General features: G+C 48.4%; 1 protein-coding gene and 1 long non-coding RNA gene across 2 annotated transcripts; both read left to right on the top strand.

Moving 5' to 3' along the window:
• Nucleotides 1–52,418: 52,418 nt before the first annotated feature.
• On the top strand, nt 52,419–200,908 carry LOC311525769 (IgGFc-binding protein-like; the record flags this gene model as incomplete). The annotated part of the gene is made up of 71 exons (XM_084638109.1): nt 52,419–52,509; nt 55,662–55,739; nt 101,970–102,158; nt 110,062–110,330; nt 115,435–115,718; nt 118,707–119,058; nt 120,087–120,651; nt 120,820–121,022; nt 121,130–121,540; nt 122,748–123,034; nt 124,698–124,969; nt 125,463–125,603; nt 126,163–126,419; nt 126,521–126,605; nt 126,736–126,825; nt 127,430–127,671; nt 127,763–128,049; nt 128,148–128,425; nt 128,790–129,388; nt 130,417–130,981; nt 131,150–131,352; nt 131,460–131,870; nt 133,078–133,364; nt 135,028–135,299; nt 135,793–135,933; nt 136,493–136,676; nt 137,066–137,155; nt 139,397–139,447; nt 140,702–140,933; nt 141,276–141,453; nt 145,680–145,788; nt 146,327–146,418; nt 147,102–147,278; nt 148,935–149,137; nt 150,483–150,627; nt 151,333–151,383; nt 151,964–152,014; nt 153,253–153,500; nt 153,843–154,020; nt 158,231–158,339; nt 158,878–158,969; nt 159,653–159,829; nt 161,486–161,688; nt 163,034–163,178; nt 163,884–163,934; nt 164,515–164,565; nt 165,804–166,051; nt 166,394–166,571; nt 170,796–170,904; nt 171,443–171,534; nt 172,218–172,394; nt 174,051–174,253; nt 175,599–175,743; nt 176,449–176,499; nt 177,080–177,130; nt 178,369–178,616; nt 178,959–179,136; nt 183,359–183,467; nt 184,006–184,097; nt 184,781–184,957; nt 186,614–186,816; nt 188,162–188,306; nt 189,012–189,062; nt 189,643–189,693; nt 190,932–191,179; nt 191,522–191,699; nt 195,923–196,031; nt 196,570–196,661; nt 197,345–197,521; nt 199,178–199,380; nt 200,726–200,908. 71 exons carry the CDS (start codon nt 52,419–52,421, stop codon nt 200,906–200,908), a joined length of 13,374 nt encoding a protein of 4,457 aa, XP_084494235.1.
• An 8,286-nt stretch (nt 200,909–209,194) lies between these two features.
• LOC311526704 lies at nt 209,195–211,916 on the top strand. Its single transcript, XR_014713102.1, has 3 exons — nt 209,195–209,226; nt 209,910–210,086; nt 211,743–211,916. It is a non-coding gene; the product is annotated as an uncharacterized lncRNA (long non-coding RNA).
• The last annotated feature ends 2,361 nt before the right edge of the window (nt 211,917–214,277 follow it).

The following is a 214,277-nucleotide window of genomic DNA, read 5'->3' as shown; positions in this document are numbered from 1 at the left end:
TGTAAAAGAGCTGCACGTGGCTCACGAGCCAGTTTGGCCACCCCGGTATATAGAGAGAGACTGAAAAGAATTAATATTTTTTGCGGACCCCTTAGACCAGTGGTCCCCAAACTGTGGAGCATGCCTCCCTATGGAGGAATGTTTTGGGGGTGTGGTGGGTCCTGGGCGAGCCCCCGCAGAGAAGGAGCACCACCCAGTCCCACTCTGCCCCCAACTCTGCTCCAGCCCCAGCCCCTGGCTGTGGCTCCGCTCCTGGCCCAGGCCCAGCCACGACTCCACTCCCAGCTGGGGAGGGGCGGGGACACAGACACATTCCATTACAGGTAAGGGGGGGCGGGAGAGGAAAAGTGTGGGCACCGCTGCCTTAGACATAGTCCGCAGACTCCGACCACTGGGTGAGAACTGCTGTTCTATAGGACATTAGTGATTATTTGTATTGCGATAGTGCCTAGAGGGACAACTGAGCTCACGGCCCCATTGTGCCATGCTTACAATCTAAACAGACACGGTGAAAGGTGGGAGACACAGGTGAAAGGACAAGACGAAAGGAGAGAGACACAGAAAGGGGAAGTGACTGATCCTAAGTCACATAGCAGGTCTGTGGCCAAACTGAGAATAAAATCCCAGCCTCCTGGCTCCCTGTCCAGTGCTCTGTCCACTAGACCCAACTGCTTCTCTTCTCAATATATATTTTTAATGCCTAATTTTTCAGCCTGAGGATGTATTGCTCAGTCTGCTGTCCTGGGGGTTGTATGATCATCTGCCACGTACTGTGCTGTTTACCTTGGTCCACCCATTGGGAGGATTGTGCTTCCTGTCTGGGAAATTCACAAATATATGACATTGTATTCAGTTAAACTGCACCTTTATTCTTACAGCCCTGACATGAAACACTTAATAAATTATATCACCAAGGATACTGACTGAAAGCAAAGGGCCAAATTCAGTCCCTGGCTGAGCAGATGCATCTCCATTGAAAAAAGAAAAGGAGGACTTGTGGCACCTTAGAGACTAACCAATTTATTTGAGCATAAGCTTTCGTGAGCTACAGCTCACTTCATCGGATGCATACCGTGGAAACTGCAGAAGACATTATATACACACAGAGACCATGAAACAATACCTCCTCCCACCCCACTCTCCTGCTGGTAATAGCTTATCTAAAGTGATCATCAAGTTGGGCCATTTCCAGCACAAATCCAGGTTTTCTCACCCTTCGCCCCCCGCCCCCCACAAACTCACTCTCCTGCTGGTAATAGCCCATCCAAAGTGACCACTCTCTTCACAATGTGTATGATAATCAAGGTGGGCCATTTCCTGCACAAATCCAGGTTCTCTCACTCCCTCACCCCCCTCCAAAAGCCTGGATTTGTGCTGGAAATGGCCCACCTTGATTACCATGCACATTGTAGAGAGAGTGGTCACTTTGGATGAGCTATTACCAGCAGGAGAGTGAGTTTGTGTGTGTATGGGGGTGGGGGGGTGAGAAAACCTGGATTTGTGCTGGAAATGGCCCAACTTGATCACTTTAGATAAGCTATTACCAGCAGGAGAGTGAATTTGTGTGTGTATGGGGGTGGGGGGGGGGGTGAGAAAACCTGGATTTGTGCTGGAAATGGCCCACCTTGATTATCATGCACATTGTAGGGAGAGTGGTCACTTTGGATAAGCTATTACCAGCAGGAGAGTGAGTTTGTGTGTGTGTGTGGGGGGGGGGGGGGGCTAAGGGTGAGAAAACCTGGATTTGTGCTGGAAATGGCCCAACTTGATGATCACTTTAGATAAGCTATTACCAGCAGGACAGTGGGGTGGGAGGGGGTATTGTTTTATGGTCTCTGTGTGTATAGAATGTCTGCTGCAGTTTCCACGGTATGCATCCAATGAAGTGAGCTGTAGCTCACAAAAGCTCATGCTCAAATAAATTGGTTAGTCTCTAAGGTGCCACAAGTCCTCCTTTTCTTTTTGCGAATACAGACTAACAGGGCTGTTACTCTGAAATCTCCATTGAAGTCAATGATTGAGGGAGTCAGTGAAAAGCAGGAAAGTGGAACTAAGCTAAACCTAGAAAGGTAGTCAAGGTGATTTTCCCAATATATACCAGCGATGGGTGGAGGAGTAGGAGATGGCATTTAGATCTGGATTATGTTTAGGTTAGGGGTCAAAGCAGAACTAGGACTCAAGTTTGGGTTCAGTGGCACTGAAATCCCATATGCCATTCTTGCAAGATTTCTGCCTAAATTGGGGAGCATTTCTCAAGTACAGCTGATCTTGTAACAATGCTGGCCTTTCAGGTCTCAGCCTAATTAGAACTGAGAAACAGGTCCTATTTCCTTTGGGATTTGATCTGGAACCAGAATTAAAGTCAGAGGTGGGTTTGGATCCAGGAATTGGAAACTCAAAATATTCAAACGGGTTTGATTTGCAGTTTTGGCTTTGGCCCATCTCTAGTTTCATAGACTCATAGAATCATAGAATATCAGGGTTAGAAGGGACCTCAGGAGGTCATCTAGTCCCACCCCCTGCTCATACATTTTACACATTTACAATTTCTCAATCAGAAATGCCCATCCTGCACTACTAACACAGATTTTCCTTCAGCTCAAGGAGTAGCAGACTGGGCTTTTGCAAGAGAACCGCATCCTGTTTCCACTTGCACTTCAAAGTTCCGAGCGGCCATGGGGTGTACCATACTGTCAGGCATGGAGTAGTTACACCACCACGTTGTATATGTTAATCCCCTCTGCAATTCTTATCTCATCACATCAGCGCAATTTTAGATCTCTAAATAAATACGCTGTTAATTCAACCCTTACATAAACCCAAGCAGTGGGGATTATCTGAGCAAATAAACAAAAATGAGACTGGAGCAGTTAGCAATATAATGAACCACAGAATACTGATGCTAAAGAAAATAGCTCTTTGTATTTACATCGCATTACCTGATCTCAAAGTGCTTTTCTTACTTGGATCGGCTAAACCTTGGAACCTCCCGTGTGGCAGGGGAGTATTAATTCCCCGTCCCCATTTTGCAGATGGGGAAACTGAGGATGACAGCTACAAACAATAAATAATTCCAGCATACTGGAGTCAGACTGGATGATCCAGGAGCCTAAGTGTCCTCTTGTTCTAGTGTTCTACCACTGACACTCCGCTAACTTAAATGGAGTTACTCCTGCATTACACTAGTGGCAGCGAGAGGTGCTTCTGGCCTAAGGGATTCTGGCTTCCTGCCTACTCCCTTCACAGTCTAATGCCCTGTTTGATTGCAGCGAATGGAGCACAATGAGGAAGTATTGCTGGGCCTCTGAGGTGAACTGGCTCAGCACACCTTGATGTGCCAGGAAAGTGCTGCACAGCCCTTGAGATCATTATCAGAGACACAGGCTGAGTCACATTCATCCCTGGCGCAATGCACTGGTACCAGCTGAAGTAACTGGAGTCCCTCCAAGGATGCATTTGGCCCAGTGCCCTGCCTGGGTACAGCAGCCAGAGGGCTAGGTTAACTCCAGGATCTGCGCTCTTGCTCCCTGCTTGCCCGCAGGTGAATCCCACTCCCTGTGGCACAGCTGGCCAAACTCAAGGAGGAAGCTGCAACCTGAATCTCCTGGCACCAACATGAGTGAATCTGGCCTGAAGGCCATCCAGCCCCATGCCAGGCTGCTGGGCTGTTCAGGTGAGGTTGGTGCTCGAAACATTTGTCGGAACCGGCCCTTTCCCGTGTACGGTTCGGGTTTGGAGCCTGCCCGGCCCTTTCCCGTAAACAGTTTGGGTTTGGGACTGGTCCTTGCCTGTGAACGGTTCAGGTTTGGAGCCGGTCCTTTCCTGTGAATGGTTCAGGTTTGGAGCCGGTCCTTTCCTGTGAATGGTTCAGTTTTGGAGAAATCAGCATTTAATTCCTGGCCAGCTCTAATCTTCACAACAGACACAAGCAGCAGCATCCCCAGCTATCCCAGGGCCTGGTTGAAGCTGAATCTAGGAACCATTGTGATACCGGTGGGAAGAGGAGCATGCTTCGGAGAACCTGTTTACCACCACCCTGACATGGAGGGCCTGTGCCCTTCGCCACCAACGCAGCCCACAGCCCAAATGGAGCAGGCTAGCAGACTGCACCCCCTCCTGTCGGACTCACACTGAGCTCCTCTTGTTAATGCATTTGTGATACTGCAATGCTCTGTTCCTAGGAATTAAACTACTGACCACAAATGCTGCCGTTGGTTCCAAACACAGTGCCTGCGAATTATTATTTATATTATAATAGCGCCTAGCAACCGAAATCAGGGTCCATTGTGTCAGGCACTGTGCAAACATGTAAGTGAGGGACCGGCCCTGCCACAGAGAACTTGTTGTCTAAACAGACAATAGGTGGGAGATGAAACAGACTCAGAGAATTGAATTGACTGGCCCAAGGTCATACAGGAGAACTAGGAATAGAAGCCAGTTCTCTGACTCCCATTGGCCCACATTGCCTCTCCCCCCATAAAGCAGCCTATCACCCCAAAACTCTGCTGTCTCGAGCTGCTGAATACCAAGTCCAGGTATTCCCTTTCCTGGCACTGGCCCATTCTGCATAATTCTGACCTCTTGCACCACTGTGTTCCCCTGGAACCATGAGGATGTCAGCTTCAGGAATGAGAGTTGTATGCATAGGACACAGCAACTGTCCCATCACTGGAACCCTTACCTGGAGGAGAAGAAAGGAGAGTGCCTGCAAACCTCAGTGCCTTTGGCAAAATCCCCTGCTTTTACCAACCTTCCCCGAAGTCCCTACATCACATACTGAAGAGACACCACAACGCTCCCTAGAGAGCAGAGAGACACACATATTGACTCATGTTCCTTTGATATATGTTAAGCTGACACCCCTGGGAAGGCTGTCGGCAGTGGGGCTTGACCATAGGATCTCCGGATCTTAATCTGCTGTCCGAGCTAGAAGACCTGTCTCACTTAGCCAAGGCTGTAGCAAGCTCATTGTGCTTGCGTTGGCCTAGCCACCACCCAAGTCGAGGGGGACAGAGTAGCACACTCAGTAGCATAGCTTGCCTATGTCTGTAAGGGGTCAGACATCCCAGTGCTGGGGGTGCTAGAAGATGTAGGAGCTGGCAAGCAAGGACAGCATCAGTTTGCATCTTCTCTGAGCACTCCTCAGCCAGCAGCTAGCTTATTCTCACAGCACGTGTGTGAGGCAGGGACATACCATCATCCTCATTTTACACCTGGGAAACTGAGGCCCAGATCCTCAAAGGCCTTTAGGCACCTAACTCTCATTGGTTTCCATGGGAGTTAGACTCCTAAAGACCTTGGAGAATCAGGGCCAGAGAGACTAAGGCCTGATCCAAGGGGAAACGCAGGGAAAGAGCCGAAGAGATTTGCCCAAGTCCATGGCAGAGTCAGGAGTAGACTTCCCCACAGCCTACTCCCCACTCTAGTGCCTTAGCCACCAGAACATTCTTCTTCTCCATTAGCCTGCGCACATGCACCTATAGACCATTGTTACCCATTCCTTTGGTGCACACAAAGGCTCGAGCTGGAGCCATTCACCTCCGGCTCACACCTCGGTATTCAGACACATTTAAAAATGTGCTTGGTGTCTTCCCAATAGACCAGTTCTGACCATGACTCACTACATGACCCCAGACAAGGCACTTAATCTCTCTGCCTCAGTTTCCGTATCTGGGAAGTGCAAACTATACTACTCCCTTGCCTACCTCTTTGGGGTGTTGCAAGGAGTAGTTAGGGCCTGATCCAACTCTTATTGCGGTCAGCGTGAGCTGGAATCTTGTGCACTTCAACGGGAGCTGGGGCAGGGCCTCAGTGAATGATGTCAGGAAGTATTTCTGCTGCTCAGTTTCTTTTCTGTGACTTGAGTACCTTTTTATGTTTATTTGACTGTTGTGATGACTCAAGCTGCAAAGTCTGAATCCAGACCTGAACTCTGCCAGGGTTTGAAGGCACTTTGGAGCTGATCTTCTGGTTCAGAGCTGGGTCTGCGTGAAATTCAAATCCTGACCTAGATCCATCTCCTAACTTCCCACAGATCAGAAGAGCTTTGGACCCAGTGTTTAGGTATGCACCCTGTTACGGAATAATAAAACAACTCTAGTAGCATACGGGAGGGTCTACAATCAGCAATATGAGCTCTCTTACAGCAGTACATGTTATGCATAGCTGGAGAGTTGTATTAATATTATTATTCATTGGTATAGTGGTAACACAGAGGACTCAGTCCAGGACTGGGACCCTGCTGTGCTAGGTGTTGTACAGACACATAATGAAAACCTGTCATTAGCACTTCTAATTTATATTAGCAAATCTAGGAACAAAGGCCAAATGCCACCAAGATCCTCTCTCAAGTCCCAGGCTATAATCAATGTCTGTCCAAGAGCCAGAGCCTACAAATGGGCGCTCATGGACTCTGTATGGAATCAGGGAGACATCCATATGGCAGGCTCTGTCCCAGGCTTGTTAATGGCCCCTAGTCTCCAGGTATCATTCTGCAGTGCTTGGCCCTGGCACAGATTTTTAAACGATACACATCACTCTCTTGGCAGCTGGTAACATTTCCTGTGATTTAGCCATATCTGTTATTTCTTCAGTGCCTTGTAAAATAATAATCCCTGCATCATTAGTAACATAAAATCCAGCATCAGGTTAATAGGGGACCCGGCTTCTTCTTCTAATTGTTGTGTAATGGGGTGTAACCACAGGAGATGCATGGATATACAAAGTTTTAAAAAAATATTCCAGTCTCCTGAAATCCTGAATGTGTTCCTTGCAAAACACAGTGCTCTAAAGGTGTGGAAAGGGGGGAGGGTGGTTAGGGAAGCGCTGACATTCCAGGAATTCTAACAGCATCCATGGGCACTGCAATAAAACATTGTTCCTCCATTGTGCTTTCAATGCTAAAAGGCTGTAAGCTCTACCTTCTCCGCAGTATGTGTCTAGCAAAACCCTCCCCAATGTGTCTTCTGTTCAAAATTGTCTAGCCTGTGACAGATTGCTTGTAAAGCCATTGACTTTTGTATCTGTTTTCCCTTTAATAGCATGAAAATCTAAGAGCTCTCTGGGTATCTTTGCTTTCAGACACAAAAAGAAAAGCAATCCACTGGGCAAGAGTGCTCTAGTGCATTTAAATGCCCTGTTTCTCCAAGAACCTGTCAGTCTCTGATGGCACAAGATGGATACTTGGACCACTCCAGCATGTCTCTAGGCAGACATCTGCTCAGAGCCTGTGGCTTTGGGTAAATGAGAGACTGCATTCAGTATGGCATTGCCCAGCAGAGGGGTTCAGACTCCAGGAAGGTGGGCTCAGAGATGAATAAAAACAAAAAGCACCTTAGAGTGCTCCTGAGTATGTCATGTGGGACTATGTCAGAAGCCCTACTAAAATCAAGATATATCACATGTACTGCTTCCCCCAGGTACTAGGCCAGTAATCCTGTCAGAGAAGGAAATTGGGTTGGGTCAGCAGGATTTGTTCTTGACAAATCCATGCTGGCTGCTCCTTATAACCCTATTATCCTCTAGGTGCTTACAAACTGATTGTTTAATAATTTGTTCCACTATCTTTTCAGGCATAGGAGTTAGGCTGACTGGTCTATAATTCCATGGGTTCTCTTTGTTTCCCTTTGTAAAGATAGTACTATGTTTGCCCTTCTCCAGTCCTCCTTTAGTTCTTGAAGATAATTGCTAACAGTTCCAAGATTGTTTCAGCTAGTTCCTCTGGTACCCGCCGATGAATTTCATCAGACCCTCCTGACTCCATACATCTAACTTATTTCACTATTCTTTAACCCATTCTGTCCCTATTTTGGCTTGCAGTTTCTTCCTCCTTGTTAATATTAATCATGTGGCATATCTGCTAACCATTAACCAATGAAGATTAAAACAAAATGGGCAATAAACATCTCAGTCTTCTTCGATGTCATCCATTATTAGCTCTCTTTCCCCACTAAGTAAATGACCTACACCTACACTTTCCTTTGTCTTTCTCTTCCTCCTAAAGCATTTAAGGAACCTCTCCTTATTGGCATTTATGTCCCTTGCCAGGTGTAACTCATTTTGTGCCTTAGCCTTTCTGATTTTGTCCCTACACATTTGGGCTATTGTTCTGTACTCCTTGGTAGCACTTTGTCCATGCTTCCACTTTTTGGGGGTTAGAACGGGTTCCATATGAGGAGAGATTAAAGAGGCTAGGACTTTTCAGCTTGGAAAAGAGAAGACTAAGGGGGGATGTGATAGAGGTCTATAAAATCATGAGTGGAGTGGAGAAAGCTAATAAGGAAAAGTTATTTACTTGTTCCCGTAATATAAGAACTAGGGGCCACCAAATGAAATTAATGGGTAGCAGGTTTAAAACAAATAAAAGGAAGTTCTTCTTCACTCAGCGCACAGTCAACCTGTGGAACTCCTTGCCTGAGGAGGTTGTGAAGGCTAGGACTATAACAGGGTTTAAAAGAGAACTGGATAAATTCATGGAGGTTAAGTCCATTAATGGCTATTAGCCAGGATGGGTAAGGAATGGTGTCTCTAGCCTCTGTTTGTCAGAGGGTGGAGACGGATGGCAGGAGAGAGATCACTTGATCATTACCTGTTAGGTTCACTCCCTCTGGGGCACCTGGCATTGGACACTGTTGGTAGACAGGATACTGGGCTGGATGGACCTTTGGTCTGACCCAGTCTGGCCGTTCTTATGTAGGATTCCTTTTTGATTTTGAAGTCGTTAAAGAGCTTCTCAGAGAGCCATATTGGCCTCTTACTGTTCTTCTTATCAGTCCTTCACATCAGGATAGTTTGCAGTTGTGCCTTTAATATTTTCTACTTGAGAAACTGCCAGCTCTCCTGAACTTGTTTTTCCCTTACATTTTCTTCTCATGGGACCTACTTATCAGTTCTCTGAGTTCGTCAGTGCTCACTTTTTTGAAGTCCATTGTCCTTATTCTGCAGTTCTCACTCCTTCCTTTCCTTAGAATCATGAAATCTATCGTTTCATGCTGACAGTCATCCAAATTCCATTCCCACCTTCAGATTTGCAGCCAATTCTTCCATGATGGTCACAATCAAGTCTCCCCGAGGGCCACAGGGACATGCCGGCTGAGTGGCGCGGAGCAAGGGTGGGCAGGAAGCCTGCCTTAGCCCCTCTGTGCTGGCGGCAGCTGGGGACCCCCAGGCCCTTTTAAATTGCTTGGGCCCAAGGGCAATTGTCCCCTTTGCCCCCTCCTGTCGGTGGGCCTGGGGATCTGTACTGGGACCAGTGCTGTTCAACATATTGATTAATGGTCTGGAAAAAGGGGTAAACAGTGAGGTGGCAAAGTTTGCAGACAATGCAACATTACACAAGACAGTTAAGTCCAAAGCTGACTGCAAATAGTTACCAAGGGATCTCACAAAACTGGGTGACTTGGCAACAAAATGGCAGATGAAATTCATTGTTGATAAATGCAAAGTAATGGACACTGGAAAACATAATCCCAACCATATATACACAATGATGGATTCTAAATTAGTTGTTACCACTCAAGAAAGAGATCTTGCAGTCATTGTGGATAGTTTTCCAAAACGATCTTCTCAGTGTGCAGTGGCAGTCAAAAAAGCTACCAGAACATTAGGAACCATTTGGAAAGGGACAGATAACAAGACAGAAAATTCCATAATGCCAGTAAATAAATCCATGGTACACCTGCACCTTGAATACTGCGTGCAGTTGTGGTCACCCCATCTCAGAAAAGATAGATTAGAATTGGAAAAGATACAGAGAAGAGCAACAAAAATCATTAGGGGTATGGACAGCTTCCATATGAGGAGAGATTAAAAAGACCAGGACTGTTCATCTTTAAAAAGAGACAACTAAAGGGAGAGATGATTGAGGTCTCTAAAATCATGACTTGTGAGGAGAAAGTAAGTAAGGAAGTGTTATTTACTCCTTCTCATAACACAAGAACTAGGGGTCAGCCAATGAAATTAATAGGCAGCAGGTTTAAAACAAACATAAGGAAGTACTTCTTCACACTGTGCACAGCCACCTTGTGAAACTTGTTGCCAGGGGATGTTGTGAAGGCAAAAACTATAACTGGGTTAAACTAAGAATTAGGTAAGTCCTGGAGGATAGCTCTGTCCATGTTTACTAGCCAATATGGTCAGGGTTGCAATGCCATGCTCTAGGTGTCCCTAAGCATCTGACTGCTCAAACCTGGGAGTGAGCAATAGGGGATGGATCACTTGATAATTGTCCTGTTCTGTTCATTCCCTCAGAAGAACCTGGCATTGGAAGACAGGGTACTAGCTAGATGGACCATTGGTCTGACCCAGTATGGCCGTTCTTGTGTTCTTATGAGGTATATTATAACATCTCCTCCCTTTTTTCCCTTCCAGCTCTTCCTGAACAAGCTGAACTCCCCTACTCTGAGATTCCAGTCATGCGCTTTATCCCACCATCAGTGATGCCAGTTAAGTAATAATTTAGCTTGTGTATCAAGACTTCCAGTTCTTCCTGTTATTACCCCTATTCATGCCTGTGCAAAGCACGTGCCAAGCATGACCTCTGTGTGGGTGACAAATTCTGGTTTGGGAGCAGTTCACACTCACTTTGCACTGGGGTGAATGAAGACATGAGGTGCGAAGCAGGGGAATACCCAGCCCATAATGCTTTCATAACAGTAGGCCTATAGAGCCCAGATCCTGGCCAAAATTCTAATTTGTATGGTTACATTCTGTGTTCTTCAATTCAGTTTATACTATAACTCCAATGATGTAAGGGAATCTTTTCCACTTCCTTTACTAAAGTATTGTATATTGTTATGGGGTGGACCAGGCCCAGAGAGCCTCTGCTGGAGGCCTCAGGGTTCTGTCACACCCATCCCAGGAAAGGAGCACTGGAACTAAGTCCTCCAAGCAGCCTAGAGAGACTGCGCAGGAAGCAGCCAATCGGGAGGGGAGACTGCAAGGGGCTAGCCAATCAGAGGGTTGCAGGCTAGTATAAAATGAGCTGCAGTGCAGCCCCAGAGTAATTTCCTTGCTGGAGCCAGAGGGGTGTAGAGAGTGCTCCTGGCTGGCCAAAAGGAACTGCAGCACTATGGACAGCTAAGTGCTGGCAGGGACTGGGGGAGTGAAAAGGAGCTCCTGGCTGGCTGCTGGGCCTGAACATAAGAGAGCCCTGAGGAAAGGGTGAAGGCTGGGGCTCTGGGGAAGCGGCCCAGGGAATTGAAAGCAATTTTGTTACAGGGACATGGTGGTGTGTGGCTGCTATTCCTGTTTTCCCTGGGCAGTGACCCAGAATAGTGGTTGGGAACTAGGTTTCTCCCCTACTGTGCTGGATCTGAACTGTTAAGAGGCCCAGCTGAAGAGCGGGGCCAGAACAGACCAGAGTGGGTGAAGAGCCTCCGAGAAGGAAGCACTGGGGGCATAGCCCCCTACCAGGGCCAGGAGTGCTTAAAACTTTGGTAGACTAATCCCCCTGAAGGGGTCTGTTTGAGTTCTGCTTTGCACAAACTGTGTGCGACTTGGCCAGAGGGCTGAGTCACTAGAAACTGCCAGAAGGGGTCACCGTAAATGGAGAGAAGTGCAGACACACCTGGCCAGAAGGTGGGTGCCATGCCATTACACGTACGTTGCTGTGTTGCCCTGTAGAAGGGGCTGTGGAATGTGCTGGGTCTCTGGAAGCAGTTGCGTAGGTGAGCTCCCTACGTCTGGAAGAGTCCCTCTGGGAACAAGAGGTGTTCCAAGCTATTGTAATCCAAGGCCAGGTGTTTGTGACACACTGGTTTTCAGTGTACAGGAACAGAATGTCAGGAGAAGTTCAACATGAACTTTGTAGCATTTTCCCTGGTTTAATTATCTTTAATAAAACAGACTGTCCCATGATAAAAAAAACCCACCCAGAAAAACCTGAGTGTCTCTGGATTAAGTTTAGAAGTGTGTGCAACAAGAGTGATGTAGTGGTGGGAGTCTGCTATAGACCACCGGACCAGGGGGATGAGGTGGATGAGGCTTTCTTCCGGCAGCTCACGGAAGCTACTAGATCGCATGCCCTGATTCTCATGGGTGACTTTAATTTTCCTGATATCTGCTGGGAGAGCAATACAGCGGTGCATAGACAATCCAGGAAGTTTTTGGAAAGCGTAGGGGACAATTTCCTGGTGCAAGTGCTAGAGGAGCCAACTAGGGGGGGTGCTTTTCTTGACCTGCTGCTCACAAACCGGGTAGAATTAGTGGGGGAAGCAAAAGTGGATGGGAATCTGGGAGGCAGTGACCATGAGTTGGTTGAGTTCAGGATCCTGACGCAGGGAACAAAGGTAAGCAGCAGGATACGGACCCTGGACTTCAGGAAAGCAGACTTCGACTCCCTCAGGGAACGGATGGCCAGGATCCCCTGGGGGACTAACTTGAAGGGGAAAGGAGTCCAGGAGAGCTGGCTGTATTTCAAGGAATCCCTGTTGAGGTTACAGGGACAAACCATCCCGATGAGTCGAAAAAATAGTAAATATGGCAGGCGACCAGCTTGGCTTAATGGTGAAATCCTAGCGGATCTTAAACATAAAAAAGAAGCTTACAAGAAGTGGAAGGTTGGACATATGACCAGGGAAGAGTATAAACATATTGCTCGGGCATGTAGGAATGTTATCAGGAGGGCCAAATCGCACCTGGAGCTGCAGCTAGCCAGAGATGTCAAGAGTAACAAGAAGGGTTTCTTCAGGTATGTTGGCAACAAGAAGAAAGCCAAGGAATGTGTGGGCCCCTTACTGAATGAGGGAGGCAACCTAGTGACAGAGGATGTGGAAAAAGCTAATGTACTCAATGCTTTTTTTGCCTCTGTTTTCACTAACAAGGTCAGCTCCCAGACTGCTGCGCTGGGCATCACAAAATGCGGAAGAGATGGCCAGCCCTCTGTGGAGATAGAGGCGGTTAGGGACTATTTAGAAAAGCTGGACGTGCACAAGTCCATGGGGCCGGACGAGTTGCATCCGAGAGTGCTGAAGGAATTGGCGGCTGTGATTGCAGAGCCACTGGCCATTATCTTTGAAAACTCGTGGCGAACCGGGGAAGTCCCGGATGACTGGAAAAAGGCTAATGTAGTGCCAATCTTTAAAAAAGGGAAGAAGGAAGATCCTGGGAACTACAGGCCAGTCAGCCTCACCTCAGTCCCTGGAAAAATCATGGAGCAGGTCCTCAAAGAATCAATCCTGAAGCACTTGCATGAGAGGAAAGTGATCAGGAACAGCCAGCATGGATTCACCAAGGGAAGGTCATGCCTGACTAATCTAATCGCCTTTTATGATGAGATTACTGGTTCTGTGGATGAAGGGAAAGCAGTGGATGTATTGTTTCTTGACTTTAGGAAAGCTTTTGACACGGTCTCCCATAGTATTCTTGTCAGCAAGTTAAGGAAGTATGGGCTGGATGAATGCACTATAAGGTGGGTAGAAAGCTGGCTAAATTGTCGGGCTCAACGGGTAGTGATCAATGGCTCCATGTCTAGTTGGCAGCCGGTGTCAAGTGCAGTGCCCCAAGGGTCGGTCCTGGGGCCGGTTTTATTCAATATCTTCATAAATGATCTGGAGGATGGTGTGGATTGCACTCTCAGCAAATTTGCGGATGATACTAAACTGGGAGGAGTGGTAGATACGCTGGAGGGGAGGGATAGGATACAGAAGGACCTAGACCAATTGGAAGATTGGGCCAAAAGGAATCTGATGAGGTTCAATAAGGATAAGTGCAGGGTCCTGCACTTAGGACGGAAGAACCCAATGCACAGCTACAGACTAGGGACCGAATGGCTAGGCAGCAGTTCTGCAGAAAAGGACCTAGGGGTGACAGTGGACGAGAAGCTGGATATGAGTCATCAGTGTGCCCTTGTTGCCAAGAAGGCCAATGGCATTTTGGGATGTATAAGTAGGGGCATAGCGAGCAGATCGAGGGACGTGATCGTTCCCCTCTATTCGACATTGGTGAGGCCTCATCTGGAGTACTGTGTCCAGTTTTGGGCCCCACACTTCAAGAAGGATGTGGATAAATTGGAGAGAGTCCAGCGAAGGGCAACAAAAATGATTAGGGGACTGGAACACATGAGTTATGAGGAGAGGCTGAGGGAGCTGGGATTGTTTAGCCTGCAGAAGAGAAGAATGAGGGGGGATTTGATAGCTGCTTTCAACTACCTGAAAGGGGGTTCCAAAGAGGATGGCTCTAGACTGTTCTCAATGGTAGCAGATGACAGAACGAGGAGTAATGGTCTCAAGTTGCAGTGGGGGAGGTTTAGATTGGATATTAGGAAAAACTTTTTCACTAAGAGGGTGGTGAAACACTGGAATGCGTTACCTAGGGAGGTGGTAGAATCTCCTTCCTTAGAGGTTTTTAAGGTCAGGCTTGACAAAGCCCTGGCTGGGATGATTTAACTGGGAATTGGTCCTGCTTTGAGCAGGGGGTTGGACTAGATGACCTTCTGGGGTCCCTTCCAACCCTGATATTCTATGATTCTATGATGTTAGAAGTGAGCTGACAGGCCAGGTGCATCCAGCTGTTGCTGTTCTCCCACCATGGCATGTGGACTTTACCTGGCTGGAAGAGCCCAAACCTCAGCCTCCGACACACAAATTCAGCTTTCCCCCTTCCTCTTCAGCCCCTCCTGTAGCCGCAGGGAAGAGGGCTGGAAATTTACCGGCAGCTGCATTGTTCTGAATGTTTCCAGCACGTCCAGGTTCTGTTGCTAGCATTAGCTGCCATTTCTAAACAACATAGAAGCTCTGGCAGACCACAGGAGTGTGGAGACTTGTTTCAGTGTGGCCCCAGCAGCTGGTGGAATGATGAGCCAGCTGAAAAGAAAACAGCTGCAGTCAGCAAGGTGTTTTCCTCAAGGGATAATATTTGTAACAAGCAAGCAAAATAAATGAACATACGCAGAAAAGGGAACAGAAATACCACCTGACCCAGGGCATGTGAGCCTAGCTGTCAAGCCTGACCCTCCCCTAGGTCATCAGGCAGACACTTTATAGCCCTTGCTCTGAGCATTCTTGCGAGGGGAGCAGGAAGAGGTGCTGAACTTAACGCCTTATGGCACTGGGACCTGGCTGTGCTCTTGCACCCCTCTGACACTACTGAATGCAAGAAACCCCTAGAAAAGCCCAGGAAGCTAAAACAGCAGAAAGCCCTGGAGATACGATGTTGCTGTCACTCATTTAGCTGAAGAAGTGACATTTCAAAGTATCTCACCATCAGAAGTGCCATGCCCTGAAGCACTAAGGTCATTAAGGCACCAGGAACTCATAATGGTGGGATCTGATCTGGAGGGCTGAGTACTGCATATTTAGTTGGGGATTGGTCCTGCTTTGAGCAGGGGGTTGGACTAGATGACCTCCTGAGGTCCCTTCCAACCCTGATATTCTATGATATGCTCCATGCTGGTAGGAAAAGTGTTCGCTACAGAAGAAATTCCCCAGAAAGGGAGGGGAAGATGCAGGGGGTTCAGTCAGGAATTGGATAGTGCTAAACAGTTTCCAAATGCCTCACTTGGAGAGAACCTTGCTCTTAATATTGAATAGATAGCAAATCATTGCACAAATAAGGGCCAAATTCTGCTCCCAGAAAAGGGATGGATAATAAGATAGAAAATACATAATGCCACTAAATAAATCCACAGTATACCCACACCTTGAATATTGTGTGCAGTCCTGGTTGCCCCATCCCAGAAAAGATCCACTGGAAAAGGTAGGGGTATGGAACAGCTTCCACAGGAGGCTCAGCTTAGAAGAGAGACCGTTAAGGGGGGATATGTTAGTTACACGGCAACATTGCTTTCCTTTTTATGGGGTCTCCAATTCAATGAGATGTTATTAGCATGACTAAAGTGTAAAATAGAAACAGACCTTGCAGTTATCTGCCAGAGGCAGATACAACCTGCCCCAGTTGGGGGTTTTATTGTTTATAGCACCTAGAGACCAAAGCCCCATTGTTTTAGGAGCTTTATAAGGAGATGGTCCATGTCCCTGAGGGTTTATGGTTTGAGCCAGACTCTGCCCTGTATTTGGAGTCTGGTCCCCTGCATCCATGTGTTGTTGTCCATTCTTGACTGGGTGGCAGATTGCTACTTGATTACACCCATGTACCTGAGGGAAGAATTTGGCTCTAAACATTTAAGATTACCAGAAGGAAAGGAAGGGCTGCAGGTTCTGATGCCATGGCCTGGGCCCAGGCACTGCTGGAGACTGTGTGATTCTAAGGATAGTACTTGACAGTGGTTTTGCAGAGAACCAGGTAATATTCCCAGTCCTGCCACTGAAACACAGCCTGTGCTTGGGATAGTCACTTAGTCATCTCCGAGCTGTGGATACTCTTCCCTTCCTTTGTAAAAAGCTTTGAGATCCATAGATAAAAAGTGCCATGGGAATGCAGAGTTTTAATTGCTGCGATTAATAATGCTTGGTACTAATAATAGCAATGTCAAGAACAATGGGGCTCACACGGAACCGCCTCAGAGCGTGAGTCTGAGCCCTCTCCCTCACAGGTGTGGAGGAAAGCCGGCAAGGAGGGCTCCTCCACACACACATGCACAGGAGCAATGTGGCTCAATATTATCCATTGGCATCCCAATCGGGCAAGGTGTGATGCCAAGGAGGTCCCCTACGCCTGCTCAGAGCTGTGGGGCTTGGGTGGGCACAGGGGTCTGCCTGCACAGAGCCCCCCCGAGCCACTGGAGACTTAGTTTATTTCTGTTTAGCCTGGCCATAGGATGGGATTATGTACAGGGATATGGACATGGCCTCTCATGGTTTCCATGCTGGTTCTGACTAAGTGGGGACTTGCTCACATAGCACTGAAACCTGACCATTGTTCTTCCCTTTCTAGTTTTGCTTTACTTACCCTAGTTAACACCCATTATCAATAGAGTTTTGGATTAATTACAAGAGAGAATCCTGCAAGTATTTGTAAGTAAATAGCTTTTAAAATACCTTTTATGGACAAGCCCTCTAGACTTTAGTAGAAAGTGACCACTGTCTATTGGCTCCCCCCATGCCCATTCTACAGAATTCAATAGAGGATTCGCTCCCTGCTGTTCCAAAAATCTCATTCTCTATTACGCACTGTGTAATTGCTCTAGAACCCAGTCAGTGTCTCCTTTCTTACATTCCACAGGACTTTTTCAAACGGGAAAAACCAAGCCATTTAAATTCATCTTTGTTACTTTCAAACCGAAAAGCTGACTGCAGGAGTCTTTCCTTTAGCAAAGCTTCCCTGGATTCTAGCCAGACTCTAGCTTGACTCAGAGTGTGGGCCCCAGGATTAGGTCCAGCGTTTGTGATTTTTAGAGCAAAATCCCAAACTCTGCCCTCCGGTAGAGCCGTGTGCAACCTCAGTGACTCCACTGACTGAGCATTGTGGAGGCCCTGTTTGTTAATACATGGGACTGCTCAGAATTAAAGGGAACTTCGTTTGGCTTGCCTCCAGAATACTAATCGAAACACCTGAGGCGTCCTGTCCCAGCATGCACTGGGAGGACCCTTCCGAGAGCCATCCCGGCTCCAGGTGTTCTGAACACCTCACCCCCAATGCAGAGCGGCTATTTTCAGTCCATTGCACTCAGCCCCTGCAGGGAGCAAATGCTGCTGTATCCTTGAGCTCCACATGTGCTGACCCAGGAGTGGCCCTGATAGACGCTGAAGGGAACCTGATGTCTAGCCTTAGGGAGAGGACAAATGAGGGATGAAAAATAAACAGAGCCTCATAAAAACATCGACATAACATCTATAACGTTCTTAGCAACACAGGGCAAAGTTCATCCCTGGAGTTACAGCCCCAAGGATGGTCCAGTGATTCCACGGCTTACACCTGGGAGGAATGGGACCTAAACACTTGGCTAGCAAGTTGAGATTAGACCTGGGAGTCGGGACTCTTGGGGTGAAATCCTGACCCCATTAAAGTCAATGGGAGTTCTGTCCCTGACGTCATGGAGGCCAGAATTTCACCCTTGGATTCTGTTCCTGGCTCTACTGCCAACCTGTTGTGTGAAATGGGGCAGGTCACTCAGCCTCTCGGTGCTTACACTGCAGAGTAGACAAACCCTCTGGGTTTACACTTCCCAGCTAGAAAACTGGAGTTGTGACTTCTATCTCCCTGGGGAAGTAAAGAGGTTGTGATCTAAAAGCACAAAGCATTACTACTGACTATGGATGGCACCTCCATAGGTTACTGAGTTCTGTTCTAAATCTGATTACTCACTAGAACTGCCAAATGCAGGTGTCCTAGTTCTGTTACTAGAAACATTTGCCTTGTGTGCTTTGTCATGCCTGCCCCTTCAGCCTCGTCCTATGCTAGAGCCTGGACTGAGCATTATCCATAGTATATTAACAACAGTTTACATCGTGTAGCACTTTCCATCTGCAGACCCGTAAGCCTGTGACTAAACATTCTCGCCCCAGTTTCACAGAGACCCAGAAAAGCTAAGGTCCAGGTACTCAAAGGGATTTAGGGCCTAGCTCCCATTTATTTCAATGGCAGTTCAGTGCCTAAGGCCTCGTGAGGTGCTGGACCTAAGTAACTAGCTTGAGAAAGCCAGTGGCAGAGTTGGGAAGAGTCCTGACTCCATAACTCTCTGTGCTGTTTTGTGTACATATTTTTGCCCAGTTCATTTACCTCCTGCTAGGACACCTCTCCCACTGGAAGCTTCCTGGCTCTACCAGTCATGTGGAAGTAAAATCAACCTGATGCTATGTGAAGCTAATTAGTAACTGGACTATCTTCAAGAAGCACTTTCTTGCATTACTGAAGAAATGAAGGCTGCAGATAATGTGCTATCATAGATGCTTGTTACTGCTGTGTCTCCAGTTGTTATGGAGAGGTGTAGCTTATGCTCATCAACGGCAAGGCTTCCTGCTAGAATTGCTGCATCAATTAGCCATGTGAAAAATACTTGCCTGCTGGCTCCTCGTCATCTTTATTGCAAAGTGATTGATTTAACCTGGCGGTGCATTGCAAAATGCCCTGACCTACAGCTGATATTGGTGTCCCATTTTGCCACAAAGCCTCAAAATCTGACATTGGTTACATCATTGCTCCAGCCATCTTTAATCCCAGCCACTTAGCAACAGAAATTTAAAGTAAGTAGGTCACAAGGAGTTCAGAAACAAATGGCTTACAAAGCTAAATCTTTGCTGCAAAGCATCAATGATAGCTCTGTATAAGGGAGTAAGGCCATAAATCCAGGCCCAGCATAATGCTCCAAAATCCTAGGAAGACTGGAGCTCATTTGGAGTATTGCAATTCTGCTTCTGTTCATTTAAAGACTTTTGTGAATGCATTATGAAATTAGCAGAACTCTTTTCATAGACCAAAAAGGTCTATGACAATGCTGCCTGTTTGGCTAGAGCAGGGGGCTAGGAGTCAGGAGATCTTTGTTCTAGTCTGTGTTCCACCCTCACTTGCTGTGTGCCCCTGGGCAAGTCACTGTACTGCTCTGTGCCTCAGTTTCCCCACCTACAAAACAAGATTTTATGGGCTTGAGGAGGCGGTGAGAGGCATTGGCCCTGATTCAGAAAAATACTTAAGCCTATGCCTAACTTTAAACTCATGCGTAAAGCCTGCGGAGGACATAAGAACTTACTTAAGCGCTTGGCCAAACAGGAGCCTTAGTAACCTAAGGATGAAGTTTCCCACCAGCACAGAACGCCAGATCAAAGGCGAGGCTCCAGAAGAGTCAGACTTAAGCCTTGGTTTGAAGACTTAAGTTCCATCTTTGTGGCACGCAAGTCTTGCGTCGGCCCAGGAACGAACTTCACCCATAAGGCACTTGGGGATCTCCAGATGAAAGGTGCTGAGGAGGCAAGTAGTATTATCACAATCATCTAATATTTCATTGTCAGAAGATGAGGACTCACATCTCTCCCCTTTCTCCATAGTCAACCATTAATTCTGGCTGCATTTTAATGAGCGTTAAAGGGTGGAAGTTTTGCTCTAGTACACTCAGTACAATAGATTTTTTTTAATACTTGTCTTCCATTCAGTTATTTTAATTTACAAAATACTATCTGGAAAGCAGGCTGTTTTACATCCCAGCGCGCCCCCCCCGTCCCCCTCGCCCACTCCACCTCAGTGCCTGCATCACAATTCATTCCAAGATGATGCATGCTGTTCCTTAAATGATTGTGGGCTGCCCTGTAACAATAGAACAGAAGAGATGACACGATTGTTCTCGCAGGGACTGTTTGCACGCCACATCTAAGGGAAACACTTTTATTTGTGTGCTTCCCCCCCTATTTCATCACATCAGCACCAGAGAGCAGTCCCTTGTTAGAGTGAAATCCTTCTCAGAAGAATGCTCTGATCCCTCAGGCTACTGCACGACACTGCAAGCTCTTTAAGGGTGCCCATTTAAAGGGTCCCCTTGACTTCAGTGGGCTTTGGCTGAGACCCCAAAGACGTGAATATTTTCCTTTCCTGGTGTTAATTTAGGAATCATTGTCGTTTGAGAAGGGGCAGGTTTTGGGGTGAGGAGGGGACTGCCATTGTCCCGGGCAGGGCTGTGGCAGTTCTTTCTTGCTTTTGGACCCATTCTTGCACTGGAAGGATGAGCTCTTTTTTGCAGTGAGATGTCAATGTTGCACACAAGGTTGTGAGATTCACCCCATGCAGTGAGTTAGTGGAGGGACAGGGCAGGTGGGAAAGGGTGGCAGGACATGGGCTGGCCCTCTATGCTGGGGTGAATTTCACCCCCGTCTTTGGAAATACGTGGCCTTTTCGTTTATTAGTATTCACAGAAAGCTAGGACACAGAGCGGGGTGAGCACTCGCCCATCCTCTTACCCCTCCACAGCTTCTTTCCTGCAACATGCTTTCCAGTGCTTTGAACAGGCTAGATATAAATGTCTGGTGTGCCTGGACTTCTGCTGTCTCTCTAGTGAGACTCATCAACAGCCGAAGGAACCTCTCCTCACGCTACACACTATTGTGGGTTGGGCTAAACCTCCTTGTTATGGGCTGGGTGTAACCTCTCATTCAGTGTAAATGTACAGAAGTGGCAGAAACAACAGCAGTAGCATCCAAAACACAGGCACGAGGGGAAGCTGAACACTGCGGTCCAAGGGGTTTCAAACGCAGGGACTGGGGCTTGGAATGGTGGAACTGTTTTGTGTCTGAGACAGAAGTGTCCAGAAAGGCCAGTGAACAGAAAAAAGAGAGCCAAGCTGTCTCGCACCACTCCCGCCTGTTCTCTGGAGAGGGGGTTCATTCTCCAAGGCTGTCCGTCTGTGCATTCAGATTATGTTTGCTGGACCACACTGGAGAAAATCATAAAATCATGCTGGTTGTAAAGGGGTAGGAAGGCAAGAGGCCGGCACGTGGGTTTGAACAAATCTAACTGCTAGCTAGACCTTCCCCCTTCCTCATCTGAGAAGCACCATGGCATCCACAAGCTGCATTAAATCCTTAGCTATATCTTTAGCAAACAGGCTTCCATTGTACTGCTGCTAAACGTCACTGTTTCTGCAAGTGCATTCCCTGTGCTGACCCCTCGCCCTGCGCAGAGGGAAGCCCTTCTGCTCCACAGCATGCAAGCGCTCTCCTCGAATGAGTGCTCTGTGCCCCTTGCGGGCACTGGCAGGGAAATAGCACGTCAGCCACCAGGGAAGGGATGGGGGGGCGGGTGTTGGTAACTGGCAGAGGAATCTTTCACCTCTAGATTGTCAGTTTGAACCTAGCCCAGTGATCCCCCATGGCCGCTTGGTGGCCTCTCTGGGTCTCGGTCGGCCAATCGTGAAGAAGCCAGAGGGGAGTTTCGTTGAAATCAAGGCCAAGTTTTCAATCCATCACTCAGAATGGCTGAACGCTCTCAGGCACGGTCCAGCGACCGGAGGGCAGGCCAAGACTGCTGAATTCTAGCCCCAGCTCCGACACTCATCCCCTCTGAAGCTTGAGACGTGTCTTTTACCCCCAAATCCCACTGGTTTGGGGTGTTCCTCGGAGGGGGGGGTGCCCAACTGCAGATATTTAAGGCCGATTTTCAGGTGTGCGTCCAGCCTGCTGGGTTGCTAGTGGAGCTGTGGGTGCTCAGCACCCCTGAAAATCAGACCCCAGGGGCCTGAGTCTCCCTGTACTTGGGGCAGGGATGCAGCGGAGGGGCGTTAAAGCAATTTTTGAGCCACCGTTGTGATTCCCATACCCTGGGGCCATCCAGAGGCCTGCTGTGGCCCCCCACAGGAAAGCAGAGTCTAGCCATCCACTCTGTGCTCCTCAGGTGGAAGCAGGGCCAGTGCAGAGCACTGATACCTGCTGGGGAGACCCCTGTGCCGGGGGAGCTCTCGCGGAGGCGCCTGGGGAGACCCCTGTGCCGGGGGAGCTCTCGCGGGGGCGGCTGGGGAGACCCCTGTGCCGGGGGAGCTCTCGCGGGGGCGCCTGGGGAGACCCCTGTGCCGGGGGAGCTCTCGCGGGGGCGGCTGGGGAGACCCCTGTGCCGGGGGAGCTCTCGCGGGGGCGGCTGGGGAGACCCCTGTGCCGGGGGAGCTCTCGCGGGGGCGGCTGGGGAGACCCCTGTGCCGGGGGAGCTCTCGCGGGGGCGGCTGGGGAGACCCCTGTGCCGGGGGAGCTCTCGCGGGGGCGGCTGGGGAGACCCCTGTGCCGGGGGAGCTCTCGCGGGGGCGCCTGGGGAGACCCCTGTGCCGGGGGAGCTCTCGCGGGGGCGGCTGGGGAGACCCCTGTGCCGGGGGAGCTCTCGCGGGGGCGGAGGGTGTCTCTATGTACATTGCCAGAGCAGGGTAAAGGGGAGGGAAACAGGTCAGGGGCTGACACTATCCGTTGGGGCTCTGTCTGTCTGTCTGTCTGTGAGCCTGCTGCCCCCTGCTGGAGGGGATGGGCCTGGCTCTTTGTCTGTCTGTCTATGGGCCTATAGGGACTATAGGCTACATTGTCAGCTGGTATAAATCAGCTACATTGACTTCAGTGGGGTGATGCTAATTTTCACTAGCAGAGGCTCTGGCCCTAGAGGTCCCAGGTTGCATCCTGATCTGATCCTGCCAAGTGGCAGAGCACTACCAGGGGTGGATTTTAAAAGGCCTGGGCAAATTTCTGGCCAGATTTAAAGAGAGAGCCTGGCAGGTGCCAAGAGCAGAAGTCAAACTCAGCCTGAATCAGCCAGCTCTCAAATTCTTCTATCTGGATCTTGTGAACAAGGTGCTTGCTGCCAGTGCATAAGAACAGAACCACTACATGAAGAAAGACACTCTATCATCCATGGGCAGAAGAATAAATCAAGGAAACCAGGAATCCACTGTAAAATGTTACTGACAATGTTATAATAAATCAGGCTTTCAGCAAGGCCAACCCGACTGTATCCCAAGCAAAAACCACTGGGGATTTCAGGCCGAATATCAATCTTAGAGACTTCACCCTCCTTGGGTCTTATCATCATCAGACAGTAGATACATATGATCAGGCTCCGGGACGGGGGTGGCATGTCGCACAAACATAGGATGTAGGTTAGTTGTGAAAGGTTGGAAACTGCTAGAGACAGGATCCTGAGACAAGACTCTCAAGTAAAGAAATAGCAGATGCATCATTCTTCAGTCCTGAAGTGTTGTCCAGGCCCATCATGAGATGTGTGCTTCCAGACTTCAGTGGTAACAGAAAACTGCCCACTCCGTGGGGCTTGCATTGGTATTTATTAGCCTTCTATTGACTCAAAAATGAAACAAACCTCATTGGCAAGAGGGCTGTAGGGCAATGGTCTTCCTTTTGCCTCTTTGGCCAGAGGACCGCATCACAGTTTGGGCCATTAAGACTGATCTCTGGCTCCCCAGAAGTGCAAAGCAGGTTTTAAGGTGGTTTTTCTGGCTACCTGGGGATTCTCTCAGCTCAGTGGGGAGCACAATTAGCAACCTTCTTGGCAGTCTCAGGAAGATTTTTCAAGGGCAACCTTTTGTGGGTTCAAATTCTTGCAGGAGAATTTTAGAGCACTTGGAAGGTGCTCAGGTACCACAGTGATGAGCATAGCAGGCAAGCTGAGCTAGATAGCTCTGGCAGACAACTACCTACCTGACTGTACCAGCAAATCACTTGTTTAAACCCATAAGTCCAATAAGATGCACCTGCAATTATTTCAGCCTGAAAACCTGTGTGGTGTAAAAGTGGCAGCTAGGCTGAGGTATGCCTAAAATTGGAGGCCTTGGAGTCTCGAGATGCTTCCCTACCGGACTGTTAGAGTGTTAAGATCAATCCAACTGGGGCCTAAATGATTGCAATGTCTCTTTAATTGCAAAAGCAGCAACACCTCCGTCTCCTTTTGTTTCCCTGGATTTGAGGATGTGCATGTTCTCTCCTGGGCCAGATACTGGCAGCGCTCTGCCCCCTCTTCCATGGCAGCTTCGCCAGGGACTCCTGCAATTTCCTCTTTCTGTCACAAGCACTTAAACTTGCTGAAATCTCTCCAGGACTGATGTCAGCTATGCCCAGATCAAGGCAGGGCAGCAGCGGAAGAGGAAGGCAGGGGAGGATGCGGCTATCAGACCTGGTATCAACACTTTGGTGATGCTGGTTGAATGCTAATGTGGCTCATTTCAATAATGCCAGTGTTAAAAGAAATTAATTTTGCTGCCGTGACATACAGATCGTAAGGCCTGATTCTGCGCTCACTCACGCTGGTGCAAATTCCATTTGCTTCAACAGAGTTGCTTTGGATTTAGCCTGGTGTAAATGAGAGCAGGATTCGACCCTTAGGCTTTTAGGTAGGCCTCTTAATGATACGTGAGAATTCTCCTCTCAAGGGTGGCAGAATAAAAGCTACTCAGCCTCTCCCGCGGATCTGACTGAGATGCTGTGGGGCAAAGTACACGTCAGAGTGTTACCTCAAGTGACTGATTCTTTGGCCACAGATACGAGCAGAACAGGAGCCATCATCCTTAGCAGGGTTAAAGTGGGACCCCCCCAGACTCTGGATTCTCACTGAGGTGGCTTGGGGGTGGGGAAGTGAGGGAATTTAGCACCCCTGAAAGAGAGAGGCTAACTGCGGGGACTGGAACTAGGAGTTCTGCAGCATGATTTAACTGGGAATTGGGATGATTTAACTGGGAATTGGTCCTGCTTCGAGCAGGGGGTTGGACTAGATGACCTTCAGGGGTCCCTTCCAACCCTGATATTCTATGATTCTATGATTCTATGATCACTCCAGCCTGTGCTCTGTTAATACACCTCACTCCTCAACTCCAGCGCTCCCTGCTCTTCCAGCTCGGATCCCCACACTGCTCTGGCAGGGCAGCCCACCGCTCACCTGTGGCATCGGGGGCTAAGGGGGGAAAGGAGTCCAGGAGAGCTGGCTTTATTTTAAAGACGCCTCATTGAGCGTGCACAAACAAACCATCCCAATGTGCAGAAAGAATAGCAAATATGGCAGGCGACCAGCTTGGCTTATCAGAGAAATCTTCAGTGAGCTTAAACACATAAAGGAAGCTTACAAGAAGTGGAAACTTGGACAAGTTGCAGTGTGGGAGGTCTGGGTTGGACATTAGGAAAAACTATTTCACTAGGAGGGTGGTGAAGCACTGGAATGGGTTACCTAGGGAGGTGGTGGAATCTCCTTCCTTTGAGGTTTTTAAGGCCTGGCTTGACAAAGGCCTGGCTGGGATGATTTAGTTGGGGATTGGTCCTGCTTTGAGCAGGGGGTTGGACTAGATGACCTCCTAAGGTCCCTTCCAACCCTGATAGTCTATGATTCTGTGATGATTCTATGATCTCCTGCTATTCCTCCTGAGAGACAAGGGTGCTGCTCAACGATTGCTTAAATTGGGTGGTAGGAGTGGGTTGGGGGAGACTATGTGAACAAAGATCAAATCAATCCAAGGGTGAAATCACTCCTATGCAGAGGTCTAGCACAATACCCAGGCACCACTTGAGTTCCACTTAAGCTGTATTTTGAGATCTAAGTGGGAGATTAATTATTTGTGTAACTGTAGTGCCTAAGAGTCCCAAGATCTACGTGCTGAACAAAAGAACAAAAGATGGTCCCTGTTTCAAGGAGCTTACACTGCAAACTAAGTGTAAACCATGCAGCAGACTATCAAGGGCCATGCAGATGCGGAGAGGTGCCTGTCCCGCATCCCAGCCTCAGAGCTGCCGGGGAGAGGCACCCTGGCCCCAGCCCCGGAGCTGCCGCAGACGGGGAGAGGCACCTCTCCACCTGCCCCGGGATGCTGCAGTGAGAGAAGGCTGGGGAGAGTCCTCTCTCCCCACTGCAGACCGCACAGCCTGCATTCCAAACCCCACATCCCCAGCGCCACCCCACAGCCCCGCATCCCCAGCCCCGAGGCCCCTCCCACACCCCAAACCCCTCTGCCCCAGGCCCATCCCAGAGCCAGCCAGAGCCCTCACCCCCCCCACACCCTAACCCTCTGGCTCTGGCTCTGAGCCCCCTCGCATACCCCAAACCCCTCGGCCCCACCCCTGCCACACATCACCGCCATATTGGTGCACATAACAAAATTCATTCCGCACACGGATGTAAAAAATTAGAGGGAACATTGACTGCAAGCATAAGACAAGAGACACCAGATGGAGACAGACAGACAGGGGAACACAAGGAAACCCTGAAACAGCATTGGTCAGAATGACAGGCTGTGTTCGCGGGATACCAGCAGCCTAGCTGTTACGTTTTTGGCATCACGGAAAAGGAGTGTTTTCAGGAGGTGAAACTCAGCCAAACCCACCAGGATTATCTTGGTCTCTTGAGTTTCACATAATGTGGACGTGAGACCATACGTTGTCCCCAGGCTTAGTGGAAAGGTTTGCAATCCTCAGTGAAGCCTTAAACAAATCTCTCTCACCCCCGCCCCACAGTATCTGAGCTCCTTCCATGGCACGCCACAATTCAACTTCCCAGCTTCTCTGTGGGGTAGTAATATCAGCCCCATTTGACAGACTGGGCATCACTGCAAACATTTGTCTAATGTAAACTTACAGTCACCATGCAGATGTCTGGCCTTCGACAATGAAAATACTCTCACACTGGAAAACCACTGGAAGCCTTCCAGGGTCTCGTAAGGCCGATATATCCCTGGCCATATTTCAGATGGACACAAAAGGTTTTGTTGTTATTGCAGAGCAGAAAAAAGTGACAGCGTTATGAAAGCTACTGACCATATTTACAGGTTTCAGAGGAGCAGCCGTGTTAGTCTGTATCCCCAAAAAGAAAAGAAGTACTTGTGGCACCTTAGAGACTAACAAATTTATTTGAGCATAAGCTCTAAGGTGCCACGAGTACTCCTGTTCTTTTTGCGGATACAGACTAACACGGCTGCTACTCTGAAAGCTATTCAGGAACAGTCTCTAGCATATTTAGGGCCTGATCCAAAACCCACTGACTTCAGTTTGCTTTGGATGAGGTGCCATGACGCAGGACCAGAAATCAGCAGTGCTACATCAAAGAAACCAAATAAAAAGGCCCAGCAGAATGGTCTTGTGGACAAAACACAGGGCCGAGGGGCGGGATGTCTGCATTCTCTTCTGCTGTGGATTTAACAGGTGTTACTTTGAGCTCAGTCCTGCGACTAACTGACCCCCCTGGGCTCTCATTGAAGTCAGCGGGAATTGAGGGCATTCTGCACCGAGTCTGATCAAGCCTTAACCTCTCAGACTCCCCAGCTGTAAAATGTAAGATTTGCCTCCTTCCCAGGGGGCTCGGACACTGAAGTAATTTATAGATGGCTTTATACAGTGTCACATTCAATGGTTTATCTGAGGTGTTGTGCAGTGCTGTAATAAAACAGGATAGTCGGGGGAGTCGTAAAATCTCTCTCAGTATCTAAGAGAAAAATACTTTGCTCTGGATAAGTTCCCCTCTCAACACCCTGCCCAGGGAGGGAGGTAATAACATCCCCACTGTCAACACGATCAGATGGAAGCTTCTGTGGTGAGACCACGCTTTCCAGAAATTAGGCCCTGTGCTCCGAAATAGCCTGAACATGGTGATCTTCCAGGAGTGCTGCAAGAGACGTGTGTTTGAGCAGGGATTTTGGAGTGGGTTGCTGGCCTATTCCCGGAACGGTGCAGGTTGGAAAGGAGCTTTCCTGTAAGTCACTGGATGAGTTCCTGCTGCTGGGGTTTGTTGTTATGTTAAGGACACACCAAGAGCCTTGGATAGGTCTCTTTTTTATTGACTCTGAATAAATAAAAATAAAATAAAATTAGGCTCTTAAATCCGTGTTTGGGTACCTCAATAAATGGTCTGAATTTCAAAAGGGCTGAGCACTTGCAGAGGGAGCCAGTGGTAAAGTGTGGATTGGACTAGAAAGGCCTGTATTTCAATCCCATGATCAAAGCTCAGGATTCACTTCTCTCTCTCAAGCAGATTAGATACTGAGGTGAAGTACGAACAGCACAGTTCTCGGGGATGCTTTGTATGTGTGTATTCTACTAGATGGGTTACAGCTCCGTCACATGGCTGTGTGGGTCAGTTTTTGTTTTGCTACAAATTATGCACATTGATATAAAATTAGGTGTGGCTTTTGAGCTCCTGCAAAGTGCTGACAGGGCACATCTTCTTGCAAAATTTGGGCACTCCTAAGAATTTGCGAGGTTCTCCTTGACATCTCTCAAGGGGTAGCCATGTCTGCCTGCTCTCTCTTATGTGACCTGCAGCTTCCTCATCATTAGTTATGCTCTGGCATTAGCTGTGTGATCATGTGACTTTGTCTCCCTGAGACAGGAAATCAATTGGATTATACAGTGAACTTGAGCCTGCCCTGCTGTAAAAACGGGGAGCAATTTATGGGTGCGTGATACCTATAATTAATAAACAGCTGTCAGAGGACAGTGGCTTAAGCAATGCTATCGATTTCCCCTCTCCACAAATTTTTCTTCAGTGTTTCAGTAGTTCTTCTCTCACGCCCTTCACTGATTTTATGTCCCCTTAATAACCAGACCAAAGCAGCACTCAAGTAAGACTTGTCTGCAAAGAAAATGCCAGTAACTGAAATGGAAAGTGAAGGTCAGTTGGCTCCCTAACAGCATTATACCCCAGGGACAATACCATTCATACAGGTGATGGGGTGGGGTGGGGAGCTGCAGCACTGACCAAACTCAGGGTTTTCATTTCTCACCCAACCCTTTTTCCAGGCCCAGTTCATGTGGGTTCACTCTTCTCCCCCCACCCCCGACCCACAGTGCTTGATTCTGAGTGTAGGGTTTGCATGATCCCTAGAATTCAAAGGAAACTCAGCCAAAAACTAGGGGGTGCTTGAGTTCAAGATAAAATCATGCAGCACCATTGAGGTTGCCTATCAAAAATGCATAAACTGGCCTGGAAACAGCTTGAGGCTCACTCCAGCCTTGGCACAAGCTAGCTCTCTGAATCGGAAAAGCCCTGACTTTCATGGATGCTTTGTTCTGGAATGCCGGAAAGGACTAATTTTTGCTTGAAATGGCCAGGGTTTTGAAGTGGCAACTGGCTGGGGGACGAGGAGGACTGTCCTAGAGCCAGCTGTGCCCTAGTTTGCCAAAGGCATCCTTTGATTTCCCTGAGCTGGGTTGGGTTGGAGTCTGTGTTGAGATACGTCACCAAGATGTAAAAGCCCTGCGCTCTGGGGACCCTGGCCAGAGTGCATGTAGGGGTCTGGAGTTGGGGTGTGTGACATTCTGTACCTTGGGGAAGCACCATGCAACCCCCCCATTCCTCATCTGTATATAATTGTGATATTACATATAAAGCATGCCTTGTAAGGTGTCAGGGGAAAGGTTAAGATCTGCTGAAGGTCATTTCTCTATCCATAGATGTATATAATTAATGTATATGAAGTTATGATAATTGTGTTGTGTGGTTGTCACTAAAACATGCTGTGAGTTGGGGAATCAGACAGATATTAGCTCCCCGGAGGCAGCAGCAAGGAAAGTCACCAACTCTCAGGGTCGTGTGAAACAACCCATCAATAGCCATTGTCTGGCAAGGGAGTTACAATTCAATGACTCACCTGCATGAGGCCCCACCAGGGGAATTGCTTAACCTTGCCTGGAGACTGAGCAATGCCCACCCAGACAGGCCTGGACTTGTGTTTTCCAAGCACATGGACTGAGGGTATAAAACAGACACAGTGGCCACATGCGGGGCCTTTCTCCTTCACCCACCTATGCTGCAAGCGACAAAGGGGGGAGGATAGCTCAGTGGTTTGAGAATTGGCCTGCTAAACCCAGGGTTCAATCCTTGAGGGGGCCATTTAGGGATCTGGGGCAAAAACTGGGGATTGGTCCTGCTTTGAGCAGGGGTTGCACTAGATGACTTCCTGAGGTCCCTTCCAACCCTGATATTCTATGACACTCTGAAGACTCCAACTGAAGGGACTGGCCCAGATTTCAAGGGTGAAATCTGCATATTAAGAACTGCAATATCCAGTGGGGTAAGAAACACTGCTTAGTCTAGTTGTTGCCCAGTCTAATAGGGTTGAGACTTTAGACTATGTGCTTATATTTTATTTCTTTTGGTAACTAACTCTGATTTTTTGCCTCTCACTTGCTATCACTTAAAATCTATCTTTTGTAGCCAATAAACTTGTTTTACTGGTTATCTTTACCAGTGAGTTTGTATGAAGTGTGTGGCAAATCTACTCCGGTTTTGCAAAGGCTAGTGTATATCCACTTTCCACTGATGAAGTGGGGAACCAATTAATAAATTTGCCCCGCTCATCTTGAGCAGTGCAAGACGGTATGTTCCTGGGGTACAGAGCTGGGATCTGGGGGGATTTGGCTCTGGTGCCTTTCTCTGTGTAATTCACGAGTGGCTCTGGGAGCATTCATGTAAACGAGCTGGGTGTGGGGCTCCACATGCGGTTGTGCTGAGTGGAGGAGTTTGCTGCTGGTCACTAGCAAGGCGCGGAGAGAGACAGCCCAGGATGGAGAGAGTGAGGGGGCACAGCGGTCCCACAGTCCCAGGCTGCACCCCCAGGATCCCGTCACAGGGGCTGCCTGTTTTCAGTTAGAACTCAGCACACCGCTCCTGCAGGTTCCCCACGGGATGGCAGGGCTGTAGGGGGGGCCCTAATGCCCCTTAGAAGCTATTCCAGGTCTTGTGTCATTCCCCTTGAATTCTACCCCCACCTTGACCAAGCTCCCTTGCCCGCCCATATCCCTCACTGCTGGACAGCTGCAGGCCCCACTGCTCTCATTGGGTATGTCTATACTGCAACGAGAGACCTAGGGCTGGCCTCGCTCCACTGCCTCGGGCTGCGATACAGCCCTGCGAGGGGCAAAGGTCCCAGAGCTCCGGCTCCAGCCCGAGCTCAAACATCTGCACTGCAATTGTCTAGCCCCGCAGCCTGAGCAGTGGGTCTTTTATTGCAGTGGCGATGCACCCACTGATTCAGCGTGAGCTGCAGGTGTCTCTTCCCAACAACAAAGTGCACACCTGCCAGGAGCTGCCTACACAGGTTTTCATCTGCAAATGTCAATCTGTCACAACCGAAACATTTTTCAAGACCCTAACCTGTTTCCCCTAAGCACCACCACCATCACGGCCTCCTCCTTCTCAGCCCTCTCGTGACTCTCATCCTCCTTCGCTTTTGTTAAAATGCCCATCATTGAAAGGACATTTCTGAGACAGGTCGAATGAAGCGTTTTGTTCCCTGACTCTAAATGTTCTCTGGCGTTGGGGTTCACTGAACATTTCAAGAAGTTTTGGTTTCAGTTCGACCCAAAGTGAAACTCTTTTGGATTGTCTGGAATTGCCAGAGCACCAAAAACACTGTTATTCCCTCCACTGCAGTCACCATGCAAGAGCACCATAGATTCTGCTCACCCAGCGGGTGAATGTTCCCCAGATGCTTTGAGAACTTTCCCTGGAGGGACAGCCATGCCCTCCGCTGAGCTAAGCTGTACTCCTCCAGCCGGTGTAGATCATTTCCCCACCATCGGCAGACCCCTGGAGCTCTGTTCTCTTTTATTTTGGGCACCGGGTGGAGCTGCGTTTCCTTGGGCATTGTTTTGTTGTGTTTTCTCTCTTGGGGGATTTAACGCTACCCATTTAGCTCTGGCCTTTTCTCCTTTTCTATGGAAGGTTGTTCCTCTTTGTTTATTTGTCACTGAGCCAGGCATTGCTGGTTTCCACTGTTGGGAACCCACCCAGAGCAGAGCCCTAGCAGCCAGTGGAGAATCTGCCAGAGCAGAGGATTTGGCATTGAAAAGCAGCTTTGACTAGCCTGAAGGAGGACCAGCACTGGCTCAGAAGAGGCCAGGAAATGTTCCCTCCCCTCAGCAGGGATTCTCTGGGAAGCTGTGCTCCTGCCTTCCCTGGAGGTGGATGCCCCTGGTGTGCAGGGGGAAGAGTCAGCGTGGGAAGGTTGTAATGACATCCTCCTGCACCAGCTTGGGTGAAAGGTGCTGACTGTGTTAGACAACTGATGTTGCTGCGCTCACCCACCCTCTGTCAAGGGGGAGATGTTATTTTCCCGTGGTCTGGGGATTTTCACTGGTGCTGGCTTAGCATATGAACCAAGCCAAATGTGGGGCCTGTGCTGTGTAACCCTCTGGTAAACTGCCAAGTGCTCTCAGCATCTCTGCAACTGCAGCACCTCCGGAAATGGAGTCCTCCCAGCGAGCGCGCGCCGTGCTGACCCCCAGGAGCGGCACTGGATGCTGGGGAGTTTCCAGGTGGGGCTTCAGGTGCGGGCTCTAACTTGTAAAAACCCAGCGTGGGTTGGGAGCTGGGTGCCTGAGAGACCCTTTCCACTAGCCTTCAACCAGGAGACCACTCCAGCCCCCGCAAAGCTGGGGGCAAGCTGGATACAGCGGGGAGGCCAGGAGAGGGGAATCTCCTGCTGAGGGGTGTACCCTAACAAACTGGTCTCCTCCTGGGTTTGAATCATCCCCTCCGGTTATTGGAGCTTTGTTTTTGCACCTTCCCTCTCCAGTCTAATACAATAACTCCTTACAAGCAATCAAAGGGGTTGCTGCGTCTCTGGCTCTCTGCCCTTTCAGCTCTCTCTGCTCACCGACCTCTGCCCCCCCCAGACCCTTCACACACTCCCCCGCCCTTGGTATAGGAGCCTTCTCCTCTGCACTGCCTATCACATGGAGCAGCTTCCCCAGAGCCCCTCACTGCCTCCACTCTCACGCTGTTTTGAAATCACATATCAGAAGAAACCTGTTCTCCACCGCCTACGCCTGCTCTGTCACCCAGCGCTGCTATTTAGTTAGGTATTAACCCCACAGCTATATTAGTTACCTCGGTACAGGGCTTGGGGCTCTGACTAGCAGAGAGACAAAGTACTAAGCAGAGTTGTTATTGTGCCAGGAAAATGCCAGCCCAGGTACAACTCATTGCTTTGGTGCCTGTTTCCTCACTAGCACCTGGAAGTTATTTTAGCTCACAGGGCACCGGTGTCTCTGCCAGCACTTTGGCTAATCTGTTAGCCCGTTCGGCTCCCTGTGCGCCGCAGCATGAAGAAAGCAGAAAGCCACGCTGTGCCCTTTTCAGCCGGCATACCCCGCTCCTCCACCACACTCCCAGAAGCCTCTGGCAGAGGGGATATGTTGGAGCCTGGGGAAGGCAGAACGGACAGCCATCAGCAAAGATCAGAGCAGCCCCTCATCCTGCATTTTTGCACACCCCAAGTCCCCGAGGGGCAGGGCTGAAGCCAATTTTTGGACTGAAATTCCTGGGTGTGCAGGGAATGCAGTATTGGACTGTAGGAGCCAATACCTCCTGGGAATGGATTTCTCCCAGCATAGCTGGAGCTGACTGCTGAGACTGTGTTCATGAGGTTATCAGTCCTTTCCCAGTTGGCAGTGAAATAAACATGTCTCAGAGACCCCAGGCTTCAGCCTGGTGGCCACTCACACACTCCCCAAAGCCACAGACCTGGCTCACAAGTATTTTGCAAGGCTCACTCAATGAATGTTGGTAACATTCTTTTCATTTCCTGGCTGGAAGACAAAGCTGAGAGCTCACCAAAGATGAAATACAAAGGGCAATCATTATTCCACAGATTCTGCTGTGTCAGAATAACAGCAGAGAACAGTTTCCACCCCTGCTTCAGAACAGAGATTATTGTGCCTAAGAGACCATGAAGGAGAAACTCTCTCAACAGTATTTCTCATGTTCTCTGCAGTCTGTTCTTGCCACTGTCCTGACAAGTGTAAATCATGTTTCACTATAAATCCAGACCCTGTACATCTATCATATGCGAGTGGCCATGTGGGCTGTGCTCTTTGGAAATTCACCAGGAACAATGTATTTGCACTGTTGGATGACATCCCATAGTGAGATTGTGATATTCCATAACCTGTTATTTTCTATTTGTGACTATGATGGATTTCATGGCTAGGGAGGCTGCCAAGAGAACTGCTGGGCTTACAGGACATTCAGCCTGGGAAACTTCTTAACCTATTGAGTGATCATTCAGATAGAGTGGAAATGACTGCTCAGACCTGCTTACAGCCAGTTGCCAAATGTCATTAAGTCCAAACCTGGCTATGTATTATGCTTTAAAATACTACATGCAGTGCAAATAGCTAATGAAGAAGAATACAGGCAAGAAACACAAGCAGTGTTTACAGCCAAACTTATTGTATATAATTATATTGACCCAGAATGTGTTTATTATACCAGATACAGTAGCAGAAGTTTAATTCCAACTGCCTTTATTCTTCTGTTCATAGTTATGGCAAATTAATTTCTTTTGGGCTGAAATCTTGCCTGTCTGCTTTTTTCCCCATGCCAGCTGTGATGTATTTATGTGATGTATTTTTCTCAAGCTTTAAAAGCTTGAGAAAAATTGCTTCATACGTTTCTGAGTTCTACTTTTGTAGCTACATTTGATCTAGTTGACGTGCATCCGACGAAGTGGGTATTCACCCACGAAAGCTTGTGCTCCAATACATCTGTTCGTCTATAAGGTGCCACAGGACTCTTTGCTGCAAAACACAAGATGTGGTTTTAGTGTGTGGCTGCTACAAACCACCAAATCACACAAAGGAACAGGAGGATTGGTTCCTTTTGCATCTATCTATGATGTGTAGGAAGAAAAACTGTGATTGTGGGGGACTTCAATCTGAGACATATGCAGGAGGTCTCACACTGCCAGTACTAAAACATCTTTGGAATTTCTCAATATTATAGATGAGAATTTCCTAACTCAAAAAGTGTTGCATCCAACGCAGGAGAATTCTATATTGGACCCTGTCTTGACAAATGAAGAGGAACTGGTCACCAAATTAAAAATGAATGGTACCTTAGGTACAAATGATCATGACTTGATCACATTTATAATATGCAAACAGAATAACGCCCAGACCAGTGATACATATACTTGGTACTTTAAAAAGGCCAGTTTCATACAGCTGAAAACAATGAGCCAAATCAGCTGGGAGAAAGAATTTAATCAGAAAAATGTGAAAGGTAATTGGGAATTGATTAAGACCACTTTGTGAGAAGCCCCCAAAGCCACAATCTTGCAGTCAAGGAAGGTCACATGGGTTGTGATGGAGTGTACCTGGCCCATCGTGGCCCCTTGCTGGAGGGCCTCTGGTCCTACTACTCCCTGCCCCAGAAAAGGAGTCCAGAAGGTGGCTTCTCCAGGTCTTGCCTAGAAAGGCCGCATGGAAGCAGCCAATCAGAGCCCAGCTGGCTCAAATAAAAGCAGCAGCAGGGGCTGAGCACGTCAATGCCCAGCTGGGACTAGGGTGGCTGCTAGACAAATTCAGACTGGACATTTTTAACAGGGACAGTCACCACTGGCGCTTCCTCGAGGTCGAGGATCATCTTTCACAGGTTTTATTGTTCATAGGTTCTTTGATGACTGAGGAGTCCAATCCTTGAGCCACAGGCTCATTGGCAGACATTGCAGGTGGTGTTGGAAGACAGGGCTGGGCCACGATTGCTGCCTGATTGTCTTTTCTTTCTTTTCTGATGTTTTTCCTCAACCAGGGCAAGGCGATTTTCTGCAAAAGTGGACGTTCCCTCTCTGACAAGTCTTCACCAGTTACCCCTGTCCTGGGCTGCTGTTTTCCAGTGTGTGATGTAAATGCCACAGTGACAGTTATTTACCATTGACATGACTTGCCAAGGGTTCTAGTGGATTTTCCATCACTGATCATTTTTAAAATCAAGTTTGGATGTTTTTCTAAAAAATCTGCCTATTCCCTGGCTCATGTTATACAGGAGGTCAAACTAGACGATCATGGTGGTCTCTTCTAGCCTTGGAATCTATGAAATACCTGTATACTCTCACATACTTTCCTTATGATTTGATCAGAAATTTTGTATACACAACCTTAACTCTTAACTCATGAAATGACTTTTCTCAAATTTTGCTTATTTTTTGGATCTCATTGGAATTTACAGCACAAGCCAAGTTTGAAAGAACTTGATTGAGTAGTTCAAAATTTTTGGGTACTGAAAGAATTCAGTGAATACTGAACTGTTGGGTTTGGTGTTAGAATTATTTTAGAAAACTAGAGGCATTGGGAAGTGCTTTAACTTAATCCAAACTTGCCAGGCCTGCTAAAGTTTGCCAAACCTTAAAACAGCTTTTGGAAGTTCCCAGCAGACCTTCTCGTGAAGAAGAGGTCAACCTGCCATTCTAGAAGAATTAAAACAGAACTTGTAACCAAGAATGGCTAAATTCTGTTCCCACCTCTGAGATGCTGGGCCTGATTCTGCTCTCATTTTCACTGCAGTAATTATGCTAGCTTCAGGGGTATAACTCCTGACCTGCACCAGTATAAATAAAAGGCGAATCAGGCCCATTATTTCATTAGGCCTCACAACATCCCCTATGAAGTAGATAAATGTAATTATCTCCATTTTACAAAAGGAGGGGGGAAAAATGAGACTTAGAAATACTTTCTCTGCCACTGTCTGAACTTGGGCAGGTCAACATTAGAATTCGGTCTCTCTTTGACTGCTCAGAGAGCCTATAACAGCCAGGAACTAAGCCCAGGTCTCCAGAGGCCCAATCTTCTGTCTTTGTCTCAAGACCACGTCTCCTTTCTGCCTCACTAAGCCTTACCCCTTAGACCCCCCTTTTATCCAGCAGCATTTTTTTCATTTTATTTATCGTTAACATCGGGGGAACTAAGTTCCATACAGAATCATAGAATATCAGGGTTGGAAGGGACCTCAGGAGGTCATCTAGTCCAACCCCCTGCTCAAAGCAGGACCAATCCCCAGTTTTTGCCCCAGATCCCTAAATGGCCCCCTCAAGGATTGAACTCACAGCCCTGGGTTTAGCAGGCCAGTGCTCAAACCACTGAGCTATCCCTCCCCCCATATACAGCAATGAAGTGAAAGAGAGGCAGACAGAAAACACGCTCTGTATCAGCTATAAAGAGCCCCACGCCCCACAGCAGCAGGCAGCACCCCACTGGTGAGGGGCTGCGGTGACTGCCAGCTATCCCTTCCGGCAGCTGTGTAACTTCTAGTTCTCTCTAACCAGCAGAGTGGGATAAACCAAGCCTAGGAGTGGGGTGAGATGATCCCATTCTACAGATGAGGGAAAACATTTCCCTGGATCAGTTTAAGTGACTTATTAAAGGATGCAGAAGTCAATCCGAGACACAGCTGGGCACAAATCCCAGCATCTCCTATAGCCGATCCTTCCGCACCTTATGATTAAAGCTGGGATCACTGTGCAATAGATACACACATCAGGAGATTTATTTTTGCTGGTTACTCACTCTGTCCTCCTACCACCCTTCCTCTGTCTCCCAATATAATAGCGATTGATGGCAGCAGGAGGAGTAAGGTGTTTATGTGGAAGTTAGGTTAGATAGCTTCCAAAGATGGGCTCTAACAGGAATCCTGCCTTTCAGTGGTGGGCATCTGGGGCCAAATTAATTGTTGGTGTAAGTGGGCAGAACCCCATTGATGTCAGTGGTGTTGTGTCTGCGGATGGAAGCTGGGTGCTTGGCTCCCAGTTCCTCTCTGAGGCTCACCCAGGCAAGAGGCTTATAAAAATGGGATAAAAGGAAGTCTTGAGTGGCTTTAACATAAAGGTAGAATCAGGCCTCTAAAGCTGCCCTTTGAAATCCAGCAGGTCACTGATTCCTTTGTGCTGTTCCGAACTGGCAATAATCAGAACCGGGCTAGATTCCACTCACATTCTTTTCACTACATGTTCCTTATCGTCTGGATTTCCCTGCCTTCGGAGAACCTTCTCACCACCCCTCTCCTGTCCAGCTCATTTATTGAACAGTCACTTTGGATAATAATGTCCTTTTTAAAAACCATTCTGGCTGAAATCCAAAATATCAAAGATCACACACAAACACACACACACTTTGTGAATCAGTGAATTTTCCATCTCTGACATGTCAGTACCATTTCCAAATTATTTACATATATATCTGCCCTTTTTAAAAAACCATGGTGTTGCTCTAATCATAGTAATGGCCCAAAGCAGTGCAGAGCCGACAAGGAGCAGCCTTTGCCCCTCCTTACTGTGCTATTGTACAATAAGGATGTGCATCACAAGGTGATTTGTACAGCCTATAATCTCAGTCATTCACATGAGCAGTCCCACCGACTGCAGGAGCGAGTACTACTCCCAGGAGTAAGGGCTTGTGCAATCAGGCCCTAGGTATGTCTAGTTCTGACCTGTGTGTTGTGCTGACAGAGGTACAGTGGTGTTATGTCTTTGGACTGACCAGTCCAGTCTCCTGCAAAAGGACGAAGGCTTCCCCTTGTATTACCAAGCATCCAAGTCATTGCAGATGTCCTAAAAAGGCTACCAACTCACCTACTGCTGCTCTCTCTTAAAACTCCCACCTTCCATTGCCCAGAATATATTGCTCTACGGGCATGCCCAGACACCAAGCCGGTGAAAGTTCTTAGATCACCAGAGGAGCTCTGCTGAGAATCTGGCTCGCGGCTCATGATCAGTCGTAACTTGGTCAGCCTGCTGTTAGTTAAGCTGTGCACTAACTATGGACTTGAAGAGATCTCCCTGCCCCTTGCTCCCCTGGCCACTTCTCACATGCAGGCCCCATTGGACTCCAGCATCCCATGGCATAGTGGGCTCACTCATGGGCCTGCTTGCTGTCAGTTCTCCTGTTAGATTAGCACTTAAGGGGTGAAGGAAATCTTGTGGCAAAGCACATTCCTCCAAGGGTTCAAGCTCAGTTTTTCCTGCACAAGACTTTAGCATCTGATGAGAAGAATCATAGTCAGCCTTTGAGGTTTGCTTATCTCAAAACTAAAACAAAGGCGGCAGCATCCTGGAGTACAGTGCTTCCCCCCGCCCTGCGCCGCAAAATACCCTGGGACACCCATCACGGTCAAGGACCCATGTACCCTGCAACAAGCTAGACCTGTTGTGACACTGCACCCCACATTCTTCATAGTGATATGATAGGATTATAGCATAATTGTAATGTATTCAAGATAAGTCATGCGAGGGGTCATTGGCAAGGAGATGATTTGCTAAATAGGATTATCCTATTTGTAGGCATGTATCATTTTTGTATCTGGAGTTATGAATATTAACTATGTACCTGTATTTCAGATGTATTTACACCTGGGTAATGCCCACTATACAAGATGCTTTCAGTCTAGATAGCAGGTGGGGAAGGGCTTATTCAGGGAAACAGGCCATTAGGAAAAAACAATAGGCCTTAGGAGAAGCTTATCTCCCATCTGGGGAGCCTTCCTGAGAAAGCTACAGACAGCCTCCAAGTAATGGCTGCTATGACTCTACAAGGACATGTGACCAGACCACATGTCTCTGGGCTCCATCTTGGATGTCAGTATTTTTCCACAGGCTGGGCTGGGAACCAAGCTTTGGAACAAAGGGTTTCCACCATATGCAAAAGCCATATAAGGCAGGGAGTGACATCAGCTGGTGCTCTTCATTCCCTACACAAGAAGACTCCTGGAAACACCTGAGGAACAAAGACTGAATTAGAGGGAAGTGCTGGACCCAGGCTAAAGGGATGTGAATGAAACACCTGGGGATTCCAAGCTGTAAAGCAAGTGCAGCGTGCACCTTAATCTGCAGCCTCCTTGAATAGCAGATCATCACCTTATCTATTTAGTATATTAAGGTTAGTTTGTATGTTTTGTTTATTTGCTAGGTAATCTGCTTTGATCTGTTTGCCATCACTTAAAATCTATCCTTTGTAGTTAATAAACCTGTTTTTGTTTTATCTAAAAAAAAGTGAGTTGGAATGCAGTGTGTGGGAATCAAAGCTCAGGGGCAAAAACCTGTCGCATATTCCTTTCCACATTAAGGGAGGGCGCAAACTTTATAAGCTTACACTGTACAGTTCCCTGTGCAGCGCAAGATGGTATAGTTTTGGGTTTATATCCCCGGGGGCGTGCATGAGGAGCTGGGAGTTGCCTTAGCTGTAGCCTTCCTATGCAGGGGCTGGTCAGAGAGCCTGCGTGTAATTGCAGCTAGGTGTGGCCCGACCTCCGCTGGTTGGAAGGCATGAGATGCGCTGTCCTGAGATGGGGGGTTCCACGACCACCACTCCCAAGAGAAGGAGGCGGGTGGTGGTGGTCGGGGACTCTCTATTCCGGGGGACTGAGTCATCTATCTGCCACCCTGACCAGGAAAACCGAGAAGTCTGCTGCTTGCCGGGGGCTAAGATTCGCAATGTGACGGAGAGACTGCCGAGACTCATCAAGCCCTCGGATCGCTACCCCTTCCTGCTTCTCCATGTGGGCACCAATGATACTGCCAAGAATGACCTTGAGCGGATCACTGCGGACTACGTGGCTCTGGGAAGAAGGATAAAGGAGTTTGAGGCGCAGGTGGTGTTCTCGTCCATCCTCCCCGTGGAAGGAAAAGGCCTGGGTAGGGACCGTCGAATAGTGGAAGTCAATGAATGGCTACGCAGGTGGTGTCAGAGAGAAGGCTTTGGATTCTTTGACCATGGGATGGTGTTCCATGAAGGAGGAGTGCTGGGCAGAGATGGGCTCCACCTTACGAAGAGAGGGAAGAGCATCTTTGCCAGCAGGCTGGCTAACCTAGTGAGGAGGGCTTTAAACTAGGTTCACCGGGGGAAGGAGACCAAAGCCCTGAGGTAAGTGGGAAAGTGGGATACTGGGAGGAAGCACAGGCAGGAATGTCTGTGAGGGGAGGGCTCCTGCCTCATACTGAGAATGAGGGGCGATCAGCAGGTTATCTCAAGTGCTTATATACGAATGCACAAAGCCTTGGAAACAAGCAGGGAGAACTGGAGGTCCTGGTGACGTCAAGGAATTATGACGTGATTGGAATAACAGAGACTTGGTGGGATAACTCACATAACTGGAGTACTGTCATGGATGGTTATAAACTGTTCAGGAAGGACAGGCAGGGCAGAAAAGGTGGGGGAGTAGCATTGTATGTAAGGGAGCAGTATGACTGCTCAGAGCTCCGGTACGATACTGCAGAAAAACCTGAGTGTCTCTGGATTAAGTTTAGAAGTGTGAGCAACAGGAGTGATGTAGTGGTGGGAGTCTGCTATAGACCACCGGACCAGGGGGATGAGGTGGATGAGGCTTTCTTCCGGCAGCTCGCAGAAGCTACTAGATCGCACACCCTGGTTCTCATGTGTGACTTTAATTTTCCTGATATCTGCTGGGAGAGCAATACAGCGGTGCATAGACAATCCAGGAAGTTTTTGGAAAGCGTAGGGGACAATTTCCTGGTGCAAGTGCTAAAGGAGCCAACTAGGGGGGGAGCTTTTCTTGACCTGCTGCTCACAAACCGGGAAGAATTAGTAGGGGAAGCAAAAGTGGATGGGAATCTGGGAGACAGTGACCATGAGTTGGTTGAGTTCAGGATCCTGACACAGGGAAGAAAGGTAAGCAGCAGGATACGGACCCTGGACTTCAGGAAAGCAGACTTCGAGTCCCTCAGGGAACGGATGGATAGGATCCCCTGGGGGACTAACATGAAGGGGAAAGGAGTCCAGGAGAGCTGGCTGTATTTCAAGGAATCCCTGTTGAGGTTACAGGGACAAACCATCCCGATGTGTCGAAAGAATAGTAAGTATGGCAGGTGACCAGCTTGGCTTAATGGTGAAATCCTAGCAGATCTTAAGCATAAAAAAGAAGCTTACAAGAAGTGGAAGGTTGGACATATGACCAGGGAAGAGTATAAAAATATTGCCCGGGCATGTAGGAATGAAATTAGGAGGGCCAAATCGCACCTGGAGCTGCAGCTAGTGAGAGATGTTAAGAGTAACAAGATGGGTTTCTTCAGGTATGTTGGCAACAAGAAGAAAGCCAAGGAAAGTGTGGGCCCCTTAATGAATGAGGGAGGCAACCTAGTGACGGAGGATGTGGAAAAAGCTAATGTACTCAATGCTTTTTTTGCCTCTGTCTTCACGAACAAGGTCAGCTCCCAGACTGCTGTGCTGGGCATCACAACATGGGGAATAGATGGTCAGCCCTTTGTGGAGAAAGAGGTGCTTAGGGACTATTTAGAAAAACTGGAAGTGCACAAGTCCATGGGGCCAGATGCGTTGCATCCGAGAGTGCTAAAGGAATTGGCGGATGTGATTGCAGAGCCATTGGCCATTATCTTTGAAAACTTGTGGCGAACGGGGCAAGTCCCGGATGACTGGAAAAAGGCTAATGTAGTGCCAATCTTTAAAAAAGGGAAGAAGGATGATCCTGGGAACTACAGGCCAGTAAGCCTCACTTCAGTCCCCAGAAAAATCATGGAGCAGGTCCTCAAAGAATCAATCCTGAAGCACTTACATGAGAGGAAAGTGATCAGGAACAGTCAGCATGGATTCACCAAGGGAAGGTCATGCCTGACTAATCTAATCACCTTCTATGATGAGATTACTGGTTCTGTGGATGAAGGGAAAGCAGTGGATGTATTGTATCTTGACTTTAGCAAAGCTTTTGACATGGTCTCCCACAGTATTCTTGTCAGCAAGTTAAGGAAGTATGGGCTGGATGAATGCACTATGAGGTGGGTAGAAAGTTGGCTAGATTGTCGGGCTCAACGGGTAGTGATCAATGGCTCCATGTCTAGTTGGCAGCCGGTGTCAAGTGGAGTGCCCCGGGGTCGGTCCTGGGGCCGGTTTTGTTCAATATCTTCATAAATGATCTGGAGGATGGTGTGGATTGCATTCTCAGCAAATTTGCGGATGATACTAAACTGGGAGGAGTGGTAGATACGCTGGAGGGCAGGGACAGGATACAGAGGGACCTAGACAAATTGGAGATTTGGGCCAAAAGAAATCTGATGAGGTTCAATAAGGATAAGTGCAGGGTCCTGCACTTAGGACGGAAGAACCCAATGCACAGCTACAGACTAGGGACCGAATGGCTAGGCAGCAGTTCTGTGGAAAAGGACCTAGGGGTGACAGTGGACGAGAAGCTGGATATAAGCCAGCAGTGTGCCCTTGTTGCCAAGAAGGCCAATGGCATTTTGGGATGTATAAGTAGGGGCATAGCGAGCAGATCGAGGGAAGTGATCGTCCCCCTCTATTCGACATTGGTGAGGCCTCATTTGGAGAACTGTGTCCAGTTTTGGGCCCCACACTACAAGAAGGATGTGGATAAATTGGAGAGAGTCCAGCGAAGGGCAACAAAAATGATTAGGGGTCTGGAACACATGACTTATGAGGAGAGGCTGCGGGAACTGGGATTGGTTAGTCTGCAGAAGAGAAGAATGAGGGGGGATTTGATAGTTGCTTTCAACTACCTGAGAGGTGGTTCCAGAGAGGACGGTTCTAGACTATTCTCAGTGGTGGAAGAGGACAGGACAAGGAGTAATGGTCTCAAGTTGCAGTGGGGGAGATTTAGGTTGGATATTAGGAAAAACTTTTTCACTAGGAGGGTGGTGAAACACTGGAATGCGTTACCTAGGGAGGTGGTGGAATCTCCTTCCTTAGAAGTTTTTAAGGTCAGGCTTGACAAAGCCCTGGCTGGGATGATTTAATTGGGGATGGGTCCTGCTTTTGAGCAGGGGGTTGGACTAGATGACCTCCTGAGGTCCCTTCCAACCCTGATATTCTATGATTCTATGATTCTATATGAAGGCTGATGAAAGTGCAGGCTGGAGGGCTTTGGAGCTTGTCACAGCAGTACAGTGTGCAGGAGCCCAGGCTGGTGGGTCAGAGGACTCAGTGGTACCCCAGTTCCAGGTGGCACCCTGGGGGGAACCCATCACACCTATATCCCTCAACCAGGGCTCCTGGCTTCTGTATCCCTCCAATGCAGCAGGTTGAAAATTCTGTGAAAAATTCAAGTGAATTCAAAAATGTAGGTTTCCACTAGATTATGAACATGAACAATTCAGTGGGCCATGCCTGTGCTCTTTTTATATCGATGTTAAATTCGATTCACGTGACTCTGTTCCACACACAGAGTTGTGGCTCTAAAAAACCCCACCTCAACGAGGGGCGTAGCTCCCAATGCTGAGGCACTGTTTACACTGGCGCCTTACAGCGCTGCAATTTGCTGTGCTCAGGGGCGTGTTTTTTCACCCCCTCTGCACGAGAAATTTGCAGCGCTGTTAATTGCCCGTGTAGACGAGGCCTCAGAGTTACACTACGGAAACTGTCAGGATTGAGAATGGAGATGCCAGGAATCTAATAGTGCACAGCTGGTGGTGTTGGCCCTGGTGCGCTGTGGGAAGCAGTTTGGGGTGATCAGAGAAGTAAATTAGCTGGATGTTTGTGCTAAAATGCTTGGCAGTGAAATGAAGCAGAGGACTCCATTGCTCTTGTGTTAGCTCCTGTTGTGATAACTGGGATAGTGGGCAGATCTCTCAGCTAGTCTGCAGACTCAGGAAGGTGAAGGCACATCATCAATTTACAGTCGGCTCATGTTTCAACGGTTAGTATTTTTTAATCAATGACTGTTAGCCCCAGATTAATACAACACAAAACAGAATACAGGAAAGAATGCTGCAGTTACCAAATCCACCTGGAGAAGTGACTGCAGCTCCATTCACTCCTAACTAACTCCCCAAAACTCCCCTCCTTATATACTTCAGGACTAAGAAAACTTCCTTTCCTATAACCGAGCTAAATGAGGAGTTTGTTTTATGATATCTCAGTTTACCTAATCAATGAGCTAAAGATATCTGTAATGTATTTGGTCTTCTGTGGTATCTCAGCTTATCTAACCAATAGGCTAAAAATACCTGTAACTAAGTCCTTAGTAGGAATTGTTGCCCAGGGCATTTTCTGTAATAAGAGAGATCTTAGCTTATCAATCAGGAAAGACTTGTTAATATCAAGTATCCCTCATGAGTGACAAGTGGTCTTTTCCTGGACATCTGGATTTTCCACGGGTCAGCAGGGTTGGGGTAAATATATTATACACATTCCATTATCTGGTCAGACACCAAAATTCACCCTATGTAGAAAGTCCCTAGAATTATAGATACGAAGCTCTTTGGTTCATGCACAAAGGGTCATTTGGTTCTAGATACAAAGAATCCTGAGGAGTCAGCTCCATTTGCTTGCACTAAGGTTTTCTTCACAACTTTATGCAGCAGAGTTTTTAATGAAACCTTAGTTTTTGGAGCTGTATTGTGTTGCAAGGAGTAGATATACTACTGTAGAATATGCCAGTTAATCTCAGTATATACAGGTATTTTCAAAGTCTCCTTGCCACATTCCATGGGGTTTATGCCTGCTTACATCAGGATTTAAGTTGTCCTAGATTTTAAATCTGAACACAGACTAAGAAACAAATGACAGGCCAAATTAATCCCCCAGGTAACTTTTTGACTTTGGTGGAATTTCCCTAGCAGCGAGTTTGCCCTGCCACTCATGCTGTGTAGGCAATGCCAAGGACCCCGACTGAGGTTCTGGCTTGCACTCCATTATCAAACTCCATTTTTTGCAGTTTGGTTAGCCTGCTGCCAGGAATCTGTAATACAAAAGGAGGAACAGAACCAAACCTTTTCCCTACAGGATTGTGTCCATCTCCTTTTATCTGGCAAAGCTGCTGCTTGAGAACTCATTTGTTGTTGGTCTTCCTTACAGTTTTGGACAATACCAAATTCAAAACTCAGTTTGCCTCTAGTTTTAGATATTAAATCCATTCTCAGTGGAGTTCAAAGTGAAGCCCTCTCCATGGCCTACAACAGACTCAGCACGACAGTTTGGAAGCTGAGCAGAGGTCACACTGAGGCAGGACCATGTATACCTAGATCATTCCTGACAGATGTTTGTCTAAACTGTTATTAAAAAAGTCCAATGACAGGGATACCGCAACCTTCCTAGTCCAGTACGTAACTATCACTATAGTTCCTCCTAATATCTAACCTAAATCTCCCTGGCAGATTAAACCCATTACTAATTGTCCTATCTTCAATGGACATGGAGAACAATTGGTCACCATCCTTTATAACAGCCCTTACCATATTTGAAGACTGCCATCAGGTCTCCCCTTAGGCTCTCTCAAGAATAAACATGCCTGGTTTCTTTAATTTTTCCTCATAGGTCAGATTTTCTAAACCTTTTATCACTTTTGTGGCTCTCCTCTGGATTCTCTCTAATTTGTCCACATCTTTCTTAAAGTGTGGCACCCAAAACTGGACACAATACTCTAGCGAAGGCCTCACCAGTGCCAAGTCACGTAGGACAATTACATCCCATGCTTGGCATATGACATTCCTTTTAACACACCCCAGACCTATATTAGCCTTTTTCACCACTGCATGACATTGTTGGCTCATGTTTAATTCAATACACTATAACCCCCAGATTCTCTTCAGCAGTACCACCACCTAGCCAGTTATTCCCCATTTTGTAGTTGTGCATTTGACTTGTTTCCTTTGTAAGTTACGTATTTGGTAGTTATCTTTTTCTGAATTTCCTCTTGTTGATTTCAGACTGTAGAAGATGCACCTCCCCCACAGTGCTTCCCAGTGGTCAGGTAGGGGTTGGCAGGTTGCCTTCCTGTTAGCAGTTTGGTCCTGCCCTTCAGTGCTCCTGCCCCAAGCGTTTCCAGTCCTCCCCTCCTGCACAGGGGCAGGGTCTCTGAGTAGTCAAGGCCCATTTCAGCAGGTCTTTTTCATTAGGTGAAGGGCCCTGGGAGGGTGTAAAGGAGCCCAGGCTCCCCTCTCCACCAAGCCCCAGTCCAGGATTCAACAGTGGGGGGCTACACTTGGTCCCTTGGGGTGCTAAGTTGTCCACCCTCTCTGGACCACTTCCTACCCCCATCCCTTTTACTTGCACCAAAGTAAGTCACTTCTTGTAGGTCTCTGAGCCGCCCGCTTGGCCTCTGGCCTCTCTCTGGTGGGTTCTTTTCTGCTCTGAGTCGTGAGGCCTCAGGCAAGGCGCTCCTGGGCAGGCTTTCCTACTAGGGCAGCAGCCTGCTCCCTTCTACTGCCTGCTCCCCGTTTAAAGCCCTGCCTCCTGCAAGTGCAGGCCCTGCAGGTGTGGTGGGCAGGGCCACCTGGGCCCAGGCTTGCTCTTTAACCCCTTGTCCTCCAGTGTGGGGTTTGTAAACCCAATCACACAGACCAATTCTCCAATGTGTCAAGGCCATTTTGAACTCTAATCCTGTCTTCCCAAGTACTTGCAAGCCCCCTCCCCCTCCGCTAGGTGTCATTTGCAAACTTTAGAAGTATATTCTCCACTCCACTAGCCAAGTCATTAGTGAAAATATTGACTTGTAGAGGGCCCAGGACTGACCTCTTCAGGATGCCAGTAGATATACCATCCTTGTCTGACAGTGAACCCTTGATAATGGCTCTGAGTACAGCCTTGCAACCAGTTGTGCATCCACCTTATAGTAACTCCATCTAGACCACATTTCCCTCATTTTCTTATGAGAATGTCCCATGGGACTGTGTGGAAAGCCTGATTAAACCACTGATTACCCCTCACCCCTAGGACATGAACCCTGTCAAAGAAGGAAATTAGGTTGGTTTGGCAGCACAAATCCATGCTGGTTGCGCCTTCGAACCCTATGATCCTGTAAGTGCTTACAGTGGTGCTGGAACGTTTTTTTTAATGGGGGTGCTGAAAGCCAGCTAATGAAACTGTAAACCACGTGTGTTCAAAAGCCATATGGAAAAGTGCAATTCTTGCTCACGCCATGCAGGTGTAGCACAGCGCTGGGACTCTCAAGAACCATGAAATGAAGCGAGCTTCCTTCTTACAGCACGAGCAATAACTTTTCACAATGAAACCTGGGGCGGGGGAGGAGCTGCAGCACCTGCTGCACCCCGAGTCCCCATGCCAGGGGGTGCTTACAAAGGGATTGTTTAGCAATTTGTTCCCCTATCTTTCAAGGTATCAAAGTTAGGCTGACAGGTCTATCATTCCCTGGGTCCTCTTTGTTCCCTTTTCAAAGACAGGTACTATGTTTGCCCTTCTCCAGACCTCTGGGACCTCACCCATTGTCCAGGAGTTCTCAAAGATCATAGAATATCAGGATTGGAAGGGACGTCAGGAGGTCATCTAGTCCCACCCCCTGCTCAAAGCAGGACCAATCCCCAGTTTTTGCCCCAGATCCCTAAATGGCCCCCTCAAGGATTGAACTCACAACCCTGGGTTTAGCAGGCCAATGCTCAAACCACTGAGCTATCCCTCCCTGCAAAGAAAAGCTCACGCCCAACGTGGGGCACGAACCCACGACTCTGGGATTAAGAGTCCCATGCTCTGCCAACTGAGCTAGCCAGGCGCCAAGATCATCGCTACCAGTGCAGGAATAACTGTATACAGGGTTTAGCACCATGCCTGTGTGGTACTAAGAAAGGCTCTCCTCGTGATGTGTACGGAGCCCTGCCTTGACGGGGGAAGGATGTGATCTTTTGCTAACATCAGGGCCATTGCTGCACATGAGCACGCAGTCCTCATCCCATGCTTATCAGCAATGGCGCTGTCTCAGGTAGGCACTGTCCATCACAGTGAGAGTGCTACCCATGGCACTGGCCAGACGAATGCCCCCAAGCAAAACGGAGTCTCCTGGGGACAGGGGCATTGAGCTCTGCTGCAGGAAAAGCTTTCAAGGGCTCAGGGGAGAATGCTTCAAACTGCTAGGACCAGAGCTTTCCCTGACTCAGCACCTGCCAGGCTGAAGGCAAGAGGATGCTGTGCAGATGCCAAGTTCCAGCTTTAGGCACTGGGCCCGTAATCCTCTGTTCCACATCCAGCAAGCCTGCGCATGGAGCTGACTTGGCGTGTTTAAATTTTCATGGCAGAGCTTTAGGCTCTTGCTTTCTCATGCATTGTGATGTGCCCAATTGCTCCTGGCTCATTTTCTTACATACCCTCTATCATTATCATTTGGGTGTAAAACTGGACCTGCTGTTTCACTAGGATATGCGGGCAGGATGATCTCTCTCTGCCATATGTGATTCCCTAGCATTTGTATTGCCAAGACAGCAGTACATTCCAGAGAGAAGCCCCAGAATTGAACACCCTTAAGTTTGGCTGGTGGGTGGGTTTCACAATGTGAACTGGAATCCAGGACAACATTTTGCAACTGGCCCATATATTTGAGATGAACCATAAACCCCAGTTCAACCCCCCAAATCTGGGGTGTCCAATATCTGATCTGAAACAAAATTTTGCATCTTGGACCCATCCCTGGAAAATGTACTGCAGGGAACAACTCTGCACCAGCAGGGAAATGGACTAGATCTCTAAAAGATCTTTTCTTTCTCCCAGTGATTCTATAATATGGAATACCCCATAGAATCCCTTGGGGTAACTGGGATATGGCCAGAAGGCGTTTCCCCAGAGAACCCATTTCTATGAATTTCCGCAGTAGATCTCACCGGTGCTATGCTGTCAAGGAAGGTTCCACCGTTTTTTCTCTTCTGTTGTTGCTTTCATTTCTTTTAAGTGAATTTAGTTGTGATGAAGAGTGCTGGCTTGGCAGCTTGTGGACACTTAATTCCCCCAGCTAGCCACAGGGTGGTTACGCACAAGCCCTGGCAGAGTCAGCTTCCACAACAACGCCCATGCAAATGTGCTTCATTGCTGCCGTGGAGGGATCACCACTTGAGGCAAAAGGGAGCTCAGACTCCACGGCCCATTCAATCCACAGGCTCTTTACTGAGGGTTCTGACCAGCAGGCCCAACAGAGCCCATGGCAATGGTGTTTATCGAGATTTGGATTCTTGTCTATAAGCCTGATTCCATCAGTTCATTTCACACACAACCCAACCTGAACCTTCATGACCCCCAGGCCTATGGCATCCCAGAAAGCTAGCGACTCACTTGGTGTGCACAGGTGCAGTTCTGCGCAAGGAAAGAGTGGCAAGTCCTATTTTGTGCAATGGACATGCCCAAGCAAAATAGCACCTGAAAGTTCAGAGACTGCGCTGAGCCCCTCTGAAAATGTAGCCCTTTGGAGTCTCACTGTACTCAAGACAGGCAAGATGGTTGTGGGTGACAGGAACATTTCCTTGTTGCTTTTCAGACTATGTGAGTTCAAAGCCTGCTCTATTCTGTTTGAGATATTACAGCCTGTTATAATTGCCATCCAGCTGGAACTGTGTATGCTTTGCAAATTGAACACTACCACCTTCTGGTGGAATCATGAACAGTTATTTTAATGACAGGTTTCAGAGTAACAGCCGGGTTAGTCTGTATTTGCAAAAAGAAAAGGAGGACTTGTGGCACCTTAGAGACTAACCAATTTATTTGAGCATGAGCTTTCGTGAGCTACAGCTCACTTCATCGGATGCACACTGTGGAAACTGCAGAAGACATTATATACACAGAGACCATGAAACAATACCCCCTCCCACCCCACTCTCCTGCTGGTAATAGCTTATCTAAAGTGATCACTCTCCTTACAATAAGAAAAGGAGGACTTGTGGCACCTTAGAGACTAACCAATTTATTAGAGCATAAGCTTTCGTGAGCTACAGCTCACGAAAGCTTATGCTCTAATAAATTGGTTAGTCTCTAAGGTGCCACAAGTCCTCCTTTTCTTTTTGCGAATACAGACTAACACGGCTGCTACTCTGAAACCTCTCCTTACAATGTGTATGATAATCAAGTTGGGCCATTTCCAGCACAAATCCAGGTTTTCTCAACCCCTCCCCCCCCACCACACACAAACCCACTCTCCTGCTGGTAATAGCTTATCTAAAGTGACCACTCTCCTTATGCAAGGTAACCTATTTCCCCTTGTTTTTTCCTACCCCCCCCCCAGACGTTCTTATTAAACCCTGGATTTGTGCTGGAAATGGCCCACCTTGATTATCATACACATTGTAAGGAGAGTGGTCACTTTAGATAAGCTATTACCAGCAGGAGAGTGGGTTTGTGGGGGGGGGGTGAGAAAACCTGGATTTGTGCTGGAAATGGCCCACCTTGATTATCATACACATTGTAAGGAGAGTGATCACTTTAGATAAGCTATTACCAGCAGGAGAGTGGGGTGGGAGGAGGTATTTTTTCATGCTTTGTGTGTATATAAAAAGATCTTCTACACTTTCCACAGTATGCATCCGATGAAGTGAGCTGTAGCTCACGAAAGCTTATGCTCAAATAAATTGGTTAGTCTCTAATCCCCTCCACCCTTTATTCCCTGCCATTCTATGTAAAGACCTATACACTTTAATGCATATGTACCGTACGGCTTCACGAACAATCCTGCCTGAGACAGGTGTTCAGATACTTTAGTGATGGACATGGTAGAAGAACCTATATAGACTAGATCGCATGCATGTATTCAACAGCAGTTTCAAGGCCTTGCTTTTGCCATTCCTTCACTATTTAACTAAGTCACTAATTGGGAGGATGTAGAGCAGGGCTGTTTAAACAACCTGATGTCTCAGGCCAAGAATCAAAATGATCAAAGTTTCCCTGCATCCCATGCTGGAGGCTCACACAGCTGAGGCCTGGTCTACACTACATAGTTAGGTTGACGCAAGGCAGCTTACATCCACCTAGCTGTGGATGTGTCTACACTTAAATTTTGCTCCCGCTGGCATAAGTATCCTAACATCACCTCCCTGAGCAGCATAGAGTCATGGTCTATGTAGTTAGGTTGACACAGTGATCATGTAGACATGGTTACTGGCCTCCAGGAGCTGTCCCACAGTGCATCTCTGGTCACCATTATGAACTCCTGTTGCCCAGGGGTCAGGTGGATAGGAAACTGCCCCTACCCTTTAAAGCCCTGCAAATTTTTGAAATTCTGTTTCCTGGTTGCCCGGCTTGGTGAGAACACCTAGTAGCTCTCCACTGTTGATTGCAACTGCCCAGCTGATGATGCTGACTACACGCTGCAGACACGCTCCTGCCTGGAGTACACAGGAGGAGGTGGATCTCCTGAGTCTGTGGAGAGAAGAGGCTCTGCAGACACAGATCCGACCCAGCCATGGAAACATGATGTCTATGAGCAGATTGCGTGGGAGATGCACGAGAAGGTCTACAACACGGACCAGCAGCAGTGCTGTGTGAAAGTCAAGGAGCTGCAGCCGGCGTACCAGAAGGCCAGGGGAGGCCAACAACCAATCCAGTGCTGATCCGCAGCCCTGCCACTCTTACAAACAGCTGCAAGCCATCCTCAGTGGAGAGACGCCCCCTCCCAAAAGCACCATGGATATTTCCGAGGAGCCTGAATCACAGATTACTGCCATGAACAGCAAGGATGAGGAAGTGGATGAGGAAGAGGGAGTATGGGGGACAAGTGACTGGGGGATCCAGCTGTGCAGTGACCCAGGACATGTTTTAGACTGAAGGAACAGAAGTTTGACACCGTGTAGAGTCAAGCACGAGGGTTTATTACATGCAGCACTGGCGGAGTGTCACTTTGCTTATTAGGCTCAGAGAGACACTGCTAAACAATTGATTACCATAGATTATATAGGGCACCAATGGGCGGAGAGAAGCGATGGAGTGGGAGTTCCCGGCCCCTGGATAGGTTCTAGCAGCAAGACAAAATTAGCACAATAAACCAGTAGTATAAAAGATTACATAATGGCTCCTCCCATGGCTCAGGTTAACATGTTTGCTAATATACAGGTGTTATCCCTCAAAATTCTCCACTTGCAATGTGTAAGTTAAATCCTGATTTCAGGTCCATAGAAATGATGGTGGCTCTTTCCAGACAGGTTGGCCCACAGGTACATTCCTGGAGGATCTTAAAGCAAAAAAGAACAGTAAAGAGTACACAGCAATGACTGTTGGATCATATTAAAGAAGTTCTGTATTAAAATCACAAATGAGTTTGATTCCCCATAGTTTAAATTCCAGGGTATTACTAATTAAGAAGTCTCTTGGTTTTTGGTACTGTTTCTCTCCCTCTGCGTGTGAAACTTGCAAGCTGCTAATTGCGTTAGTACATTCTAAGACAGAATCTGTTCTCAAAGCAATTCACACAGAGAGAGACTCAAAGCAATACTCTGTAACAACAGAAACAGCACCCAGAGACTCCCCGCCCTTTTGTTGTATTAACAATTGTGATTAAAATAGAGATAGAGGATGTATGTGGATGGATGCTTGGTGTGGATAATAACTGAATGATCAGGGAGGTGCCAGCCTAAGAATCCAGTGTCCATCGGCTGAAGAAGGTGTCAAGTGGAAATAACCAGAGGACCCCCGGAGGGCAGACTGGAATCCACCCAACAGCCTCAAGAATGGGAGAACCAAAGAACAAGATAATATCTGGCAGCATGGAGCCGTCAGGAATGTGACATCTGCTGATTGATTCAGCAACAGCATGATGAAGCAATTCCCATAGACTGGCACAGGAAGAAATTCCTTTAAAAATGGACTCTAGAAAGTGAGAACTTTGGGGTCTGATTCTGCAAACCAACTTCCCGGAGCATCAGATGAGCATCTGACAAGGCCCTGCTCCCGCCTCATGTCCAGGCCACCTGGCCAGCGGCTTGGCATGAGCAACTCTAAGGCTGGTAACTATGATAACAATCTTGCAGAACCTCTGTGTGTGTGTGTGTGTATATATGAATGAATGTGTGAATAAATATGAGATTGAATGGAATGTTATAGCTATAACTAACTGCTTACTAGGATTCTTTCTGTATTCACAATAAATGTGGTATTTTGCCTTTTCCTCTTTAATAAGATCCTGCTGTTTTTTATTTTATTGGTATAACATGACAATCATGTATAGTTCACCAATACGTTCCTGTGAACTAGGATTGGCATCTGTGAGGGACGGATGCCATAACTCATGCTGTCATGTTAGGCCTCTCCCTGAACCTTGGTCGGCAGTATGTACAGTTATCTCCTCCTGAACCAGGGAGCAGACTGTAAGGCCTCCCTCAGTGAGTTATGTGCCTATAATTCATAAGCCTCCCAATTACTGCTCTCCCCAGGAGTTATGCTGTCTCATCTTCTTTTATGTACAGTTGAACACACAAGGTTGTTTCCTGCTTATCCCAGCTTTTCTTTAGCCGTGTATTGTCCGTTGTTAACTAGGCCTCATGCCTCAGACCAGGCCGCGGAGTTTGGGCCTATGTGACAGATTGTTAACAGACACTGTGCTCAAGATCTTACATACATATTATTGGAATTTTGGCCCTTCATAGACTCCACTGCAGTCCAGCCACTCCTGACAGTTGAACATGGGCAAGCCTGATACAGGGGAAGCAACTTCTGGTAAGTATGCAGTTTGCTTAGAAATTACAGGGATGGAACCCCCAAAGTAGCAGGATGCATCTTTTAATTTACTCTTTTTTTACTTCTGCTAGAAGAGGTAGTGAAACAACCAAGAGAGGCAGAGTTGTCATCTGCTTTTCATTCCCTTCTAGAGTTCCACGGAAGCGGGCCTCACGGAGCAGTTTGTTTGTGTGCACCAGGATGTCCTGTGAATCCTCCGTAGAGATCTCGATGAAACTTTCATGGAGGTACTCTGCAATCCTCTGCCAAAAGTTTCTGGGGCAGGCTGCCTTATTTCTTTCTCTGAGGTAGGACACTTTCCCACACCACTCAGCAATTATTTCAGCAGGCATGATTGCAGTACCCAGGCTAGCAGCATACGGATCTGGATGGTATCGGGATGCCAGCAGCAGCTGTGCTCTCTCTGCCTGTGTTACTTGGGGTTTTCTGGATGAAAAGCTCTGGTAACTAATCTGTGTTTTCCAGGCAGCGTCAGGACATAAATCAATGTGGACACAGCTCCTCTGTCTGATAAATGATTGGTACACACAAGAGTGCTTTCACCCCAGAATCCTTTTTTATTGAGTCTAAAGCACATATCAAAACCTAGTAATAGTCTAGAACCAGGGTTTTGGAGCTGTGCTCCAGCTCCGCTCCAGCTTCAGGCAAAAACCTGCAGCTCCACTGCTCCGGAGCTGCTCTGCGCTCCAGTTCTGGGCTCGGCTCCAAAGCCCAGTCTAGAACATCCCAGAATATAGTTATCCAAAGTCTGGGATGGTGTTGACCGATTCAGCAGCAGGGTTCTGGTGGCCAGCATTTCTCCTTGCCACTGGAGAGTTTGATGTCAGTCTCCTACTTGTAGAAACCCCCCAAACTTCTCTCCCAAGCTCCTCCAAAGGACACTCTCTAACTAAACTCATTATAGGTTTTCTCCAAAGCCAATAACTCATAATGGCCTCTAATAGGTTAGCAATCTCCCTAGCAACAGTGAATAATAATACATTATTCTACTTATCAGCAAAGCAACTTCAACAAAAAACTTACGGACACAGGCACCCAGACCAAGGTCAGCTATTCACACTTCATCCCCTTCACATGACTCTGTCCTTTCACATTATCTGTCTTAGTTAGTAACACTGCAATTGTGCAGATGTTTTTCTTCTGTCTGCCTAAGCCATGGCCACATTTTTCCTGACTCTGTGGTGTCCTCCCTTCCAGTTTATGTGGGCAAAGTGCCCAAGATGGATGTGGGTTATGTCAAATCCAGTTCTTTCATAACGCCTGTTAACCTCTGGAGTGAGATATGAGCTACAATCACCACCAACTGTGGAAAAATGTGAGTTCCATTGCCCTATACAATACACATGCCTGTGACCTATTCCCCTCTCGCTTCCCTAACCTCCCCCGCTTCCCTTAGGGCCATACTCACCATGGCTAGTGCTTTGACTGGCACCGGGCTCTATCAATCCCAAGAAGAAGTAGTGCTTATTCCTTTTGGGGATCCAGAGAAGTGAGTTTGGTATCCTAAGTTCCTATTTCCATCATGAATACACTGACTTTTGTACCGCTGTGCAAGGGTGGCAGAGCCTGCCCAAAAGTGGGAGGGGCCGGGGCCTCCGCCCTGCCTCTCCTCTTCTGCCTGAGGCCCCACCCTCAGCCAAGCCAGAAGTCGGAGTGGGCCAGGAGCTGCAGACCCAGGGCAGGAGGGTTTGCAGCTCCCCACAACGGCCTGTGTGTGGCTCTTACCTGGACCTGGCTCCAGCTGGGGGCCGCAGCCTCGCCATGGTAAGAGCCACATGGGCAGCTGTGGGGAGCCATGCCATGGACCTTCCACCTGCCTGGAGTGAGGGGGTTGAGAGCAGCCTCTGGCCTATGTCCCCACCTCACGGGCCTCCCACCCAGGACAGGAGGGTCTGAGGCTCCCCACAGCTGCCTGCAATGCAGCTCTTACCTGGACCTGGCTCTGGCTGGGGGTCCGCAACCCGGCCATGGTCTGAGCCATGGGGGCAGCTGTGGGGAACTGCACCAGGGACCCTCCACCTGCAGGGATTTTGAAAAGATGGCACAAAATATTATGGGATGCTTATGAAATTATGGGATAGAGAACACTGCATTAAGGGAAGCTGACCCCGGCATGACTCTTTTTGGCCCTATCAGGCATTTCAAAAACTGCCCCAAACACCCTGTGCTGGATGGCGGTGAGTTGCAGAGTGCTATACCACCCACGGCGCACTGCACTTTGCATCAATACAAGCACTCCTGCTGAGAACGCACACCACTGACACAAGAAGCGTAGTGTGCATGTGCGACATAAGAACTCTGGTGGCTGTGTACCCACTTAACTTTGTAGTGTGGACATGGCCTAACATCTTCCTAATTGCAACTTCTTTCAGAAGGAAAAAATATTCTAACGGCCAGATGGGAAATGCTCTCTAGAATAAACCTGTACAGCAGTATTGGAATAAGGGAAGGTGGGGGCTGGGGGTGGGGAGGGAAGCCCTTTTATTCTGTTTTCAGTTGGGTGCATTCAGACATTTCCCTTTTTTAGCTTTCACAGAACCATAGAAATGGAAGGGACTTCAAGAGGTCATCTAGTCCAGTCTCCTGAACTCATGGCAGGACTAATTATCTAGACCATTCCTGGCAGGTGTTTGTCTAACCTGCTCATAAAAATCTGCAGTGATGGAGATTCCACAACCTTCCTAGGCAATTTATTCCAGTGCTTCCACGACTTCTCAAAGATAATCGCTACTGGCTCAGGTATCTCCTCGGTCAGCTCCTTGAGTATTCTAGGATGCATTTCACCAGGCCCTGGTGACTTGAAGACATCAAATTTGTCCAAGTAATTTTTAACTTGTTCTTTCCCTATTTTAACCTCTTTTGATCCTATCTCATTTTCACTGGCATTCAATACGGTAGACCTCCAATCACCACTAACTTTCTTGGTGAAAACTGAAACAAAGAAGTCATTAAGCACCTCTGCCATTTCCACATTTTCTCATTGAGTAATGGGCCTACCCTATCCTTGGTCTTCCTCTTGCTTCTAATGTATTTGTAGAATATTTTCATGTTACCCTTTGTCTCTAGCTGGTTTGATCTTGTCTTGTGCCTTGGTCTTTCTAACTTTGTCCCTACATACTTGTATTCATCCTTTGTAATTTGACCTAGTTTCCACTTTTTGTTGGACTCTTTTTTGATTTTCAGATTTGTTTAACATGCATTTTTGCCCAGTCTCTCTAAATGGAGACAAATGCTCACAAAACCAGAAGGATGAGAGATATGTTGATCTTTTAGTTATGTATTCATACAAGGAAAAAACTCTGTAGAGGGAGTAAATGTCAGATTACAGAAACAATGCCTGAATCTCTCATTGCAGGGATATTGGAAGGATTGCTGTACACAAATAGAAATCTGAGTTTCCATTTATTCCCACAATGGACTCTATTAGAAGTCATTATATATTGAGAGAGGTCAGCTGGGGAGGAAACCAGGTACCTGTGATGTGAGAAGAAAAATACTATCGTGATCAATTCGGGTTAGCCCCACCAATCAGGAAATAAAAAACCACCCCACCCTGCTGGGTCACATTCTTGCATGCTGTCTCTCAGAATGTTTGCTTTTCTGGGCTTGAATTCCAGCTTGGGAGTCAGAGGTCATTAGGGTTCTCTAGGGGAATACTGAGGAAGGTGTGGAGGAGACCTACAGCACTTAGCACGCTCAGGCAACATCCTATATTTGGGGTTTGAATTCTTTGTCATTTCATTTCTTCTTTGTAGACACTCTTCCTACAGGCAGGCAGGGATTGCTGGGCTACAGGGAAGTCACTATTGTAACAGATATGGACAGTATCTTGCAATATCCTGGGCAAACCTTACGGAATTATGTTTAGTAGCTTTAGGGTCCACTGTATTGAAATTGCAAATGTTTGTGTACTATTGTGGTATTGTCTGGAACTTCATTAGCAGGAAAGTACGATTAACACAATCTCTGGGAGATATTGGGAACTTCAACAACCTTTTTGGACAATAGGTGTGAAGTGGATTTCCTAAGAAATACTTGGGGGTGAGGGGAATGCAAATGACTCACTTTGAATCCATCCTTTGGAAACTACACCTGGGGGAGAGAACCCCATTGTCTACTGATTACCTGCTCCTGTAAACTTCAGTGCAAAGGCCTCCAATATATGAAGGAGGAACAAAACCTTTCAGGAGTGTGTGAGTTCTGCACTGAGGCTATGATGAAACCCCTTTGTGAGGTATGAAGGACTAATCACCTCCCACAGCCCCTGTTGAAACTGGGAGGGATCTCTGGTAAGCTTAGTAGCAAGTAGGTAGGTTCTTGTAATGTTTTTAATGCGTTTTTCTCCATAGTGCTGTTACCTTAAAATATAACAGGCTTGCCGAGGAAGAGGTGTGCCATAACTTACAGCTGTTGGCAATTACATGGTGTTCCATCTCTGAGGGGAGAAGCGAAGCAGGCTTGTTTAGGCAGACTGGCTTTTGCTGGGAATAACATAGAGAAGAGAGGGAACTGTTCAACCTGGGAATACCCTGGTCAGAAGGAAGAGAGATGCAGGTCTCCACACAGCACAGGTGACAACCAGGGGAATCCTGGCTGTACCGTAGAGGGAAATACGGGGGAGTTGCCCTGGACTGTGATAAATGTTAGTTTATGGCACTTACTTACTCTTTCAGTTTATTGAAGGTTAGCCTATCTCTGAGCAGGTACATAAATACAAGGCAAACACAAATTAAAAATTAACACAACTATGACAAAAATAAACCCTGTGTATTCACGCAACCATTACACTGTATTAATCCCCACCTTTGGACAGAAACTTAACTCAAAAGATGATCCATGCACACGGCCCTGAAGATCAGTGAAATCTTGTTGTACTGGCAGGGGAACTGAATTCCAAGTTGGGGTCCCCTGGTGAGAACTCTTGTTCCCTGATATTCAGATCTAGCAGGACCAGCCTGGCTGATCTCCACTGGGATGGTGCTTAGGCGGAGAGCCTGCTGATCTTTAAGGCACCATGGATCCAAACTGTACTTAGGTTTTTCCAATTTAAAAACAATAATTCGAACTGTACTTGCCAATGCATTCTGCAGAAGTGCATAATGCTCCAGCAATCAGGCTTGATCTATATCAGGAAGGAGCAGTCACAACCTTCTTTCCAGAGACAGACTACCTGTGTCTTTGCTGAGATCAGGTTCCCCCATTGGCCAAAGTGTCATATAAACACATAGTAAGACACGATCCTTACCCCCTTGCAATCTAAACAGAAGGGGTGGTGGAAAGGAAGGATAATTAGCCCCACGTTACTGATAGGGAACTGAGAGATTAAGTGACTTGCCTGTTGTCGGTGGCAGTCAGGACTTATACTCAGGCCTCTTGCCTTGCAGTCCAGTGCCTTAACCACAAGACAATCCTTCCAGTTAGGGCTCAAGTGTGTTCACAGATGTCCATATTACTCCACGGGGAAGAAAAATGTGCCCTGTTGGCAATACCCAGACTATAAAACCTTTAAGGGTTGTAATTCTGCTCTAATGAATGTGGTAACAATCTGAAATGCTACAAATGCTATCCAGGAATTCAGTGACAGCATTTCTTGCTCAATGCGATCCATTAACACGAAGACTCCTGTAAATAACCTGCTGCAAATGGATGAACAAACTTGATCTCAGATCAAAAGTTATCTATCTTATGAGCCAAAAGACCTTCAGGGTATTTCTGGCAACCTACATTCTACGAAAACGTAAGGAATTCCAGACTGGGTCAGATCAATGGTCCATTTAGCCCAGTACCCTGTCTCTGCCAGACGCCAATACCAGAGATTCATGGGGAGTGTACAGAACAGGACAGCTGGAGTGACCCACCCCAGTCTTCCCCAACCTGGCTTTTGGCAGTCAGAGCTTTAGGGGTTGCATCCCTGACCATCTTGGCAAATTGCCATCACTAATGGACCTAACCTCCATGAACTTATCCAGTTCCTTTGTGTGAAAAAGTACTTCCTCTTCTTGTATTAAACCTGCTGCCAATTAATTTTATCGGGTGACACGTGGTTTTTTTAATGGTGGGAAAGGGTAAGTAATGTTTTCTTTCCCCACATTATTCATGATTTTATAGACTTCTATCATATCTCCCCTTAGTTGTCTCTTTTCTAAGCCAAATAGCCTCATCTTTTTAGTCTCTCCTTCTATGGAAGCCATTCCAGATCCTTGATCATCTTTGTTGCCCTTCTCTGAACTTCTTCCCATTCCACTATATCCCTTTTGAGATGGGGCAATCAGAACTGGACACAATATTCAAGGTGTGGGTGCACCATGGATTTATATAGTGGCATTTTGATATTCTCTGTTTTATTATCTGTCCCTTTCCTAATAGTTCATAACATTTTGTTAACACAGCAGTTCCCAACTAGGGGTCCGAGGCCTATTGGGGGTCCATGAATTGTTTCAGGGGGTCCACGAAGCAGGGCCGCTTAGAGCCCTGAGCCCCAGCCCCCGGCAGCTGAAGCAGGGAGTCCCAAGCCCCAGAACCCCTTGGGGCAGAAGTCCCAAGCCCTGGCACCCCAAACCCCAGCAGAAGCTCTCTGCAGGGTTGAAGTCCCAAGCCACAGCCAAAGCTGTCTCATGGGACAGAAGCCCCAAGTCCCCCGCCCTGTGGGGCAAAAGCCTTGATTCCTCCCAGTTCTGTGGGGCAGAAACCCCACCCCATTCAGCTGAAACCCAGAGCCCCCCTCCCATGCTGGGCTGTGGAGTTGTTATGGCACGTTAGGGGGGGCCTCCAAAAGAAAAACGTTGAGAACCTCAAGTTAGCCTTTTTGACTGCTGCTGCTGCAGGTTGAGCTGAAGTTTTCAGAGAACTATCCACAGTGACATCAAGATTGCTTTCTTGGGTGGTAACAGCTAATTTTATATCTGTAGTTAGGGTTATTTTTTTCCAATGCACGTTACTTGGCACTTATCAATGTTGAATTTTATCTTCCATTTTGTTGCCCAGTCACCAAGTTCTGTGCAATCCCTCTGTAACGCTTCTCAGTCAGTTTTGAACCTAACTCTCTTGAGTAATTCTGTATTATCTGAAAACTTTGCCACTTCCTTGTTCACTCCCTTTTCCAGATCATTCATGAATACGTTGAACAGCACAGGTCCAAGTACAGATCATTGGGGAACCCTGCAATTTACCTCTCCACTGTGAAAACTGACCATTTATTTCTACCCTTTGTTTCTTATCTTTTAGCCAGTTTCTGCTGTATGAGGGAACCTTCCCTGTTATATCATGATTACTTAGGTTTCCTTAAGAGCCTTTGATGAGGGACCTTGTCAAAGGCTTATTGAAAATTCTAGTATATTACATTGATTACATTACCCTTATCCATCTGCTTGTTGACCCCCTCAAAGAATTCTAATAGATTGATGAGGCATGAGTTCCCTTTACCAAAACTGTGTTGACTCTTCCCCAACAAATTTGTGTTTATCTATGTGTCTGATAATTATGTTCTTTACTATAGTTATATAGCCTCCTTCATCCAGAAGTGTCTCAAAGCACTTCAGACACCTATGTCTCCTTCAGACACCTATGTCTCCATTACATATAAGTTATGACCAAGATTTTCAAAAAAGAAGCCACAGCGTAGATCCTTGAAGGGTTCTGATTTTCAGAAAGTGCTGAATACCTATCATCTGAAAAGTAGGTCACCTTAAGGTGTGTTCAACTGGGCACCTAAAACCACTGGTCACTTTTGAAAATCTTGGCCAGTGTGTTTTATTTATATATCTATAGATACATAAAGTTTTACCTATATGTCTCTATCTAAGCCTGAAGACCTATAAAGATCACAAACCCAGGCAGTATGCCCTCAGACTGGGTGGACTAACTAACTGGGTAACAAGTGGCAAAGAGTCCTGTGGCACCTTATAGACTAACAGACATACTTGAGCATAAGCTTTCGTGGGTGAATACCCATTTCGTCAGATGCATGTAGTGGAAATTTCCAGAGGCAGATATAAATATGCAAGCAAGAATCAGGTTAGGGATAATGAGGTACATTAAAAGTGGGTAACAAGTGTTTACTTTTTCCAACTTCTATGCTTCTATAATTTTATTATTTCAAACTGTATTTTAATAAACTGCTTTCTTCAAGGACTCATACTATCTCAGACCATGGTCCAACAGCGAATGTGGCTTTCACACCAAAGAGTCTGTTTTTAAACAAACTGATGCTGAATCTTCATGGAAAGCTTTGAGAAATGCATGAGTATTCTGGAGACCATTCTGCCATATGTCAGTGTCAAAATATGGCTTGTGTACTGTGTAGGCTATATCTCAAAATATGTCTTTGACAATGCATTTCCAAATCAAGTTATTGAAATTAAAATGAGTAAAGGGTGAATGTTGGACCCACTGCCCCATTCCATTAACTCAATAAACAGATAAATTGACAAACTAAGTGTTTGGTTCACATTCCTGTCGATAAGGCTAACATTATTTTTATCAGGTTTCAGGGTGGTAGCCGTGTAAGTCTGTATCAGCAAAAAGAATGAGGAGTCCTTGTGGCATCTTAGAGACTAACAAATTTATTTGAGCATGAGCTTTCGTGGGCTAAAGCCCACTTCATCAGATGCATGCCGTGGAAAATACAGTAGGAAGATATAGATATAGATATATACAGAGAACATGAAAAAATGGGGGTTGCCATATCAGCTGTAAGGCTAGCCCACCTTAATTGATTAGTCTCATTAGAGTTTGTATGGCAACCCCCATTTTTTCATGTTCTCTATATATACCTTCCTACTGTATTTTCCACTGCATGCATCTGATGAAGTGGGCTTTAGACCACGAAAGCTTATACTCAGATAAATCTGTTCGTCTTTAGGGTGCCACAAGTCCTCCTCATGATTTTTATTAAGTCTTCAATAACAAAGCTCAAAGTCATGTGATTTCAAAGGGCATTGTTTAGAAGAGTCAAGTGCAGTGTAGCATTCACCTAGGGGAAATCCCCTTTATTTCTCTAACTTCCGTGACTGATTTCATAGATTATAATGTGACTCATAATGAGGGCTGTGCAGTTGTACCAGGGCACCTTCAAAGATGGTAAGTGTATAATGATTTAGTGACCCGAGACCTGCTCTCAGATAGTTTGGATCTGTTGGTCGTAGGCTAGTGTAAGAAAACTGTAACCAAATGAGGAGAATTAACAAAATAATTTCACACATAGATATGAAAGCTGAAAGGCTCCCTCCCTCAACTGTCGTGATGGTTTAGATGAATGACAGGTGATCTTTACAAATACAAAGGTTTACACTTTCAAAAGGGGCTGGCGATTATGGGTGCAACCGCTTGAATCACTTTCAAAGAGCCTGATTTTCAGAGGGAGGTGCTCAATGATATCTGATACTCAGGTCCCTTTGAGGGGTCTCACGCTGAGCACCTAAAAACTGAGATGCCCAAACTCACGAGTCACATGTGAAAATGGAGGTGATTAGCGCAGAATTACAGAAATGTAGGGCTGGATGGGACCTTGAGAAGTCATCAAGCCCTGGCCCCTATGCTGAGGTGGAGCTGATATCATTGTCTATTATGAAGGTTGCCAGACACTTCCCATTATAAGACCCTGTTTTCAGCCCTCTCAATACATCTCTGCCCCTCCTGCTGGCACCCAGGCAGCAAGGGGGAGGAAGCTGCAGATTCAAACGCAGAGGGGACAAGAGCTAGACCTGTAAGGGAACAGGAAGATTAGACTGAGGCAAGGAGTTGAGGGGGAGAGGGAAACTGGCACTGGGAGTTGAGGTAGAGGGTGAGTGACAAGTTGGGCAAGGAGACTGAGAGCCAGGGGAGGTTGAGAGTGGAGCAGGGAGTTGGGGAGTACATGGCGTTATTGAACAATGATCTAAGAGAGGAGGACTGGGACAGGAAATATGGAGGAGGGGAGACAACATTAGGCAAATTAGAAAGAGAGAGGCAGAGCAGATGAGAAAGGAGGAATAGAACTGAGGCTGGTGAGGTAACTGGGAATGTCTATGCAAGGAGACTGGGAGTGAGGGGAGACTGGGATGTGGAGTCTGGAGTGAAGGACTAGGTCAGATGGGCAAGGGAACTGAGACTGGGATGAGAAGTCTGAGCAGCGCAGCCTAGAAATGTCTAGGTGAGGTGAATGGGAGTGGGATGAGAAGCCAGGGGTGGGGAAGAGACAGGATTAGGATGGGGCAGTTTGTAGGGAGGGGCAGAAAGGATCAAGCTTGGGGGGAAATGGGCAGAAGAGCCTGTGCCCAGTACAGTACACTCCCCTCCAGAGCCTGGCATGGAACCAGAGATTCCTTAGTCCCACCATTCCTCTGCTGTCAACAAATAGCTGTGAGACTCACAGAGGATGACAACCTACTACTGCTATCATCTGTTACTTCATTATCTCAATTTTCAGAGCTGTAGGTGGTGGATCTAGAGATTCCAGTCCTGCTGATGACCCAAATGGTTGTCAATATGATACCACATGAAAGTCCCTTTTGTTAATTTAATTTGCCTTTAAAAACCCAGGAAATTACATACCAGAAACTACATTACATTAAAAGATTATTAAGGTTACAAACTCAAGCACTCAGAAGCTTAAAAAATTGCCAGAATTGATTGCCTGTTCAAACTTGACTAGTCCCCCTTGTGGGTATGTATTATGATAGTCTTTATAGGATCACATACTATTTTTTCTAAAGCATATAACTATGTAATCATTCTCATGGCTCTTCTCTGAGCCTCTCCAGTTTTTGAACTTCCTTCTTGAAATGTGGGCACCAAAACTAGAGACAGTGTTCCAGCAGTGGTCACACCAGTGCTAAATACAGAGGTAATAGAACCTCCCTACTCCTCCTCACCATTCCCCTGTTTATATAGACACAAAGATCACAATAGCCCTTTTAGCAGCAGCATTGTACTGGGAGCTCATGTTCAGCTGATTATCCATAACTTCCCTAATAACCACCAAGTCTTTACAGTCACTGCTTCTCAGAGTCCCCCATCCTGTAAGCATAGCCTACGTTCTTTGGTTTTAGCTATATGATTTTACATCTGGCCACATCGAAACACATAATTATTATTCTGCCTACCTTACCAAGCAATCCAGATCGCTCAGTATCAGTTACTTGTCCTCTTCATTATTTACCACTCCCCGCTATCCTTGTGTCATCTGCAAACTTCATCAGGGATGATTTTATGTTTTCTTCAGGTCATTATAATGTTAAGTAGTATAGGGCTAAGAACTGATCCCTCCGGAATGCCAGTGGAACCAAACCTGCTCGATGACTATTCCCTATTTACAATTACATTTAGAGACCTGTCCAGTTAGTTAGTTATAGAACTTATAATGCAGGAACTCTTAAATAATGGAGATCTGTTTTTTCGGGCAAAATCTTCCTAACAGGGAATTTAACTAGTTTTAGAATGTACATGCTATAGGGCAGGGACTTGTGCCCTCATCTGTATTTTGAATGAATCTAGCACCCTTTGGGTGCTCCCTCGATTTAAATCCACAAATAAATGGTCATAGAAAGAAGAACTAGGAGACAGAAATACGGAAAATGTCATATATGCAGAAATGTCTTTAGCTGTATTAACACACATATTGTTTGCTTGCACCCAGCTTACTAAGCAACCCAGGTTGCACTCTATCAACAGCCTGTCCTTTTCATTATTTACCATTCCCCAAAGTTTTGTGTCATGTACAAACTGTCCGTGATTTCATGTTTTCTACCAGGTCATTGATAGAAATGGTATAGTGCAGGACCAAGAACCACTCCCTGTGGGACCGCACTGGAGACACACCTGACCTGAGGTCTCCTGCAGGAGCACGTTGGCCAGCCAGTAGATTTTGCCCCAGCTGAGCTGCTTGTTGGTCTTTTCTCACCACCTGCAAGACAACTCATGAGTCACAGCTGGGGCTACACCCAATTCCCGTAAGAGAATTGGCTCAGTCCTCCTTCCTCCTTCCCCCACAGCCTGTAACATTTCCTGCTTCTGTGGGGCATTGGAAAGACATACTGTCTGTCCCAGTGGGTCCTTCAAGGGAAGAGGCCCCCTCCCTTATCTCACACCAGGAAGTAAATTGGAGATGAGGGCACTCTCCATCTCAGGAACAGGACCACTGTTTGCTGTTGGAAATAAATGCTTGTAGGCTGCTTTGAAAATACAGGAAGGGGTAACCTGCTGTTAAGATACAGGAAGAAGAGTTGGGAGATCTGGGCTCTCTTCCCAGCTATGTTCTTGGGTGTGACCTTCCTTAGTCTAATTGTTTCTTTGTTCTCATCTGTCAAATGTAGATGACTATGCTTTTTAGATCGTACAAGTATGCTTGTAAATGGCGTTGAGATCCTTGGAAGTACAGCCATGGTATAAATGTTCTGCCATAGATAATGGCTAGATCCTCAGACAATGGAACTAGGGCAACTTGCACTAGCTGAGCACCTGAATCTTAAGTGCTAACAGTAATATTTAGCTGTTTATTGTACATCTGCAAAATTGTATGCACACATTAATAATTTTGCTTAAGATTTTAAGGAATCATATTGTTTGGCTTTCTTTTTTTCATGATTTATGTTTTAGCATCATCCAGTGTAGGAACTTGGGCTGTAATGAAAGCTCTTTTTCTCAATTGCAGCCTTCACTGATCACCAACACCCGTTTGTGAGGTGGTGATGTTGGTTTTAAAAAAACCTGTTTCTTGCAAATGACCTCCAAGAACATTTCCTCTGTCACCATGGACATATTTTTAGTCATCCTTCTACGAGAAAGTAACGTAGTCCTTAAAGTCAAAGAGAGTTTTATCATAAGCTACAGAATTTTCGGCAGACCCAGAATAAAGCATGAAATATTTGAGGAATTCTCTAGCAAGACTTCAGGGATTTCTCAGTAAAAACTAAGGCAGCATTGGACACCACAAGCTCTGCATCCGTAGGCGTCCCATTGAAAACGACAGGAGTTTCATCTAGGGAGGGTTTTCAGGGTCCCATGTCTGCAGCCTGTTTTGCCTGTAGAGCTAAAAAATCAGAGAACTTTCTCCACCTCCCTTGCCCACAATTTACTCAGACACTCCTGTCGTGTTGCTGGCTCCTTTTTTTTAAATCTTGTGAAATTTGGTGGTTTTTATAAGCCCCGACTCCTGGAGTTAAATGAGGATCTAAGAATCTCAGCCAATAATTTTTGTTTTTTTTTTTAAAAAAAAGTTTCTACCTCTCATGGTTGTGGAGAAAAAAACTTGAAAACTTTGGCCTGACTGTACCCTAACATCTCAAAAACCAGACAGGGAAAGAATGCCCACACGTTAAATAGATGTTATGATTGCTAAGCCACTCATGATTTCTGAGGCCTGATTCATGATTTTCCATTGTTTGAAGCTGGCACAACTGCTCATGGGACTGATGTACTTTGTACCATCCAGGCAAGCCTCTTGTCTGATTTTGGCTTGTCAAAGGAAAGATTGTCTTCTCTCCTCTAATTCTCATGCTGTAACCAGGGGTCGAACTATGTTGTTGCATGCTGGCACAGAGTACACGGTTGGGAATAATTTGTATATTCAGTATAAAAAAACTACATTAATGCAGAGTTAAGGTTGTTTGATGATATATTGTCCTTTTGAGTTGTGCTCAATTCAGTGTTCTGCAAATGTCTGAAAATCAGAAAATGCACAGTTAAGGTTGCCCCTGCAACCTTAACTCTGCCCCCATTCAGCAATGTCCAAATATGTCCTGTTGACACACCTATCTTTACTCTGCTAAGCCAACAGTTGCTGAAATGTACAAGCTCTTTGCCTCCTGTTTCAACCCTTCACTCTCACCATAGGATTTAAACATTTATTAGAGGACAAAAAGGAAAATGTTGCCCATGCTACCTTCCTTCTGTTCCCCTGGAGCAGTAGCCAATGGTAATTATTTGCAAACACTCCAGGTGCAGTCAGGGTGTTGGGTGTAACTACACTTAATGGTACAGGTAGTTGAGCCTGCTTGGTAAAGGGGTACGTTGGCATGAGAACATGCGTGGATTACTTTGAGGTGTATGACAGAGCTGTGATGATATGAGGAGATGTATGTTTTGCACCCTCTGATGCGCGTGAGCAAAGGGCATGTGTACCTTCAGGATGCAGTGTCAGTCATTTCATTGGAGAATTGCATACGTTATGATTAGCAGGGCCCAGGGGTTCTATTACAAATGCCTTGTCAATAATGAAAGCAGCCTAGGCACGTGTTATCTGCATGCCCACCAAGTCAAGGGAGTGTGGTCGGTGTCGGCTGTAGCTGTATTGAATGGTGGAGGTGGTCGGGCGCTCTGCTTGGTAGAGGTGCTTGAGATCTGTCGGTTATTTTGAAGAGCGTGACAGAGCTGTGACTGTGATAGGAGGAGATGTGTGTTTTGCACCCTTTGATGGATATGAAGGAAGGGAAGAGGTGCATATGTGCCTTCAGGATGCAGCTTGCATCATGTCTGTGCACAGTTGTGTAGGTCAGGGGTTCTCAGCCTCTTCCTTTCTGAACCCCCCCCCCCCACATGCTATACAAACTCCATAGACCACCTGTGCCACCACAACTGGTTTTCTGCATATAAAAGCCAGGGCTGGCATTAGGGGGTAGCAAGCAGGGCATTTGCTTGGAGTCCCAGACCACAGGGGGGCCCACAAAGCTAAGTTGCTCAGGCTTTGGCTTCAGGCCCAAGTGGCAGGGCTCAGGGCCATGGGCTTCAGCCCTGCACAGCAGTGTTTTGGCTTTCTGCCCTGGCCCTAAGTGAGTCTAACACTGGCCCTGCTTGGTGGGCCCTCTGAAAACTGCTTGCAGGCCCCCAGGGGGTTGAGAACCGCTGGTAGGTTATGTCAGTAGCAGGGGACCCTTTTATTACAAAGGATACTGTCAGCAGTGAGGTGGAATAGGAGAGGATTATAATGCTTCAGTGGTGAATAAGTGGAAGTGTCGGTTGAGATGGCATCCTGTGAGTAAGCGTATGGGAGTTGTAAGAGGCTGTGAAGGGGTTCTTCTATTGTACAGGTGTCATGTTCTTTCTGGGGAGTTCTTATAGGGTCGGTCTGTTACTGCACCTTCTCCAGAAATGTGTTTACATGAATGCGCAATACCTCGTAGGCCTGCCTGTGTTTTAGTAACCCTAGCTGTACCTTTGCCAAGTTCATGTACCTGACAGTGAACTTGTAAGCAAGCGTTTCCTTAATGACAGGGCCTGACTTTTGCTCATAGCATGGCCTGGCTTTTCTGGCTGTGGTTCAGGCCTCAGGTCTTGCACCAGGCCCAGTGGTCCAGGTTCTCTCTACTACACCCGATAGTGGGTGGAGGCTAACCACCAGGCCACCCAGCCCACCAGAGAACTTAGTGTAGTGTTAATAGGGCATGCAGGGATGCTGCTGAAAGATGGCAAAATTAAGGTTGTATAGCAACCATAACTGTGTATTTCCTGATTTTCAGAAGTTGGAGTTTTGCTCAACTCTGTGTTCTGCAAGGAGATGATGTACCATCAAGCAACCTTAGTTCTGCATTAATAGATTTTTGCCACTGAATTTCCTAGGTTTAAAAAAACAAAAACAAACAAACCAAACAGGAAAAGATATGGTATGAGCTAGTAGTCATTTAGGCAGTAATACATATCACATACTGTATATGAATACTGAGCCAGTCAGCCATCCCACTCACCAGGTGCACCCTGCTTTGGCACCCCTCCCCAGCCATGACCCTGACTTAATCACCACATTATCCCCCTCCAACCTGGCCCCTCCTCACTACTGTATTCAGTCCCTCCTGCCCTTTCTACTGCAAGCAGAAGTCTTTGTGAAGTCTTCACTCCCTGATAACAATATACAAATGTTTCTGTTACTTCTCCCCTTCCTATAACCCCATTCACACACGATGCCTGGAGCAGACAACTGCTGCAGTGGAATGGTGCTCCTGGTCAGGTGTCAGAATGATTGGAGGGTGCAGTTCTATAAAAACAGAATCACAGGGTTATAAGGGACTGCAAGGGTCATCTAGTCAAATCCCCTGCCAAGATGCTGGACTTGTTATGTCTAAATCATCCAAGACAGATGGCTATCCAGCATCCTTTTGAAAACTTCCAGTGAAGAAGCTTTCAAGACTTCCCTAGGCAGTTAGTTCTAGAGCTGGTGAGAAAAAAAATCAGACAAAAACCTGACAGTTTTGTTTGAGAGAAAAATCCTCTGGTCCCTCTCCCATAGATGTTAACAGTGAGATGGCAGAGCTTGTAATGTTTCTATGCCATACAGCACACATTTTCTGGTCTGCCATGAACACTCCAATTTCTAATTGACAATCTTCCAACACTTCTTAACTTTTATATTATCTCTGTAGCAATTATTCATATGCTCAGCTATAACCAGAGAAAACTCTGATATTGTTCAAATCTGCTGTTATATGAGGAGTAAACCAGGAATAAATGCTCAGGTCATTTCCACCCAAGTGAATCCCACGATGTCCAGTAGATCATAGCCTCTTAAGTCACTGGTTAGACATTGCAGTGAGGGTGAAACATGATGCCAGTGTAGGTCACCTCTCCACCCAGCTCAGCCTGGAGTCAGCAATGCACACGTCACGGTGTACTCCTTGCTCTCCTGCAAACTTCTGCAACTCTCCCACAATCCACACATTGGATCTGACAGAATTGCCAAACCCCCATGCTACGTCTCTTTGGAAACATCACATTCATCCCCCCCCGCCAGTAAAATACAGATTTTCCTCAAACAACCAATCCAAGACTGGCCTAACTCCCATCCTCATTTCCCACTCCATCTGCACACACGCACTGTCTTACCACTGGATATAACAGCTGTGGTTAGGGCAGCTGCTGACCATTCTGGTGTATTCACAGTAAACTTCCACATAGAATAAATTACACTCTTACAACAAAGTGGATTGCTTGTTACAGTTTGGTAATGAAATCTTTATTGCACAGGTGTACAGAGTCCACAGGAGAGATGTCAGTGGCAGGGTGTTCACTGGGGCAATGGTGTTGGCATATTCCCTCGAGCAACCCACGCAAGCATAAAGTGGCTGCAAAGAATCCCTCATGTGCACTTCACACGTACGCTGTAATCCTTCCAGATTGCATAGCTATGCACATGAAGTGAACGTTTTCTTAAACACTGTTCACAATTTGGATCCCCAAAAGCTTAGCAGGTGCCATATGCTACCCTGGGTAAAAATTGACTGAGACCCTTTATGACCCACATCACAGCAACAGTTTGATCTCTAGCTCTGTGCAAAAGAAACCCACTGTCACAGAATCCCTGAGCAATGCTCTGGAACTGCTCCCCATGAAGCCAGTCAGGACTCTGGGGCAGTCGCCTTCCTGTGAGCAGCCTGTCTTCAGGACACACAGCTCACACCGCTTCCACCTTCCTGGGTCTGACCTCAGAGCATTCAGCATCCTCTGCCCCTCCGTGTGCTTCCCACAGCGAGTCCGCTCAGGTGGGGCTCCTGGGGAAGCCAGAGGGTCCTGCACCCCAACTTTGCAGTCAGACGTGACTCTCAGCCAGCCAGTAAAACAGAGGTTTATTAGATGACAGGAACATGGTCTAACACAGAGCTTGTAGGTGCAGAGGACCGGACCCCTCAGCTGGGTCCATTTTGGGGGGCAGTGAGCCAGACAACCACATCTGCCCTTCACTCCATGTCCCAGCCAGCCCCAAACTGAAACTCCCTCCAGCCCCTCCTCCTCTAGGCTTTGTTCCTTTCCCAGGGCCAGGAGGTCACCGGATTCCTTTGTTCTCCAACCCTTTAGCTCTCACCTTGCAGGGGGGAAGGGCCCAGGCCATCAGTTGCCAGGAAACAGGATGTCAGCCATTCTCTGTGTCCAGACCCCTGCACACCTGCCCTCTAGGGCTCTGCAATGATCATACACCCTTACCCCACCACCTAGATACTTAAGAACTTCATAGGGGAAACTGAGGCACCCCCACACTATTCAGAGGAAACATTAAGAACAGTCCCACTTCGTCACACCCACCTAGAAACTTTTTGAAATAAAACAAAGGCTACTTATATCTCCAGAAACCCTAGCTCAAACGAAGCCAAGTTTGGGTCAGTAACCCACATCTGCACTCCCATGAGGCATAGCAAACATCAGGAAAATGGCTGAGAAATGGCTTTAAATGGCTGAGAAAATAGCTGTGCTGAATGTAATGACTATTCCTGTCTGTGTGTCTTTTTTGTAACTTAAGGTTTTGCCTAGAGGGATTCTCTACGTTTTGAATCTAATTAACCTGTAAGGTATTTACCATCCTGATTTTACAGAGGTGATTCTTTTTTTACTTCTATTAAAAGTTTTCTTGTAAGAAAATGGAATGCTTTTTCATTGCCCTAAGATGCAAGGGTTTGGGTCTGTGGTCACCTACGCAAATTGGTGAGGATTTTTACCAAACCTTCCCCAGGAAGTGGGGTGCAAGGGTTGGGAGGATTTTGGGGGGAAAGACGTTTCCAAACAATGTTTTCTCAGGAACCCAGATAAAGTTTGGTGGTGGCAGTGGAAGTCCAAGGGCAAAGGGTAAAATAGTTTGTACCTTGGGGAAGTTTAACCTAAGCTGGTAAAAGTAAGCTTAGGAGGTTTTCGTGCAGGTCCCCACATCTGTACCCTAGAGTTCAGAGTGGGGAAGGAACTTTGACAAACGTGATTTCATTCCATTTTGGAAGCAAATAGCTATGCCAGTCAGTTTACTTGTTTCACAAACCTTAAGCATGCAAACAGACAGACCAAAACAATAACTCTAAGGCTTCCTGTCTAAACTGCTACTTATACCCATGCTAGGGAAGTATGCAGAGTAAGTACTGTATATACTGCTAAAACTAGCGTGCTGTGTCGATGTACCCAAAGACATCAGGATTGTACCCATTCATCTCAAAGGTGTATTAACACAGGAGTCTGATAGCATTCCACATTTCAGCATTGTTATCTTTTTTAGTTTCATAGATTCTAAGGCCAGAAAGGACCATAGAGATCATCTAGTCTGCACCCTCCTGCATAACACAGGCCAGAGAACTTCCCTAAAATAATTCCTACAGCAGAGCTTCTATACAAACATCCTATTGTTATTTAAAAATGATCAGTGATGGAGAATCCACCACAACCCTTGGTAAATTGTTCCAGTGATTAATTACTCTCCCTGTAAAACAATTTACCCCTTATTTCTAGTCTGAATTTGTCCAGATTTAACTTCCAGCCATTGGCTTGTGTTATACCTTGCTCTGGTAGATTGAAGAGCCCATTATTAAATATTTGTTCATCATGTTGATACCAATAGACTAATCAAGTCACCCCTTAACCTTGTCTTTGTTAAGCTAAATAGATTGAACTTCTGGAGCCTGTCACTATAAGGCAGGTTTTCTAATCTTTTAATCATTCTCGTGGCTTTTCTGAATCCTCTCCGGTTTATCAACATCTTTCCTGAATTGTGACCACCAGAACTGAACACAGTATTCCAGCAGTGGTCACGCCAGAGCCAGATAGAGAGTTAAAATTACCTCTCTGGTTCTCCAAAATTCCCCTGTTTATGCATCTGAGGATTGCATTAGCTTTCTTGGCCACAGTGTCATGCTGGGAGCTCATATTCAGCTGATTACCCATCATAACCCCCTAGATATATATATTTACCCCTAGCTGTATTAAAAAGCATATTATTTGATTGCACCCAGTTTACCAAGCGATCCAGATTGCTCTAAACCAGTGACCTGTCCTCTTCATTATTTAACTCCCCAAATTTGTGTGTCATCTGCAAATGTTATCAGTGATGATTATGCTTTCTTCCAGGCCATTGATAAAAATGTTAAATAGCATAGGGTCAAGAACCAATCCCTGTGGGATCCCAAAGAAAATAGACCAGAATAATTAGTGATAATTCCCTGTTTACGGTTACACTGAGACCTGTCAGTTAGCCAGTTATCAATCCATTTAATGTGTGCCATGTTCATTTTATATCATTCTAGTTTTTTTTTTAAATCAGAGCGTCACGTGTACCAAGTCAGAAGCCTCACAGCAGTCAAGGGCTTGTCTATACTTAATATACTAGACTGATGACAACATAGCTGCTGGAGAGCTTTAGTGCAGACACCACCTATGCTGAGGGAGGGCTTCTCCCCTCGGCCCAGGTAATCCACCTCGCGGAGAGGAGGTAGGTCGGTCAACAGGAGACTTCTTCCATTGACCTAGCGCTATCTACACAGGGTCATAGGTCAGTTTAACTGCGTAGGGATGTGGATTTTTCACATCCCTGACTGATGTAGTTAAACCACCCTAATTTTCTAGTGTAGACCAGGCTTTTATGTCAACACTGTAGGTTTTATCAGCCAAACTTGTAATCTTATCCAAAAAAGACCTCAAGTTAGTTTGACAGGATTTGTTTTCCATAAATCCATGATCATTTTAGCGGACACATCGAGCTTCCTGGGATCATGAGTGAAGTTTCAGCAGAATGGCAACTCACTTCTCTTTCTGAATCATGTGCATAATTACTCAGCTGTTCTTATCTGGATAAGAGAAATCCTAGATATCCAATGTGATAACCTAATAATAAAACAATAAACTACTGATATTGCGTCCATTAGCTTTGTCTACATAATGCCATTGTTTCAAAACACTGCTTGTTCTGAAGGTGTCTGCCAGGCAGTCTCTGCAGGATTCAAGAGGGCCCCATTGATGGGAAGGGAAAACCTGGAGGTAGATGAGGGTTGCAGTATTTGTACCAGCTTGTGCTGGTTTGTCTTTACCTCCTCTAGCGGGAGGTCTTGGGTTTGTGCAGCTCTCGAGACTGTTTAAAGCTACCCACCGTGGTTGGCAGTGGGGGCATAATTGCCTCATCTGGAGAGGAAGATGAATTGTGTACAGGAGATGTGTCCTGGTCTGTGCCCCTCTGTGTCCTCACCCCCTTCCTGTGTCTCCCAGGGTCGTGGTGTGGGAGACTCTGGGTTAGAACGCAGTTCATGTCTATGCACTGTGGACGGTCTAGAATGCTGACTCCTATATGAGCTCCATGGTTCCCAATGCAGCCATTGCATCCATGGGGGTCCACACCATGCTTGGGTCATCTGGTGATTTGGACCCATGTGGCTGAGGGGAGGAGTGACATGGAGATAGGGGGTATTGTCCCTGCATCACTGAAGAACCGTGCCATGTCTTGTGGGCTGTGATCTCCTCTGGAGCCTGTGGGGGAGCCCTTGGCACCGAGTGTCATGGAGTCCCTGGGCGATGCTCTCTATGAAGCCAGGCAGGACTCTGGTGAAGTCTCCTCTCTGTGAGCAGACTGTCCGCAGGGCAAGAAGCTCACACAGCTTCCACCTTCCTCGGCCTGACCTTGGAGCATTCAGCATCCTCTGCCCCGCCGTGCGCTTCCCACAGCGAGTCCGCCCAGGCGGGGTCCTGGGGAAGCCAGAGGGCCCTGTCCCCCAACTCTGCAGTCAGACGTGACTCTCAGCAGCCAGTAAAACAGAAGGTTTATTAGATGACATGGTTTTGGTAATTAAATATTCATGGTAAATAGGCCCAATGGCCTGTGATGGGTTATTAGACGGGGTAAGATCTGAGTTACTACAGAAAATTCTTTCCTGGGTATCTGGCTGATGAATCTTGCCCATATGCTCAGGGTTTAGCTGATCGCCATATTTGGGGTCGGGAAGGAATTTTCCTCCAGGGCAGATTGGAAGGCCCTGGAGGTTTTTCGCCTTCCTCTGTAGCATGGGGCACGGGTCACTTGCTGGAGGATTCTCTGCTCCTTGAAGTCTTTAAACTACGATTTGAGGACTTCAATAGCATAGATATAGGTGTGAGGTTTTTTTTTTTTTGTAGGAGTGGTGGGTGAAATTCTGTGGCCTGCGTTGTGCAGGAGGTCAGACTAGATGATCATAATGGTCCCTTCTGACCTAAATATCTATGAATCTATGACAGGAACATGGTCTAACACAGAGCTTGTAGGTGCAGAGAACAGGACCCCTCAGCTGGGTCCATTTTGGGGGGGCAGTGAGCCAGACAACCACGTCTGCCCTTCACTCCATGTCCCAGCCAGCCTCCAACTGAAACTCTCTCCAGCCCCTCCTCCTCTGGGCTTTGTCCCTTTCCTGGGCCAGGAGGTCACTGGATTCCTTTGTTCTCCAACCCTTTAGCTCTCACCTTGCAGGCGGGAAGGGCCAGGCCATCAGTTGCCAGGAAACAGGGTGTTGGCCATTCTGTGTCCAGACCCCTGCACACCTGCCCTCTAGGGCTCTGCAATGATCATACACCCTTACCCCACCACCTAGATACTTAAGAACTGCATAGGGGAAACTGAGGCACCCCCACACTATTCAGAGGAAACATTAAGAACAGTCTCGCTTTGTCACAGTGAGTATCGGTGAATTTGGTGCCAATGAGATTTTAAGTCTCTCTGGTGCAGCAGAGACTGTCAGTGCCACTTTGACTAGTCAGTGCTGTGGGTGCCTTCCCTTTTGTCGACAGAGTTGGTGCCAACCAGTGTTGTTGTTTGGCAGGTGCCACTGAGGCTGATTTTGTGTTGTCCAACGGTGCCAACTGAGTTGTCAGTGCTGGGGGGGGGGAGGCAAAAGTAAGATGGCATTGGGGGTAGCGACCTTTCAGGAGACCACCTCTGTTTTTGCAGACATCTCTGCGGAGACGTTTGAGCCCTCTTTTTTGTTTTTTTCAGAGGGTAGGTCTCCTTTCCTATCTTGAGGAGTGCCCGGAGAGGTTGTTTGCTTGTCCGCTCAGGCTGGAGGGACTTCTCCATCAAGATCATTTTAAGTTGAAGATCCCTATCCCATCCAAACAGCCAAGTCCAATATAGTGAATTATTGAAAACCCATTCCACCATATGTGAGGTTCTTCCTAATCTCAAAGGATCAAACACTTACTCTCAGGTCAATATGAATCTCAAATCTTACCCAAATATCATCCTGTCAGCCAATCCTTAGGCAATTAAAGATTTAATTAAAAAAGGAGTTATAAATGGTTAATAGATCATATACATACAAATGATTGCACAGTCCTTATATCAGGTTTGTAGCAGTGGCGGAATAGACTGCTGGCTTGTAAAGTTTCTCTGGTAACATCCAAAAGATTGGAGGATCTTCAGTCCATAGTTCAAGATGCTCCTTTTAATTGTGAATCCACAATCCACAGAATTTGAGCAAGAAAGAGGCAAAATGGAGGTGTCTCGTGGTCTTTTATATCCTCTGCCATATGCCTGAAAATTTACTGTCCCAAGATGGAGTCCAGGGTCACATGAGCATATCATATGCCCTTACAGGGTTTACTGTTTGACCCTGTGTCACAGGGAGTGGCCATTATCTCCTTGCTGTCTGAGACATCCTCAGGAAGAGATATCTGGGTGGGATGAGTTTATTCTATGGCCCATTGTGAGAGCTGAGTGGCTTTGATGGGCCACCAACACATAGGGTAACCAGATGTCTGGATTTTATAGGGACAGTCCCGATCTTTGGGTCTTTCTTATATAGGCTCCTATTACCCCCCAACCCCGTCCCGATTTTTCACATTTGCTGTCTGGTCACGCTATCAACACATAGCTGTCTGGCCTGGATGTAAATTTATCTGGAGGGTGTCACCCAGGAATACAACACAGGTTTAAAATTCAAGTACACAGCCAATATTCATAACTTCAGACACAAAGCTAATACATGCATATAAACAGTATAATCATACTTATGAAATCATAATGTTTACATTGACACCTGACATGTGTCATCAGATGTTAGATGCGTGTGTGTTCTTTCTGTGTGCTGTCCCAGCTCTGCGCAGATAGTTGGCACAGCAGACCTGGATCAAACTGCCCAATAACCACAGACTCGTTAGTAGTGAAGGAACTTTGTCAGGTTTGTTGTTAACAAAGCACGATCCTAGTATCCCGTAGACCAGCGGTTCTTAAACTTTAGCAACCTGAGGATCCCCATTTTGATTTAAAATTCTTCGTGGACCCCCAAGTCCCCAGGGCTAAGCCCCAGGCCCTGCCCCCACTCCACCCCTTTCCCCAAAGCCCTGCCCCACCTTTTCCTGCCCCCACTCTGCCCCTGTCTCTCCTCTTCCCTGCCTCTTTCCGCCCCCTCCCCAAGTGTGCCCCATCCCCACTCCTCCTCCTCCCTCCCAGCACCTCCTGCATGCCACTGAACAGCTGTTCTCCAGTGTGCAGGAGGTACTGGGAAGGAGTTAAGGGAGGGAGGGGGAGGAGTTGATCAGTCTGAGTCCCTCACGGACCCCCAGGTGTCCACAGACCCCAGTTTCAGAAACACTGCCATAGACTCTACCGGACCACTAACACGTGTGTGCCCGCCACAATGGACCAGCTCAGTCAGTTGTGGGACTTTCCACTGCCCCCTAGGCTGGCCAAAGACACTCCCTTTGAGACTTCATTTTATACACAAATAAAAACAAGTTATGTATTGCTTCTCTGACATGGTTAGTTGGCACCCTCTGACATGGTTAGTTGGCACCCATTCCTTGTACATGCTGGTTCAATCATGTATCCATCACACTGTCATCTGACCTTATCTTTAAGAGAAGTCAACAAGGTTATCTTTGAGGAATGTATTTGTACTAGGGCTGTCAAGAGATGAGAAAAATTGTGATTAATCACGCAGTTAATTGCACTGATAATAGAATACCATTTATTTAAATATTTGTGGCTGTTTTCTATTTTTTCAAAAATATTGTATTGTGTTGTAATTGAAATCAAAGTGTACAGTGCTCACTTTATATTTATTTTTGATTACAAGTATTTGCACTGTAAAAAATCCCAAAAGAAATAGTATTTTTCAATTAACTTAATACAAGTACGGTAATGCAATCTCTATCATGAAAGTTGCACTTACAAATGTAGAATTATGTACAAAAAAACTGCATTCAAAAACAAAACAATGTATAATTTTAGAGCCTGCAAATCCACTCAGTCCTACTTCTTGTTCAGCCAATCACTCAGATAAACAAGTGTGTTTACATTTACAGGAGATAATGCTGCCCGCTTCTTGTTTACAATGTCACCTGAAGGTGACGACAGGCGTTCTTGTGGCACTGTTGTAGCCGGTGTCGCAAGATATTTTACGTGCCAGATGCACTAAAGATTCACATGTCCCTTCATGCTTCAACCACCATTTCAGGGGACGTGTTTCCATGCTGATGATGGGTTCTGCTCGCTAACTATCCAAAGTGGTGCAGACTGAAGCATGTTCATTTTCGTTATTTGAGTCAGACGTCACCAGCAGAAGGTTGATTTTCTTTTTTTGGTGGTTTGGGTTCTGTATTTTCTGCATCGAAGCGTTGCTCTTTTAAGACTTCTGAAAGCAAGCTCCACACCTCATCCCTCTAAGATTTTGGAAGGCACTTCAGATTCTTAAACCTTGGGTTCAGTGCTGTAGCTATCTTTTTTGTGTTTTGTCAGATCTGCAGTGAAAGTGTTCTTAAAATGAACAACATGTGCTAGGTCATCATCTGAGACTGCTATAACAGGAAGTAGCAAGCAGAATGCAGGTAAAACAGAGCAGGGGACATAAATTTCTGACTGAACTCCTTGGGGGAGAATTGTAATTAATGCTTTTTTTTTTTTTTTTAAATGAACGTCATCAGCATGGAAGCATGCCCTCTGGCATGGTGGCCGAAGCATGAAGGGGCATACGGATGTTTAGCAGATCTGGCATGTAAATACCTTGCAATGCCAGCTACAAAAGTGCTATGCAAATACCTGTTCTCACTTTCTGGTGAAATTTTAAATACAAAGCAGGCAGTATTATCTCCTATAAATGTAAACAAACTTGTTTGCCTTAGCGATTGGCTGAACAAGTAGTGGGATTGAGTGGACTTGTAGGCTCTGAAGTTTTACATTGTTTTGTTTTTGAGTGCAGTTATGTAACAAAAAAAATCTACATTTGTAAATTGCACTTTCACAACAAAGAGATTGCACTACAGTACTTGTACCAGGTGAACTGAAAAATACTATTTCTTTTGTTTATCCTTTTTATAGAGTGCAAATATTGTAAGCAAAAATAATATACCCTTTGATTTCAGTTACAACACAGAATATATACAAAAATGTAGAAAAACATCCAAAATATTTAATACATTTCAATTGGTATTCTATTATTTAACAGTGCTATTAAAACTGCAATTAATTTTTTGCGTTAATAGTGTGAGTTAACTGCAATTAATTGACAGCCCTAATTTGTACCAACTTGGCACTGATGTCTTCTGGTATCACCCTTCTGGAATGTATTTACGTGAGTGTCCTGTGCTTAGCACTTCTCAGGAATGTATGTGTTTTTGCAATACCATCCCTATTCTTGCCAGATTCCGTGAGCCTGGTCATAGCCTGTCTCTTGCTAACTTTGCTTTATATTAGCAAGGCTTGACCACTACTTTAGTATCAGAAGCCTGGCATGAGGCCTAGGCATGAACAAGTCCTTATGTCTCCGGCTCTCTTTCTACTACAACGTTATACACTTTGTATAAGATTTATGGAAATTGTGTAACAGTTGTAACAGTGATAGAAATGGTCACCTTTCTTACGCAGCATCATGCTATCCCCTGTTCATTTGTGAAAATTTTGGCAAGCAGAAGATAGTAAGAAAGGGAAATTATCTGAGTGGTCACCAGGGTGTGATATAGCTTTTTCAGAGTTGAAGAAGGCTCTTGGGACTGAGCCGATCCATGTTTCAAAACCACTTTTATATTGGAAACAGATGCTAGTGCTTACAGTTGGGAAACAGAATTTCAGCTGCCCCCTGAATCAGAGAAGTTGAAGCTGGGAAAGTTGTGACAGTCATGAGTCCCCCACTTGAACAGAATGGGCTGGGTCTGCCTCAGCCAGCAAATTCCACAGAAGTAATAGGCATTTCACAGGGGCTGGCTGAAAGTGGCCTCTTCCTGGTGGGAGAAAGAAAAGTCCTAGAGAGATCTGGGTGGAAATAAAGTTCTTATGTTGGAGATGTGAAACAATCCTGGCAGAAAGACACCATATATATCTAAATAGTTAAGCTTGTATCATTTGTAATGTGTTAAATTGTATTTATTTTGTCTGCTTGGGATGGATTATGGGGTACCACCATTTTAGGTCTCCTCAGGATGATGGAGAAAGCTGGGGGGGGGCATTGTTGGGCACTTATTATGGGTTGAATTCAAGCCAATGTGTAAACAGAACCTAAAGACAGTTATAAGTAACACTTAACCACAGCACACCTAATAGAATCTGCATAGAAACTAGCACACAGAAGTAGGGGGTTCCACTGAGTATAGTGACCATGTGTGTGGATGGTGAGAGAGAACAGCCTAGGGACAGGCATGAACAGAGAGACAGAGGCAAAAAGCAAGAAAGCTGAACAGTAGCCTGTCAGCGCCATGTGACCCTAGAAAAACCTAGAGACTGAGTTTTGGGGTCTGTTGGCTACAGAGGTTGGAGCTGTAAACTTGGGGCTGCTCCTTTTGTTCAGTTCCTCCTGTGTTCGGAAGAGCAAGACTTTGTACATCCCTTGTTGGTAAACAAGATTGCTTCAAAGAAAATGTGAGACTCCATCAATTTATACTGCCAACAGGAACATCCCCAGGGCCCTAAAATTAGACTAACTGCTTGGGTCAGAAAGGGCTTGCATGAAACTTCACTAATGCAGAGCTCTGTGTAAATAAAAGTCTGCAAACATGGACAACTCAAGATCTCCGAATTCATGGAATTTTTCTTAAATGAGTTCCTCACCACGCACCTTGCTCAGCTCCTGAGACCAACGCCTTGTTTTCCTGAATATGACATAGCCCATACAATCTAAGGTAAACATAAAGCCATGCAATGCAAACATCATGACACTGACCGCTCCCTCTAAATTAGCCGATGAATCAAGTACACCCCATTTCAGTTCATTGGACATTGACTAGCTGTGATACTTGTAAAGCAAAGGCCAAATATCAACAGATTTTACAACTGTTTCCTAAATCCCAAGGTGAGTCTGCAGACTGAGCAAGAGGTTAATTCCCCCCCCCCCCTCACCTCTCAGTTTCTGCAGATTCAACATGCACGCTTGCAAAAAGTACAGCACCACCTCACTTAAAGTCATCCCAGTTAATGTTGTTTACGTTGCTGATCAATTAGAGAACATGCTCGTTTAAAGTCGTGCAATGCTCCCTTATAGCTTTGTTTGGCAGCCGCCAGCTTTGTCCACTGCTTGCTGGAAGAGCAGCCCCTTGGAGTGAGCTGGTGGGGGCCTGGAGCCAGGGTGGACCGGCAGCCCTCACATCAGCTCCCCTAAGTTTCCTGTGCAGCAGCTGTGCAGCAGCCATCCAGCAGCTGATCAATTGCTGGGCGGTTCAGCTGTCTCTCCCCCACTGCCCTTGCTATTCCTGCCCTCTGCCTTGGAGCTGGTCCAGGGAGCCTCCTGCTTCCTGTGCAGGGGGGGGAGGGGGAGAAGAGGAGGTGCTAATGTCAGGGTGTCATCCCCCCCTGTTCATGTCCCCCCATCTCCATAGAGTGGGGAGCAGGAACACAACAGGGCTCAGGACAGAGGGAGCTTGCTGGCAGCAGCTGCTGTCTCAACTTGCCGATCTACTTAAAAAGGCAATATACTTAGAGTGGGGTCAGCATACTTAAAGGGGTAATGCATCTCTCTCTCTCACACAAGGTGTGTGTCTCTGTCTCTCTCTGCCATGCTGTATCCCCTCCCTCCATTTGTGCTGCCTTGTAGAGTGTGAGGCTACATTAACAACAATGTGTTAACCCTTAAGGGCTCAGCAAAGTGCTAGTTCATCATTTAGCAGTAAGGCATTCCCTGGGAAATATCCCACCCTCTTACTTCACCACCTCAACCAAGCTTCACAGCCATCATTGCTGTGCACAGTAATAAATTGTTTGTTTAAAACTTATACTTTGTGTGTGTATATATATATAGTGACAACGTTTCTCCTCTATCTTGGTGGGTCCTGTGCTTATTGACAGATTTGCTCACCTCAGAGATTCACAGAAGCCCTCATTTTGGCTGCTTTCATGGCTCAAATCTGCCATTCACTCAGATAACATCAACACGGGCCAGCATGGGGAAAAGGAGAAGAAAACCCCCACAGTCTCTGCTGATCCACCATGTGGGTCGGGGAACAGCCCAGAAACCTTCCCCTCTGGTGGAATCCACAGTCCAGGTCAACTCTACCTGGGTCTGATCAGGAGTTGGGAGGTTTGGGGGGAACCCAGGCCCACCCTCTTCTCCAGGGTCCAGCCCAGGGCCCTGTGGATTGCAGCTGTCAAGAGTGCTTCCTGGAACAGCTACAATTCCCTGGGCTACTTCCCCATGGCCTCCTCCCAACACATTCTTTATCCTCACCATAGGGCCTTCCTCCTGGTGTCTGATAACACTTGTACTCCTCATTCCTCCAGCAGCACATCCTCTCACTCCCAGCTCCTTACATACCTCTCCCTAACTGAAGTAAGTTTCTTTTTAAACCCAGGTGCCCTGATTAGCCAGCCTGTCCTAATTGAGTCTAGCAGCTTCTTCTTAATTGGCTCCAGGTGTCCTAATTAGCCTGCCTGCCTTAACTGGTTCCAGCAAGTTCCTGCTTGTTCTGGAACTGTCCGTTACCTTACCGAGGAAACAGGGATATACGTAATCCGGGACTAATACATCTGCCTTCGATCATTAGTTGTCCCCCGTATTTATTTGGTGTCCAGGTCCTGTGGATCTCCCCCTTAGGCTGGGGGGAGATCCTTTAGCAGGATCCCAATAGGATCACTCTCCTGCAGCCATCTGGCCTGACCCTGTCACTGTAGCTTTAATCTAAAATTAAGGGAATTCTGGCTGGAGGTGTACTTTTTGTGGACAAAAAACAAAGATTGTTCACATTACAATTTTTCTTCCTTTGGCACTTTATGCGATATTAGATCTTAAAATTACAGCTCTGTGACTCATAGATGAGTTAACTTTCAATACATTTTAGGATGTTTGAAAATGTCTTGGTTGGAATTTTCTTTTACTTGAGGCTTGTCCTTGGCAGTTTAGCTAATCCTGACATTACAGAAAGGGTGATTTGGGGTGATATGTGCATGGAAGGTTACTGAAGGAAGTAACATTCAAACAACGATCAAAAATAGAAATTAAGTTGGCAGCAAATTTGCCAATGAGCTGCATTCTCAGATTTCCTAGGAGAGTCCAGTACAGACCCATGCACAGAGTGAAAAACTCTAAGTTCATATAAAAATGTAAATCCTGCATAAATCCTGCTGTCTTGCTGGGTCAGTGTTGAAGCTCAGCTTCATGGATTACCCTGCTGTGAATGGAACATATTTCACAGCGTTTGCCTCTGAATTCAAATGTGCAGCAGAAAGGAGAGTTGAAATAAAGAGCTGAAAGCATTTTACAGTTGCAAAAAACCAAAAAACACCATTAGTTGTCCCCCGTATTTATTTGGCTTCCACGTCCTGTGGCTCCCCCACCTAGGCTGGGGTGGGGGGGGGCAGGAATCCTTTAGCAGTGGGCGGGCAATTCCTGGATCCCAATAGGATCGCTCTTCTGTAGCCATCTGGCCTGACCCTGTCACAATATATATATATATATATAGTCTTTTGTGTGGCGAAAAATTTTCCCTGGAACCTAACCTCCTGATTTACATTAATGCTTATGGGGAAATTGGATTTGCTTAACATCATTTCGCTTAAAGTGGCATTTTTCAGGAACATAACTACAACATTAAGTGAGGAGTTACTGTAATTCTCTTCTGCTCAGCACAGCCATATCTCAGCTGGGTTCCCTCCCAGACCTGAAAGTGAGGTGTGCAAAGCTGCGGCTGTTCTCCTTCAGGGTGAGATTTTAACCAGAAATTGACAATTTTTTTAATTAGAAAGAAATCAAGTGAAATGGGACCCACAATGCCTCAGGAAGCAGCTGCAGTCAGTGTATGACTGTAAGAGCTGCAATAGCAGTGGAAGTTTGAGGGGATGGATTCCCCATTGCTGTAGAAATTAATATATCCTAGGGACCTGGGGGAGGCAAGCTTGTCCAAAAGATTGCAGATGGGAGAAATGGCCCTCCCTGAGAAGATCCAGGAGGGGTAAGGAGGCGCCTGGACTCCCACAGAGGATAAAGAATGCGGGAGGAGGCCAAACAGTCACCACCAGAAGATCTGGGATCAGCAGATGATGCCAGCTGTTCACAAAGATTTGTGCAGGTCAGGGCCCGGGTAAGTGAGGGGTCTCAGGGCCTTGGAGAGTAGAGGGACTACAGAGAGGAGGTACCAGGCAGGTTTAATCTGTTTCAGCAGAACTTACCCAACTTCAGAGATGAACTTGAAATTCAAAGCAAAACTCAGGAGTCATGAAACTGCAGAGCAAAGCCAGACTTGCTGAAATTACTGCAGCTCCACACAGAATGAACCCCTCTCACTTACACCAGGGTAAATCAAAAGCAACTCGCCTAAATTCTATGGTGTTATACTAACACATAAACGGTGTGAGATCAGAATCAGGCCCTGTGTGATAATCAATACACTGCTAGGGTGACCATATTTTCCCAAAGGGAAAACAGGAAACCCCACAGGGCCAATCTGAGGCCCCGCTTCCCCGCCGTGCATGGGACTGGCCTGAGCCTTCCCTGCCTCCAACCCACACAGGGCCAGCCTGAACCCTTTCTGCCTCCTGTTCACATGGGGCTGTCCTGAGGTCCCTCTTCCCCCGGCATATGGGGCCAGCCTGAGGCCCCTCTTTCCTCTGCACACATGGGGCTGGCCCACAACCCTGTTCTGCCCCACCTCGGGGGGCTAGCCCCACCCAAGCCACTCTCCTGAGCCCTCCCTCCCTCGCAGGGCTGGCATTGCCACTCCCCCCACCCACCCACACTCATTCCTCCACACCCTGCTAGGGGTCACTTCCCACTTTTTTAGCAAAACTGTGCATTTGTCTAGTTTGCTCTTGCCATCAAGAGCAAATAGGACAAATGCACAGTTTTGCCAAAAAAGTCAGGACGGCTGGCACAGGACTTAAAAAAAAAAGGGACTGTCCTGGCCAAAACAGGACATATGGTCACCCTAGCACTGCACCACACAACCGTTAGTACAAACTGACTTTACAAACCCTTTGAAAGAGAAAAAACAAGCAAACACACTGTCTGTAACTTTAAAGTGCAATTATGATTAGAGAAGCGACTGCTCAACAGTTTTGCTACCTAGGCATATTCAGGTTTCAGAGTAGCAGCCGCGTTAGTCTGTATCCGCAAAAGAGAAGGAGGACTTGTGGCACCTTAGAGACTAACCAATTTATTTGAGCATGAGCTTTCGTGAGCTATTTCTTGCATCCGATGAAGTGAGCTGTAGCTCATGAAAGCTTTTGCTCAAATAAATTGGTTAGTCTCTAAGGTGCCACAAGTCCTCCTGTTCTCTTTATGGATATTCAGTGTCTCATCTACTTATCTGAATGACCAAAAATAATTATGACTGCTTTTCTTTCCTGTTAGCTCCGCACAAGCCAAGACAGCTAAAAGAGAGTGCGCTAAATTCTATTCTGGTTCACATAGCTTCATCAGAACTGCTAAATTGCCATTGGAAAAATCTTTATTGCTGGCTAGTCAGAAAAAAAATCCAACTGGACTTCCCAGTCTCACCTTGAGTTTGGAGAGATGGAAGTTAGGGAAAAATCTTGTGTACTCATAAATTGAGCAAGTTTGTTCTGCAAGTCCTTGAGAGGCAGTAATCAGAAACTCCCAGAATCCCTCATTCACGGAAACCCTTTTCAGAGCAGAGCTGCACTTTATCTTTGCTGAGCAACAACATACATTTTATTCCATAGCAACAACATTTGATGCCTCTTTATGTTTTCCTTTGCCTGCCAACACGTGTCTGTTCCCTAGGGCAAAGGCCAAGGTGGTGGCACCACTATCTTATCTAAATCTGGTGAAAATGGATTTATGAGCACTGAAGGTTTATGTAATATCTAGTGCAGAGGTCTCAAACTCAAATGACCACGAGGGCCACATGAGGACTAGTACATTGGCCTGAGGGCCGCATCACTGATCCCCCACCCCTGCCCCCACTCCACCCCTTCCATGAGGCCCCGCCCCTGCCCCACCCCTTCCCTGCCCCTATTCCAACCCCTTCTCTGGCAGGTGGGTTTTGCCCACATCCTCAAATTGCATAAGTTTTGGTTTTAAAAGACATAAGACAAATTGCATAAGACATTGGTTTTAAAAGCAATTTAGCTAAACAAGTGCAAACCTGTGTCTGAGCATACTTATATGGATTTAAAACTGGCTATATGAATTTATGCTTGTTCTACACTACAGGGTTAGGTCGAATTTAGCCGCATTAGGTAGATTTAAAAATGACTGCATCCACACAACCAACCCCGTTCCGTCAACCTAAAGGGCTCTTAAAATTGACTTCTGTACTCCTCCCCGACAAGGGGAGAAGCGCTAAAATTGACCTTGCTGGGTTGAATTTGGGGTAGTGCGGACGCAAATCGACGGTATTGGCCTCCAGGAGCTATCCCAGAGTGCTCCATTGTGACCGCTCTGGACAGCGCTTTGAACTCCGATGCACTAGCCAGGTACACAGGAAAAGCCCTGGGAACTTTTGAATTTCATTTCCTGTTTGGGTAGCAAGGCGAACTCAGCAGCACTGGTGACCATGCAGTCCCCCCAGAATCGCAAATGAGCTCCAGCATGGACCAAAAGAGAGACACTGGATCTGATTGCTCTATGGGGAGAAGCACCTGTGCAGGCAGAACTCCAATCAAAAAGAAGAAATGCAAATATATTTGCCAAAATCTCACAGGGCATGTTAGACAGAGGCTACAATAGGGACACACAGCAGTGCCGCATGAAAGTTAAGGAGCTCAGGCAAGCCTACCAAAAGACAACGGAGGCAAATGGTCGCTCCGGGTCAGAGCCCCATACATGCTGCTTCTATGATCAGCTGCATAGCATTCTAGGGCGGGGACCCTGCCACTATCCCACCACTGTCCATGGACATCTGCAAGGGGGAGTCTCACGCAACAGAAAGGAGGATTTTGGGGATGAGGAAGAGGAGTAGGAGAATGCGCAGCAGGCAAGCAGTGAATCCATTCTCCCTAGCAGTCAGGACCTTTTCATGACCCTGGAGCCAATGCCCTCCCAAGGTGGGATCCCCGACCCTGAAGCCGGAGAAGGCACCTCTGGTGAGTGCACATTTGTAACTACGGTACAGGGTTTAAAAACAATTGTGTTTAATGTTTTATTTGCCCTGAAGAATTGGGATGCTCTCCTGGTGGTACTCTGAAAGCCTTTGCAGAAGGTTTCTGGGGAGGGCTGCCTTATTTCATCCTCCATGGTAGGACACTTTACCACACCAAGCCAGTAGCAAGTATTCTGGAATCATTGCAGCACAAAGCATGGCAGCAAATAGTCCTGGGTTTTGGTCGTATTCAAGCAACATTCAGTCTATATCTTTCTGTGTCAGCCTCAGTAGAGTGATATTCATGGTCACCTGGTTGAAATGGGGGAATTTTTGTAAGGGAACAGTAAAAGGACCCTGTTCATGCTTGGCTGTTTGCGCTTGGCTAAAAGGGATCATCCCGGAGAAGAGCCATGCGGCGGGGTGAAGGGATCATCCCAGAGAATAGCCATGCGGCGGGGTGAAGGTAGGTGTGTGCTGCACATCCACCCGAAAACCGCAACCCCCCCTTTTAAATGTGAAACCCAACCCATTGCTTGCTCTGGGAAAGGAGGGTGCTGCAGTTCAAAAACATTCCCACATGTTATGAAGATGTAAGAAGCCAACCCCGCGTACCAAAAGACTTACCATGGCTGACTGGAAACTGAATTCTGTTGCCCAGCCATGTGTGATGTGTCACCATACCAGCAGATGCTCAATATAAAAGGCAAAATGCGACCTTGTACCTAAAGCACATGTGCTGTCTGCTGTGAATTGCTTGATTCACTGTGAAAGAATCTCCCTGTTGTTCTCAGAAATGTATAATCTTAAATTTTACTCTTCCTTTTTATCTCCCCCCAGGTGCAAATGTTTCTACGCTCCCCCTATCATCTCTGTCCCAGAGGTTATCGCAGATTAGAAGGCGAAAAAAAAAAAACCCCACGCACTCGCGATGACATGTTTTCTGAGCTCATGCAGTCCTCCCGCACTGATAGGGCACAGCTTAATGCATGGAGGCATTCAGTGGCACAGGCCAGGAAAAAATTAAGTGAGCACGAAGAGCGGAGGCAGGACGCGATGCTGAGGCTAATGGGGGAGCAAACGGACATGATGAAGCATCTGTTGGGGGAGCAAACGGAGATGATGAAGTGTCTGATGGAGCTGCAGGAAAGCCAACAAGAGCACAGACCCCTGCTGCACCCAGCCACTCCACTCCAGAGGATAGCCCAAGCAACAGAAGGCTGTCATTCAAAGAGTTTGATTTTTAGTGTGTCTATAATAAACAATGTGGCGTTGTCCTTCCCTCCTCCCCCACCCGGGTTACCTTGTCCCTTATCTCATTTAAAAAAAAATTAATAAGGAAAGAATGCATGGTTTCAAAACAATAGTTACTTTATTTCAAAGGCAGGATGGTGGTTGGCTTACAGGAAATTAAAATCAACAAAGGGGGCAGGTTTGCATCAAGGAGAAACACACACAACTGTCATACCGAAGCCTGGCCAGTCATGAAACTGGTTTTCAAAGCCTCTCTGATGCACAGCACGCCTTGCTGTGCTCTTCTAATCGCCCTTGTGTCTGGCTGCTCAAAATCGGACACCAGGCGATTTGCCTCAACCTCCCATCCCACCATAAACATCTCCCCCTTGCTCTCACAGATATTATGGAGCATACAGCAAGCAGCAACAATGGGAATGTTGGCTGCGCAGAGGTCTGACCTAGTCAGCAAACAGCGCCAGTGAGCTTTTAAATGTCCAAAGGCACATTCTACCACCATTCTGCACTTGCTCAGCCTATAGTTGAACTGCTCCTTACTACTGTCCAGGCTGCCTGTGTAAGGCTTCATGAGCCATGGGAGCAAGGGGTAGGCTGGGTCCCCAAGGATAACTATTGGCATTTCAACATCCCCAATGGTAATTGTCTGGTCTGGGAAGTAACTCCCTTCTTGCAGCTGCTTGAACAGCCTGGAGTTCCTAAATATGTGAGCGTCATGCACCTTTCCCAGCCATCCCACACTGATGTTGGTGAAACATCCCTTGTGTTCCACCAGTGCTTGCAGCACCATTGAGAAGTACCCCTTGCAGTTCACGTACTGGTTGGCAAGGTGGTCCGGTGCCAAGATGGGGATATGCGTTCCATCTATCGCCCCACTACAGTTAGGAAAACCCATTGCAGCAAAGCCATCCACTATGACCTGCATATTTCCCCAGACTCACTACCCTGGATAACAGATCATCCATGATTGCATTGGCTACTTGGATCACAGCAGCCCCCAGAGTAGACTTGCCCATTCCAAATTGATTCCTGACTGACCAGTAGCAGTCAGGCGTTGCAAGCTTCCATAGAGCTACCACCACTCGCTTCTCAACTGTCAGGGCAGCTCTCATCTTGGTATTCCTGCGCTTTAGGGTGCGGGAAAGCAACTCTCAGAGTTTCAGGAAAGTGGGCTTACACATGTGAAAGCTTCATAGCCACTGTGAATCATCCATACCTGCAACACTACGCAGTCCCACCAGTCTGTGCTTGTTTGCCTGGCCCAGAATCGGTGTTCCACTGTATCAACCAGCCCCACTGCCGCTATGATGTCCCAATTGCCACAGCCCGTGCTTTCAGGAACGTCTGTGTCCATGTCCTCATCAAAATCCTCCTCGTCCTGGCATCTCTTAGCCCGGTTCTGCATATACTCCAGGATAATGCACGACGTGTTTACAATGCTCACAACAGCAGCGGCAACGGTGAGCTGAGCGGGCTCCATGCTTGCCGTGGTACGGTATCTGCACAGGTAACCCAGGAAAAAAGGTGTGAAACGATTATCTGCTGTTGCTTTCATGGAGGGAGGGGAGACTGACAACATGTACCCGAAACCACCTGTGGCAGTGTTTTTGCCCCATCAGACATTGGGAGCTCAACCCAGAATTCCAATGGGCAGCAGAGACTGCAGGAACTGTGGGATAGCTACCCACAGTGCACCGCTCTGTAAGTCGATGCTAGCCACGGTAGTGAGATGCACTCCGCCGACTTAATGCGCTTAGTGGGGACATACGCAATCGACTGTATAAAATTGATTTCTAAAAATCGACTTCTATAAAATTGACCTAATTTCATAGTGTAGACATACCTCCAGATTCCAACTTGTTGCTGAGAAGGAAGAAACTTCATAAACCATTGCTAATCCCCTGAGTCATCCAGTCTCCCCACTGTACCACTGGTTTTAGGGATATCACGTTTGGATACCATCATCACAGTTCAATGCATTTACCATTCATCAGTGATAACTTGCACTGAAGAAAATTAAAGACACAGAATTAGGTATTGGATACAATTATCAATTTTAACAGCCATTTAAAGTGTATGATAAAGTGTTAATGCATTAAAAGCATTTCCTAGGATGAATAGACTGGATCTTATGTTTATTGCCTTTATTATTTTATTTTTTATTACCTGGGCCAGTTGTTTTATGCTAGCTTTTTAATTGCCCTATTTCTTTACAAGGCCTATTTGGTGAGGAAAAAAATCCTTTGAGTTTTTCACATTAGGCAACAAACAGTGATATTCTGTAAGTAGATGTATTCAAGAGCCATTTGAATATACAAATAATCCTTAGTTTACTTGTCTCTCCATTGTCCTAACTTTAAATAAAGGGTTAAACAAAAATAGCACTAGTGTCAAAATTTCAGCATATTGAGATGGACAGCCACAAGCAGATTAGACAGAACCTTCACATGTGTCACTGGTGGAACGGAAAAAATATATTGTATGTAGAGTTGGTCAAAAAGTGCTATAAATTCTCTGCAAAAGTTTTCCAATACAATGAAAATGGGCTCACATGTGGCACAAGTGCAGCCTAGGCCTCATGCTGATCCTCTGTACTATGTAAATTTCACCCAGAAAAAATATGGAACCCCTCAAATTACAGAGTTACTCTTCTGACTCCAACCAGAGGTGAGATTTATATATTTCTATATAGCCACTATCCCTTTATTCATTGTAAGGCCCTGGAATGGCTGGAACAGATGCAGATTTTATAACTTTGTTTTATTCTGTTTCAAGCAGAGGAGCTTGCATCTCCTTTGGTGCAGCTGATTGGGGAAATCTGTTTGAAATTCAATATAGGCAACTGACCCCTTTGAGCACCCCCATTGTTATAAGTGGTGTGCGCTCTGTTACCATTTTGGAGGAAAGGGGAATTTGTAATATAGGCTCCAGATGGTCTGAAATCTGTTGTCTAGTTAAAAAAACCCAAACCCAGCATGAGTTGTACTAGGTAATCATTCAGGGTAAAATTCATCCTGTGCAGAGGGCCAGGCACAAGGTCCGGACACCACTTACGTCCCTAGTTTGAGATGTAAGTGAGAAGTAGGTAGTTGATAGGCCTTTGTGCTGGCCCTCTGCGGTGGGGTGAATTTCAATTTCAGTGCATTGAAAAATCAAGCAGATTTAGCCTAAAGGCCTAACTACATTGTCTCCCAGGAAGCTTTACAAAATTATCAAGCATGCAGTAAGAGAAAGAAAATAAGAGGCGTGGCAAACTGATTGGTTAGATTCTCAGAGGTGCTGAGTACCCACAAATCCCACTGAAGTCACAGGCAGCTGCAGGTGATCAGAACGACTTCAAAAGCAGGCCAGATATTTATAGCTGGGGTTTGAAGACAGTTGGAGTCAATGAGCTGGCCTGTATTTTCCTATCTGTAAAATCTTTACAAAGACCTTTGAGACACAAGGATAAAAAGCTTTAAGTATTATTATAGTTCAGCAGAGAGCTACAGGGAGGCTGTTTCAGATGGAAGGAAGAGAAGGCTCTGAAACCAGCCGTGGCAATACAGAGGAAGAATAGGCCTATGTTATATCAGCAAAGGAAGAGCTAGATTACATGTGCCCAAATGGACTGATAGATTTACAACAGGGATAAATTTATTCAAGGAGGGTAATTTACCCTAACAAGGGAGGCCAGTGGAGCAGTTTGAGGTTAATATTGGGCTCTGAAGGAAAACACTCACTGCAGGTGATGCTTCCTTGTCACTGCTCTGGGGATCAGCTTTTGCCTGGTCTGGCCCCCCTCTTCTGTCAGTTACTCAAGCTGTGACCCTTCTCTCTCTCTCTCTTTGTGACTAAGGGTGCTTCTTCATGACTTAATCCTCTGGCCAGGTCGCCATGGTCCTTCCCTTTCAGGGTAACAAAGTCTCTGCAGACCAGCTGTCCGGTTGGCACCTCCAAACGCTCCTGTGCTGCTTCCTAATGGCTAGTAGGGGAACCCAGACCCACCCTTCACACTGGGTTCCAGCCCACGGACTCTATAACAAGGAGTCAAGATCTGCATAGTCCTACCCCTTGCTGCTGTTTCCCTTGGCTTCTTCTGACCTAGCCCTCTCAGGCTTCCTTTCCCCACAACTCCTCTGGGGTTGTCCCTTCTTTAAGGGCTACAATCTCAGGTTTTATTCCCCCTGTTGAGTTCTCTCCTCTCATCCTTTCTGCTCCCAGAGAGTTACTGTGGATTCTCTGCCTACAACCCCCTTCTGCTGCAAACTTCCTAGCTTTATAATCCAGCCCACTACTGCCTAGCTGGGCTTCTTGTTCAGTTAGGCCTGGCTCTCCCTCCAGGTGCAGCCAGGTGCCCTAATTAGCCCCTCAGGCACCCATTATCCCTTCAGGGCCTGTGTAGGGTACACATCCCATCAAAGGCTCAAATTGCCAATCTATTGGGACCATACTGAGTTGCTCAGCTGGCACAAAGCAGCCCTAAACAGGTTCCTGCAAGATTTTGCCTGCATAGGGGGATTTTTGGGTGGTATAGAGTTGATTTCTTTCCTGGCTGCTGATACAGAGGCCCTGGTGAAAAGGAAATGGGGGGGGCGGGCAGAGTGGGATCCTGGCACATAGCTGATACCTGGCAGCCATAATGGCCCTGAGGGTAGCTGACAGCCAATGTAGATTAAATTAATATTAGAGACTGGACCAGCATCTGGACAGCCCCCCAAAATTGGGTGGAGGTTTAAGGCCACCTTTGCTCATACACCTTCCTCCTAACTTGCATTGAGTGCACCTCATCCATGCCGGAAAACTGGGGCTAATGCATTTCTCCAGTAAACAAGTCCCCTCTGTTTCTAAACCAAACAAACCCTCTTCCCAACTGGTTGGTTGATGCAAACTCAAATATTTGACATGGGAAATGACTTAGAATCATAGAATCATAGAATATCAGGGTTGGAAGGGACCTCAGGAGGTCATCTAGTCCAACCGCCGGCTCAAAGCAGGACCAATCCCCAATTAAATCATCCCAGCCAGGGCTTTGTCAAGCCTGACCTTAAAAACTTCTAAGGAAGGAGATTCTACCACCTCCCTGGGTAACGCATTCCAGTGTTTCACCACCCTCCTAGTGAAAAAGTTTTTCCTAATATCCAACCTAAACCTCCCCCACTGCAACTTGAGACCATTACTCCTTGTTCTGTCCTCTTCTACCACTGAGAATAGTCTAGAACCATCCTCTCTGGAACCACCTCTCAGGTAGTTGAAAGCAGCTATCGAATCCCCCCTCATTCTTCTCTTCTGTAGACTAAACAATCCCAGTTCCCTCAGCCTCTCCTCATAACTCATGTGTTCCAGACCCCTAATCATTTTTGTTGCCCTTCGCTGGACTCTTTCCAATTTATCCACATCCTTTTTGTAGTGTGGGGCCCAAAACTGGACACAGTACTCCAGATGAGGCCTCACCAATGTCGAATAGAGGGGGACGATCACGTCCCTCGATCTGCTCGCTATGCCCCTACTTATACATCCCAAAATGCCATTGGCCTTCTTGGCAACTGCTGACTCATATCCAGCTTCTCGTCCACTGTCACCCCTAGGTCTTTTTCCGCAGAACTGCTGCCTAGCCATTCGGTCCCTAGTCTGTAGCTGTGCATTGGGTTCTTCCGTCCTAAGTGCAGGACGCTGCACTTATGCTTATTGAACCTCATCAGATTTCTTTTGGCCTAATCCTCCAATTTGTCTAGGTCCCTCTGTATCCTATCCCTGCCCTCCAGCATATCTACCACTCCTCCCAGTTTAGTATCATCCGCAAATTTGCTGAGAGTGCAATCCACACCATGCTCCAGATCATTTATGAAGATATTGAACAAAACCGGCCCCAGGACTGACCCCTGGGGCACTCCACTTGACACTTGACTTCCCAGGGAGGAGGAACAGATGTCCATTGACTGCATGTGAGCTTCAACCACTCAACCTGCTTCTGGCTGGCCTAATCCAAAGCAGATAAATGGGCTTGGAACAGTAATGGGTTGTGGCCCATCGTACACAGGTACACAGATTCATGCCTGACTGAAATGCAGTCACCACTACATTCCAGTGCAGAATCTGCTTACTCTTGCCTGTAATCCATCCATTTCTTTGGAGCAGTCTTTCTCATTACTTATTATATAAAATATCTTGTACTGAGGGGGGAAGAGGAAATAATTTCCTGTTTGGTAAAAGTACAAAGTCCAAATCACTTTAGGCATGGGAAATAACTACACAGGGAAAGTGGTCAAAAATGTGAGGTCAGGATTCCTCATAAACACCCACCATGTAATCTTCCTACAGTGTATATGCCCTAGGTTTTCCATCCAATACAGGAAACACTGTACAAGTTATAGCAGACATAGACACCTGTCATGAAACCTACAAGCAGCAGCAGGAGCAGAGTGAAACTTGGCTGGCCCCAGTCAAATTAAAAGCTACAGAGAGATTACCCTGCAGCCTCCACTTAAGCAGATGCTGCAGAAAGATAGTAAGGGGAGAGGCCAGGAGTCAGGGGACATGGCCTGCATGATTCATCACGCATAACCCATGTGAAGATTATTCATACAGCTCCATGTAAAAATTATTCATGCTATTGGCTCCAGTATAGCCTGTCACAGACTCAGGGCAATTGCACCTGTTTTCCCTCTCTGTGGTCCCTTGAGGGCATCCTCTGAAAAGTTTCCTGCTCCCAGCCATGACCCCCCTTGGGCATAAACCCACATCTCACTCCTTCCTGATCAGGGATTTTAAGGCTACACAGCTCTCTCCTTACACTGGGATATCCCCAGCAAGCCAGACTGCTAAAAGGTCAGTGCCTGTGCTTTGCTTTCTTTCTGAGAGCTATGCCCAGTGTATTGCCTGTAGTTATATGTTGCCCCACAGCTCTTTCTAGGCAAGCACATTTATTCTTAGTGTAAAAGCACCATAGAGAAAATATTAAAACAATATTAAAACAATAGAACTGCTTTGAGCAGGGGGTTGGACTAGATGACCTGAGGTCCCTTCCAAGCCTGATATTCTATGATTCTAAGTTCCTACACACATACTAAAAAGCTTACCAAAGGTCACCCCCAGCTCCAACCTAGGGTTCAAAACCTACTACTGAGTTTTCCCCATGGTTACAAGTTCATCCATCTTAGATCCAAAACGTGAACAAAAGCTGGGCAGATCACCCATTTCTTTATACAGTTCAGACCTTTGATCTTGACTTTCTGTAACAAGTGATCAGCAGACAAAAAGCCTCTCCTCAGGGTATAGCTGGGTTCTTGCACAACTAGAGTTGGATAATTTGCATTTACCTCTCCCTACGAATTCTCCAGGAAATCCACTTAACACTTACTGTTCCAAAATCCATACTTGTCTGGCACATTTTCAATATAGTCAAACTTTCAGGTCTCACATCTATGACATCTCCCCCCAGTAGAGAGGTTACATACAATCCTGACTTACAATAATAGATAAACTTAATACAGTGTCAACCTTATACTCCTATAATCCTATCCTACTTAAACCGAAAAGTCTGTCAAGGATATTGCAGGAAATTGCCCTATCTGTCACATAGGCACAGTGGTTTTGCAGCGTATGCATGCCATTCCAGGAAGCTGTTGAATTTGATCCAGAAATTTCAGTAAACTGAAAGCTTGTGTTCTGGTCTGTAAAATCCAAATTAATGGTTGAGAGAAAACCTGGTAATCAACAGAAGCCATAGCTGTATACACTAAACATAGAAATTGGAGAGAATTTTCCTCCCATAAATGAAGAGAGAGAAAGTGGAGATGATTATCTCACCATAAAAGGAACAAGTCACCCTTTTAAAAAATATGAACCTGCTTTATCTAGAGCTCGGAACTTAATCAGGATCAGATTGCTTTCTTCACCAACCCACGGACCTAGAGGGCATGAAAGCAAGTGTTATAAAACAGAAAAGTCTCTGCTGATGTTGTAATTTGTGTTGACACCTGGCTGAAGAGACTTTTATGATTTGCTCCACCCATTACTCAATATATTCTTCCATTTTTCTCTCTTCATCCTCATTTGCTTCCTGCTAGTAAAGTTGCTGGATTAATATGTGGAGAGTATCACACAGAACATTTAACTCTCTCTTCTAGAATGTGGACACTCTGGCACTTACAATGCATTTTAATATTATTCTGTCTCTCTGTGCTGGATACCAAAGGGTAAGTAGCACAATACTGAGTGTACCTTCATGTACCTATTTTGGATAATGTTAAAGGCAAATATTCATTCTGTCCTTTTAAATGAAGGATATTATTCAAATGAATCATGTTATTTTAAAAATAATGCAATAATTTCCTTCTATTGAAACTTGTTTTGTGTTGGCTACTGGCCATGACAAAGCTCTGGGACACATCTGGATTGCTCCATGGCACATCTGGAGCGGAGGGACCCTGAACAAACCGTCCATAAAATTAACAATCTCTTTTTGACTGCTGTGAACATTAATCACCTGTCTGCCTGTCTTTCTAGCCAGATATTTCACCATGGAATCTAATTGCTATGCAACAAGTTAAAAACAGCACTGAGTGTGCTTTAACTGGCAATATTCTTCCAGCTTGGTCTTGGTCCTGGAGTTCATAGTTGGATGGCTTTGTTTGCTTTGGTTTGTCCATCTTCAATCTTTTTCTTTCCTGCTTAGCTGTAAGGCAGCCTGCTTCAGGAAGCATCTTCCAGTTACCTTGTGTTTCTTTACTTCATGCGTCTCTGCTGAAATAGATTAAAATGAATGCCATTATTTGTTCCTATTTCTATGCATGTCATTGCATAGATTTTGATGGCAGGCAGTTTACTGCACATCTGTGGTGTATTCACTTGGGGAGAAATTCTCCACCCCACTTCAGGCCTGAATGAAGGGGTTTGAAGAAGGGGTACCATAGAGATTGGATGGAGGGAGCAGAATCCTGTCTCCCACTGGCTGTAGAGCACCAGAAGGGTCAGTTCAGAGCTGCTGTTGCAGCCTTAAGGTGTTTGCAGTCCATTTCTGCTTGTTCCACATTCCCACACCTATGTATGGGGTGTACAGCCAATGGATCTATTAATTGGAGATACAGCTTCCCTGCCGCTGCCCTGCTCTATGTTGGTGCTTGGAGCCCAGTTTTGGTTTAGGCCCATCTCTATCATGCACTGCGCTTTATTATTTCTGTAGTGCCGCCAGGCATGCATGGTACTTTATAGACAAATTGAAGGACAGGTCCCTGCCTGAAGGAGCTTTCAATGTAGTTTAGAGAAAGGGTTTAAAGTGCTGATAAACAAAGGTGATGGGACGTGTGGGGAAGGTGCAGGAAATACAAGCATTCTAGCAATAGCCATGAGATATATTCTGGCTACGTGCACATCAAAATGGTAGTATTTTACACCAGTTTGCATAGGTGTAAATGATGACACAAGGTGCGAGGTAGTGGTGAATCAGCCTGTTTATCTGAACTAAGCCTTATCCAGTTATCCCTCATCCAGATCCCAATCCTTAACCGTGAGTAGTATCCCCCACATAATGAAGATAACTCACCCCATCTCTGACACAGCCTCACAGCCTCACGACAATGAAAAAGTGAAGACACAAGGGAACTTTGTAGCACATATATGAGGGGGGCCTTTGTTCTGGCAAACAAATTAAAACGGTATATATGCAAGGAAAGGCCATCTGTTCTCCTAGTGCCATCTCCCAGGAGCACCGAGGGCTCTACCTTTCCCTTTTAATGTGTGTGGTTAAAACAATTGGTTTTTTGAATGTTTTTTAAAGTCCACAAGGATTTCACAGAGCATTTTCCTTGGCAGGCTCAAGCAAACAGATCCAACCAGTGGCTTTGGAACCTGGGATCCTGGAACAGGTACTTACCTCTCTCTCTCTCTCTTTCTTGTATTGTTAATGTCCCATAGAATCATAGGGTTAGAAGGGACTGCAAGGGTCATCTAGTCTCATCCCCTGCCAAGATGCAGCATTTGTTGTGGTTAAACCATCCAAGATAGATGGCGATCCAGCCTCCTTTTGAAAACCTCCAGTGAAGGAGCTTCCCCAACTTCCATGTGAAGTTTGTTCCATTGTCCTGAGGTTTAATGTATCAGTGTTGCCCAGAAAATATTATCCTTTAATCCCACTGTGTTTCAGATTACATCACCAGATGTGATTTTAACAACAACTCGAGACCGTTTTGTGACTGGACCCAGCCCTGTACAGTGAACCAAGGAGCCTGGATAAGAACCAAACATGCCACTCCAACCAGTGGAACAGGTCCAGATGGAGACTACCCGGATGGAAGTAGGAGATCAATTATAACCTTGTTGATTTCCCTCTGAATGTAACATATGCTGGGCTTTTCTTCCTTTCTTAAAAAAATATGGTCCATTCAGCTTTTAAAAATGTTCCTTCTGCCACTAATTTGCTTTTCTATTGAGACCTGATTTTGCTAAGTGCAAAATTCTCTCACCCTGTCAATCACAGATAAATTAACCTGACTTGCCCCATGGCGGGATGGAAGTCACTGTTAATGCAGCAAAGCAGAAAAATGCTAGATACATAATACTGTAGACACCAAGGAGAGCGCAGACTTCACCATTTGTACAAAACTTTATTCAAGGGAGGTTTGGTAGCCAGATTATATTCAGATCAATTAATGGCAATAAAAGTAATGACTCTGGAGCCAGCATGGACACTACACATTATTCAGGCTGGCACAGAGTATTACAAAGATTACAAAGACTGAATTGCTAAAAATATATTTGAAAAGCAGGTCATAGGTTATGTGCGATCAGAAAAGTGAGTTTGCATGTAGTCAGATCATCAAGAGCTATGGCTTCTGGGGATTTGTCTCTATCCATTTATTGTATGCAGTGTTGTTGTAGCCATGTTGGTCCATTTATATCATCACCGTGCTATCTGATCACTTAAAAGGGATTCAGTCTCCCAGATCTTAACTGCAGCCATATTACCTAGTGCTATTCCCTTCTCAGATGTCACAGACTGAACAGCATCAAACCTAATCAGTACTTGGACTAGAATAGACCTGATTGGGAAATTATCTCTTGGAATGATTTTCTGATGAAAAATGCAGTTTGTGAAAATTTTATTTTGATTTTGCTGAAAAATTTCAATTTTCTATCAGGAAAATTAAAATAAAATATTTTATTTTGGGTCAATTCAACCTGAATCAGATGATTTTTTTTAACTGACCCAAAATGTTTAATTTCAAATCAATTAAAAAAACCTCTTAACTAATTTCGCTCTGGTGCACTGTCTTATGGGAGCTGAAGTTCCACCCCCATTCTCTCCTATGGGCCAAGCTCCCTGGAGGACTACATCCCTCAAAAGGCAATGTGTTGATTTTCATCTGTCCAAGCTGTATAGTGCATCATGGGAATCACATGACCTGATGCATTATGGGAGTTGTAGTCTGGCCAGGGTACCTGGCCAATAAGTGTGATGGGGGCCAAAAATATAACTCATATAAAGCAATGTACCATAGGGAAGCAGTTTAGTGTTCAAATGAAGTGTTTTGATTTTGAAAATATTTTAAATGTTTCAATTCAATCAAAAATGTCAAAATGAAACGTTCCAACATTTTCAAATAGAATTGTTTTGGACTATCTTGTTTCATGTAAATTTCAAAATTGCAACTTTTCATCCTGTTTCAGAATGAAAACAAATGTCGTGATTTCCTGCAGGTTGCAAAATCATAATTGTGCTCAGCTGTAGGCCAGAGACCTTAAAGGAGAAACTAGGTGCTGAAGGAAGGAGTGTTCAGTAGCTGGCACTCTTCCCTCTTAGTCAGAACAAAACCAAGCATGGAATAAGGGGGAACTATGCCATCTTTTAGAAGTGACATAAAAGGTTTTGACCAAGTGTGATCATGAAAAATTCCATAGCACTGTTTTGTAAGAGATGGGGTGTTTTAGCTCTGGTCTCCAGGTTGTATTCAGGTCTGGGTAGTTGCATTTTGCCTACCAACAGCTAGAAACAATATTCTCTTTCATTTCTTGCCCGTATTTGTAATGTAGTGTTGCTCTGTGCTGTTAAATAATGCCCAAGACCCACTCTAGAAGTGGTTAACACTTCAATTTTAAATACTACCTGAGAAAACACAAGGATTTAGCAATTGATTTGTTCTTTTCACCCTGCAGATGGCTATTTTATTTACCAAGAGGCCAGTAACCTAATCCCATTCGACACCAACAGGATTGAGAGTCCTGAAATTGTGGTTTCTGGAGAGATATGCATAGACTTCTGGTATCACATGTTTGGGTCAGAGGACCTGAATGAGCTGAAAGTGATTGTTCAGAACGAGGGAGTGGAAGCTCTGAAGTGGAGTCGTAAGGGAAACCAGAGTTCTTCCTGGATCTATGGTTTCACCACTGTTACCTTTATGACTGAGAGAAGGATAAAGGTAATTATACTGAGAACACACAACTTTGTACAGTATGAAAAGGCTGCCAAGTTTTGCCTTGCCCTTGCACGCTTTAAGGGATTGTGCCAAAAATCAAGGAAATGTGGGTTACACCTTGCGATACAATGATCTTAAACAAAATGTAGTTATACTGCAATTACACTGTAATTACAGTGGTTTTGGCCCCTCTGATTACCACTACTTCATACCATGTTAGCTGTATGGCTGAGAATAACTGAGAACTGCTTGGACAAGATACATACAAAATGATGGGGTCTACATAAGCTGTTACCATTCAAGAAAGATTTTAGTCACTGTGGATAGTTCTCTAAAAACATCCGCTCAATGTGCAGCAGCAGCCAAAAGATCTAACAGAATGTTAGGAAACATTAGGAAAAGAATAGAGAACAAGACAGAAAATATCGTAATGCCTCTATATAAATCCATGGCACACTCACATCTTGAATACTGTGTGCAGATCTGGTTGCCCCATCTCAAAAAAGATACGTTAGAATTGGAAAAGGTACAGAGAAGGACAACTAAAATGATTAGGGGTATAGAACAGCTTCCGTATGAGAAGAGATTAAAAAGTCAGGGATTTTTCAGCTTGGAAAAGAGACGACTAAGGGTGGAGATATGATAGAGGTCTATAAAATGTTGAATGGTATGGAGAAAATGAACAAGGAAGTGTTATTTACTCCTTCACATAACACAAGAAGTAGGGGTGACCCAATGAAATTAATAGGCAACAGGTTTAAAATAAAGAAAAGGAAGTACTTCTTCACACAACACACAGTCAACCTGTGAAACTCTTTGCCAGGAGATGTTGGGAAGACCAAAATTATAACAGGGTTCAAAAAGAACCAAGTAAGTTCACAGAGGACAGGTCCATCAATGGCTGTTAGCCAGGATGGGATGGGATGCAACATCATGCTCTGAGTATCCCTAGCCTCTGTTTGCCAGAAGCTGGGAGTGGATGACAGGGGATGGATCACTTGATAATTCCCTGTTCTGTTCATTCCCTCTGAAGCATCTGGCATTGGCCACTGTCAGAAGACAGGATATTGGGGTAGATGGATCATTGCTCTTACCCAGTATGGCCAGTCTTATGTTTTTAATTAGGGTGTAAACACAATGTAGTTTATAAACCTGAATTCTAAAATGACATGCACTAGGAAACTAAAGAGGTGATAATGAATGATTTAGCCATGTCGTTAGCCTTCCATCTTATAAATTAGTAATAACTGTCAAAAAGCATAAGCACAATGGAGTTACATCATAACTGGACTTTAATTACATGGTAATTAAGGCCACTGTATTATAAAATGTAACTAAAATATTCTGTGTACAAAAGCTGTCGTGGGAGTGGGGAGGAGTCTGGAATTATTCCCATTTTGGCACATTCCTGCCCTTGGAATTCCAGTGGCGCTGCACCGTAACTGCTTAAAATATGCATCAGATAATTGCAATCCGAGCAAAATATTTATTTCAAATGTTCTGTAACTTGTTGGCTTTTCAGATATTGCTAATCATATAGTTCTGCTATAGCACTTTGGAAACATCATTAGATTGATTCTTATGTATACTTATACATACATCATCTTATACTTAAGTTGTAAGCTTGAGACCGGAACTGTCTTTTTGTCATGTGTTTGTACAGCACCTAGTACAATGTGGCCTTGGTCTATAACTGGAGCCTATAGGCTCTGCTGCAGATAATTAATACATATAATGATCACTGCTCTTTCTGGCCCATGTTACAGAGATCCAGATCTTGCTGCCCTTTTGGCAAGCATTTATTTCAGTTTCTCATTCTTTATATTGGTGAACCCTTCATCATGGGTTCCCTGCACAATGCAGGATCTGAACGATGCTTTGCGAACATTTGGATCTACATTCAGATCTTAACATTACAACTTGGGCCTGCCCCTATTTTTCATGCTGATACTCGGTGTCTCTTAACAATTTGTCCCCCATACTAGTTGTTCCCAGTTAGAAATATTTCTTAATTGTGCTTAATTCCACACTCACTTACAGTAAATTTACCATTCCCTCAAATAAAACTACTTTACACCAGTGCAACTAAGACAACAATCAGTCCCAGTTGCTTTTAGTAAGATGATATGTAAATATATATTTCTCTCCCTCATGTTGCCATGCATTTGAAGCCAGAGTCCTTCCCTAAATGTGGCTTGTTTTGTTGTGAGTCAAGTTTCAAATGCTGGATGCTACCTAAGGCTGGCCCTTAGACTTAAGTAGCATCTTAGAAAAGATTAATAATCAATAATCAGTATCACCTATCACCAGGAAAAATGGAATTGTAGTGTCTCTTCCAGTCCCTGCTTTAATACACAACGTTTTTCCAAGGACAAAAAGAAAAAGAGTACTTGTGGCACCTTAGAGACTAACAAATAAATTTTCTTTTTGCGAATACAGACTAACACGGCTGCTACTCTGAAACCTTTCCAAGGAGAGAAAGGGAATTCTCTCATATGAGCCATATAAAATAGAGTAGAAAAAGCACTTAGAAAATACAGCGAAGGGAATGATCCTGCATTGGCTGTGAGGCTGTGCCTTTTCATCTCCCAAATATGTCTGATTCTATGATTCACTTTGCATCCTGTCTAGGTCATTTTTGAGGCTGTTCGAGGATTTACAGAATATGGGGACACAGCTGTGGACAATGTAGGTGTCAGGAATGGGCCCTGTGGTAAGTCTATCCCTATGTCTCAGTGATTCCCAACCCCTTTTCCCACTTGTTTACTATACCACAGTCCAGTAGAGAATAAGGACTCCCAAAGATCCAAAGCTCATAAAAAGGAAGTGAAAAAATTCACAATGACGTACATCTAAATTTACCGGGTTTTTCCCTAGTTTCCACCCAAATCCCTCCTCGGAATCTCAATTTTGTTCCAAACGAGCTGCAAGGTTGTCTGAAAATCAGTCAATTTTTATGAAATTCAGCAAATATAGGTTTGTAATAAAACTCTAAAGCAGATGAATGTCACCTGTCTTGGGGTTTCACTGAGCTCTCTACTCAACATGTAATAGTAAAACAAGAAAGAGCCAGAACTCTTCTCAAAGGAGCCCTGCAAAACACACTGCACTGTATTACACAGAGAAATAACAACTAATCAGTAGAAATGAAGCACAGCCCAAACCCTCAGATCATAATATTATGGGCTTTGGGGAAATTTGATTCTGAATTGGAATTTGAGGCTGGTCCATATCTTTATAATCTACCAAAACAAAATCTTTGATCTGAACATACCTAAACTATGGAATAGTCCTGTCCTCTAAAATGCTTTGTAACCCCCCCCCAGCTTGGAGTCATCTGCAAATTTTATAAGAATACTCTCCACTCCATTATCCAAGTCACTAATGAAAATATTGAATAGTACTGGGGCTAGACTGACCCCTGCAGGATTGCCATAGATACAACCTCATGGTATGACAGTGAACCATTGAAAATTAGTCTTTGGGTACCGTTTTTCAACCAGTTGTGCACCCATTTTATAGTAATCTCATCTGAAATTTTATGTATGTATGGAGCACTTTGAATATATATAACACTGTATATCTCACTAATGAACATTATTATTACTATAGAAAATATGTGTGAGAAGATATCTCCAGAAACAGGGCCTGCTTCTCTCCTATCTGTAAGATTCTTTTTCTATAATGACAATAAAATGACTCAGATTTACAGTAGCATAAAACTGCAGGGAGGTTGACAGACTACATTCTGGGCAAAGAAATCCTCAGAATGAATAGTTGTCTTTAAGATCCAATGAGTAGTGTTTTAATACTCTTGATGTTTATTGTTCTTACACTTTCTGGTTTCCCCAGGCTGTGCAGCATACTATTCAGCCACTGGATGGAGCACAAATGTAATATCAAGAGTTAGAACAAAAGTGCTGCTCTCAGAGTGTTCAATTTTATGGCTACTAATGAAGACAAAGGTCATGCTAGTCAATAACACTGGTGAAAAAAAATTCTCGAAACATTTTTGATAGAAAACACCTATTTAACTAAATGGAAATTTTTATGGGAAAACATCATTTTCATTGAATTTTTTTCATGCGAAAAATTTAATTTCCCACCCAGCTGTACTAACCAGCCAGGGAGTTTTATTCTTGATTTTCATTTTTTTATTTATAGATTTTTTTTTTCACTTTACATCTTTAGGGACAAAATTTTTAGACCCAGAGTCTCCTCTTCTTTCTGCACCAGCAGAACAAAATAACCCCAAAGCTAGAATAGAGGGATCTGCTGGTGGTGCAAAGTCAGTGCAACAGTTCCTAGCTCACCATTCCCGCTCTGGTTTCAGAGTAACAGCCGTGTTAGTCTGTATTCGCAAAAATAAAAGGAGTACTTGTGGCATCTTAGAGACTAACCAATTTATTTGAGCATAAGCTTTTGTAAGCTACAGCTCACGTCATCGGATGCATACTGTGGAAAGTGTAGAAGATCTTTTTATATACACACAAAGCATGAAAAAATACCTCCTCCCACCCCACTCTCCTGCTGGTAATAGCTTATCTAAAGTGATCACTCTCCTTACAATAAGAAAAGGAGTACTTGTGGCACCTTAGAGACTAACCAATTTATTTGAGCATAAGCTTTCGTGAGCTACATATATGTGGGCACATCTATTCAGGGGACACCATCACAGGGCCTAATAACATCAGCCACACTATCAGAGGCTTGTTCACCTGCACATCCACCAATGTGATAGATGCCATCATGTGCCAGCAATGCCCCTCTGCCATGTACATTGGTCAAACTGGACAGTCTCTACGTAAAAGAATAAATGGACACAAATCAGATGTCAAGAATTATAACATTCATAAACCAGTCGGAGAACACTTCAATCTCTCTGGTCACTCGATCTCAGACCTGAAGGTCGCAATATTAAAACAAAAAAACTTCAAATCCAGACTCCAGCGAGAAACTGTTGAATTGGAATTCATTTGCAAATTGGATACAATTAACTTAGGCTTGAATAGCGACTGGGAGTGGCTAAGTCATTATGCAAGGTAACCTATTTCCCCTTGTTTTTTCCTACCCCGCCCCCCCAGACGTTTGTGTTAAACCCTGGATTTGTGCTGGAAATGGCCCACCTTGATTATCATACACATTGTAAGGAGAGTGGTCACTTTAGATAAGCTATTACCAGCAGGAGAGTGGGTTTGTGTGTCTGGGGGGGGTGTGTGTGTGAGAAAACCTGGATTTGTGCTGGAAATGGCCCAACTTGATTTTCATACACATTGTAAGGAGAGTGATCACTTTAGATAAGCTATTACCAGCAGGAGAGTGGGGTGGGAGGAGGTATTTTTTCATGCTTTGTGTGTATATAAAAAGATCTTCTACACTTTCCACAGTATGCATCCGATGAAGTGAGCTGTAGCTCATGAAAGCTTATGCTCAAATAAATTGGTTAGTCTCTAAGGTGCCATTCCCGCTCTGCGGCTGGTGTAGGAGGCATTGTTAGAGGAAGAAGGTGTGGCCAGGCTCATCTGCCCTTTCTGGCTGCCCTTTGGGTTTGTTGGCAGCAAGCACAAATCGGAGCAGCCTAAAGCTGATCTATTGTATTCTGGTGATCATACTGGTGCACTAAGTAAGTGTAAAGGAGAGTTAAAGACACCTTTGCACATTCCCTCCTGCATTGCAGGGCTGCATTGTGTGTTCCTCAACCACCAGCAAGGGACTTGGTCCTAGACTCAAACTTGCCTCTAGTTTTGTTCATACAGTCTTTGCATGCCTAACTGTTTACACAGTTTGTGTACAAGCAAACACAAAGAGTGTGTATGCTGAATTTGAGCCCATGTTTGGAAATAAAGCATACTTTTCCAAAGAAGCCTCCACATGACCTATAAAATTGCTCATGCAATTTTTCCTGACTCAGAGTTTGTACACAGAAATTAATCAGGTATTTACATGTGCAAACTATATTTGCATGTGCAAATTCACACTTGGTGTGCAAAATCAGAGATTTCATAGGAGCAGCATATTGGATGTGAAGAACTGAAAGTGCAAAAAGCCTGCACACGAAGATATGCTGGGACCATTTTGGAGTCAACTCTTTAAAATGTGTATTCGCATTTAAGGTTTAAGCTCTTTACATATCTGGAATAATTTCAGTCATTGCATAGTATTTGTTAGACCTCAAACTGGTCATTTTGTCCTCCCAGGAAATAATTTTTTTAAATAAACTATACTGCATAAAAAAGAACACATTCAATTGAGTTTGATGGGTTTCCAGTTGCATGCACAACTAGTTTATAGGCATTAATTATCATTATTGTATACAATTATTCCATCATTTTTCAAAGATTTTCATCCTGGCCATATGTGGCTTCCATTTTTGTACCACAATTTAGTGACTACAAATAATGCTGTTTGTAGATTAAGTCAGATAGATGTCTAATTCACTGATTTGTGGACTCATTCAGGTATTTATGCATCTAAATGACCTATAGTGCATCCATAAATAATTGGGGAAGAGTATATTCAGTAAACTAGTTAATCAGTCAGATGTAACTCACTCAAGGTAGGTCTCCTGGTTGCATCATGTGTTATTGCATACTCAATTCATCATGGAATGATTTAAGGGGACTGCAACAAATGATGCTAGCTGACTTTCATTCAGCAAGGAAAAAGAGAAAGTGCTTGTGTGCTAGGAAGGATTTAGGTGTCTCTCTGTGTTGCTGCATTACCTTCACAACTGCAGAGGTTTAAATACAAACGTTACTAGGTCACCAGTGGAATGAGTTTAATGTTGGCCACCTGGTCACATTGGCCCTAGTGGCTCCTATCACACAAGGACAACGCACTATAACATCCATTTTAGGAGAAGTCCAGCTGCTAGAAGCTAGAACGTATAGCAGGCAGGAAGACATCAGCATCAGCAGAGCTTGTTAAGACACCTTGCATGGTGCCTTCACTTGTTCTGTCTGTCATTAGGCAGCTCTTTCAGTTCTTGTTTTCACACAGAGTAAATATCATTTTGGGGAAATAAAGAAACGCACGGACTAGAAAATTGTAACTGCATCACTATTGTTTTGTTACTACTGTGCTGCATCTGCTGCCAGGCCTGCAATTCCCAGAGCTGCCAACACCTATAGATGATGTGACTTTCGCTGCTCTGACAGATAAACCAGAAGAAGCCACACATCCAACTGCAAATACATTTCCAGCAAAGGAAGTGCAGGCTGTGGCAGGCTCAGTGGCTATTACCCAGCCAGAAATCAGAAGCATTTCTAAAAACTCTTTTACTTACACCAGTTTTACACTGGGACAGTTCCACTTACTCTAGCAGAAATATTCCTGATTTACACTGGTGTAAAGGAGGGGAGAATGAAGCCTTGTGTTTTTGGTGAACACGTACAGTGATGATTCTGTAGTAATAATTAATTGTCTTGGGTGATCTTTTTTAGTGATGGTGCCATCTACCACTCCCCCAGCATCATCAACTGCAACAACAGAATCTTCTTTGCCAGTGATAACAGGTAATTGTTATTCATATACACACACTAGCCAATAGACAGCAAGAGGAATTCTGGTTTTATTCCTAGCTCTGCAACTGATTTGATTTACTTAGTCTTTCCTTGCTTCAGCATCCCTATCTGTAAAGTGGGGAGAAAAATATTTCCCTATCACACAGGTGGTGTTTTAGGGTTTACTTTGTTAATGTTGTTGAGCACTTTGAGACCTTTAAATGAAAGGTGCTGTAGAAATACAGAGCATGGTCCTTGCATGGTTCAGGAGCACTCCAGAGTCAAAGGTGTTCGTATCTGTCAGCTGAACATGCCTGTGTATTAATGCAGCTATATTCCATTCTTCATCTGCAGAGGCAACCTGCAGTGTGCATAGTGACCCCCACTATTACACTTTTGACAAGCAGTCTCACACATTCATGGGAAATTGCACCTACACCCTGTCCAAGCTTTGTGATGGGAACAGCACGCTGCCCTACTTCAATGTGGAAGCAGCGAATGAACACAGAGGAGGCAACATGCGCGTGTCCTATGTCCAATATGTGGATGTTGATGTTTATGACTTCAGGATAACTCTGGGTAAAAACAGGGTTGTTAAGGTAAGAACTGGGGTCTAAAATGAAAGTCCGGATCTCTCTATTTTACCTACTGACTATATTTTTAGCCTCTTATCATGAATGTAGAATTGTGTTTATGGTACAAATCACAGGGAAACGTACAATTAAAGAAAAAAAGCAATACTAACCTTCCCTCGAAGTGCCCCGTTTAATGTATTTACTCCCAGTTTGTATGGTAGTCAGACACCTCCAGTTTAATGATGGCATAAATGCCTAGAGAGAGAGAATAATAATTACAAATTGAAAAACTACTTAAAGACACTGGGCCTCTAAGAGGTTTCGGCACAGAACTAATGGCCCAGAGGCAGTGTGAGCTATGGTTGTTTTAAGCCACGTTTGCACCCCACAATCTCAGTCTGTTCCATGGACTACAGACATGCTTAAAGGACTATGAAAAAAAGGGGGGGGAGCGAGTGTGTGTGGGGTGGTTCTATCATAATTCTAGCCAAAATTAATTTTCAGACCCTTGGTAAGACAGTGCTTAAAGTTTGCCCCCCAGTGACCCTACTCAAATTATATATTTATTTGGCCAGTTCTGTGACCCTGCCCACTTTAAGTACTGGTTAGAGAGGCCCCCTGCATAACTTAGCCTGGGAAAGGGGGTGGAGGGGCTGACTTAATTACAACAACCTCCCTGGGCTGCTCTATGGACAGCAGAACTGCATGCTGTACCCCCCACACAATTAGCCCCTTCCATCCCCACCCTTGGCACCCACCCTAAGCTAGGGTATCCAAGAGGATATTTGAAGGACAACAATCTTACAGCTGTCTACCCCTGTGCTTGCATCCCCTCAAGCCAAGACATGGCTGCAAAGGTTCTTCAGCTCTAGCACCCTCTCTGCCATTCTGGTTCAGCACCTTCCATGGCCTAGCCCTCCCACCAGGTCACCTTTCCAGTTCAGTCCCCATCCAGGGTCACTACAGTCCAACTAGAAGTTCAACCACACATCCAAACAAACTCCTCATCTGCCCCTCTTGGGCTACTCTTCAGCCCCCCTTCTGGGCTCAGTTCTCAGCAATTCTCAGCAATAACCCTCTGGGTTAACTTTTTCACAGATCCCTACTCCCAGGCCCTGCAGCATTCTCCCTTGCTCTCTCAGATGAGCTCTGACTCCCAGGCCTTTCTCCCCAGAGGCCCTTTTTCCTCCCAGGTTCCCCCTACCTTTCCTCTGTGTGGTCTCTGGCAGCTTCTCTAGGGCCCTCTCTGCTTCTTACAGACCTCCTGCAGGGCTCCGCAACGGACCCCTGGGTTGCCACCTCTGAAGTCCACCGAAACCAGAACATGGGGTGGCCAGTCTGGGCCAGCAGAGAGTGAGCAGGGCTTGGTGCCACTCACTCCCTCCTTGCCCTGTTTAAAATGCTGATGCACGACAGAGAGCCAGCAATGGGTCCCGCTTTTCCTTCACAGAGCCATTGAAGGACCCCCAAAGCCCTGGGCCCAGCCCCGCTTTCCCGCACCGAGCCACTGACAGACCTCATGTCTCCGGGCCCGGCCCCACTTTCCCCCTGAGCCACTGACAGACCTCACGTCTCCGGGCCCTGCCCCACTGACAGACCTCACGTCTCCGGGCCCGGCCCCACTTTCCCCCTGAGCCACTGACAGACCTCACGTCTCCGGGCCCTGCCCCACTGACAGACCTCACGTCTCCGGGCCCTGCCCCACTGACAGACCTCACGTCTCCGGGCCCGGCCCTGCTTTCCCCCTGAGCCACTGACAGACCTCACGTCTCCGGGCCCGGCCCCGCTTTCCCCCTGAGCCACTGACAGACCTCACGTCTCCGGGCCCTGCCCCACTGACAGACCTCACGTCTCCGGGCCGGCCCCGCTTTCCCCCTGAGCCACTGACAGACCTCACGTCTCCGGGCCCTGCCCCACTGACAGACCTCACGTCTCCGGGCCCGGCCCCGCTTTCCCCCTGAGCCACTGACAGACCTCACGTCTCCGGGCCCTGCCCCACTGACAGACCTCACGTCTCCGGGCCCTGCCCCACTGACAGACCTCACGTCTATGGGCCCGGCCACGCTTTCCCCACCAAGCCACTGACAGACCTCACGTCTATGGGCCCGGCCCCGCTTTCCCCACCGAGCCACTGACAGACCTCACGTCTATGGGCCCGGCCCCGCTTTCCCCACTAAGCCACTGACAGACCTCACGTCTATGGGCCCAGTCCCGCTTTCCCCCTGAGCCACTGACAGACCTCACGTCTCCGGGCCCTGCCCCACTGACAGACCTCACGTCTCCGGGCCCGGCCCTGCTTTCCCCCTGAGCCACTGACAGATCTCACGTCTATGGGCCCGGCCCCGCTTTCCCCACCAAGCCACTGACAGACCTCACGTCTATGGGCCCTGCCCTACTGACAGACCTCACGTCTCCGGGCCTTACCCCGCTTTCCCCCTGAGCCACTGACAGACCTCACGTCTATGGGCCCGGCCCCGCTTTCCCCACCAAGCCACTGACAGACCTCACGTCTATGGGCCCGGCCCCGCTTTCCCCACCGAGCCACTGACAGACCTCACGTATATGGGCCCTGCCCCACTGACAGACCTCATGTCTATGGGCCCGGCCCCGCTTTCCCCAGCAAGCCACTGACAGACCTCACGTCTCTGGGCCCTGCCCCACTGACAGACCTGACGTCTCCGGGCCCGGCCCCGCTTTCCCCCTGAGCCACTGACAGACCTCACGTCTCCGGGCCCTGCCCCACTGACAGACCTCACATCTATGGGCCCGGCCCCGCTTTCCCCACCGAGCCACTGACAGACCTCACGTCTCTGGCCCCTGCCCCACTGACAGACCTGACGTCTCCGGGCCCGGCCCCGCTTTCCCCCTGAGCCACTGACAGACCTCACGTCTCCGGGCCCTGCCCCACTGACAGACCTCACGTCTCCGGGCCCGGCCCTGCTTTCCCCCTGAGCCACTGACAGACCTCACGTCTATGGGCCCGGCCCCGCTTTCCCCACCAAGCCACTGACAGACCTCACGTCTCCGGGCCCTGCCCCACTGACAGACCTCACGTCTCCGGGCCCGGCCCTGCTTTCCCCCTGAGCCACTGACAGACCTCACGTCTATGGGCCCGGCCCCGCTTTCCCCACCAAGCCACTGACAGACCTCACGTCTATGGGCCCTGCCCTACTGACAGACCTCACGTCTCCGGGCCCGGCCCCGCTTTCCCGCTGAGCCACTGACAGTCCTCACGTCTATGGGCCCAGCCCCGCTTTCCCCCAGAGCCACTGACAGACCTCACGTCTATGGGCCCGGCCCCGCTTTCCCCACCAAGCCACTGACAGACCTCACGTCTATGGGCCCTGCCCTACTGACAGACCTGACGTCTCCGGGCCCGGCCCCACTTTCCCCCTGAGCCACTGACAGTCCTCACGTCTATGGGCCCTGCCCTACTGACAGACCTGACGTCTCCGGGCCCGGCCCCGCTTTCCCCACCTAGCCACTGACAGACCTCACGTCTCCGGGCCTGACCCCGCTTTCCCCCTGAATCACTGACAGACCTCACGTCTATGGGCCCGGCCCCGCTTTCCCCACCGAGCCACTGACAGACCTCACGTCTATGGGCCCGGCCCCGCTTTCCCCACCGAGCCACTGACAGACCTCACGTCTCCGGGCCTGACCCCGCTTTCCCCCTGAGTCACTGACAGACCTCACGTCTATGGGCCCGGCCCCGCTTTCCCCTGAGCCACTGACAGACCTCACATCTATGGGCCCGGCCCCGCTTTCCCCTGAGCCACTGACAGACCTCACATCTATGGGCCCGGCCCCTCTTTCCCCCTGAGCCACTGACAGACCTCACGTCTATGGGCCCAGTCCCGCTTTCCCCCTGAGCCACTAACAGACCTCACGTCTCCGGGCCCTGCCCCACTGACAGAGCTCATGTCTATGGGCCCAGCCCCGCTTTCCCCCGAGCCACTGACAGACCTTACGTCTCCGGGCCCTGTACAGTGAGACCTTTCCAGCCTCATATAAGGAAACACAAATGAATATTTAGAACATAAGAATGACCATACTGGGTCAGACCAAAGGTCCATCCAGCCCAGTATCCTGTCTACTGACAGTGGCCAATGCCAGGCGCTCCAGAGGGAGTGAACTTAAAAAGTGATCTCTCTCCTGCCATCCATCTCCATCCTCTGACAAACAGAGGCTAGGGACACCATCCTGGGTAATAGCCAGCAGCTTCTTTTCTTATGCCTTCCTCCTTCCTTTCTTTACTGATTTCATATATGATGATGATGATGATGTTTGGATAAAGTAAAATTAATTGAAAACTCCTTTTTATGCTTATATGTAGATTTCTTTAATTAGCAGCTAAAATGAACTGATAGGTGTAAAATATATATATTTTAATTTTACTGACTTTTGCAGCTTCTACTTGGTTTCTCTTGTTCTTTGCTGATTGTACTTCTTGACATTTCATATATATTTAAATATTTAAAGAAAATTAAAGATTTTTGTAAATCATCATGTTCTGAAACTTTATCCAAAACCTCAGATTTAAAGGACCTTATTCCATAAACTTGCTCTTTCAGAATTTGAAAATGAGCCTGTATAATTAGTTAATATTTGCACAGCACTTTGGGGTATGGTATGTCTACACTGCAATTAAACACCCACGGCTGGTCCATGTCAGCAGACTTGGGTTCGCGGGCCTTAGGCTGCTGCACTTTAAAAGATGTTGGGCTCTTGGGCCTTTCCCCCTCACAGGGTCCCAGAGCCTGGGCTCTAGCCCGAGCCTGAATATCTATACTGCAGTTTTACAGGCTGGTAGCCCAAGCCCCACAAGCCCGAGTCAGCTGACATGGCCAATTGCAGGTCTTTAATTGCAGTGTAGAATACCTGAAAGTGTAAAATGCTGAGTAGGTGGTAAACAGGCATTCAAGGAGCACAGCATAAATATCCACTGTCGTCCGATCTTATAGATAGTTCTGATGTGTCCACACATGCTTATTTTCTCACATGAGCAGATTCTGTGCCTGCAAATGGAGATGTGAGCTAAATTTGGAGGTACAGCTTTGGAGGCTGCATAAAAAACTTGGCCCTTTAAAGACAAATAATGAAGCCTTTTTGTTTCTTGTGCATGCAGGTGAACGGAGTCATTCAGGTACTTCCTGTGGTACTGTCATCAGGTGTAAATATTTCCTTCAGTGGTCAGTACGTCATGGTTACTACTGCCTTTGGGCTGAGAGTTAAGTTCAATGGAGATCATAGAGCTGAAGTGATTCTCTCCAGTATATACAAGTCTAAAGTCTGTGGAATGTGTGGAAATTACAACGGGTACAAAGCAGATGACTTTCTTAACCCAGATGGAGAGATGGAAGCAAATTCGGTCAGCTTGGGCAACAGCTGGCAGATTTATAATGACTCCAGGTAGGACTCCAAGTGCTATGCTAGTCCTTGGCGGATTGATATGTAATAAGTAGGTACTTTAAGTGCTTATTAACTGTGATACAAAAATGTCAAGATTTTCTGGATGAAAATTAATCATATCAATGCTCATATTGTTCATGTAATTGTGAAGTTTCACAGCTGTTTTGACTGGGAAACAGAAAGAGTGAATTTGAGCAAAAATATCGCAAAGGTCCAAACTGGGTCTAAGAATTTTTTATTATCATTAATTAGAAATATGAAACTTGAAAACTTTTTTGCCTTTTATGTGCCCTTTCCGTGTGTCCTTCATGTGCAAAATCTGTTTGTAACCTCTTATCAAATCAAAACTGATTCTAACTAAGCCATTGAAAGGCACTAGGGCTATGTCTATGTTGAATTCCAAGTGTATTTTTTCCCCATTCATTTCATACCCAAAATCATCAGAAACATTTTTTCTTAAAAATATTTCAAGCTTGGACAGGAGTAAGCCCCGGAATGTTACTAAATACGTTATGCAAAACATCTTGGGCTTCAGTGCACGCAAACTTCATTAGTGAATTTCTCTGCATCTTTTTTCCTCCTAGCTGTGTCCCAGATCTTGGCCATACCCCAAACTGCTCAGATGATGAAAAACAAATGATCCAAAGCAACAAGTACTGCGGGTTGATCACAGATCCAAGTGGCCCGTTCTGGCAGTGCCACTCGGTAGCTGATCCATTGGTTTATTTTGAAGACTGCCTGTATGATCTGTGTGAACTTCATTTGAACAATGCAGCCCTCTGCAATAACCTACAGTCATATGCTGATGTGTGCCAAGCTGCAGACATTCCTGTGGGAACATGGAGAAATGAAACATTCTGTCGTATGTAGACTTTAGATTATTATAGGGGGGTTGGTAGCGCTCTCTGTTATTAAAGTTGCCTGACATTTCCCATTATAAGTCCCTGTTTTCAATTACTTATAACTTTGTCAAACTTTAACCATGTGGGCTGAAATTTTCCATGCTGGGTGACTGCCTCAGGCTGAATTTTCCAGGGAAAAACTTCAGCCAAAATGGTTCTTCCATTTGTGAGAAGGAGGCTAGGAAAAAAATACCTCATTTTGCCTGTATTAAAAGATTTTAAAGACTTCTTTGAAATGTTCTCACACCCCCATGCTTTGGAGTGGGAACTTGAAATGTGAAATGTGGCAGGGCATGGCTGTTGGTCAGCAATGTGCCTTTTGCAGTCCCTGGGAAAATCTGCTCAGATATGGCCAAGTCAGGAAGCCTTTGAAAAATCACATTTCACACATGCTCAGTAGAGACTTGTTTGAAGTTAACAGCTAAACTTTCTGATGATACTATCCTCACTAAGCCTGCTCCAGTCCCTCACAGCTCCCTGTGCTGACCAAACGGTGCATGCATCCTTCCCACAGAGAAAGTGAGCATGCTCCATGCAGAGGTGAAGCTCGACTTTCCCTGTAATGGCTGCTCTGGGCCGGGGTAGGGCTAGGTAACAGAACTGAGATCAAGGAGCCGGTCTCTCCTGTGCGGTCAGTGACAACCTCCTCCCCCCACATTTGGCCCAGGCAGCATGGAGGAGGATGCTGCTTGATTCAAATGCAAAGCAAGAGCTGGACCATGGGAGGGAAAGGTATAGATTGGGACCAGGACAAGGTGCTGAGAGGGTGGAACTGGAACTGCCTGGGCAAGGAGTCTGGGACTAGGAATGAGGAGAGACTGAGAGTTGGGGATAGGGGAGAGAAAGAACTGGGACAGGGATGGGCTGGAGGGGACATGACAGCAGGAGCCAGGCTTTGGGGTAGTGGGCAGAAGAGTGCTGGCCGCCCTTCCTGCAGGCCCCATTGACCTGGAGCGGCAAACCACGGCCAGTGGGAGCCGAGATCGGCCAAACCTGTGGATGCAGCAGGTAAACAAACCGGTCCAGCCTGCCAGGAGCTTTCCCTGAACAAGCGGCAGACCAGCTTTGAGAACCACTGCATGAGAGCACATTCCCTACCCAAGCCTGGAATGGAACCCAAGATCCTAAATCGCACCATTCCTCTGCTGTCAGCAAATATCTGTGAAAGCCACTGGCAAAGTGTGTGTTTCATGCCCTGCTACTGAGGTCCTACAGAAAAAATTGGATATGATCATGTAACTAAACACGCTATCATAATGCACACATACAAGGGGGCTGGATAAAGGTTGCATAGGTAACCTTAATTCTGGCATATTTTAACTTTTGCTTGCTTGACTTTACAATTTTAATAAAGTTCTTTCAACATTAGGTGTGGGGAAGTGCGTGGTGGTGGTGATGAGGGTTTAATATATGTAAATAACCAGACATAATCTACAGCAGAACCGCTCCTCTCTCTTGATTTTCTTTTAGTGACGTTAATCAGGAGTTTGGGAAGGAAGAAAAATATAAACTAAGTGATTAACATTAATAATAAATGGAAAAATCACATTAATATAGTCCTGCCACCAAAACGAGCAGCCAAGAAGAGCAAGAAGAGTAATTTGTTTTTTCCCTTAACTCAGTTATATACAATGGAAGTTTCCCTGCAATATTCTGCAGGATAGATGGGGTTTCTTGCCGTCAAAAGGAGAAACTGAAAGTGAACTGGGAGTTTTGATGGAGAATAAAAACAGACGAAGGTCTTCAGTATTTGGCACAAAATACTTTTAAAAGGAACAAAATATATTATTGCAAATCAGTAGTTAAAAGGATTAATGTGGATGGTTTTTCAATTTACAGCACTGATCTGTCCACGCAACAGTCACTATGAAGCATGCACGGCAGCCTGCCCTGCTACCTGTGTCAACCCGATGGCTCCTGCCAGCTGCAGCCTGCCGTGTGTGGAAGGATGCGTGTGCGACAGTGGCTATCTTCTCTACAACGATGGCTGTGTCCCCAGCAGTCAGTGCGGGTGTTGGCACAATGGCAAACACTACCCTGTTGGCTCTGAATTCTGGACCGATGACACCTGCTCCTCTAAATGCAGATGTCCCTCTCAGGGGAGCAAAGTAACGTGCTCGAACGCAGCCTGCCCAGCCGATCATTACTGTGGGGTTCAGAACGGAAAACCTGGCTGCTACCCTGAGACTTACGGGATCTGCCGCGTCCACAACGACCCTCATTACAACACGTTTGACAGAGAGACTCACCACTTCATGGGGATCTGCACCTACACGCTGGCCAAAGTGTGCGCCAACTCCAGCTCTCTGCCTTATTTCAACGTAGAAGCCAAGAACGAGCATCGAGGGAAGCCCACGGTGTCCTATGTGCAGAAAGTCCTGGTGGAGGTTTATGGACAACACATAGAAATTCTCAGAAACCGTCCGAGCCAAGTGCTGGTAAGGAGCATTTCCTCAGTAGGCGGATTCCAGATGGGGAGTGAGCTTTGCTCTGTGTCCTTCTGTAGAGGTGACCGTTTCTCACTCTCCTCTGTTGAATATGAGTCAAGAGTGTGCCCTGGTTGCCAAAAAGGCAAACGGCATTTTGGGCTGTGTAAGTAGGAGCATTGCCAGCAGATCGAGGGACTTGATCGTTCCCCTCTATTCGGCATTGGTGAGGCCTCATCTGGAGTACTGTGTCCAGTTTTGGGCCCCACACTACAAGAAGGATGTGGAAAAATTGGAAAGAGTCCAGCGGAGGGCAACAAAGATGGCTGGGGGGCTGGAGCACATGACTTATGAGGAGAGGCTGAGGGAACTGGGATTGTTTAGTCTGCAGAAGAGAAGAATGAGGGGGGATTTGATAGCTGCTTTCAACTACCCGAAAGGGGGTTCCAAAGAGGATGGATCTAGAGTGTTCTCCGTAGTAGCAGATGACAGAACAAGGAGTAATGGTCTCAAGTTGCAGTGGGGGAGGTTTCGGTTGGATATTAGGAAAACCATTTGCGCTAGGAGGGCGGTGAAGCACTGGAATGGGTTACCTAGGGAGGTGGTGGAATCTCCTTCCAGAGAGGTTTTTAAGGTCAGGCTTAAAAAAAGCCCCGGCTAGGATGATTTAGTTGGGGATTGGTCCTGCTTTGAGCAGGGGGTTGGACTAGATGACCTCCTGAGGTCCCTTCCAAGCCTGATATTCTATGATTCTGTGATTCCATGAAGGGGAATCCGTGACTCCTGATCTTTCAAACTTTATATCAAGACGGTCTACAGGGACCGTCTGCAGCAGGCAGCAGGAGCCTTCCTGAGGTTTGGGTGTTACATCTGGACAACTTGCGCCGAGAGAGAAACAATCCGGAAATGCATGTTACTATTTCACATAGTAATTATTTGCAGAGAATGAGTCAATTTCATTGCTAATTTCTCCCTTACAAGTGTCCTAGGGCCTCACGCTGTGGAAATCACGTGGTACTTTTCCTTCCGTTTCCCATTAGGTCAATGAGGTGCTAATGACCCTTCCTGTCAGCGCAGCTGGTGGGTCAATCAGAGTGAGCAGGAGCGGACGATACGTTACCCTAGAGACAGATTTCAGACTGAGGGTTTCCTATGACACCGATCACTCGGTGGAAGTGAAGGTGCCCACCACCTATTTCAACAGGACCTGTGGCATGTGCGGTAACTTTAACGGTCGGAGACAGGATGACTATATGATGCCCGATGGGCAGCAAGCCAAGAACTCTAATGAGCTGGGAAACAGCTGGCGTGTCATGGACGACGATCCCTCTTGCGGTGGCATCCCACCACCAGACCCCTGCCCTGCAGACCGGGAGAACCTCTACAGAACAGACAGATTCTGTGGCATGATAACCCAGAGGCCTGGCCCCTTTGCGGTCTGCCACTCCGTGATCAATCCTGAGAGCATCTTTGAGAGCTGCGTCTATGACCTCTGTGCGCTGAATGGGAGTGAGGAGCTCCTGTGTAGCGCTCTGGCGACCTACGCGGATGCGTGTCAGGAAGCCGGGGTGACGCTCCCCCCCTGGAGAAATGCCACCTTCTGCGGTGAGTAGCAAATCTGGAGCATCCAGTCCTTGTTCAGCAAACAAATTTGTTCTTTATTGACCTTACGTGGTTGTGAAGAACCCTTGTCACCACGTCTGTCTCCCTGTGGGGCGTGTTTCCAAGGGGGCTTTGTCGATCTTAATTCTCTTCCCCTCGTTACCCTTTCAGCTCCCACCTGCTCTGCTCCCAACAGCCACTACGAGCCTTGTATGACTGCCTGCCCTGCCACATGTCTGGACCGCCTCGCCCCCGAGAACTGCAGCAAGCCCTGTGTCGAGGGCTGCGCGTGTAATTTTGGATTCGTGCTCAGCGGAAGTGCCTGTGTGCCAGAAGCCAAGTGTGGCTGTGTGTTCCAGGACATATACTACAGTGTGAGTGAAACCACGGACCTCAGCGCCCTGGGTGGGGAACTGATCTGCCAGCATCACCCTCTTTAATGGCATCCGTTCATGCATTTCTTGTGTGTGTCTCCCGGCAGGAAGGAGAGCGCGTTGTGACGGAGAACTGCACGAGCCGTTGTGAGTGTCTTGGAAATGGCATCATGACGTGCAGTGAGCTGTCTTGTGGTCCAGATGAGATCTGCAAGATTCAAAATGGCCTGCGGGGATGTTATCCCGCCGGCACCGCGACGTGCCACATCTACGGTGACCCACATTACACCACCTTTGATGGGAAACTTCACCACTTCCAGGGTGCCTGCAACTACACCGTGGTGGAGACCTGCGATAACTCCTCTGGCAGTTTTAGGGTTACCACCCGAAATGAACACCGGGGCAGCCCCAGCTGGACAGCCATTAACTCCGTCGCTCTCACCCTGGATGGCGTCCACATTGCCCTCAGGAAGAACAGGATGGTCTACGTAAGCGCCTATCTCATCTTCATCCGGAATGTATTCCGTTGTGTGCTTTTTATGTCATGTGAATCTGCTTTAACCAGCCTATAGTCTTTCTTAAACTCTCAATGCGTTACAAGAAATAGGCCCCTTGAGATCTTGGAATCCATGTCAGCAAATACTGTCTAGTGACTTGAATTAAGAACAAGAGTCCTCATTACTTGGGTGAGCTTGGGTGACCCGCTTACCCTCTCTGTTTCTCAGTGCACCTGTCTGTACAGTCCGCATAAAAATTCATTCTCGCCTCCCAGTGATTAGTGAAGTTAAGCGATTGGAGATTTATAGTGCCTGAGAATAATGACTTTCTTTCCAGGCCATTCATAACTAGAGAAGGTGTAAAAGAGCATGTGTTGGGAGTAAACATTTTAAAATCAGCCGGCCGTGATCACTTGCACCCAAGAGTTCTCGAATGGCTGGGGGAGATCTCTGGCCCACTGAGGTTGATTTTTAATAAATCTCGGACTACCAGGGACCTCCCAGAAGACTGGAAGAGTGAGAAAGTTGTGTCAAGAGTTAAAAATGACAAGTGGTGTGACCCTGGTAATGATGTGGGGAATCGTCGTCCTTTGGGGCTACATCTATTGGGGTTCTGCGGGGATCAGTTCTAAAACGGGCACTAATCAGTATTTCTATCAATGATTTGAAAGCAAATATAAGTTGATAGCTGTGATTCAAATGGTGGATGACACAAAGACTGAGGACGTACTAAAATAATGATGAGGACAGGGCAGTCATACAGAGCCGTCTGGATCCTGGTAAGCGGGGCCCACTCAGAGAAAATGTAGTTTTGGGTACACGCACACAGGGAAGTAGTGAGTTGAAGCCGGCAGGTGATTTTACCTGTGCGTGCGGCATTCTTGAGGCTGATAACAGAGTACCGCGGACACCTGTTCCGGTGCTCACCTTTTAAAAAGACTTTACCGAAAGGGGAGAGGGTGCAGAGAAGAGCCCCGAAAATGCAAGGGGGCTTGCGTGGTTTGGATGTGGCAAATATTTCCATAAATTCCAGTGCTTTTTAAAAGCCAAGAAGTGTTCTACCGATGGTTTTTGTTTACACTTTACAAATGCCATGTCTGGAAAAGTCTGCACCCCAGAATATTTTTCTTCATTCTGCACTATATGCAAGATATGAAAAAGCAAGGTTCTTTGGGAACGTGACAGTGCAGAACATACACTTTTCCTTCTGTCCTTCTTTCCCATTCAGATTAATGGTGCCCTGGCCTCTCCCCCTGAAACTCCTCTCCCTGGAGTGACCGTTTCACTCATCGGACGCTACGTACAAATTACTACCACCCTGGGCGTCCAGCTGCAGTTCAATGGGGACCACGAGCTCTTTGTAAGAGTGACTGAGAAGTACAAAGGGCGGCTGTGCGGATTGTGCGGGACGTACACGGGGACCCAGCAGGACGACTTCACGAGACCTGATGGGGTCGTGGTGGCAGACGCCAATGAATTTGGAGCCAGCTGGAGGGTGCCTGACGATGAGTGGCCGTGAGTCATTGTTGATTAACAGTCCCTAGGTAGACAGCGCACTGGAAAGTGAGACTGTTGATCTAGGTTCAGTCTGGCATTAGCAAGACTAAATGCACACGTTGGCATTACCAATTATGTTACCTATTTATACGCAGAAGCGACTTCTAGATGGGCTGTCTCCTGGACCCAGTGCAAAGGAAATGTTATTTCCATCCTGACTCCACTCAGGTTATTCCGCTTTTCCCCTGCGAGAGGACGTCCTGTTTTCCTTTTCTCCTGCGAATGAGAGTAGCAATATTGATTCTGACAGAGGGCTTGTCCCCATGAAGAATTACTTTGCACAAGCCAGGGTGTGAGTCTACCCTGCACTAGTCTGCCACGGGCTGACGGTCCTATTTCAAAGAGGACTAGATCAAGTCTCCGGACCAAACTGTCCCCTCCGGGCAGAGCGAGCACTCGAGCCGACCTGCCCCTGTTGCTCGGGCCGGTGTAGGTGGGAGCAGCCCCTCCCGCAGCAGAACCTGCCAGGGACGTGGCTCTGCATTACATGGCAGCCTGTCTGCACAGGGCCCGAGTCCCTAACATCACCGCTTGGGCCCTACGCACTCCCTGCAGCAGCACCCCCACCCTGCAAGACTGGGCCCCTGGGTGGCAGCAGGGCAGCTGTGCTGCCCATCCCCAGGAATCTCTCTCTCCTTAGCTCCTGGTACTTCAGCAGTGTTGCTCTCCAGGGCAGCGAGTGGCTCATGTCCTCGTTCCCTTTCCTACCTGTTTGTCTCCTGGAGCTACACAATGTCTTTTAAGGGAGGTCATGGATGCCGGATAGTCTGTGTAGCAAGGAGACATTTCATCCAAAGTCAAATTTCAAACCTTTTCCGTGCATAAACTCAGAGAAGCCAAACCCAAGGTGCAAAGAGAATACAAAGGGCCTCAATACTCCCCCGGAAGGCGCCCAACTTTTAGAGAGAAATAGGAAGGTATGGCCCATTTTAAAAGAGACCCTGAACTGCGGAATCACTAACAGGGCTTCTCCATCCTCTTGTTCTGAAAGGCAACGGGACACATCCTCAGCCTCAAGCAGTGGTCCCCAAACGTTTTTGTCCATGCCTCCCCTTTTCCTGGGCCATGACTCCCCGGGAGCAACGGTTGGGAGCGGGACTGGTGCTGCAGCTGGAGCCTCGGCTGGGAGTGGGGCCGGCAGGTGGATGCCTGAAGCCAGGGGCCGCGGCCAGGAGCGGAGCTGGGATCCAGTGTGCGAGGTCGGGGCCGGACCTGCAGCTGGGGCCGGGGAGCAGGGCTGGAGTAGCTGGGGCCGGAGCAGGACTGGGTGGCGCTGCTTCCCCGCGCCCCATGGGGGCTGGTCTGGGCCTCCCTGGGCCTCCTCAAAGGTTCCTGTGCGCCCCCCTCGGGGAGCAAGACCCACAGCCTGAGGACCACTGGCCTAAAGAATAACAGACTAGAAAGTGAATAAAGGTCTCAGGATTTCAAACTCCGCATGTAATAACGTGCCCTTTACTTTGTATTCATGTTGGTGGATGATTTGCAGTCCTTGGAGAGGTGCCTCAGGTTGGATTTGAGCATTTCTGGCAACGGATGCATATTTACTCTCAATTTTTAAAGAGAATTGTGTACTTTCAGACCCCCAGGCCTGCGTAAGCTTGTGTTCCTTTGTGTTCTCTAGGTGTAATACAACGATCCTGCCACCGGTAACGTGCACTCCCGCCGAGCAGCTGGCAGCCAAGGAGCGGTGTGGAATCCTAACGCACCGCGACGGCCCATTCGCACCCTGCCGTTCTGCGGTGCCACCCCACCTGTACCTTGAGAGCTGTGTCTACGACCAGTGTGCCACAGGAGGAAGCTCTGAGCAGCTCTGCAATGATCTGGAATCGTATGCGGCAGCCTGTGCAGAGGCAGGAGTCTCTCTTGGGGAATGGACGGCGGACACTATCTGCGGTAAATTTCAGCCGCTATCAGTAGATGCCTATGTGCCAAATTGTACACCCACGGCATTTGTGGGGAGGAGCATTTAGTCACTGTTCCTACAGTGCAATCACAAAGCGGGAGTTGCATGGTAGAAGGTGCCGTCTTATTTGTGCAGATAAGAACATCTCTAATACCAGTACACTGGCTGTAGCCACAGGGGAGCAAGAAAAGCCCTTTACCAGTGTTTTTCCAAAGTTTCCTCTCTGACCGCAGCTTTCTTCGGAGTGCTGCTTTTCCTGGCATGTTTGTACTGGCATGTTAGCCATAACTCTTTCCACTTGGAAAAATGCTATATTTTAAAATGTCTGTAGTCTGAGGGAGAAAGTCATTCGCTACCGCAGACGTGACAGGTGTGTAGGAAGTTCCTGCTCCGGGAGCTAGCGTTGGGAGACAGGGAGAAGCCTCCTTTGGGATCGTCACAGGAAATATCACCTCTCTCCTGTTCCTTTTCCAATTCCTCCAGCTCCTTGTAACATGTCCTGTTCATTTGACACTGACTTCTGTGACTGGACACAGTCAGTCTCTGACAGCTTGGACTGGAAACGACACCGGGGGCCAACCTCCTCGCCAAACACGGGACCCTCGTACGACCACACGACAGGAGGTAGGGACTGCAGCCTCCACCTAGCTCTCTTGCGTAATGACGTGGTTAGTAGGAAAGGAATTCAGGAGCAGGCTGGAAGGGCCTTTGGGTCAAATACAGAGTCCAGGCCTCTCGGGGCAGATCCAGAGCCCACGGAGGTCAAGGAGAAGACTCCCATTAAGATCAACAAGCCTTGGATTACTAGAGGATGAATGGTATCCAGGGTGAAAATATTATATCACAAAAAATCAGTGACTTTCCTCATTGGAAGAGACCGGATATCTTATTTAGCCGAAACCGGCTCTTGCAACCACAACAAAACATCTCCCTGTGGCCTGCAAAGCAACAAACCTAGATGACTGGATAAATAAATGGAAAGGAAGGAGCTGAGAGCACTGTTTGGAGTCTCTCCTGGAATTGTGTGCGCTTCCCGTAGAAACACTGGCAACAGAATTCTATATCACTTGTGTTCCATTAAGGATCGAATGTCGGCTGTGATGTTTATGCTCTTAGGAGTGTTGTCATTGTTTGTCATGTCCTATAGCTTGTACATTCCTTCGTAACACACTGTTTGTTTCAGATGGTTACTTCATCTACTTGCAAGCGAGCGAGGCCAGCTCTGGAGCTGTGGCTCACTTGCAGAGTCCTGTGTGCAGTGCCAATGGACCCCATTGTTTCCGCTTCTGGTATCACATGTACGGAGTGGCTCACACAATGGCACTGAGAGTTTATGTCGCTGAGGATGCAGCATCACGTCTGGTCTGGTCAGAGACAGGAAATAAGGGCGATAGGTGGAACTTGGCAGAAGTCACTGTGTATAGCGGAGGAAATATGCAGGTAGGTGAAATCATTTGCCTTGACTCTTACGATGATAGGGCTTTAATGAAGAACAAATGGGTATGAAAGAAACTAACTCTGGCAACTTCCCCTTCCCCTAGATCCTCCTGGAGGGACAGCGGGGTGAAGATTTCCGCAGTGACGTAGCAGTGGATGACGTATCTCTAATAAACGGATATTGCCCAGGTACAGCGCACCATGTCAGAGTTTCTGTTTTTATGGACAGGGCTACTTGGTGATCATGGTCAGTGTTTCCTTTGTTTGGAACAAGAACATGTGAATTACAGAACATCTCTATGACATTGTCTCCTTGTAGGAGATGGACCTCCAACAACTGTGAGCACCACATCAACCACCTCTACCCCTTCTGTAGGGACAACCACACCACCTCCGTCGCCAAGTTCAGGTGAATTTCTCTGATATAAATGACTCCTTAAAGATCTGCAATTAATTGGCATGTCACGCCGATCCTCAGGTTCTGCACAGCTCTTCTGCTCTTACTCCGTGTGAATGGGAGGGCAGAATACGTCCCAAAGCTTAGAAAGGATCCAGGCGACTAGCAGTGTTGTTGTAGCCATCTCGATCCGAGGAAATTAGAGAGACAAGGTGGATGAGGTCATATCTTTTATTAGACCAGCGTGTGTTGGAAAGAGAGCCAAGCATTTGAGCTGCCACCTTGACATTTGCAGGAACATTCTGAGTGAGTTTCCCGTACCTGAAGAAGAGCTCTGTGTAAGCTTGACACCTTGTCTCTCTCAGCAACGGAAGTTGGCCCAAGAAAAGAGATCACCTCCCCCACCTTGTCTCTTTGGTGAACAGGCTAATTCCTATCAGGAAACCCGGGAAGCAGGTGCAGTAGGAAGTATTCTAAGCGTGATGGGTGGCGGCCGGTGAAGAGCTCAGGCCTGGAACGAATGTTTCCAAACCAGGTTGTCCGACTCTAACAGGACCTGAAGCCACTGTGGAAGTGATTGAAGTAAAGCTGTGATTTATTGTGCTTTGCCCCCCAGAGTCTTGTGTGGTAGCAGGGGACCCTCACTACTATACCTTTGATAAACAAACCCATCATTTCATGGGGACCTGCGCCTACACCCTGTCCAAACTATGTGATGGGAACAGCACGCTGCCCTACTTCAATGTGGAAGCAGCGAATGAGCGCAGAGGAGGCAACACACGCGTGTCCTATGTTCAATATGTGGACGTTGATGTTCGTGGCCTCAGGATAACACTAGAGAAGGGGGGAGTCGTGAAGGTAGGTGCAGGGACGGGGGCTGAGTGGCTTGTTGAGAAGGACCGTGGAAGATCATTTCTTTACGTGCAGGGCTTGCCTTCTTCATGCCTAGGTAAATGGAAAGGGAGAGATTATCATCCCCTTTGCACCATCGCCGGGTGTGCAAATCTCCTCCAGTGGGCTTTACGTCATGGTCAGCACAGACTTTGGGTTGACCGTGAAGTTTGATGGGAACCATCGAGTGGAAGTGACCCTTCCGAGCTCCTTTAAAGAGAAGGTTTGTGGGATGTGTGGGAACTACAACGGGAACGCAGCGGACGACTTTCTGAATCCAGATGGGGTGCTGGAGCCAGACTCTACCAGCCTTGGCAACAGCTGGCAGGTCTCCAACCACAGCAGGTTCGTAGCTCTCAGGGCAGATCTGGAATTGCCTGAGAAATATCAAATGTCAAGGGAAAGCCACGCAACCAACCAAGGGCTTCTCTCTTTTCTCTCAGTTGTCCTCCAGGAACAGGCCATGACCCAGTCTGCGACGAGAGTGATAAGCAAATCATTGCCAGCAGTGCTTTCTGTGGTCTCCTGACAGATGTGAACGGCCCATTTAAAAAGTGCCACGGGGTGCTAGATCCTACCATTTACTTCAGCGGCTGCGTTTATGACCAGTGTGAATTGCAAATGGATCCCGACTCCCTCTGCAAGAGTCTGCAGTCTTATGCAGATGCCTGTCGGTCAAGGGGAGCTGAGATAGATGCCTGGAGGAATGCTACCTTCTGCCGTAAGTACAAGCAAACGAGAGATTTTCCACTGCGAGTTTCGTGCGCGTGTTTGGAATGGCTTTCATAGCTCAAGAAAAGAAATTGTTTGGAACCAGGACAACGTGAAAGCATTGCACGGGCTGAGGCATTGTTTTAGGTTTCATTGTGCATCGTGCTCTTCTGCAGTTGCAGTAGAACCTTGGGAGTTTCCGTTTCCGAGAAACTAACCTGGCATCAATTGGTGCAGCTGATACCGTAGCTAAGTAGAACTGAAGCTGGCGTATCATCGCACTGCGTATGAAATAATTACCTGTGAACAGGTAGCAAAGAGAATTGATTAGTGTAATACTTTCTGATCTATGACAGAGCTTTTGTTTTCTCCAGCCATTGACTGTCCACGCAACAGTCACTATGAAGCATGCACGGCAGCCTGCCCTGCTACCTGTGTCAACCCGATGGCTCCTGCCAGCTGCAGCCTGCCGTGTGTGGAAGGATGCGTGTGCGACAGTGGCTATCTTCTCTACAACGACGGCTGTGTCCCCAGCAGTCAGTGCGGGTGTTGGCACAATGGCAAACACTACCCTGTTGGCTCTGAATTCTGGACCGATGACACCTGCTCCTCTAAATGCAGATGTCCCTCTCAGGGGAGCAAAGTAACGTGCTCGAACGCAGCCTGCCCAGCCGATCATTACTGTGGGGTTCAGAACGGAAGACCTGGCTGCTACCCTGAGACTTACGGGATCTGCCGCGTCCACAACGACCCTCATTACAACACGTTTGACAGAGAGACTCACCACTTCATGGGGATCTGCACCTACACGCTGGCCAAAGTGTGCGCCAACTCCAGCTCTCTGCCTTATTTCAACGTAGAAGCCAAGAACGAGCATCGAGGGAAGCCCACGGTGTCCTATGTGCAGAAAGTCCTGGTGGAGGTTTATGGACAACACATAGAAATTCTCAGAAACCGTCCGAGCCAAGTGCTGGTAAGGAGCATTTCCTCAGTAGGCGGATTCCAGATGGGGAGTGAGCTTTGCTCTGTGTCCTTCTGTAAAGGTGACCGTTTCTCACTCTCCTCTGTTGAATATGAGTCAAGAGTGTGCCCTGGTTGCCAAAAAGGCAAACGGCATTTTGGGCTGTGTAAGTAGGAGCATTGCCAGCAGATCGAGGGACTTGATCGTTCCCCTCTATTCGGCATTGGTGAGGCCTCATCTGGAGTACTGTGTCCAGTTTTGGGCCCCACACTACAAGAAGGATGTGGAAAAATTGGAAAGAGTCCAGCGGAGGGCAACAAAGATGGCTGGGGGGCTGGAGCACATGACTTATGAGGAGAGGCTGAGGGAACTGGGATTGTTTAGTCTGCAGAAGAGAAGAATGAGGGGGGATTTGATAGCTGCTTTCAACTACCCGAAAGGGGGTTCCAAAGAGGATGGATCTAGAGTGTTCTCCGTAGTAGCAGATGACAGAACAAGGAGTAATGGTCTCAAGTTGCAGTGGGGGAGGTTTCGGTTGGATATTAGGAAAACCATTTGCGCTAGGAGGGCGGTGAAGCACTGGAATGGGTTACCTAGGGAGGTGGTGGAATCTCCTTCCTGAGAGGTTTTTAAGGTCAGGCTTAAAAAAAGCCCCGGCTGGGATGATTTAGTTGGGGATTGGTCCTGCTTTGAGCAGGGGGTTGGACTAGATGACCTCCTGAGGTCCCTTCCAAGCCTGATATTCTATGATTCTGTGATTCCATGAAGGGGAATCCGTGACTCCTGATCTTTCAAACTTTATATCAAGACGGTCTACAGGGACCGTCTGCAGCAGGCAGCAGGAGCCTTCCTGAGGTTTGGGTGTTACATCTGGACAACTTGCGCCGAGAGAGAAACAATCCGGAAATGCATGTTACTATTTCACATAGTAATTATTTGCAGAGAATGAGTCAATTTCATTGCTAATTTCTCCCTTACAAGTGTCCTAGGGCCTCACGCTGTGGAAATCACGTGGTACTTTTCCTTCCGTTTCCCATTAGGTCAATGAGGTGCTAATGACCCTTCCTGTCAGTGCAGCTGGTGGGTCAATCAGAGTGAGCAGGAGCGGACGATACGTTACCCTAGAGACAGATTTCAGACTGAGGGTTTCCTATGACACCGATCACTCGGTGGAAGTGAAGGTGCCCACCACCTATTTCAACAGGACCTGTGGCATGTGCGGTAACTTTAACGGTCGGAGACAGGATGACTATATGATGCCCGATGGGCAGCAAGCCAAGAACTCTAATGAGCTGGGAAACAGCTGGCGTGTCATGGACGACGATCCCTCTTGCGGTGGCATCCCACCACCAGACCCCTGCCCTGCAGACCGGGAGAACCTCTACAGAACAGACAGATTCTGTGGCATGATAACCCAGAGGCCTGGCCCCTTTGCGGTCTGCCACTCCGTGATCAATCCTGAGAGCATCTTTGAGAGCTGCGTCTATGACCTCTGTGCGCTGAATGGGAGTGAGGAGCTCCTGTGTAGCGCTCTGGCGACCTACGCGGATGCGTGTCAGGAAGCCGGGGTGACGCTCCCCCCCTGGAGAAATGCCACCTTCTGCGGTGAGTAGCAAATCTGGAGCATCCAGTCCTTGTTCAGCAAACAAATTTGTTCTTTATTGACCTTACGTGGTTGTGAAGAACCCTTGTCACCACGTCTGTCTCCCTGTGGGGCGTGTTTCCAAGGGGGCTTTGTCGATCTTAATTCTCTTCCCCTCGTTACCCTTTCAGCTCCCACCTGCTCTGCTCCCAACAGCCACTACGAGCCTTGTATGACTGCCTGCCCTGCCACATGTCTGGACCGCCTCGCCCCCGAGAACTGCAGCAAGCCCTGTGTCGAGGGCTGCGCGTGTAATTTTGGATTCGTGCTCAGCGGAAGTGCCTGTGTGCCAGAAGCCAAGTGTGGCTGTGTGTTCCAGGACATATACTACAGTGTGAGTGAAACCACGGACCTCAGCGCCCTGGGTGGGGAACTGATCTGCCAGCATCACCCTCTTTAATGGCATCCGTTCATGCATTTCTTGTGTGTGTCTCCCGGCAGGAAGGAGAGCGCGTTGTGACGGAGAACTGCACGAGCCGTTGTGAGTGTCTTGGAAATGGCATCATGACGTGCAGTGAGCTGTCTTGTGGTCCAGATGAGATCTGCAAGATTCAAAATGGCCTGCGGGGATGTTATCCCGCCGGCACCGCGACGTGCCACATCTACGGTGACCCACATTACACCACCTTTGATGGGAAACTTCACCACTTCCAGGGTGCCTGCAACTACACCGTGGTGGAGACCTGCGATAACTCCTCTGGCAGTTTTAGGGTTACCACTCGAAATGAACACCGGGGCAGCCCCAGCTGGACAGCCATTAACTCCGTCGCTCTCACCCTGGATGGCGTCCACATTGCCCTCAGGAAGAACAGGATGGTCTACGTAAGCGCCTATCTCATCTTCATCCGGAATGTATTCCGTTGTGTGCTTTTTATGTCATGTGAATCTGCTTTAACCAGCCTATAGTCTTTCTTAAACTCTCAATGCGTTACAAGAAATAGGCCCCTTGAGATCTTGGAATCCATGTCAGCAAATACTGTCTAGTGACTTGAATTAAGAACAAGAGTCCTCATTACTTGGGTGAGCTTGGGTGACCCGCTTACCCTCTCTGTTTCTCAGTGCACCTGTCTGTACAGTCCGCATAAAAATTCATTCTCGCCTCCCAGTGATTAGTGAAGTTAAGCGATTGGAGATTTATAGTGCCTGAGAATAATGACTTTCTTTCCAGGCCATTCATAACTAGAGAAGGTGTAAAAGAGCATGTGTTGGGAGTAAACATTTTAAAATCAGCCGGCCGTGATCACTTGCACCCAAGAGTTCTCGAATGGCTGGGGGAGATCTCTGGCCCACTGAGGTTGATTTTTAATAAATCTCGGACTACCAGGGACCTCCCAGAAGACTGGAAGAGTGAGAAAGTTGTGTCAAGAGTTAAAAATGACAAGTGGTGTGACCCTGGTAATGATGTGGGGAATCGTCGTCCTTTGGGGCTACATCTATTGGGGTTCTGCGGGGATCAGTTCTAAAACGGGCACTAATCAGTATTTCTATCAATGATTTGAAAGCAAATATAAGTTGATAGCTGTGATTCAAATGGTGGATGACACAAAGACTGAGGACGTACTAAAATAATGATGAGGACAGGGCAGTCATACAGAGCCGTCTGGATCCTGGTAAGCGGGGCCCACTCAGAGAAAATGTAGTTTTGGGTACACGCACACAGGGAAGTAGTGAGTTGAAGCCGGCAGGTGATTTTACCTGTGCGTGCGGCATTCTTGAGGCTGATAACAGAGTACCGCGGACACCTGTTCCGGTGCTCACCTTTTAAAAAGACTTTACCGAAAGGGGAGAGGGTGCAGAGAAGAGCCCCGAAAATGCAAGGGGGCTTGCGTGGTTTGGATGTGGCAAATATTTCCATAAATTCCAGTGCTTTTTAAAAGCCAAGAAGTGTTCTACCGATGGTTTTTGTTTACACTTTACAAATGCCATGTCTGGAAAAGTCTGCGCCCCAGAATATTTTTCTTCATTCTGCACTATATGCAAGATATGAAAAAGCAAGGTTCTTTGGGAACGTGACAGTGCAGAACATACACTTTTCCTTCTGTCCTTCTTTCCCATTCAGATTAATGGTGCCCTGGCCTCTCCCCCTGAAACTCCTCTCCCTGGAGTGACCGTTTCACTCATCGGACGCTACGTACAAATTACTACCACCCTGGGCGTCCAGCTGCAGTTCAATGGGGACCACGAGCTCTTTGTAAGAGTGACTGAGAAGTACAAAGGGCGGCTGTGCGGATTGTGCGGGACGTACACGGGGACCCAGCAGGACGACTTCACGAGACCTGATGGGGTCGTGGTGGCAGACGCCAATGAATTTGGAGCCAGCTGGAGGGTGCCTGACGATGAGTGGCCGTGAGTCATTGTTGATTAACAGTCCCTAGGTAGACAGCGCACTGGAAAGTGAGACTGTTGATCTAGGTTCAGTCTGGCATTAGCAAGACTAAATGCACACGTTGGCATTACCAATTATGTTACCTATTTATACGCAGAAGCGACTTCTAGATGGGCTGTCTCCTGGACCCAGTGCAAAGGAAATGTTATTTCCATCCTGACTCCACTCAGGTTATTCCGCTTTTCCCCTGCGAGAGGACGTCCTGTTTTCCTTTTCTCCTGCGAATGAGAGTAGCAATATTGATTCTGACAGAGGGCTTGTCCCCATGAAGAATTACTTTGCACAAGCCAGGGTGTGAGTCTACCCTGCACTAGTCTGCCACGGGCTGACGGTCCTATTTCAAAGAGGACTAGATCAAGTCTCCGGACCAAACTGTCCCCTCCGGGCAGAGCGAGCACTCGAGCCGACCTGCCCCTGTTGCTCGGGCCAGTGTAGGTGGGAGCAGCCCCTCCCGCAGCAGAACCTGCCAGGGACGTGGCTCTGCATTACATGGCAGCCTGTCTGCACAGGGCCCGAGTCCCTAACATCACCGCTTGGGCCCTACGCACTCCCTGCAGCAGCACCCCCACCCTGCAAGACTGGGCCCCTGGGTGGCAGCAGGGCAGCTGTGCTGCCCATCCCCAGGAATCTCTCTCTCCTTAGCTCCTGGTACTTCAGCAGTGTTGCTCTCCAGGGCAGCGAGTGGCTCATGTCCTCGTTCCCTTTCCTACCTGTTTGTCTCCTGGAGCTACACAATGTCTTTTAAGGGAGGTCATGGATGCCGGATAGTCTGTGTAGCAAGGAGACATTTCATCCAAAGTCAAATTTCAAACCTTTTCCGTGCATAAACTCAGAGAAGCCAAACCCAAGGTGCAAAGAGAATACAAAGGGCCTCAATACTCCCCCGGAAGGCGCCCAACTTTTAGAGAGAAATAGGAAGGTATGGCCCATTTTAAAAGAGACCCTGAACTGCGGAATCACTAACAGGGCTTCTCCATCCTCTTGTTCTGAAAGGCAACGGGACACATCCTCAGCCTCAAGCAGTGGTCCCCAAACGTTTTTGTCCATGCCTCCCCTTTTCCTGGGCCATGACTCCCCGGGAGCAACGGTTGGGAGCGGGACTGGTGCTGCAGCTGGAGCCTCGGCTGGGAGTGGGGCCGGCAGGTGGATGCCTGAAGCCAGGGGCCGCGGCCAGGAGCGGAGCTGGGATCCAGTGTGCGAGGTCGGGGCCGGACCTGCAGCTGGGGCCGGGGAGCAGGGCTGGAGTAGCTGGGGCCGGAGCAGGACTGGGTGGCGCTGCTTCCCCGCGCCCCATGGGGGCTGGTCTGGGCCTCCCTGGGCCTCCTCAAAGGTTCCTGTGCGCCCCCCTCGGGGAGCAAGACCCACAGCCTGAGGACCACTGGCCTAAAGAATAACAGACTAGAAAGTGAATAAAGGTCTCAGGATTTCAAACTCCGCATGTAATAACGTGCCCTTTACTTTGTATTCATGTTGGTGGATGATTTGCAGTCCTTGGAGAGGTGCCTCAAGTTGGATTTGAGCATTTCTGGCAACGGATGCATATTTACTCTCAATTTTTAAAGAGAATTGTGTACTTTCAGACCCCCAGGCCTGCGTAAGCTTGTGTTCCTTTGTGTTCTCTAGGTGTAATACAACGATCCTGCCACCGGTAACGTGCACTCCCGCCGAGCAGCTGGCAGCCAAGGAGCGGTGTGGAATCCTAACGCACCGCGACGGCCCATTCGCACCCTGCCGTTCTGCGGTGCCACCCCACCTGTACCTTGAGAGCTGTGTCTACGACCAGTGTGCCACAGGAGGAAGCTCTGAGCAGCTCTGCAATGATCTGGAATCGTATGCGGCAGCCTGTGCAGAGGCAGGAGTCTCTCTTGGGGAATGGACGGCGGACACTATCTGCGGTAAATTTCAGCCGCTATCAGTAGATGCCTATGTGCCAAATTGTACACCCACGGCATTTGTGGGGAGGAGCATTTAGTCACTGTTCCTACAGTGCAATCACAAAGCGGGAGTTGCATGGTAGAAGGTGCCGTCTTATTTGTGCAGATAAGAACATCTCTAATACCAGTACACTGGCTGTAGCCACAGGGGAGCAAGAAAAGCCCTTTACCAGTGTTTTTCCAAAGTTTCCTCTCTGACCGCAGCTTTCTTCGGAGTGCTGCTTTTCCTGGCATGTTTGTACTGGCATGTTAGCCATAACTCTTTCCACTTGGAAAAATGCTATATTTTAAAATGTCTGTAGTCTGAGGGAGAAAGTCATTCGCTACCGCAGACGTGACAGGTGTGTAGGAAGTTCCTGCTCCGGGAGCTAGCGTTGGGAGACAGGGAGAAGCCTCCTTTGGGATCGTCACAGGAAATATCACCTCTCTCCTGTTCCTTTTCCAATTCCTCCAGCTCCTTGTAACATGTCCTGTTCATTTGACACTGACTTCTGTGACTGGACACAGTCAGTCTCTGACAGCTTGGACTGGAAACGACACCGGGGGCCAACCTCCTCGCCAAACACGGGACCCTCGTACGACCACACGACAGGAGGTAGGGACTGCAGCCTCCACCTAGCTCTCTTGCGTAATGACGTGGTTAGTAGGAAAGGAATTCAGGAGCAGGCTGGAAGGGCCTTTGGGTCAAATACAGAGTCCAGGCCTCTCGGGGCAGATCCAGAGCCCACGGAGGTCAAGGAGAAGACTCCCATTAAGATCAACAAGCCTTGGATTACTAGAGGATGAATGGTATCCAGGGTGAAAATATTATATCACAAAAAATCAGTGACTTTCCTCATTGGAAGAGACCGGATATCTTATTTAGCCGAAACCGGCTCTTGCAACCACAACAAAACATCTCCCTGTGGCCTGCAAAGCAACAAACCTAGATGACTGGATAAATAAATGGAAAGGAAGGAGCTGAGAGCACTGTTTGGAGTCTCTCCTGGAATTGTGTGCGCTTCCCGTAGAAACACTGGCAACAGAATTCTATATCACTTGTGTTCCATTAAGGATCGAATGTCGGCTGTGATGTTTATGCTCTTAGGAGTGTTGTCATTGTTTGTCATGTCCTATAGCTTGTACATTCCTTCGTAACACACTGTTTGTTTCAGATGGTTACTTCATCTACTTGCAAGCGAGCGAGGCCAGCTCTGGAGCTGTGGCTCACTTGCAGAGTCCTGTGTGCAGTGCCAATGGACCCCATTGTTTCCGCTTCTGGTATCACATGTACGGAGTGGCTCACACAATGGCACTGAGAGTTTATGTCGCTGAGGATGCAGCATCACATCTGGTCTGGTCAGAGACAGGAAATAAGGGCGATAGGTGGAACTTGGCAGAAGTCACTGTGTATAGCGGAGGAAATATGCAGGTAGGTGAAATCATTTGCCTTGACTCTTACGATGATAGGGCTTTAATGAAGAACAAATGGGTATGAAAGAAACTAACTCTGGCAACTTCCCCTTCCCCTAGATCCTCCTGGAGGGACAGCGGGGTGAAGATTTCCGCAGTGACGTAGCAGTGGATGATGTATCTCTAATAAACGGATATTGCCCAGGTACAGCGCACCATGTCAGAGTTTCTGTTTTTATGGACAGGGCTACTTGGTGATCATGGTCAGTGTTTCCTTTGTTTGGAACAAGAACATGTGAATTACAGAACATCTCTATGACATTGTCTCCTTGTAGGAGATGGACCTCCAACAACTGTGAGCACCACATCAACCACCTCTACCCCTTCTGTAGGGACAACCACACCACCTCCGTCGCCAAGTTCAGGTGAATTTCTCTGATATAAATGACTCCTTAAAGATCTGCAATTAATTGGCATGTCACGCCGATCCTCAGGTTCTGCACAGCTCTTCTGCTCTTACTCCGTGTGAATGGGAGGGCAGAATACGTCCCAAAGCTTAGAAAGGATCCAGGCGACTAGCAGTGTTGTTGTAGCCATCTCGATCCGAGGAAATTAGAGAGACAAGGTGGATGAGGTCATATCTTTTATTAGACCAGCGTGTGTTGGAAAGAGAGCCAAGCATTTGAGCTGCCACCTTGACATTTGCAGGAACATTCTGAGTGAGTTTCCCGTACCTGAAGAAGAGCTCTGTGTAAGCTTGACACCTTTTCTCTTTGTTTCAAAGTTGCCAAAATGTTTTGCTTTGTTTTGACTCAATTTTTTTCTGCTTTTCGATTTGCTGAATTTTTTTAAAGTCGTTTTCAGTTCAGTGAGAAACAAAATATTTTTTGATTTTTTTGGAATTTCCAGGGAATAAAAAAAATTCTTTATTTGTTCATGTCAAGATTCCTTCCCCACTCTGAACCTAGGATACAGATGTGGGGACCTGCATGAAAGACCCCCTAAGCTTATTCTTACCAGCTTTGGTTAAAACTTCCCCAAGGTACAAACTTTTACCTTTTGTCCTTGGACCTCATGCTGCCACCACCAAGCGTGTTAAATAAAGAACAGGGAAAAAGCCCACTTGGAGACTTCTTCCGCCCAAAATATCCCCCCAAGCCCTACACCCTCTTTCCTGGGGAAGGCTTGATAAAAATCCTCACCAATTTGCATACGTGAACACAGACCCAAACCCTTGGATCTTAAAAACAAGGAAAAAGCAATCAGGTTCTTAAAAGAAGAATTTTAATTAAAGAAAAAGTTAAAGAAACACCTCTGTAATCAGGATGGTGAATACCTTACAGAGTAATTAGATTCAAAACACAGAGAATCCCTCTTGGCAAAACCTTAAGTTACAAAAAGACACAAATACAGGAATATACATTCCATTCAGCACAACTTATTTACCAGCCATTTAAACAAAACAGAAATCTTACGCATCTCTAGCTAGATAACTTACTAAATTCTAAGACTCCCTTCCTTTTCTGTTCCCTGCAAAAAGCATCACACAGACAGACAGACCCTTTGTTTCCCCCCTCCTCCAGATTTTAAACTATCTTGTCTCCTCATTGGTCATTTTGGGCAGGTGCCAGCGAGGTTATCTTAGCTTCTTAACCCTTGACAGGTAAAAGGACTTTGCCTCTGGCCAGGAGGGATTTTATAGCACTGTATGCAGAAAGGTGGTTTCCCTTCCCTTTATATTTATGACAGTCCAGGTCTAATGAGAATGATTACACAAAAGGGGTCTGAAGCAAGGTGGCAGAGGCAGTCTACATTCCAGCATTTTCCTAACTTTACAGTGCTTGACTTTGGGAACTTAATTTTCAAATGTTATTTACTGTGTCTAACAATTATTTATATTGCAGTAGCATTTACAGGCCCTAATTTTGTTCTGTATGCATACGTTCTAAGAGACAATCCCTATCAGAAAAATATTGTGATCAAACTTAGAAAAAAGAAGACAAAACAACTTTTAGTGGCAATTAGGTTGCACCAAGACACAGCTGTGCACAAAAAACCAGAAGAGAATGGAAGGAGATACATGAAGGGGGAAAAAGTTCCTTTCCTTCAGATTGTCTAAAACATTGTCAAAAAAACTCCAGCACTAAGTTTAACATCCATCTCCAACCAATATTAAAAAGGCAATATGCACCATGGTTTAATCAACCTTACCCTCAACATGATTCTATCTCAGTTACATCAAGGGTACGCATACCTGACTTTCACAGGTTTCAGACATTCAGGAATCAGAAGAGTTGCTGTGTTAGTCTGTTTCAGCAAAAACAACAAGGAGTCCTTGAGGCACCTTAGAGACAAAAAAATTTATATGGGCATAAGCTATCGTGGGAAAACTACAAGACTGTGGCTGCGAATAAATCCTTCTGTCTGCTCACAGAGGAGGACGGGGGGGGGGTTAAAGACACGTTCCGTCTGTTTATCGCGAGGCGTTATTAGAGCTATTGCATTTTGAGATTTGCCATGCACTCAGTGTTTCTCGAATCACATTTCTCCTGATCACATGATCATTTCCAGTCTAAGAGGAAACTGTTCAAGAGTCGTCCTAGTCTACTCCTCACAGAACAGAGTGACCAACCTCTTCATGTTATTTCCTTTGTATATTTTGCCAGGAAACTCCCCGACCACAGCAACTCCAACGACAGCAGAGCCCTGTCAGACAGGTAACGTGGGTTCCTCTGTGTTGGACAAAGCTCCTCCCCATTCACATGTGGGGTGAGAAATTGGTGCCTGACTGCAGATTACGTTCCCACCCTAATAGCTGTTTGAAAACTCCACATTTATGTTTTAGGAAGGCAAGTCCAACAGTAATGCTGACCCATCCCCCAGGTAGAGTTATTCCATCGGTGCGACCCAAAACCTTTTCACCTTACAAATGGTAAAGCAGCTGGTAGCTCTCGCCAAGTGTGGAACTAGTGCAGGTTTGTCTAAGCCTTTGAGTCTTGCTGGAGGACAACCTGGGGATTGCCCTAGTGCTCGGGGTCAGAGCAGACAGAGCAAACTCTTGCGAACTCTTCTCAGAGGCACTTAACCACATCTTATATGCTTCCGTTTACTACGTCTCTTCTGGGTTTGGCTCCAACTTAGAACCAAGGCCTTAGCGTTAGAGCTGAGATTCAACGTAGACCAAGAGTGCTCTTCTTTAACAATGAATTTTTGGTTCTGTGTCCTCCATTTCTAGGTAACAGAGTTTGAAAAATCCATGAGATATTTCCAGTGGGTTTCACGCAACCACAATGCTATTGTCAGTTTCCTAGGTGTTCAGAAATCACATTGCTGGGCATAGCCGAGGAACATGAACACTGTATTGGTTGTAAAAGGAAGTGGTCACTTCTGGTGAAAGCAGGATACAGGGAGTCACGTCATCTCGTTATTATTCCGTGGGATGCCACTGACTTGCAGTGGAGCCTTGTGCTCGTCACTTAGCTTCTCAAGTGGCGAAATGGGTTGCGATACATGGGAGCTTCCTCTCTCGAGATCTGCACTGCCAGAAATTCATATGACCTGACGGTGACCACTCCTGCTTCTTCCCGAGGCCCACTCCCCCTGTGAGAGCAGGGTTCAGATCTTGTCCCCGATCAGAAGGGAAAATGAGTTTGGAAGGTCTCAGCCTAGTTTCCGCATCACCAGATCAAGACCCACGTCAGGGAGGACGACTTCCCTGAGTTTCCAGGGAACCTCGCAGATGTCTTCCAGTTACAGCACAATGGCATTTAGGGATGGGGCAGCTTGCCTGCCTCCTCCCCACTCTGTTCCCGGTCGATGCTGTTTCTGTGAGCTCTGAAGTGGCGTGAGCAGGAAGTGCGCACCAACATGAAGTGCTCGGTGGAGCGCAAGTGACAGGGGTGCAGTTACGTGGGAGGGATTTGCAGGGGATAAATCCACGTTTCTTCCTTTTAAGGCCGTGCCACCTGCAGTGCCTCAGGGGACCCGCATTACTACACGTTTGATGGCAGAGTTCACCATTTCATGGGAAACTGCACTTACACCCTCTCCAAAGTGTGCAACGGCTCCAGGGGGCTTCCACCCTTTGACGTGTCCACCACCAATGAGCACAGGGGCTCCAATACCAAAGTTTCCTATGTAAAGTCGGTGCACGTGGATGTCTATGGAACTCAGATTTCCTTGCTGAAGAACAGGAAAGTGACTGTAAGTGAAATGTTATTTAAAAGGAGTATTTTAATCATCTGACATGCTTAAACTGAGACCTGCAAAAATTGAGACATTTGATTGGACGTAAAGGTCACATGGTGAGTTTCTGTTTTCTCATTGGTTGGGTGTGCTTCTTAGAATGAGGCTTCCCCGGAGAATACTCAGGATTGGCAGTTGAAAATGGCTTTCTGTGAACTTTCTGTCAGATTTCCTCCAAATTCCCAGTGTGAATGAGAACATTCCTGCCAGTGAACTCGTTGGCTAGACTATTCACGGGCGATTCCCTGGGAATTATGGGGGTACCTAGTCGTGACCAGACTTTCCCAACGTGTTATTCAGGTGAATGGCACCAGAAGGAACCTGCCCGTGGTGATTGAAAACAAGATCAAGGTCCAGATCAGCGGGCGCCACGTGCTTTTGGAAACTGATTTTGGTCTCTGGGTCAGATTTGACGGCAATCACTATGTGGAGGTCTCAGTGTCCGGTTGTTACAAGGGCCAGCTCTGTGGCCTGTGTGGTGAGTATCCCTGTTCTTGAGTACCGTCAAGTCATACGATCAGAAGATTTTCAGTGAATCATGCAGTTTGGGGATTGGTTGGGTTTTTTTGTCCCGTGTTCTGTTTATCCCAGCATAATCTAGTCTGTCTTGTGTGGACTGCGATGTCGGGCACTGGACTGAAGGAACCATCATTGTCCGGGTACCTGGCAAATGTAACTTACAAGAAATCTGGTTACCCAGGCGTTAACTCTCGTGTCAGAAATGACAACTACAGATGTCATTTTTAACAGGAGAGGAATCTCACATTCAACACATTCATAAGCTGCAGTCTAAATATTATCGCAGTCCTACCCTGGATGCCTCTGGTCCAGGTCCCCTCGTATCTTTTTTCTCTTATTTGCATTGAAGCATGTCTGTCCCTCTTTGATTGGGACTTTTCGGCCTAATCTGTGCTTTTCAGTTCTTTCAACTTGGAAATGAGAATAAAACTTTCAGGCCCTTCTTGTGGGTCAGGATAGATTTCCAGGTCCCTGTTTAGGAGCCGTCCTGAGCTTTTCTGCTGTGCTCTCTTGTTCCTTGCACTCGCAGAAGCATACTGTCTCCATACTGTCGTAGTCACAGTCCGAGCACAGGCAAAGGCTTCTCTGATCACTGAGCCTTCTTTTTAGAGCTGTTTTTAGTTGTCCAGCTGCAGTAGAAGGTGGGTCTGCTGCAAGACAAAGCATTAGAAAATGGTCCTCTGGGGACCAGTGCTGAAGTAGCCGAGAAGATGGAGTAGATAACCCAGTGTATGTCCTTTTCATGTTTAATCTCCACAATTCTTTGGTATTCTTTGTCAAGCGTAACCAAATGTTGGGTGCCGTGCAGGATACAAATCGCAGCGAGCCCTTGAGAGTCCAGCAAGACGGAATAGAGCAGATGCCAGAGAGAGGTCAGAGACATGTATTTGATGCATGTAAGAGACCCAGTTCTGATCTAGTGACACAGCAAAGGAGACTCCAGGTTAACACACGTGGGTGATGAGTGAGAAACTCCGCTCTGAAGCAAGCAGAGACCAGTTAGATTGCCAGGAGACAAGCCTGGCAATACTTGAAGCTCAGCAGGTTCAACAGGGATGTATCAGGGCTGCTTCCCTCCTGAGCACCCCACTGTGGCTATGAGAAAAGGAGGACTTGTGGCACCTTAGAGACTAACCAATTTATTTGAGCATAAGCTTTCGTGAGCTACAGCTCACTTCATCGGATGCATACAGCGGCAAATACAGTGGGTAGATTTTATATACACAGAGAACATGAAACAATGGGTGTTACCATACAGACTGTAACGAGAGTGGTCAGATAAGGTGAGCTATTACCAGCACGAGAGCGGGGGCATGGGGGAACCTTATGTAGTGCTAATCAAGGTCGGCCATTTCCAGCTGTTGACAAGAACGTGTGAGTAACAGTGGGGGGGTGAAGGGTGGGAATAAACAAGGGGAAATAGTTTTACTTTGTGTAATGACACATCCATTCCCAGTCTTTATTCAAGCCTAAGTTAACTGTATCCAGTTTGCAAATTAATTGCAATTCAGCAGTCTCTCGTTGGAGTCTGTTTCTGAAGTTTTTTTGTTGAAGTATGGCCACTTTTAGGTGTATAATCGAGTGACCAAAGAGATTGAAGTGTTCTCCCACTGGTTTTTGAATGTTATAATTCTTGACCTCTGATTTGTGTCCATTTATTCTTTTACGTAGAGACTGTCCGGTTTGGCCAATGTACATGGCCGAGGGGCATTGCTGGCACATATCACATTGGTAGATGTGCAGGTGAACGAGCCTCTGATAGTGTGGCTGATGTGATTAGGCCCTGTGATGGTGTCCCCCGAATAGATATGTGGACACAGTTGGCAACGGGCTTTGCTGCAAGGGTAGGTTCCTGGGTTTGTGTTTTTGTTGTGTGGTGTGTGGTTGCTGGTGAGTATTTGCTTCAGGTTGGGGGGCTGTCTGTAAGCAAGGACTGGCCTGTCTCCCAAGATCTGTGAGAGTGATGGGTCATCCTTCAGGATAGGTTGTAGATCCTTGATGATGTGTTGGAGAGGCTTTAGTTTGGGGGCTGAAGGTGATGGCGAGTAGCGTTCTGTTATTTTCTTTGTTGGTCCTGTCCTGTAGTAGGCAACTTCTGGGTACTCTTCTGGCTCTCTCAATCTGTTTCTTCACTTCAGCAGGTGGGTATTGTAGTTGTAAGAACGCTTGATAGAGATCTTGTAGGTGTTTGTCTGAGGGGTTGGAGCAAATGCGGTTGTATTATAGGGCTTGGCTGTAGATGATGGATCGTGTGGTGTGGTCTGGATGAAAGCTGGAGGCATGTAGGTAAGCATAGCGGTCAGTAGGTTTCTGGTATAGGATGGTGTTGATGTGACCATCCCTTATTAGCACCGTAGTGTCCAGGAAGTGGATCTCTTGTGTGGACTGGTCCAGGCTGAGGTTGATGGTGGGATGGAAATTGTTGAAATCATGGTGGAATTCCTCAAGGGCTCCTTTTCCGTGGGTCCAGATGATGAAGATGTCATCAATGTAGCACAAGTAGAGTAGGGGCCTTAGGGGACGAGAGCTGAGGAAGTGTTGTTCTAAGTCAGCCATAAAATGTTGGCATACTGTGCGGCCATGTGGGTACCCATAGCAGTGCCGCTGATTTGAAAGTATACATTGTCCCCAAATGTGGAATAGTTATGGGTGAGGACAAAGTCACAAAGATCAGCCACCAGGTTTGCCGTGACGTTATCGGGGATCCTGTTCCTGACGGCCTGTAGTCCATCTTTGTGTGGAATGTTGGTGTAGAGGGCTTCTACATCCATAGTGGCCAGGATGGTGTTATCAGGAAGATCACCGATGGATTGTAGTTTCCTCAGGAAGTCAGTGGTGTCTCGAAGATAGCTGGGAGTGCTGGTAGGGAGTCTACATAGCGAGACAATCCTGCTGTCAGGGTGCCAATGCCTGAGATGATGGGGCGTCAGGGATTTCCAGGTTTATGGATCTTGGGTAGCAGACAGAATACCCCTGGTCGGAGTTCTCGGGGTGTGTCTCTGCGGATTTGTTCTTGTGCTTTTTCAGGGAGTTTCTTGAGCAGATGGTGTAGTTTGTGGCTATGCGCACCCCCGTCTGGGGCTAGTTTTTAAAAAGAAACAGTGCAAAGCTGAGGTCCCTTCCAACCCTGATATTCTGTGATTCTATGATTCTTCTTCCACATCCGGGGCTCTCCTTCTGTGCCCATCTGCTCCTGGGGAAACTACTGTTCCCAGTCCTTCACAGCTGGAGCTCAGCCTTCTTGCTTTGGCTTCCTTCTCCTGTCAGCCTCTCCCTGTTCTGAGGGAGAAGGCAGTTGGCTGGAAGAGAGAGGAGCCCTGCCCTGCTCTGCACTACAGGACTCCCAGGCTCGGTCCCTTACAGGGGCAGCGTCCTGGGTTTTCCCATCCAACTACTCATTCCCTAGGACCTCTTCCTCGCTTCTGGCTTAGGCCATTTCCTTTGCCTTTGTTCCTTCCTGTATTCCTGGAACGGGGTCTTCTGGCTGCCTCTAGGCTTAAAGGGCCAATGGACCCCGATACGTGGAATAACAGTCCAGAAGCCCAGATGCTTATCAGAGGCTCATCCACATTTCTCTGGGATGAAAATTGAGCTTTGAAAATTGGACTGCTCGAGTTTAAGGCCAGCAGGGACCACACATCATCTACTCTCACCTCCTGTAGGTCAGGGGCCACCAACGCCACCCAGCCACCTGCACAGAATTAAATTACCTGGAATTAAACACCTGGAATTAAATTGTAAGAGTAGGTTGTGTTGTGAGTTTTCTGGTTCTCCCTGGATCTGGATGGACTGGAAATTCCCCATGGGATGACGTCTCCTTGAGTGTTACCCCCAGGGCTTCTAAGCCTCGGAAATGATAGAATTTGAGTGTAAGGGTGCGGGTTAGTTCTCATTGTATTGTCACCCATTTACCCGAGTCACCGTGTGAACTGACACAATCGGAACGCCAAAGCATTTGCTCCAAACTCACAGACCCCTACCATTTAATCTCCCATGGAATCTTCCTCAGCTGTGAGCAGTGCGGTGTCTGAGCCGCGTAGGGAGCAGTTCGTACTCCTTCCCGGAGTGGACACTGGTGCACATACACGCTAGCCGGTTCATTAAAATGTGATTGACAACCACACGCCAGTGTGCATTGTGGAGTTGTGAATTTCAAGTAATCTACACGGTTTTCATTTTGGATAGGTAATTACAACGGCGATGCAAAGGATGACAACCTAAAGCCGAATGGCAGCATTGCAGGAGATTCCACGGAGCTTGGAGAGAGCTGGCTGGTGGCAGAGAATAACACCATGTACGTACAGCAGGACGCTAATCAGGGGTCTTTGCTACAAAAGCTCTAGGAAAGCGTGCTGCCTACTCAGCCGCAGGGCGCCCATCCAGGGGTCCACCACCTCGGCTCCTCCTGGGGCTGAGCACAACCATCCTCTCCCGTACACCCAAGAGCCCCCTCCCCAGCTGAGCATAAGCAGGCGGTGAGTGGCTGGCCTGCTACCATCTGCCTTCGCAGGTCTGCTGTCCCCCAGTCCAGGAAGACCTGCTGGTGGGTGGGAGGTCACTTGCTGTCCCAGTCAGGAGCCGGACCGATCCACTGGTTCCCGCAGCAGCGTGTTCCACCCCTCATTCAACTCCGTCTGAGTCGTGGAGCACCCCAAGGTGCCCAGTGCGGGAATGGGAGCCCCCTCCTGTGGTGGGGGAGGTGGGGGCAGAACGCAGCCTTTCAGGGAGCCTGGATTCTGCTCTGTGGCTGGGCAGACGTGGAATCGTCCTGTCCAGATCTGGCCCGGGGAGATAAAGAAACATTCATCAGAAACTTTTCTCTCTCTTGCCAGATGCTCCCCTGACCAAGTGCTGGTCTGTGACCCCCAGCTGGAGAGCGAAGCGAGGGAGGACACAGCTTGTGGCATGATCACCGACCCGACAGGTACGATGCCCGTGGCTGAGTCCTGGGCGAGCTGATTGAAATCACTCCCAATGACAGCCTGCCCTTGCCTTCGTCCCAACCTCGCTCCCTGGGACCACGGCCCCGAGTCCCCAGGGACATGTGTATGGCCCCCAGTGCGAAAAGCTGAACTAGAAGCCCCAGAAGTTGCCCTGAGTTACCTGCTCGGACTGGATCATGCACTGAGATGGCACCAGGATGTGACGATTATTTGGGCATTGCACTTCAAGGGCCTCGTTCTGCCGCTCCTGCCCACACAGAGCTCCCATTAATTTCCACTCTGCTGCAGCAGAGACATAGTGTGGTGGTCCCCATTGCCCGCTTTCTTACAGGGGTAGCTGAAGTGCTTTAGGCCTTCCCTCCTCCGGAAACAGTAACTACCAGGGCGTTGCTAGCTCTCTATCAAGAACAAGGGTGTCCGCTTTGAGTGACGTTGTACTTACCCTGCAAATGGTAGAGACAGGCCTAAGCCAAACTGAGCCAAATCTCATCAGTGTTTGGGTGTATTCAGCTCCAGGTTTGGTCTGGCTGAGTCTAGCGAGCTGGTCAGCCTACACTGGCCAGGGAGCACTGACTCCTTGCCATGACAGGGGATGGTTAGTGGCACCGCTCGGCTTCTTCCATCTTCCCTTCTGTGATTCTGTTTCTTTCCTGACTTAACATAGGTATCTTCAAGGACTGTCACGCCAAAGTAGCTCCAGAGATTTTCTTGGAAAACTGTGTTTACGACATGTGTCACACGAAGGAGCCGACAGTGTCCTTATGCAATGGGCTGCAGGCTTATGCAGAGTCGTGCACAAATGCTGGGATCTGCAGAGAATGGAGAAATAATACTTTGTGCCGTGAGTGTTGTAATTGATCTCTATTAAGTTCTGGAATTCAACTTTCATCATGCAAGAAGCTCTTCAAATTAGAGCTTCCTCTATTCCCTGACGGCATGCACTTTCCTCTTCTGTCATGCTTTGAGGGTGGTCTCTCCGTTCTCTTGCCCTGAGTCTGGTCCAGTTCTACACTGGATCCTGCCAGGTTAGGTATAATATTCAGACTGAATCTGATCTAGCCTCACAAAGCATCTAAGTATTAATTTGTCTGAATTTAGCGCTGGTAAAGTAAGAGCGCCTGAGAGGTTGAAATGCTCTGTTTATCCAAAGAGCGTCTCCAGTCTGGGGAGCTGCCGTGGAAGAAACAGTAGCCGCGACTCGAGTGAAACTCCCCACAGTCCCTTCTCTTTGTAATTGTTAGGAAGGAATGTTAGGTCCTTGTGAAAGGTACTAGCCTGGCAGTTTTAGAGGAAGAGGGTCTGTGTCTTTGCTCACTTCCATTGGTGCGAATCAGCAGTAGCCACTGAAGTCCATGGAGGTACTCCAGTGTAAAGCTGGAGTCAGCCAGAGGAGAATCAGGGCCACCATTGCTCCATTAGCCCTTAGAAGATCTGCTGCCCAGGAAGCAGCAGGGCGACCTTCCCCACCTTGTGTGCACGGGCTGCATGAGCTCTGTTCTGGAGAGGTCCTCTTGAGGCAATAAGCGGTCCCCATTGGAAGGGCCTTCTCGGAACCGAGCCATGTGCCAGCAAACTCAGGATCCTGCCTCTGACGGCCCCCATCATCAGCTGCTTCAGAGGAAGGTGCAAAAAACTCTGCAGTAGGAAGATTTGGGGCATTGTACCCCCACTAAAGTCTCCTCCTTATCCCTAAATTGTTCGTATGATTTCTTCTGTATATTAGAGCAGCACCTATGGACCCCAGCTGAGATGGGGGCCCATTGCTCTGGGTACTGTCTAAGCAACAGAGGACAGCCCCTGTTCCGAAGCCCCATTCCACACTGTCTAAGCAAGACAGGCGCAGGCTGCGGGAGGGAGTAAGACACAAGCAGAGTGAGCAGGGGTCTGGATTGTAAATGACCTGGGCCTGCCACGATTGGGTTGGTTGGTTTGGTTTGTCGGGAGGGGATTAGCTGCAAAGGGAGGAGGACGGGAGAGGGGACAGTGAAGGGAGGAGGTAGGGGCAGAGGGGAAGGCCAGGTGTGCAGAGGGCAGGGGAAGTGTGGAGACTTGGAGGGAGTGAACGGCCAACCAGCAGAAGGACAGGACTCTCTAGAGTCAGAGCGTGGAAAGCCACTGGACACCGATGACCCATCTCGGCTGCTTTCCACGGGCCACCAGCCAGCTGTGCGCTGCGAGAGACAAGCCACCGGAGGCGCGTTTCAGCCGACGTCCACGTCAATAGGTGAAAGGCTGGACTTGTATCCTGTTGCCTATTTCCGATCCCTGGATACAACCGGTCCCCAACCAGGCATCATTAGTCTGTCTGTCTGTCTGTCATTCCCTGCACAAAGGCTTTCCACTCTGTCCCTGGAGAAAAACCTCAGCACAGAGCAGTCACCATATGCAGAGCTTTCTAACCACCCTTTGCTGTCCTGGAACAAAGAGGGGAAGTTTTAAGAGAATTGCTTTGGGATCTTTTCCTTTCAGTGATGTGGGTTTTTCTTCTCACTTGCAGCAATCTCCTGTCCGGGAGGAAGCCAGTACAAGAGCTGTGGGAGCAGGTGTCCTTCCACCTGCGTGACTCCCTCTGCGTTTAGCCCTTGCAGCTCCTTACCAGTGGAAGGCTGTTTCTGTAACGAAGGCTACGTTCTGAGTGGAGACACCTGTGTGCCGGAGAGCAGCTGCGGTTGTGTGGATGGCAACAACCACTATCATCAGGCAAGTTACCCGCGCACCTAGACACAGACACAACAACCCCCAGATTCTTTCACTGTGACTGTAACTGATCATAATTAATGAAGAGAGACTAACTTCCTCTGGGCTCAGGTCAGTAGGTTGTGTGGATCTAATTGTTCATGTAAATAATAACCATTCCTAGCTCTTGTCAAGAGCAGATCTCAAAGCGCTTTACCAAGGAGGTCGGTATCATTCTCTCCAGTTTACAGAAGGGGAAACTGAGGCACCGAGCGGTCAAATGGCTTGCGTAAGCTCATCCAGCAGGCCAGTGCTGAGACTAGAACGCAGGTCTCAAGTGTCCCAGTCCCAGACACCTTCTCCTGGGCCACAGTGTCTCAGGGAGGGACACTAAGGAGGGAGCTCGTAGCATGGAGAGTATCAAAGGCATTGAACTGTTCTCAACTCCTTTGATTATCCACTAGGGCAGGAGTTTTGAAACTCTTGTTTTTGTGGCCCAGTTGAAGAAAATTGTTGATACCAGCGACGCAGCGGAGCTGGGATGAGGGGTTTGGGGTGTGGGAGGGTCTTAGGGCTTGAGCAGGGGATTGGGGTGTGGGGGTGAGGGCTGCGGGGTGGAGCCGGGAATGAGGGGTTCAGGGTGCGGGATGGGGCTCTGGCTGGGGCATGGGGTTGGGGTGCGGAAGGGGTCAGGTCTCTGAGCTGGGGGTGCAGGCTCTCGGCTGGGGCTGAGGGCTGTGGGCTGCAGCAGACGGCTCCGGATTTGGGGGTGGCTCAGGATTGGGGCAGGGGGTTGGGGTGTGGCAGGGACTCAGGGCTCTCGGCTGGGGGTGCAGGCTCTGAGGTGGGGTCGGGGACAGAGTGTTTGGGATGCAGGGTATGGGGAGGGTGCTCAGGGCTGGGGCAGGGGATTGGGGCACGGGGTTCGGACACGGGCTTACCTCCGGAAGGTCCTGGTGAGCAGCGGAGCTGGGGTGCAGAGGAAGGCTTCCCGCCTGTCCTGGCACTGCAGACCACACTGGGCCCCAGAAACATCCAGAAGCATGTCTGGCTCCTAGGAGGAGGCACACAGGCGGCTCTGCGTGGCTCTCGCCCACAGGCATCGCTCCCCACCCCCGCACTCAGTTTGTGGGGGCGCTGCGCAGTGCGGGAATGGGTAGGGACTAGCCGGCCTTAGCCGAAAAGCACAGCCGACGGCATTTTAACAGCCCGGTGGGGGGCTGGCCAGAGGTGCCGCGACCCAGCGCCTTCCATTCCGTGACCCAGGACTGGGGCAGGACCCAGAGTTTGCAAAGCACCGCACGTAGGTGACACTAGTCGATAGACTTTCTACGATTATCTAGTCAAGTGCTTCTCCGTTCTCTCACAGCTGGGTGAGAGCTGGTTCACCCACGACGCCTGCACTGAGCACTGCACCTGCAACAGCAATAACAACATCACCTGCACAGGCTGGGCGTGTGGACCGCTGGAGATCTGTGGTGTTCAGGACGGGGAGCTGGGCTGTTACCCCACTGGTGAGTCCTCCCTGAAAATGATTCCAGATGTGAGTTGAGTAATTAGACCTTTCTGGGCCAGAAGGACTTTTTCCAGATACTTTATCCCTTATGTGATGGCACAGGAAGGAGCTGACGGCTGATTCTTGCCAGTGCAAAGAGACAGTCAAAGACAAATCCCCTATCTTGCCATCACGGAGCTCCCTCCCTTGCAGTGGGAGTGGAGCTGGCATAGACCTTTGCAGGATCACTGGAGTTTGACCTGAGTAGGGAATGCAGAATCAAGCCCCAAATCACCCAATGCCACAAATGCAAACGTTGAACTCAAAGGGGTTGATTTAGGAAAGTATCAATGGGCTGCGGGGGGGAGGCAAATTAAAAACTACCAAGAGTCTAAGTTGCTCTTGCAAAGTACTCGCGCGCAGGGGTAGACACAGGTCATCTGCACGGTGCAGAGAGCCCGCGGGCACATTCACTCTTCTCCGTTTTCTGGCAGAGCTACCAGGTCGCAGGTGTTTTGCATGACAGGCGTCTCTGAGAATGACGTGTCTCTGGATGCTGGGTGCTGTTTGGGTACATGTCATGTGCTCTGTGTTTCTAGAATCACATTTCTCACACGTGGTCATCTGCAGTCTAAAAAAGAGCTTCCGAGGGTTATCCTATAGAACTTTTCATAGAACAGCATGAACAGCCTCTCAACGTGAATGTCTTTGTGTCTTTTTCCAGTAGACGCCTCGACGACTTCAAGTCCAACTGCAGTAGGCACCAGTCCATCAGGTAAGGTGGATCTCTCAGTGCTTCCTCAATCTCCTGGACATTTCCTGGTGGGCTGTGAACTCGGTGGCTGGGTGCAGATGAGGTTTCAAAGAACGTAACATCTGGGAGGCGGAACGGTTCATTTTGGAGAAGGGTCCCCAGTTCCCACCGTGTATGTTACTGAACCTCACGCTGGGTTCCTGGCCCTCACCAACCAATGCTGTGATCATCTCGTTAGAGTCTACAACAGTGCAAGGAACAAGCCCTGCTTCGGAGACCACTCCGCCCCACACAATAAGCAGCACAGGTTAATCTGCTAGGAGACTGTGGCTGAGACTAAATCCTTCTCTCTACTCACAGAGGAGGACTGGGGGTGGAGTTGGGGGGCAGGTGGTAAAGACACGTTCCGTCTGTTTATCGTGAGGCGTTTTAAGAGCTATTACGTTTTGAGATTGCGCTCAGTCTTTGTCGAATCACATTTCTCCTGATCACATGATCATTTAAAGTCCAAGAGGAAACTGTTCAAGAGTCGTCCTAGTCTACTCCTCACAGAACAGAGTGACCAACCTCTTCATGTTATTTCCTTTGTATATTTTGCCAGGAAACTCCCCGACCACAGCAACTCCAACGACAGCAGAGCCCTGTCAGACAGGTAACGTGGGTTCCTCCGTGTTGGACAAAGCTCCTCCCCATTCACATGTGGGGTGAGAAATTGGTGCCTGACTGCAGATTACGTTCCCACCCTAATAGCTGTTTGAAAACTCCACATTTATGTTTTAGGAAGGCAAGTCCAACAGTAATGCTGACCAGTCCCCCAGGTAGAGTTATTCCATCGGTGCGACCCAAAACCTTTTCACCTTACAAATGGTAAAGCAGCTGGTAGCTCTAGCCAAGTGTGGAACTAGTGCAGGTTTGTCTAAGCCTTTGAGTCTTGCTGGAGGACAACCTGGGGATTGCCCTAGTGCTCGGGGTCAGAGCGGACAGAGCAAACTCTTGCGAACTCTTCTCAGAGGCACTTAACCACATCTTATATGCTTCCGTTTACTACGTCTCTTCTGGGTTTGGCTCCAACTTAGAACCAAGGCCTTAGCGTTAGAGCTGAGATTCAACGTAGACCAAGAGTGCTCTTCTTTAACAATGAATTTTTGGTTCTGTGTCCTCCATTTCTAGGTAACAGAGTTTGAAAAATCCATGAGATATTTCCAGTGGGTTTCACGCAACCACAATGCTATTGTCAGTTTCCTAGGTGTTCAGAAATCACATTGCTGGGCATAGCCGAGGAACATGAACACTGTATTGGTTGTAAAAGGAAGTGGTCACTTCTGGTGAAAGCAGGATACAGGGAGTCACGTCATCTCGTTATTATTCCGTGGGATGCCACTGACTTGCAGTGGAGCCTTGTGCTCGTCACTTAGCTTCTCAAGTGGCGAAATGGGTTGCGATACATGGGAGCTTCCTCTCTCGAGATCTGCACTGCCAGAAATTCATATGACCTGACGGTGACCACTCCTGCTTCTTCCCGAGGCCCACTCCCCCTGTGAGAGCAGGGTTCAGATCTTGTCCCCGATCAGAAGGGAAAATGAGTTTGGAAGGTCTCAGCCTAGTTTCCGCATCACCAGATCAAGACCCACGTCAGGGAGGACGACTTCCCTGAGTTTCCAGGGAACCTCGCAGATGTCTTCCAGTTACAGCACAATGGCATTTAGGGATGGGGCAGCTTGCCTGCCTCCTCCCCACTCTGTTCCCGGTCGATGCTGTTTCTGTGAGCTCTGAAGTGGCGTGAGCAGGAAGTGCGCACCAACATGAAGTGCTCGGTGGAGCGCAGGTGACAGGGGTGCAGTTACGTGGGAGGGATTTGCAGGGGATAAATCCACGTTTCTTCCTTTTAAGGCCGTGCCACCTGCAGTGCCTCAGGGGACCCGCATTACTACACGTTTGATGGCAGAGTTCACCATTTCATGGGAAACTGCACTTACACCCTCTCCAAAGTGTGCAACGGCTCCAGGGGGCTTCCACCCTTTGACGTGTCCACCACCAATGAGCACAGGGGCTCCAATACCAAAGTTTCCTATGTAAAGTCGGTGCACGTGGATGTCTATGGAACTCAGATTTCCTTGCTGAAGAACAGGAAAGTGACTGTAAGTGAAATGTTATTTAAAAGGAGTATTTTAATCATCTGACATGCTTAAACTGAGACCTGCAAAAATTGAGACATTTGATTGGACGTAAAGGTCACATGGTGAGTTTCTGTTTTCTCATTGGTTGGGTGTGCTTCTTAGAATGAGGCTTCCCCGGAGAATACTCAGGATTGGCAGTTGAAAATGGCTTTCTGTGAACTTTCTGTCAGATTTCCTCCAAATTCCCAGTGTGAATGAGAACATTCCTGCCAGTGAACTCGTTGGCTAGACTATTCACGGGCGATTCCCTGGGAATTATGGGGGTACCTAGTCGTGACCAGACTTTCCCAACGTGTTGTTCAGGTGAATGGCACCAGAAGGAACCTGCCCGTGGTGATTGAAAACAAGATCAAGGTCCAGATCAGCGGGCGCTACGTGCTTTTGGAAACTGATTTTGGTCTCTGGGTCAGATTTGACGGCAATCACTATGTGGAGGTCTCAGTGTCCGGTTGTTACAAGGGCCAGCTCTGTGGCCTGTGTGGTGAGTATCCCTGTTCTTGAGTACCGTCAAGTCATACGATCAGAAGATTTTCAGTGAATCATGCAGTTTGGGGATTGGTTGGTTTTTTTGTCCCATGTTCTGTTTATCCCAGAATAATCTAGTCTGTCTTGTGTGGACTGCGATGTCGGGCACTGGACTGAAGGAACCATCATTGTCCGGGTACCTGGCAAATGTAACTTACAAGAAATCTGGTTACCCAGGCGTTAACTCTCGTGTCAGAAATGACAACTACAGATGTCATTTTTAACAGGAGAGGAATCTCACATTCAACACATTCATAAGCTGCAGTCTAAATATTATCGCAGTCCTACCCTGGATGCCTCTGGTCCAGGTCCCCTCGTATCTTTTTTCTCTTATTTGCATTGAAGCATGTCTGTCCCTCTTTGATTGGGGCTTTTCGGCCTAATCTGTGCTTTTCATTTCTTTCAACTTGGAAATGAGAATAAAACTTTCAGGCCCTTCTTGTGGGTCAGGATAGATTTCCAGGTCCCTGTTTAGGAGCCGTCCTGAGCTTTTCTGCTGTGCTCTCTTGTTCCTTGCACTCGCAGAAGCATACTGTCTCCGCACTGTCGTAGTCACAGTCCGAGCACAGGCAAAGGCTTCTCTGATCACTGAGCCTTCTTTTTAGAGCTGTTTTTAGTTGTCCAGCTGCAGTAGAAGGTGGGTCTGCTGCAAGACAAAGCATTAGAAAATGGTCCTCTGGGGACCAGTGCTGAAGTAGCCGAGAAGATGGAGTAGATAACCCAGTGTATGTCCTTTTCATGTTTAATCTCCACAATTCTTTGGTATTCTTTGTCAAGCGTAACCAAATGTTGGGTGCCGTGCAGGATACAAATCGCAGCGAGCCCTTGAGAGTCCAGCAAGACGGAAGAGAGAGGTCAGAGACATGTATTTGATGCATGTAAGAGACCCAGTTCTGATCTAGTGACACAGCAAAGGAGACTCCAGGTTAACACACGTGGGTGATGAGTGAGAAACTCCGCTCTGAAGCAAGCAGAGACCAGTTAGATTGCCAGGAGACAAGCCTGGCAATACTTGAAGCTCAGCAGGTTCAACAGGGATGTATCAGGGCTGCTTCCCTCCTGAGCACCCACTGTGGCTATGAGAAAAGGAGGACTTGTGGCACCTTAGAGACTAACCAATTTATTTGAGCATAAGCTTTCGTGAGCTACAGCTCACTTCATCGGATGCATACAGCGGCAAATACAGTGGGTAGATTTTATATACACAGAGAACATGAAACAATGGGTGTTACCATACAGACTGTAACGAGAGTGGTCAGATAAGGTGAGCTATTACCAGCACGAGAGCGGGGGCATGGGGGAACCTTATGTAGTGCTAATCAAGGTCGGCCATTTCCAGCTGTTGACAAGAACGTGTGAGTAACAGTGGGGGGGGTGAAGGGTGGGAATAAACAAGGGGAAATAGTTTTACTTTGTGTAATGACACATCCATTCCCAGTCTTTATTCAAGCCTAAGTTAACTGTATCCAGTTTGCAAATTAATTGCAATTCAGCAGTCTCTCGTTGGAGTCTGTTTCTGAAGTTTTTTTGTTGAAGTATGGCCACTTTTAGGTGTATAATCGAGTGACCAAAGAGATTGAAGTGTTCTCCCACTGGTTTTTGAATGTTATAATTCTTGACCTCTGATTTGTGTCCATTTATTCTTTTACGTAGAGACTGTCCGGTTTGGCCAATGTACATGGCCGAGGGGCATTGCTGGCACATATCACATTGGTAGATGTGCAGGTGAACGAGCCTCTGATAGTGTGGCTGATGTGATTAGGCCCTGTGATGGTGTCCCCCGAATAGATATGTGGACACAGTTGGCAACGGGCTTTGCTGCAAGGGTAGGTTCCTGGGTTTGTGTTTTTGTTGTGTGGTGTGTAGTTGCTGGTGAGTATTTGCTTCAGGTTGGGGGGCTGTCTGTAAGCAAGGACTGGCCTGTCTCCCAAGATCTGTGAGAGTGATGGGTCATCCTTCAGCATAGGTTGTAGATCCTTGATGATGTGTTGGAGAGGCTTTAGTTGGGGGCTGAAGGTGATGGCGAGTAGCGTTCTGTTATTTTCTTTGTTGGTCCTGTCCTGTAGTAGGCAACTTCTGGGTACTCTTCTGGCTCTCTCAATCTGTTTCTTCACTTCAGCAGGTGGGTATTGTAGTTGTAAGAACGCTTGATAGAGATCTTGTAGGTGTTTGTCTGAGGGGTTGGAGCAAATGCGGTTGTATTATAGGGCTTGGCTGTAGATGATGGATTGTGTGGTGTGGTCTGGATGAAAGCTGGAGGCATGTAGGTAAGCATAGCGGTCAGTAGGTTTCTGGTATAGGATGGTGTTGATGTGACCATCCCTTATTAGCACCGTAGTGTCCAGGAAGTGGATCTCTTGTGTGGACTGGTCCAGGCTGAGGTTGATGGTGGGATGGAAATTGTTGAAATCATGGTGGAATTCCTCAAGGGCTTCTTTTCCGTGGGTCCAGATGATGAAGATGTTATCAATGTAGCACAAGTAGAGTAGGGGCCTTAGGGGACGAGAGCTGAGGAAGTGTTGTTCTAAGTCAGCCATAAAATGTTGGCATACTGTGCGGCCATGTGGGTACCCATAGCAGTGCCGCTGATTTGAAAGTATACATTGTCCCCAAATGTGGAATAGTTATGGGTGAGGACAAAGTCACAAAGATCAGCCACCAGGTTTGCCGTGACGTTATCGGGGATCCTGTTCCTGACGGCCTGTAGTCCATCTTTGTGTGGAATGTTGGTGTAGAGGGCTTCTACATCCATAGTGGCCAGGATGGTGTTATCAGGAAGATCACCGATGGATTGTAGTTTCCTCAGGAAGTCAGTGGTGTCTCGAAGATAGCTGGGAGTGCTGGTAGGGAGTCTACATAGCGAGACAATCCTGCTGTCAGGGTGCCAATGCCTGAGATGATGGGGCGTCAGGGATTTCCAGGTTTATGGATCTTGGGTAGCAGACAGAATACCCCTGGTCGGAGTTCTCGGGGTGTGTCTCTGCGGATTTGTTCTTGTGCTTTTTCAGGGAGTTTCTTGAGCAGATGGTGTAGTTTGTGGCTATGCGCACCCCCGTCTGGGGCTAGTTTTTAAAAAGAAACAGTGCAAAGCTGAGGTCCCTTCCAACCCTGATATTCTGTGATTCTATGATTCTTCTTCCACATCCGGGGCTCTCCTTCTGTGCCCATCTGCTCCTGGGGAAACTACTGTTCCCAGTCCTTCACAGCTGGAGCTCAGCCTTCTTGCTTTGGCTTCCTTCTCCTGTCAGCCTCTCCCTGTTCTGAGGGAGAAGGCAGTTGGCTGGAAGAGAGAGGAGCCCTGCCCTGCTCTGCACTACAGGACTCCCAGGCTCGGTCCCTTACAGGGGCAGCGTCCTGGGTTTTCCCATCCAACTACTCATTCCCTAGGACCTCTTCCTCGCTTCTGGCTTAGGCCATTTCCTTTGCCTTTGTTCCTTCCTGTATTCCTGGAACGGGGTCTTCTGGCTGCCTCTAGGCTTAAAGGGCCAATGGACCCCGATACGTGGAATAACAGTCCGGAAGCCCAGATGCTTATCAGAGGCTCATCCACATTTCTCTGGGATGAAAATTGAGCTTTGAAAATTGGACTGCTCGAGTTTAAGGCCAGCAGGGACCACACATCATCTACTCTCACCTCCTGTAGGTCAGGGGCCACCAACGCCACCCAGCCACCTGCACAGAATTAAATTACCTGGAATTAAACACCTGGAATTAAATTGTAAGAGTAGGTTGTGTTGTGAGTTTTCTGGTTCTCCCTGGATCTGGATGGACTGGAAATTCCCCATGGGATGACGTCTCCTTGAGTGTTACCCCCAGGGCTTCTAAGCCTCGGAAATGATAGAATTTGAGTGTAAGGGTGCGGGTTAGTTCTCATTGTATTGTCACCCATTTACCCGAGTCACCGTGTGATCTGACACAATCGGAACGCCAAACCATTTGCTCCAAACTCACAGACCCCTACCATTTAATCTCCCATGGAATCTTCCTCAGCTGTGAGCAGTGCGGTGTCTGAGCCGCGTAGGGAGCAGTTCGTACTCCTTCCCGGAGTGGACACTGGTGCACATACACGCTAGCCGGTTCATTAAAATGTGATTGACAACCACACGCCAGTGTGCATTGTGGAGTTGTGAATTTCAAGTAATCTACACGGTTTTCATTTTGGATAGGTAATTACAACGGCGATGCAAAGGATGACAACCTAAAGCCGAATGGCAGCATTGCAGGAGATTCCACGGAGCTTGGAGAGAGCTGGCTGGTGGCAGAGAATAACACCATGTACGTACAGCAGGACGCTAATCAGGGGTCTTTGCTACAAAAGCTCTAGGAAAGCGTGCTGCCTACTCAGCCGCAGGGCGCCCATCCAGGGGTCCACCACCTCGGCTCCTCCTGGGGCTGAGCACAACCATCCTCTCCCGTACACCCAAGAGCCCCCTCCCCAGCTGAGCATAAGCAGGCGGTGAGTGGCTGGCCTGCTACCATCTGCCTTCGCAGGTCTGCTGTCCCCCAGTCCAGGAAGACCTGCTGGTGGGTGGGAGGTCACTTGCTGTCCCAGTCAGGAGCCGGACCGATCCACTGGTTCCCGCAGCAGCGTGTTCCACCCCTCATTCAACTCCGTCTGAGTCGTGGAGCACCCCAAGGTGCCCAGTGCGGGAATGGGAGCCCCCTCCTGTGGTGGGGGAGGTGGGGGCAGAACGCAGCCTTTCAGGGAGCCTGGATTCTGCTCTGTGGCTGGGCAGACGTGGAATTGTCCTGTCCAGATCTGGCCCGGGGAGATAAAGAAACATTCATCAGAAACTTTTCTCTCTCTTGCCAGATGCTCCCCTGACCAAGTGCTGGTCTGTGACCCCCAGCTGGAGAGCGAAGCGAGGGAGGACACAGCTTGTGGCATGATCACCGACCCGACAGGTACGATGCCCGTGGCTGAGTCCTGGGCGAGCTGATTGAAATCACTCCCAATGACAGCCTGCCCTTGCCTTCGTCCCGACCTCGCTCCCTGGGACCACGGCCCCGAGTCCCCAGGGACATGTGTATGGCCCCCAGTGCGAAAAGCTGAACTAGAAGCCCCAGAAGTTGCCCTGAGTTACCTGCTCGGACTGGATCATGCACTGAGATGGCACCAGGATGTGACGATTATTTGGGCATTGCACTTCAAGGGCCTCGTTCTGCCGCTCCTGCCCACACAGAGCTCCCATTAATTTCCACTCTGCTGCAGCAGAGACATAGTGTGGTGGTCCCCATTGCCCGCTTTCTTACAGGGGTAGCTGAAGTGCTTTAGGCCTTCCCTCCTCCGGAAACAGTAACTACCAGGGCGTTGCTAGCTCTCTATCAAGAACAAGGGTGTCCGCTTTGAGTGACGTTGTACTTACCCTGCAAATGGTAGAGACAGGCCTAAGCCAAACTGAGCCAAATCTCATCAGTGTTTGGGTGTATTCAGCTCCAGGTTTGGTCTGGCTGAGTCTAGCGAGCTGGTCAGCCTACACTGGCCAGGGAGCACTGACTCCTTGCCATGACAGGGGATGGTTAGTGGCACCGCTCGGCTTCTTCCATCTTCCCTTCTGTGATTCTGTTTCTTTCCTGACTTAACATAGGTATCTTCAAGGACTGTCACGCCAAAGTAGCTCCAGAGATTTTCTTGGAAAACTGTGTTTACGACATGTGTCACACGAAGGAGCCGACAGTGTCCTTATGCAATGGGCTGCAGGCTTATGCAGAGTCGTGCACAAATGCTGGGATCTGCAGAGAATGGAGAAATAATACTTTGTGCCGTGAGTGTTGTAATTGATCTCTATTAAGTTCTGGAATTCAACTTTCATCATGCAAGAAGCTCTTCAAATTAGAGCTTCCTCTATTCCCTGACGGCATGCACTTTCCTCTTCTGTCATGCTTTGAGGGTGGTCTCTCCGTTCTCTTGCCCTGAGTCTGGTCCAGTTCTACACTGGATCCTGCCAGGTTAGGTATAATATTCAGACTGAATCTGATCTAGCCTCACAAAGCATCTAAGTATTAATTTGTCTGAATTTAGCGCTGGTAAAGTAAGAGCGCCTGAGAGGTTGAAATGCTCTGTTTATCCAAAGAGCGTCTCCAGTCTGGGGAGCTGCCGTGGAAGAAACAGTAGCCGCGACTCGAGTGAAACTCCCCACAGTCCCTTCTCTTTGTAATTGTTAGGAAGGAATGTTAGGTCCTTGTGAAAGGTACTAGCCTGGCAGTTTTAGAGGAAGAGGGTCTGTGTCTTTGCTCACTTCCATTGGTGCGAATCAGCAGTAGCCACTGAAGTCCATGGAGGTACTCCAGTGTAAAGCTGGAGTCAGCCAGAGGAGAATCAGGGCCACCATTGCTCCATTAGCCCTTAGAAGATCTGCTGCCCAGGAAGCAGCAGGGCGACCTTCCCCACCTTGTGTGCACGGGCTGCATGAGCTCTGTTCTGGAGAGGTCCTCTTGAGGCAATAAGCGGTCCCCATTGGAAGGGCCTTCTCGGAACCGAGCCATGTGCCAGCAAACTCAGGATCCTGCCTCTGACGGCCCCCATCATCAGCTGCTTCAGAGGAAGGTGCAAAAAACTCTGCAGTAGGAAGATTTGGGGCATTGTACCCCCACTAAAGTCTCCTCCTTATCCCTAAATTGTTCGTATGATTTCTTCTGTATATTAGAGCAGCACCTATGGACCCCAGCTGAGATGGGGGCCCATTGCTCTGGGTACTGTCTAAGCAACAGAGGACAGCCCCTGTTCCGAAGCCCCATTCCACACTGTCTAAGCAAGACAGGCGCAGGCTGCGGGAGGGAGTAAGACACAAGCAGAGTGAGCAGGGGTCTGGATTGTAAATGACCTGGGCCTGCCACGATTGGGTTGGTTGGTTTGGTTTGTCGGGAGGGGATTAGCTGCAAAGGGAGGAGGACGGGAGAGGGGACAGTGAAGGGAGGAGGTAGGGGCAGAGGGGAAGGCCAGGTGTGCAGAGGGCAGGGGAAGTGTGGAGACTTGGAGGGAGTGAACGGCCAACCAGCAGAAGGACAGGACTCTCTAGAGTCAGAGCGTGGAAAGCCACTGGACACCGATGACCCATCTCGGCTGCTTTCCACGGGCCACCAGCCAGCTGTGCGCTGCGAGAGACAAGCCACCGGAGGCGCGTTTCAGCCGACGTCCACGTCAATAGGTGAAAGGCTGGACTTGTATCCTGTTGCCTATTTCCGATCCCTGGATACAACCGGTCCCCAACCAGGCATCATTAGTCTGTCTGTCTGTCTGTCATTCCCTGCACAAAGGCTTTCCACTCTGTCCCTGGAGAAAAACCTCAGCACAGAGCAGTCACCATATGCAGAGCTTTCTAACCACCCTTTGCTGTCCTGGAACAAAGAGGGGAAGTTTTAAGAGAATTGCTTTGGGATCTTTTCCTTTCAGTGATGTGGGTTTTTCTTCTCACTTGCAGCAATCTCCTGTCCGGGAGGAAGCCAGTACAAGAGCTGTGGGAGCAGGTGTCCTTCCACCTGCGTGACTCCCTCTGCGTTTAGCCCTTGCAGCTCCTTACCAGTGGAAGGCTGTTTCTGTAACGAAGGCTACGTTCTGAGTGGAGACACCTGTGTGCCGGAGAGCAGCTGCGGTTGTGTGGATGGCAACAACCACTATCATCAGGCAAGTTACCCGCGCACCTAGACACAGACACAACAACCCCCAGATTCTTTCACTGTGACTGTAACTGATCATAATTAATGAAGAGAGACTAACTTCCTCTGGGCTCAGGTCAGTAGGTTGTGTGGATCTAATTGTTCATGTAAATAATAACCATTCCTAGCTCTTGTCAAGAGCAGATCTCAAAGCGCTTTACCAAGGAGGTCGGTATCATTCTCTCCAGTTTACAGAAGGGGAAACTGAGGCACCGAGCGGTCAAATGGCTTGCGTAAGCTCATCCAGCAGGCCAGTGCTGAGACTAGAACGCAGGTCTCAAGTGTCCCAGTCCCAGACACCTTCTCCTGGGCCACAGTGTCTCAGGGAGGGACACTAGGGAGGGAGCTCGTAGCATGGAGAGTATCAAAGGCATTGAACTGTTCTCAACTCCTTTGATTATCCACTAGGGCAGGAGTTTTGAAACTCTTGTTTTTGTGGCCCAGTTGAAGAAAATTGTTGATACCAGCGACGCAGCGGAGCTGGGATGAGGGGTTTGGGGTGTGGGAGGGTCTTAGGGCTTGAGCAGGGGATTGGGGTGTGGGGGTGAGGGCTGCGGGGTGGAGCCGGGAATGAGGGGTTCAGGGTGCGGGATGGGGCTCTGGCTGGGGCATGGGGTTGGGGTGCGGAAGGGGTCAGGTCTCTGAGCTGGGGGTGCAGGCTCTCGGCTGGGGCTGAGGGCTGTGGGCTGCAGCAGAGGGCTCCGGATTTGGGGGTGGCTCAGGATTGGGGCAGGGGGTTGGGGTGTGGCAGGGACTCAGGGCTTTCGGCTGTGGGTGCAGGCTCTGAGGTGGGGTCGGGGACAGAGTGTTTGGGATGCAGGGTATGGGGAGTGTGCTCAGGGCTGGGGCAGGGGATTGGGGCACGGGGTTCGGACACGGGCTTACCTCCGGAAGGTCCTGGTGAGCAGCGGAGCTGGGGTGCAGAGGAAGGCTTCCCGCCTGTCCTGGCACTGCAGACCACACTGGGCCCCAGAAACATCCAGAAGCATGTCTGGCTCCTAGGAGGAGGCACACAGGCGGCTCTGCGTGGCTCTCGCCCACAGGCATCGCTCCCCACCCCCGCACTCAGTTTGTGGGGGCGCTGCGCAGTGGGGGAATGGGTAGGGACTAGCCGGCCTTAGCCGAAAAGCACAGCCGACGGCATTTTAACAGCCCGGTGGGGGGCTGGCCAGAGGTGCCGCGACCCAGCGCCTTCCATTCCGTGACCCAGGACTGGGGCAGGACCCAGAGTTTGCAAAGCACCGCACGTAGGTGACACTAGTCGATAGACTTTCTACGATTATCTAGTCAAGTGCTTCTCCGTTCTCTCACAGCTGGGTGAGAGCTGGTTCACCCACGACGCCTGCACTGAGCACTGCACCTGCAACAGCAATAACAACATCACCTGCACAGGCTGGGCGTGTGGACCGCTGGAGATCTGTGGTGTTCAGGACGGGGAGCTGGGCTGTTACCCCACTGGTGAGTCCTCCCTGAAAATGATTCCAGATGTGAGTTGAGTAATTAGACCTTTCTGGGCCAGAAGGACTTTTTCCAGATACTTTATCCCTTATGTGATGGCACAGGAAGGAGCTGACGGCTGATTCTTGCCAGTGCAAAGAGACAGTCAAAGACAAATCCCCTATCTTGCCATCACGGAGCTCCCTCCCTTGCAGTGGGAGTGGAGCTGGCATAGACCTTTGCAGGATCACTGGAGTTTGACCTGAGTAGGGAATGCAGAATCAAGCCCCAAATCACCCAATGCCACAAATGCAAACGTTGAACTCAAAGGGGTTGATTTAGGAAAGTATCAATGGGCTGCGGGGGGGAGGCAAATTAAAAACTACCAAGAGTCTAAGTTGCTCTTGCAAAGTACTCGCGCGCAGGGGTAGACACAGGTCATCTGCACGGTGCAGAGAGCCCGCGGGCACATTCACTCTTCTCCGTTTTCTGGCAGAGCTACCAGGTCGCAGGTGTTTTGCATGACAGGCGTCTCTGAGAATGACGTGTCTCTGGATGCTGGGTGCTGTTTGGGTACATGTCATGTGCTCTGTGTTTCTAGAATCACATTTCTCACACGTGGTCATCTGCAGTCTAAAAAAGAGCTTCCGAGGGTTATCCTATAGAACTTTTCATAGAACAGCATGAACAGCCTCTCAACGTGAATGTCTTTGTGTCTTTCTCCAGTAGACGCCTCGACGACTTCAAGTCCAACTGCAGTAGGCACCAGTCCATCAGGTAAGGTGGATCTCTCAGTGCTTCCTCAATCTCCTGGACATTTCCTGGTGGGCTGTGAACTCGGTGGCTGGGTGCAGATGAGGTTTCAAAGAACGTAACATCTGGGAGGCGGAACGGTTCATTTTGGAGAAGGGTCCCCAGTTCCCACCGTGTATGTTACTGAACCTCACGCTGGGTTCCTGGCCCTCACCAACCAATGCTGTGATCATCTCGTTAGAGTCTACAACAGTGCAAGGAACAAGCCCTGCTTCGGAGACCACTCCGCCCCACACAATAAGCAGCACAGGTTAATCTGCTAGGAGACTGTGGCTGAGACTAAATCCTTCTCTCTACTCACAGAGGAGGACTGGGGGTGGAGTTGGGGGGCAGGTGGTAAAGACACGTTCCGTCTGTTTATCGTGAGGCGTTTTAAGAGCTATTACGTTTTGAGATTGCGCTCAGTCTTTGTCGAATCACATTTCTCCTGATCACATGATCATTTAAAGTCCAAGAGGAAACTGTTCAAGAGTCGTCCTAGTCTACTCCTCACAGAACAGAGTGACCAACCTCTTCATGTTATTTCCTTTGTATATTTTGCCAGGAAACTCCCCGACCACAGCAACTCCAACGACAGCAGAGCCCTGTCAGACAGGTAACGTGGGTTCCTCCGTGTTGGACAAAGCTCCTCCCCATTCACATGTGGGGTGAGAAATTGGTGCCTGACTGCAGATTACGTTCCCACCCTAATAGCTGTTTGAAAACTCCACATTTATGTTTTAGGAAGGCAAGTCCAACAGTAATGCTGACCAGTCCCCCAGGTAGAGTTATTCCATCGGTGCGACCCAAAACCTTTTCACCTTACAAATGGTAAAGCAGCTGGTAGCTCTAGCCAAGTGTGGAACTAGTGCAGGTTTGTCTAAGCCTTTGAGTCTTGCTGGAGGACAACCTGGGGATTGCCCTAGTGCTCGGGGTCAGAGCGGACAGAGCAAACTCTTGCGAACTCTTCTCAGAGGCACTTAACCACATCTTATATGCTTCCGTTTACTACGTCTCTTCTGGGTTTGGCTCCAACTTAGAACCAAGGCCTTAGCGTTAGAGCTGAGATTCAACGTAGACCAAGAGTGCTCTTCTTTAACAATGAATTTTTGGTTCTGTGTCCTCCATTTCTAGGTAACAGAGTTTGAAAAATCCATGAGATATTTCCAGTGGGTTTCACGCAACCACAATGCTATTGTCAGTTTCCTAGGTGTTCAGAAATCACATTGCTGGGCATAGCCGAGGAACATGAACACTGTATTGGTTGTAAAAGGAAGTGGTCACTTCTGGTGAAAGCAGGATACAGGGAGTCACGTCATCTCGTTATTATTCCGTGGGATGCCACTGACTTGCAGTGGAGCCTTGTGCTCGTCACTTAGCTTCTCAAGTGGCGAAATGGGTTGCGATACATGGGAGCTTCCTCTCTCGAGATCTGCACTGCCAGAAATTCATATGACCTGACGGTGACCACTCCTGCTTCTTCCCGAGGCCCACTCCCCCTGTGAGAGCAGGGTTCAGATCTTGTCCCCGATCAGAAGGGAAAATGAGTTTAGAAGGTCTCAGCCTAGTTTCCGCATCACCAGATCAAGACCCACGTCAGGGAGGACGACTTCCCTGAGTTTCCAGGGAACCTCGCAGATGTCTTCCAGTTACAGCACAATGGCATTTAGGGATGGGGCAGCTTGCCTGCCTCCTCCCCACTCTGTTCCCGGTCGATGCTGTTTCTGTGAGCTCTGAAGTGGCGTGAGCAGGAAGTGCGCACCAACATGAAGTGCTCGGTGGAGCGCAGGTGACAGGGGTGCAGTTACGTGGGAGGGATTTGCAGGGGATAAATCCACGTTTCTTCCTTTTAAGGCCGTGCCACCTGCAGTGCCTCAGGGGACCCGCATTACTACACGTTTGATGGCAGAGTTCACCATTTCATGGGAAACTGCACTTACACCCTCTCCAAAGTGTGCAACGGCTCCAGGGGGCTTCCACCCTTTGACGTGTCCACCACCAATGAGCACAGGGGCTCCAATACCAAAGTTTCCTATGTAAAGTCGGTGCACGTGGATGTCTATGGAACTCAGATTTCCTTGCTGAAGAACAGGAAAGTGACTGTAAGTGAAATGTTATTTAAAAGGAGTATTTTAATCATCTGACATGCTTAAACTGAGACCTGCAAAAATTGAGACATTTGATTGGACGTAAAGGTCACATGGTGAGTTTCTGTTTTCTCATTGGTTGGGTGTGCTTCTTAGAATGAGGCTTCCCCGGAGAATACTCAGGATTGGCAGTTGAAAATGGCTTTCTGTGAACTTTCTGTCAGATTTCCTCCAAATTCCCAGTGTGAATGAGAACATTCCTGCCAGTGAACTCGTTGGCTAGACTATTCACGGGCGATTCCCTGGGAATTATGGGGGTACCTAGTCGTGACCAGACTTTCCCAACGTGTTATTCAGGTGAATGGCACCAGAAGGAACCTGCCCGTGGTGATTGAAAACAAGATCAAGGTCCAGATCAGCGGGCGCTACGTGCTTTTGGAAACTGATTTTGGTCTCTGGGTCAGATTTGACGGCAATCACTATGTGGAGGTCTCAGTGTCCGGTTGTTACAAGGGCCAGCTCTGTGGCCTGTGTGGTGAGTATCCCTGTTCTTGAGTACCGTCAAGTCATACGATCAGAAGATTTTCAGTGGATCATGCAGTTTGGGGATTGGTTGGTTTTTTTGTCCCATGTTCTGTTTATCCCAGAATAATCTAGTCTGTCTTGTGTGGACTGCGATGTCGGGCACTGGACTGAAGGAACCATCATTGTCCGGGTACCTGGCAAATGTAACTTACAAGAAATCTGGTTACCCAGGCGTTAACTCTCGTGTCAGAAATGACAACTACAGATGTCATTTTTAACAGGAGAGGAATCTCACATTCAACACATTCATAAGCTGCAGTCTAAATATTATCGCAGTCCTACCCTGGATGCCTCTGGTCCAGGTCCCCTCGTATCTTTTTTCTCTTATTTGCATTGAAGCATGTCTGTCCCTCTTTGATTGGGGCTTTTCGGCCTAATCTGTGCTTTTCATTTCTTTCAACTTGGAAATGAGAATAAAACTTTCAGGCCCTTCTTGTGGGTCAGGATAGATTTCCAAGTCCCTGTTTAGGAGCCGTCCTGAGCTTTTCTGCTGTGCTCTCTTGTTCCTTGCACTCGCAGAAGCATACTGTCTCCGCACTGTCGTAGTCACAGTCCGAGCACAGGCAAAGGCTTCTCTGATCACTGAGCCTTCTTTTTAGAGCTGTTTTTAGTTGTCCAGCTGCAGTAGAAGGTGGGTCTGCTGCAAGACAAAGCATTAGAAAATGGTCCTCTGGGGACCAGTGCTGAAGTAGCCGAGAAGATGGAGTAGATAACCCAGTGTATGTCCTTTTCATGTTTAATCTCCACAATTCTTTGGTATTCTTTGTCAAGCGTAACCAAATGTTGGGTGCCGTGCAGGATACAAATCGCAGCGAGCCCTTGAGAGTCCAGCAAGACGGAATAGAGCAGATGCCAGAGAGAGGTCAGAGACATGTATTTGATGCATGTAAGAGACCCAGTTCTGATCTAGTGACACAGCAAAGGAGACTCCAGGTTAACACACGTGGGTGATGAGTGAGAAACTCCGCTCTGAAGCAAGCAGAGACCAGTTAGATTGCCAGGAGACAAGCCTGGCAATACTTGAAGCTCAGCAGGTTCAACAGGGATGTATCAGGGCTGCTTCCCTCCTGAGCACCCACTGTGGCTATGAGAAAAGGAGGACTTGTGGCACCTTAGAGACTAACCAATTTATTTGAGCATAAGCTTTCGTGAGCTACAGCTCACTTCATCGGATGCATACAGCGGCAAATACAGTGGGTAGATTTTATATACACAGAGAACATGAAACAATGGGTGTTACCATACAGACTGTAACGAGAGTGGTCAGATAAGGTGAGCTATTACCAGCACGAGAGCGGGGGCATGGGGGAACCTTATGTAGTGCTAATCAAGGTCGGCCATTTCCAGCTGTTGACAAGAACGTGTGAGTAACAGTGGGGGGGGTGAAGGGTGGGAATAAACAAGGGGAAATAGTTTTACTTTGTGTAATGACACATCCATTCCCAGTCTTTATTCAAGCCTAAGTTAACTGTATCCAGTTTGCAAATTAATTGCAATTCAGCAGTCTCTCGTTGGAGTCTGTTTCTGAAGTTTTTTTGTTGAAGTATGGCCACTTTTAGGTGTATAATCGAGTGACCAAAGAGATTGAAGTGTTCTCCCACTGGTTTTTGAATGTTATAATTCTTGACCTCTGATTTGTGTCCATTTATTCTTTTACGTAGAGACTGTCCGGTTTGGCCAATGTACATGGCCGAGGGGCATTGCTGGCACATATCACATTGGTAGATGTGCAGGTGAACGAGCCTCTGATAGTGTGGCTGATGTGATTAGGCCCTGTGATGGTGTCCCCCGAATAGATATGTGGACACAGTTGGCAACGGGCTTTGCTGCAAGGGTAGGTTCCTGGGTTTGTGTTTTTGTTGTGTGGTGTGTAGTTGCTGGTGAGTATTTGCTTCAGGTTGGGGGGCTGTCTGTAAGCAAGGACTGGCCTGTCTCCCAAGATCTGTGAGAGTGATGGGTCATCCTTCAGCATAGGTTGTAGATCCTTGATGATGTGTTGGAGAGGCTTTAGTTGGGGGCTGAAGGTGATGGCGAGTAGCGTTCTGTTATTTTCTTTGTTGGTCCTGTCCTGTAGTAGGCAACTTCTGGGTACTCTTCTGGCTCTCTCAATCTGTTTCTTCACTTCAGCAGGTGGGTATTGTAGTTGTAAGAACGCTTGATAGAGATCTTGTAGGTGTTTGTCTGAGGGGTTGGAGCAAATGCGGTTGTATTATAGGGCTTGGCTGTAGATGATGGATTGTGTGGTGTGGTCTGGATGAAAGCTGGAGGCATGTAGGTAAGCATAGCGGTCAGTAGGTTTCTGGTATAGGATGGTGTTGATGTGACCATCCCTTATTAGCACCGTAGTGTCCAGGAAGTGGATCTCTTGTGTGGACTGGTCCAGGCTGAGGTTGATGGTGGGATGGAAATTGTTGAAATCATGGTGGAATTCCTCAAGGGCTTCTTTTCCGTGGGTCCAGATGATGAAGATGTTATCAATGTAGCACAAGTAGAGTAGGGGCCTTAGGGGACGAGAGCTGAGGAAGTGTTGTTCTAAGTCAGCCATAAAATGTTGGCATACTGTGCGGCCATGTGGGTACCCATAGCAGTGCCGCTGATTTGAAAGTATACATTGTCCCCAAATGTGGAATAGTTATGGGTGAGGACAAAGTCACAAAGATCAGCCACCAGGTTTGCCGTGACGTTATCGGGGATCCTGTTCCTGACGGCCTGTAGTCCATCTTTGTGTGGAATGTTGGTGTAGAGGGCTTCTACATCCATAGTGGCCAGGATGGTGTTATCAGGAAGATCACCGATGGATTGTAGTTTCCTCAGGAAGTCAGTGGTGTCTCGAAGATAGCTGGGAGTGCTGGTAGGGAGTCTACATAGCGAGACAATCCTGCTGTCAGGGTGCCAATGCCTGAGATGATGGGGCGTCAGGGATTTCCAGGTTTATGGATCTTGGGTAGCAGACAGAATACCCCTGGTCGGAGTTCTCGGGGTGTGTCTCTGCGGATTTGTTCTTGTGCTTTTTCAGGGAGTTTCTTGAGCAGATGGTGTAGTTTGTGGCTATGCGCACCCCCGTCTGGGGCTAGTTTTTAAAAAGAAACAGTGCAAAGCTGAGGTCCCTTCCAACCCTGATATTCTGTGATTCTATGATTCTTCTTCCACATCCGGGGCTCTCCTTCTGTGCCCATCTGCTCCTGGGGAAACTACTGTTCCCAGTCCTTCACAGCTGGAGCTCAGCCTTCTTGCTTTGGCTTCCTTCTCCTGTCAGCCTCTCCCTGTTCTGAGGGAGAAGGCAGTTGGCTGGAAGAGAGAGGAGCCCTGCCCTGCTCTGCACTACAGGACTCCCAGGCTCGGTCCCTTACAGGGGCAGCGTCCTGGGTTTTCCCATCCAACTACTCATTCCCTAGGACCTCTTCCTCGCTTCTGGCTTAGGCCATTTCCTTTGCCTTTGTTCCTTCCTGTATTCCTGGAACGGGGTCTTCTGGCTGCCTCTAGGCTTAAAGGGCCAATGGACCCCGATACGTGGAATAACAGTCCGGAAGCCCAGATGCTTATCAGAGGCTCATCCACATTTCTCTGGGATGAAAATTGAGCTTTGAAAATTGGACTGCTCGAGTTTAAGGCCAGCAGGGACCACACATCATCTACTCTCACCTCCTGTAGGTCAGGGGCCACCAACGCCACCCAGCCACCTGCACAGAATTAAATTACCTGGAATTAAACACCTGGAATTAAATTGTAAGAGTAGGTTGTGTTGTGAGTTTTCTGGTTCTCCCTGGATCTGGATGGACTGGAAATTCCCCATGGGATGACGTCTCCTTGAGTGTTACCCCCAGGGCTTCTAAGCCTCGGAAATGATAGAATTTGAGTGTAAGGGTGCGGGTTAGTTCTCATTGTATTGTCACCCATTTACCCGAGTCACCGTGTGATCTGACACAATCGGAACGCCAAACCATTTGCTCCAAACTCACAGACCCCTACCATTTAATCTCCCATGGAATCTTCCTCAGCTGTGAGCAGTGCGGTGTCTGAGCCGCGTAGGGAGCAGTTCGTACTCCTTCCCGGAGTGGACACTGGTGCACATACACGCTAGCCGGTTCATTAAAATGTGATTGACAACCACACGCTAGTGTGCATTGTGGAGTTGTGAATTTCAAGTAATCTACACGGTTTTCATTTTGGATAGGTAATTACAACGGCGATGCAAAGGATGACAACCTAAAGCCGAATGGCAGCATTGCAGGAGATTCCACGGAGCTTGGAGAGAGCTGGCTGGTGGCAGAGAATAACACCATGTACGTACAGCAGGACGCTAATCAGGGGTCTTTGCTACAAAAGCTCTAGGAAAGCGTGCTGCCTACTCAGCCGCAGGGCGCCCATCCAGGGGTCCACCACCTCGGCTCCTCCTGGGGCTGAGCACAACCATCCTCTCCCGTACACCCAAGAGCCCCCTCCCCAGCTGAGCATAAGCAGGCGGTGAGTGGCTGGCCTGCTACCATCTGCCTTCGCAGGTCTGCTGTCCCCCAGTCCAGGAAGACCTGCTGGTGGGTGGGAGGTCACTTGCTGTCCCAGTCAGGAGCCGGACCGATCCACTGGTTCCCGCAGCAGCGTGTTCCACCCCTCATTCAACTCCGTCTGAGTCGTGGAGCACCCCAAGGTGCCCAGTGCGGGAATGGGAGCCCCCTCCTGTGGTGGGGGAGGTGGGGGCAGAACGCAGCCTTTCAGGGAGCCTGGATTCTGCTCTGTGGCTGGGCAGACGTGGAATCGTCCTGTCCAGATCTGGCCCGGGGAGATAAAGAAACATTCATCAGAAACTTTTCTCTCTCTTGCCAGATGCTCCCCTGACCAAGTGCTGGTCTGTGACCCCCAGCTGGAGAGCGAAGCGAGGGAGGACACAGCTTGTGGCATGATCACCGACCCGACAGGTACGATGCCCGTGGCTGAGTCCTGGGCGAGCTGATTGAAATCACTCCCAATGACAGCCTGCCCTTGCCTTCGTCCCGACCTCGCTCCCTGGGACCACGGCCCCGAGTCCCCAGGGACATGTGTATGGCCCCCAGTGCGAAAAGCTGAACTAGAAGCCCCAGAAGTTGCCCTGAGTTACCTGCTCGGACTGGATCATGCACTGAGATGGCACCAGGATGTGACGATTATTTGGGCATTGCACTTCAAGGGCCTCGTTCTGCCGCTCCTGCCCACACAGAGCTCCCATTAATTTCCACTCTGCTGCAGCAGAGACATAGTGTGGTGGTCCCCATTGCCCGCTTTCTTACAGGGGTAGCTGAAGTGCTTTAGGCCTTCCCTCCTCCGGAAACAGTAACTACCAGGGCGTTGCTAGCTCTCTATCAAGAACAAGGGTGTCCGCTTTGAGTGATGTTGTACTTACCCTGCAAATGGTAGAGACAGGCCTAAGCCAAACTGAGCCAAATCTCATCAGTGTTTGGGTGTATTCAGCTCCAGGTTTGGTCTGGCTGAGTCTAGCGAGCTGGTCAGCCTACACTGGCCAGGGAGCACTGACTCCTTGCCATGACAGGGGATGGTTAGTGGCACCGCTCGGCTTCTTCCATCTTCCCTTCTGTGATTCTGTTTCTTTCCTGACTTAACATAGGTATCTTCAAGGACTGTCACGCCAAAGTAGCTCCAGAGATTTTCTTGGAAAACTGTGTTTACGACATGTGTCACACGAAGGAGCCGACAGTGTCCTTATGCAATGGGCTGCAGGCTTATGCAGAGTCGTGCACAAATGCTGGGATCTGCAGAGAATGGAGAAATAATACTTTGTGCCGTGAGTGTTGTAATTGATCTCTATTAAGTTCTGGAATTCAACTTTCATCATGCAAGAAGCTCTTCAAATTAGAGCTTCCTCTATTCCCTGACGGCATGCACTTTCCTCTTCTGTCATGCTTTGAGGGTGGTCTCTCCGTTCTCTTGCCCTGAGTCTGGTCCAGTTCTACACTGGATCCTGCCAGGTTAGGTATAATATTCAGACTGAATCTGATCTAGCCTCACAAAGCATCTAAGTATTAATTTGTCTGAATTTAGCGCTGGTAAAGTAAGAGCGCCTGAGAGGTTGAAATGCTCTGTTTATCCAAAGAGCGTCTCCAGTCTGGGGAGCTGCCGTGGAAGAAACAGTAGCCGCGACTCGAGTGAAACTCCCCACAGTCCCTTCTCTTTGTAATTGTTAGGAAGGAATGTTAGGTCCTTGTGAAAGGTACTAGCCTGGCAGTTTTAGAGGAAGAGGGTCTGTGTCTTTGCTCACTTCCATTGGTGCGAATCAGCAGTAGCCACTGAAGTCCATGGAGGTACTCCAGTGTAAAGCTGGAGTCAGCCAGAGGAGAATCAGGGCCACCATTGCTCCATTAGCCCTTAGAAGATCTGCTGCCCAGGAAGCAGCAGGGCGACCTTCCCCACCTTGTGTGCACGGGCTGCATGAGCTCTGTTCTGGAGAGGTCCTCTTGAGGCAATAAGCGGTCCCCATTGGAAGGGCCTTCTCGGAACCGAGCCATGTGCCAGCAAACTCAGGATCCTGCCTCTGACGGCCCCCATCATCAGCTGCTTCAGAGGAAGGTGCAAAAAACTCTGCAGTAGGAAGATTTGGGGCATTGTACCCCCACTAAAGTCTCCTCCTTATCCCTAAATTGTTCGTATGATTTCTTCTGTATATTAGAGCAGCACCTATGGACCCCAGCTGAGATGGGGGCCCATTGCTCTGGGTACTGTCTAAGCAACAGAGGACAGCCCCTGTTCCGAAGCCCCATTCCACACTGTCTAAGCAAGACAGGCGCAGGCTGCGGGAGGGAGTAAGACACAAGCAGAGTGAGCAGGGGTCTGGATTGTAAATGACCTGGGCCTGCCACGATTGGGTTGGTTGGTTTGGTTTGTCGGGAGGGGATTAGCTGCAAAGGGAGGAGGACGGGAGAGGGGACAGTGAAGGGAGGAGGTAGGGGCAGAGGGGAAGGCCAGGTGTGCAGAGGGCAGGGGAAGTGTGGAGACTTGGAGGGAGTGAACGGCCAACCAGCAGAAGGACAGGACTCTCTAGAGTCAGAGCGTGGAAAGCCACTGGACACCGATGACCCATCTCGGCTGCTTTCCACGGGCCACCAGCCAGCTGTGCGCTGCGAGAGACAAGCCACCGGAGGCGCGTTTCAGCCGACGTCCACGTCAATAGGTGAAAGGCTGGACTTGTATCCTGTTGCCTATTTCCGATCCCTGGATACAACCGGTCCCCAACCAGGCATCATTAGTCTGTCTGTCTGTCTGTCATTCCCTGCACAAAGGCTTTCCACTCTGTCCCTGGAGAAAAACCTCAGCACAGAGCAGTCACCATATGCAGAGCTTTCTAACCACCCTTTGCTGTCCTGGAACAAAGAGGGGAAGTTTTAAGAGAATTGCTTTGGGATCTTTTCCTTTCAGTGATGTGGGTTTTTCTTCTCACTTGCAGCAATCTCCTGTCCGGGAGGAAGCCAGTACAAGAGCTGTGGGAGCAGGTGTCCTTCCACCTGCGTGACTCCCTCTGCGTTCAGCCCTTGCAGCTCCTTACCAGTGGAAGGCTGTTTCTGTAACGAAGGCTACGTTCTGAGTGGAGACACCTGTGTGCCGGAGAGCAGCTGCGGTTGTGTGGATGGAAACAACCACTATCATCAGGCAAGTTACCCGCGCACCTAGACACAGACACAACAACCCCCAGATTCTTTCACTGTGACTGTAACTGATCATAATTAATGAAGAGAGACTAACTTCCTCTGGGCTCAGGTCAGTAGGTTGTGTGGATCTAATTGTTCATGTAAATAATAACCATTCCTAGCTCTTGTCAAGAGCAGATCTCAAAGCGCTTTACCAAGGAGGTCGGTATCATTCTCTCCAGTTTACAGAAGAGGAAACTGAGGCACCGAGCGGTCAAATGGCTTGCGTAAGCTCATCCAGCAGGCCAGTGCTGAGACTAGAATGCAGGTCTCAAGTGTCCCAGTCCCAGACACCTTCTCCTGGGCCACAGTGTCTCAGGGAGGGACACTAGGGAGGGAGCTCGTAGCATGGAGAGTATCAAAGGCATTGAACTGTTCTCAACTCCTTTGATTATCCACTAGGGCAGGAGTTTTGAAACTCTTGTTTTTGTGGCCCAGTTGAAGAAAATTGTTGATACCAGCGACGCAGCGGAGCTGGGATGAGGGGTTTGGGGTGTGGGAGGGTCTTAGGGCTTGAGCAGGGGATTGGGGTGTGGGGGTGAGGGCTGCGGGGTGGAGCCGGGAATGAGGGGTTCAGGGTGCGGGATGGGGCTCTGGCTGGGGCATGGGGTTGGGGTGCGGAAGGGGTCAGGTCTCTGAGCTGGGGGTGCAGGCTCTCGGCTGGGGCTGAGGGCTGTGGGCTGCAGCAGAGGGCTCCGGATTTGGGGGTGGCTCAGGATTGGGGCAGGGGGTTGGGGTGTGGCAGGGACTCAGGGCTCTCGGCTGGGGGTGCAGGCTCTGAGGTGGGGTCGGGGACAGAGTGTTTGGGATGCAGGGTATGGGGAGGGTGCTCAGGGCTGGGGCAGGGGATTGGGGCACGGGGTTCGGACACGGGCTTACCTCCGGAAGGTCCTGGTGAGCAGCGGAGCTGGGGTGCAGAGGAAGGCTTCCCGCCTGTCCTGGCACTGCAGACCACACTGGGCCCCAGAAACATCCAGAAGCATGTCTGGCTCCTAGGAGGAGGCACACAGGCGGCTCTGCGTGGCTCTCGCCCACAGGCATCGCTCCCCACCCCCGCACTCAGTTTGTGGGGGCGCTGCGCAGTGCGGGAATGGGTAGGGACTAGCCGGCCTTAGCCGAAAAGCACAGCCGACGGCATTTTAACAGCCCGGTGGGGGGCTGGCCAGAGGTGCCGCGACCCAGCGCCTTCCATTCCGTGACCCAGGACTGGGGCAGGACCCAGAGTTTGCAAAGCACCGCACGTAGGTGACACTAGTCGATAGACTTTCTACGATTATCTAGTCAAGTGCTTCTCCGTTCTCTCACAGCTGGGTGAGAGCTGGTTCACCCACGACGCCTGCACTGAGCACTGCACCTGCAACAGCAATAACAACATCACCTGCACAGGCTGGGCGTGTGGACCGCTGGAGATCTGTGGTGTTCAGGACGGGGAGCTGGGCTGTTACCCCACTGGTGAGTCCTCCCTGAAAATGATTCCAGATGTGAGTTGAGTAATTAGACCTTTCTGGGCCAGAAGGACTTTTTCCAGATACTTTATCCCTTATGTGATGGCACAGGAAGGAGCTGACGGCTGATTCTTGCCAGTGCAAAGAGACAGTCAAAGACAAATCCCCTATCTTGCCATCACGGAGCTCCCTCCCCTGCAGTGGGAGTGGAGCTGGCATAGACCTTTGCAGGATCACTGGAGTTTGACCTGAGTAGGGAATGCAGAATCAAGCCCCAAATCACCCAATGCCACAAATGCAAACGTTGAACTCAAAGGGGTTGATTTAGGAAAGTATCAATGGGCTGCGGGGGGGAGGCAAATTAAAAACTACCAAGAGTCTAAGTTGCTCTTGCAAAGTACTCGCGCGCAGGGGTAGACACAGGTCATCTGCACGGTGCAGAGAGCCCGCGGGCACATTCACTCTTCTCCGTTTTCTGGCAGAGCTACCAGGTCGCAGGTGTTTTGCATGACAGGCGTCTCTGAGAATGACGTGTCTCTGGATGCTGGGTGCTGTTTGGGTACATGTCATGTGCTCTGTGTTTCTAGAATCACATTTCTCACACGTGGTCATCTGCAGTCTAAAAAAGAGCTTCCGAGGGTTATCCTATAGAACTTTTCATAGAACAGCATGAACAGCCTCTCAACGTGAATGTCTTTGTGTCTTTTTCCAGTAGACGCCTCGACGACTTCAAGTCCAACTGCAGTAGGCACCAGTCCATCAGGTAAGGTGGATCTCTCAGTGCTTCCTCAATCTCCTGGACATTTCCTGGTGGGCTGTGAACTCGGTGGCTGGGTGCAGATGAGGTTTCAAAGAACGTAACATCTGGGAGGCGGAACGGTTCATTTTGGAGAAGGGTCCCCAGTTCCCACCGTGTATGTTACTGAACCTCACGCTGGGTTCCTGGCCCTCACCAACCAATGCTGTGATCATCTCGTTAGAGTCTACAACAGTGCAAGGAACAAGCCCTGCTTCGGAGACCACTCCGCCCCACACAATAAGCAGCACAGGTTAATCTGCTAGGAGACTGTGGCTGAGACTAAATCCTTCTCTCTACTCACAGAGGAGGACTGGGGGTGGAGTTGGGGGGCAGGTGGTAAAGACACGTTCCGTCTGTTTATCGTGAGGCGTTTTAAGAGCTATTACGTTTTGAGATTGCGCTCAGTCTTTGTCGAATCACATTTCTCCTGATCACATGATCATTTAAAGTCCAAGAGGAAACTGTTCAAGAGTCGTCCTAGTCTACTCCTCACAGAACAGAGTGACCAACCTCTTCATGTTATTTCCTTTGTATATTTTGCCAGGAAACTCCCCGACCACAGCAACTCCAACGACAGCAGAGCCCTGTCAGACAGGTAACGTGGGTTCCTCCGTGTTGGACAAAGCTCCTCCCCATTCACATGTGGGGTGAGAAATTGGTGCCTGACTGCAGATTACGTTCCCACCCTAATAGCTGTTTGAAAACTCCACATTTATGTTTTAGGAAGGCAAGTCCAACAGTAATGCTGACCAGTCCCCCAGGTAGAGTTATTCCATCGGTGCGACCCAAAACCTTTTCACCTTACAAATGGTAAAGCAGCTGGTAGCTCTAGCCAAGTGTGGAACTAGTGCAGGTTTGTCTAAGCCTTTGAGTCTTGCTGGAGGACAACCTGGGGATTGCCCTAGTGCTCGGGGTCAGAGCGGACAGAGCAAACTCTTGCGAACTCTTCTCAGAGGCACTTAACCACATCTTATATGCTTCCGTTTACTACGTCTCTTCTGGGTTTGGCTCCAACTTAGAACCAAGGCCTTAGCGTTAGAGCTGAGATTCAACGTAGACCAAGAGTGCTCTTCTTTAACAATGAATTTTTGGTTCTGTGTCCTCCATTTCTAGGTAACAGAGTTTGAAAAATCCATGAGATATTTCCAGTGGGTTTCACGCAACCACAATGCTATTGTCAGTTTCCTAGGTGTTCAGAAATCACATTGCTGGGCATAGCCGAGGAACATGAACACTGTATTGGTTGTAAAAGGAAGTGGTCACTTCTGGTGAAAGCAGGATACAGGGAGTCACGTCATCTTGTTATTATTCCGTGGGATGCCACTGACTTGCAGTGGAGCCTTGTGCTCGTCACTTAGCTTCTCAAGTGGCGAAATGGGTTGCGATACATGGGAGCTTCCTCTCTCGAGATCTGCACTGCCAGAAATTCATATGACCTGACGGTGACCACTCCTGCTTCTTCCCGAGGCCCACTCCCCCTGTGAGAGCAGGGTTCAGATCTTGTCCCCGATCAGAAGGGAAAATGAGTTTGGAAGGTCTCAGCCTAGTTTCCGCATCACCAGATCAAGACCCACGTCAGGGAGGACGACTTCCCTGAGTTTCCAGGGAACCTCGCAGATGTCTTCCAGTTACAGCACAATGGCATTTAGGGATGGGGCAGCTTGCCTGCCTCCTCCCCACTCTGTTCCCGGTCGATGCTGTTTCTGTGAGCTCTGAAGTGGCGTGAGCAGGAAGTGCGCACCAACATGAAGTGCTCGGTGGAGCGCAGGTGACAGGGGTGCAGTTACGTGGGAGGGATTTGCAGGGGATAAATCCACGTTTCTTCCTTTTAAGGCCGTGCCACCTGCAGTGCCTCAGGGGACCCGCATTACTACACGTTTGATGGCAGAGTTCACCATTTCATGGGAAACTGCACTTACACCCTCTCCAAAGTGTGCAACGGCTCCAGGGGGCTTCCACCCTTTGACGTGTCCACCACCAATGAGCACAGGGGCTCCAATACCAAAGTTTCCTATGTAAAGTCGGTGCACGTGGATGTCTATGGAACTCAGATTTCCTTGCTGAAGAACAGGAAAGTGACTGTAAGTGAAATGTTATTTAAAAGGAGTATTTTAATCATCTGACATGCTTAAACTGAGACCTGCAAAAATTGAGACATTTGATTGGACGTAAAGGTCACATGGTGAGTTTCTGTTTTCTCATTGGTTGGGTGTGCTTCTTAGAATGAGGCTTCCCCGGAGAATACTCAGGATTGGCAGTTGAAAATGGCTTTCTGTGAACTTTCTGTCAGATTTCCTCCAAATTCCCAGTGTGAATGAGAACATTCCTGCCAGTGAACTCGTTGGCTAGACTATTCACGGGCGATTCCCTGGGAATTATGGGGGTACCTAGTCGTGACCAGACTTTCCCAACGTGTTATTCAGGTGAATGGCACCAGAAGGAACCTGCCCGTGGTGATTGAAAACAAGATCAAGGTCCAGATCAGCGGGCGCTACGTGCTTTTGGAAACTGATTTTGGTCTCTGGGTCAGATTTGACGGCAATCACTATGTGGAGGTCTCAGTGTCCGGTTGTTACAAGGGCCAGCTCTGTGGCCTGTGTGGTGAGTATCCCTGTTCTTGAGTACCGTCAAGTCATACGATCAGAAGATTTTCAGTGGATCATGCAGTTTGGGGATTGGTTGGTTTTTTTGTCCCATGTTCTGTTTATCCCAGAATAATCTAGTCTGTCTTGTGTGGACTGCGATGTCGGGCACTGGACTGAAGGAACCATCATTGTCCGGGTACCTGGCAAATGTAACTTACAAGAAATCTGGTTACCCAGGCGTTAACTCTCGTGTCAGAAATGACAACTACAGATGTCATTTTTAACAGGAGAGGAATCTCACATTCAACACATTCATAAGCTGCAGTCTAAATATTATCGCAGTCCTACCCTGGATGCCTCTGGTCCAGGTCCCCTCGTATCTTTTTTCTCTTATTTGCATTGAAGCATGTCTGTCCCTCTTTGATTGGGGCTTTTCGGCCTAATCTGTGCTTTTCATTTCTTTCAACTTGGAAATGAGAATAAAACTTTCAGGCCCTTCTTGTGGGTCAGGATAGATTTCCAAGTCCCTGTTTAGGAGCCGTCCTGAGCTTTTCTGCTGTGCTCTCTTGTTCCTTGCACTCGCAGAAGCATACTGTCTCCGCACTGTCGTAGTCACAGTCCGAGCACAGGCAAAGGCTTCTCTGATCACTGAGCCTTCTTTTTAGAGCTGTTTTTAGTTGTCCAGCTGCAGTAGAAGGTGGGTCTGCTGCAAGACAAAGCATTAGAAAATGGTCCTCTGGGGACCAGTGCTGAAGTAGCCGAGAAGATGGAGTAGATAACCCAGTGTATGTCCTTTTCATGTTTAATCTCCACAATGCTTTGGTATTCTTTGTCAAGCGTAACCAAATGTTGGGTGCCGTGCAGGATACAAATCGCAGCGAGCCCTTGAGAGTCCAGCAAGACGGAATAGAGCAGATGCCAGAGAGAGGTCAGAGACATGTATTTGATGCATGTAAGAGACCCAGTTCTGATCTAGTGACACAGCAAAGGAGACTCCAGGTTAACACACGTGGGTGATGAGTGAGAAACTCCGCTCTGAAGCAAGCAGAGACCAGTTAGATTGCCAGGAGACAAGCCTGGCAATACTTGAAGCTCAGCAGGTTCAACAGGGATGTATCAGGGCTGCTTCCCTCCTGAGCACCCACTGTGGCTATGAGAAAAGGAGGACTTGTGGCACCTTAGAGACTAACCAATTTATTTGAGCATAAGCTTTTGTGAGCTACAGCTCACTTTATCGAATGCATTCAGTGGAAAATACAGTGGGGAGATTTATATACACAGAGAACATGAAACAATGGGTGTTACCATACAGACTGTAACGAGAGTGGTCAGATAAGGTGAGCTATTACCAGCACGAGAGCGGGGGCATGGGGGAACCTTATGTAGTGCTAATCAAGGTCGGCCATTTCCAGCTGTTGACAAGAACGTGTGAGTAACAGTGGGGGGGTGAAGGGTGGGAATAAACAAGGGGAAATAGTTTTACTTTGTGTAATGACACATCCATTCCCAGTCTTTATTCAAGCCTAAGTTAACTGTATCCAGTTTGCAAATTAATTGCAATTCAGCAGTCTCTCGTTGGAGTCTGTTTCTGAAGTTTTTTTGTTGAAGTATGGCCACTTTTAGGTGTATAATCGAGTGACCAAAGAGATTGAAGTGTTCTCCCACTGGTTTTTGAATGTTATAATTCTTGACCTCTGATTTGTGTCCATTTATTCTTTTACGTAGAGACTGTCCGGTTTGGCCAATGTACATGGCCGAGGGGCATTGCTGGCACATATCACATTGGTAGATGTGCAGGTGAACGAGCCTCTGATAGTGTGGCTGATGTGATTAGGCCCTGTGATGGTGTCCCCCGAATAGATATGTGGACACAGTTGGCAACGGGCTTTGCTGCAAGGGTAGGTTCCTGGGTTTGTGTTTTTGTTGTGTGGTGTGTAGTTGCTGGTGAGTATTTGCTTCAGGTTGGGGGGCTGTCTGTAAGCAAGGACTGGCCTGTCTCCCAAGATCTGTGAGAGTGATGGGTCATCCTTCAGCATAGGTTGTAGATCCTTGATGATGTGTTGGAGAGGCTTTAGTTGGGGGCTGAAGGTGATGGCGAGTAGCGTTCTGTTATTTTCTTTGTTGGTCCTGTCCTGTAGTAGGCAACTTCTGGGTACTCTTCTGGCTCTCTCAATCTGTTTCTTCACTTCAGCAGGTGGGTATTGTAGTTGTAAGAACGCTTGATAGAGATCTTGTAGGTGTTTGTCTGAGGGGTTGGAGCAAATGCGGTTGTATTATAGGGCTTGGCTGTAGATGATGGATTGTGTGGTGTGGTCTGGATGAAAGCTGGAGGCATGTAGGTAAGCATAGCGGTCAGTAGGTTTCTGGTATAGGATGGTGTTGATGTGACCATCCCTTATTAGCACCGTAGTGTCCAGGAAGTGGATCTCTTGTGTGGACTGGTCCAGGCTGAGGTTGATGGTGGGATGGAAATTGTTGAAATCATGGTGGAATTCCTCAAGGGCTTCTTTTCCGTGGGTCCAGATGATGAAGATGTTATCAATGTAGCACAAGTAGAGTAGGGGCCTTAGGGGACGAGAGCTGAGGAAGTGTTGTTCTAAGTCAGCCATAAAATGTTGGCATACTGTGCGGCCATGTGGGTACCCATAGCAGTGCCGCTGATTTGAAAGTATACATTGTCCCCAAATGTGGAATAGTTATGGGTGAGGACAAAGTCACAAAGATCAGCCACCAGGTTTGCCGTGACGTTATCGGGGATCCTGTTCCTGACGGCCTGTAGTCCATCTTTGTGTGGAATGTTGGTGTAGAGGGCTTCTACATCCATAGTGGCCAGGATGGTGTTATCAGGAAGATCACCGATGGATTGTAGTTTCCTCAGGAAGTCAGTGGTGTCTCGAAGATAGCTGGGAGTGCTGGTAGGGAGTCTACATAGCGAGACAATCCTGCTGTCAGGGTGCCAATGCCTGAGATGATGGGGCGTCAGGGATTTCCAGGTTTATGGATCTTGGGTAGCAGACAGAATACCCCTGGTCGGAGTTCTCGGGGTGTGTCTCTGCGGATTTGTTCTTGTGCTTTTTCAGGGAGTTTCTTGAGCAGATGGTGTAGTTTGTGGCTATGCGCACCCCCGTCTGGGGCTAGTTTTTAAAAAGAAACAGTGCAAAGCTGAGGTCCCTTCCAACCCTGATATTCTGTGATTCTATGATTCTTCTTCCACATCCGGGGCTCTCCTTCTGTGCCCATCTGCTCCTGGGGAAACTACTGTTCCCAGTCCTTCACAGCTGGAGCTCAGCCTTCTTGCTTTGGCTTCCTTCTCCTGTCAGCCTCTCCCTGTTCTGAGGGAGAAGGCAGTTGGCTGGAAGAGAGAGGAGCCCTGCCCTGCTCTGCACTACAGGACTCCCAGGCTCGGTCCCTTACAGGGGCAGCGTCCTGGGTTTTCCCATCCAACTACTCATTCCCTAGGACCTCTTCCTCGCTTCTGGCTTAGGCCATTTCCTTTGCCTTTGTTCCTTCCTGTATTCCTGGAACGGGGTCTTCTGGCTGCCTCTAGGCTTAAAGGGCCAATGGACCCCGATACGTGGAATAACAGTCCGGAAGCCCAGATGCTTATCAGAGGCTCATCCACATTTCTCTGGGATGAAAATTGAGCTTTGAAAATTGGACTGCTCGAGTTTAAGGCCAGCAGGGACCACACATCATCTACTCTCACCTCCTGTAGGTCAGGGGCCACCAACGCCACCCAGCCACCTGCACAGAATTAAATTACCTGGAATTAAACACCTGGAATTAAATTGTAAGAGTAGGTTGTGTTGTGAGTTTTCTGGTTCTCCCTGGATCTGGATGGACTGGAAATTCCCCATGGGATGACGTCTCCTTGAGTGTTACCCCCAGGGCTTCTAAGCCTCGGAAATGATAGAATTTGAGTGTAAGGGTGCGGGTTAGTTCTCATTGTATTGTCACCCATTTACCCGAGTCACCGTGTGATCTGACACAATCGGAACGCCAAACCATTTGCTCCAAACTCACAGACCCCTACCATTTAATCTCCCATGGAATCTTCCTCAGCTGTGAGCAGTGCGGTGTCTGAGCCGCGTAGGGAGCAGTTCGTACTCCTTCCCGGAGTGGACACTGGTGCACATACACGCTAGCCGGTTCATTAAAATGTGATTGACAACCACACGCTAGTGTGCATTGTGGAGTTGTGAATTTCAAGTAATCTACACGGTTTTCATTTTGGATAGGTAATTACAACGGCGATGCAAAGGATGACAACCTAAAGCCGAATGGCAGCATTGCAGGAGATTCCACGGAGCTTGGAGAGAGCTGGCTGGTGGCAGAGAATAACACCATGTACGTACAGCAGGACGCTAATCAGGGGTCTTTGCTACAAAAGCTCTAGGAAAGCGTGCTGCCTACTCAGCCGCAGGGCGCCCATCCAGGGGTCCACCACCTCGGCTCCTCCTGGGGCTGAGCACAACCATCCTCTCCCGTACACCCAAGAGCCCCCTCCCCAGCTGAGCATAAGCAGGCGGTGAGTGGCTGGCCTGCTACCATCTGCCTTCGCAGGTCTGCTGTCCCCCAGTCCAGGAAGACCTGCTGGTGGGTGGGAGGTCACTTGCTGTCCCAGTCAGGAGCCGGACCGATCCACTGGTTCCCGCAGCAGCGTGTTCCACCCCTCATTCAACTCCGTCTGAGTCGTGGAGCACCCCAAGGTGCCCAGTGCGGGAATGGGAGCCCCCTCCTGTGGTGGGGGAGGTGGGGGCAGAACGCAGCCTTTCAGGGAGCCTGGATTCCGCTCTGTGGCTGGGCAGACGTGGAATCGTCCTGTCCAGATCTGGCCCGGGGAGATAAAGAAACATTCATCAGAAACTTTTCTCTCTCTTGCCAGATGCTCCCCTGACCAAGTGCTGGTCTGTGACCCCCAGCTGGAGAGCGAAGCGAGGGAGGACACAGCTTGTGGCATGATCACCGACCCGACAGGTACGATGCCCGTGGCTGAGTCCTGGGCGAGCTGATTGAAATCACTCCCAATGACAGCCTGCCCTTGCCTTCGTCCCGACCTCGCTCCCTGGGACCACGGCCCCGAGTCCCCAGGGACATGTGTATGGCCCCCAGTGCGAAAAGCTGAACTAGAAGCCCCAGGAGTTGCCCTGAGTTACCTGCTCGGACTGGATCATGCACTGAGATGGCACCAGGATGTGACGATTATTTGGGCATTGCACTTCAAGGGCCTCGTTCTGCCGCTCCTGCTCACACAGAGCTCCCATTAATTTCCACTCTGCTGCAGCAGAGACATAGTGTGGTGGTCCCCATTGCCCGCTTTCTTACAGGGGTAGCTGAAGTGCTTTAGGCCTTCCCTCCTCCGGAAACAGTAACTACCAGGGCGTTGCTAGCTCTCTATCAAGAACAAGGGTGTCCGCTTTGAGTGACGTTGTACTTACCCTGCAAATGGTAGAGACAGGCCTAAGCCAAACTGAGCCAAATCTCATCAGTGTTTGGGTGTATTCAGCTCCAGGTTTGGTCTGGCTGAGTCTAGCGAGCTGGTCAGCCTACACTGGCCAGGGAGCACTGACTCCTTGCCATGACAGGGGATGGTTAGTGGCACCGCTCGGCTTCTTCCATCGTCCCTTCTGTGATTCTGTTTCTTTCCTGACTTAACATAGGTATCTTCAAGGACTGTCACGCCAAAGTAGCTCCAGAGATTTTCTTGGAAAACTGTGTTTACGACATGTGTCACACGAAGGAGCCGACAGTGTCCTTATGCAATGGGCTGCAGGCTTATGCAGAGTCGTGCACAAATGCTGGGATCTGCAGAGAATGGAGAAATAATACTTTGTGCCGTGAGTGTTGTAATTGATCTCTATTAAGTTCTGGAATTCAACTTTCATCATGCAAGAAGCTCTTCAAATTAGAGCTTCCTCTATTCCCTGACGGCATGCACTTTCCTCTTCTGTCATGCTTTGAGGGTGGTCTCTCCGTTCTCTTGCCCTGAGTCTGGTCCAGTTCTACACTGGATCCTGCCAGGTTAGGTATAATATTCAGACTGAATCTGATCTAGCCTCACAAAGCATCTAAGTATTAATTTGTCTGAATTTAGCGCTGGTAAAGTAAGAGCGCCTGAGAGGTTGAAATGCTCTGTTTATCCAAAGAGCGTCTCCAGTCTGGGGAGCTGCCGTGGAAGAAACAGTAGCCGCGACTCGAGTGAAACTCCCCACAGTCCCTTCTCTTTGTAATTGTTAGGAAGGAATGTTAGGTCCTTGTGAAAGGTACTAGCCTGGCAGTTTTAGAGGAAGAGGGTCTGTGTCTTTGCTCACTTCCATTGGTGCGAATCAGCAGTAGCCACTGAAGTCCATGGAGGTACTCCAGTGTAAAGCTGGAGTCAGCCAGAGGAGAATCAGGGCCACCATTGCTCCATTAGCCCTTAGAAGATCTGCTGCCCAGGAAGCAGCAGGGCGACCTTCCCCACCTTGTGTGCACGGGCTGCATGAGCTCTGTTCTGGAGAGGTCCTCTTGAGGCAATAAGCGGTCCCCATTGGAAGGGCCTTCTCGGAACCGAGCCATGTGCCAGCAAACTCAGGATCCTGCCTCTGACGGCCCCCATCATCAGCTGCTTCAGAGGAAGGTGCAAAAAACTCTGCAGTAGGAAGATTTGGGGCATTGTACCCCCACTAAAGTCTCCTCCTTATCCCTAAATTGTTCGTATGATTTCTTCTGTATATTAGAGCAGCACCTATGGACCCCAGCTGAGATGGGGGCCCATTGCTCTGGGTACTGTCTAAGCAACAGAGGACAGCCCCTGTTCCGAAGCCCCATTCCACACTGTCTAAGCAAGACAGGCGCAGGCTGCGGGAGGGAGTAAGACACAAGCAGAGTGAGCAGGGGTCTGGATTGTAAATGACCTGGGCCTGCCACGATTGGGTTGGTTGGTTTGGTTTGTCGGGAGGGGATTAGCTGCAAAGGGAGGAGGACGGGAGAGGGGACAGTGAAGGGAGGAGGTAGGGGCAGAGGGGAAGGCCAGGTGTGCAGAGGGCAGGGGAAGTGTGGAGACTTGGAGGGAGTGAACGGCCAACCAGCAGAAGGACAGGACTCTCTAGAGTCAGAGCGTGGAAAGCCACTGGACACCGATGACCCATCTTGGCTGCTTTCCACGGGCCACCAGCCAGCTGTGCGCTGCGAGAGACAAGCCACCGGAGGCGCGTTTCAGCCGACGTCCACGTCAATAGGTGAAAGGCTGGACTTGTATCCTGTTGCCTATTTCCGATCCCTGGATACAACCGGTCCCCAACCAGGCATCATTAGTCTGTCTGTCTGTCTGTCATTCCCTGCACAAAGGCTTTCCACTCTGTCCCTGGAGAAAAACCTCAGCACAGAGCAGTCACCATATGCAGAGCTTTCTAACCACCCTTTGCTGTCCTGGAACAAAGAGGGGAAGTTTTAAGAGAATTGCTTTGGGATCTTTTCCTTTCAGTGATGTGGGTTTTTCTTCTCACTTGCAGCAATCTCCTGTCCGGGAGGAAGCCAGTACAAGAGCTGTGGGAGCAGGTGTCCTTCCACCTGCGTGACTCCCTCTGCGTTTAGCCCTTGCAGCTCCTTACCAGTGGAAGGCTGTTTCTGTAACGAAGGCTACGTTCTGAGTGGAGACACCTGTGTGCCGGAGAGCAGCTGCGGTTGTGTGGATGGCAACAACCACTATCATCAGGCAAGTTACCCGCGCACCTAGACACAGACACAACAACCCCCAGATTCTTTCACTGTGACTGTAACTGATCATAATTAATGAAGAGAGACTAACTTCCTCTGGGCTCAGGTCAGTAGGTTGTGTGGATCTAATTGTTCATGTAAATAATAACCATTCCTAGCTCTTGTCAAGAGCAGATCTCAAAGCGCTTTACCAAGGAGGTCGGTATCATTCTCTCCAGTTTACAGAAGGGGAAACTGAGGCACCGAGCGGTCAAATGGCTTGCGTAAGCTCATCCAGCAGGCCAGTGCTGAGACTAGAACGCAGGTCTCAAGTGTCCCAGTCCCAGACACCTTCTCCTGGGCCACAGTGTCTCAGGGAGGGACACTAGGGAGGGAGCTCGTAGCATGGAGAGTATCAAAGGCATTGAACTGTTCTCAACTCCTTTGATTATCCACTAGGGCAGGAGTTTTGAAACTCTTGTTTTTGTGGCCCAGTTGAAGAAAATTGTTGATACCAGCGACGCAGCGGAGCTGGGATGAGGGGTTTGGGGTGTGGGAGGGTCTTAGGGCTTGAGCAGGGGATTGGGGTGTGGGGGTGAGGGCTGCGGGGTGGAGCCGGGAATGAGGGGTTCAGGGTGCGGGATGGGGCTCTGGCTGGGGCATGGGGTTGGGGTGCGGAAGGGGTCAGGTCTCTGAGCTGGGGGTGCAGGCTCTCGGCTGGGGCTGAGGGCTGTGGGCTGCAGCAGAGGGCTCCGGATTTGGGGGTGGCTCAGGATTGGGGCAGGGGGTTGGGGTGTGGCAGGGACTCAGGGCTCTCGGCTGGGGGTGCAGGCTCTGAGGTGGGGTCGGGGACAGAGTGTTTGGGATACAGGGTATGGGGAGGGTGCTCAGGGCTGGGGCAGGGGATTGGGGCACGGGGTTCGGACACGGGCTTACCTCCGGAAGGTCCTGGTGAGCAGCGGAGCTGGGGTGCAGAGGAAGGCTTCCCGCCTGTCCTGGCACTGCAGACCACACTGGGCCCCAGAAACATCCAGAAGCATGTCTGGCTCCTAGGAGGAGGCACACAGGCGGCTCTGCGTGGCTCTCGCCCACAGGCATCGCTCCCCACCCCCGCACTCAGTTTGTGGGGGCGCTGCGCAGTGCGGGAATGGGTAGGGACTAGCCGGCCTTAGCCGAAAAGCACAGCCGACGGCATTTTAACAGCCCGGTGGGGGGCTGGCCAGAGGTGCCGCGACCCAGCGCCTTCCATTCCGTGACCCAGGACTGGGGCAGGACCCAGAGTTTGCAAAGCACCGCACGTAGGTGACACTAGTCGATAGACTTTCTACGATTATCTAGTCAAGTGCTTCTCCGTTCTCTCACAGCTGGGTGAGAGCTGGTTCACCCACGACGCCTGCACTGAGCACTGCACCTGCAACAGCAATAACAACATCACCTGCACAGGCTGGGCGTGTGGACCGCTGGAGATCTGTGGTGTTCAGGACGGGGAGCTGGGCTGTTACCCCACTGGTGAGTCCTCCCTGAAAATGATTCCAGATGTGAGTTGAGTAATTAGACCTTTCTGGGCCAGAAGGACTTTTTCCAGATACTTTATCCCTTATGTGATGGCACAGGAAGGAGCTGACGGCTGATTCTTGCCAGTGCAAAGAGACAGTCAAAGACAAATCCCCTATCTTGCCATCACGGAGCTCCCTCCCCTGCAGTGGGAGTGGAGCTGGCATAGACCTTTGCAGGATCACTGGAGTTTGACCTGAGTAGGGAATGCAGAATCAAGCCCCAAATCACCCAATGCCACAAATGCAAACGTTGAACTCAAAGGGGTTGATTTAGGAAAGTATCAATGGGCTGCGGGGGGGAGGCAAATTAAAAACTACCAAGAGTCTAAGTTGCTCTTGCAAAGTACTCACGCGCAGGGGTAGACACAGGTCATCTGCACGGTGCAGAGAGCCCGCGGGCACATTCACTCTTCTCCGTTTTCTGGCAGAGCTACCAGGTCGCAGGTGTTTTGCATGACAGGCGTCTCTGAGAATGACGTGTCTCTGGATGCTGGGTGCTGTTTGGGTACATGTCATGTGCTCTGTGTTTCTAGAATCACATTTCTCACACGTGGTCATCTGCAGTCTAAAAAAGAGCTTCCGAGGGTTATCCTATAGAACTTTTCATAGAACAGCATGAACAGCCTCTCAACGTGAATGTCTTTGTGTCTTTTTCCAGTAGACGCCTCGACGACTTCAAGTCCAACTGCAGTAGGCACCAGTCCATCAGGTAAGGTGGATCTCTCAGTGCTTCCTCAATCTCCTGGACATTTCCTGGTGGGCTGTGAACTCGGTGGCTGGGTGCAGATGAGGTTTCAAAGAACGTAACATCTGGGAGGCGGAACGGTTCATTTTGGAGAAGGGTCCCCAGTTCCCACCGTGTATGTTACTGAACCTCACGCTGGGTTCCTGGCCCTCACCAACCAATGCTGTGATCATCTCGTTAGAGTCTACAACAGTGCAAGGAACAAGCCCTGCTTCGGAGACCACTCCGCCCCACACAATAAGCAGCACAGGTTAATCTGCTAGGAGACTGTGGCTGAGACTAAATCCTTCTCTCTACTCACAGAGGAGGACTGGGGGTGGAGTTGGGGGGCAGGTGGTAAAGACACGTTCCGTCTGTTTATCGTGAGGCGTTTTAAGAGCTATTACGTTTTGAGATTGCGCTCAGTCTTTGTCGAATCACATTTCTCCTGATCACATGATCATTTAAAGTCCAAGAGGAAACTGTTCAAGAGTCGTCCTAGTCTACTCCTCACAGAACAGAGTGACCAACCTCTTCATGTTATTTCCTTTGTATATTTTGCCAGGAAACTCCCCGACCACAGCAACTCCAACGACAGCAGAGCCCTGTCAGACAGGTAACGTGGGTTCCTCCGTGTTGGACAAAGCTCCTCCCCATTCACATGTGGGGTGAGAAATTGGTGCCTGACTGCAGATTACGTTCCCACCCTAATAGCTGTTTGAAAACTCCACATTTATGTTTTAGGAAGGCAAGTCCAACAGTAATGCTGACCAGTCCCCCAGGTAGAGTTATTCCATCGGTGCGACCCAAAACCTTTTCACCTTACAAATGGTAAAGCAGCTGGTAGCTCTAGCCAAGTGTGGAACTAGTGCAGGTTTGTCTAAGCCTTTGAGTCTTGCTGGAGGACAACCTGGGGATTGCCCTAGTGCTCGGGGTCAGAGCGGACAGAGCAAACTCTTGCGAACTCTTCTCAGAGGCACTTAACCACATCTTATATGCTTCCGTTTACTACGTCTCTTCTGGGTTTGGCTCCAACTTAGAACCAAGGCCTTAGCGTTAGAGCTGAGATTCAACGTAGACCAAGAGTGCTCTTCTTTAACAATGAATTTTTGGTTCTGTGTCCTCCATTTCTAGGTAACAGAGTTTGAAAAATCCATGAGATATTTCCAGTGGGTTTCACGCAACCACAATGCTATTGTCAGTTTCCTAGGTGTTCAGAAATCACATTGCTGGGCATAGCCGAGGAACATGAACACTGTATTGGTTGTAAAAGGAAGTGGTCACTTCTGGTGAAAGCAGGATACAGGGAGTCACGTCATCTCGTTATTATTCCGTGGGATGCCACTGACTTGCAGTGGAGCCTTGTGCTCGTCACTTAGCTTCTCAAGTGGCGAAATGGGTTGCGATACATGGGAGCTTCCTCTCTCGAGATCCGCACTGCCAGAAATTCATATGACCTGATGGTGACCACTCCTGCTTCTTCCCGAGGCCCACTCCCCCTGTGAGAGCAGGGTTCAGATCTTGTCCCCGATCAGAAGGGAAAATGAGTTTGGAAGGTCTCAGCCTAGTTTCCGCATCACCAGATCAAGACCCACGTCAGGGAGGACGACTTCCCTGAGTTTCCAGGGAACCTCGCAGATGTCTTCCAGTTACAGCACAATGGCATTTAGGGATGGGGCAGCTTGCCTGCCTTCTCCCCACTCTGTTCCCGGTCGATGCTGTTTCTGTGAGCTCTGAAGTGGCGTGAGCAGGAAGTGCGCACCAACATGAAGTGCTCGGTGGAGCGCAGGTGACAGGGGTGCAGTTACGTGGGAGGGATTTGCAGGGGATAAATCCACGTTTCTTCCTTTTAAGGCCGTGCCACCTGCAGTGCCTCAGGGGACCCGCATTACTACACGTTTGATGGCAGAGTTCACCATTTCATGGGAAACTGCACTTACACCCTCTCCAAAGTGTGCAACGGCTCCAGGGGGCTTCCACCCTTTGACGTGTCCACCACCAATGAGCACAGGGGCTCCAATACCAAAGTTTCCTATGTAAAGTCGGTGCACGTGGATGTCTATGGAACTCAGATTTCCTTGCTGAAGAACAGGAAAGTGACTGTAAGTGAAATGTTATTTAAAAGGAGTATTTTAATCATCTGACATGCTTAAACTGAGACCTGCAAAAATTGAGACATTTGATTGGACGTAAAGGTCACATGGTGAGTTTCTGTTTTCTCATTGGTTGGGTGTGCTTCTTAGAATGAGGCTTCCCCGGAGAATACTCAGGATTGGCAGTTGAAAATGGCTTTCTGTGAACTTTCTGTCAGATTTCCTCCAAATTCCCAGTGTGAATGAGAACATTCCTGCCAGTGAACTCGTTGGCTAGACTATTCACGGGCGATTCCCTGGGAATTATGGGGGTACCTAGTCGTGACCAGACTTTCCCAACGTGTTATTCAGGTGAATGGCACCAGAAGGAACCTGCCCGTGGTGATTGAAAACAAGATCAAGGTCCAGATCAGCGGGCGCTACGTGCTTTTGGAAACTGATTTTGGTCTCTGGGTCAGATTTGACGGCAATCACTATGTGGAGGTCTCAGTGTCCGGTTGTTACAAGGGCCAGCTCTGTGGCCTGTGTGGTGAGTATCCCTGTTCTTGAGTACCGTCAAGTCATACGATCAGAAGATTTTCAGTGGATCATGCAGTTTGGGGATTGGTTGGTTTTTTTGTCCCATGTTCTGTTTATCCCAGAATAATCTAGTCTGTCTTGTGTGGACTGCGATGTCGGGCACTGGACTGAAGGAACCATCATTGTCCGGGTACCTGGCAAATGTAACTTACAAGAAATCTGGTTACCCAGGCGTTAACTCTCGTGTCAGAAATGACAACTACAGATGTCATTTTTAACAGGAGAGGAATCTCACATTCAACACATTCATAAGCTGCAGTCTAAATATTATCGCAGTCCTACCCTGGATGCCTCTGGTCCAGGTCCCCTCGTATCTTTTTTCTCTTATTTGCATTGAAGCATGTCTGTCCCTCTTTGATTGGGGCTTTTCGGCCTAATCTGTGCTTTTCATTTCTTTCAACTTGGAAATGAGAATAAAACTTTCAGGCCCTTCTTGTGGGTCAGGATAGATTTCCAAGTCCCTGTTTAGGAGCCGTCCTGAGCTTTTCTGCTGTGCTCTCTTGTTCCTTGCACTCGCAGAAGCATACTGTCTCCGCACTGTCGTAGTCACAGTCCGAGCACAGGCAAAGGCTTCTCTGATCACTGAGCCTTCTTTTTAGAGCTGTTTTTAGTTGTCCAGCTGCAGTAGAAGGTGGGTCTGCTGCAAGACAAAGCATTAGAAAATGGTCCTCTGGGGACCAGTGCTGAAGTAGCCGAGAAGATGGAGTAGATAACCCAGTGTATGTCCTTTTCATGTTTAATCTCCACAATGCTTTGGTATTCTTTGTCAAGCGTAACCAAATGTTGGGTGCCGTGCAGGATACAAATCGCAGCGAGCCCTTGAGAGTCCAGCAAGACGGAATAGAGCAGATGCCAGAGAGAGGTCAGAGACATGTATTTGATGCATGTAAGAGACCCAGTTCTGATCTAGTGACACAGCAAAGGAGACTCCAGGTTAACACACGTGGGTGATGAGTGAGAAACTCCGCTCTGAAGCAAGCAGAGACCAGTTAGATTGCCAGGAGACAAGCCTGGCAATACTTGAAGCTCAGCAGGTTCAACAGGGATGTATCAGGGCTGCTTCCCTCCTGAGCACCCACTGTGGCTATGAGAAAAGGAGGACTTGTGGCACCTTAGAGACTAACCAATTTATTTGAGCATAAGCTTTCGTGAGCTACAGCTCACTTCATCGGATGCATACAGCGGCAAATACAGTGGGTAGATTTTATATACACAGAGAACATGAAACAATGGGTGTTACCATACAGACTGTAACGAGAGTGGTCAGATAAGGTGAGCTATTACCAGCACGAGAGCGGGGGCATGGGGGAACCTTATGTAGTGCTAATCAAGGTCGGCCATTTCCAGCTGTTGACAAGAACGTGTGAGTAACAGTGGGGGGGTGAAGGGTGGGAATAAACAAGGGGAAATAGTTTTACTTTGTGTAATGACACATCCATTCCCAGTCTTTATTCAAGCCTAAGTTAACTGTATCCAGTTTGCAAATTAATTGCAATTCAGCAGTCTCTCGTTGGAGTCTGTTTCTGAAGTTTTTTTGTTGAAGTATGGCCACTTTTAGGTGTATAATCGAGTGACCAAAGAGATTGAAGTGTTCTCCCACTGGTTTTTGAATGTTATAATTCTTGACCTCTGATTTGTGTCCATTTATTCTTTTACGTAGAGACTGTCCGGTTTGGCCAATGTACATGGCCGAGGGGCATTGCTGGCACATATCACATTGGTAGATGTGCAGGTGAACGAGCCTCTGATAGTGTGGCTGATGTGATTAGGCCCTGTGATGGTGTCCCCCGAATAGATATGTGGACACAGTTGGCAACGGGCTTTGCTGCAAGGGTAGGTTCCTGGGTTTGTGTTTTTGTTGTGTGGTGTGTAGTTGCTGGTGAGTATTTGCTTCAGGTTGGGGGGCTGTCTGTAAGCAAGGACTGGCCTGTCTCCCAAGATCTGTGAGAGTGATGGGTCATCCTTCAGCATAGGTTGTAGATCCTTGATGATGTGTTGGAGAGGCTTTAGTTGGGGGCTGAAGGTGATGGCGAGTAGCGTTCTGTTATTTTCTTTGTTGGTCCTGTCCTGTAGTAGGCAACTTCTGGGTACTCTTCTGGCTCTCTCAATCTGTTTCTTCACTTCAGCAGGTGGGTATTGTAGTTGTAAGAACGCTTGATAGAGATCTTGTAGGTGTTTGTCTGAGGGGTTGGAGCAAATGCGGTTGTATTATAGGGCTTGGCTGTAGATGATGGATTGTGTGGTGTGGTCTGGATGAAAGCTGGAGGCATGTAGGTAAGCATAGCGGTCAGTAGGTTTCTGGTATAGGATGGTGTTGATGTGACCATCCCTTATTAGCACCGTAGTGTCCAGGAAGTGGATCTCTTGTGTGGACTGGTCCAGGCTGAGGTTGATGGTGGGATGGAAATTGTTGAAATCATGGTGGAATTCCTCAAGGGCTTCTTTTCCGTGGGTCCAGATGATGAAGATGTTATCAATGTAGCACAAGTAGAGTAGGGGCCTTAGGGGACGAGAGCTGAGGAAGTGTTGTTCTAAGTCAGCCATAAAATGTTGGCATACTGTGCGGCCATGTGGGTACCCATAGCAGTGCCGCTGATTTGAAAGTATACATTGTCCCCAAATGTGGAATAGTTATGGGTGAGGACAAAGTCACAAAGATCAGCCACCAGGTTTGCCGTGACGTTATCGGGGATCCTGTTCCTGACGGCCTGTAGTCCATCTTTGTGTGGAATGTTGGTGTAGAGGGCTTCTACATCCATAGTGGCCAGGATGGTGTTATCAGGAAGATCACCGATGGATTGTAGTTTCCTCAGGAAGTCAGTGGTGTCTCGAAGATAGCTGGGAGTGCTGGTAGGGAGTCTACATAGCGAGACAATCCTGCTGTCAGGGTGCCAATGCCTGAGATGATGGGGCGTCAGGGATTTCCAGGTTTATGGATCTTGGGTAGCAGACAGAATACCCCTGGTCGGAGTTCTCGGGGTGTGTCTCTGCGGATTTGTTCTTGTGCTTTTTCAGGGAGTTTCTTGAGCAGATGGTGTAGTTTGTGGCTATGCGCACCCCCGTCTGGGGCTAGTTTTTAAAAAGAAACAGTGCAAAGCTGAGGTCCCTTCCAACCCTGATATTCTGTGATTCTATGATTCTTCTTCCACATCCGGGGCTCTCCTTCTGTGCCCATCTGCTCCTGGGGAAACTACTGTTCCCAGTCCTTCACAGCTGGAGCTCAGCCTTCTTGCTTTGGCTTCCTTCTCCTGTCAGCCTCTCCCTGTTCTGAGGGAGAAGGCAGTTGGCTGGAAGAGAGAGGAGCCCTGCCCTGCTCTGCACTACAGGACTCCCAGGCTCGGTCCCTTACAGGGGCAGCGTCCTGGGTTTTCCCATCCAACTACTCATTCCCTAGGACCTCTTCCTCGCTTCTGGCTTAGGCCATTTCCTTTGCCTTTGTTCCTTCCTGTATTCCTGGAACGGGGTCTTCTGGCTGCCTCTAGGCTTAAAGGGCCAATGGACCCCGATACGTGGAATAACAGTCCGGAAGCCCAGATGCTTATCAGAGGCTCATCCACATTTCTCTGGGATGAAAATTGAGCTTTGAAAATTGGACTGCTCGAGTTTAAGGCCAGCAGGGACCACACATCATCTACTCTCACCTCCTGTAGGTCAGGGGCCACCAACGCCACCCAGCCACCTGCACAGAATTAAATTACCTGGAATTAAACACCTGGAATTAAATTGTAAGAGTAGGTTGTGTTGTGAGTTTTCTGGTTCTCCCTGGATCTGGATGGACTGGAAATTCCCCATGGGATGACGTCTCCTTGAGTGTTACCCCCAGGGCTTCTAAGCCTCGGAAATGATAGAATTTGAGTGTAAGGGTGCGGGTTAGTTCTCATTGTATTGTCACCCATTTACCCGAGTCACCGTGTGATCTGACACAATCGGAACGCCAAACCATTTGCTCCAAACTCACAGACCCCTACCATTTAATCTCCCATGGAATCTTCCTCAGCTGTGAGCAGTGCGGTGTCTGAGCCGCGTAGGGAGCAGTTCGTACTCCTTCCCGGAGTGGACACTGGTGCACATACACGCTAGCCGGTTCATTAAAATGTGATTGACAACCACACGCCAGTGTGCATTGTGGAGTTGTGAATTTCAAGTAATCTACACGGTTTTCATTTTGGATAGGTAATTACAACGGCGATGCAAAGGATGACAACCTAAAGCCGAATGGCAGCATTGCAGGAGATTCCACGGAGCTTGGAGAGAGCTGGCTGGTGGCAGAGAATAACACCATGTACGTACAGCAGGACGCTAATCAGGGGTCTTTGCTACAAAAGCTCTAGGAAAGCGTGCTGCCTACTCAGCCGCAGGGCGCCCATCCAGGGGTCCACCACCTCGGCTCCTCCTGGGGCTGAGCACAACCATCCTCTCCCGTACACCCAAGAGCCCCCTCCCCAGCTGAGCATAAGCAGGCGGTGAGTGGCTGGCCTGCTACCATCTGCCTTCGCAGGTCTGCTGTCCCCCAGTCCAGGAAGACCTGCTGGTGGGTGGGAGGTCACTTGCTGTCCCAGTCAGGAGCCGGACCGATCCACTGGTTCCCGCAGCAGCGTGTTCCACCCCTCATTCAACTCCGTCTGAGTCGTGGAGCACCCCAAGGTGCCCAGTGCGGGAATGGGAGCCCCCTCCTGTGGTGGGGGAGGTGGGGGCAGAACGCAGCCTTTCAGGGAGCCTGGATTCTGCTCTGTGGCTGGGCAGACGTGGAATTGTCCTGTCCAGATCTGGCCCGGGGAGATAAAGAAACATTCATCAGAAACTTTTCTCTCTCTTGCCAGATGCTCCCCTGACCAAGTGCTGGTCTGTGACCCCCAGCTGGAGAGCGAAGCGAGGGAGGACACAGCTTGTGGCATGATCACCGACCCGACAGGTACGATGCCCGTGGCTGAGTCCTGGGCGAGCTGATTGAAATCACTCCCAATGACAGCCTGCCCTTGCCTTCGTCCCGACCTCGCTCCCTGGGACCACGGCCCCGAGTCCCCAGGGACATGTGTATGGCCCCCAGTGCGAAAAGCTGAACTAGAAGCCCCAGAAGTTGCCCTGAGTTACCTGCTCGGACTGGATCATGCACTGAGATGGCACCAGGATGTGACGATTATTTGGGCATTGCACTTCAAGGGCCTCGTTCTGCCGCTCCTGCCCACACAGAGCTCCCATTAATTTCCACTCTGCTGCAGCAGAGACATAGTGTGGTGGTCCCCATTGCCCGCTTTCTTACAGGGGTAGCTGAAGTGCTTTAGGCCTTCCCTCCTCCGGAAACAGTAACTACCAGGGCGTTGCTAGCTCTCTATCAAGAACAAGGGTGTCCGCTTTGAGTGACGTTGTACTTACCCTGCAAATGGTAGAGACAGGCCTAAGCCAAACTGAGCCAAATCTCATCAGTGTTTGGGTGTATTCAGCTCCAGGTTTGGTCTGGCTGAGTCTAGCGAGCTGGTCAGCCTACACTGGCCAGGGAGCACTGACTCCTTGCCATGACAGGGGATGGTTAGTGGCACCGCTCGGCTTCTTCCATCTTCCCTTCTGTGATTCTGTTTCTTTCCTGACTTAACATAGGTATCTTCAAGGACTGTCACGCCAAAGTAGCTCCAGAGATTTTCTTGGAAAACTGTGTTTACGACATGTGTCACACGAAGGAGCCGACAGTGTCCTTATGCAATGGGCTGCAGGCTTATGCAGAGTCGTGCACAAATGCTGGGATCTGCAGAGAATGGAGAAATAATACTTTGTGCCGTGAGTGTTGTAATTGATCTCTATTAAGTTCTGGAATTCAACTTTCATCATGCAAGAAGCTCTTCAAATTAGAGCTTCCTCTATTCCCTGACGGCATGCACTTTCCTCTTCTGTCATGCTTTGAGGGTGGTCTCTCCGTTCTCTTGCCCTGAGTCTGGTCCAGTTCTACACTGGATCCTGCCAGGTTAGGTATAATATTCAGACTGAATCTGATCTAGCCTCACAAAGCATCTAAGTATTAATTTGTCTGAATTTAGCGCTGGTAAAGTAAGAGCGCCTGAGAGGTTGAAATGCTCTGTTTATCCAAAGAGCGTCTCCAGTCTGGGGAGCTGCCGTGGAAGAAACAGTAGCCGCGACTCGAGTGAAACTCCCCACAGTCCCTTCTCTTTGTAATTGTTAGGAAGGAATGTTAGGTCCTTGTGAAAGGTACTAGCCTGGCAGTTTTAGAGGAAGAGGGTCTGTGTCTTTGCTCACTTCCATTGGTGCGAATCAGCAGTAGCCACTGAAGTCCATGGAGGTACTCCAGTGTAAAGCTGGAGTCAGCCAGAGGAGAATCAGGGCCACCATTGCTCCATTAGCCCTTAGAAGATCTGCTGCCCAGGAAGCAGCAGGGCGACCTTCCCCACCTTGTGTGCACGGGCTGCATGAGCTCTGTTCTGGAGAGGTCCTCTTGAGGCAATAAGCGGTCCCCATTGGAAGGGCCTTCTCGGAACCGAGCCATGTGCCAGCAAACTCAGGATCCTGCCTCTGACGGCCCCCATCATCAGCTGCTTCAGAGGAAGGTGCAAAAAACTCTGCAGTAGGAAGATTTGGGGCATTGTACCCCCACTAAAGTCTCCTCCTTATCCCTAAATTGTTCGTATGATTTCTTCTGTATATTAGAGCAGCACCTATGGACCCCAGCTGAGATGGGGGCCCATTGCTCTGGGTACTGTCTAAGCAACAGAGGACAGCCCCTGTTCCGAAGCCCCATTCCACACTGTCTAAGCAAGACAGGCGCAGGCTGCGGGAGGGAGTAAGACACAAGCAGAGTGAGCAGGGGTCTGGATTGTAAATGACCTGGGCCTGCCACGATTGGGTTGGTTGGTTTGGTTTGTCGGGAGGGGATTAGCTGCAAAGGGAGGAGGACGGGAGAGGGGACAGTGAAGGGAGGAGGTAGGGGCAGAGGGGAAGGCCAGGTGTGCAGAGGGCAGGGGAAGTGTGGAGACTTGGAGGGAGTGAACGGCCAACCAGCAGAAGGACAGGACTCTCTAGAGTCAGAGCGTGGAAAGCCACTGGACACCGATGACCCATCTCGGCTGCTTTCCACGGGCCACCAGCCAGCTGTGCGCTGCGAGAGACAAGCCACCGGAGGCGCGTTTCAGCCGACGTCCACGTCAATAGGTGAAAGGCTGGACTTGTATCCTGTTGCCTATTTCCGATCCCTGGATACAACCGGTCCCCAACCAGGCATCATTAGTCTGTCTGTCTGTCTGTCATTCCCTGCACAAAGGCTTTCCACTCTGTCCCTGGAGAAAAACCTCAGCACAGAGCAGTCACCATATGCAGAGCTTTCTAACCACCCTTTGCTGTCCTGGAACAAAGAGGGGAAGTTTTAAGAGAATTGCTTTGGGATCTTTTCCTTTCAGTGATGTGGGTTTTTCTTCTCACTTGCAGCAATCTCCTGTCCGGGAGGAAGCCAGTACAAGAGCTGTGGGAGCAGGTGTCCTTCCACCTGCGTGACTCCCTCTGCGTTTAGCCCTTGCAGCTCCTTACCAGTGGAAGGCTGTTTCTGTAACGAAGGCTACGTTCTGAGTGGAGACACCTGTGTGCCGGAGAGCAGCTGCGGTTGTGTGGATGGCAACAACCACTATCATCAGGCAAGTTACCCGCGCACCTAGACACAGACACAACAACCCCCAGATTCTTTCACTGTGACTGTAACTGATCATAATTAATGAAGAGAGACTAACTTCCTCTGGGCTCAGGTCAGTAGGTTGTGTGGATCTAATTGTTCATGTAAATAATAACCATTCCTAGCTCTTGTCAAGAGCAGATCTCAAAGCGCTTTACCAAGGAGGTCGGTATCATTCTCTCCAGTTTACAGAAGGGGAAACTGAGGCACCGAGCGGTCAAATGGCTTGCGTAAGCTCATCCAGCAGGCCAGTGCTGAGACTAGAACGCAGGTCTCAAGTGTCCCAGTCCCAGACACCTTCTCCTGGGCCACAGTGTCTCAGGGAGGGACACTAGGGAGGGAGCTCGTAGCATGGAGAGTATCAAAGGCATTGAACTGTTCTCAACTCCTTTGATTATCCACTAGGGCAGGAGTTTTGAAACTCTTGTTTTTGTGGCCCAGTTGAAGAAAATTGTTGATACCAGCGACGCAGCGGAGCTGGGATGAGGGGTTTGGGGTGTGGGAGGGTCTTAGGGCTTGAGCAGGGGATTGGGGTGTGGGGGTGAGGGCTGCGGGGTGGAGCCGGGAATGAGGGGTTCAGGGTGCGGGATGGGGCTCTGGCTGGGGCATGGGGTTGGGGTGCGGAAGGGGTCAGGTCTCTGAGCTGGGGGTGCAGGCTCTCGGCTGGGGCTGAGGGCTGTGGGCTGCAGCAGAGGGCTCCGGATTTGGGGGTGGCTCAGGATTGGGGCAGGGGGTTGGGGTGTGGCAGGGACTCAGGGCTTTCGGCTGTGGGTGCAGGCTCTGAGGTGGGGTCGGGGACAGAGTGTTTGGGATGCAGGGTATGGGGAGTGTGCTCAGGGCTGGGGCAGGGGATTGGGGCACGGGGTTCGGACACGGGCTTACCTCCGGAAGGTCCTGGTGAGCAGCGGAGCTGGGGTGCAGAGGAAGGCTTCCCGCCTGTCCTGGCACTGCAGACCACACTGGGCCCCAGAAACATCCAGAAGCATGTCTGGCTCCTAGGAGGAGGCACACAGGCGGCTCTGCGTGGCTCTCGCCCACAGGCATCGCTCCCCACCCCCGCACTCAGTTTGTGGGGGCGCTGCGCAGTGGGGGAATGGGTAGGGACTAGCCGGCCTTAGCCGAAAAGCACAGCCGACGGCATTTTAACAGCCCGGTGGGGGGCTGGCCAGAGGTGCCGCGACCCAGCGCCTTCCATTCCGTGACCCAGGACTGGGGCAGGACCCAGAGTTTGCAAAGCACCGCACGTAGGTGACACTAGTCGATAGACTTTCTACGATTATCTAGTCAAGTGCTTCTCCGTTCTCTCACAGCTGGGTGAGAGCTGGTTCACCCACGACGCCTGCACTGAGCACTGCACCTGCAACAGCAATAACAACATCACCTGCACAGGCTGGGCGTGTGGACCGCTGGAGATCTGTGGTGTTCAGGACGGGGAGCTGGGCTGTTACCCCACTGGTGAGTCCTCCCTGAAAATGATTCCAGATGTGAGTTGAGTAATTAGACCTTTCTGGGCCAGAAGGACTTTTTCCAGATACTTTATCCCTTATGTGATGGCACAGGAAGGAGCTGACGGCTGATTCTTGCCAGTGCAAAGAGACAGTCAAAGACAAATCCCCTATCTTGCCATCACGGAGCTCCCTCCCTTGCAGTGGGAGTGGAGCTGGCATAGACCTTTGCAGGATCACTGGAGTTTGACCTGAGTAGGGAATGCAGAATCAAGCCCCAAATCACCCAATGCCACAAATGCAAACGTTGAACTCAAAGGGGTTGATTTAGGAAAGTATCAATGGGCTGCGGGGGGGAGGCAAATTAAAAACTACCAAGAGTCTAAGTTGCTCTTGCAAAGTACTCGCGCGCAGGGGTAGACACAGGTCATCTGCACGGTGCAGAGAGCCCGCGGGCACATTCACTCTTCTCCGTTTTCTGGCAGAGCTACCAGGTCGCAGGTGTTTTGCATGACAGGCGTCTCTGAGAATGACGTGTCTCTGGATGCTGGGTGCTGTTTGGGTACATGTCATGTGCTCTGTGTTTCTAGAATCACATTTCTCACACGTGGTCATCTGCAGTCTAAAAAAGAGCTTCCGAGGGTTATCCTATAGAACTTTTCATAGAACAGCATGAACAGCCTCTCAACGTGAATGTCTTTGTGTCTTTCTCCAGTAGACGCCTCGACGACTTCAAGTCCAACTGCAGTAGGCACCAGTCCATCAGGTAAGGTGGATCTCTCAGTGCTTCCTCAATCTCCTGGACATTTCCTGGTGGGCTGTGAACTCGGTGGCTGGGTGCAGATGAGGTTTCAAAGAACGTAACATCTGGGAGGCGGAACGGTTCATTTTGGAGAAGGGTCCCCAGTTCCCACCGTGTATGTTACTGAACCTCACGCTGGGTTCCTGGCCCTCACCAACCAATGCTGTGATCATCTCGTTAGAGTCTACAACAGTGCAAGGAACAAGCCCTGCTTCGGAGACCACTCCGCCCCACACAATAAGCAGCACAGGTTAATCTGCTAGGAGACTGTGGCTGAGACTAAATCCTTCTCTCTACTCACAGAGGAGGACTGGGGGTGGAGTTGGGGGGCAGGTGGTAAAGACACGTTCCGTCTGTTTATCGTGAGGCGTTTTAAGAGCTATTACGTTTTGAGATTGCGCTCAGTCTTTGTCGAATCACATTTCTCCTGATCACATGATCATTTAAAGTCCAAGAGGAAACTGTTCAAGAGTCGTCCTAGTCTACTCCTCACAGAACAGAGTGACCAACCTCTTCATGTTATTTCCTTTGTATATTTTGCCAGGAAACTCCCCGACCACAGCAACTCCAACGACAGCAGAGCCCTGTCAGACAGGTAACGTGGGTTCCTCCGTGTTGGACAAAGCTCCTCCCCATTCACATGTGGGGTGAGAAATTGGTGCCTGACTGCAGATTACGTTCCCACCCTAATAGCTGTTTGAAAACTCCACATTTATGTTTTAGGAAGGCAAGTCCAACAGTAATGCTGACCAGTCCCCCAGGTAGAGTTATTCCATCGGTGCGACCCAAAACCTTTTCACCTTACAAATGGTAAAGCAGCTGGTAGCTCTAGCCAAGTGTGGAACTAGTGCAGGTTTGTCTAAGCCTTTGAGTCTTGCTGGAGGACAACCTGGGGATTGCCCTAGTGCTCGGGGTCAGAGCGGACAGAGCAAACTCTTGCGAACTCTTCTCAGAGGCACTTAACCACATCTTATATGCTTCCGTTTACTACGTCTCTTCTGGGTTTGGCTCCAACTTAGAACCAAGGCCTTAGCGTTAGAGCTGAGATTCAACGTAGACCAAGAGTGCTCTTCTTTAACAATGAATTTTTGGTTCTGTGTCCTCCATTTCTAGGTAACAGAGTTTGAAAAATCCATGAGATATTTCCAGTGGGTTTCACGCAACCACAATGCTATTGTCAGTTTCCTAGGTGTTCAGAAATCACATTGCTGGGCATAGCCGAGGAACATGAACACTGTATTGGTTGTAAAAGGAAGTGGTCACTTCTGGTGAAAGCAGGATACAGGGAGTCACGTCATCTCGTTATTATTCCGTGGGATGCCACTGACTTGCAGTGGAGCCTTGTGCTCGTCACTTAGCTTCTCAAGTGGCGAAATGGGTTGCGATACATGGGAGCTTCCTCTCTCGAGATCTGCACTGCCAGAAATTCATATGACCTGACGGTGACCACTCCTGCTTCTTCCCGAGGCCCACTCCCCCTGTGAGAGCAGGGTTCAGATCTTGTCCCCGATCAGAAGGGAAAATGAGTTTGGAAGGTCTCAGCCTAGTTTCCGCATCACCAGATCAAGACCCACGTCAGGGAGGACGACTTCCCTGAGTTTCCAGGGAACCTCGCAGATGTCTTCCAGTTACAGCACAATGGCATTTAGGGATGGGGCAGCTTGCCTGCCTCCTCCCCACTCTGTTCCCGGTCGATGCTGTTTCTGTGAGCTCTGAAGTGGCGTGAGCAGGAAGTGCGCACCAACATGAAGTGCTCGGTGGAGCGCAGGTGACAGGGGTGCAGTTACGTGGGAGGGATTTGCAGGGGATAAATCCACGTTTCTTCCTTTTAAGGCCGTGCCACCTGCAGTGCCTCAGGGGACCCGCATTACTACACGTTTGATGGCAGAGTTCACCATTTCATGGGAAACTGCACTTACACCCTCTCCAAAGTGTGCAACGGCTCCAGGGGGCTTCCACCCTTTGACGTGTCCACCACCAATGAGCACAGGGGCTCCAATACCAAAGTTTCCTATGTAAAGTCGGTGCACGTGGATGTCTATGGAACTCAGATTTCCTTGCTGAAGAACAGGAAAGTGACTGTAAGTGAAATGTTATTTAAAAGGAGTATTTTAATCATCTGACATGCTTAAACTGAGACCTGCAAAAATTGAGACATTTGATTGGACGTAAAGGTCACATGGTGAGTTTCTGTTTTCTCATTGGTTGGGTGTGCTTCTTAGAATGAGGCTTCCCCGGAGAATACTCAGGATTGGCAGTTGAAAATGGCTTTCTGTGAACTTTCTCTCAGATTTCCTCCAAATTCCCAGTGTGAATGAGAACATTCCTGCCAGTGAACTCGTTGGCTAGACTATTCACGGGCGATTCCCTGGGAATTATGGGGGTACCTAGTCGTGACCAGACTTTCCCAACGTGTTATTCAGGTGAATGGCACCAGAAGGAACCTGCCCGTGGTGATTGAAAACAAGATCAAGGTCCAGATCAGCGGGCGCTACGTGCTTTTGGAAACTGATTTTGGTCTCTGGGTCAGATTTGACGGCAATCACTATGTGGAGGTCTCAGTGTCCGGTTGTTACAAGGGCCAGCTCTGTGGCCTGTGTGGTGAGTATCCCTGTTCTTGAGTACCGTCAAGTCATACGATCAGAAGATTTTCAGTGGATCATGCAGTTTGGGGATTGGTTGGTTTTTTTGTCCCATGTTCTGTTTATCCCAGAATAATCTAGTCTGTCTTGTGTGGACTGCGATGTCGGGCACTGGACTGAAGGAACCATCATTGTCCGGGTACCTGGCAAATGTAACTTACAAGAAATCTGGTTACCCAGGCGTTAACTCTCGTGTCAGAAATGACAACTACAGATGTCATTTTTAACAGGAGAGGAATCTCACATTCAACACATTCATAAGCTGCAGTCTAAATATTATCGCAGTCCTACCCTGGATGCCTCTGGTCCAGGTCCCCTCGTATCTTTTTTCTCTTATTTGCATTGAAGCATGTCTGTCCCTCTTTGATTGGGGCTTTTCGGCCTAATCTGTGCTTTTCATTTCTTTCAACTTGGAAATGAGAATAAAACTTTCAGGCCCTTCTTGTGGGTCAGGATAGATTTCCAAGTCCCTGTTTAGGAGCCGTCCTGAGCTTTTCTGCTGTGCTCTCTTGTTCCTTGCACTCGCAGAAGCATACTGTCTCCGCACTGTCGTAGTCACAGTCCGAGCACAGGCAAAGGCTTCTCTGATCACTGAGCCTTCTTTTTAGAGCTGTTTTTAGTTGTCCAGCTGCAGTAGAAGGTGGGTCTGCTGCAAGACAAAGCATTAGAAAATGGTCCTCTGGGGACCAGTGCTGAAGTAGCCGAGAAGATGGAGTAGATAACCCAGTGTATGTCCTTTTCATGTTTAATCTCCACAATGCTTTGGTATTCTTTGTCAAGCGTAACCAAATGTTGGGTGCCGTGCAGGATACAAATCGCAGCGAGCCCTTGAGAGTCCAGCAAGACGGAATAGAGCAGATGCCAGAGAGAGGTCAGAGACATGTATTTGATGCATGTAAGAGACCCAGTTCTGATCTAGTGACACAGCAAAGGAGACTCCAGGTTAACACACGTGGGTGATGAGTGAGAAACTCCGCTCTGAAGCAAGCAGAGACCAGTTAGATTGCCAGGAGACAAGCCTGGCAATACTTGAAGCTCAGCAGGTTCAACAGGGATGTATCAGGGCTGCTTCCCTCCTGAGCACCCACTGTGGCTATGAGAAAAGGAGGACTTGTGGCACCTTAGAGACTAACCAATTTATTTGAGCATAAGCTTTCGTGAGCTACAGCTCACTTCATCGGATGCATACAGCGGCAAATACAGTGGGTAGATTTTATATACACAGAGAACATGAAACAATGGGTGTTACCATACAGACTGTAACGAGAGTGGTCAGATAAGGTGAGCTATTACCAGCACGAGAGCGGGGGCATGGGGGAACCTTATGTAGTGCTAATCAAGGTCGGCCATTTCCAGCTGTTGACAAGAACGTGTGAGTAACAGTGGGGGGGTGAAGGGTGGGAATAAACAAGGGGAAATAGTTTTACTTTGTGTAATGACACATCCATTCCCAGTCTTTATTCAAGCCTAAGTTAACTGTATCCAGTTTGCAAATTAATTGCAATTCAGCAGTCTCTCGTTGGAGTCTGTTTCTGAAGTTTTTTTGTTGAAGTATGGCCACTTTTAGGTGTATAATCGAGTGACCAAAGAGATTGAAGTGTTCTCCCACTGGTTTTTGAATGTTATAATTCTTGACCTCTGATTTGTGTCCATTTATTCTTTTACGTAGAGACTGTCCGGTTTGGCCAATGTACATGGCCGAGGGGCATTGCTGGCACATATCACATTGGTAGATGTGCAGGTGAACGAGCCTCTGATAGTGTGGCTGATGTGATTAGGCCCTGTGATGGTGTCCCCCGAATAGATATGTGGACACAGTTGGCAACGGGCTTTGCTGCAAGGGTAGGTTCCTGGGTTTGTGTTTTTGTTGTGTGGTGTGTAGTTGCTGGTGAGTATTTGCTTCAGGTTGGGGGGCTGTCTGTAAGCAAGGACTGGCCTGTCTCCCAAGATCTGTGAGAGTGATGGGTCATCCTTCAGCATAGGTTGTAGATCCTTGATGATGTGTTGGAGAGGCTTTAGTTTGGGGGCTGAAGGTGATGGCGAGTAGCGTTCTGTTATTTTCTTTGTTGGTCCTGTCCTGTAGTAGGCAACTTCTGGGTACTCTTCTGGCTCTCTCAATCTGTTTCTTCACTTCAGCAGGTGGGTATTGTAGTTGTAAGAACGCTTGATAGAGATCTTGTAGGTGTTTGTCTGAGGGGTTGGAGCAAATGCGGTTGTATTATAGGGCTTGGCTGTAGATGATGGATTGTGTGGTGTGGTCTGGATGAAAGCTGGAGGCATGTAGGTAAGCATAGCGGTCAGTAGGTTTCTGGTATAGGATGGTGTTGATGTGACCATCCCTTATTAGCACCGTAGTGTCCAGGAAGTGGATCTCTTGTGTGGACTGGTCCAGGCTGAGGTTGATGGTGGGATGGAAATTGTTGAAATCATGGTGGAGTTCCTCAAGGGCTTCTTTTCCGTGGGTCCAGATGATGAAGATGTCATCAATGTAGCACAAGTAGAGTAGGGGCCTTAGGGGACGAGAGCTGAGGAAGTGTTGTTCTAAGTCAGCCATAAAATGTTGGCATACTGTGCGGCCATGTGGGTACCCATAGCAGTGCCGCTGATTTGAAAGTATACATTGTCCCCAAATGTGGAATAGTTATGGGTGAGGACAAAGTCACAAAGATCAGCCACCAGGTTTGCCGTGACGTTATCGGGGATCCTGTTCCTGACGGCCTGTAGTCCATCTTTGTGTGGAATGTTGGTGTAGAGGGCTTCTACATCCATAGTGGCCAGGATGGTGTTATCAGGAAGATCACCGATGGATTGTAGTTTCCTCAGGAAGTCAGTGGTGTCTCGAAGATAGCTGGGAGTGCTGGTAGGGAGTCTACATAGCGAGACAATCCTGCTGTCAGGGTGCCAATGCCTGAGATGATGGGGCGTCAGGGATTTCCAGGTTTATGGATCTTGGGTAGCAGACAGAATACCCCTGGTCGGAGTTCTCGGGGTGTGTCTCTGCGGATTTGTTCTTGTGCTTTTTCAGGGAGTTTCTTGAGCAGATGGTGTAGTTTGTGGCTATGCGCACCCCTGTCTGGGGCTAGTTTTTAAAAAGAAACAGTGCAAAGCTGAGGTCCCTTCCAACCCTGATATTCTGTGATTCTATGATTCTTCTTCCACATCCGGGGCTCTCCTTCTGTGCCCATCTGCTCCTGGGGAAACTACTGTTCCCAGTCCTTCACAGCTGGAGCTCAGCCTTCTTGCTTTGGCTTCCTTCTCCTGTCAGCCTCTCCCTGTTCTGAGGGAGAAGGCAGTTGGCTGGAAGAGAGAGGAGCCCTGCCCTGCTCTGCACTACAGGACTCCCAGGCTCGGTCCCTTACAGGGGCAGCGTCCTGGGTTTTCCCATCCAACTACTCATTCCCTAGGACCTCTTCCTCGCTTCTGGCTTAGGCCATTTCCTTTGCCTTTGTTCCTTCCTGTATTCCTGGAACGGGGTCTTCTGGCTGCCTCTAGGCTTAAAGGGCCAATGGACCCCGATACGTGGAATAACAGTCCGGAAGCCCAGATGCTTTTCAGAGGCTCATCCACATTTCTCTGGGATGAAAATTGAGCTTTGAAAATTGGACTGCTCGAGTTTAAGGCCAGCAGGGACCACACATCATCTACTCTCACCTCCTGTAGGTCAGGGGCCACCAACGCCACCCAGCCACCTGCACAGAATTAAATTACCTGGAATTAAACACCTGGAATTAAATTGTAAGAGTAGGTTGTGTTGTGAGTTTTCTGGTTCTCCCTGGATCTGGATGGACTGGAAATTCCCCATGGGATGACGTCTCCTTGAGTGTTACCCCCAGGGCTTCTAAGCCTCGGAAATGATAGAATTTGAGTGTAAGGGTGCGGGTTAGTTCTCATTGTATTGTCACCCATTTACCCGAGTCACCGTGTGATCTGACACAATCGGAACGCCAAACCATTTGCTCCAAACTCACAGACCCCTACCATTTAATCTCCCATGGAATCTTCCTCAGCTGTGAGCAGTGCGGTGTCTGAGCCGCGTAGGGAGCAGTTCGTACTCCTTCCCGGAGTGGACACTGGTGCACATACACGCTAGCCGGTTCATTAAAATGTGATTGACAACCACACGCTAGTGTGCATTGTGGAGTTGTGAATTTCAAGTAATCTACACGGTTTTCATTTTGGATAGGTAATTACAACGGCGATGCAAAGGATGACAACCTAAAGCCGAATGGCAGCATTGCAGGAGATTCCACGGAGCTTGGAGAGAGCTGGCTGGTGGCAGAGAATAACACCATGTACGTACAGCAGGACGCTAATCAGGGGTCTTTGCTACAAAAGCTCTAGGAAAGCGTGCTGCCTACTCAGCCGCAGGGCGCCCATCCAGGGGTCCACCACCTCGGCTCCTCCTGGGGCTGAGCACAACCATCCTCTCCCGTACACCCAAGAGCCCCCTCCCCAGCTGAGCATAAGCAGGCGGTGAGTGGCTGGCCTGCTACCATCTGCCTTCGCAGGTCTGCTGTCCCCCAGTCCAGGAAGACCTGCTGGTGGGTGGGAGGTCACTTGCTGTCCCAGTCAGGAGCCGGACCGATCCACTGGTTCCCGCAGCAGCGTGTTCCACCCCTCATTCAACTCCGTCTGAGTCGTGGAGCACCCCAAGGTGCCCAGTGCGGGAATGGGAGCCCCCTCCTGTGGTGGGGGAGGTGGGGGCAGAACGCAGCCTTTCAGGGAGCCTGGATTCCGCTCTGTGGCTGGGCAGACGTGGAATCGTCCTGTCCAGATCTGGCCCGGGGAGATAAAGAAACATTCATCAGAAACTTTTCTCTCTCTTGCCAGATGCTCCCCTGACCAAGTGCTGGTCTGTGACCCCCAGCTGGAGAGCGAAGCGAGGGAGGGCACAGCTTGTGGCATGATCACCGACCCGACAGGTACGATGCCCGTGGCTGAGTCCTGGGCGAGCTGATTGAAATCACTCCCAATGACAGCCTGCCCTTGCCTTCGTCCCGACCTCGCTCCCTGGGACCACGGCCCCGAGTCCCCAGGGACATGTGTATGGCCCCCAGTGCGAAAAGCTGAACTAGAAGCCCCAGGAGTTGCCCTGAGTTACCTGCTCGGACTGGATCATGCACTGAGATGGCACCAGGATGTGACGATTATTTGGGCATTGCACTTCAAGGGCCTCGTTCTGCCGCTCCTGCCCACACAGAGCTCCCATTAATTTCCACTCTGCTGCAGCAGAGACATAGTGTGGTGGTCCCCATTGCCCGCTTTCTTACAGGGGTAGCTGAAGTGCTTTAGGCCTTCCCTCCTCCGGAAACAGTAACTACCAGGGCGTTGCTAGCTCTCTATCAAGAACAAGGGTGTCCGCTTTGAGTGACGTTGTACTTACCCTGCAAATGGTAGAGACAGGCCTAAGCCAAACTGAGCCAAATCTCATCAGTGTTTGGGTGTATTCAGCTCCAGGTTTGGTCTGGCTGAGTCTAGCGAGCTGGTCAGCCTACACTGGCCAGGGAGCACTGACTCCTTGCCATGACAGGGGATGGTTAGTGGCACCGCTCGGCTTCTTCCATCTTCCCTTCTGTGATTCTGTTTCTTTCCTGACTTAACATAGGTATCTTCAAGGACTGTCACGCCAAAGTAGCTCCAGAGATTTTCTTGGAAAACTGTGTTTACGACATGTGTCACACGAAGGAGCCGACAGTGTCCTTATGCAATGGGCTGCAGGCTTATGCAGAGTCGTGCACAAATGCTGGGATCTGCAGAGAATGGAGAAATAATACTTTGTGCCGTGAGTGTTGTAATTGATCTCTATTAAGTTCTGGAATTCAACTTTCATCATGCAAGAAGCTCTTCAAATTAGAGCTTCCTCTATTCCCTGACGGCATGCACTTTCCTCTTCTGTCATGCTTTGAGGGTGGTCTCTCCGTTCTCTTGCCCTGAGTCTGGTCCAGTTCTACACTGGATCCTGCCAGGTTAGGTATAATATTCAGACTGAATCTGATCTAGCCTCACAAAGCATCTAAGTATTAATTTGTCTGAATTTAGCGCTGGTAAAGTAAGAGCGCCTGAGAGGTTGAAATGCTCTGTTTATCCAAAGAGCGTCTCCAGTCTGGGGAGCTGCCGTGGAAGAAACAGTAGCCGCGACTCGAGTGAAACTCCCCACAGTCCCTTCTCTTTGTAATTGTTAGGAAGGAATGTTAGGTCCTTGTGAAAGGTACTAGCCTGGCAGTTTTAGAGGAAGAGGGTCTGTGTCTTTGCTCACTTCCATTGGTGCGAATCAGCAGTAGCCACTGAAGTCCATGGAGGTACTCCAGTGTAAAGCTGGAGTCAGCCAGAGGAGAATCAGGGCCACCATTGCTCCATTAGCCCTTAGAAGATCTGCTGCCCAGGAAGCAGCAGGGCGACCTTCCCCACCTTGTGTGCACGGGCTGCATGAGCTCTGTTCTGGAGAGGTCCTCTTGAGGCAATAAGCGGTCCCCATTGGAAGGGCCTTCTCGGAACCGAGCCATGTGCCAGCAAACTCAGGATCCTGCCTCTGACGGCCCCCATCATCAGCTGCTTCAGAGGAAGGTGCAAAAAACTCTGCAGTAGGAAGATTTGGGGCATTGTACCCCCACTAAAGTCTCCTCCTTATCCCTAAATTGTTCGTATGATTTCTTCTGTATATTAGAGCAGCACCTATGGACCCCAGCTGAGATGGGGGCCCATTGCTCTGGGTACTGTCTAAGCAACAGAGGACAGCCCCTGTTCCGAAGCCCCATTCCACACTGTCTAAGCAAGACAGGCGCAGGCTGCGGGAGGGAGTAAGACACAAGCAGAGTGAGCAGGGGTCTGGATTGTAAATGACCTGGGCCTGCCACAATTGGGTTGGTTGGTTTGGTTTGTCGGGAGGGGATTAGCTGCAAAGGGAGGAGGACGGGAGAGGGGACAGTGAAGGGAGGAGGTTGGGGCAGAGGGGAAGGCCAGGTGTGCAGAGGGCAGGGGAAGTGTGGAGACTTGGAGGGAGTGAACGGCCAACCAGCAGAAGGACAGGACTCTCTAGAGTCAGAGCGTGGAAAGCCACTGGACACCGATGACCCATCTCGGCTGCTTTCCACGGGCCACCAGCCAGCTGTGCGCTGCGAGAGACAAGCCACCGGAGGCGCGTTTCAGCCGACGTCCACGTCAATAGGTGAAAGGCTGGACTTGTATCCTGTTGCCTATTTCCGATCCCTGGATACAACCGGTCCCCAACCAGGCATCATTAGTCTGTCTGTCTGTCTGTCATTCCCTGCACAAAGGCTTTCCACTCTGTCCCTGGAGAAAAACCTCAGCACAGAGCAGTCACCATATGCAGAGCTTTCTAACCACCCTTTGCTGTCCTGGAACAAAGAGGGGAAGTTTTAAGAGAATTGCTTTGGGATCTTTTCCTTTCAGTGATGTGGGTTTTTCTTCTCACTTGCAGCAATCTCCTGTCCGGGAGGAAGCCAGTACAAGAGCTGTGGGAGCAGGTGTCCTTCCACCTGCGTGACTCCCTCTGCGTTTAGCCCTTGCAGCTCCTTACCAGTGGAAGGCTGTTTCTGTAACGAAGGCTACGTTCTGAGTGGAGACACCTGTGTGCCGGAGAGCAGCTGCGGTTGTGTGGATGGCAACAACCACTATCATCAGGCAAGTTACCCGCGCACCTAGACACAGACACAACAACCCCCAGATTCTTTCACTGTGACTGTAACTGATCATAATTAATGAAGAGAGACTAACTTCCTCTGGGCTCAGGTCAGTAGGTTGTGTGGATCTAATTGTTCATGTAAATAATAACCATTCCTAGCTCTTGTCAAGAGCAGATCTCAAAGCGCTTTACCAAGGAGGTCGGTATCATTCTCTCCAGTTTACAGAAGGGGAAACTGAGGCACCGAGCGGTCAAATGGCTTGCGTAAGCTCATCCAGCAGGCCAGTGCTGAGACTAGAACGCAGGTCTCAAGTGTCCCAGTCCCAGACACCTTCTCCTGGGCCACAGTGTCTCAGGGAGGGACACTAAGGAGGGAGCTCGTAGCATGGAGAGTATCAAAGGCATTGAACTGTTCTCAACTCCTTTGATTATCCACTAGGGCAGGAGTTTTGAAACTCTTGTTTTTGTGGCCCAGTTGAAGAAAATTGTTGATACCAGCGACGCAGCGGAGCTGGGATGAGGGGTTTGGGGTGTGGGAGGGTCTTAGGGCTTGAGCAGGGGATTGGGGTGTGGGGGTGAGGGCTGCGGGGTGGAGCCGGGAATGAGGGGTTCAGGGTGCGGGATGGGGCTCTGGCTGGGGCATGGGGTTGGGGTGCGGAAGGGGTCAGGTCTCTGAGCTGGGGGTGCAGGCTCTCGGCTGGGGCTGAGGGCTGTGGGCTGCAGCAGACGGCTCCGGATTTGGGGGTGGCTCAGGATTGGGGCAGGGGGTTGGGGTGTGGCAGGGACTCAGGGCTCTCGGCTGGGGGTGCAGGCTCTGAGGTGGGGTCGGGGACAGAGTGTTTGGGATGCAGGGTATGGGGAGGGTGCTCAGGGCTGGGGCAGGGGATTGGGGCACGGGGTTCGGACACGGGCTTACCTCCGGAAGGTCCTGGTGAGCAGCGGAGCTGGGGTGCAGAGGAAGGCTTCCCGCCTGTCCTGGCACTGCAGACCACACTGGGCCCCAGAAACATCCAGAAGCATGTCTGGCTCCTAGGAGGAGGCACACAGGCGGCTCTGCGTGGCTCTCGCCCACAGGCATCGCTCCCCACCCCCGCACTCAGTTTGTGGGGGCGCTGCGCAGTGCGGGAATGGGTAGGGACTAGCCGGCCTTAGCCGAAAAGCACAGCCGACGGCATTTTAACAGCCCGGTGGGGGTCTGGCCAGAGGTGCCGCGACCCAGCGCCTTCCATTCCGTGACCCAGGACTGGGGCAGGACCCAGAGTTTGCAAAGCACCGCACGTAGGTGACACTAGTCGATAGACTTTCTACGATTATCTAGTCAAGTGCTTCTCCGTTCTCTCACAGCTGGGTGAGAGCTGGTTCACCCACGACGCCTGCACTGAGCACTGCACCTGCAACAGCAATAACAACATCACCTGCACAGGCTGGGCGTGTGGACCGCTGGAGATCTGTGGTGTTCAGGACGGGGAGCTGGGCTGTTACCCCACTGGTGAGTCCTCCCTGAAAATGATTCCAGATGTGAGTTGAGTAATTAGACCTTTCTGGGCCAGAAGGACTTTTTCCAGATACTTTATCCCTTATGTGATGGCACAGGAAGGAGCTGACGGCTGATTCTTGCCAGTGCAAAGAGACAGTCAAAGACAAATCCCCTATCTTGCCATCACGGAGCTCCCTCCCCTGCAGTGGGAGTGGAGCTGGCATAGACCTTTGCAGGATCACTGGAGTTTGACCTGAGTAGGGAATGCAGAATCAAGCCCCAAATCACCCAATGCCACAAATGCAAACGTTGAACTCAAAGGGGTTGATTTAGGAAAGTATCAATGGGCTGCGGGGGGGAGGCAAATTAAAAACTACCAAGAGTCTAAGTTGCTCTTGCAAAGTACTCGCGCGCAGGGGTAGACACAGGTCATCTGCACGGTGCAGAGAGCCCGCGGGCACATTCACTCTTCTCCGTTTTCTGGCAGAGCTACCAGGTCGCAGGTGTTTTGCATGACAGGCGTCTCTGAGAATGACGTGTCTCTGGATGCTGGGTGCTGTTTGGGTACATGTCATGTGCTCTGTGTTTCTAGAATCACATTTCTCACACGTGGTCATCTGCAGTCTAAAAAAGAGCTTCCGAGGGTTATCCTATAGAACTTTTCATAGAACAGCATGAACAGCCTCTCAACGTGAATGTCTTTGTGTCTTTTTCCAGTAGACGCCTCGACGACTTCAAGTCCAACTGCAGTAGGCACCAGTCCATCAGGTAAGGTGGATCTCTCAGTGCTTCCTCAATCTCCTGGACATTTCCTGGTGGGCTGTGAACTCGGTGGCTGGGTGCAGATGAGGTTT

Source organism: Lepidochelys olivacea (assembly GCF_965140295.1).
Source record: "Lepidochelys olivacea isolate rLepOli2 genome assembly, chromosome: 9".
In the NCBI taxonomy this organism is placed as follows: Eukaryota; Metazoa; Chordata; order Testudines; family Cheloniidae; genus Lepidochelys; species Lepidochelys olivacea.
Note: the sequence above shows the minus strand (reverse complement) of the source record. Positions and strands in the feature narration are given on the sequence as shown.